This window comes from Podarcis cretensis, assembly GCF_951804945.1.
Source record: "Podarcis cretensis genome assembly, chromosome: 2".
Lineage (NCBI taxonomy): Eukaryota > Metazoa > Chordata > Lepidosauria > Squamata > Lacertidae > Podarcis > Podarcis cretensis.
Genome location: NC_137171.1, coordinates 114,900,881 through 115,149,076, shown reverse-complemented (window position 1 = coordinate 115,149,076; position 248,196 = coordinate 114,900,881). Strand labels below are relative to the sequence as shown.

The following is a 248,196-nucleotide window of genomic DNA, read 5'->3' as shown; positions in this document are numbered from 1 at the left end:
CAGGGATCGAACTTGGGATTTTCGGCATGCAAAGCAGATGCTCTATTATTGTAGAGTTGTAAAGGACCCCCCCAAAGGTCATCTAGTCCAGCCCCCTGCAAAGGCAGGAATCTCAAGCAAAGCATCCATGCAAGATGGGCCATCTAGCCAAAAATCTCCAATGGAGGTTACAGGGAACCAGGCAGAGGGCCTTCTTGGTAGTGGCGCCCTCCCGTGAAACGCCCTCCCACCAGATGTCAAAGAGAATAACAACTACCAGACTTTTAGAAGACATCTGAAGGCAGCCCTGTTTAGGTTTTAATTAGCTTTTAATGTTTGATGTATTACAGTATTTTAATATATTTTGGGAAGCCGCCCAGAGTGGCTGGGGAAGCCCAGCCAGATGGGTGGGGTATAAATAAATTATTATTATTATTATTATTATTATTATTATTATTAGGAAGGAAGAGTCCACAACCTCCCAAGGGAGTCCGTCCCACTGACAGAAAGTTCTTTCTCATGTTTAGTTAGAATCTCCTTGTAACTTGAAGCCCTTGGTTCAAGTCCTGCATTCCAGAGCAGGAGAAAAACGAGCTTGCTCCATCTTCCATGTAACAGCGCTTGAGATATTTGAAGGTGACTATCCTATATCCTAAGGGATGCAGGTTGCGCTGTGGGTTAAACCACAGAGCCTAGGGCTTGCTGATCAGAAGGTCAGCGGTTCGAATCCCCGTGACGGGGTGAGCTCCCGTTGCTCGGTCCCTGCTCCTGCCAACCTAGCAGTTCGAAAGCACGTCAAAGTGCAAGTAGATAAATAGGTACCGCTCTGGCGGGAAGGTAAACGGCGTTTCCATGTGCTGCTCTGGTTTGCTTAGTCATGCTGGCCACATGACCCGGGAAGCTGTACGCCGGCTCCCTCAGCCAGTAAAGCGAGATGAGCGCCGCAACCCCAGAGTCGGCCACGACTGGACCTAATGGTCAGGGGTCCCTTTACCTTTACCTTATCCTATATCCTCTCAGTCTTCTCTTTTCCAGGCTGAGCATATCCAGTTCCTTCAACCGTTCCTCATAAGGCTCGGTTTCCAGACCCTTGATCATCTTGGTTGCCCTCCTCTGCACACATTCCAGCTTGTCGATATCCTTCCTAAATTGTGGCGCCCAGAACTGGACACAGCATTCCAGGTGTGGTCTGTCCGAGGCAGAACAGAGCAGTACTGTGACTTCCCTTGTGCATACTATGCAGTCTAGAATGGCATTTGCTTTTTTTGCTGATATATCACACCTTGGACTCGTGTTAAGTAAGACCCCTTACTTAACCCTCACTGAGCTCTGCGCCTTCCACAAGCCTGTCGACCCTGGCAGTGGTTGCCTTTCCAGTCAGGCTTGGAATTTTGCACTTTTCTGCCATACAGTGGTACCTGTACAGGTTAAGTACTTAATTCGTTCCGGAGGTCCATTCTTAACCTGAAACTGTTCTTAACCTGAAGCACCACTTTAGCTAATGGGGCCTCCTGCTGCCGCCACGCCGCCGGAGCATGATTTCTGTTCTCATCCTGAAGCAAAGTTCTTAACCTGAGGTACTATTTCTGGGTTAGCGGAGTCTGTAACCTGAAGCGTATGTAACCTGAAGTGTATGTAACCCGAGGTACCACTGTATATGCCACTGAGCCTTTCCAGTGTGGTGTAGTGGTTAAGAGCAGTGGACTCGTAATCTGGAGAACTGGGTTTGCGTCTCCGCTCCTCCACATGCAGCTGCTGGGTGACCTTGGGCTAGTCCCACTTCTCTGAAGTCTCTCAGCCCCACTCACCTCACAGAGTGTTTGTTGTGGGGGAGGAAGGGAAAGGAGAATGTTAGCCGCTTTGAGACTCCTTAGAGTAGTGATAAAGCGGAATATCAAATCCAAATTCCTCCTCCTCCTCCTCCTCTTCTTCTTCTTCTTCTTCTTGTCCCACAGCACACAAAGGGTGTGTTCTAGACCATGGGTAGGCAAACTAAGGCCTGGGGGCCAGATCCAGCCCAATCGCCTTCTGGTTTATTTTGCTCTTGTTTTTATTATGTATTTTGCGTTTTTATATTGTGTTTTTATGCTGCGAACTGCCCTCAGATCTTTGGATGAAGGGTGGTATACAAATTATTAGATGATGATAATGATGGGAAAGAGACAGTGGAAGAGGACTGGAAGAAATTTAAAATATATCTTAAAAACAATTGTAAAATTGAGGAATGTTAAGATGTCAGGGGGTAAGAGGTAAAGAATTGCAGCAGTAACTAAAAAACTAAAGGAAACTTTATGAAAGGGAATTAAGACAATGGACTTAAGGGTTGCTAAAGAATCACTAAACAAGGATGCAGGGATGGGGAGGTATGGGGAAGTCAAAAGAAAGAAGAGTATGAAATGATGAATTTGAAGTTACATGGGTTTAATTGTTTTGTGTGCCTTGTTTGCTTTTTGTTTTTCTTTTGTTTGTTTTGTTGTGTCTTTATTATCTGTCTGAAAAACGAATAAAAATTAATTAAAAAAAAAAAAAAGATAATGATGATAGGTATACAGTGGTACCTCTGGATGCGAACGGGATCCATTCCGGAGCCCCGTTCGCATCCTGAAGAGAACCCGTGTCTGCGCGGGTCGCAATTCGCCGCTTCTGTGCATGCGCGTGACGTCATTTTGAGCGTCTGCGCACGCGCGAGTGGCGAAACACAGAAGTAATGCGTTCCGTTACTTCCGGGTCGCCACGGAGTGCAGTCTGAAAATGCTCAACCTGAAGGAACTTTAACCTGAAGTATGACTGTAGATTTGCCTCTCGCACCTGCTTGCCATTGGGGTCTGGTTGGCCACTGCCAGAAGAGGATGCTGGAATTAAATAAAGAGGGAGCTTAAATAAAGATGGAAGAAGATTAAGTCCCTACCAGAGAAGAATGGCAGATCAAGTTGATGGATTATGCCAAAATGGCTAAAATGACCGGAAGAATCAGAAATCAGAAAGACAATTTTTTAAATAAGGAATGGGGAAAATTTATAACTTATTTTATTGTAAACAGTTAAAATCGTTTGTCGGATTGGAAAATCACTTGTAGTTTAATGGTGAATTTTGGATACAATGGAGAGATAAAAGATTTGGATTATTATAAAAGATGCAGGAGGAAATGATTAACAGTAGGACCCACAAAGGGGAGTAGGGAAGTCCAAGAGATTCCTTGGAATCTTGCTTTTATGTTGTGTGCTGGATATGTGAGGTAAAATTTCAATCTGAAAAACCAAATAAATAAATTTCTGTAAAAAATTAATAAATACAGACGGAGCTGCCTTCCATCATTCTGCCCGGACACTGAGGTCCAGCACTGAGGGCCTTCTGGCGGTTCCCTCGCTGCGAGAATTTGAGTTAGAGGGAACCAGGCAGAGGGCCTTTTCGGTAGTGGCACCCACCCTGTGGAATGCCCTCTCACCAGATGTCAAAGAGAACAACAACTACCAGACTTTATCTGAAGGCAGCCCTGTTTAGGGAAGCTTTCAATGTTTAATAGATTATTGTATTTTAATATTCTGTTGGAAGCAGCCCAGAGTGGCTGGAGAAACCCAGCCAGATGGCCGGGGTATAAATAATAAATTATTATTATTATTATTATTATTATTATTATTATTATTATTACTGAGTTCCATTGGCCCATCTCTAGCCCAGTATTGTCTACACCAGGTATGTGGATGGATCAGACTGGTACGTCCCCGCATCCTGGCAGACCAACATTGACAGGTGAGTAAGACCATCTATGTGTCAATCGTCAGACACCCTATTGACTAACTGGCTGGCACACCCAAATGCAGGCCTGTACTCATGGGGTTCAATCCTGCTTTCTGCCATTGTTGTGCTTCTACCTGCCCTGCACCTGACATCACCTACAACATCATTTATGAATCGGGGGGGGGGCGCATTTATTTCCTTCAATTTTTTTTATTAAGTTTCACAAAATTATATACAAACAAAACACACAAACAAATAAACATAAATCATATCCTTATTAAAATTACACTTATTGACATTGTTAAGTGACTTCCTCGCTTCCCCTTGGTTGAATTTCCATGCATATCCTTATAACGGCTTTCCAAATCATAATTCTTATAAACTTAACTTAGTCCATTAACATCCTTATACCTTTGCAATTCGAAATTGTACATGTTAAACATCACTTAACTTATATAAATTCCTAAGCCAATCTGTTGCCTGCAAGCTATTTCCAATTAGTTTAATTTAACAAATTTAGCTAAGTAATCATTAAATTTTGTCCATTCTTCCTGGTACTCCTCCTCTTTCTGGTCGCGGACTCTTCCGGTTAGGTCGGCTAGCTCCAAAAAATCCATCATCTTCATCTGCCATTCTTCCACCGTTGGTAATTCTTGGGTTTTCCACTTTATAGCTAGTAAAATTCGAGCAGCGGTTGTGGCATATAAAAATAATTTAACATGAAGCGGGGGGGGGGCATTAAGGTTGCCACCTTTGTCCTCACACAGGACAGGACGTGGGGGGCTGGGAAATGGGGACCAATTCCCCCCCACACACACACCTGGTGCTGAAAAAACTTCAAAGCATTCCACCACCATCTGCGCTGCAGCCTAACTGGATAGCAGGAGTGCCAGCTTGGCCACGCGACTATGGGTGCCCAGGGCCATGGGTACCATGCAGTGTGCATGGCCCTGGAAACGAAATTTGTGGGTGCCCGGCCCCTTCATGAGGAATTTTGTGGGTGATTAAGCACCCAGGACCCCAGGGTATTGGCACCTATGCCGGACAGCCCCTCTGGAACTTGTCACACGCACACAAACACAAACTTGTAAATTTGTCTGTGCTTTGGCAGCAAGGTTTAATGGAGGGTGTGGTTTTCTGAAGCACCTCCCCCTCCTTTTAAAAAAAATTACTTTTTTTGATACAGACAACCGCAAAAGAGACTACAACAAAAAGCATAATAACAATAATAACACAATTTGACAATTCAGATTTAAATACACTGATATACCTATGGCTGCATCTTTTAAACAACATTTTCCCATCTCTCTCTCCTCCCTTCACTTCCCCCCACTATTCACCTTATCGCTTAAATATTCATTCCAGATTTCTTCATATTTATCCATTCTTAACTTGCATCGACATGCAATTCGTTCACATGTAGCTAATCTGTCCATATTATCAATCCGTGTGCTCAATGGAATCTTTTTGCGGCTCTTCCAATTCATCAAAACAAGGGTTTTTTGCTTCAAATATAGCACGGTACATCCATATAGGGTTTTTTTGGACTCCTTGAAATCTCCCACATTTCTCTCCTTTAAAAGTGGGGGTCAAGGTAACCTGGGAGGGGTTTGCAAAGGGGTAGATGGAATTGGTGGAGAAGGGTAGGGCCCCCCTAGCAGGGGCGTAGCAATGGGGGTGCAGGCCGCACCGGGTGTCAGGCTGAAGGGGGGGTACCATTTGGTGCGCACCCCGTGACTCCCCAAAACCCAGCGAGTGGCAAAGCTGCTGCTGTAGGCTTGGGAGTCGTGGGGGGGGGCAAATGGGTTGCAAAAGAGTGATCCCATCCCCAAACAAAGCCCCCTTCCCCCTCCCTCCCACTTCCAGCCAGATAGCGGTGGATTTAACTTTCCACGTCAACATCAAGGGCTCCCTAGTATTGCATATAATTTTCTTTTCTTTTTTTCTTTTTTTTTAAAAAAATATTATTGGTTTTCCAAATTTACAACAAACGCACATAGAAAAAAATTTACAATATTAAAAAGAAAAAAACAAGCAAACATATAAACGCCTAACTGTTTGAAGCCCTATATAATTTTCATTGTTAAGTGACTTCCTCAAATCCCCCCTGAGTTCCATAAATCTCATTGTAGCAGTTTTCCAATATCCACTTTCTAAAAAACTTAACTTCTTCAAATTGCTATCTTTCTTTCTCTAAATGATAATTTCAATCCATAATGTTATACAATTCAACACATTTTACTCCTAGGCCAATGTGGTACTTACAAACAGTTCTACTTATATTATATTAGAATATCTAGCTAAATTATCCTTAAATTTCTTCCAATCTTTTTGATATGCCTCCTCTTTCAGATCGCGGATCCTTCCAGTCAGGTCAGCCAGCTCCAAAAATTCCATCATCTTCATCTGCCATTCCTCCACTCTTGGTATTTCTTGCAATTTCCAATTTTTGGCTAACAAAATTCTTGCTGCAGTTGTGGCACACAAAAACAATCTAACATCTTTCTTGGGCAATTCCAATCCTGCATATAACTTTCTTATTGGGGGCGGGCTTTCCTGAATTCCACAGCGATCCCCCCCCCCCGCCATCAAGAGTGGTTTTGTACAACACTCACAGAGGCACAGTGGCCCTAGAATAAAATAACAAATAAGGAAACAGGGTGGGTACCCCACCAAAAAATCATAGAATTGTAGAGTTGAAAGGGATCTCCAAGGCTCATCTAGTCCAACCCCGTGCAGTGCAGCAATCTCATCCAAAGGAATCCAGATATTGACTGGAGAAAATTAATGCGGCTCCTGATGGAGTGGTACTGTGTATTTTGCTTAATGTTTCGCTGACAATTGTGTGCGTTTCAAAATTTCATTCAAAGAAGCACATGGGAGCCAGTAGCCACTTTCTGCGTTGTCTCGCAAGGTGTGGGGGCAGGGGGGAAGCCTTTCGTTTAATTTTCTGCAAAGCTGCTTAATTTTCTGCAAAGCTGCGGCGCTCCGTTGCAAGAAGGGGTTGGGCTCTCCTGACGCCAAAGGATGCAGCGAACGCATCTTTGGCTGCTGAGCAGGAGAGCACAGGCAGCCGGAAGTTCATGCACCACGCAGACAGCAGCAGCAGCTTCTTGTGAGAAAGGAAGTGGGAGGTCTCTCTCTCTCTCTCTCTGCAACCCCCCCTCTGGCACCTGGAAGAATAGAGTAAGTGAGCGAGAGAGTTAAGGGAGGAGGATGAAAAGGGGACAGATCTCTTGGCCTGTGTCTGCTGTTTCTTTGGAGCGCTGCAAGGAAGAACTGCACCTCTGAGCATCACTTGGGGCCTTTAGCAAGGAGAAGATTTGTTCAGGTACCCGAGCCAAGGCCGGTGGCTGGTGCATCACCCTCTGCCAAAATGTGGGGTTTTCAGAGGCTGCTGTCCAGAGGATTGGGGGGATGGAGGGGGGGTGGGATCTGCCTACCCTCTGCGATGGGACCTCCTAACGAAAGGTGATCCCCTGCAGCCTGATGGAGCCTTAAGGAGACTCAGCAAATGCAACCCCACCCCATTTTGCAGGAAGCTCTGCCAGAATGGCCCCCATCAGTGTTGCAGTTGATACATGTGAGGCCTGATCTACGCATGCAGCCAAATGAGGTGGTAGAGCAGATCTGAAGAAGAGATCTAAGGCTGGATCAGGCCAGTGGTTCACCTAGTGCAGCATTCTGCTCTCCAGCCAGAAACCCCTTAGCATCAGCTTTCCGAGAAGAAAGTGAGCAGATCGGAGAAGGATAAAAGCTCCAGGCCACAACAGAGCCTTTGCTTCCCTCCTCTCTCCCAGCCCTGCTTCTTATGAAGGGGCATAGCCAGTATTGATTTCTACTTTTAATTAAGTATTTTTCATTACTTTACTTCCTTTATGGGGGGCAGCTCATGCCCCCCCTGCTATGCCTCTGGGTGACAGACCCCTCATGTTAGTCAAATAAGTCTCTGTATCTCTTCATAGGAACCTAGGACGCCGTCTTGCCCAGTCAGAGTGTTGGCCCACCTACCCCAATATTGTCTACACTGACTGGCAACAATTTCTCTCCAGGGTCTCATGCGTGGGGGGGGGTGTCTTTCCCAGCCAGGACGCGAGTGGCGCTGTGGTCTAAACCACTGAGCCTCTTGGGCTTGCCGATCGGAAGGTTGGCAGTTTGAATCTGTGCGATGGTGGTCTGCCAACCTAGCAGTTCGAAAGCACACCAGCGCAAGTAGATAAATACCGTATTTTTCGCCCTATAGGACGCACTTTTTCCCCTCCAAAAATGAAGGGAAAATGTGTGTGCGTCCTATGGAGCGAATGCAGGCTTTCACTGAAGCCTGGAGAGCGAGAGGGGTCGGCTGCAGGAAGCTCTGCGCAGCCCTCGGGAGCCCGGCACGTAGTCGCGCTGGGCTCCCTAGGCTTGCGGATAGCAGGCTGTCCTGGGGGCTGGGGTCGGGGAAAGCTCAGGCTTCCCCCGTGCCAGCCCCGCGCCTGGGGGGTAAATAATTTTTTTTCTTTATTTCCCCCCCAAAAAACCTAGGTGTGTCCTATGGGGCGGTGCGCCCTATGGGGCGAAAAATACGGTAGGTATTTTGTGGTGGGAAGGTAAACGGCGTTTCCGTGCACTCTGGCTTACGTCACGGTGTTCCGTTGCACCAGAAGCACTTTAGTCCTGCTGGCCACATGACCTGGAAAGCTGTCTGTGGACAAACGCTGGCTCCCTTGGCCTGAAAGCAAGATGAGTGCTGCAACCCCATAGTCACCTTTAATTGGACTTAACCGCCCGGGGTCCTTTCCCTTTCCCTTTCCCAGCCCTGTCTAGGGATGCCACAGGGGGTTGAACCAGGTGGCATTGCAGATTGTGCCATTTGGAGTTCCCTTTGAGTCAGCAGAGTCACTCAGAAAGTCTCCCAGAATCTTCTTCCTCAGTTCAGCTCATCTGTTGGTGAATTCCCATGTGGGAATAAACCCCTTGCGCAGGCCAGTTCTGCTTCAAATATTTCCTGAAGAATTAACATTACAACTTATGCAGCTATTGGCCTGAGGAAAATAAATCGAAACTATATACAGAGAATCATTCCTCATCTGTGCTCTCCAGCCATCTGGCCAAGGTAACGGCTACAGTTCTCTCCTCCAGAGCATGTCTAATAAAGAAGTCTGTTGCTAAGGAAACCCTGTTGCTGGGAAAGACCTGTTGCCGGGAGAAACTTGTTGCTAGGGGCAAAATTATGCAAGAATCATTTCAAGTCTGTTTTTTAGATTACACTAACACCGGGGAGCTTCTGCATGTGCAGGGGGTTAAGGGGCTTCTCGGTAGTGACCCCCACCCTAAGGAACGCCCTCCCATCAGATGTCAAGGAGATAAGCAACTACAAAATAAAAAAAATTTCCTTCCAGTAGCACCTTAAAGACCAACTAAGTTAGTTCTTGGTATGAGCTTTCGTGTACATGCACACTTCTTCAGATACACTGAAACAGAAGTCACCAGACCCTTCTATATAGTGAGAAGGTGGGGAGGGGTATTACTCAGAAGGGTGGTGGGATTGGGTGATTGGCAGATAGCTGTGACGAGCCTGTTGACGACTCTTAACGACTGCAATAGGTCTTACAGGAAAAAGCAAGGGGTGAGAAGGTGAAAAATGGCTTTGTCATGTATAATGAGATAAGAATCCAATGTCTTTGTTCAGACCAGGTCTCTCCATGGTTTTAAGTTTGGTAATAAGTTGCAATTCAGCAGCTTCTCTTTCCAGTCTATTTCTGAAATTCCTTTGTAATAGAACAGCTACTTTGAGATCTTGAGATCTACTTTTTTATTTTTTTATTTTGTTTTGACTATGGCAGACCAACACGGCTACCTATCTGTAACTATAAGCAACTACAGTCATACTTCGGGTTGAAGTTGCTTCAGGTTGAGCGTTTTTGGATTGCGCTCTGTGGCGACCCGGAAGTAACGGAGTGTATTACTTCCAGGTTTTGCCACTCGTGCATGTGCTCAAAATGATGTCACGCACATGCGCATAAGCAGCGAATCGCAACCCGCAGATGCAGGTTGCGTTCGCTTCAGGATGCGAATGGGGCTCCGGAACGGATCCTGTTCGCATCCAGAGGTACCACTGTATACAATCTTTAGAAGACACCTAAAGGCCGCCCTATATGTTGTTGTTTAGTCATTTAGCCGTGTCCAACTCTTCGTGACCCCATGGACCAGAGCATGCCAGGCACTCCTGTCTTCCACTGCCTCCTGCAGTTTGGTCAAACTCATGCTGGTAGCTTCGAGAACACTGTCCAAACACCTCGTCCTCTGTCGTCCCCTTCTCCTTGTGCCCTCCTTCCCAACATCAGGGTCTTTTCCAGGGAGTCTTCTCTTCTCATGAGGTAGCCAAAGTATTGGAGCCTCAGTTTCACAATCTGTCCTTCCAGTGAGCACTCAGGGCTGATTTCCTTAAGAATGGATAGGTTTGATCTATATAGGGAAGTTTTTAATGTTTTATTATGTTTTTAAATATGCTGGAAGCTGAAGGCAACCCAGTCAGATGGGTGAGGTAAAAATACTAAAATTATTGTTGTTATTATTTCTCTCTTCTAAATCTTGAAGTCCAAAAGAAGAAGACTCCCAGCACGAACTCCAAGAAGATGGAGGAGAATCACCACAAAAGATGGAGCTCCGCCAGCTGTGCTGTGGGAGCTGCTTCCAGCTTCGCCACCACGCTGGTGACCTTCCCCGTCTACAAGACCATTTTCCGCCAGCAGCTCCATGCCTTGTCCATCACGGAGGCCATCAGCCAGTTGCGCCAGGAGGGCCTTTCTGGCTTCGCACGAGGCATTGCCCCTCCGCTCCTGGCCAGGACGCTGCAGGGGGCCTTGATGTACGGCACCCACGACAACCTCCTCCGGGCCTTCTCAGACAGGTCCCCCGGGCCTTACTCGCTGAGAGACCGAGCCTTCGCAGGCCTCCTCTCGGGATTCCTGGAAGCGCTGGCCTTTGGGCCCTTTGAGAGGGTCCAGAACGTTCTCCAGGACGGGCGGACCGTGAGGAGATTCCCCACAATCTGGAGCATCCTGGAGGAATTCAACTCCTATGCCCCCAAGGAGAGGCTGGCCCTGGGCTACTACCGAGGCCTCAGCCTCATCCTGACCCGCAATGGCCTGGGCTGTGCCCTCTACTTCTCCTTCAAGGACCCCCTCCGCAATGGCCTGTCTGACAGGGGCTTGCCCCGCTGGCTCCCCGCCCTGGTGTCGGGCAGCATGAACGGAACCGCCATCTCCTTCCTCCTTTTCCCTCTCGGCGTCCTCATCACCAATGTGCAGTCTCAAGTGGGGAAGGAGGAAGCCCTCAGACTCCCGGCGGCGGCTGCAGCTGTCTGGAGGGCTCGGGGCAGGAAAGCCACGCTCCTCTACAGAGGAGGGTCCCTGCTCATCCTCCGGGCCGGAGTCACATGGGGCCTCACCACAGCCATCTATGACTTGCTCGTAGACATTAGGGGCTAGGAGCCCCTATCCCATCCCGTTAAGGCCTTCCCAGAGCGGGGGACATTATTCCGGGCCAGGCCAGAGAGGAAAGGTCCCCGTAGGGGAGGCAGGGAGAGGAAAACAGAACGGAAGACTGTTAAGTTGTGGATAGACATAGCAGCGATTCTCCAAACAGCTCTTTATTTGTAAGCTAGAACAGAACTGAACTGAAGGGTTCAGCCAGCCTGCTTATATAGAGCTCCAGTACAACGTAACTGTAACAACTTCCTGTAACTATCCAATCACTGAACGTCACTTTCGATCCCTTATTTGCATATGTGGACCTGAACTATCTACAGTATCTCCCTGCTGGCCCAGGGTGAGAACTTCAGTACGTAACAAGGACAATGTTTAATCTTGGGGTGAGGTGGGGAAGAGACCCAGTTCTAGAGCAAAACAGCAGGTGGAAAATACAGGTCGCAGAATCCTCTGCAGAAACCTGAGGCTGATGGAGAAACACCTGCTGATCTTGCCACCTAAGGCCTTCTCCTCGATCCAGTCTGTGCCTCCGACTGCAGTCCTCAGCACCATCAGAAGTGGTTCCCATTGAGATGGGGACCTGCCTCTGAGGAACAGGTGCCTACCTGGGGTTGGGCAGGACCAAAACCGGAGGTCCATACCTTAGGTTCTTCCTTTTCGTACTATATGCTGGCAGTGCTGGTTTTCTAGAAAAAGAGGTGCTGCAACTCACCATGAATGCCTCCCTCATTCTCTTAGAATGGGAATGGTGCCCACCTGAGAAGTGCCTGAACCCACCTGAGAGGTGCCAGGTGAGCTCCAGCTTGGGGGGGGGACTTGCTGCATGCGGGTATTAATTAATTTAAGCTGCAGTATGAAACAAGCATAAGGGGAAGTCCCTTTGAACACACTGCCACTTTCTTCTGAGTAAATGCAAGGGGGCTTCCACTGTTAACAAACGGAGGCAGCAAAGAACAAACAATGCAATGCAATGGTTGAATTAATTTGCACACTGAAGACTTTGATAAGCCAAACTCCCCTCTGACTCTTCTGATGAAGTGGGCCTGTACTTATTGCTGCAGATATATGCACCCACATGCGTACCTAGTTATTCAGTATTACAGTAGACAGACACAAATCGTTATGTGTAATGCAGTAAACCTTGCTTTTTTAAGTGAGCTGTATCTCTGTACTAATGGCATGAATTAAACTGATTCAGTAGAAAGAACTCTTCGAATAATTACCTGAAGCTGGTCATGACTAGTCATTATTATTTTATTTAGTTATACCTGTAAATAAATTAAATTCAAAATGTGAAATCATTACTGTATGCTGATATGGAAAATAATCGAAGTCCTGTTTTCGGAGCTCCCACATTCTGCCACTGGTTGGCGCTCGAAGCAGCAGTTGCAAAAGCACGCAATTAATACAGTTTACCTTTTTACCTTGGGTTAAGTACTTAATTCGTTCCGTAGGTCCGGTCTTAACCTGAAACTCTTCTTAACCTGAAGCACCACTTTAGCTAATGAGGCCTCGTGCCGCCGGAGCATGATTTCTGTTCTCATCCTGAAGCAAAGTTCTTAACCCGAGGTCATATTTCTGAGTTAGCGGAGTCTGTAACCTGAAGCGTATGTAACCTAAAGCATCTGTAACCCGAGGTACCATTGTACCTGGCAGTCAGAAATGGGCCCCTTGTCACAATTTCAAAACTCACCCATCTATCCCACCCTAAAAATTAATCAATTCGTTGGCTGGGGGCCAGCAGACATCTGACAGGTGTTGCTAGGAAGAACACCAGCCATCGAGACAGGCCGGCCTCGCAAGGCTGTTGTAAGAATTACTGCAATGACGAATCAATGCAGGTGGGGCGCTAACAGCACGGACAAACATGTCCTGTTAAGAAAATGGAGGATACTACTGTATAGAATTCCCTGGAGACTCACCCCCCAAGAAGAAAGGGAAGAAACTATGTAAGAACCCAACAAGGGACAAGGATGTGTGCAAGTATAAACAGGAACAAGAAAACCTGCAGAGGGGGCATAGAAGGGACCTGAGAACGGATTGATATTAGATGAAAAATTGAAGTTATAATATGGGAGGATAAACAAGAAGAGGGTATGAATTTGCTGAACCAACTTTTAAATGTAATACAAAAAAGGGAGGTGTGAGGAAGTCAGGAAAATAAGTAAATGAATGGTAAGAAATTGAAAAGAGAGATTTTTAATTTTTTTATTTATTTATATTCTTTTCTATGTAAAATTTTGGTTTTTGTATTTTTCTTGTGTTTTTTGTTTATCGTTTTGTAACTTTTTTCTTGCTAAAATTTAATAAAATATCATTTAAAAAACAACGACAAACAAACATGTCCTGTTTACTCAGTGGTCACTTGGGGCTTACTTTCGAGTAAGTGTGGCAGGGTCGAGGAACCAAGCAAGGTTACGGGAGAGCTCAGCCGTGCTGTCATTTCGATCAGATGACAATCCATTTGGCGGCGGAGAGGGATCAGTCAGAGGACACGCATTGGGGGCTGCCTGGAACAGTTCCCGTGTCTGGGCAAAGAGGACTTTCCCGGGCGGGAGAGGCGTTGTCACCATTCCGTTGCCCGGGGGCACCATGCACGACAGCGCGCATCGAGCCGTCGGGGTGATTTCCTGCTGGCACATTGCGGGGGGGGGGGGCGACAGAGGGGCGCCACATCCTCGCTACTGGGAGGGACTGGAAGGCAAAGACTTCCGAGGGAAGGTTTCTCATTGGATGCTATGCTGGGGGGGGGTTGGACTAGATGACTCCTGGTGTCCCCTTTCAACACTAGGGTTGGGCATTCAGAAAAACCCCACCTGCCTTATCGGCCCCGCTTCCCGGCGGCCACGTGCTGCCTCTGCCAGCTCGGGCATGCCCTCCCGAGGAGCGGGGGGGGGGAGGGAGGAGGCGGGCCCGCCCCGTCCAGCCCTGGGGCGCGTAGTTTTCTCCGCCGCGGCCGCCGCAGCCCAGCCAGGCTCGGGGACTACACTTCCCGGCGTGCCGCGCGGCTCGACGCCAGCTATATAAAGGCTGCCCTGGACACGTTGCCTTCGGAGAGCGCGGTGCGGATCAGTTCGAGGGCTGCAGGCAGTTGAAGGTAGCGGAGAGAAAGAGGGGCGGTGGCCGGAGCTTTGTGTCCGGGGCTGTTGGGCTGTGCCGTCGAGGGGCGCGTGGCCGGAGGGTTGCAAAGCCCGGGGAGGGGGCTCTCCTTGCTTTGATCTCCCTGGGCGCGGCGCCGGGTGGGATCCCTTGGGGCGGGCGCGTTATGGCGTGGGAGGGGGGCGGCATGCACATGCTTCCGAAATGCTTGTCCGACGTTGACCTGGATGCACGGGGGATCAAGCATTTCCCTTGCTCCTGCGAGGTGCAGGATCCTGTGGGTGTGTCCGGCGAATTCGGTGCATGCCTGTTTTGCAGTTTGGGTTGGGATCACATCGCGGTAAACGATGGTTTGGGGGCCATCGAGCACTTGTTTGGAGGAAGTGAAACGCGAGCTTGCATTCAGACGACCAGACTGACTCGCATCAGCCGTCGGGCAACGGGAGCAGCCAGGGAGGAGGAACAGTGCAGAACTTTCGAACAACATGCACCTTGAACAATAGGTTTTCTTGGCGGGGAAACAACCTCTCCAGTACTGTATGTTGCTCCCTGCCTGATAACGCTTGTAATAGTATGATGACTTCACTATGTCAATAGTGAGGGGAGAGATATTGTGTTGCACGGTACATAATGGCTTTTTCCACCTGCCTTGCCCCACCCTCCAGATTTAGGAGCCTTCACAGAATCATAGGGTTGGAAGGGACCCAGGGGTCATCTATTCCAACCCCCTGCAAGGCGGGTATCTCAACTGAAGCATCCATGACAGGTGGCCACACAACTCTGCTTTAAAACCTCCTAGGAGAGGTCTACAACCTCCCAGAGAGTCTCTTCCACTAGCAAACAGCTCTTACTGTCAGAAAGTTCTGATGTCCTTTCTTGTCACTTGAAGCCCTTGGTTCGAGTCCTGTCCTCCAGAGCAGGAAAAAGAGAGCCGTTTCCAGTGGAAAAAAACTGAGGGGGGAGAGACTCTGTTTGCCTTTGAGGGTGTTTGATTTCACCTGCGCTGCCCCTCCTTCAAAAGGGAGTTGCTACCTTGGCAGGGCATTGAATTTATGTGTATTTTATCGAGCTCAATAGAATGAAATATGAGTCACAGGGGCATGGAGAGTGTGTGTATTGACTTAACAGTACTTAGTCTTAATTAATTCTAACATTGCTTTATAGATTATAAATGCTGTATCAGTTTGTTCATCACATATGTTCTACTGTGTTTTATCATGCTGGTTATTTGTAAGCCACTTTGGGATTCCTTTGAATGAAAAACAGCAAATAAAAAACATTTCGTGCAAGGCTCCCTCTGGCAGCCAGAGCGACAAGGGCACAAGGCTATTCAATATAGGGCCTTTGTGGACCAGCTGCAGCCTCCCCACCTCACACTGTGGCTGGCAAAAAACCAGCTGCACCAACACAAGATGGGGGGACACACCTTACAGTACGCATGAAAAGGATCTAGGGTTTTAGTGGACCACAAGCTTAACATGTGTCAGCAGTGTGATGCAGCAGCAAAAAAAGCGAATGCTATTCTAGGCTGTGTCAACAGAAGTATAATTTCCAGATCAAGGGAAGTAATTGTGCTGCTCTATTCTGCCTTGGTCAGAGCACACCTGGAATGCTATGTCCAGTTCTGGGCGCCACAGTTTAAAAAGGATGTTGACAAGCTGGAACATGTGCAGAGGAGGGCAACCAAGATGAGCAAGTGAGGAACAGTTGAAGGAGCAGTTTGTTTAGCCTGAGGGTAGAAGGGGAGATTGAGAGGAGATCGGACACCCATCTTCAAATATCTTAAGGGCTGTCATGTGGAAGAGGGAACAAGCTTGTTTTCTCCTGCTCTGGAGGGTAGGACTCGAAGCAGTGGCTCCGAGCGCCATGAAAGGAGATTTCTAAACATCAGGAAGAACTTTCTGACAGCGAGAGCTGCTTGGCAGTGGAACGGACTCCCTTGGGCTCTCGTTCCTTGGAGGTTTTTAAGCAGAGGTTGGATGGTCGTCTGTACGATCTAGTTGAGATTTGTGCACTGCGAGGAGTTGGACTAGATGACTCTTCCAACTCTACAATTCTATGATTTCAAATAATGTTGGACGTTTTATGCCCTTTAAGAACAAATGTGCCGGGTGTTTGCATGCACTTGTGCATATCTTATCTAAATGGCGGGTGCCAAGCCCAGGGGTCAGCAAACTTTTTCAGCAGGGGGCCGGTCCACTCTCCCTCAGACCTTGTGGGGGGGCCAGACTAGATTTTGAAAAGAAAAAAGGAACGAATTCCTATGCCCCAAAAATAACCCAGAGATGCATTTTAAATACAGTGGTACCTCGGGTTACATACACTATAGGTTACATACGCTTCAGGTTACAGACTCCGCTAACCCAGAAATAGTACCTCGGGTTAAGAACTTTGCTTCAGGATGAGAACAGAAATTGTGCTCCGGCGGTGTGGCAGCAGCGGGAGACCCCATTAGCTAAAGTGGTGCTTCAGGTTAAGAACAGTTTCAGGTTAAGAACGGACCTCTGGAATAAATTAAGTTCTTAACCTGAGGTACCACTTTAAAGGCACATATTCTACTCATGTAAAAACACCAGGCAGGCCCCACAAATAACCCAGAGATGCATTTTAAATAAAAGGACACATTCTACTCATGTAAAAACAGTCTGATTTCCAGACCATCTGCGGGCCGGATTTAGAAGGCGATTGGGCTGGACCTGGCCCCCAGGCCTTAGTTTGCCTACCCCTGCCCAAGCCTTTGACCCGATTGAAATAAAGCCTAGTTTTTAAGTGTGTGTGTGGGGGGTTGCCTTTTCTCTCTTTTTTTAAAAAAAAATATTTATTAAGATTTTGGAAATTTAAGGGGGGGGGGGCGGGTTGCCTTTCTCTCTGCTGTTTGGGTGCTGCCTCTCCCGCCCACCCCACCCTTAACGGAAGTGTCTGTGCTTTCTTGCAGTTCTCAAGTTGTCGTCTTGCTTCCTTGTGGCCAAGATGTGTGACAAACCCGATCTCTCTGAAGTGGAGAAGTTTGATAAGAAGAAGCTCAAGAAAACCAACACGGAGGAGAAGAACACGCTTCCTTCGCAGGAGAGTAAGTGTTTCCTGGGACGGAGCCTTCCCTGCGGGTGTAACTGGGACTTTGGTTTCCCTCCAGCCGCGAGGAAAAAAGAAACTAACAATCAGTTTGCAGGCGGAAGCTCTGCAACTTGGGGAAGGGCAAACTTGACCCACGACGGCTTGGTGGGGCAGCTGGTTGCAGCTTCAAGCAAGGGCCCACGCAGCTCTCCCAGTTCACTGGCATCTCTGGGGGGTGGGCAAGAGATGTCCCTGCCTGGAACCACGGAGAGTGTAGGCAATACTGAACAGGGTCTGACCGGAGCCTGGGGCTGCTGGGAAAGCCCAGGGCAGATTGGTGCTGCTTGGGAGTCCCACAGAAGTGCCTTGACTGCCTGACCCCTGGCCGGGCTTGTTCTTCCATCAGCGGCCCCACCCCAGGGATTGGCGCTCCAGATAAAACTGGATTCCTCTTTCCTCTACTTCTGGTTCCTGGTAAGGAAGGAGGAGTATCCTGTGGCAGCAGAGGGGCTGCTGCTGCTGCTTTCTGTCGACATCATCCGACAGGAATCTGGCTGCTGAGGAGGAGCTGAGCGTGTCTGGGCATCTCGGCCCCACCTGAAAAAGAGTTTTTGCACTCTGCTGGCTGGCTGAGTGAGGCCTCCATGCCCCCAAAGACCCACTTTTTATTAGTAGTAGTATTTAAAAAAAAATATTTTCAGGTATTCGAAATAAGTGATGAAAGAAAATTCGGGGGGGGGGGGGTGTAGTACAAACAATACAAAAATAAATTTATAGTATAATCCAGGGGCCAGCAGACTTTTTCAGCAGGGGGCCAGTCCACGGTCCCTCAGACCTTGTTGGGGGCCGGACTATACTGTATTTTGAAAAAAAAATATATGAACGAATTCCTATGCCCCACAAATACAGTATTTTTTGCTCTATAAGACTCCCTTTTCCCTCCTAAAAAGTATGGGGAAATGTGTGTATGTTTTATGGAGTGAATGCAGGCTGCGCAGCTATCTCAGAAGCCAGAACAGCAAGAGGGATCGCTGCTTTCGCTGTGCAGCGATCCCTCTTGTTCTGGCTTCTGAGATTCAGAATATTTTTTTTCTTGTTTTCCTCCTCCAAAAACTAGGTGTGTCTTGTGGTCTGGTGCGTCTTATAGAGCGAAAAATACTGTGACCCAGAGATGCATTTTAAATAATAGCACACATTCTACTCATGTAAAAACACCAGGCAGGCCCCACAAATAACCCAGAGATGCATTTTAAATAAAAGGGAACATTCTACTCATGTAAAAACACGCTGATTCCTGGACTGTCCGCGGGCTGGATTTAGAAGGCAATTGGGCCGGATCCGGCCCCTGGGCCTTAGTTTGTCTACCCATGGTATAACCCATTGTGTAGAATCAGTTACATTTCAATACATTATTATATAATATTGTCCTAATACATACATGATTATTAGCAACATACTATATGCTGTATAAGTTCGTACCAAATGTCAATATATTCATCCAAAGTCTAAATCTATAAGCAATCCGTTCATATCGTTAGAAACACAGGTACAGTATATAAACTGCAGTTGCGATATAAGGGACTGGTATTTGGACTGGAGCATAATTGGGAATAATAAGATTTTGGAATGCAGAAACAAAATCATCAAGCCATTAATACCAGCATCTGGGGAGACACCTAAATTGTATAAGTTGGCATCTCAGTGATTAGTATTATTAATTGTATTATAATTTGGCATTGTTATAATGAGGCTATTGGCTTATTGTAATTGAAAACTAATAAAAACTATTATCAGGGTTAATAATTTAGTTTACGGTCACCCCAATGCCTAGGTGCCATTTCCCCCACCCAGTGGAGTTGTTGTTGTTGTTGTTGTTGTTGTTGTTGTTGTTCATTTCATTTCCGTACTGCATTATAATTTAAAGGAAAAAAATTGCCAAACTGTTGGCAACTCATTAAAACATTGAATAAAAAATCAAAACAAATTCAAGCTTCTCTAAATGACATTTTACTTTACCCATATTTATTTACCTACTTAACTTACAAAGCTGTCCCATAGCAGAAGTACTCTAGGAAGAGAGTGTGGTGTAGTGGTTATCGAGGGGGAGATCAGGGTTCAAGTCCCCACTCAGTCATGAAGCTCTCTGCCTCTTAAGGGATCTCCATGTGGTTGCAATTGGACCCATTCCAGTCGCAAAACACGCCTGGGTAATGTTTAACACTTGCCAGAGCACTAATAGTTCCTCCTTCTCTTTCAGCCATCGAACAGGAGAAGGAATCTGCGAAGTGCTCATAGAGAAGGCCTCTCCGCATGGAAACATCCACGTTCTTCCTCCCCTTTTTTTAATTGAGTGAGGTGTTTTTGTAATATGATGATGTCTGTTGTGTATATTGAGCAATGCAGCCTCCTCTTTAGCTGCTTTGGGGGGCCTTGAAGACCTGCCCCCTCCTCCCCATTTCTTCCTGGGCTGCTTCCTGTTTGGGGGCTGCCAAAGGGGGTGGGCAAAGGATGCCAAGAAAGAAAAGAGTTCTGGGGCTCATGCCCCGCCCCGCCCCCCGCGAATCGCTCTCCTTCCTCTCTCCACATGCAGCAGCTCCACAAAGTGCCACTGCCTCAAATCTCTTTCAGCAGCTTTCCTCGATTTGTTTTTCCTACAAATGAAATGGAGAAATACCTGTGAAAAATAAACGAACATGAACTCCTTCAAGGTTGTCTTTTGTGTCTTTGTCAGAACTGCGGAGACCTGTTGCTGCTTCCTCCCTTGTGGATTGTGTACCCTCAAAAGTCTCCTGGTTTTCCAGGGACAGTCCTGGAATTACAGAAGCCATCCCGGTTTCTGATTTGATTCCAGAATGTCCCGGTTTTCCTTTTTCCTCCATCTCTTAAAGGGTAAAGGGACCCCTGACCATTAGGTCCAGTCATGACAGACTCTGGGGTTGCAGCGCTCACCTCGCTTTATTGGCCGAGGGAGCCGGCGTACAGCTTCCGGGTCATGTGGCCAGCATGACTAAGCCGCTTCTGGCGAACCAGAGCAGCACACGGAAACACCGTTTACCTTCCCGCCTGAGTGGTACCTATTTACCTGCCTGCACTTTGATGTCCTTTTGAACTGCTAGGTTGACAGGAGCAGAGACAGAGCAATGGGAGCTCACCCCATTGTGGGGATTCGAACCACTGACCTTCTGATCGGCAAGTCCTAGGCTCTGTGGTTTAACCCACAGCGCCACCTACGTCCCTCCCTTGTGGATTGCATACCCTCAAAAGTCTCCAGGTTTTCCAGGGACAGTCCTGGAATTACAGAAGCCATCCCAGTTTCTGATTTGATCCCAGAATGTCCCGGTTTTCCTTTTTCCTTCACATCTTAGAGAAGAATTAAAAGTGGTGTGTGTGTGAGAGAGAGAGAGAGAGAGAGAGAGAGAGAGAGAGCGTGCGCGATTGGGTACGAAAACAGGCCTGTTTATACTGAAAATAAAAACCAAATGAAGGAAACATTGAAGCTGGCATACAAAGCCCTTCCTATAATTTTGAAGGAAGATTTCACCAATCCACTTGAAATTCTTTCATTGCAGTGCTTCATATGTTACAGCAATGGCGGGTTTTTGCATTTCCATTGCAGGCTGACTATGCATGGCTTTTAAATTTGAAGGACAACTGTGGGCTGCTTCACACTTGTGTCCCATCAGGCAAAAAGGCAGGAAATAAACGAATAAATAACACTTGATCACTCTACACTGATCTGTTTTTACACATGCATGTTCATCCCTGGATGAGTGCATCCTCACCACAGAATATGTGCCATGCCTTACATCGCGTTAAGGACAAAAAATAAAGGTGGGGGGAAGCTATCCAAATGTGCAAAAAAAGTTTAAAATAGGTATTTTTGACTTGCTTTGGAGACACAGAAATCTGCCTTTTGCTGTGATGTGCAAAGTTGCAGTAAGCAGACAGCAAAACGGCTGCAAACAGAATACTTGGGACATGTTCGTCCCCATTCCTAATTAAGATCAAAGTATAACCCTATAAGGTAAAAACAAAAAAGGTAAAGGACCCTTGGATGGTTAATTCCAGACAAAGGCGATTGGGGTTGCGCCGCTCGTCTCGCTTTCAGGCCGAGGGAACCGGCGTTGGTCCACAGACAGCTTTCCAGGTCATGTGGCCAGCATGACTAGACTACATCTGGTGCAACGGGACACCGTGATGGAAACCGGAGTGCACAGAAATGCCATTCACCTTCCTGATGCAGTGGTACCTATTTATCTACTTGCACTGGCGTTCTTTTGCACTGCTAGGTTGGCAGGAGCTGGGACCGAGCAATGGGAGCTCACCCCGTCGCGGGGATTCAAACCGCCAACCTGATCGGCAAGCCCAAGAGGCTCAATGGTTTAGACCACAGCACCACCCACGTCCCTGTAATCCTATACAGTGGTACCTCGGGTTAAGAACTTAATTCATTCCAGAGGTCTGTTCTTAACCTGAAATGATTCTTAACCTGAGGTACCACTTTAGCTAATGGGGCCTCCTGCTGCCAATGGCATGCGATTTCTGTTCTTATCCTGGGGCAAAGTTTTTAACCTGAAGCAACCACTTCCTGGTTAGTGGAGTTTGTAACCCGAAGCGTCTGTAACCTGATGTACCACTATAATCCACTTATGACACATAGGCCACATCTGCACTATCCCCTTTTAAGAGAGTCATAGCACATTACACAGCCTTGGGTTTGCTAAGGGTGCTGAAAATAGTTAGGAGACACCCTATTGCCCTCCTGCAGATACAGTTCCCAGAATTCCCTATAAAGAGAGACTTGCGTATTAAACCACTCTAGAAATTTGAGCTCTGAGGAGAGGAATTGGGGGTTGTTCAAGAGTTGCACCACCTTTGTGAAACTTGCTGGTTAACTCTTGCTAAACAGAGAGATGGCACAAGAACTTGCTTGAAGAAAACTGCCCGTTAAGAAGCTGTGAAGAATTACTGTCAGCACGGCAGCTGCAGAAACCACAACACGCTGTCATATTTCGAGAAGACGGAGATACAAAATGTGTTCAGATGACTTGCGTGGCAATAAGCATCCTTTGAGGATACACTTTTCCCTTGAGAAATCCCGGGCCATGTTCCCGTTACAGAGATAGGAAAACGGGCCCAGAGAGGAGGGACTTGCCCTGTGAGCATAGCTGTCAACCGTCCCTTATTTGGTGGGAAACTCCGTTATCCCAGCGCTGTGTCCCGCTGCTGTCCCTTATTGATGATGTACCTTAAATTTCCCGGGTTTCAAAGGAAGCAGCTCCTCTCCCTCCCCCCTGCCGGCCAGGGAGGAGGGAAGTTCCAACTGTGTTGCTTGGCTGCGTTGCTCACCCAATAAGGAGTCTTAAGAATGACTGCAGGGTGGAGATTGCATGCCTTGTGCCGATCAAATCGGCTGCGTTGCCTGGGGACTCGCCTTTCCTCAGCACTTCCCAGTGGAGAGGTGACAGTGGTTTTTCTTGCTGCATCCCCTTTGCCGGGTTGCCGTGCTGTGGGAACCACCGCTTGAGGCTTTGTTTGGCTGTTGGCTGGGCTTTCTGCCTTTGGCTCGGAGGGGCTCAGAAGCTGAACATACCTGTGCTTGGAAAATCCCTTATTTTGGCTGCTGATCCCTTATTTTCAAATCTGTAAGTGGACAGCTATGCCTGTGAGCCTACAGACAGTTGATCCATTTCTTCAACACTGCTGAACCGCACCATGCATGTGTGTCTGCCATGTTCTTTTTCATTCCTCCCCAAACATAAAAGACAAGCATTTTCCTGAAAGAATCATTTATTTCATTATTCCACGTGGAAATAAATTAGATTTGGCTTCGAATTAAGACTGTGTAGGAAAAAAAGCTGCTTTCCCCTCTCTGGAGTGTTACAAAGGGCATTCTGGATAAGGAAAGCCTAGAGGATAACAAGCTTTGGCACAAAGGGGTAGTAGAGCACAGATTTTTGGCCTGAGGTGTTTGGAATGATGGGTGGTAAAGCGTTGGCCTGAGGCAGAGAAGATCTTCTCTCGGGTCCAAGGTGAGGAAATGTCGAGGTATGGAGTGTCTTCTCAAGGTTGCCTTTGATCGCTCCCAACTCCCCAGTTCCCCAGCAAAGCTCCCACATCATCCAGGGCCTTCTGGATGCTACCAGCCAGGTGCTCAGCATTGGTCTCCTGGCAACAATTGAAGGCAGTGACAGCAAAGTTAACATGGGTAGGCAGAGGGTTGTAGCAGACAGCATAGCCATCGGGGACCAGTGGCCCGTAGCACATCACACAATCCGTGCGGGCAGCTACCTGAGGGAGAAAAAATAAAATGTGATCAGCAGATCATCACCATCCCTTGTTACTTCTTTTTCTTTAAAGTACTAGCTGTTTTTCCACATTAAGATGATGATGATGATGATGATGATGAGAATAATAATAATTTATTATTTATACCCCACCCATCTGGCTGGGTTTCCCCAGCCACTCTAGGCGGCTTCCAACAGAACATTAAAATACAATAACCTATTCAACATTAAAAGATTCCCTGAACAGGGCTGCCTTCAGATGTCTTCTAAAAGTCTGGTAGTTGTTTTTCTCTTTGACATCTGGTGGGAGGGCGTTCCACAGGGCGGGTGCCACTACCAAGAAGGCCCTCTGCCTGGTTCCCTGTAACTTGGCTTCTCGCAGTGAGGGAACCGCCAGAAGGCCCTCAGCACTGGACCTCAGTGTCCGGGCAGAACGATGGGGGTGGAGACGCTCCTTCAGGTATACTGCACCGAGGAATGACATAAACAACAATATTCCACAAACCACAAAGGAAGTAAAACAAACAAACAAAGGTCTTCACTAGTAAGCACCAGCCTCAGTAGCAACACTCCGATTCATAAGTCTGTCCGGTAGAACAAACATGTTTTTTTCCACTTGGTGCAGGAAAAGTCTTGTGTCGGAGGAGCACCAGATTCAAATTCTCACTCAGCCATGAAGCTAACTAGGTGATGTTTGACCACTTCCTCTCAACTGAACCTTCTTCACAATATTGGTTAGAACAAGGGGAGGAAGGGAAGAGAATCTTAAATGTTGCCTCAAGCTCCATAAGGAAAAGGTATGACTAAATTGTAATAAGAATTGAGGTGGTGTTTTGTTTTTTCATGGTGCCATCACTGGCAAGGCCCTGTTCTGCACACCCACTGATTCTAAGAATGAAACCCAGAGCAGAATTTTTCCAGAAGGCCTTGGCAACCAAGGAGGTTCACGTGTGAGGAGGCGCTTGAAAAGTCACAACACAAGGGCCACGGCTCCATGGTATGACACATATTTTTCATGCAAAAGGTCCCAGGTTGAATCCTTAGCCTCCCTGGGTAGGGTTGGGACAGAGCCCAGTTTGAAACCTTGGAGAGCCACTGCCAGTCAGTGTAGACCAGTGTTTCCCAAACTTGAGCCTCCAGCTGTTTTTGGACTACAACTCCCATCATCCCTAGCTAGCAGGACCAGTGGTCAGGGATGATGGGAACCACTGGTTGCTGTACATAAGTATTTTTATAAATAAATGTCATTGGGACATATAATTAGGGACTCAAAGAAGAAGAAGAGTTTAGATTTGATATCCCGCTTTATCACTACCCGAAGGAGTCTCAAAGCGGCTCACATTCTCCTTTCCCTTCCTCCCCCACAACAAACACTCTGTGAGGTGAGTGGGGCTGAGAGACTTCAAAGAAGTGTGACTGACCCAAGGTCACCCAGCAGCTGCATGTAGAGGAGCGGGGAAGCGAACCCGGTTCACCAGATTACGAGTCCACCGCTCTTAACCACTACACCATACTGGCTCTCAGGAGGATGAACGGAAGACGTAAAGGACTCTGATCTTCAGCTACACAGGAATGTGGAGGCCTAGCAAGCTCTACCTGTCCTGTGGAAAGTTTCCAGTGAGACGCCACAGCGTAGGAAGTGTCCATGAAAAGCTCTGGCACCCGGAAGCCATCGGCAATGGCCTCCAGCTTCATTCCCAGCAAATGGCGGTCGATGCCTTGCCCAGCCAGAGCCTGCAAGAGAATCAAGAGGACAGAGGATTTCCCAGGGCTCAATGGGAAGCAGACTTCGTGATGACGCTGTTCCAAAGCACCCCCAAAGCTTGCATGCATTCCAGACGCAGCTAGAGAAGGAATGGTGAGCTTGCTTATCCAACAATGGTGTACACTTATATTTCTATAGCTTGATACCTGTGGGCTCTTGTTTTCTTAAAAAAGGAGCCTGGACTCGGGACAAGGCAAACCATGGTTTTCCTCCGCACTTTCCTTGGTGTTGCAATACCTGTGCTCTGTCACTACGGGCTGCTATTGTGCTGTTCGTTCCACCCACCTAAAAACAGCTTCTCCTGCAACCACCACCATATCATCACAGGGTGTCAAGAGGAGCTTTAAATTTATCTAAGATGTCACAGTTGGAGATTCACAACCTACAATCTTTTGGAAAGGGTGCGGAGAAGAAATCAAATCAGAAAAACAGCACAGGCAAAATAATTTAAACACATTTCCTGTAGCACTGTGGAGCTGGTCTAAATTCCTTTCCCCCTTGCTCCCACCCACCAAACCCTTTTTGTTCTTTTCAAATACGGTAAGAAGGGATCCAGTCAAAGATTGACTGCTTCATCTAATTACGCCCTAATTGTCACCTGCAGTTCCGCAGGGCTCGGGCCTACATGTAGCAGGGTTTTCTTTTCTTTTTTAACGCACACAAAATCAGGCCTTCTTTCACTCAGTGCCAGATTGGTTCCCAACAAGAAACACACTTTATGTGTTTTTAAAGGAAGAATCCTGCTGCCATTTTGACTTGTAGCAGAATTTCCAACAATGAGCTTCCCATTCGCTACCAACAGGAAGACACAAGTCCTGCAGAACTCCTCACTGAGTCCCTTGTTTGTTGTTTACATTTTTGTAATCTCACTTTTCAGACGATTTGTGTATCCCACTGCCGCTCACATCAGTTAAAGAAAGAGAGCGCATGCATGGCAACGGTCTTGCAGGCTAAATAAAAATACAAGTCGCACAAAGAGAAGGAAAGGGTCAGAGGAAAAGCAGAGAGGGGAAATTAGTCATTCAAAGTGAGCTGTAAGAGTCGGCAGTACGTAAGTGCTTCCTGTGTCTATTCTTTATGCAACCAAGCGACTGCTGTACAGGGGATTTTGTTACCTGCTCTGTGAGGGTGCTGTGAACCTCGACTGCTTTCTTCAGCAAAGACAATCTTTCCGGAGCCTAGTGTGCAGAAGTGGAGGAAATGGATCAATGGATCACAGAAGGAAGGCAGGAAGTTCCAAGTCTCTCTCACACAAATAATAATAATAATAATAATAATAATAATAATAATAATAATAGGTGGTATTTGCCTATTGACATTATTATCATTACAGTGGTACCTTGGGTTAAGAACTTACCGTATTTTTTGTCCCATAGGACGCACCTAGTTTTTGGGGGGGGGAATAAAGGAAATTTCCCCCCTTTTTCTCCCCAAAACCAGGTCAGGGAAACCAAACCAGGTTGGGGAACAGCGGTATGGCGGCGCTCCGCCTCCCCGCTGTCCCCCGAGCTTGTGGGGGCTGGCCAATGTCTGCCCGAAGCGCGGGGCGCTCTGCTTCAGGGCGCCCGCACGCCGGACAGCAGGCTGCTATCCGCAGCCTAGGGAGCCTGCGGGAACTCCCGTGGGCTCCCCAGGCTTACGGATAGCTTCCTGAAGCCTAGAGAGTGAGAGGGGTCGGTGCGCACCGACCTCTCTCGCTCTCCAAGCTTCAGCGAAAGCCTGTATTTGCCCCATAGGACGCACACAGATTTCCCCTTCATTTTTGGAGGGGGAAAAGAAAAATACGGTAATTCATTCCAGAGGTCCGTTCTTAACCTGAAACTGTTCTTAACCTGAGGTACCACTTTAGCTAATGGGGCCTCCCGCTGCCGCCATGCACAATTTCTGTTCTCATCCTGAGGTAAAGTTCTTAACCCAAGGTACTATTTCTGGGTTAGCGGAGTCTGTAACCTGAAGCGTCTGTAACCTGAGGAACCACTGTAGTTATTACTAGGTTATACTCAGAACAGACCCGCCTTGAAATTAATGAATGTAACTAAGTTAGGTCCATTCATTTGAACACGTCTACTCTGCATAAAATTTAGTTGAATATACTATCCAATGCATTAGATTTCTTATCCGCCCTTCACCATGAAATTGCAGGGTGGCTTACAATAATAAAAACAAACAAAAAAAAACACAATTCAATAATAAAAACAAACAATAATAAAAACAAAAAAAAAAAAAAACACAATTCACCAAGTAAATTGTAGTCAAGTGAATAGACTGGGACCTAAATATATGTATATGTATCTTGGATGTCAAAGGTCAGGGGTGAAGAAGGGGGTGTCTTTTGCAAAACTTCGTACGGTTTTTACTGCGTTTCTATATTTTTTTGTGAGGCTGTCTAGAATGGACAGGGTACACATGATTTATTTATTTATTTTTATTATTACGACACAGCGGTTTCTCCAAAGCAGCTCTATATTTTGTAAGCTGGAATAGAACTGACTAGCAAACAGCTCAGCCGGCCTGCTTTTATAGGCAGCCGGCTGTCAACATTGTAGCAACAACAACCCAGGGTTTCCCGCCTAAAATAACTGACGTGGACCTGAGTGAAAACTATCTACAGGCCTGAGTGAAAACGATCTACAGTATCCCCCTGCTGGCCCAGGGTGAAACCTCACTACATAACAATTATTATTATTATTATTATTATTATTATTATTATTATTATTATTATTACTATTATTACCACTACTACATAATGAAGGTGTCAGATGCACATCTGGGGTGGGGATTCCACAACTTAGGGTCTGCCACAGAGATGCCCTCTCTCCAAGCCACCCCAACTCCCCAAATTCAAGGCAGTGGAATCACCTGACAATCCATCTCTCTTTGCAGGGAACTCTGGGAATTGTAGTTCTGTGAGGGGAAGAGGGGTCTCCTCTCAGCACCCTTAGCAAACTACACTTCCCATTGGTTCTCTCTCTGAGAGGGCCAGAAGCCATGGCCATTGATGATGGGTTATATAATAGGGCTTGAAATGAATGGTGTGAGTGAGGCCTAGTCTCCCAGGTGCATAGCTATCAACGTTTCCTTTTTTTTAAGGGAAATTCCCTTATTCTGAATAGGATTCCTCACAAGAAAAGGGAAAAGTTGACAGCCTTGCCCAGGTCCTGGTTCAACACTCTAGCCACAGCTCATCATATTCAAAGTTACTGCGGTCCACTCTTGTCCTTTCTTTCTTTTTTATAATTATTTTTTATTAATTTTCCAATATAATCATACAATCCAAATTTTAACCGATTTTCACAAAATACTCTTTTTGGTCTTCCTTCAGCTTCTCTGGTAATCATCCGTATTTGCCCTTCGATACACATTCCTTTAAATGCATTGCCATTAGTCTTCCCTCCCTTTTCTATTTTCTTTCAACAATACCTCTTAAAGTTTTACAGTGCTTCTTGAAACCCCACTAGCGTTGTTTGCACCTCACATACATTTTTCAGATAGTCAGTGAATTTTCCCCAGTCCTCGATGAACCCACTCTTGTCCTTGCAAGCCTCCTTAGGAAGCAGGGGCTGGATACCTGACAGTCGTCGTCAGCCATAGCTCGGACAAAGGCCAGCGCGGCAGAGGTAGTGGAGCGAATGGTCTCCGTCCGGCCGCGGTGGAAGCGACGGAGAGAGGCCGACTCGGCAGTTGCGCACAGCTCCCCATGTGCCCTAAGGAAGGCACAGCAGTCAGGCACAACGACACAAACACACAGCCCTTCTGCGCAATGCACACAACCTGCCCTTCCTCAGATGAGCAATTCCACATATACAAAAGCACATTCTTCCGTTTAGCCTTAACTGGTCTGATGCCAACTTGCACCTCTTCCTGGGGGAAAAACAATACAGCACCTTCTGCTTAACATTCCCTAAAGCCGGCTTCACTCCTGGATAGCTCAAGTCTGTCTGAGCGTGGTGCTGATCACGCCAAGATTGCAGGATCAATCCCCGTTTGAGACAGCTAGTTGGGATTAAATGAACCTCAAGGGTCCCTTTCCAGCTCTACAATTCTATAATTCTACCTGTCAAGGGACACGGGTGGTGCTGTGGGTTAAACCACAGAGCCTAGGGCTTGCCGATCAGAAGGTCATCGGTTCGAATCCCCGTGACGGGGTGAGCTCCTGTTGCTCGGTCCCTGCTCCTGCCCAGCTAGCAGTTCGAAAGCACATCAAAGTGCAAGTACATAAATAGGTACCACTCCGGAGGGAAGGTAAACGGCGTTTCCGTGCGCTGCTCTGGTTCGCCAGATGCGGCTTAGTCATGCTGGCCACATGACCCGGAAGCTGTACGCCGGCTCTCTTGGCCAATAAAGCGAGATGAGCGCTGCAACCCCAGAGTCAGCCATGACTGGACCTAATGGTCAGGGGTCCCTTTACCTTTACCTGTCAAGGCAGTCACCTCACCTGTAATAGGCTAGCTGCAGTGCCACCTGCAGGACAGAGTCTGGGCTCAGCCTAAGGCGTTTGAGAAGCTCCTTGCCAAACCCGCAGTAAGTGAAACAGCTGATGTCCAGGTCGGTGATGAGTCTGTGATAAAAGAGAAAAAGGAGACAGACTGATTAGCCAACAACCCTCAACTGCAGCTTACAGCCTGCCTGCGTGACCACACACCCCCTTGCAATGCCAGAAACTATGTACCTTATCCTACCATCTTCCAAGGCCAGCTTAAATGCCACAGTGCAGCATGATAGAATCTTCACTCAGTGCAAAATTCCGCCACTAGAATTTTGCATCAGTTGTGCTGTTTCTGCACCCAGAACTCACAGGGTTTCTGGTAAAAGTAAAGGGACCCCCAACCATTAGGCCCAGTCGTGACCGACTCTGGGATTGCAGCTTCCTGGTCATGTGGCCAGCATGACTAAGCCGCTTCTGGCGAACCAGAGCAGCGCACGGAAACCCCGTTTACCTTCCCGCTGGAGCAGTACCTATTTATCTACTTGTACTTTGACGTGCTTTCGAACTCCTAGGTTGGCAGGAGCAGGGACCGAGCAACGGGAGCTCACCCCGTCGCGGGGATTCGAACCGCCGACCTTCTGATTGGCAAGTCCTAGGCTCTGTGGTTTAACCCACAGCGCCACCTGCATCCCTAGGGTTTCTGGTACTAAACTTCAAAGCTCTGAACCCTTTGGGACCAGGTTTTGCCTATAGCAGCCCAAGACCCTGAGAGCCACTGCTATCCAGGCAACACAATGCTGGTAGACTAGATGGACAACAACTGGACATGGGAATGACCCAAAATGATCAACGGGCATGTATGAGTTGGGGGGGGGGCGGAGGAAAGTAAGTGGGGAGGGGAGGGAGGGGAGATGTCAATAAAAAGGTAAAGGTAAAGGTACCCCTGCCCGTACGGGCCAGTCTTGACAGACTCTGGGGTTGTGCGCCCATCTCACTTAAGAGGCCAGGGGCCAGCGCTGTCCGGAGACACTTCCGGGTCACGTGGCCAGCGTGACATCGCTGCTCTGGCGAGCCAGAGCCGCACACGGAAACGCCGTTTACCTTCCCGCTGGTAAGCGGTCCCTATTTATCTACTTGCACCTGGAGGTGCTTTCGAACTGCTAGGTTGGCAGGCGCTGGGACCGAGCAGCGGGAGCGCACCCCGCCGCAGGGATTCGAACCGCCGACCTTTCGATCGGCAAGATGTCAATAGGAAGATGTTTTTTTGCCCCTTTCTCATAACATTAGAATTCAGAGACATCCGAGGAAGCTGAATGTGGGAAGATTCGGAACGGGACGGGGGGAACACTTTTTTCACACAGCACATAGTTAAACAATGGTAGTTGCTCCCATAAAAGGCAGCGATGGCCAAGTTGGATGGCTTGGAAAGAGGATTAGACAAATTCATGGAGGGTAAGGCTATCCATGATTTTATTTTATTTTTATTGAATTTATATACCGCCCTATACCCGGAGGTCTTAGGATATGATAAACCACCTTCTGAATACTGGGGAGAGCACGCTCAGCTCCTGCCTGTGAGCTTCCCGTGAGCATTTGTTTGGTGCCTTTCAAAACAGGATGGCGGACTAGATAGGCCTTTGGCCTAATCCAACCGTGGATTCTTCTTTTCTCGTGGAAGAGGGCTGCTTCCTGTGTTCCTAAGAGGCCTCTGTTGCACATCTCTGGTAAGTTGCAGCTTCCCTTTCATATGCAAATGGAGGTGGCGGATAGCAAACAGAGGGACACACTGTACAGCGCCAGCCTCCCTCGCTCCGGCTTAACCTCATCTCAACCTGCCCCTAAAAAACATCTGTTTGGTACAAAAGAACACTCTGCTCCCCTTGCGACAACCAGGTCTCTGCGACTTGGAAGCTGAGAGACAAGGCTTAATGGGGAGAAACAAGAATCACTGTGTTCTCTGTTGCAGGGAGCTCTGAATGAAAACCCAACACAAGGAGCAAGATGGACCTGGTTTTCACACTAGGAAACACGCAAGAATGAGACCACAGCATTGTCTCCAATTTGGCTGTGGTTTTCCTCCTTCTGCCCAAATCCCACTCTGATTGGGACACCACTCTCAAACACACACACACACACTCACATGTCCAGGTTCTGTTTGGCGTGTTCGATGTCGCGTTTGATTTCTGGAGTGAAACAGAAGTAGAGCTTTTTGGGCAGCTGCAGAGGTATCAGTGGGGCGCGGACTGGGACAGGATCTTTGCTGGCATTTGGGGAGGAGAGAGAGAGAGAGAGAGGAAAAAATGCATTAAAAAGAAAGTGATGGGTTAAAGACCCACGTTTGATAGCGAGACAAACTCCCGATATTGCTGGGACTTCAGATCCCATTGGCATCCCAGGAGAAGCCCAGTTCACATTATGAATACAAGCACCGTCAATAACATCTTAAATTCAGCATATAGGGTACTATAAACCTTCCAAATATCCAGACTGGTATACACACAAAACTGATGTCTATATGAAGTATGTTCAAATGTAGCCAGGACTGTGAGTTCCTCAGATCATTGCATAATGGACAAAAAAAAAAAAAAAGTTTAAAAAAGGCTTTCTCAAAACAGGAAGTTCCAACTCCCATCTTTCATCTGCCTCCCAGTGTTGAAGAACACAGGAAGTTCTCCCCTTGCACAGAGCAGCTTTCGACAAAAGAGGAACCAGTGCTGGGCATGCAATATTTATTCATTTTCATATGAAACTCAAGAGCTGCCCTCTGAGGACCCTTTAACAATCTCCCCCAGTTTTTCTGTTTTTACTTCCAGACCTTTACATCTCTAGCAGTGCCTACTCCTCCCTACTCCTGCTATATATTGTTTTGTTGTTGTTTAATTGTGTCCGACTCTTCGTGACCCCATGGACCAGAGCACGCCAGGCACTCCTGTCTTCCTGCTATATAGGCAGTGATCCCCCTTCATAGATCACTGCCTTGCCATGGCGAAGGGGCTTGAATAACTCAGAGAGGCTATGAACTATGCCGAGCAGGGCACCCAAGATGGACAGGTCATAGTGGAGAGTTTTGACCAAAAGTGATCCACCTGGAGGAGGAACCGGCAAGCCACTCCAGTATCCCTGCCAAGAAAACTCCATGGACAAAGAGTGCTATATATTAAGGCTCCTAAACTTCCTCACAGTAATTTTTGAGAGAGCTTGAGCACCCAACATCCTTAGAACAATTTTTTAAAACAGAAATATGTTTGTCTCTTCCTCAGTATCGCCACTGCACAAAGCCTTCTCCTGGACCTGAATCTGATGAGCCCCACATCCCTTCCGCTCTCCCGGTGAGGGCATTACCAGTAGTCAAGGACGTGGTCTATGATGGTGGCGATTGGTGGTCCTTCAGCAACGGCTTGTTCATAAAGCACCCCACAGGAGCCATCTTCTCCCACAATAAACTGGGAGAATGGGGTGGGGAGCAAGAGAAGGCAAGCATGTGGAAGGAAAAGACAAAGAGAGAGAGGGTGTGATAGACAGAAAGGACTTATGAGAGCTTCCATCTTGAAACAGAGGTGAGGAAACTCTGCCCCCTTGGGATGTTTCCGGACTACAATTCCCATCAACTATTCCGGACTACAATTCCCTGACTATTGGCCTTGCTGCTTGGGGTTGATGAAAGTCAGGGTCCAACAACATCTGAAAGGCCAGAGGTTTCATCTCCTTTGCTCAATGAGTCACAACGGGCAATTTTTTATTATCTACATTGTCAACACCTATTTTGGATCCTGGCCTTGCCCACTTCTGGTACACAGTCCAGATAAGGTTTCCTACAAGGGATGAAAAAGTTTCCCCACCCCTGGGATAAAGAATAGGTAAATATAAAGGTAAAGGACCCCTGACAGTGAAGTCCAGTGAAGTCCAGTGAACGACTCTGGGTTTGTGGCGCTCATCTCGCTTTACTGGCCAAAGGAGCCGACATTTGTCTGCAGACAGTTTTTCTGGGTCATGTGGCCAGCATGACTAAGCCTCTTCTGGAAACCAGAGCAGCACACAGAAATGCCATTTACCTTCCTGCCAGAGCGGTATCTATTTATCTACTTGCACTCTGACATGCTTTTGAACTGCTACGTTGGCAGGAGAAGGGACCGAGCAATGGGAGCTCACCCTGTCGTGGGGATTCGAACCTCTGACCTTCCGATCAGCAAGCCCAAGAGGCTCAGTGGTTTTAGACCACAGCACCACCCATGTATTTTCTACCTATTTCCAGTTCCTCCATACATTCCAAGAGAAGAAGGCTTTTCCTCTCCCCACACATGTACATTTTCCTAATGGCATTAATGATGTTGTTCCTCTTGGCCACATCTACAATTTACGTTTAATGCAGTATCATCCTGCGTTAAACAGTCATGGTTTTCTACAGTGTCCAGCACTGTTCAATAGTCCATCCCTCTTCCTAGGGAACTCCAGTAACTGTAGGATTGTGAATGGGGTGTTTGTGTGTGTGTCAACAACGCTCATCACCCTTAACAAACTACCATTCTATACCCTCCAAGTGTCCCTATTTTCCAGGGACAGTCCTGGATTTACAGGAGCTATCCCAGTTTCTGATTTGATCCCAGAATGTCCTGCTTTTCGTTAGGACGTCTCCATTTTCACCAGAGAACTATTGCAAGGTATGGTAGGACATCCCTGTTTTCATCAGAGAAATGTTGGAGGGTATGGAGCTATGCAACCCACGAGCCAAGGAGATAAGTAACACTACAACCTTTAGAAGATATCTGAAGGCAGCCCTGTATAGGAAGTTGTTTATGTTTAATGTTTTATTATGTTTTCATATATGTTGGAAGCTGCCCAGAATGGCTGGGGGAAACCCAGTCAGATGGACGGGGTACAAATAATAAAATTATTATTGTTATTGTTATTATGGAATACAACGTCCCTACTGTCATCGGAGAAATGTTGGAGGGTATGCAACAGTGGCTGGAGCCAGAGCGATTGCCAGGTCAGAGCCAACTTCTTATTTCGCCTCCACTGTCCCCTTGAACACTCAGCAGGGAGGACAATGGAAGGATAAAGGTAAAGGGACCCCTGACCATTAGGTCCAGTCACGGACGACTCTGGGGTTCTGGCGCTCATCTCGCTTTACTGGCTGAGGGAGCCGGCGTACAGCTTCCAGGTGATGTGGCCAGCATGACTAAGCCGCTTCTGGTGAATCAGAGCAGCGCACGGAAACGCCGTTTACCTTCCCTTACCTATTTATCTACTAGCACTTTGAGGTGCTTTCGAACTGCTAGGTTGGCAGGAGCAGGGACCGAGCAATGGGAGCTCACCCCGTCGCGGGGATTTGAACCTCTGACCTTTCGATCGGCAAGTCGTAAGTTCTGTGGCTTAACCCACAGTGCCACCTGCGCCCCTAATGGAAGGCTAGAAAAGCATTAAATAAATGTGATGACACCAAGTGGAAATAGTGTAGTACACCTTTAAAAAGGCTTGGGTTTCCTCATACCAAACCACTCTGGCCATGCATCTGACGGGCTATGTTTCCCCATAAGAACCACAAAAGCAACGATCCAATTCTATCCTGCTTGCTTCTGCATTTATTTAAGGACAGCCTTTGCTTAGGGTGTCCCCAAAATGCTGAGTATTTTACAGGAGAGAGCCAAGAGCATACAGAAGGGCAACCCAGTCAGATGGGCAGGGTAATAATAAGAAGAATAAGAATAATGGAATAGGACGTCCCTATTTTCATTGGAGTGGGACGCAGGTGGTGCTGTGGGTTAAACCACAGAGCCTAGGACTTGCTGATCAGAAGGTCAGTGGTTCGAATCCCCAGGAGGGGTGAGCTCCCGTTGCTTGGTCCCTGCTCCTGCCAACCTAGCAGTTCGAAAGCACCTCAAAGTGAAGTAGATAAATAGGTACTGCTCCGGCGGGAAGGTAAACGGCGTCTCCGTGCGCTGCTCTGGTTCGTCAGAAGCAACTTAGTCATGCTGGCCACATGACCTGTGTATGCCAGCTCCCTCGGCCAATAAAGCGAGATGAGCGCTGTAACCCCAGAGTCGGTCACAACTGGACCTAATGGTCAGGGGTCCCTTTATCTTTACCTTTATTTTCATTGGAGAAATACTGGGTATGCCATTTCCAAGATTCTTTGGAGGAAGCCAAGACTGGGATGATACTGCTTTTAATGTACAGTGCAGAAGGAGCCTTAGTTGCTTCCCTCCCTCTCCAAAAAAAGCACGACAAAAATAAAGCTACCCTTTTATGTGGTGCCCTATAGGTGGCGCTGTGGGTTAAAGTCTCAGTGCCTAGGACTTGCCGATCGAAAGGTCGGCGGTTCGAATCCCTGCGGCGGGGTGCGCTCCCGCTGCTCGGTCCCAGCGCCTGCCAACCTAGCAGTTCGAAAGCACCTCCAGGTGCAAGTAGATAAATAGGGACTGCTTACCAGCGGGAAGGTAAACGGCGTTTCCGTGTGTGGCTCTGGCTCGCCAGAGCAGCGATGTCACGCTGGCCACGTGACCCGGAAGTGTCTCCGGACAGCGCTGGCCCCTGGCCTCTTAAGTGAGATGGGCGCACAACCCCAGAGTCTGTCAAGACTGGCCCGTACGGGCAGGGGTACCTTTACCTTTATAGATGCTCTGCCTTGTGAGCCCTTCCCTACCTGAACCAAGACATGGGGGTGGCGGGGGTGGGGAGAGAGAGACCCCCACTTTCCAAACACCTCTAGTCTGCCCACAGCGGCGGTGCCTCCTCCAGGCTTTCAAAAGGAGTAGAACCCCCCCCCTTTACCCTGAAGTCGTCCTCACCTGCAGAGTCTTGTCGAACCAGCGATTGCCGCTATTTGAGTAGCTGCCTCCGCCATGCAGCATCTGTGCTGCCAGGCGGCTGCTCGCTAGCGCATCCGATACTTTCAGGACGGGAGCGTCCAAGCAGACGGTGAAGAGGCTGCGCTGAATGGCACGGGCCGAATCCCGGTTCAGCTTGTCTGGTGGCAAGGAGGGAGAGGAAAGCAAAACACGAAAGTTATGCCAGCCCTGCGGTGCAGCAGAGAAGGAGCATTGCGCTCGAAAGCTGACCAATGCGTTGTTTTGAAGAAGCAGCCCACCAGAGAGTGCTCTCCACACTGGTGTAGACATTAATGCTTGACCCCTGGCTAACTTTATTAACCTCCACGGTTAAGCGTTAACACTGGGGAGGTCTCGGAAAACTGGATTAAAAGAATGCTGTCACTTGCAGGTGTGAGGGACTCCCTGGTCCTGAATGAGGTAACTGTGCCCCTGAAGGACCAGGTGCGCAGCCTGGGAGTCATTTTGGACTCACAGCTGTCCATGGAGGCACAGGTCAATTCTGTGTCCAGGGCAGCTGTTTACCAGCTCCATCTGGTACGCAGGCTGAGACCCTACCTGCCTGCGGACTGCCTCGCCAGAGTGGTGCATGCTCTGGTTATCTCCCGCTTGGACTACTGCAATGCGCTCTACGTGGGGCTACCTTTGAAGGTGACCTGGAAACTACAACTAATCCAGAATGCGGCAGCTGGACTGGTGATGGGCAGTAGCCACCGAGACCATACAACACCGGTCCTGAAAGACCTACATTGGCTCCCAGTACGTTTCCAAGCACAATTCAAAGTGCTGGTGCTGACCTTTAAAGCCCTAAGCAGCCTTGGCCCAGTATACCTGAAGGAGCATCTCCATCCCCATCAGCCCCGACACTGAGGTCCAGTGCCAAGGGCCTTCTGGCAGTTCCCTCACTGCGAGAAGTGAGTTTTCAGGGAACCAGGCAGAGGGCCTTCTCGGTAATGGCGCCCGCCCTGTGGAACACCCTCCCATCAGATGTCAAGGAAATAAACAGCTATCTGACTTTTAGAAGACACCTGAAGGCAGTCCTGTTTAGGAAAGTTTTTAATGTTTGATGTTTTATTGTGTTTTTAATATTCTGTTGGGAGCTGCCCAGAGTGGCTGAGGAAACCAGCCAGATGGGTAGGGTGTTAATAATAATAATAATAATAATTCTATAGCTGACCCAGTCTCCCTACAGCATGCACAGAAAGAGATACCTCTCATGAGCGTGGTGTAGGCCTGTCCCCACGTGTGTCGGTGGTCACTAGTCAGCACTCCCAGGGGCTCCTTATCGGTTTTCCAAGACTGCGCACGGATTCGCTGGAGCTGCCAGTGCAGCTGGTCGACGGTGAGAGGCGTCCCGTCGCTGTTGTACACTTCAAGTTGGAAGAACTGCAGGAGACATAAAAAGCAATGTCTTGTAGCAAGGTTTAAACTTACTGGGAAACAATATAAACAGTGGTACCTCGGGTTACAGACGCTTCAGGTTACAGACTCTGCTAACCTGGAAGTAGTATCTCGGGTTAAGAACCTTATTTCAGGGTGAGAACAGAAATCGTGCGGCGGCAGCGGGAGGCCCCATTAGCTAAAGTGGTGCTTCAGGTTAAGAACAGTTTCAGGTTAAGAACAGCCTCCCGCTGCCGCCACGTGATTTTTGTTCTCTCCTGAAGCAAAGTTCTTAACCCGAGGTACTATTTCTGGGTTAGCGGAGTCTGTAACCTGAAGCATCTGTAACCCAAGGTACCACTGTATAGCGGGACAGTGATAGTTACCTGGAAGTTGCGGACTACCGTGATGTAGGTGGGGGGTCTTCGGCCAGGTGGAGGCAGCAAGACGGAATCGTGTTTCGGCCCTGGAAGTCTGCACGAGGCAAAGATGCGGGAATATTGCTCCATACAGAGAGGGTAGCCTCGGGAATATTCGACTAACAGGGTCTGGCTGGCATGAAGGGGGGAAAGGGGGATAAACAAGTCAATGCCCTTCAAATCTCAATCTGTAAGGTTGTTGCTGCTGCTTTGGGCAGTAGAGGTGATATGGGGTGTGTTTTAGACAAGACGGTCCACAAAAGCTTATGCCACAATATACGCGTTAGCCTTTATCGTCACATATATGCTCTTGAGGAACACTTATTATTTTATTTAATAAATTTATAGAGCATTTCACAGCAGAAAGCCGCCGAAGCAGGGCAAAGGAAAGAAGTAGAATGAAACACCAAGTTCCAAAAAGCCATTTTGGAAAACACTAAAAATGATACAGGGACGCAGGTGGCGCTGTGGGTTAAAGCCTCAGCGCCTAGGGCTTGCCGATCGAAAGGTCGGCGGTTCGAATCCCTGCGGCGGGGTGCGCTCCCGCTGCTCGGTCCCAGCGCCTGCCAACCTAGCAGTTCGAAAGCACCTCCAGGTACAAGTAGATAAATAGGGACCGCTTACCAGCGGGAAGGTAAACGGCGTTTCCGTGTGCGGCTCTGGCTCTGGCTCTGGCCAGAGCAGCAATGTCACGCTGGCCACGTGACCCGGAAGTGTCTCCGGACAGCGCTGGCCCCTGGCCTCTTAAGTGAGATGGGCGCACAACCCCAGAGTCTGTCAAGACTGGCCCGTACGGGCAGGGGTACCTTTACCTTTTTACCTTTAAAAATGATACAGCCATCTTTACAAGTTCTAAGAACAACAGGACATTTTTTTCTTTCAGCTACACAGTTGCTCCATAAGTGACTGGGTCACCCCTTGGGAAAACGCTTCTTTGAACAAAAATGTCTTCAGTAGTCAACTAAATATTGAAATGCCTAATTTCAGCTGGTAACCCATTCCAGAGGGTTGGAGTTGCAACACTAAAAGCCCCCCTCTTTTGCTGCATACGAAGCTCACCTCTGAGACACGGAGTACTCTCAGCAGTACCACATTATTAGGAGCAGTTTCCAGGCAGGGATGTACGGGGCAAGGCAATCCCTGAGATATACCCAGGTCTCAAGTTGTTTGGGCTTTAAATGTTAAAAGGACCTCAAGGAACTGACCCAGCCCTGCAATCATCCTCTGAGGGCCTTTTATGTGTGCCTCCTCCATGAGAGGTCCAGAGGATGGCAACACGAGAACAGGGCCTTTTCTGCAGTGGCTCCCCACTTGAGGAATCCTCTCCCTAGGGAGGCTCGGCTGGTGCCATCATTATATATCTTTAGGTGCCAGGCAAAATCTTCCCTCTAGAACCAGGCCTTTGGACTTAGTTTAAAGTTTAATCTGTGGCCTTTTAGAAGCGGGCAAGATCCTTTTAATGTATTTCTCCTCCCCTTGGTTTTAATTTATCTAAGTGAGGTTTTTCTTTGTTTGTTTGCCTGGTTGTACAGCCGAGGTACTAAATTCTTCTGGGTTAAGCCCAAGGGAAGCCCCACATTGAGTATGTTGCAGTAATCCAGTCCTGAGGTTGCCAGTGGCAACAGCCATAGCTGTCTAATGCACACCCAATAGCGCCCTGAAACAGTAGACTCTCCTCTCACACACACACCTGAAGATACCCTATGTTTACATCTCACACCAGCAGGTTGTGTCCTGCATGTGACACTCTCTCTGTACTTCCCGATTATGTCAGTCCAGAATACTCACTGGTCAATCTTTGCCTTGAAATCCAACACGCCAGCAATGAGCTTTGCAGCAAACCTACATGAGGGAGAGATAAAAATAAAATCTTAGGTTAAACGCTTCATAGAGAAACCTCAAGCTCCAGCATTCATGCACCACGGGTCCTGGGCTGCACAATACCCCTTTAAACACGCTAAAATAGATTCCCTACTTAATAAAATCATTGCCTTTGTTATTATGACTGACCAACCAAAAGGGGGAAAAGATTGAGGAAGAAAGCTTCCAATTTCTCAGGAGCTCTCCATCAAGCTAAGCTGGGTGATCCTTATTATTTTTATACTTTTTAGAAAAAGTAATTATTTTTCAGTGTGAGAGTGAAGCAGAGGTCAGCAACCTTTTTCAGCCATGGGCCTTTTTCAGCCACTGTCCCTCAGACCTTGTGGGGGCCAGACTATATTTTTTTGGGGGGGATGAATGAATTCCTATGCCCCACAAATAACCCAGAGATGCATTTTAAATAAAAGCACACATTCTACTTAGGTAAAAACATCAGACAGGCCCCACAAATAACCCAGAGATGCATTTTAAATAAAAGGACACATTCTACTCATGTAAAAACATGCTGATTCCCGGACTGTCCACGGGCCGGATTTAGAAGGCGATTGGGCTGGATCTGGCCCCCAGTGAAGCATGCCTCCAGTTATAATTCAGGAGCAGGGAAGTGTGATTCAGATCTAGAAAGTTTGGGAAACAAAGCTTATCTGTGCTTTATGTGCAACTATGTGTTTCAGAGCTTCAGAGAGCAGAATCACACTTTCCTTCAAAACTCACCAGAAGAGTGAGGAAAACGGTTGTTTTTATTTCCACACAGAGAGATTTTTTGAACAAAGAGACATGTTTTTAAGGACTGTATTTATACCTTACTTTTCAAGGGGGTAAAGCCTTTACTGATCAGCTCACAACATAGCTGAGCTAGTATAAATACAATTTTAAACCCATGTACCTTCTCAGCCTCTCTTTAGAATTTTGAATTTAACTATTCAATTAGGAATAATTATTACATTGCCCAGGTAATGTTTAATGGTGGTGTTGTAAAATTCACAAAACTATAATTATGCTAAATACAAAAGAGAGAGCTGGTAGCACCAGATTAGAACCAAGACTCCTTGATCAGAAGTCAAATACCAGAGCACAGGTTTTTAATCACTAAGAAATCTATGTAAGGGCACCAGATATGTCCCGTATCTTTCTATAAACAGGTTTATTTACATCATAAATTAAGTCCTACTACCATTTTGATCTGCAGACTTGATCTGCAGTCAAATTCTCTACCACTGAGCTAAATGTGGAGAAGCCATCTCTGTGCCACCACTGATCTTATTTTATACCACTGTTCATGAAAACCATGATACCCACCACAAGTTATTGGAGAAAGCAGGATGGTGGCAAACCAGAAACAAATTCCTCTAAAAAGAGGGGGCACCCGGACTTGTACTTATGACTAATGGCTTTAAATGCTCTACCTACAGGAAACTCTGATCTTCTTCTGTCTTAAAGGTAAAGGTAAAGGTACCCCTGCCCGTACGGGCCAGTCTTGACAGACTCTGGGGTTGTGCGCCCATCTCACTTAAGAGGCCAGGGGCCAGTGCTGTCCGGAGACACTTCCGGGTCACGTGGCCAGCGTGACGAAGCTGCTCTGGCGAGCCAGAGCCGCACACGGAAACGCCGTTTACCTTCCCGCTGGTAAGCGGTCCCTATTTATCTACTTGCACCCGCAGGTGCTTTCAAACTGCTAGGTTGGCAGGCGCTGGGACCGAGCAGCGGGAGCGCACCCCGCCGCAGGGATTCGAACCGCCGACCTTTCGATCGGCAAGTCCTAGGCGCTGAGGCTTTAACCCACAGCGCCACCTGCGTCCCCTCTTCTGTCTTAGTATATATCAAATTGTAAGGCTGTCATCAGGCTGCAGTTTATATGGCCACCAGCAGAGGGCCACACAAACGGCAGTGTGAAAACAAGAGCAGGTGGGCAGCTCAGGCAGGCTGTCAGGGTGTAGTCCAGGCAAGACACAGAGGAATAGGCAGGACAGACTGAGCCTGCTGCTGCTGCCCCCTCCTCACAGCTTTCTCCCTTCCCCTCTTCCTCCGCCAGCAGCAGCGGCATGCAGTGAAAAGAGGAAGGTCTAAGCTGCGCCATGCTCCCCCTGCGACCACAACTGGTGGGGTGAGGAGAGGACCCCGCACTGCCACAGAAACTGATAGGGGAAAACCTCTGGATCTTGAATTGCAGGCTTCCTTCTCTCAGTAGTAGGGGCAATGAAGGTGAGAAGTCACTGAATGCTGGCTGTGGGGCATGCAGGGAGCTTGACATATCTGTGTGGTGGCAAGACCGTCGTATTGGTCTATGCCACATGCCCGCTTTTGGTCAACAGCATCGATCTGCGGTGTTGGAAAGTAGACAGAGTAATGGAGCTTGCCCTGAACTGCCTCAGCAGCTACAACTACATGTCAGAAGACGGCTGGTAGATTGGATGAACTATGATCACTGCAGATGGTGACAGCAGACACGAAATTAAAAGACGCCTGCTTCTTGGGAGAAAGGTGATGACAAACCTAGACAGCATCTTATAAAGCAGAGACATCACCTTGCCAACATAGGTCCATATAGTTAAAGCTATGGCATTCCCAGTAGTGATGTATGGAAGTGAGAGCTGGACCACAAAGAAGGCTGATCGCCAAAGAATTGATACTTTTGAATTATGGTTCTGGAGGAGACTCTTGAGAGTCCCATGGACTGCAAGAAGATCAAACCTCTCCATTCTGAAGGAAATAAGCCCTGAGTGCTCACTGGAAGGACAGATCCTGAAGCTGAGGCTCCAGTACTTTGGCCACCTCATGAGTAGAGAACACTCCCTGGAAAAGAACCTGATGCTGGGAAAGATGGAGGGCACAAGGAGAAGGGACAACAGAGGACGAGATGGTTGTACAGTGTTCTTGAAGCTACCAGCATGAGTTTGACCAAACTGCGGGAGGCAGTGGAAGACAGGAGTGCCTGGCGTGCTATGGTCCAGGGGGTCACGAAGAGTTGGACACGACTAAACGACTAAACAAAACAAATGGATATGGAATGTTGGTGAGGTATAAAAGGAGGGGAATTTGCAAGGAGTGGTGGGTTTTGTTGACACTTCCATTCCACCTTAAGGAACAGACATGGGATTGTTACGTGTCACATGTCTGTTTACATTCCAGCACAGTATGCTGGGAACTTCCGTTGTGTGTATAGCTTTTGCTTTTGTTTCTCTCTGAGACGACATGAGAGAGATACGACATGTTTCTTTGTCCTGATTTATGATTAATAAATCTGTAGTTGTAGTATGCTTCCACAAGCCTCACGCCTATTCTGTGTGCGCAGTTCTATCAGCTGATAGCGTGCCCTGGCTTTGAAGCCCAGGTCGCTGATTTATGTCGGAGCAGAGGCGATGGTCTTTGCACCGGAAAGACTGGAAGGAGATGGTCCAACCGGCCCTCTGCATGCCGACAGGTTTGGCAGGGGGTAGTGGATGGGTGGGGATGGTGAGCAAGGTGAGCAGGGGCACTGTCTCAGTTACATCGTATTCCACTAAACCTATCTATGAGGCTTCCCACTGCAAGCTATTGCAGAAAACAAGGTGCTGGCAACACCTGGAAATACATTCCTCTAAAAAAGAGGGGGCACCCGGACTTGAACCAGGGACCTCTTGATCTGCAGTCAAATGCTCTACCGCTGAGCTATACCCCCGGCACATAGGCATGTCTGCCCAGGAAGCCTTCTTATGGATACCAGTTTTGCCACATAGTTTTCTACCATGCACTTTTGACTAATGGTTTTAAACGCCCTACCTACAGGCAACTCATTCCACATCAAGCTTTCTACTGCGGAATAGTAAAAGGTAAAGGGACCCCTGACCATTAGGTCCAGTCGTGACCGACTCTGGGGTTGCGGCGCTCGTCTTGCTTTATTGGCCGAGGGAGCCGGCGCACAGCTCATGTGGCCAGCATGACTGAGCCGCTTCTGGCGAACAAGAGCAGCACATGGAAACGCCGTTTACCTTCCTACCAGAGCGGTACCTATTTATCTACTTGCACTTTGGTGTGCTTTCGAACTGCTAGGTTGGCAGGAGCAGGGACCGAGCAACGGGAGTTCACCCCGTCGCGGGGATTCGAACCGCCGACCTTCTTTTTTTTTTTTTAAATGATATTTATTAAGATTTTCCATAAAATCTTTTTCCCAATAACATCTTTTCACGACTTCCCCTCCCCTCCCCCTCCTGTATTCCAATTCTTACAAATAAACAAAAAAAAAAATTCAACAAATTCTTATCCCAAATTTAAACTTATTACCATTGACTCAATTTTAAAAATATTTTCCCATCCCCTAAAATCGACCTGTTCCCTTCCGCGAGTTCCCCCCTTTAATATGCAATACAGATTACAATAGAAGAAAAATAAATAAAAAATAATTTTACGCCCTTTGGATTCCAAATTTCCCTCCCCCCTTTCCCGGTTGCTTTCCCAATGTTCCTCGACGTCTGATATCTTCCTGGAGTTCCCACATCTCTCTAAACCATAGTCCTTTCCCAGTCATCTTTAGTTTCGAATGTCCAATCTTGGAAGGAGTCTGTCTCAAAAAAGGCCCATTTCTTCCATCCAGATTTTTATATCTAGGGGTGAAAGCTCCAATTTTATTCCTTTAAACCTGTCAAATCTGGATGTCCCAAATGTTCCCACTTCCAACTTTGTCCAGTTCTTATTATTTTTGTTGTTCTTGTTGATCTCACTCCTTTTTTTTTTTTCCCTTTTTCCCTGCTCTCCTGCACAAATGTTCCAATTCCAAAAGCTTCTAATTCCTCTGCAGAGGCTTGTTATTCAAGAACAAAACATTACGTCAAGTCCTTTTCATTCTTCAATAGATAAATCTATTGTCTCCTTTAGTGCGTAGACCTCTGTAGACAAAATAGTGTTCCATTTCTGCAGTTTCCCAGGAGATAGAAAGTTCTGGTCAAATTCCACGCCAACAATACTTGTAATGTCCCTCGGCTCCTCTAGGTGGATTGCAATAACTAAATTCCCTTCCAGATCACGTCCACCAGTCAAAATAACTTGTTATTCCTTGTTTGTAACAATTTGTATCCAATTTATAACAAATGTAACCGGCAAAGTCCTCGTAACAAAGATCTCTATTTTATTCTTCCGCTTTGACAGCTCTTTGACAGCTGTCAAAACCTCTATTTCTCTTCTCCCGGCGCTCTCACAAATCGCTCCCAGGGTTCCGGGGGGGGGGGGGTTGCTTTTTAATTCAATTCCAGCTTTCTCCTCCAGCTCAGTCTTATGATTTTCCCTCGCGAAGTTAATAACTTTGTCAAAATAGGGTTGCACTCGATCTTAGTTGTCAAATCCTTTGCTTTAACTCTTCTACAACAGGGGGGGGCTGACTTCCTTTTTGCGCCTCCCCCGCTCGCTCCGAATTTTTTAAAAAAATTTATCCCCCTTTTTAGTCCAGGTTCCGATTACTCACGGGTTATTCTTTTAAGTCCAGATTTTCAATAGAAGAAGTCAGCGCTCTCCGTCGAATGGCATGCGGCTTCGCTCGGCAGGGGAAGCGAAGGACTCAAAGCACCACCACCCCGTCACCCGCTCCGCAGCCTTTAAAAAGGCTCCTTCGCGGGTCGGGGAGGCGCAAAAGGTGCCAGCCGAGTCACCATGTCCATGGGTTTCAGCGCCCATGGTTTTTGAGGGTCCCCGCGTCGCCGATGCGGTGGACCCAGCCCCTGCCGAGCTCGGAGGGAGTCCGCCATTCGGCGATGGCGCCAACCCGGAAGTCCGAACCGCCGACCTTCTGATTGGCAAGTCCTAGGCTCTGTGGTTTAACCCACAGCACAACCCGCGTCCCGCAAATCTTGCAAAGTGTTCTAGAGCAGAGTCAACTCGCACGGAGGCCGCAGCTTTAGGCCCAACAACAATCCCCTGCAAAGTGATTATTACATGTGAGAACACTACCTGAACTTCTTCTAGTGGCACATGGCTGGGGAAGATCAGTAAAGGCAGGGAATGTTGTTTTTTTTACCACCACTAATCTTTTTTCATAGTACTGTATATAGTAAAATTTTAAGGATGTCACCACACAGCAATTTGAATGGTCACCAACAGGTGGCCCCATGAACTGCAGTGTGAGAAGAGGACAGGAACCTGGCAGCTGAGGGAGGCAGGCAATAGTAAGCAGCATCTCAAATTCCTCCTGTCACTGGTGGGGAGGAGAGGAATGAGGGGGGAGATAGTAATTCTCCCCTTCGTCCTCCTGCCCTGCTGCTGTTGGAAGCAAGAGAAAAAAGCCTGCCATTTAATACACAGGCTTCTTTCTTTCAGCCGTTGGGGGAATGAACATGAGACACCACTTTCCTACACTGTGCCACTACATACTGATCAAATGTTCATGGGCCATGCAATGCGCCAAGATACCTGCCACCTCTCTCTCTCAGGAAACAGCAGTGGTCTGCAATGCTGGGAAGCTGGGAGATCAAGGCAGAACCAGCTGCACCTCCTCACCAGCCCCTTTAAAAAATGGGGACGGGTCACATCTGGGTTTGGAGCAATGTGCAGGGTTGTGCACATATTGGGACGCGCATAAAATGGTTGCAGCCTCTATTTCCTTAAACCCGTCTACCAGGTTACCCACCACAAGCTATTGGAGAAAGTGAGGAGGTGGCAAACCAGAAACAAATTCCGCTAAAAAGAGGGGGCACCCGGACTTGAACCAGGGACCTCTTGATCTGCAGTCAAATGCTCTACCGCTGAGCTATACCCCCGGCACATAGGCTTGTCTGCCCAGCAAGCCTTCTTATGGATACTGGTTTTGCCACATAGTTCTCCTACTGTGTACTTATGACTAATGGTTTAAATGCTCTACCTACAGGAAACTCTCCCCTTCATGGATCACTGCCTTGCCGTGGCAAAGGGGCTTGAAGAACTCAGAGAAGCTATGAACTATGCCGAGCAGGGCACCCAAGATGAACAGGTCATAGTGGAGAGTTTTGACCAAACGTGATCCACCTGGAGGAGGAACCTGCAAGCCACTCCAGTATCCCTGCCAAGAAAACTCCATGGACAAAGACAACAGGCATATAAAAGTTATGACGCTGGAAGATGAGCCCCTCAGGTCGGAAGGCATCCAACATGCTACTGAGGAAGAGCGGAGGACAAGTACAAGTAGATTCAGAGCTGATGAAGCGGCTGGGCAAAAGCCGAAAGGACGCTCAGTTGCGGATATGCCTGGAAGCGAAAGGAAAGTCCAATGCTGTAAAGAAAAATATTGCATAGGAACCTGGAATGTAAGAACCATGAACATGGGTAAGTTGGAGGTGGTCAAAAATGAGATGGCAAGAATAAATATTGACATCCTGGGCATCAGTGAACTAAAATGGACGGGAATGGGTGAATTCAGTTCGGATGACCATCATATCTACTACTGTGGGCAAGAAACCCGTAAAAGAAATGGAGTGGCCCTCATAGTCAACAAAAGAGTGGCAAAAGCTGTACTGGGATGCAATCTCAAAAATGATAGAATGATCTCGATACGAATCCAAGGCAGACCTTTTAACATCACAGTAATCCAAGTTTATGCACCAACTACTGGTGCTGAAGAAACTGAAATTGACCAATTCTATGAAGACTTACAACACCTTATAGAAGTGACACCAAAGAAGGATGTTCTTCTCATTATAGGGGATTGGAATGCTAAAGTAGGGAGTCAAGAGATAAAAGGAACAACTGGCAAGTTTGGCCTTGGAGATCAAAACGAAGCAGGGCAAAGGCTAATAGAGTTCTGTCAAGAGAACAAGCTGGTCATCACAAACACGCTTTTCCAACAACACAAGAGACGACTCTACACATGGACATCACCAGATGAGCAGCATCGAAATCAGATTGATTATATTCTCTGCAGCCAAAGATGGAGAAGCTCTATACAGTCAGCAAAAACAAGACCTGGAGCTGACTGTGGCTCAGATCATCAGCTTCTTATAGCAAAATTCAAGCTTAAACTGAAGAAAGTAGGAAAAACCACTGGGCCGGTAAGATACAATCTAAGTCAAATCCCTTATGAATACACAGTGGAAGTGAGGAACAGGTTTAAGGATTTAGATTTGGTGGACAGAGTGCCTGAAGAACTATGGATGGAGGCTCGTAACATTATACAGGAGGCAGCAACGAAAACCATCCCAATGAAAAGGAAATGCAAGAAAGCAAAGTGGCTGTCCAATGAGGCCTTACAAATAGCGGGGGAGAGAAGGCAAGCAAAATGCAAGGGAGATCGTGAAACATACAGGAAATTGAATGCAGATTTCCAAAGAATAGCAAGGAGAGACAAGAAGACCTTCTTAAACAAGCAATGCAAAGAAATAGAGGAAAGCAATAGAATGGGAAGAACCAGAGATCTGTTCAAGAAAATTGGAGATATGAAAGGAACATTTCGTACAAAGATTTCCATAATAAAGGACAAAAGTGGAAAGGACCTAACAGAAGCAGAAGACATCAAGAAGAGGTGGCAAGAATACACAGAGGAATTATACCAGAAAGAAACGGATGTCTCATATACCCCAGGTAGTGTGGTTGCTGACCTTGAGCCAGACATCCTGGAGAGTGAAGTCAAATGGGCCTTAGAAAGCACTGCAAATAACAAGGCCAGTGGAAGTGATGGTATTCCAGCTGAACTATTTAAAATTTTAAAAGATGATGCTGTTAAGGTGCTACACTCAATATGCCAGCAAGTTTGGAAAACTCAGCAGTGGCCAGAAGATTGGAGAAGATCAGTCTACATCCCAATCCCAAAGAAGGGCAGTGCCAAAGAATGCTCCAACTATCGCACAATTGCACTAATTTCTCACGCTAGCAAGGTTATGCTTAAAATACTACAAGGAAGGCTCAAGCAGTATGTGGACCGAGAACTCCCAGAAGTGCAAGCTGGATTTAGAAGAGGCAGAGGAACCAGAGACCAAATTGCAAACATGCGCTGGATTATGGAGAAAGCTAGAGAGTTCCAGAAAGACATTTACTTCTGCTTCATTGACTATGCAAAAGCCTTTGATTGTGTCGACCATGGCAAACTATGGCAAGTTCTTAAAGAAATGGGAGTGCCTGATCACCTCATCTGTCTCCTGAGAAAACTCTATGTGGGACAAGAAGCTACAGTTAGAACTGGATATGGAACAACTGACTGGTTCAAAATTGGGAAAGGAGTACGACAAGGCTGCATTTTGTCTCCCTGCTTATTTAACTTATATGCAGAATTCATCATGTGAAAGGCTGGGCTGGATGAATCCCTAGCCGGAATTAAGATTGCCGGAAGAAATATCAACAACCTCAGATATGCAGATGACACAACCTTGATGGCAGAAAGTGAGAAGGAATTAAAGAACCTTTTATTGAGGGTGAAAGAGGAGAGTGCAAAATATGGTCTGAAGCTCAACATCAAAAAAAACGAAGATCATGGCTACTGGTCCCATCACCTCCTGGCAAATAGAAGGGGAAGAAATGGAGGCAGTGAGAGATTTTACTTTCTTGGGCTCCATGATCACTGCAGATGGTGACAGCAGCCACGAAATTAAAAGACGCCTGCTTCTTGGGAGAAGGGCAATGACAGGCCTAGACAGCATCTTGAGAAGTAGACCAAGGTCTACCTTGCCAACAAAGGTCCGTATAGTTAAAGCTATGGTTTTCCCAGTAGTGATGTACGGAAATGAGAGCTGGACCATAAAGAAGGCTGATCGCCGAAGAATTGATGCTTTTGAATTCTGGTGCTGGAGGAGACTCTTGAGAGTCCCATGGACTGCGAGAAGATCAAACCTCTCCATTCTGAAGGAAATCAGCCCTGAGTGCTCACTGGAAGGACAGATCCTGAAGCTGAGGCTCCAGTACTTTGGCCACCTCATGAGTAGAGAACACTCCCTGGAAAAGACCCTGATGTTGGGAAAGATGGAGGGCACAAGGAGAAGGGACAACAGAGGACGAGATGGTTGTACAGTGTTCTTGAAGCTACCAGCATGAGTTTGACCAAACTGCGGGAGGCAGTGGAAGACAGGAGTGCCTGGCGTGCTATGGTCCAGGGGGTCACAAAGAGTTGGACACGAGTAAACGACTAAACAAAACAAATGGATATGGAATGTTGGTGAGGTATAAAAGGAGGGGAATTTGCAAGGGGTGGTGGGTTTTGTTGACACTTCCATTCCACCTTAAGGAACAGACATGGGATTGTTACGTGTCACATGTCTGTTTACATTCCAGCACAGTATGCTGGGAACTTCCGTTGTGAACATGAGACACCACTTTCCTACACTGTGCCACTACATACTGATCAAATGTTCATGGGCCATGCAATGCGCCAAGATCCCTGCCACCTCTCTCTTTCAGGAAACAGCAGTGGTCTGCAATGCTGGGAAGCTGGGAGATCAAGGCAGAACCAGCTGCACCTCCTCACCAGCCCCTTTAAAAAATGGGGGCGGGTCACATCTGGGTTTGGAGCAATGTGCAGGGTTGTGCACATATTGGACACGCATAAAATGGTTGCAGCCTCTATTTTCTTAAACCTGTCTACCAGGTTACCCACCACAAGCTATTGGAGAAAGTGAGAAGGTGGCAAACCAGAAACAAATTCCTCTAAAAAGAGGGGGCACCCGGACTTGAACCAGGGACCTCTTGATCTGCAGTCAAATGCTCTACCGCTGAGCTATACCCCCGGCACATAAGCTTGTCTGCCCAGCAAGCCTTCTTATGGATACCAGTTTTGTCACATATTTCTCTACCATGTACTTTCGAGTAATGGTTTTAAACGCCCTACCTACAGGCAACTCATTCCACATCAAGCTTTCTATTGAGGAATAACCTCCCGCAAATCTCTGTCTTGCAAAGTGTTTTGGAGCAGAGTCAACTCGCACGGAGGTCGCAGCTTTAGGCCCAACAATAATCCCCCGCATACTGATTATTACATATGAGATTATTACATATGAGAACACTACCTGCATTTCTTCTAGTGGCACATGGCAGGAGAAGATCAGTAAAGGTGGGCATATAGATATAGATAACTACCACTGATCTTATTTTGTAGTATATAATAAAATTGTAAGGATGTTATCACGCTGCAATTTGAATGGTCACCAACAGGTGGCCTCTTGAACTGCACTGTGAGAAGAGGACAGGAAGCCAACAGCTGAGGGAGGCAGAAAAGAGTAAGCACTGTCTCAAATTCCTCCTGTCACTGGTGGGGAGGAGAGGAACGAGGGGGGAGATAGTAATTCTCCCATTCATCCTCCGGCCCTGCTGCTGTTGGAAGCAAGAGAAAAAAGCCTGCCATTTAATACACAGGCTTCTTTCTTTCAGCCGTTGGGGGAATGAACATGAGACACCACTTTCCTACACTGTGCCACTACCTACTGATCAAATGTTCATGCGCCATGCAATGCGCCAAGGTCGCTGCCACCTCTCCCTCTCAGGAAACATCAGTGGCCTGCAATGCTGGGAAGCTGGGAGATCAAGGCAGAACCAGCTGCACTTCCTCACCAGCCCCTTTAAAAAATGGGGGCGGGTCACATCTGGGTTTGGAGCAATGTGCACAGTCGTGCACATTTCGGATGCGCATAAAATGGTTGCAGCCTCTATTTCCCTAAACCCGTCTACCAGGTTACCCACCACAAGCTATTGGAGAAAGTGAGGAGGTGGCAAACCCTAAAAAGAGAGGGCACCCGGACTTGAACCAGGGACCTCTTGATCTGCAGTCAAATGCTCTACCGCTGAGCTATACCCCCGGCACATAGGCATGTGTGCTTAGGGTGCCTTCTTATGCATACTGGTTCTGCCACATAGTTTTTACCATGTACTTACGACTAATGATTTTAAATACTCTGCCTACAGGAAACACTGGCCGCATCATTTTTTTCTTCTGCGGAACAACCTGCTGCTAATTTATGGGTTCTTGAGCAGAGTCAGCTCACACAGTGCACTAGGTATTTCTTTGGGCCCACCATCCCCTTGCAAAGTGAGATTACGTCCGAGAAAAACAGCTTAAACATCCTATATCTGCACATGGTGGAGGAAGATCAGTAAAGGTGAGGAAACCATATAATAAAAATGTAAGGCTGTCGTCACATTGCAGTTTGTATGGTCACTGATAGATGGCCACACTAACTGCAGTGTGACAACAGAACAGTAGGCTGGCAGCTCAGGAGCAAGGAGCAGAGAGCATGGTGACAGAGGGAATCTGATGCACCTGCCACCATGCAATGCGCTGAGCTCTGAGCACCTTCCCCTTGCAGTAAGCAGCGGGAGCCTGCAATGTTGGGAAGGCAGGAGAACAGCAGAGCCCCACCTGTCACTAAAAAGAGGGGGCACCCGGACTTGAACCAGGGACCTCTTGATCTGCAGTCAAATGCTCTACCGCTGAGCTATACCCCCAGCACATAGGCATGTTTGCCTAGGAAGTGTTCTTATGGATACGGGTTTTGCCACATTGTTCTCTGCTGTGTACTTACGACTAATGGTTTTAATTGCTCCACCTATAGGCAACTTTTGCCACATCATCATTTTTTTTCCTGCTGAGCAACCACCTCCTGCAAATCTCTGCATTGCAAAAGGTTGTTGAGTACATAGTCAACTCATGCAGAGTCCTGGCCCAGCCATCTGCTTGGACGCTGAGAGGACACCTGGGAAAACTACCTACACTTCCTATTGTTGCACAAGGCAGGGAAAGATGAGTAAAGTTGGGGAAATCACCTTTCTACCATCACTGATCTTCCTGTTCTACATCAAATTTCATTAAAAGCATCTCCCATGTTACCCACCACAAGTTATTGGAGAAAGCAGGATGGTGGCAAACCAGAAACAAATTCCTCTAAAAAGAGGGGGCACCCGGACTTGAACCAGGGACCTCTTGATCTGCAGTCAAATGCTCTACCGCTGAGCTATACCCCCGGCACATAGACACATCTGCCCAGGAAGCCTTCTTATGGATACTGGTTTTGCCACATAGTTCTCCTCCTGTGTACTTATGACTAACCACTGCAAACATTATACCTACCAGGCAATGCTTCCACATCAAGCTGTGCATTGCAAAGGGTTTCTGGAGCAGCCTGGTGGCCTCCAGATGTTTAGGACGTCCAACTCTCATCAGTCCAAACAGCTGGAGGACACAGCTAGTCTATGTGTTCGGAACCTTGAGGCTGGACTACTGTAATGTGCTCTATGTGGGGCTGCCCTTGGGTCCGGCTCAAAAGCTCTGGCTGGTGCAGAATGTGGTGGCTGAGTAGCTGAAGGAACATCTGACCAACAACATGTGACAGCGTTGTTAAAGCATCTGCACCGGCTGCTCATCTAATACCAAGCCAGGTTCGAGGTCCTTGGATTAATTTACAAAGCCCTGAAAAACATACAGTGGAAGCTTGGGTTGCAAACATGACCCATGCGGGATGCACGTTTGCAACCCGCAGCATTCACAACCCGCTGCTGCACGTCTGTGCATGCGCGGGTTATGATTTGGCGCTTCTGCGCATGCGCGCCTGCCGAAATCCGGAAGTAACTCGTTCCAGTACTTCCGGGTTTCGGCAGTCCGGTTGTTCCCTGAGATGGCAAATCTCATTTGACAACAGAGAGGTAAAGGTAAAGGGACCCCTGACCATTAGGTCCAGTCATGGCCGACTCTGGGGTTGAGGCACTCATCTCGCTTTATTGGCCGAGGGAGCCGGCGTACAGCTTCCGGGTCATGTGGCCAGCATGACCAAGCCACTTCTGTCGAACCAGAGCAGCGCACGGAAACGCCGTTTACCTTCCCGACGGAACGGTTCCTATTCATCTACTTGCACTTTGACGTGCTTTCAAACTGCTAGGTGGGCAGGAGCAGGGACTGAGCAACGGGAGCTCACCCCGTCGTGGGGATTCGAACCGCCAACCTTCTGATCAGCAAGTCCTAGGCTCAGTGGTTTAACCCACAGTGCCACCCGCATCCCCTGACAACAGGGAACTGAGCCTTTAATGTCGTAGAATACTAGAACTGTAGAATTGGAAGGGCCTTCCAAGGTTCATCTAGTAAAAGGTAAAAGGCAAAAAGGTAAAAGGTAAGTCCAGTTAAAGGCGACTATGGGCTTGTGGCGCTCTTCTCACTTTCAGGTCGAGGGAGCCGACGTTTGTCCACAGACAGCTCTCCAGGTCATGAGGCCAGCATGACTAAAGCGCTTCTGGCACAACAGGACACTGTGATGGAAGCCAGAGTGCACAGAAATGCCATTTACCTTCCTGCCGCAGCAGTACCTATTTATCTCCTTGCACTGGTGTGCTTTCGAACTGCTAGGTTGGCAGGAGCAATGGACTGAGCAATGGGAGCTCACCTCGTCGTGGGGATTCGAACTGCCGGCCTTCTGACCGGCAAGCCCAAGAGGCTCAGTGGTTTAGACCACAGTGCCAACCCCTGCAATGCAGGATCTCAGCTAAAGCATGCATGACAGCATCCAGGTCATTGTGGGACACTGCTAATAAAGATGCAACTTCAACTTTTAAATGCCTGTTGAAAACTTTAGTTTTAAAAAAACCTAAATCTCTCTCTATAAGTAGCTAAAGGTAAATGGTAAAGGACCCCTGGACAGTTATGTCCAGTCAAAGGCAACTATGGGGTTGCGGCGCTCATCTCGCTTTTCAGGCATTTGTCCGCAAACACTTTTCTGGGTCATGTGACCAGCATGACTAAACCACTACTGGCGCACGGAGGACCGTGACGAGTGTCATAGCGCGCCAAAATGCCGTTTACCTTCCCGCCACAGCGGTATCTATTTATCTACCTGCACTGGCGTGCTTTCAAACTGCTAGGTTGGCGGGAGCTGGGACAGTGCAACAGGAGCTCACCCCGTCGCAGGGATTCGAACCGCCGACCTTCTCACCGGCAAGCCCAAGAGGCTCAGTGGTTTAGACCACAGCGCCACTCACGTCCCTATTCTCTATATGTAGGGAGTTATAACACCCAGATAGGATTCATTCCTCCTTTCCCCCAAAGAGGGGGGGGGTAAGAAAAGCTTGATCTGCAGTCAAATGCTCTACCACTGAGCTACCTCCTTCAACAGACAGGGAATTGAGTTATCTCTAAAACTCTTAATTATGGATATAGGATTTGCCCAATCATATGTTTCTAGAAAGAAGTGTTACCCAACATGAGCTTTTGAGGTCATGGAAGAAGAAAGATGTAGACCTGCCTTTAAAAAGTTGGGAAGCACCTGAGCTTGAATCAGGCACCTCTTAGTCTGCTGCTATTATTATTATTATTATTATTATTAATTACCTGCCCTTCACCCTAAGGTCCCGGAGTGGGTTACAACACTAAGACACAGTGTTAAAGACAGTTTTAGACATCTCAAAATCACAAAAGTAAAATGGTTCCGGTCGCAGGCGCCGGGGCATTTTTCCGACAACTCGGAGCGCTGAGCGGGGCTACGGCTGTCGGGGTGGCTGCCTACGAGGCTCACGACTTCCACCGCAGTGACCGAGATGACTACTTGAAAGAGCTCTACGAGACGGCCAACAAATACCACCTCCTCCACAGCCTGGCCCTCCTGGCTGTGCCCCACTGCCACTATCCCATGATGGTCGGCAGCATCCTGTCTCTGGGCATGGGGATATTTTCTGGCACCCTGTATTACCTTGCCGTGACAGGGGACCCGATCCTGACCAAGGCAGCCCGTTATGGCGGTTCCCTCCTCATCCTTGGCTGGATCGCCATGGCCTCTTGACACCCTGTTCTGTCCCCATGTGCCCCCCCCCATCGCCAGGGCAGCTAGCCCTGCCCCTCACTCCCCCCTTAGGCTAGCCAGAAGGGAGCCCTAGGAGAGGAGAGATTTCCAAATGTCAGAGTGGGATCCCTTTAGGTCTTTAGCCCGCCCCGAACGCGTCTCTGTCCTGCATCTTGGAATTCCCCGAATGCTGAATCCCTTTTTAAAAAGCCAAGATCCTGTTTTTTCTTCCAAAAATTGCAACCAGATTTGAGTTTGCAATGGAGGCCTTGAAATGCAATGTCTGATCGGTGCTTTTCAATTGGTGTTTTTAACTTAATAAATGATAAGAGTGATTAAACTTTTTTTAAAAAAAAACCCACACACCTTTTTTCCTGTGAATAAATTTATTCTGGGGGGGGGGGGGAGGGAGGAGTAAGATGGTTCCCAGAAATATACACCTCAAGTGTATATTTGGCCCTCCAGACACGGAACTGTAGGTAATGTGGTCTTCCATCGGAGACTATCCAATTGGACCAAAATTCAATCGCAGAGGCCATAATGGGTGTTGCCCATTCGGAGATCATTGCACTGCTCCTCTGTCTAGTTTTGCTGCTTCCCAGACTGATTCTGAGCTTTGAATGGTTTCCTAGGACCCTGGTTCCACTTGCCATCCGATATGTGAACTTCTCAGTTGTGGCTCCCGGAATTTGCAATGGAAATGTCTGCATGGGCACCCATGGGAAATTTTGTTTTTGGTGTTGTGGGGGTGGGGTAAAAAGTAAAACCCTTAAAAGGGGGAGCAGGCTAATTTCTTATCAACAATGAGAAGTACAGGGGAAGGCCTGCAGCTCAGAGGCAGAGCGTTTGCCTTGCAAACAAGAGGTTGCAGGTTCAATTCCTGGCATTGGTAGGTAGAGCTGCTATTGTCTGTAGACAATACAGAGCTAGATGGACCATAATAATAATATTATAATAATATTTTTTTATTTATACAGTACCTCGCCTATCTGGCTGGGTTTCCCAGTGGTCTGACTCAGTATATGGCAGTTCCTATATACCCAATTGTGTCTAAGCATTTTGTCCCATATCCTGGGTTCTACAAATTCTAATTTTTTTTTTTAATGAAAGCTGGGAATGTGGGGATTATGTTTTATCTGGGGCAGGGGGCAACTGCCTCCCTTGCCCTCCAGGTGGGCACCCACGTAAATATCTGCCTCCCTCCCAGGAAAAAACTTTCTTTTCTTTCCTCTATGTGATTAACCAAGAATCGCCCCCCCCCCACAAGTCAGAAATGCCATTTTAATGACTTAAGCTGTGGATTTATGTCTGTGTGGAGATAATTTTCTAACCAAAGCATGTTTCAAGAAGACTGTGGAAAGTATAAGAGCTTTGGAACGACGCAGTTAAAAATACCGTCGCCATGTTGGCAAGTTCTGTCGGAGGACTTAAGTCTGGGAGGAGGGACAGAGCTGCTTTTATATTGTGGGTGAGACTCCTCAGAGGGACTTAAGAGCGAGAGATCTGCGAGATTAATGATGGAAAGAGCGATGTTATTTATGAAAGCGATGATATATGGAAACCATCTTGATATGAGGATTGGATGAACGGAAAATTCACACAGGATTATAATTGGTGTTTATCTGCTTAAGGAGATTATCAGAAGAGATCATAAATAAAAAAATAAAAAAATATATGAATAAGATGAGATGTGGAAACAGCAAGATAAGACTGGATAGAATTATGAACATTATTTGGACTGATTTGGATATTAACGCAGTAGCAAGAAGATCATCGGAATCCCCCTTCGGAACTTGAAATATGGGTCCCCTCAACAAAAATTTAAAATTCGGCTTTGTAATTCGGAATTTATGTGATGTGATGTGATTTGATTTGATTTGATTGGTCGGCTAATAAAAATTATTTTTTTTAAAAAAATATCTGCCTCCCTCCCAACTTCACTGAAGGCTGCAAAGATTTATTGATAGTATACAAGCACATATTTATTGGGTAGCCTGCTTCTGTTTTAACCTGCTGATGATCTTTAATGTTTATTTGCTTTTACGCTGTGTTTTGATCTTATTTTGTTGAAAGCTGCCTTGTGGACATTTTGCCAAGAAAGCAGGGTAGAAATAGAGAAAGTAATATTGAAAGATGTGAGATCGCTTTCCTGATACCTTCCCATATGTTCCTAGTAAGGAGGTTACTTCTGAATTTTATTCACTATGAACCTTTAAGGAAAGGGAAGGTGAGAAATCAGACAAAATCCCTCCTAAAAATAAAAAAGAGGGGGCACCCGGACTTGAACCAGGGACCTCTTGATCTGCAGTCAAATGCTCTACCGCTGAGCTATACCCCCAGCACACAGATGTGCCTCACCTGAAGCTTAGTTATGGATACTGGTTTTGCCACATTGTTCTCTGCCATATATTTATGAGTAATTGCTTTTGAATATTCCATCTGCAGGGAATCTTCCCAGAACAGCTTTACTGGTAGGCAACAAACCCCTTGCATTGCAAAGGGTTTGGGAGCATATTCCAGGGTGCAGCCTCCGTTGACACAAAGCGTGGACCACACACACCTATGTTTGTTTGCCTTCCATCTGCAAGTGGAGAACACACCCAACACTTCCTGTAGCCACAGATTATGGGCAATTATTAGTACAGAGGTACCTCGGGTTAAGTACTTAATTCGTTCCGGAGGTCCGTTCTTAACCTGAAACTGTTCTTAACCTGAAGCACCACTTTAGCTAATGGAGCCTCCTGCTGCCGCCGCACCGCCAGAGCACGATTTCTGTTCTCATCCTAAAGCCAAGTCCTTAACCTGAGGTACTATTTCTGGGTTAGCGGAGTCTGTAACCTGAAGCGTATGTAACCTGAAGCGTATGTAACCCGAGGTACCACTGTGGTGGGATATCCGGTACCAGTGTTACTGATTTTGTTAAGAAAAGAGCAAAAGTGTCAAGACCTCCAACTTCCCCCCTGAACCTGAAGAACCATAGAAATGTAGGGCTGAAAGGGACTCTAAGGGCCATCTAGTCCAACCCCCAGCGATGCAGGAATTCCCAGCTGTCCCACAAAGGATTGAACCTGCTACCTTGGTGTTATCGGCACCACGCTCAAAGCAACTGAGCTATGCAAGGATGAAGCATCTCCCAGACCTCACAATCGGTTCAGAAAAAGTAGGATGGTAGCAAAATATTTTGCTTCTCATTGAGGGTTTTCAAAATTCATTGGCGAGCTGCAGTTTCCCCTCAACTCTCGCCAGGTCAGAAAAAGACAGGGGCTTGTCCCCACAGTCACACCGGGCCTCAGAGTATCTCCATGGGGCCGACCCTACTGTTAGGCGAAAGGAGGTATGCTTCAGGCAGCTGCTTTTGCGTATCATGAGAGGGACACTGTTTTTTTAGCTTTACTGCCATGGGGATTTTCTGCCACAGAGGCCAACATAAACTCAGTCAGATGGACAGAGAATAATAATAATAATTACAGTGGTACCTTGGGTTAAGAACTTAATTTGTTCTGGAGGTCCGTTCTTAACCTGAAGCACCACTTTAGCTAATGGGGCCTCCCACTGCCACTGCGCCACCGCTGCGCGATTTCTGTTCTCATCCTGAAGCAAATTTCTTAACCCGAGGTGCTATTTCTGGGTTAGCGGAGTCTGTAACCTGAAGCGCCTGTAACCTGAAGCGTCTGTAACCTGAAGCACCTGTAACCTGAAGCACCTGTAACCTGAGGTACCACTGTAGTAGTAGTAGTAGTAGTAGTAGTAGTAGTAGTAATAATAATAATAATAATGGCCAGCCCTTCAGCCTTGACATGTGGGGACACCGAATTGCTGCTCCAATTCTGACAGCAAAATATACAGTCATACCTCATGTTGCGTCCGCTTCATGTTGCGTCTTTTCGCATTATTTCCCGCGGCAACCCGGAAATACCAGAACGGGTTACTTCTGGGTTTCGCCGCTCGTGCATGTGCAGAGGCACTAAATCATGTTTTGTGCCTGAGCAAGCGCAGCGCTTCAAGTTGCAGGCATTTCACATTACGGACGGGCCTCCGGAACGGTTCCCGTCCGTAACACGAGGTACCACTGTATTGGTATCGCTCAGATGTTCTGTTCAATGACAAAATTACCTGCCAAAGTATTTCAAGATTTTACCCACAAGAGGAGGTGTTGGGGATTTGAAGAACCAAAAATGTAAAAGGTCTTTTCTCCACACACACACCCCCACACACATAAGGCAGAACTCGCATTGAACAAGGAATATGGGGCCTGTCGTGGCCCTTATTGTAATATTTTCCAAAGGAAAAACAATGATACATTTTAACTAACCTGAAACACTGGGGCTAGGGGAGGATTAAAAATGTGAATTCCTCCAAAAAGAGGGGGCACCCGGACTTGAACCAGGGACCTCTTGATCTGCAGTCAAATGCTCTACCGCTGAGCTATACCCCCAGTACAATTGTTCCTTCTCAAGAAGCCATCATAAGGATACAGGTTTGGTCACCCGGTCCACTTTGATCTGCTGCCAGCAACAGGTTTATTAACTGCAGGGATAGCTGTGGTTAATTGCCACCCACCCACTTTGTAATTATACTTCGTTTTACATCAAGCTTAACTAGTTCGGTGTCCGGGCGAGCTCATTTCTAAACACCGTGACTCAGCCTGAAGCAGTTGTGCGACAACCCGGATTCAAGCCAGGGGTGTGTTCAAACGGGCAGCTTAAATAAGAGCTGTTGCTGCAGGATTAACACGGTGTGGCGAACCTGTGCCATCCGGGTGTTGCACAACTACAACTCCCACAACACCTGACCACTGGCCATGCTGTCTTGGGCTGATGGAAGTTGGGAGTAAAACTCTGGCGGGCCAAAGGTTCCCGCTGGATGAACAGAACCCATCTGGCTTGGTTTCCCCAGTCACCCTAAAAAGCCCTAAACAGCCTCGTTCCAGTATATCTGAAGGAGCGTCTCCATCCCCATCGTTCTCCCCAAACACTGAGGTCCAGTGCCGAGGGCCTTCTGGCGGTTCCCTCCCAGTGAGAAGTGAGATTGCAGGGAACCAGACAGAGGGACTTCTTGGTAGTGGCGCCCTCCCTGTGGGACACCCTCCCTTCAGGTGTCAAAGAGAACAACTACCATACTTTTAGAAGACATTTGAAGGCATTAGGGAAGCTTTTAATGTTTGATGCATTACTGTATTTTAATATTTTGTTAGAAGCCACCCAGAGTGGCTGGGGAAGCCCAGCTAGATGGCCGGGGTATCAATTATTACTATTATTATTATTATTATTACTACTAGTACTACTCTGCATGGCTTCCAATAAAGTTTAAAAATACAATAAAACATCAGACATTAAAAACTTCCCTAAACAAGGCTGCTAAAAGTCAGATAGTTGTTTATTTCCTTGACACCTGATGGAAGGGCGTTCCACAGGGCGGGTGCCACCACCAAGAAGGCCCTCTGCCTGGTTCCCTGCAACCTCACTTCTCGCAGGGAGGGACGTGCCAGAAGGCCCTTGGAGCTGGACCTCTGAAGTGGGTTGTGCAGGGAAGATAACCTGAGCAGCCTAAAGCCAAGGCAGCTTTCCCACTGACTGCCAAAATTCCTCACCGGTCTTGAGTATCCTTCCACCCCCCCCCACCCACTGCCCCCTTCCTTACCTCAATTGTCCTTTCCAGTCATTGAAATCCTGCTTGGGCAGCACGACAGCGGGGCTGGAGTGAACAGCCAGCGGCAGGCGGCTTTCCAGGTATGCTGACTGAACCCACCAGTCTGTGATCTGGAATGAATGGGGTACATTTAGGACAAGGGAATACAACACTTCTCTCTGCCTTGCCCAAGGGCAGGGACACACAGGAATTCAGTTCCAGCACTTCTCAGATGAGCGCCCTTGCCATTGAGGGAGGTGTTCGTGGTGAGTTTTCAAAACCACCGAGCCTCTTGTGTTTGCCGATTGGAAGGTCGGTGGTTCGAATCCACTCAATGGTAGCAAGCTCCCGCTGCTCTGTCCCAGCTCCTGCCAACCTAGCAGTTCAAAAGCACGCCAGTGCAAGTAGATAAATAGGTACCACTGTGGCGGGAAGGTAAACAGAATATTCCGTGTGCCCTGGTTTCCATCACGGTGTCCCGTTGTGCCAGAAGTGGTTTAGTCATGCTGGCCTCATGACCCGGAAAGCTGTCTGTGGACAAACGGTGGCTCCCTCGGCCTGAAAAGCGAGATGAGCGCCGCAACCCCATAGTCACCTTTGACTGTGGACTTAACCATCCAGGGGTCCTTTACCTTTTTCAATAAAAATAGCACTGGTGACCCCCATCCCCCAAGTGTCTTTCACAGCTCATTTATGGTAGGTGGAGTGCACCTTTGTCTCTCCTGATGTTGCTGAACTATAACTCCCATCCTTCCTGGACAATGGACATGCTCCCTGATGAGAGTTGTAGTTCAGCAACACCTGGAGGGCCAAAGATTCCCCACATCTCATCTGGTTTCTGGTTGGCATCCCTCTGCCTTGGGAGACAATGGAGGAGTGTGCCTTTTGGGGGGCGAAGTAAAACCATTGGAAGATTGCAGCGCCTGCTGTGGCTGTAGAACCAGGAGAGATATGTTTTTTTGCAGCCAGGGCAGATGAAGGCATCTGGTTTTGCTGCTACAAATGCACCATGGCATTTCTTCTCTCTGCGCTCCTCCCAGCGGCCATTCCTCCTCCGGTCACTGCTATGGATGCACACAGCCTGGCTGACTGTTTCCAGCTGCTGCACCTCATCTATTGTTATTGTTTATCTGTGCACAAATTCTTATGTTCATAGCGCTTCACAGAGCACAACAGGGCAGGCCTCTGCCCCAGAGAGCTTACAATCTAAAATATGGCACAGGTGAAACAGAGGAAGGGAAAGGAACAGGAGGAGGGGTTAAAGTAGGAGAAGAAAAATTGCAAGCTAGACTTTATGTTAAGTGTTGTCAGGGGCAGCTGGTGTTGGGAGGAAGGCAAGGAGCCCAATGGGAGATGAGAAGGGCGACTTCTCAAAGCCTAGTGGGCGCATACCCATTTTCCGGAAGGAGGCATCATGCCTTAGACAGGTCCCTAAAGTCCTCCTTCCCAAAGCTGGGCAAGTGCTTACCGGCTTTGGAAAGGAGTTTTGAGGGCTCTAGGACCCTGCCACATCCTCACACCTCCTTCCCAAAGCCCAGCTTCAGCCAGCACCACAAGGGCTGGCAGGGGGGCTTCAAATAGCCTTGCACAGGCGGCAGATTACCAAGGTCTGCTCCTGGGCCGTGCCCTGTCCGTCCTAACGGAGCAGCTACGGCACCAACTTTAAAACAGCCATGCCTTTCCCCCAAATCATCATGGGAACTGTAATTTGTTATTTAGGGTCCTGGGAGCTGTTAGGAGACCCTGATTCTCCTCCCAGAGCTACAATCCCCTGTGTTCCCAGTGACTGTGAAACCACTCTGGAAACTGTGGTGTTGTTGTTGTTTAAATTTGTGTACCGGCCTATACCCGTAGATCTCAAGGCAGTTCGCAACATAAAATTACAAAATATATACAGTGGAAGCTTGGTTTTCGAACATAATCTGTTCCGGAAGAGTGTTTGACTTCCCAAGCGTCCGAAAACCCATTGAGAAAATTGAAAAACATGGAGCGGAAGCCATTCGACTTCTGAGGCGTTCAAAAATGGAAGCAATTACGCTCGAAAACCAAAGGCCCGGTTAAAAAGGAACAGTTCCCCCCGGCACCTAAAGGCGTATAACAGGCACCCCCAAACTTGGCCCTCCAGATGTTTTGAGACTACAATTCCCATCATCCCTGACCACTGGTCCTGCTAGCTAGGGATGATGGGAGTTGTGATCCCAAAACATCTGGAGGGGTAAGTTTAGGGGTGCCTGGTGTATAATGAAGCTAAAGTTCCCAGAATCCCTTGGGGGGGGGAAGCCATGGCTGTTTAACATGGTAGCATAGCACTTTCAATGTATGCCGTGAATTTGCCCTAAGAGCTCTGCTAGGAAGCCCCACTGCCACCGGCAGCTTCTTCCTGCTTTGTGGGGTCTCTCTGCAGAGCCCCGGGTCCCCCTTCCTTACCCAGTTCTCCATGCGGTCCACCCGGCGCTGCAGCCGTGCTTGGAGCCTCTCGCCCTCTCCGCCTGGCACCCCGAACTCGGCCAGCAGCTGCTGCGTCTGCTCCAGCTCCTCTGGACTCACCAGCGGCTCCAGGGAGCGCAAGTACCGGGCCGTGGTCTCTGCCAGCGACGGCAAGGGCTGGCGAGGGAGCGGGAAGAATGAGGCATGCCTGCAGTGGAGTGTCTGGAAGGGAAGAAAGGGCAGAGTCAAAAGAACAGTCACTCCCACCCAAGCAGGGTCAGAAATTCCCCAGGCACCACAAGGAGATTTCTGGGTGCTGATGTCTCCATCTGGCTAGCCCCTTACTACTACTACTACTTGTAATGGTTCTGGGGTTGCTCGTGCGTAGGTTGGCGCCACACCTGGCTGGGTTACCTGGGTGAACCCTTTCTGTCCGGACAGCCACCCATCTGTGGCTGTCTCAATCGCTGGCAGAATCAGTCAATGGGCATTTCTTGAACTTCTTCCAGCAAAGAAGTTCTTTGACGCCCAGTCTCCTTCTACTCTCCCTGCGCGGAAGTCTTCTGCGCAGGGAGGGTGTGGGCAGCGGAGGACCCATGCTCTCCCCGCTGGTCCCCGGCGAGGAGTCCTGGAGCCACCTCGCCGATTCCCCCATCTGCCCCCCTCCTCCACTGGTGCTACGCTGATTCCCTTCCCCAGAAGATGGGCTGCCTCTCTCCCTACTGGGACCCTCTCCGGCGTCCCTCTGGAGCCTTCCCTCCACCTCTGGCTCCGATGGCAGTTCCCTGACAACAACTACTACTACTACTACTAATAAAAATAAAAATAATTTATTATTTATTATTTATAACCCACCCATCTGGCTGGGTTTCCCCAGCAACTCTGGGCGGCTTCCAACAAAATATTAAAACACAGTAATGCATCAAATCCCCTTCATGGATCACTGCCTTGCCGTGGCGAAGGGGCTTGAAGAACTCAGAGAAGCTATGAACTATGCCGAGCAGGGCACCCAAGATGAACAGGTCATAGTGGAGAGTTTTGACCAAACGTGATCCACCTGGAGGAGGAACCGGCAAGCCACTCCAGTATCCCTGCCAAGAAAACTCCATGGACAAAGACAACAGGCATATAAAAGTTATGACGCTGGAAGATGAGCCCCTCAGGTCGGAAGGCGTCCAACATGCTACTGGGGAAGAGCGGAGGGCAAGTACAAGTAGATCCAGAGCTGATGAAGCGGCTGGGCCAAAGCCGAAAGGACGCTCAGTTGCGGATATGCCTGGAAGCGAAAGGAAAGTCCAATGCTGTAAAGAAAAATATTGCATAGGAACCTGGAATGTAAGAACCATGAACATGGGTAAGTTGGAGGTGGTCAAAAATGAGATGGCAAGAATAAATATTGACATCCTGGGCATCAGTGAACTAAAATGGACGGGAATGGGTGAATTCAGTTCGGATGACCATCATATCTACTACTGTGGGCAAGAAACCCGTAAAAGAAATGGAGTGGCCCTCATAGTCAACAAAAGAGTGGCAAAAGCTGTACTGGGATGCAATCTCAAAAATGATAGAATGATCTCGATACGAATCCAAGGCAGACCTTTTAACATCACAGTAATCCAAGTTTATGCACCAACTACTGGTGCTGAAGAAACTGAAATTGACCAATTCTATGAAGACTTACAACACCTTATAGAAGTGACACCAAAGAAGGATGTTCTTCTCATTATAGGGGATTGGAATGCTAAAGTAGGGAGTCAAGAGATAAAAGGAACAACTGGCAAGTTTGGCCTTGGAGATCAAAACGAAGCAGGGCAAAGGCTAATAGAGTTCTGTCAAGAGAACAAGCTGGTCATCACAAACACGCTTTTCCAGCAACACAAGAGACGACTCTACACATGGACATCACCAGATGGGCAGCATCGAAATCAGATTGATTATATTCTCTGCAGCCAAAGATGGAGAAGCTCTATACAGTCAGCAAAAACAAGACCTGGAGCTGACTGTGGCTCAGATCATCAGCTTCTTATAGCAAAATTCAAGCTTAAACTGAAGAAAGTAGGAAAAACCACTGGGCCGGTAAGATACAATCTAAGTCAAATCCCTTATGAATACACAGTGGAAGTGAGGAACAGGTTTAAGGATTTAGATTTGGTGGACAGAGTGCCTGAAGAACTATGGATGGAGGCTCGTAACATTATACAGGAGGCAGCAACGAAAACCATCCCAATGAAAAGGAAATGCAAGAAAGCAAAGTGGCTGTCCAATGAGGCCTTACAAATAGCGGGGGAGAGAAGGCAAGCAAAATGCAAGGGAGATCGTGAAACATACAGGAAATTGAATGCAGATTTCCAAAGAATAGCAAGGAGAGACAAGAAGACCTTCTTAAACAAGCAATGCAAAGAAATAGAGGAAAGCAATAGAATGGGAAGAACCAGAGATCTGTTGAAGAAAATCGAAAATATGAAAGGAACATTTCGTACAAAGATTACCATAATAAAGGACAAAAGTGGTAAGGACCTAACAGAAGCAGAAGACATCAAGAAGAGGTGGCAAGAATACACAGAGGAATTATACCAGAAAGAAACGGATGTCTCATATACCCCAGGTAGTGTGGTTGCTGACCTTGAGCCAGACATCCTGGAGAGTGAAGTCAAATGGGCCTTAGAAAGCACTGCAAATAACAAGGCCAGTGGAAGTGAGGGTATTCCAGCTGAACTATTTAAAATTTTAAAAGATGATGCTGTTAAGGTGCTACACTCAATATGCCAGCAAGTTTGGAAAACTCAGCAGTGGCCAGAGGATTGGAGAAGATCAGTCTACATCCCAATCCCAAAGAAGGGCAGTGCCAAAGAATGCTCCAACTATCGCACAATTGCACTCATTTCACACACTAGCAAGGTTATGCTTAAAATACTACAAGGAAGGCTCAAGCAGTATGTGGACCGAGAACTCCCAGAAGTGCAAGCTGGATTTAGAAGAGGCAGAGGAACCAGAGCCCAAATTGCAAACATGCGCTGGATTATGGAGAAAGCTAGAGAGTTCCAGAAAGACATCTACTTCTGCTTCATTGACTATGCAAAAGCCTTTGACTGTGTCGACCACAGCAAACTATGGCAAGTTCTTAAAGAAATGGGAGTGCCTGATCACCTCATCTGTCTCCTGAGAAATCTCTATGTGGGACAAGAAGCTACAGTTAGAACTGGATATGGAACAACTGATTGGTTCAAAATTGGGAAAGGCGTACGACAAGTCTATATATTGTCTCCCTGCTTATTTAACTTATATGCAGAATTCATCATGCGAAAGGCTGGGCTGGATGAATCCGAAGCCAGAATTAAGATTGCCGGAAGAAATATCAACAACCTCAGATATGCAGATGACACAACCTTGATGGCAGAAAGTGAGGAGGAATTAAAGAACCTTTTATTGAGGGTGAAAGAGGAGAGTGCAAAATATGGTCTGAAGCTCAACATCAAAAAAACGAAGATCATGGCTACTGGTCCCATCACCTCCTGGCAAATAGAAGGGGAAGAAATGGAGGCAGTGAGAGATTTTACTTTCTTGGGCTCCATGATCACTGCAGATGGTGACAGCAGTCACGAAATTAAAAGACGCCTGCTTCTTGGGAGAAAAGCAATGACAAACCTAGACAGCATCTTAAAAAATAGAGACATCACCTTGCCGACAAAGGTCCGTATAGTTAAAGCTATGGTTTTCCCAGTAGTGATGTATGGAAGTGAGAGCTGGACCATAAAGAAGGCTGATCCCCGAAGAATCAATGCTTTTGAATTCTGGTGCTGGAGGAGACTCTTGAGAGTCCCATGGACTGCAAGAAGATCAAACGTATCCATTCTTAAGGAAATCAGCCCTGAGTGCTCACTGGAAGGACAGATTGTGAAGCTGAGGCTCCAATACTTTGGCCACCCCATGAGAAGAGAAGACTCCCTGGAAAAGACCCTGATGTTGGGAAAGATGGAGGGCACAAGGAGAAGGGGACGGCAGAGGATGAGATGGTTGGATGGTGTTCTTGAAGCTTCCAGCATGAGTTTGATCAAACTGCGGGAGGCAGTGGAGGACAGAAGTGCCTGGCGTGCTCTGGTCCATGGGGTCACGAAGAGTCGGACACGACTAAACAACAACAACAAAATATTTAAAGAAGATGAATAAATGAGCAAATTTGGTCAATTTGGATATGCGGAAGATATTAAAAATAAATTTAAGGAACTGCAGAAAGAGGGGGAAGGAAGTCAAGTTTTGAAATGTCAAAATTATTGTAAAATTAATGGAATGCATAAACTTGAAAAGTATAAATTATTATTTTTTGGAAAAAAAAGAGAGAGAAAGGGTATGATAACTGGGCTGGAGACCTCAGGCTGCAGTTGAAGGGTGCTCATCTCTAAATGGTCCCCACTTGGAAACAGACCCTGCAAATAAAGAACTAGCACCCACCAGCTGACTCTAGGTTTTTGGCTCTCCAAACCTCTCCATTCTGAAGGAAATCAGCCCTGAGTGCTCACTGGAAGGACAGATTGTGAAGCTGAGGCTCCAGTACTTTGGCCACCTCATGAGAAGAGAAGACTCCCTGGAGAAGACCCTGATGTTGGGAAAGATGGAGGGCACAAGGAGAAGGGGGCGACAGAGGACGAGATGGTTGGATAGTGTTTTCGAGGTTACCAGCATGAGTCTGACCAAGCTGCGGGGGGCAGTGGAGGACAGGAGTGCCTGGCGTTCTCTGGTCCATGGGGTCACGAAGAGTCGGACACGACTAAACGACTAAACAACAACAACAATGCATCAAACATTAAAAGCTTCCCTAAACAGGGCTGCCTTCAGATATCTTCTAAAAGTCTGGCAGTTGTTGTTCTCCTTGACATCCGGTGGGAGGGCGTTCCACAGGGCGGGTGCCACTACCAAGAAGGCCCTCTGCCTGGTTCCCTGTAACTTGGCTTTTCACAATGAGGGAACCACCAGAAGGCCCTTGGCACTGGACCTCATTGTCTGGGGACAAGGATGGGGGTGGAGATGCTCCTTCAGGTATACTGGGCTGAGGCCATTTAGGGCTTTAAAGATCAGCACCCACACTTTGAATTGTGCTCGGAAACGAACTGGGAGCCAGTGTAGATCTTTCAAGACCAGTGTTATGTGGTCTCGGCGGCCGCTCCCAGTCACCAGTCTAGCTGGATTAGTTGTAGTTTCCAGGTCACCTTCAAAGGTAGCCCCACATAGAGCGCATTGCAGTAGTCCAAGTGAGAGATAACCAGAGCATGCAGCACGCTGGTGAGACAGTCCGTGGGCAGGTAGGGTCTCAGCCTGCGTACCAGATGGAGCTGCCCTAGATACAGAATTGACCTGCTCTTCCATGGACAGCTGCAAATCCAAAATGACACCCGAGCTGCGCACCTGATCCTTCAGGTGCACAGTTACCCCATTCAGGACCAGGGAGTCCCCCACACCCGCCCGCCCCCTGTCCCCCAAAAACAGTACTTCTGTCTTGTCAGGATCCAGCCTCAATCTGTTAGCCGCCATCCATCCATTTACTGCATTTATAGCCCACCTTTTTATCCAAGGAGTCTATGGTTCACACACCCCTTCCTCAGATAATCCCTATGACGACCCTGTGAGGTAGGTGAAGAGGCTGCAACTGAATCCAAGGTCACCCGGTGAGTTTCAGGACTGAGTGGGGATTTGAACCCTGACCTCCCAGGATACCTAGTCTGACACTCTAACCACTACACTACACTGGCTTCCTAGAGTCCTTATGCTATGGGACAGCTATACAGTGGTACCTCGGGTTACAGAAGCTTCAGGTTACAAACTCTGCTAACCCAGAAATATTACCTCGGGTTAAGAACTTTGCTTCAGGATGAGAACAGAAATCACACGGCAGTAGTGGGAGGCGCCATTAGCTAAAGTGGTACCTCAGGTTAAGAACAGTTTCAGGTTAAGAACGGGCCTCCACAACAAATTAAGTTCTTAACCTGAGGTACCACTGTAAATATAAAGCTGGGAAATGTAAAATGTCACGTAGAAAAGGATCTGAATTTTTTTTATTGATGATTGAATTTGATTTTTTCCCCTGGGTTGCTTTCTTTGATGTCTTGATGCATTGTAAACCACACTGAATTTTTTTCTTTAAAAAATAAAGCGAAAAATAATAACAACAGCATGAATAAAAAATTTCACTGTAAAAAAAAAGGCACCTAGACATTACAGCGCGGTGACCATAACCTAGGTTTAAGGTAAAAGGTAAAGGTAAAGGGACCCCTGACCATTAGGTCCAGTCGTGGCCGACTCTGGAGTTGTGGCGCTCATCTCGCTTTATTGGCCTGAGGGAGCCGGCTTACATCTTCCGGGTCATGTGGCCAGCATGACTAAGCCACTTCTGGCGAACCAGAGCAGCGCACGAAAATGCCGTTTACCTTCCCGCTGGAGTGGTACCTATTTATCTACTTACACTTTGACGTGCTTTCGAACTGCTAGGTTGGCAGGAGCAGGGACCGAGCAACGGGAGCTCACCCCGTCATGGGGATTCGAACCGCCGACCTTCTGATTGGCTCTGTGGTTTAACCCACAACGCCACCCGCGTCCCTTCAGGTTTAAGGTACCATTTGGCAATTAGCTTCTGTATCTGAGTTTCTAACACTCCACTCAATAAATATCTTCAATGGCTGCTGAGATTTCCCCAAGGGCAAATCCCCACAAACAGGTTTTAATTAAGCCGCCTTTGTGTGCTGCCGACCCAAAAAGACAAAACATGTACAAAGCCCTGCCTCTTGCCCTACCCTCACCCACTGTGGCAACAGGATGTTGGGACTAGATCAGGGGCTGAGAAATTTTGCCACTCAGAGAGGGCAAATTCCAGGGGTCACTTTTCAGAGGCAAAAGTGTGACAGTAATTGCTGTTTACATTTACTGTTGTGTAATTGGGTACATCCCAGTTACACAAAAGCCAGACGTTTCTGCATGCCCCAAAATTCTTCATCCAGACAAGCAAAACATGGAAGGAGGGCCAGTGAGAAGGCAAAGAGACAAAGAGACCCGAGGGCCCGATAACGAAGCTTGAAGAACTGCATTTAGCAACTGTGCCTGAGGTCCCCCATTCCTGGACTAGACAGGCCTAGCAGGAATCTTTGGGTGCGTACAAACCACATTTTAAAAGCACCTCCCCCCAAAAAAACCCCAAATCTTAAAGGTAAAGGTAAAGGTACCCCTGCCCGTACGGGCCAGTCTTGACAGACTCTGGGGTTGTGCGCCCATCTCACTTAAGAGGCCAGGGGCCAGCGCTGTCCGGAGACACTTCCGGGTCACGTGGCCAGCGTGACATCGCTGCTCTGGCCAGAGCCAGAGCCAGAGCCGCACACGGAAACGCCGTTTACCTTCCCGCTGGTAAGCGGTCCCTATTTATCTACTTGCACCCGGAGGTGCTTTCAAACTGCTAGGTTGGCAGGCGCTGGGACCGAGCAGCGGGATCGCACCCCGCCGCAGGGATTCGAACCGCCGACCTTTCAATCGGCAAGCCCTAGGCGCTGAGGCTTTAACCCACAGCGCCACCTGCGTCCCCCCCCAAATCTTAGGAACCATCACTTTTAGAAAAGGGGTCTGGGAATTGTAGTCCCATGACTGGTAAACTGCATTTCCCAGGGTCCTGGGGGCGCTGGTGGAATGTGCTTTGAATACAAGGTGCATGCGCCACCTTCCAACACACGAAGCCAATTGCGGAGCGGGAGGAACTGGAAAAAGAGGTGGCACCATGTCCAGAGGGCAGGATCGCAAATGGCTTTGCTTTGGTGTTTTTTAAAGAAGAGTTTTGCGGTTTTGCTCTGTCTGGCGCGCCCCACCCGTTTGTATCCTAAAGGCCTCTCTCCACACCCTGCAGTTTCTCCGGGCCTCTCCACTCTCACGGGCGCTGCGATTAGAAGGGTAAACTCGTGGCAACTTTCCCCTTCGTCCTCTGCGCAAGAGCCGTCGTCCACCTTCCTCCCCTTGCAGGCAGACGCTCGCCATATGGAAGCCCCGAGGGCGCGCACGCTTTGCAAAACAAACGGCGCTTCCCTCTACCGCCCACTATCAAATGTGGGGAGGTTTTTTTTTGGGGGGGGTGGGGCTGGGTGCGAGGTTCTCCATTTTCCAACTCGATCCGACTCCGTGCATAGGCTTCCTCGTGAGGAAAGAGTCGTCCCACCCCCACCCCCCGCCGAGCTCCCCGGGATTTCCCACCCAAGTCTGCGCGCAAAGACGATCCCCGCGCACCGCCCCTTCCCCATCTTGCAGACGCGGCTCCCTGCACGTCCGCACGCGAGCAGCGTGTTTGCAAAACAACGGGATCGTCGGGATCGCACGCATCTCTCTTTTTAAAAAAGCGAGGCTTTCCACTCACCGCGGATCTCAGTCCCGGGGGCTTCGTGCGCCCCCAAGCCCGCCACATCAGCCTCCATCTGCCCATCGCCGGAGTCCCATGCGCCCTCCTGAACAGCTATGGGGTTCGCAGGGCTGCCTTAGGGGGCGGAGGGAGGGTTTAGGTGGGGGCGAGGCAGGAGGGCTGGTTGACCCGGGTGCAAATATTTGTCATTTCCTGAAAAGGAGGGAGGAAGAGGATGGTTGGGAAATGGGGGTGGGGCTTTCTCCGCGAGCCCCCCCTCCCCAAACCAAATGCATCCATCTTATAAGGTCCTGGGATTTGCTGTGCATTTGATCTCGAGCCATAAAAACAACTGGCGTTTTTTGCTACAAGGGGAAAATATGTTTCTGTCCACGAAGGAACGGAGCTTGTTGCAAATCTTTTCCAGCGGAGCGACGGAAGAATGTTGCAGGCGGGGCTTCAAGATTGTAGCCGCAAGAGGATGCGAAATTGGCTTTGCAACCTTTTCCTGGGATACATTCTGAGCACAGCGCGTCGCTGAATTAAGTTTCCAGGCTTGTGTTTATCTGGGTGCAGAATATTCAGGTTCGCATAATTTTAATCGTACGCTGCCTTTCCGTAGTTAAAACCATGCTCAAGACGGCTTACAACATGGAAAAAAAGTCAAATATGATTACAACATGGCAAGAGAAGTGATAAACAATAAATAAAACATCAAAAGAAATGCAACCGAGTTGTGCAATTCCCACATAAACTGTAAAACCTAAAATAAAGATACAAAAAATTAATATCCAAAACAGCAACAAAAAACCCCAACAAAAAAAACCCTTAAACAATACCCCAGCCCAAGAATCTGTTCAGCAGCCTCAGCTTTTGCAGCTGGAGTCAATCCAGGCCCCACCCTCACCATTGTGTGAACCGCCCTGACCTCTGGGTATAGGGCAGTATATAAATTAACTAAATAAAAACTGATCTCTCCTCCAGATCAAGCTGCTATATGAAGGCATAGCCACAAGGACCCATTGAAAAGCTCAGATCTTGCCCTTAAACTGATTTTGGAGAAGCTGAGTCAGAGGAACATTTTTTATTTTTTATTTTGTTTCTGTGTCTGGAAGTATAAGGATATACTGCCTCAATTTTCCAGAGGCTGTACATGACTAAACTTTGAGCCATCCTTACTTTTTCTGAGGCTAAATGTGGCGGTGGAATGGGGTGGGGGTGGGGGGACAGCAGCTAAAGTTGTGTGTGTGTATAAAGTGGTACCTTGGTAGCCAAACGGCTTGGCTCCCAAACAAATCAGCTCCTGAATGCCACAAACCCGGAAGTGAGTGTTCTGGTTTGCGAATGTTTTTCAGAAGCTGAATGTCCGACACGGCTTCCACGGCTTCTGATTGGCTGCAGGAACCATTTTGGGATTCAAACGGACTCCCAGAATGGATTAAGTTTGAGAACCAAGGTACCACGGTATGTATATATATATGGCAAGATCTGAGCTTTCCAACGGGTCCTTGTGGCCATGCCTCAAACTGCAGCCCTGCAAATGCAAGTACAGTGGTACCTCGCAAGACGAATGCCTCGTAAGACGAAAAACTCGCAAAACGGAAGAGTTCTTCGTTTTTTGAGTTGCTTCACAAGATGGATTTCCCTATGGGCTTGCTTCGCAAGACGAAAACGTCTTGCAAGTTTGTTTCCTTTGTCTTGCAAGTTTGTTTCCTTTTTCTTAAAACCGTGCATTCACTTCAAGGTGCAACTCATAGCACGCGGTGTGGTAGCCTTTTTTGAGGTTTTCGAAGACTTTGGTGATTTTTGAAGCTTTTCCAAAGTCCGTGCTTCGCAAGACAAAAAAATCGCAAGACGAAAAAACTCGCGGTACGAATTAATTTCGTCTTGCGAGGCACCATTGTAGGAAAAACTTATCTCTGTCTGCTTCTTGGGAGAAAAGCAATGACAAACCTAGACAGCATCTTAAAAAGCAGAGACATCACCTTGCCAACAAAGGTCCGTATAGTTAAAGCTATGGTTTTCCCAGTAGTGATGTATGGAAGTGAGAGCTGGACCATAAAGAAGGCTGATCGCCGAAGAATTGATGCTTTTGAATTATGGTGCTGGAGGAGACTCTTGAGAGTCCCATGGACTGCAAGAAGATCAAACCTATCCATTCTGAAGGAAATAAGCCCTGAGTGCTCACTGGAAGGACAGATCGTGAAGCTGAGGCTCCAGTACTTTGGCCACCTCATGAGAAGAGAAGACTCCCTGGAAAAGACCCTGATGCTGGGAAAGATGGAGGGCACAAGGAGAAGAAGACGGCAGAGGACGAGATGGATGGACAGTGTTGTTGAAGCTACCAGCATGAGTCTGACCAAACTGCGGGAGGCAGTGAAAAACAGGAGTGCCTGGCGTGCTCTGGTCCATGGGGTCACGAAGAGTCAGACACAACTAAACGACTAAACAACAACAACAACAACTAATTACTTTGTATCTGGCTCACATAAAAGGTCAAAAAAGGGAAGGGCTGTAGTTCAGTGGTAGAGCTACTACCTAGTAAGCAGAAGTTTCCAGGTTCAGTCCCCAGTATCTCCAGGGGAGATTTGGAGAGAACCTTGCCAAAACCCTGGAGAGCTGCTGCCAGTCAGTGTGGACAATGCTAAGGTACATTAACTGATGCTCTGCTTCTGATGTTCCTTTTAAAAAAAAAAGTACCATTAAAAAAATTGAAGAGTTGCAATTCTGCTTGAGGCAGCGAAATGTGTTAGTAAATGTTCACAAGCAACCGATGATAAAAAAATCCATCTCGCCTGCAGTCTTGGAGAAAATCTAGACCGTACACCTTTATAAGAGACAGTGTGGTTAGAACAATTACAGGGCAATGCTATGCATGCCTGTTCAGAAGAAAACTCCATGTTAAGTGTTCATAACAATATTGCAGTCTCCAGATACCAGCCCTTCATGCATTCACATGGCGGCAAGCCCAGTTTGACACAATAAGAATCATATCCAAGTAAACATTCAGTCTGTAAGAGGGACCACTGTCTGATGTTTTCTGTTCAAACCGTGGGCCAATCGTGGACTGTTATTATGATTATTTTACTATTAGGCTGTGTATCATTATGGATTTAATTACGGTTTTCTCATTGATGTTCTGTAATGTGTTTTTAATGCCGTACACTGCCCTGGGGTCTTCTGATAAGGGACGGTATATACCATATTTTTCGCTCTATAGGGCGTACCCGACCATAGGACGCACCTTGTTTTAGAGGGGGAGAACAAGAAGAAAAAAACTCCCCCTCTCTGCTCAGCGCCCCTTCAGCGAAGCAGCAGGAAAAACAGAGCCTCTTCCACTTCTCCTCCCGCTTAGCTGAAGGGGCGCTGCGCCTTAGCTGAAGGGGCTCCTACCCTTCAGTGAAAGGAACCCGAAGCCTCTGGAGCGCAGCGGGAGCTCCCGCCGCGCTCCGGAGGCTTCAGGCGGCTATCCCTGAAGCCTGGAGAGTGAGAGGGGTCTGTGCGCACCGACCCCTCTCGCTCTCCAGGCTTCAGCGAAAGCAACGCGAAGCCTCCAGAGCGCGGCGGGAGCGCTCCCACTGCGCTTTGGAGGCTTCGCGTTGCTATCGCTGAAGCCAAGGAGCCTGCATTCGCTCCACAAGAAGCACACTCATTTCCCCTTAATTTTTGGAGGGGAAAATGTGCGTCTTATAGAGCAAAAAATATGGTAAATTGAAAAACAAATAGTAACAACAGCAACAGCAACACCATCAATAATGTGTATCTGAAGAAGTGTGCATGCACACAAAAGCTCATACCAAGAACTAACTTAGTTGGTCTTTAAGGTGCTACTGGAAGGAATTTTTTTATTTTGTTTTTACTATGGCAGACCAACACGGCTACCTATCTGTAACTGGAACCATCAATAATAACAGAGCTCGTAAGCCAAGTCACTGCACCAGTCTGGGGGTCGAATGTGCCCCCCAGGCCTATCTGACCTCTTAATGCCATGTGCATGTGGGTGGTGTTGTGGTCTAAACCACTGAGCCTCTTGGGCTTACCGATCAGAAGGTCGGTGCTTCGAATCCCTGCGATGGTCATTGTTCTGTCCCAGTTCCTGCCAACCTAGCAGTTTGAAAGCACGCCAGCGCAAGTAGATAAATAGGTACTGCTGTGGCGGGAAGGTAAAGGCCATTTTCGTGCGCTCTGGTTTCCGTCACGGTGTCCCATTGCGCCAGAAGTGGTTTAGTCATGCTGGTCACATGACCTGGAAAGCTGTCTGTGGACAAACACTGGCTCCCTCAACCTGAAAGGGAGATGAGCGCCGCAACCCCAGAGTCGCCTTTGACTGGACTTAACCGTCTGGGGTCCTTTACCTTTTTTTACCTTTTTACCATAACTGTATCCTTGGACTGTGATGGTAATATCTCTTGCTTACCAAGATGGAGGATTTAGAGGGGTACATAGAAACCTCTGTATTTTTTCTTTTATTGTCTTTTCTTTTTGCATGGCTACAGTGTACTTCAGAGCTTTCCAAACTTTTTATGTTGGGGACACACGTTTTAGACATGTATCATTTCACAGCACAGTCATTCAGTTTTACCAGTGTTGTAAGAATTTTAAGGTCTTAGATATATAATAAATGTTCATAAATGTACCAAGCAAACACGTACATAAATATATAAACCACATGTCTGGAGCAGCACAGGAATACAGCCCTGAAACCATTTTGACTCCCAAACTGACCAAATGTTTCTCTGCAAGGAGGGAGAAGGAACCTTCCCATTGTCTCAGGAATTAAGTGATTACCATCTCAAAGGAATGGCCAGACTACCAGGAAAGCAATCAGATAAGGCATTATCAGATAACCTGGCAGACAGGAGATAAACAAAGCACTCAGATTTCTGTTGTAGACCACCTTTTCTATGTATCTGGGGTGGTGGTCTTGGACTACACCCCTTCTGTGGTATATGTATGATGTTTCTGGGGGTGGTCTTGAGCTCCAGGGCAGGGAATTTCAAAATGTCTCTATAAGGGGAGGCACACCTTTGTTCTGGGTCCTCCTCCGCTCTCCTGTGTGTGAAGGGAGCACCCTGTTGCAACAGCGTTAATAAAGATCAGTCTTACTAGCTGCTTTGCTTCTCAATATTCTCTGGTTGGTCTCTGTTCTTTTCTCCTACCGATGGAGAACCTACAAAGGACTCTATAAGGGCTCTTGTGTCCCCTATAAGGGAACAAGACCAGATTTTGTTTACAACACCAGCAAAACAGAGTTTAAACTAACCCCTTTCCAACCCCGGGAGGAGCGTTCGTGTGACACACTGCAGCCGACACACTTAACGTGTCACGACACACAGTTTGGAAAGCTCTGTTGTGGTCTGTTGTACAAAGGCACATCCATTGCTCTGCTCCCTTTTGCCTCTGGCTCTGCCTACCACTGAAATGTGCCCCCCCATGGATCCCTAAAACAGAATGTGGCCCTTGAGCTGGAAAAGAAATCCCCACTCCTGCTATTCATGCTAACTGGGAAGTAATGCATATTTAGCTCAGTGTGACCTACTTCTCTGAGTAAGCTAATAGGAATGGAGAGATTTTAAAATAATTTGTCTTGGGCTCCAAGCTTTACTTTTCCAAATAAAGTAAGAAACATTCCTTAGCAGATCAAAAGAAGAAGAAACAGAATATGTGAGGTGCGCAGAAGATAAAAACATGCGCTGATTAAATCAGAGCAGACATTTTTTTGTTTGTTTCTTTTAAAGGCAGGCGTGCCAAACTGAATATTGCAGCTACATTTGACAAGTAACGTTTCCCTGAAGGAAAGGGCTGCACAGAGAGAGGAAAGGATATTGTTTGCAACGATTCAATAGATCTTCTGGACCCTGGATATTGTCTGCTTTGCATCGGACTGAATTTGTAGCATCACCCTCTTTTGTGGCTTCGTGACTTTGCTGATAACTGAAGGCAGGAGGTGGTGGAGGAGGTGCACATTGGAGAGGCGAACAGGCAGCAGAGAATATGCTGGAAGGATGGAGCAGAGCATATACAAGCAGGCAAAGGTATAGCTATAGAAATAAAGCAGCCATGTGGGAAGTGATGGCGCCAGTAGCCCAATCATTATATCCAAACCCAGCTTCCAGTAGGCCTCAGGCAGGCCTGACTGCTGATGTAATACATGCATATACACATTGGGCCATCTCTACCATTAGGCAGAGGGAGGCAGCTGCCTCACACAGCAGATTTGTTGCAAGGGCAACAAATGGTGCCTCCTGTCACTATTTTGTGGGAAGGATTCAAGCAGAAACAGGGGCGGTAGGTTCGCACAATTAACATGTACTAAAGTGCTCTGTCGCCATGAGCTTGGTGCAGTTCAGAAAGCGATTGAAAAGTCTGGGATGAATGAATGATTCATGGGGAGACACCCTGCCCTCAAGTGAATCTGGAACAAACGTGGGACAAACGCTCATTGTTATATAACTGCCCCGCAAGCAAATCAGAATGAATGTTCAGTAAAGACTGGCTTTCATTCTTTCCTCTTCCAGATTGTCTCTGGTTTGGGATGGGATTCAACAGGCAAATTCCAGATGTGAAATTAGTGTCGACTGGTCTTATGCAACATAGCAGCTTCCCCAAAAGATCGCTGATAAGGGAAGCGGCAAGAACAATCACTGGGAAATGTGGGAGGGATGATGCTTGATGCAATGTCAGTTCCCCCAATGCAATCCAACCTTCCCACAAACAAATCAGAATAGATGTTCATTAAAAAGCCAGCATAATCTAATCTCTCTGCAAATGAATCAGGATGCATGCTGAGAAACAGGTAATCTGGAGGATTCCAAAGTGTTCATTGTTTAGTTTGCTATTATTGCATTTTGACTCCCAGAGGGGAGGAGAGGTCCTTTTCAGAAGCAGTAAACATCTGGCATTGAACCACCGTGAGCTGCAAGGGATTGTGGAACCATTCTATGGAAGGTGCAGTCAGTACATGCACTGGCAAGGCCTGCTCAGCCTGTCAGCATGTGTGAACCCAGAAGCTGCCACAATCAAACACACATCCAAAACTCTCTTGTGATTCGCACAACAATATATTTTACTCATGGTGGATCTTTCTCTTCCAGACTGCTTCCCCACCTCCAGAGAAGCTTCTATGAAATTCTAGGATCCACCAAAACACAGAACCGAAGAACCGTAGAGTTGTTGTTGGTCTATGAACCTTGGTTTGTTTTAGCTATGGCTTGGTGTCATGTGCGAACCAGACACTTTTCCATAACTATGGTTTGTCTCACTGGCCCACCCCAGATGCTTAAAAAGGTAAAGGTAAAGGTACCCCTGCCCGTACGGGCCAGTCTTGACAGACTCTGGGGTTGTGCGCCCATCTCACTTAAGAGGCCAGGGGCCAGCGCTGTCCGGAGACACTTCCGGGTCATGTGGCCAGCGTGACATCGCTGCTCTGGCGAGCCAGAGCCGCACACGGAAACGCCGTTTACCTTCCCGCTGGTAAGCGGTCCCTATTTATCTACTTGCACCCAGAGGTGCTTTCGAACTGCTAGGTTGGCAGGCGCTGGGACCGAGCAGCGGGAGCGCACCCCGCCGCAGGGATTCGAACCGCCGACCTTTCGATCGGCAAGCCCTAGGCGCTGAGGCTTTAACCCACAGCGCCACCTGTGTCCCTACCCCAGATGCTTACAAGTTTGCAAAGGCATGAGCAGCTGGAACACACAAAAAATATTTGGAAAAACGGACTTCCGGGTTAGCGCCTCCGGTAATGGCGGAATTCCTCTGATCGGGAGGAATTTGCTTCGTGGGAATCCGGGTCTGGCCGCCATGGCGAAGGCGGAGACCCACTAGAAATCACAGGTGGGTGAAGCCTGTGAATGTGGGATTTGGCTGGCACCTTTTGCGCCTCCTCTACTCGCGGGGAAACCCGGTTTCTGGGATCCGGAACGACGTGGGGTGAGCAGTGCGGTGCTTCGAATTGACTGCTTCTTCCATGGAGCAAAGCCGCATAGCTGTTGCCGGAGAGCGCTGACTTTTTCCTGTGGACAATTTGATCTTAAAGCAACTACCTGTGAGTAGAGCGGAGAATTGGATTTTTAAACATCTTAATTTGGTGCCGAAACGGGGAGGTCTAAAACAGGAAGTCCACCTTCATTGAAGCAATGAGGATGCAAGCTGAAGTCTCGGAAAGCCTATTGTAAAGGACTAAATTTCCATAAGTAAAAAATACTAAACCCCCCTTGGTGGCAGGAGAAGAGGGGGGAAAGTTTTGGACTGAGTATACCTGCAGGAGAGAGCGAACAGAGTTAATATACCACCGCTCCGATCCTGGAAACGGGCTGCCAACAGGACTGACCGTGATTAGAACGTTCACTGACAGTTAGTTAAATAAGAGGAATACATTGTTTCCATGGTCTCCGTCTGCGTTTAAAAAGGAATAAAAGTAACAGAAAATTGAAACTAACTTTATTGTTTGAATTGAGTTTAAAAGGACTAATACAAATAGAAACTGTTTCCCTCTAGAGGAACTGTTTCCCTCTAGAGGAAGCTTTTGAAACTGTCACAAGAGTTGAGCTGGGGGAATTTCCAGCTGCAAGATAAAACCTGTGAGATTCTGGGGACCTTGAATCGGTTAAGAATGTTGACAGAAGAGGCCTTAGTGGTTGTATTATGTAAGATAAGTGACTCACTGGAACAGCTTCACAAAAAGGTGGATGTGGTAACTACCAAAATTGACAATTTGGGACAAAAAGTGAACACCAATATAGAAACTATTCAGAAACTGACACAGGAATCTATTTTGACATGGCAAACTGCGGAGAAGGCTAGGGAGAAAGTTATTGCCGTTGAACCTAAAGTAACACAATTGGAGAGAGAGAGAGTCCCAGCCTTACAGATGCAATTTGATGACCAAAAGTTGATGCCTGCTATGATTGAATTTAAAGAAAATCAGATTTCGAGGATCAGAGCCCTACCTGAACTGGAGAAGGAAAGTTTGATAGATTTCCTTACACAGGAATTTGATGACTTTTGGGACCGGGACTTGGGTCAAGAAGAGGTTAAAACTGTGAGGGCTCTCAGACTTGGAAGAGGAGGGGAAAAAGAGAAGAACAAAATAAGAGACTGTTGGAAATACCAGAGGAACTTAGAAGAACAACAGTCAAGAGTGGAAATTTTGAAAGACGTCCTGAAATACCTTTCGGATCTTAGATTTAACTACGGAGATTTGGTTGCCCTGTCGAGAAGGAATAAAATCATCTTTAGGTGGGAGTTTCCCCGAGATCTACTCTTTAGCCTCAAAGGAAGGAAAATGAAAATAAGATCAGTGGAAGACAAAGTAAAGTTCATGTATAAATATGAAGAAGACTCACAGAAGGGACTTGGAAAAGAGTTAAGAGCATCGGACAGAAGATCACCAGGTTGATGGACTATAGGGAATTGGCAGATATGACTGGCAGAATCCGGGACCAGGGAGAAGTGTCGGTGGAAGAAGATTGGAAAAAGTTTAAAGACTATTTATAAAAATATTGTAAAATTAATGAGTGTTAGAAAAATGTTGGAAAGGAGCTATATGTCTTTAGTAGAAATGTTACAAGGAATTAAGTACAAATAGATTATTAGAGTATTAAAGGGAAAATAAAGTTAAAATATGTTAAGACAATTATATATGAAAGGGAAAAATAAGGTTAGAAAATGTTAAGATAAATTACAGGACAGAAAACAGAGGAAGATGGAAAGGAATTGCTGAAACAGTTAATTAAAGTGGAATACAAAAAGGGAGGTGTGAGGAGGTCGTTGAAACAAGTAAATGAAAGTTAAGATACTGAACTTATTAGATGTGTTTTAAATTGTGTTTGTTTGGTTTTGTTAATTTAATGTTTGGGGGTTGGTGTTGTGTAGTGTTTTTGTTTTTGTATTGTATTGTTTTGTTTTGTTTAATTCTTTGTCTTTCTTTTGCAGTCTTTAAAATGTTAATAAATATTATTTTAAAAAAAATATTTGGAAAAACGAGCCATGGTATGTGTTATGTACTGAGTTGAATAGGATCCAAAAGGCAGCAGTCTGGTCCTAGAACAATAGGATTCAGAATGCAGCAGTCTGATTGGTCCTAGAACAATAGGATTCAGAATGCAGCAGTCTGATTGGTCCACAGGAGCCATCCAATCCAGCTCCAGGTGGAAGTGAATCCACAACCTGATTGGCCTACAGGTGAATCCCAGAATTAGCCAATCACGTGGGGCCCATTGTGTAAATAATGTATACAAAGCAGACATTCTGGGGGAACTTTCATTCCTCCTCACCACTATGAGCTGAATAAAGAGCATGAAATCCACTCTCGACTCCGAGTATATTTCAGTATGTTTGATTGTTTGTGGGACGACTTGTGTTTAACTTGTGGTTTGTTAAACAAAGTATGGTTGAGAGTGTTGGATGAGGAACACATTTGGCAAATCATTTGCTGAACTCTCACCCAGAAAACTATGTTCCCGCTGTGGAAGGACGTGTGGATCCAGAATTGGCCTCCACAGTCACTTACGGACACACAATTAAGACATTTGTCATGGAAGACAATCTTACTCAGCTACGAGTGATCACCAAAGGAGCAGAAGAAGAAGGATGAGAAACAGTTTATAGCAAAATAGCAGTGTTTCATCTGTCAGAGTGTTAAACAGCAGAGTCATGTAGCACTTTAAAGACCAGCAGATGTCATTATGGCATCCGCTTTCACTGATTAGAGTCCATCATGCACATTAAGTGTAATCCTCAGGTGAGTCTCAAATATTTGGTGAATTAGGGACTTCTTTTGCATGCAAAGGCAGGTTTTGGCAGACTGAGTGGATGAGACTGTAATAAACAAAGATCTGCCCTTATTCCCTTATGGGGGACACAAGAGCCCTTATAGAGTCGGTTGTAGGTTCTCCATCAGTAGGAGAAAATAACAGAGGCCAACCAGAGAATATTGAGAAGCAAAGCAGCTTGTAAGCCTGATCTTTATTGAACTGTTGCAACAGGGTGCACCCTTCACACGCAGGAGAAGGAGAAGGACCCAGAACCAAGGTGTGTCCGCCCTTATATAGACATTTTAAATTGCCCGCCTTGGAGTCCAAGACCACCCTCAGAGACATCATACCTACATCACAGAAAGGGCAGTCTACAGCAGAAATCTGAGTGTGTTGTTTATCTCCAGTCTGGCAGGGTATCTGTTAATGGTCACTTGATTGGATACCCTGGGGAGCCTGGCCAGTCTTTTGTAATGATAAATACTTAGTTCCTGAGCCAGGTCACAGGCTCACCTATTCATACACAGATGCACCCTTAAGACGGGTTTTGTGAAGGGAAAGACAATGGGGAGGCTCTTCCATTTTTTTCTGCAGAGAAAACATTTGGTCAGTTTGGGAGTCAAAATGGTTCCAGGACTGCTTTCCTGTGCTGCTTCAGACATGTGGTTTAAATATTTATGTACGTGTTTTCTTGGTACATTTATGAACATTTATTATATATATAAGGTAAAGGTACCCCTGCCCGTACGGGCCAGTCGTGTCCGACTCTAGGGTTGCGTGCTCATCTCGCTCTAGAGGCTGTGAGCCGGCGCCGTCCGAGGACACTTCCGGGTCACGTGGCCAGCATGACAAAGCCGCAGCTGGCGAGCCAGCACCAGCGCAGCACACGGAAACGCCGTTTACCTTCCCGCTATAAAGCGGTACCTATTTATCTACTTGCACTTAAGGGTGCTTTTGAACTGCTAGGTGGGCAGGAGCTGGGACTGAAAGACGGGAGCTCACCCCGCTGTGGGGATTTGAACCGCCAACCATACGATCAGCAAGTCCTAGGCACTGAGGTTTTACTCACAGCGCCACCCGCGTCCCCGATTATATATATAAAAGACCTTTATTTATTTCAAGACCAAAAGCGGGTCCAGTGGTCAAGAAGGCAGTTCCTGCATGTGCTGCAGAGGGAAATGAGGGGCAGATGGGGCTCCTCAGCCTGGGAAGGGAGCCCCATCTAGGAAAAGCAAAACTCTGATCCTTTAGGAGAAGGAGTAGCTGAGGAGTAAACCCGACACAAACCCTAAGGCAGTTGGATGGTGCTTTGAACGCCTCCTGTCAACTCCTGCAGGCAAGCTAGTGCCAAACATCTTTTTTAAAAAAATAAAAAATAAAAAAATTTTATTGAATTATTTTATGTTACAAAAAAGATACAACCATACTACCACTAAATATAATTAAGAAATAAAAATTACATACATCAATATTTAGTTTGTTATTTGTTATTTACCGTCTTATTTCCTCCCAAACATTCCATACAAAAACACGCATATGTGCAGACACCCACACACACACACACCCGCACCCAAAATGATAATAAAGAAAGTAAATATTTTTCCCCTTTTATCTTCCAAAATCTTTTCTTCAACTTTGACTTCCTGTCAAGTCCCTTTGCATATATTTTATCTTACAATCAAATGTACTCAAAACAATAAACCTTTCTATATAAATTTTCCAATACATTCTGAAACCATAATAAATCCTTAATTGTTGTCCACCTCCTTTTAGTTCCTTTATCACTTGAATGCTAGCACGGAGTCAAACCTATTCTTGTATTTTTGAACATATCTTCTATACCCATCCCATTTTTCTGCAAATTTCTGCTTTGAGATTCCTCTGAGTTTGCTAGTCAATTAAGCCGTCTCCACCAATTCCTGTAATTTGATTTGCCAATCTGTTATTTTTGGAGCTTCGTGATCTTTCCATCCCTTGGCCACAGTATATGAACCGCTGCAGTTGCATACAAGAATACCTCTCTTAGATTTTTTGGGATCTCTTTATCTAAAATACTTGATAGAAATGCCTCCAGTTTTTTAGTAAAAGTTATCCCCATCATCTTTTTAATTCATCGTATATTTCCCCCCCAAAAAAATCTTAATCTTTTCAGACGTCCACCACATGTGGATCATGTCACTGTTATTTCCTAGTGCCAAACATCTCGCTCTGCTTCCCTTTGGACCACATCAGTGAGGCCAAGAGGTCTTGTCACCTGGGCAGCCCAGAACCTTCATACACACTGACCAGACTTGAGCCCCTGGGAGATCACTTTGGTCCTGCTAACTCATTGGTTTGGCTTCACCCCTGGAGGCACACTCCATTGTCTCTTGAGACAGATGGATGCCAGCAACAACAGTCCACAGGAACATAGGACATTGCCTTATATTGAGTCAGACCCATAGCTGTCAACTTACAGATTTGAAAATAAGGGACCAGCAGCCTCGAAAATAAGGGATCAGCAGCTAAAATAAGGGATTTTCCAGGCACAGGTATGTTCGACTTCTGAGCCCCTCTGAGCCAAAGGCAGAAAGCCCAGCCAGCAGCCAAACGAAGCCTCAAGCGGTGGTTCCCACAGCACAGCAACCCAGCAAAGGGGATGCAGCAAGGAAAACCACCGTCACCTCTCCGCTGGGAAGCGCTGAGCAAAGGCGAGTCCCCAGGCAACGTGGCCGATTTGATCGGCACAAGGCATGCAAGCTCCACCCTCCAGTCGTTCTTAGACTCCTTATTGGGTGAGCAACTCAGCCAAGCAACACAGTTGGAGCCTCCCTCCTCCCTGGCCAGCAGGGAGGGAGGGAGAGGAGCTGCTTCCTTTGAAACCCGGGAAATTTAAGGGACATCATCAATAAAGGACAGCAGCAGGAAACAGCTCTGGGACAAGGGAGTTTCCCGCCAAATAAGGGACGGTTGACAGCTATGGTCAAACCACTGGTGCATCTAGCTCAGTATAGCCTACACTGGCTGGCAGCATCGCTCCACGATTTCCAGTCATTCTCTTCCAGCCCTACCTAGCTATGCTGGGATTTGAGCTTGGTACCTTTTGCCTGATGTATGGAAGTGAGAGCTGGACCATAAAGAAGGCTGATCGCCGAAGAATTGATGCTTTTGAATTATGGTGATGGAGGAGACTCTTGAGAGTCCCATGGACCGCAAGGAGATCAAACCTATCCATTCTTAAGGAAATCAGCCCTGAGTGTTCACTGGAAGGACAGATCCTGAAGCTGAGGCTCCAATACTTTGGCCACCTCATGAGAAGAGAAGACTCCCTGGTTAAGACCCTGATGTTGGGAAAGATGGAGGGCACAAGGAGAAGGGGACGACAGAGGACGAGATGGTTGGACAGTGTTCTCGAAGCTACAAACATGAGTCTGACCAAACTGCAGGAGGCCGTGGAAGACAGGAGTGCCTGGCGTGCTCTGGTCCATGGGGTCACGAAGAGTCGGACACGACTAAACGACTAAACAACAACAACAACAACCTTTTGCCTGCAAAGCAGATTCTCTACCACCGAACTATACAGTCTTTCCCCCTTGCAGGTATAGATACACCTGTCTGGTGGTGGGTAAGTTGTAAGCTGTGGGTTCAGAGGAAAATGACTTGCAAAGAAGTACAGATAATGACATGCTGATTTATTTGTTTTTTAGCCCTGCCAAATTTAACCCATTTGGCAACATTTCCTTTTCCCTCTTGCTTCTTCAGAAGGCTCCCTTTCCCCTTTACAGCTCCTTGAGCAACCACCTCTTTGACATTTCCCACTTGACAAGCCCTTACTGCCTTTGGATTGTTTCCCTAGCAAACAGAGTCACATGTCACCAGGTTAAGTGTTGGGTGGAACTTAGCTCCTACCTAAGGGAATATCACTTTTGCTTAGGAGAAATGATAGACAGCCTAATAGTAAAATAATCATAATAACAGTCCACGATTGGCCCACGGTTTGAACAGAAAACATCAGACAGTGGTCCCTCTTACAGACTGAATGTTTACTTGGATATGATTCTTATTGTGTCAAACTGGGCTTGCTGCCATGTAAATGCATGCAGGGCTGGTATCTGGAGACTGCAATATTGTTATGAACACTTAACATGGAGTTTTCTTTTCTGTAGCATTTCCCTGTAATTGTTCTAACCACACTGTCCCTTATAAAGGTGTACAGCCTAGATTTTCTCCGAGACTGCAGGCGAGATGGATTTTTTTTATCATCTCTCTGTTGCTTGTGAACATTTACTAACACATTTCGCTGCCTCAAGCAGAATTGCAACTCTTCAAATTTTTTAATGGTACTTTAAAAAAAAAGACCATCAGAAGCAGAGCATCAGTTCATGTACCTTAACATTGTCCACACTGACTGGCAGCAGCTCCCCAGGGTTTTCAGGCAAGGTTCTCTCCAAATCTCCCCTGGAGATACTGGGGACTGAACCTGGAAACTTCTGCTTACTAGGTAGTAGCTCTACCACTGAACTACAGCCCTTCCCTTTTTTGACCTTTTATGTGAGCCAGATACAAAGTAATTAGTTGTTGTTGTTGTTGTTTAGTCGTTTAGTTGTGTCTGACTCTTCGTGACCCCATGGACCAGAGCACGCCAGGCACTCCTGTTTTTCACTGCCTCCCGCAGTTTGGTCAGACTCATGCTGGTAGCTTCAACAACACTGTCCATCCATCTCGTCCTCTGCCGTCTCCTTCTCCTTGTGCCCTCCATCTTTCCCAGCATCAGGGTCTTTTCCAGGGAGTCTTCTCTTCTCATGAGGTAGCCAAAGTATTGGAGCCTCAGCTTCAGGATCTGTCCTTCCAGTCAGCACTCAGGGCTGAAGTGGTCCCTTAGCATGTACCATATATGTGGGAAATAAATGTAGAAAGTAAACCATAAATTAATATAACGTGATGGAGTTCCCCGGGGCAGATGTTGTCACCATATGAAAGGCCTTCATATGGAATGGGTCTCCTGATGAGGTGGTATCTCCCGCAGAGTACAGGTGATATTTTAGGTCCCAAGCTCTATAAGGCTGTGTACACCAGAAAAAGGAACTTGGACTTCACTCTTTTAACCTGGCCAGCTGGCAGCTGGCGCAATAGTTTCTGCAGAAGTGTCAACGTGTGGCAAGAGTCTGCTCCAGTGGTTTACATAGGATACAGCTGTAGATGAGAAAAGAAGAGAGGAACCTGGCTGTTGCATCAGGCCAATGGCCCACCTAGTCCAGCTTTCTCAAAATGACCAGCCAGCTGCCTCAACGCCAAGCCCGGGCCTGAGCACCCACAGCAAATGCACATGACAGCAGTACTTGGTTGCAACCCTAATTTGAGAGCAAATGCCATTAATGTTAATAGGATTTATGCATGAGGGAACATTGCCGGGGATTATTAGGTTTTAAAACTAAAAAAGGGGGGGGGGTTGGTTCAAGAGAATGGGTAGGCAAACTAAGGCCCGGGGGCCAGATCTGGCCCAATCGCCTTCTAAATCCGGCCCACGGACAGTCCAGGAATCAGCGTGTTTTTACATTAGTAGAATGTGTGCTTTTATTTAAAATGCATCTCTGGGTTTTTTGTGAGGCCTGCCTGGTGTTTTTACATGAGTAGAATGTGTCCTTTTATTTAAAATGCATCTCTGGGTTATTTGTGGGGCACAGGAATTCGTTCTCCCCCCCCCTTCTTTTCAAAATATAGTCCGGCCCCCACAAGGTCTGAGGGACAGTGGACCAGCCCCCTGCTGAAAAAGTTTGCCGAGCCCTGTTCAAGAGCGTTCTTTTAGTGCGGCTCCCCTTTCAATCTGAGCTCCCTTACTGGCGATTGGTAGAAATCAAAGCCTTCATTTGCAGGCACTGGAAGCCGACGCTTTGGGACACCGAAGGTTTGCATCCATAAGAGGCAAATTAGCCCTTTTTTGTTATTACAGTATTATTGTTGCAAATCCAGATGTCCGGGAACATTCTAGCACAGAGAGGGAGGGAGGGGGTAGTGATTCCGGCTTGACCCCCCAGCCCCCTACTGATTCGCGGTCTCTTCCTCTCTTTAGGGGGCGCCAGTTTCGCGATGAATGAAGCGGGGGTGGGAATAGAACGTTGCAACATTTGGTTTCCAGGGACGCCTGCGCGGTCGCCGGGGGCGGGGGAGCATCCCCGGATCTGACGCGCGCGCTCCAGCACGAGAGGGGAAATAAACAACAAGAGAAAAAGCGAGAGAGAGAGAGAGAGAGAGAGAGAGAGAGAGAGAGAGAAGAGATCAGCTGGCGGATGGGGGCAGGGAAGCGGCCGGTGTCTTGATCCAGGCAAGATCCGATGGGCGGCGGTGGGGCGCACGGTCCGGTGAACTGCAAGGCGGGGGAAAAAAAATAAAAGTTTGCGAATTAATGGGGTTTACAGATGGGAAATCCCATTCAGGAGAGGCGGGGTGGCGAATTCTTCCACGATCTTAAGCTGGGAGCGTGTGGGGCGAGGATGGGAATGGGTTTGGTTTGATGCTGAATGGGGCTTGATCGGGGATCCGCAACGGAGATCATTCATACGGATCTGCTGTGGCTGGAGAAGGGCCTGCAAGGGAGCCGGGAGGGTCGCGTCGACTTTTCCTTTTGGCCTCCGTTGAGGTTTTCTGTGGGAGTCATAATTTCAGGTATGGATACTGTATTTTTGGAGAGTTGCACATACAGAAAGGACTTTTCCTCCGGGGTGGCTCCCTAGCGCCCACCCCCCTTCTCCTAACTGCACCGGCTAGAGAAGGCGAACCTGGTGGAATTTTCCCCGCTCGGCAGCCCTTAAAGATACAGGAGCGCAAGCGGCTTTTATGACCCGGAGTTCTTTCATATATATATTATGGCTTTGCAATGAGGTTGGGTGGAGAGGGGACGCCTTAGTTTCTCGATCGCTGGGGAAAGAAAGGGCGGATTTCTTCCTGCCAGCGTTAATTCTTTGCAAATTTACAAAAGGCGCAAAAGAAATGGAGGGGGGCGGCGGTTATAGTCGTTTCGGCGGGGCAAATAACTCAGTGCCTACCGAAGGAAAAGTGGAAGAGGGCTTTTGTTCGCATCTGCTTTCGTTCTCTGCCGAGCCTGCCGGCTGCTATAGTTATTTATTTGAACCACAGCTTAGTGCGCAAGAGAGGCTCTTCGCAACATTAGCGCCTGCACGTCTGGCTGCTGGTCAAAGCGAAAAGCGCAGAATTGCTCTTTGCTCCGATCCATTGGTGAAAACCTTGCTTGCAATCCCAGGAATGCTTCAGCCGTGCGGCTCTTCTGGTGCCATCGTTGGATTTTCACAGGATCTCGCTAATTTTTGTGGCTTTGGGTGTGTGTGTGTGTGTGAGAGAGAGAGAGAGAGAGAGAGAGAGAGAAATTCATTTTTGGGGGGGGAGAGAGTGTTGTGTTGCATTTGTGCATCGGTTTTATACCCCCCTTTTCCTCCCAAGGGAGCTCAGAGCGACAAACACACCTGGATTTCGACAAAGGCAAAACCAAAAAATAGTTTGATGCAATGGCTGGGTAGCATTGCTTACTGCTTTGGCCAACAGCCTGTGACTTTGAAGCTGTTCCTTTGTATTATGTACATTTAGGGGCTGGACAGGAGAGAGGAAATAAGTCAGGTTTTGCAGTTCTAACAGGTTCTGCACCCCCACTAGGAAATTATTCCCTTCTCCAAATGGTGAGGTAGCGCTGCTGAGTAGTTACCTTCATTACTTCATTACTTGCCTTAGCTTAGTTTGCAAATTTCGCAAACAATCCCAGGCACTGCAGTTTACCCCTTAAGGTAAAGGTAAAGGGACCCCTCACCGTTAGGTCCAGTCGTGACCGACTCTGGGGTTGCGGCTCTCATCTCGCTTTATTGGCCGAGGGAGCTGGCGTACAGCTTCCAGGTCATGTGGCCAGCATGACTAAGCCGCTTCTGACGAACCAGAGCAGTGCACGGAAATGCCGTTTACCTTCCCACCAGAGTCCCACCTATTTATCTACTTGCACTTTGACGTGCTTTCGAACTGCTAGGTTGGCAGGAGCTGGGACCGAGCAATGGGAGCTCACCCCGTCGCGGGGATTCAAACCGCCAACGTTCTGATCGGCAAGTCCTAGGCTCTGTGGTTTAACCCACAGCGCCACCCGCGTCCCTTATGGAGCTACAATTCCCAGCACCCATAGCAAACTACAGTTCCCAAGATTCTTGGGAGCAGTGTGCTTTAAATGTGTGATGTGTAGGCACTCTGCTTTTCCTTCTCCTCTCCTTCCCCTCTCTTCTGAGGATTGGTCAGCTATTCCATGCTTGCACCTTTAGGAACAAATAAGTCTTTCTAGAGATACTCTCTTGCCTCTTAAGCAGGGATTTCTGGCCTGGGGGAAAAAATGGATTCCTTTTTATAGAACTGATGATGAACTGGTCTGTGAATCAAGATGCAGCTTCTGAGGAAGGGTTATAGCTCAGTGGTAGAACTCTTGCCTGGCACATCTAAAGTCCCAGGTTCAATCCCCAGGTATGGCTGGGAGAGTTTCTCTGCCTAAAATCTTAAGAACTGCTAGTTGGTGTAGACATTACTGAGTCTGATGGACCAATAGCAGTTTCCTGTGTTCCCTCTTGTCCTTTCTGGGACTTTTAATCCACCGCTTCTTTGCAGCATGACCCATCTGCTCAGCCTTAGCTGCCTCCTCACCCCAAGAGAGGGCACTTCCAGACAACCTGTTTATTGAGCATGCACACGGATTTGCTGTCAGGAAGCCTAGGTGACGAGTTGCATCAGACCCAGGTTACACCTCTCAGTGCATGTCCTCCACCACTTGCCTCGTTGCAAAACATCCAGGCTATCTCCATGTTGCAAGCAATTATAATTGTGCAACCTGCATTTGGTGGGATGCGATTGCATCCCAGTCCCAAAAAAAAAACAACTCCAAAAACTGGCGAGTCCAGAATTTGTCAGTGACAAATGTAGACGTATGGGGGAAACTCTGGGATCTGACCTTGGAAACTTCCCACGAGATGGGAAGGACTTTCCCCAGAGCTGTGGCCATGCGGGTGTCAAGGCTGGAGTCAGATGCAGCAGGTCACTTGTCGGTGAAGTTAACTCTTCAAGGAAACAACACACAACTCGGCAACACTTCACAGTAGGTCTTGCCCTGTGGAGCAGGTCCCTGCCCTCCAGCCTTTCTAAGGCTCCTCCTCTCCTGGATGTTTCCCAAGCAGTCTCAAACTGCCTCCCTCTGGCCTCTGTTCTGCCCTCCTCAATATTCAGCACGTTCTTCAAAACCAGGGTAGAGGTGGGCTTGTCACAGCAGGAGAGGGAGACCCCCCTGGATTCTTCAGCAGTATCTTGATTCATCTCCTCTGCTTCAGCCTCAGAGTCTGAACAGCTCCCAGTCACATATTCCTCCTGCTCACTAAACCCTGTTGCTCCTTCAGCATCTAGAACCTCCTCCCAATTTCCCCCCCTCTCCTTAGTGTCCTGCTGCCAATCCCTGGGCTCTGAGCCTTCCTCCTCTGCGGTTTCCCTTGGGGGTCCCCAGCTGCTGCCTCCCACCACTCGTCCTCTTCCAGCCAGTCCCTGACAGTGGGGGACTGGGCCCCACAACAAAATGCCAAGCTATAACATCTGTGCATTCTCAGCTTTCATCTTTAAAAAGTCTTACTTACTGAGAAACCAGGGAAAATATGTTCACTGCGTTCTACTTGGTAGAGAGAAAAGGGGCCCATGTCCCTCCCTCCAGATGTTTTTGAGCTCCCATCAACCCCAGCCAGTGGCTATAGCTAAAAGAAGCTGGAGTCCAGCAACATCGGTGTTTTGTCAATAAGTGTAAAGAATCTGGGGTGACTGACCGGTACTTGGAACATTGGTTTCTAATTCCTGAATTGAATAGATAAAATAACTTTTGAACTTAACTGGACTGCACACGTTTTCTTGCCACCACTGGTTTTGCATGGGCTTTGTACTGGGTCAATTGGTGCGCAACAACTATGGAACATTTCTGTGGCTGTTTGTGGTTATGGACCTAAATTCCCTACACATTAAAAAAAAAGAACAAGCATCTGACATCAGTCCTGCATTATGAAAAAGCAAGCTCCTGTACTGTGAGCAGTATAAATTTTGCACATTGAAATTCTTTTTCGAAACTTTGTTTTATTTTGCACAAAAGAACAGCTATGATTTTGCCCTTTTTTTACTCCTCCTGGGACACCTGCATGCGATTTGTGCTCACGTGCTTTCAAGCAGAGTATTTGCAGCTAAAGACTTGCTCTGGGGCCTTTCTGTACTCTGTGCTATAGCAGTATTTAGTGATTTAGTGCATTTAGTGCATTTATACCCCATTTTTTGCTTCAAGAAGTCCAAGGTGGCATGTATGGCTCTTCGCTCTTCGTTTACTTCCCACAACACCCCTGCTAGGTAGGTTAGGCTGAGAGGAAATGACTGACCTGACATCGCCCAGCAAGCTTTGTGGCTGAGAGGGGATTTGACCTCTGGTCTCCCAGGTCCTAGTCTGACACTTTTACCCCTGTGCTGCACTGGCTTGCGCCCTGGGTGCAATTCGTACTATGAAAGCTCAACATCCACCTTCCAAGGGGGTTGTTTTACTGAGCAGTAAATAAATGAAGGAGTGTCTCCTCCCTCATCGTTCAGCCCGGACACTGAGGTCCAGCTCCGAGGGCCTTCTGGCGTTTCCCTCACTGCGAGAAGCCAAGTTATAGGGAACCAGGTAGAGGGCCTTCTTGGTAGTGGCACCCGCCCTGTGCAACACCCTCCCATCAGATGTCAAGGAAATAAACAACTATGTTACTTTTACAAGACATCTGAAGGCAGCCATGGTTAGGGAAGCTTTTAATGTTTGATGTTTTATCGTGTTTTAATATTCTGCTAGGAGCCGCCCAGAGTGGCTGGGGAAACCTGGCCAGATGGGCAGGGCATAAATTTATTATTATTATTTTATTATAAAGTTGTTTATGTGGTTTTTTGGGACAAGTGTTGGGAAGAGGCAACTGAACACCTCTGCCCCTGATCTCATCTTTTGACTGCCGTAAACTAATGTTTAAAGAGTCATATTTTTGTTGGTGGGAAAAATACTGCAATCCTACTCCCCCCCCCTCAAGTGCCAGCCAGGATATGATATGATAATTTTAATTGCTGTTTTAACTGTTGTTCCATCTTAATGGGGTTGCTTTCTTGCAAGTTTTAATTATGAATGTTGCAATATTTTGATGGAATTGTTCTAGCGTGTGTGTTGCAATTGGTTTTATACCTAAGAAGAGATTTTGGCAGTCTGAAGACATATGGTCCCCCCACTTTTCTGAAGCTAAGCATCATTGGGTCTGGTCAGTGCCTGGGTGCTGATAACACCAAGGTTGCAGGTTTGATTCTTGTATGGGGCAGCTGCATCTTCCTGCATGGCAGGGGGTTGGACTAGATGACCCTCAGGGTCCCTTCCAACTCTATGATTCTACCGGTGTTGCCATCTTGGCAGAGAGTTCCTGACAAATGGCAGCTTGACTGAACAAGCCTGGGTGTGAAATGTCTGGAAGGAAGTGGTTTGGGAGGGACTAGGGCAGGGGCCAGGAACCACTGGGCCTCCAGATGTTGTTATTAGTATAAAATATTATGTGCTTATTTAAATTTATTTTATGCCACCCTTCCTCCTGAAGCCGCACAGGGCGGCAGATGCACACATTGTAAAACAATTAAAAGATCTAAAAAGGATCTTGTTGCTGCTGAACAACATCTTGCATCAGCTCACACAAGCATACCCAATGGCTAGGAGTGACGGGAGTTGTAGTTCGAACGAATTTATTATTTCAGTCACAGACCAGTTCCAGCCCACATGCAATATAAAGGAAGTCATAAAACATGATGGGGATAAATTTGAATTTACTATTAGGTATAACAGGGACAATACGGATATAGCAACAGTTAAAAATATATATAAATTAAAATTTGGTCGCTAACATACAGTGGTACCTCTGGATACGAACGGGATCCGTTCTGGAGCCCCGTTTGCATCCTGAAGTTAAACGTAAGACGCGGCTGCGCGTGCACGGGTTGCATTTTGACGCTTCTGCGCATGCGCGTGATGTCATTTTGAGCACCTGCACCTGCGCAAGCGGCAAAACCCAGAAGTAACGTGCTCCATTACTTCCGGGTGGCTGCAGAGCGCAACCCAAAAATACTTAACTTGAAGCTACTTCAACCCGAGGTATGACTGTATAACCTAAAATTATCATTTAAGGCCTTAATCATTATGATAGCACAGCTTGTTCCCTAAGTTTTATGGCAATCACACAAAATTTGGCTACCCTTAACGTGATCTCAGGATCCTTGATGGGAGTTGTAGTTCAGTAACATCTAGAAAAGGGACGCAGGTGGCACTGTGGGTTAAACCACAGAGCCTAGGACTTGCCAATCAGAAGGTCGGCGGTTCGAATCCCCGCAATGGGGTGAGCTCCCGTTGCTCAGTCCCAGCTCCTGCCAACCTAGCAGTTCGAAAGCACATCAAAGTGCAAGTAGATAAATAGGTACTGTTCCGGCGGGAAGGTAAACAGCGTTTCTGTGCGCTGCTCTGCTTCGCCAGAAGCGGCTTAGTCGTGCTGGCCACATGACCCAGAAGCTGTACGCCGGCTCCCTCGGCCAATAAAGCGAGATGAGCGCCACAACCCCAGAGTCGGTCACGACTGGACCTAATGGTCAGGGGTCCCTTTACCTTTACCTTTACTAACATCTAGAAATGGAAAAAACAAAACAAAACCCAAATTAAGGGAGGGCAAATCCCACTGGGTTCTTCTGTGTGTTTGCTTTCCGGCACCCTGGTGGTGTCTGTGTTTCCATATTCCACCCAAGAATACGTATCTTAACACTAAATTATTTTATGCTTTCTCTTTGGGCCAATCTAGAAATGGGCATCGCTCGCTGCCTACAAACCCCCTCTTGCTTCTGAATCTGTGTGGCCGATTCACTGTTTCTCCATGTCGGTGTGTGTTCGGCGGGTGTGTTGTTGCTGTTAATTTCATAGAATCATAGAGTTGGAAGAGACCACAAGGGCCATCGAGTCCAACCCCCTGCCAAGCAGGAAACACCATCAGAGCACTCCTGACATATGGTTGTCAAGCCTCTGCTTAAAGACCTCCAAAGAAGGAGACTCCACCACACTCCTTGGCAGCAAATTCCACTGTCAACAGCTCTTACTGCTCTGCGCCCCGTCTTGTTTACTGTTGCGTGCCTCTGCCGAGCCAGGTGTAATGTTTCACAGGAAGGGAACAGATATGATTCGGGCAAAAGGAAGCAAACTGAAGTGCCACTGATTTTGGCAAGAGACTGGCAAGAAGTGGCTGAAACTTTCGCTGTGCCACAGACGCTAGGAAAGCACAAGAAGCACAACCCCTGTTTGGATTCCGTGCTCAGTTTGAGGTGCTTCTTTAGACTTTTAGTGATTCGGGAACTGGGGGTGCAGAAGACTGCATCCCACCCACAAGAAGCTGCTTGTAGGCTGCGGTTGTCATACGCCCCATCCCCACCTCACCCCGTCTGAGATGTGTAGAATCATAAAACTGTAGAGTTGGAAGGGACCCCAGGGGTCATCTAGTCCAACCCCCGCAATGCAGGAATCTCAGCTAAAGCATCCATAGCAGATGGCCCTCCCACCTATGCTCAAAGACCTCCAAGGAAGGAGAGTCCAGAACCTCCCAAGGCTGAACCTCTGTTGAACAGCTCAGAAAGTTCTTTCTGATGTTTAGCCAGAATCGCCTTTGCTTCAGGTTAAGAACGGACCTCCGGAACAAATTAAGTACTTAACCTGAGGTACCACTGTACAGTGGACGCTCGGGTTGCGAACGTGATCCGTGCGGGATGCACGTTCGCAACCTGCAGTGTCCGCAACCTACAGCGGCGTGTCTGCGCATTCGCGGGTTGCAACTCGGCGCTTATGCGCAAAGCGCGATTTAGCGCTTCTGCGCATGCGCGACTGCCGAAACCCGGAAGTAACCCATTCCGGTACTTCTGAGTTTCGGCGGTCCGTAACCCGAAAAAATGCAACCTGAAGCATTTTTCTTGGGCCCGGTCTTATTCAACATCTTTATCAACGACTTGGATGATGGACTCAAGGGCATCCTGATCAAATTTGCAGATGACACCAAACTGGGAGGGGTGGTTAACACCCCAGAGGACAGGATCACACTTCAAAACGACCTTGACAGATTAGAGAACTGGGCCAAAACAAACAAGATGAATTTTAACAGGGAGAAATGTAAAGTATTGCACTTGGGCAAAAAAAATGAGAAGCACAAATACAAGATGGGTGACACCTGGCTTGAGAGCAGTACATGTGAAAAGGATCTAGGAGTCTTGGTTGACCACAAACTTGACATGAGCCAACAGTGGGACGCGGCAGCTAAAAAAGCCAATGCAATTCTGGGCTGCATCAATAGGAGTATAGCATCTAGATCAAGGGAAGTAATAGTGCCACTGTATTCTGCTCTGGTCAGACCTCACCTGGAGTACTGTGTCCAGTTCTGGGCACCACAGTTCAAGATGGACACTGACAAACTGGAACGTGTCCAGAGGAGGGCAACCAAAATGGTCAAAGGCCTGGAAACGATGCCTTATGAGGAATGGCTAAGGGAGCTGGGCATGTTTAGCCTGGAGAAGAGGAGGTTAAGGGGTGATAGGATAGCCATGTTCAAATATATAAAAGGATGTCACATAGAGGAGGGAGAAAGGTTGTTTTCTGCTGCTCCAGAGAAGCGGACACGGAGCAATGGTTCCAAACTACAAGAAAGAAGATTCCACCTAAACATTAGGAAGAACTTCCTGACAGTAAGAGCTGTTCGACAGTGGAATTTGCTGCCAAGGAGTGTGGTGGAGTCTCCTTCTTTGGAGGTCTTTAAGCAGAGGCTTGACAACCATATGTCAGGAGTGCTCTGATGGTGTTTCCTGCTTGGCAGGGGGTTGGACTCGATGGCCCTTGTGGTCTCTTCCAACTCTATGATTCTATGATTCTATGAAGCGTCTGTAACCCAAGGTATGACTGTATTTTGAATCTGTTGTTTTGGGTCTTACCCTCCAGAGCAGGAGAAAACAAACAAGCTTGCTCCCTCTTCCATGTGACAGCCCTTGTGACAGCCCTTGAAATATTTGAAGAGGGATATCCTATCTCCTCTCAGGCTAAACATCTCCCAGGGTAAACATACCCAACTCCTATGACCATTCCCCATAAGGCTCGCTTTCCAGACCTTTGATCATCTTTGTTGCCCTCCTCTGCACACCTTCCAGCTTCTCAGTCTCCTTCTTAACAGTGCTGTTTTCCTAGAAAAGGAGCTGCCAGAACTCACCATCAACGCCTCCTTCCTTCTCTTATAATGTCAGTGGTGAAGTGCTGGAACTGAGTTCCGGCTGCAAAAAAGCCCTGCTTCTTTTATTGTGACACCTAGAACTGGACACAGTACAGTGGACGCTCTGGTTGCGAACATAATCCGTACAGGAGGCACGTTCATAACCCGCAGTGTTCAAAACCCGCAGCGCCGCGTCTGCGCACGCGCAGGCTGTGATTTGGTGTTTTTGTGCATGCGCGAGCGCCGAAACCCGGAAGTACCGTATTTTTCGTCCCATAGGACGCTCCGTCCCATAGGACGCACCTAGTTTCTTTGGGGGGAAATAAAGGAAAAATTTTTTTCCTTTATTTCCCCCCCAAAAGCAGGTCGGGGAAACCGAACCAGGTCGAGGAACGGCGCTGCGCCTCCCTGAGCTTGTGGGGCTGGCCGATGTCTGCCTCAGGCGGCAGGCTGCTATCTGCAGCGTGGGGAGCCCTGCGGGGAACCCCTGCAGGGCTCCCCACGCTGCGGATGTCTGCCCGGCGCGCGGGGCGCTCTGCTTCAGGGCGCCCCGCCCACCGGGCGGCAGGCTGCTATCCGCAGCGTGGGGAGCCCTGCGGAGAACGCCCACAGGGCTGCCCAGGCTGCGGATGTCCTCCCGAAGCGCCGGGCGCTCTGCTTTCAGGGCGCCCGACGCTCCGGGAAGCAGGCTGCTATCCGCAGCCTAGACATCGCTGCCGGACCTCCTGCAGGGCTGCCCAGGCTGCGGATGTCTTCCTGAAACCTGGAGAGCGAGAGGGGTCAGTGCGCACCGACCCCTCTCGCTCTCCAAGCTTCAGCGAAAGCCTGCATTCGCCCCATAGGACGCACCCAGATTTCCCCTTCATTTTTGGAGGGGAAAAAGTGCGTCTTATGGGGCGAAAAATACGGTAACTTGTTCCGGTACTTACGAGTTTGGCATGGTGCACAACCCGAAAACCCCCAACCTGAATCATCTGTAACCCGAGGTATGACTGTATTCTAGCTGCTCAGCCAGGGCACGTCTTCCTGTAGCCAATCAGAAGCTGCAGAAGCCTCATTGGACGTTTGGCTTCCAAAAGAACATTCGAAAACCGAACAGTCTCTTCTAGGTTTTGATTGTTTGGGAGCCTAAATGTTCGAGAACTAGGCTGTTCGAAAACCAAGGTACAATTATAGACAAGTATAGGGCTATTCTATTAAAGATTTAGGGCCTTAGCAAAAAAAATCTATCTTGCATATAAATATTTATCGTAGTCTTTCTGGGTCATTATTAAAAGAAATATGCTTTTGGGAAGATGCATGTTTTTCCTAGTGTAGCGCTGGTCTTCTTTTTTTTTTTGTACTGTTTGCTGGGCTCTTTCTTCTGGGGTTTTGAATTGTTCATATATTTTTAATATTGTTAGCATTTTAATGATATTATTCTGGGGGATGGGATGGAACGGAAGGTGCAGGATAAAAATAATCTCATAAATTAGTAATGGCAGTTTTGAGATTAGAACATTTTAGTAATAGCATATTACATTGGAGTAGCATTTTAAAAAAGCAGCAACGCATCCTGCTTTTATGCGCAAAAGGCTCCCTGGTTGGCTTACAAATACCCTGCTCCGGAGGGCAGGACTCGAAGCAATGGCTTTGAGTTACAAGAAAGGAAATTGTGACTAAACATCAGGAAGAACTTTCTGACAGTAAAATCTGTTCAACAGAGGGAGAGCCTGGAAGGTTGTGGACTTCCTTGGAGGTTTTCAAGCAGAGGTCGGATGTCCATCTGTCATGGATGCTTTAGTTGAAATTCTTGCATTGCAGAGGGTTGGACTAGATGACCCTTGGTGACCCTTCCAACACTGATTCTATGATTCTACGAACAGAACACACTTTCTGGCTTAGAATATAAAACAGTAGTTTTCCCCTCGGCCCAGTATACCTGAAGTAGCATGTCCACCGCCATCGTTCTGCCCGGACACTGAGATCCAGCTCAGAGGGCCTTCTGGCAGTTCCTTCACTGTGAGAATTGAACCTACAGGGAAGCAGGCAAAGGGCCTTCTTGGTGGTGGTGCCCGCCCTGTGGAACGCCTTCCCATCAGATGTCAAGGAAATAAACAACTATCTGACTATTAGAAGATATCTGAAGGCAGCCCTGTTTAGGGAAGCTTTTAATGTTTGATGTTTTACCACTTTTTTATCATTATTAATAATATTCTGCTGGGAGCTGCCCAGGATGGCTGGGGAAACCCAGACCAGATGGGTGGGGTATGTATGTACAGTGGTACCTCAGGTTAAGAACTTAATTCATTCTGGTGGTCTGTTCTTAACCTAAAATCGTTCTTATCCTGAGGTACCACTTTAGCTAATGGGGCCTCCCGCTGCCGCACAATTTCTGTTCTCATCCTGTGGTAAAGTTCTTAACCCGAGGTACTATTTCTGGTTTAACGGAGTCTGTAACCTGAAGCATATGTAACCTGAGGTACCACTGTATGTATGTATGTATGTATGTATGCATGCATGCATGCATGTATAAATAAACATTATTATTATTATTGCTGCTGGTCTTGGTAGATCACTTAGAGAGCAATCTTAAAACCATTTACCTGGGAATAAGCCTGGCTTACTTTTCTGTAACCTTCTCCAGCTTGGAGGGCCACATCCCATCGTGCGCAACCTTCAGGGGGCCACATAGACATGGTGGGTGATGCCAAAAACGCTCTACTCTCCATTCAAACAAGTAAAGAGAGATTATCGAAGTTCAAAGATGCATTCCTTCCAGGTATAGTCAGTAGAGGAAGAAGCCAGTGGGAGATGCAGGCTGTACACAGTCTCAAGGGCCAGATAGGCAGGCCTGGGGGGCCGCATTAGGCACCCACCCACACCCTGGCTTTGAGGTTCCCCATGCCTTGTGCTCTGTAATCCTTTGCCTGGTGCCCTTTCTCCTTCTGCAGTTACGGAAGAAGTTTACCTGGTCACTGTGTGACTTTTTATAAGTCTCTGTTATGATCTGTTTAACTGCTGGGAGTTCTTCTGCGTTCTGTCTTCTGCGTTCTTCTCAGGCTTTTGTTCCTGTGGCTGGGGATTGTGCAGTAACTTTAATTGGAGGGTGAGTCACCGAGGTTGGCAACATGGCCAGATGCCAGCAAGAAAGCAATTATAAGGGAGCAGAGAGGAAGCTCTCTCTGTCTGTCCCAGAGGACTGGCTGCTGAGGCCACAATGGCAAATGGGTGGCAGAATAGAATCATGCCTACTCTGTTGAATTGGAAGGGACCCCTGGGGTCATCTATTCCAGCCCCTGGCTATGCGGGAATCTCGGCTAAAGCATCCATGACAGGTTAAAAACTCAGGTTTAAAAGCTAATCGCCAAGGGACACCTTAGGTTACGGTCACCACAACAGAATGTCTAGGTGCCTTTCTCTCCCCTGCCCCCCAAATGAAATTTATTGTTGATATTTATTTGCTTGGAATTAAGCCCCCGTCACCTCCAGAGGGGCTTTCTTACCCTTGAGAAAGTGCGCCGCTGATTGCAGCTCACGCAGCAGCGCGGAGGCAAAGTTTGCTGCCCCGTGAGCCAGCTGATCCCCGCAGGGCAGCGCAGGAACACAAGGCCATGGGTGTCGAGTCGTGCCTGACATTGGGGTGTGTGTGTGTGACATTAGGCATGCAGCGCACATGATGTCACGAGCATTGCATGATGGAGGGCCGACCAGGTCTGTGCGGCGTCTCTCAACACTGCCTGGCCTGGCATGATATCCAGGAGAAGCTCTGCAGAAGAAGAAGAGTTTGGATTTGATATCCCGCTTTATCACTACCCAAAGGAGTCTCAAAGCGGCTAACATTCTCCTTTCCCTTCCTCCCCCACAACAAACACTCTGTGAGGTGAGTGGGGCTGAGAGACTTCAGAGAAGTGTGACTGGCTCAAGGTCACCCAGCAGCTGCATGTGGAGGAGCGGGGAAGCGAACCCGGTTCACCAGATTAACAGTCCACCGCTCTTAACCACTAGACCACACTGTCAGCTGGGGACAACATCTCACCAGGCCTCATCAGTTCCCTCAGGATGTGGGGAGGGGGGCTGAGCCTCAGCCCCATGGCACAAGACGCATGCCTTTTGAGTGCAGCGTCACTAGCCAGATGGAGATGTTAGTTGCTCAATGTGGCATCCAGAGATCTAGCTGAAGGAGCATCTCCACCCCATTGTTCTGCCCGGACACTGAGGTCCAGCACCGAGGGCCTTCAGGCGGTTCCCTCCCTGTGAGAAGCCGAGGTTACAGGGAACCAGGCAGAGGGCCTTCTCCGTAGTGGCACCCGCCCTGTGGAACGCCCTCCCACCAGATGTCAAGGAAATAAACAACTGTCTGACTTTTAGAAGATATCTGAAAGCAGCCCTGTTTAAGGAAGTTTTTAATGTTTGATGTTTTATTGTGTTTTTTAAATATTCTGTTGGGAGCCGCCCAGGGTGACTGGGAAAACCCCGTACTAAGAATCGCTTTTACAGAATTATGATTCCAGTTGATGCCCTCGGTGGTGGTGGATAGTCAGTATGGCAAAGTACAGTGCAGTGGATGCTCTGGTTGCGAAGAGGCATGTTTACAACCCACAGCGTTCGCAACCCACAGCGCCCCATCTGCACACGCACGGGTCGCAATTCGGCACTTCTGCGCATGTGCAAAGCACAATTTAGCGCTTCTGCACATTCATGAACTCCGAAACTCGGAAGTAACCAATTCTGGTAGAGAGCCAGTGTGGTGTAGTGGTTAAGAGTGGTAGTCACATAATCTGGGGAACCGGGTTCGTGTCTCCGCTCCTCCACATGCAGCTGCTGGGTGACCTTGGGCCAGTCACACTTCTTTGAAGTCTCTCAGCCCCACTCACCTCACAGAGTGTTTGTTGTGGGGGAGGAAGGGAAAGGAGAATTTTAGCCGCTTTGAGACTCCTTAAAGGGAGTGAAAGGCGGGATATCAAATCCAAACTCTTCTTCTTCTTCTTCTTCTTCTTCTTCTTCTTCTTCTTCTTCTTCTTCTTCTTCTTCTTCTTCTTCTTTTGGGTTCAGTGTGGGGCACAACCCGAAAACACGCGCCCTGAAGCATCTGTAACCTGAGGTATAACTGTACAAGAAGAGACTTTTTCTGTGTGGGCAACCTTGGCTAGAGGACCTGAACCACTATTTATTGCAATGCCCGCTATATACAGTGGTACCTCGGGATAAGAACTTGATTCGTTCTGGAGGTCCGTTCTTAACCTGAAACTATTCTTAACCTGAAGCACCACTTTAGCTTATGGGGCCTCCCACAGCCGCTGCGCCACTGCTGCGCGATTTCTGTTCTACTCCTGAAGCAAAGTTCTTAACCCGAGGTAATATTTCTGGGTTAGCAGAAATAATATTTCTGGGTTACAGAGTCTGTAACCTGAAGTGTTTGTAACCCGAGGTACCACTGTATAGAACGAAGAGACCGATTCATAAAACCCCTGCTTACGAATGTAACACACCCAAACAGAGTGGAAAGGGTGAAATGGCTGCTGATGACTTCATAACTAACTTCAAAATTGATGACTTCGTAACTAAGAAAGTAGCACTATATGCGTTGGCAGCTAAGAAGATCAGGAGAAAAGAAGTAGATAAAATAGCGGTCAATTGCAAAGGTGATTCGAACATTTAAGCTGGCACATACTACCTGAGACTGGGCAAACCCAGCCAGATGGGCGGGGTATAAATAATAAATTGTTGTTGTTGTTGTTATTTACACATGGTTGCAACATGACCCTTGGGGATTTTGAATACAGTGGTACCTCGGGTTAAGTATTTAATTTGTTCTGGAGGTCCGTTCTTAACCTGAAACTGTTCTTAACCTGAAGCACAACTTTAGCTAATGGGGCCTCAAGCTGCTGCTGCCACGCGATTTCTCTTCTCATCCTGAAGCAAAGTTCTTAACCGGAGGTACTATTTCTGGGTTAGCGGAGTCTGTAATCTGAACTGTATGTAACCTGAGATACCACTGTACTGCCTCCGACTAAGGAGAGTCCACCAACTTCCACGGGAGTCCATTCCTATGTCGAGTAGCACAGGTTTTTCTGTAAAAGTCCGTCAGGGGTAGCGAATCCACACAACTCCCACCAGCCCTAGCTGGGTCAGGGCTGATGGGAGTTGTAGTTCCACAGCATCTGGAGTTTCCCACCCCTGTTTTTACGATGCTGAGAGAAGACTGAAGTTTTTATGAGGGCAGTCAAGATATTGCACATGATGATAATAATAAATTTTTATTTACACCCCGCCCTTCCCGGTTCAGAAAACCGGGCTCAGGGTGGCTTATAACAAATTTAGAACACTTAATTGATGCAACAAAAAAACAGCATAAAGTACAGTATAAAACGTGAATAACAATAAATTCAGAATTCAACAATCAATTTAGGGGGGAAATCCATCCAATAAACATTAGGTGATCACCAGGGCTAGCTGGGTAAATTAGTCCTATTTGGGCCAGCGAGGAGACCAGGGGAGAATTAGCTGTGGGATCCCAGAGCGGGCAATCTTCATAAAAAGGGGAGAGGGAGGGAAGGAAGGTGAATAAAAGATCAGGCTACGTTCAAAGACATAAGCATGCGTGTCTGTCTGATATTCCGCCCAAATAAGCATATAAAGTAGATCAGCTAATTATAATATTAGCTAATCATAATATTAATTAGCTTCATTCTGCACAAAGGGAAAGAAGAGGCTACCACTTTAGTTGGGTAATCTTATTTCTGCGCAGTCCCCTATGTAAAACAGGCTCGCAACTGACAACATGTCTCTCTGTACTGTATTTGCACTAGATGGACAGGGTTGGGGAGTGAAGGTCGACAAAATGCACGAGAGAGCCTGCCCTCTTCCCGTCCAATCGCTGACTGCCTTTTACCCAGTGGGGGAGGGGAAGGCACTCTGTGCATGTTCAGAACAGCTCCTTTTTTGTGCACGGGGAGCCTGGCCTGCCGTGTGGGAGCAGCGCGAATCCAGGTGGGGCTGGAGAGGGGTATTGGCAGCTGGAGCAAGTGGAGGCGAGCAGAAACGCACACACCCTCCCAAGTAATTAGAAAAGTAGCTCAGGTTTGCCAAAGGGCTGGGAAACAAATCTAGACTCCTGTGCTATTTGGGGTGGTTTTTGTACATTATGCTAAACCGAACAGGCTGGACTCAGACTTGCTTCTGGCTCCTTGGCAATTACGGATGCTAGATTGAAGGGTCAGAGGCTCCCGTTGTTGAGAGTGAGGGAATTCAATTACAGTGGTACCTCGGGTTACATACGCTTCAGGTTACAGACTCCGCTAACGCGAAAATAGTACCTCAGGTTTTTGCTTCAGGATGAGAACAGAAATTGTGAATCAGCGGCGGAGCGGCAGTGGGAGGCCCCATTAACTAAAGTGCTCTCAGGTTAAGAACAGTTTCAGGTTAAGAACGGACCTCTGGAACGATTAAGTACTTAACCCGAGGTACCACTGTATCTTTATGCAGGTTCTTGGGTGGTGTTTAATATTATAGAGCAGAAAAGACCTTCAACAATTGAAGAAAGTCTCCATCATTATGGAGGCAACCTTTGTATCTTTATCAAGCACTGCAGAAAATATTCTTACAATGTGTGTTTTTCTTTGGTTTTTGAAAGTTCTCTTAAAACTTCAATAAATTAACCAACTAGAACAGAGGAGGGGTAGGCTGGGCTGTTTTGTCTGTTCTAAAGGTAAAGGGACCCCTGACCGTTAGGTCCAGTCGTGGCCGACTCTGGGGTTGCGGCGCTCATCTTGCTTTATTGGCCGAGGGAGCCGGCATACAGCTTCCGGGTCATATGGCCAGCATGACTAAACTGCTTCTGGCGAACCAGAGCAGCGCACGGAAATGCCGTTTACCTTCCCGCCGGAGCGGTACCTATTTATCTACTTGTACTTTGACGTGCTTTCGAACTGCTAGGTTGGCAGGAGCAGGAGCAGGGACTGAGGAACGGGAGCTCACCCCGTCGCGGGGATTCGAACCGCTGGCCTTCTGATCGGAAAGCCCTAGGCTCTGTGGTTTAACCTACAGCACCACCCGTGTCCCACGTTTGTCCTACACCCTGCCTTTTAGCACTTTTCCTTACAAGTTGAGTGTTAAAAACAGTTTTTCTTCCTGACAGGCCCATGCAGAGGCGGGTGACAGCCTCTTTCCCCTGAGCCTCTGATGGCTGAGCTGGTTGGGCTGTTGTTGTTGTTGCTGTTATTGTTGTTGTTGTTTTAGTTTATAACTTTATTCTTTCAAGACTCCTGCCCCAGGCCTCAGACAAGTTCTGCACAGGCCAGACTTCATACATTTATACAATCCTTTTTTTAGGATTGCCTTTTGGCCCCTCTCCTGCTGAGTCGGCTCACAGGCACACCTTTAAAACACAGCGCTCTTTTCAAAATAATAAATGGGAACGCAGAGAGCCAAAAACCTAGAGTCAGCTGGTGGGTGCTAGTTCTTTATTTGCAGGGTCTGTTTCCAAGTGGGGACCATTTAGAGATGAGCACCCTTCAACTGCAGCCTGAGGTCTCCAGCCCAGTTATCACACCCTTTCTCTCTCTTTTTTTTCCAAAAAATAATAATTTATACTTTTCAAGTTTATGCATTCCATTAATTTTACAATAATTTTGACATTTCAAAACTTGACTTCCTTCCCTCTCTTTCTGCAGTTCCTTAAATTTATTTTTAATATCTTCCGCATATCCAAATTGACCAAATTTGCTCATTTATTCATCTTCTTTAAATATTTTGTTGTTGTTGTTTAGTCGTTTCCGACTCTTCGTGACCCCATGGACCAGAGCACGCCAGGCACTTCTGTCCTCCACTGCCTCCCGCAGTTTGATCAAACTCATGCTGGAAGCTTCAAGAACACCATCCAACCATCTCATCCTCTGTCGTCCCCTTCTCCTTGTGCCCTCCATCTTTCCCAACATCAGGGTCTTTTCCAGGGAGTCTTCTCTTCTCATGGGGTGGCCAAAGTATTGGAGCCTCAGCTTCACAATCTGTCCTTCCAGTGAGCACTCAGGGCTGATTTCCCTAAGAATGGATACGTTTGATCTTCTTGCAGTCCATGGGACTCTCAAGAGTCTCCTCCAGCACCAGAATTCAAAAGCATTGATTCTTCGGGGATCAGCCTTCTTTATGGTCCAGCTCTCACTTCCATACATCACTACTGGGAAAACCATAGCTTTAACTATACGGACCTTTGTCGGCAAGGTGATGTCTCTACTTTTTAAGATGCTGTCTAGGTTTGTCATTGCTTTTCTCCCAAGAAGCAGGCGTCTTTTAATTTCGTGACTGCTGTCACCATCTGCAGTGATCATGGAGCCCAAGAAAGTAAAATCTCTTACTGCCTCCATTTCTTCCCCTTCTATTTGCCAGGAGGTGATGGGACCAGTGGCCATGATCTTCATTTTTTTGATGTTGAGCTTCAGACCATATTTTGCGCTCTCCTCTTTCACCCTCAATAAAAGGTTCTTTAATTCCTCCTCACTTTCTGCCATCAAGGTTGTGTCATGTGCATATCTGAGGTTGTTGATATTTCTTCCGGCAATCTTAATTCTGGCTTCGGATTCATCCAGCCCAGCCTTTCGCATGATGAATTCTGCATATAAGTTAAATAAGCAGGGAGACAATATACAGACTTGTCGTATGCCTTTCCCAATTTTGAACCAATCGGTTGTTCCATATCCAGTTCTAACTGTAGCTTCTTGTCCCACATAGAGATTTCTCAGGAGACAGATGAGGTGATCAGGCACTCCCATTTCTTTAAGAACTTGCCATAGTTTGCTGTGGTCGACACAGTCAAAGGCTTTTGCATAGTCAATGAAGCAGAAGTAGATGTCTTTCTGGAACTCTCTAGCTTTCTCCATAATCCAGCGCATGTTTGCAATTTGGTCTCTGGTTCCTCTGCCTCTTCTAAATCCAACTTGCACTTCTGGGAGTTCTCGGTCCACATACTGCTTGAGCCCTCCTTGTAGTATTTTAAGCATAACCTTGCTAGTGTGTGAAATGAGTGCAATTGTGCGGTAGTTGGAGCATTCTTTGGCACTGCCCTTCTTTGGGACTGGGATGTAGACTGATCTTCTCCAATCCTCTGGCCACTGCTGAGTTTTCCAAACTTGCTGGCATATTGAGTGTAGCACCTTAACAGCATCATCTTTTAAAATTTTAAATAGTTCAGCTGGAATACCCTCACTTCCACTGGCCTTGTTATTTGCAGTGCTTTCTAAGGCCCATTTGACTTCACTCTCCAGGATGTCTGGCTCAAGGTCAGCAACCACACTACCTGGGGTGTACGAGACATCCATATCTTTCTGGTATAATTCCTCTGCGTATTCTTGCCACCTCTTCTTGATGTCTTCTGCTTCTGTTAGGTCCTTACCACTTTTGTCCTTTATTATGGTAATCTTTGTACGAAATGTTCCTTTCATATTTTCGATTTTCTTCAACAGATCTCTGGTTCTTCCCATTCTATTGCTTTCCTCTATTTCTTTGCATTGCTCGTTTAAGAAGGCCTTCTTGTCTCTCCTTGCTATTCTTTGGAAATCTGCATTCAATTTCCTGTATCTTTCACTATCTCCCTCGCATTTTGCTTGCCTTCTCTCCCCCGCTATTTGTAAGGCCTCATTGGACAGCCACTTTGCTTTCTTGCATTTCTTTTTCATTGGGATGGTTTTAGTTGCTGCCTCCTGTATAATGTTGCGAGCCTCCACCCATAGTTCTTCAGGCACTCTGTCCAGCAAATCTAAATCCTTAAACCTGTTCCTCACTTCCACTGTGTATTCATAAGGGATTTGGTTTAGATTGTATCTTACCGGCCCAGTGGTTTTTCCTACTTTCTTCAGTTTAAGCTTGAATTTTGCTATAAGAAGCTGATGATCAGTTTCTATACCATATAGGTAGTTCTGTCCCTATAATTCCCAAAAGAAAACCTTCTGTTTTTTATTTTTTTATTTTTTACAAAGGTTATTTAAAACACCCTTTTCAGTTCATTACATATCATCCCCTCTTTCTTTTTTCCCTTTCTTCTTCTGTGACGGAACTCCCATTTGGGGACTTCCCTGGCCCACGTAGGACCAGTCTGGATAGTTAGCCTTGGTGAAGACTTGACGTTTTTCTCCCAAAGAAAGTTTTTGATTTGACTTTCTACTGAAAGGAGGCTGCATTTTAATGTTGTATCTTGTTTTTTAAGTTGTATTTCAATCAACTGTGTTAGCCGCCCTGAGCCTGGTCTTGGCTGGGGAGGGCGGGGTATAAAAATTTATTATTATTATTATTATTATTATTATTATTATTATTATTATTATTTCCCAGTAGGCTTTAACCTACCACATATGATAAAAAGAACCTTCTTTCTCTTTACATTTCCAACACCGTATCACACCTTTTATCCAAAGCGCTCAATGTGGTGTATGCAATTCCTCCCATTGCGACAACCCTGTGAGGTAAACTGAGAGAGACAGTGACTGGCCCAAGGTCACCCAGAGAACTTTGTGGCCGAGTGGGGATTTGAACTCAAGCCTCTCCTGTATCCTACTTTAGCCACTGCCCTTCCTGTGCTCCTCAGTGCAGTGAACAAACACCCCAGGGCCAAAACACCTGGGGCAGCTTCTATCTCCACCTCCTTGTGTTGCTATTGGCTGAAAGGAGGAGGCTGGACCAGGAGGCGTCCTCATAATCCCCAGAAACTGGGAAGGTGGCCAGAAGGACCGGCCACTGGGGCGAGGCCTCTCTGAGCAAGCAGTTCCCGATTCAGGAGTTTGTCATCCACACAGCCTTCGGCCAGGTAAGGGGTCAGGGATAACTAAAGCCCAGGATCTGGGGCGCCTTCCTCCTTGGAAGCAAGGCAACCCACTCCTTGAAACTCGAGTGGGGCATCTGCTGCATCTCTGAAGCCACCTGCCGCCTTTCCTGAGAGATGCTAATAGGGGAGGTGCTGGAAATCCAGGTTTGCAGGCAAAAGAGGGGCAGATGTGGACTTTCAGATGTTGTTGGACTACAACTCCCATCGTCCCTGATGGTTGGCGGACCTGCTTGGGGTGGAGGAACAGAGGCCCCTCTGCTTTGGGCTGAGAAACCACAGCCTTTGTTGCGGAAGCTTGCTCTCCTCAGGTGAAGTGCCAAATGTTTTGCGCCATGACTCAGTGGTGAGGGATTCTGCACATGCTTGGGTGAATTATTATTTACGGCCTCTGCCCAGTATACCTGAAGGAGCATCTCCGCCCCATCGCTCAGCCCTGAGGGCCTTCTGGCAGTTCCCTCACTGCGAGAAGTGAGGTTACAGGCAGAGGGCCTTCTCGGTAGTGGCACCCACCCTGTGGAATGCCCTCCCACCAGATGTCAAGGAAATAAACAACTGTCTGACTTTTAGAAGATATCTGAAGGCAGCCCTGTTTGGGGAAGTTTTTAATGTTTGATGTTTTATTGTGTTTTTAATATTCTGTTGGGAGTCGTCCAGAGTGGCTGAGGAAACCCAGCCCAATCGGTGGGGTATAGATAATGAATTATTATTATTATTATTATTATTATTACTACTACTACTACTACTACTGCTGCTACTACTACTTGTATCTTCAAAACAGGTTCCAGTTCTGAGTGCCGGGCTCCAGCTTTTAAGTCTTGCACTTATCTAGCAGTTGTGCTTGTTTGTTTGACTGATTATCTTTAATTATTATTATATCAATATCCCTTCCTTTCCTCCAAGCAGATCAAGGGGGCGTAAATGGTTCTCCTCACGCCTCGATTAATTTCCAAAACAACTCTGTGAGGTAGATTGGACTGAGAGGCAGTCACCAAGGGCACTCAGTGAGCTTGATGGGCGAGTGGGAATTTGAACCCCAGTCTGCCAGGTCCTAGTTTGGTGCACTCTAACCACTGCACCACACTACCTCTAGGACAGCAAACATCTCTCTCCCTCCCTGCCCCCTTTATTCTTGAGACAACCTTACACATGGCATGGCTTAGTCTCTAAGAAGCTGGTGGGCTCAGGGACTATCCAATGAGTGTCGTGTCTGAATGGGGAGTTGAGCCCATCTTCCTCTGTTTGGATACCTCAATGTGGCTAGGAGCTCCTCAGAATGGAGGGAGCCTGAACTCAAATTTCCTACTTGGCTGTCAAACTGGATAACCCCAAGCCAGTATAACTCTCCCCTTCTCCCTCTTTCCACTGAACCTACCTCGCAGGATTGTTGTCAGGATAAAATGGGGAAACAAATAATTGTACCCACCTTATTGTGCTTTTTCTGTTGGGGTAGGCAACCTAAGGTCCGGGGGCCTAATCACCACCTCAATTCGGCCCGCGGACGGTTTGGGAATCAGCATGTTTTTACATGAGTAGAACGTGTCCTTTTATTTAAAATGCATCTCTGGGTTATTTGTGGGGCAAAGGAATTCATTCTCTCTCTCCCCCCCATATAGTCCAGCCCACCACATGATCTGAGGGACGGTGGACCGGCCCCCTGCTGAAAAAGGTTGCTGACCCCTGGTGTAAGCACTCATTTTCTGTTCTTTCTGGGGAAAAGCAAGTCTATGCAATGGTTTCTAAAGAGGTACGAGTGTAAATTTGTAATTTGAGGGGAGGGCAGGGTTGTAGGCCATTGGAACTGACTGCAATGCCCCCCTTGTGAGTGCTGGGTGGTGGTGATTATAATAAAAGGCTGTTGTTTTCAGTTCTTTGTAACCTAGTTTTGCAAATCGCCTAGTATTGTCAAGGCTCAGTATTTTTGGCTTTGAGAAATAATCTGCAATGCAAATGTGTTCAGCCTCTGGAAGCCTGGCCTCTTTTTCACACACACACACACACACACGCCTGTGAGTCTACTACTGCTGCATTCCCCCTGGTGAAGGGTTCTGTGAAATGCAGAAGGGTTCTGTGAAATGCAGAAGTTTGCATGTGCCAATGGCAAAGTACGCTGGCCCAGTTAGAAGGCACCGGCTTCTGAATCTCAGATGTCTTCATCAGGTGCCCAAAAGACAAGAGAGACGGTGTTTGCAACAGAGGTGGTAACTGCAGGTGACCTTCACCTGGGAGTGCTGTTTATGTCCCAAGCTGTTTAGGTCTTCCTACACCAAAACCAGCACCTTGAGCTTCACCTGCTCACTGCTTGTCAGCCTGTGCAATTCTCTCAGCAGTGGGATGGCATTGCTGGCAATCTCCCTCCTCAACAGTGTTAGGTAAAGGTAAAGGGACCCCTGACCATTAGGTCCAGTCATGGCCGACTCTGGGCTTGCGGCACTCATCTCGCTTTATTGGCCGAGGGAGTCAGCATACAGCTTCTGGGTCTGTAGTTAGCATGACTAAGCCGCTTCTGGCGAACCAGAGGAGCACACAGAAACGCCGTTTACCTTCCTGCCGGAGCGGTACTTATTTATCTACTTGCACTTTGACGTGCTTTCAAACTGCTAGGTTGGCAGGAGCAGGGACCAAGCAATGGGAGCTCACCCCGTCGCGGGGATTCGAACCGCCTACCTTCTGATTGGCAAGTCCTAGGCTCTGTAGTTTAACCCACAGTGCCACCCCGCGTCCCAGCACTCAGCTATATAAACTAATCACTAAATGGCACCTTTAACCTACGTTATGGTTGCCGCAGCAGAAAGTCTAGGCGTCATTTTTTTTTTTTTTTGGCAACAAATTTTTATTCTTATTCTTATTCCTATTCTTAATAACTCCATTTCTACAAAGCTTTATATTTTAAAGGGGAAAAAAAAATCTCCCAAGCAGTTTTCAACATGTTAAAACATCAAAGAAAACAATCCAGGAAAAAGAAAACAAATGCAAGCTTCAATGAAAATGTTTCAGATCCTTCTCTAAGTGACATTTTGCTTTCCCCATACGTCTTGAGTGACTTAATTTATAGAGCTGCCCCGTAGCAGGAGGACTCTAGGAAGACAGCGTGGTGTAGTGGTTAGAGAGTCAAACTAGGACCTGGGGGATCAGGGTTCAAATCCCTACTCTTGTCAGGAAGCTCACTGAGTGACCTTGGAGTCAGTGACAGTCTCTAAACCTACCTCAAAGGGTCCTTGTGGGGATTCATAGAATCATAGAATCATAGAGTTGGAAGAGACCACAAGGGCCATCGAGTCCAACCCCCTGCCAAGCAGGAAACACCATCAGAGCACTCCTGACATATGGTTGTCAAGCCTCTGCTTAAAGACCTCCAAAGAAGGAGACTCCACCACACTCCTTGGCAGCAAATTCCACTGTCAAACAGCTCTTACTGTCAGGAAGTTCTTCCTAATGTTTAGGTGGAATCTTCTTTCTTCTAGTTTGGATCCATTGCTCCGTGTCCGCTTCTCTGGAGCAGCAGAAAACAACCTTTCTCCCTCCTCTATGTGACATCCTTTTATATATTTGAACATGGCTATCATATCACCCCTTAACCTCCTCTTCTCCAGGCTAAACATGCCCAGCTCCCTTAGCCGTTCCTCATAAGGCATCGTTTCCAGGCCTTTGACCATTTTGGTTGCCCTCCTCTGGACACGTTCCAGTTTGAAGGTTAATCCTTGGAGAAAAAGATGTGATATAAATGCAGTAAATAAACTCTTCTGTTTACCTGTTCAAGAAAGCTGGAGGGGCTAGCCAGATGGAAATGTCTTTTGCCAAACTGTGATCCAGAAATCTTCATCATACACCTGGCGAATACCCCAGTGAGCAGTGGTTAGAGTGCCATTACAGTGGTACCTTGGTTCTCAAATGCCTTGGTATTCAAACAGCTTGGAACCCAAACACTGCAAACCCGGAAGTAAGTGTTCCGGTTTGCGAACTTTTTTTTGGAAGCCGAACGTGCTCCGTTTTGAGTGTTACGCTTCCGTTTTGAGAGTTACCCTGAGGTCTGTCTGTTTTAACTATTTATTTTGCGTTTTTGTTTTTGTGGCTCTTTTTGTATTGTTTTGGTGGCTGTGTGGAACCCAGTTCAGCTACTGACTGATTGATTGTGTCACTGCAGTGCATTGCTTATTGCTTTCATTTTATGGATTAATGGTCTCGTTAGATAGTAAAATTCATGTTAAATTGCTGTTTTAGGGGTTGTTTTTAAAAGTCTGGGATGGATTAATCTGTTTTGCATTACTTTCTATGGGAAAGCGTGCCTTGTTTTGCAATGCTTTGGTTTTGGAATGGACTTCCAGAACGGATTAAGTTTGAGAACCAAGGTACCACTGTATAGGGTTGCCATATGTCCAGAATACCCAAAATACTGTAGTTGGAAGCAGTGTCCGGGCAAAAATATCCAGGAAATCTGGATGTATAGCAAGCCCTGTCTATTCAAAAGAGCTAAAAAATTGCATTTTTTTTTTGAGGGGGGGGGGTAAAATATGAAATATGGCAACCTTAATCTAGGGCTACACCCAGAGTTGCCCCTCTATGGCTGAGGAGACCCAAAGTACAAACCCTCACCCAGCCAGAAAGCTCACTGGGTGACTTTGAACCATTTGCACACTCGGCTTAGTCTATCCCGTAGGGTTGTTGTGAAGACAAAAGGTGGAAGAGAAAGAACTACGCTTACTACCCAGAACTGCTTGGAGAAAGAAGCAGGATATTAAGCCAGGCTGAATCTTGAGTCTGTTTGGTTTAAAGATCTGAATCTCGCTCACCTGATGGAATGCGTTTTCCTTGTATGCTTATAAAATATTGGCTGCTTAGCCACCCTTTGGATATGGAAGGATTTTTCTGAGAATCGGTTCTCTGGCTCTGTCCTCCCATCACAATCTGTGATAGTTTCCTTTTTAGTGTGGATCACACCGTATGTTACTTATGGAGCGGTGGATTTCTGTGCCAAATTTTAAACCGTGGGAAGAGCTAGTTAGTTATTCAGATGACAAGAGAGGAAGAGGGCACAACAGATTAAAACAGCAATTTTAAATTCATACGCATGTGTATGTAATGGGCATGCGAGACTGTCGTGCCGTCCTCATTGGTGTGAAAATATACAACTGCTTGACTGTCTGAACCTACTGTAGGTCCATAATAAATTTGCATCTCTGTAACGAAACTGCTGGCTGATCGTGCAAACTTTGACCTTATTTGCCTTCCAGGTGGGAGGGGCACCGACATTAGAGAAATGTATATGCAAATGTAATGCATCTTAGGATCTCTGCTTGCATTCCTGCAGTTGCCTGGTTTGTGAGGGAAGAGGACAACAATTACAGTAGCTTTTTAAAATTATAATTATGGGGCAAATTGCAGACCACTCCTGGGCCTCAGACACGTGGGAATTTCAGGGTTGAAAGATTCCACAGTGAAAGCAGAGCTGATTGATCTGGCTTCTAGAAAGATGCTTCATTGTACAGGACCCTTTTTTTGCGGTGCTGATTGGTAAAAATGCCAGTGTAGGGTTCAGGATGAAGGGTCTTTTCAGTGGTGGCACTGCATACCCAATGAGACACACCTGGCCACCTCTCTCCAATCTTTTAGATGACAGGCAAAGACACCTCTCTTCTGCCCAGCTTTTCATAGAATAATAGAATTGTAGAGTTGGAATTGTAGAGTTGTTTATCAGCTCCATCTGGTACGCAGGCTGAGACCCTACCTGCCCACGGACTCTCTTGCCAGAGTGGTGCGTGCTCTAGTTATCTCTCGCTTGGACTACTGCAATGTGCTCTACGTGGGGCTACCTTTGAAGGTGACCCGGAAACTACACTAATCCAGAATGCGGCAGCTAGATTGGTGACTGGGAGTGGCCGCCGAGACCACATAACACCGGTTCTGAGAGATCTGCATTGGCTCCCAGAACGTTTCCGAGCACAATTCAAAGTGTTGGTGCTGACCTTTAAAGCCCTAAATGGCCTCGGTCCTGTATACCTGAAGGAGCGTCTCCACCCCCATCGTTCAGCCCGGATACTGAGGTCCAGCTCTGAGGGCCTTCTGGCAATTCCCTCGCTGCGAGAAGCCAAGTTACAGGGAACCAGGCAGAGGGCCTTCTCGGTAGTGGCACCCGCCCTGTGGAACGCCCTCCCATCAGATGTCAAAGAGAAAAACAATTACCAGACTTTTAGAAGACATCTGAAGGCAGCCATGGTTAGGGAAGCTTTTAATGTTTAATAGGTTATTGTATTTTAATATTCTGTTGGAAGCTGTTGGAGTGGCTGGGGAAACCCAGCCAGATGGGTGGGGTATAAATAATAAATTACTACTACTATTATTATTATTATTATTATTATTATTATTATTATTGGGCCCCAATGGCCATCTAGTCCAATCCCCTGAAATGCGAGAATCTCAAATCAAGCATCTCTGACAGGTGGCATCCAAGGAAGGAGAGTCCCATGAAGGAGAATTTTGGGAGGGGGTAGAATGGTTTGGAAAAATTTCAGTTTCCTTCAGTTGGCCTGTTGCTTTAAGTATGCTGCTCCGTGAGTTGAAATAGCTTTTATGAACTTCTCGTTTGTTTGATTTCGGTACACCTCCCAGCAACATAAGGGGAAGGGCAGCATACAAATACTAATACAAGATAATTAGGTGATGTGTTAATGAGGATATGCTTCGTGTCGTTTTTCGTTCAATAAGAGCAATAATACCTTGTGAAACTGGGAAGGGCTGGCGCTTTAATTTGTCTGCAGAAAGTCCCGGGTTCAGTTCCTGGCATCAGCACCAGGAAGGGCTGGGAATGTCCTCTGCCAGGAGCCCTGGAGAGCTGCTGCCAGTCAGTGTAGGCTGCTCTGATTCACGCTGAAGTGCTAAACCTGTGTCTGGGCAGTACCATTTCAGTTTGCACGGACAGGGGAAATCTCATGACTGCAGTTAATGACTACAAAACATGAAGTCCCTGCACACAGAGTTCTAGCATGCCAGGAAGAGGGCAGGCCAGAACTCTTCCCTCTGGCACCCAGATTTCATTGTAAACATAATTGTTTCTGTACATAGGAGCATTCACTCCCTCGATTCCCTCGCCGGCAGGCTTCAGTGGTGCAGCCCAAAGCACAGATTTGCTATTAAATTAAGTTTCATCCAAGGTAAAAGTAAAGAGGTAAAGGGACCCCTGATCATTAGGTCCAGTCGTGACTGACTCTGGGGTTGCAGTGCTCATCTCGCTTTATTGGCCAAGGGAGCCGACGTACAGCTTCTGGGTCATGTGGCCAGCATGACTAAGCCACTTCTGGACAACCAGAGCAGCGCACGGAAACGCCGTTTACCTTCCCACCGGAGCCGTACCTATTTATCTACTTGCACTTTGATGTGCTTTCCAACTGCTAGGTTGGCAGGAGCTGGGACCGAGCAATGGGAGCTCACCCCATCACGGGGATTTGAACCGCTGACCTTCTGATCGGCAAGTCCTAGGCTCTGTGGTTTAGAGCAAAGCGACACCCGTGTCCCTCTCACTCAAGGTAGACCTACTTAAATGAATGGACCTAACTTAGTCATGTTCGTTGATTTCAGTGTGTGTGCTTTGGGTAAAACGCAGTTTTAATACCTTCCCTGGAAATGCTTATTCCATTAAAGTAAATGATCCTGGAACATTTTTACAATAGAAATACTTAAAATGCAATCACATGAAAGCAGTGATGAAATAACATCTCTGTCCATCAAGCCACTGGGTAGTTTTCAGTAAACTGCTGTCTTTTTCAACTCCTTGTTGTTGATGATAATAGTAATACCCCACCCATCTGGCTGGATTGCAGAATGGAGATAATATTGCCTATTTTACAATATGATGACATGCGAATAATTGAAAGCACTTTACAAACAAGATCTCTGGCAATAATAATAACTTTAGGGTGATATTTACCAGGGTTCACAAGGCCGTGTGTGGCAAATGGGAGGTGACAGGTTGCAGAACTTTTAAAGGCATTGGCAGGATTTCTGGGTCATGACCCAGCAGAGAGAGGTGTGTGGGTTGAACAGGTCGTAGACTCATAGAATATACAGGCTGTGTTCATATGCCGTGCTGAACCACAGTTTAGCGCTTTAGGCTGTGTTAGTACGTAATGCTAAGCCACAGTTTACAGCTGAGCCTCTATCAGTCGTGAGCAAAGAAGCATCAGGCTTGTGTGCTGCCATCTCCAGCTCCCATATGGCTTGTGCTAAGATTATATTGGATTTCGCTGAATCTCGCCTTAGCTTTACGGGCAAACCAGGTTTACTAAACCACTAGTCAGTTTGAACAACCTGGCTTCATAAACCCTGGTTTGAAGTTGGGCTTGTTAAGCAACCAATTGCAGTTTGTTGCAAACCAGTACAGTGGTACCTCAGGTTACATATGCTTCAGGTTGCATACGCTTAAGGTTACAGACTCCGCTAACCCAGAAATAGTGCTTCAGGTTAAGAACTTTGCTTCAGGATGAGAACAGAAATCATGCTCCAGCTGCGCAGTGGCAGCAGGATGCCCCATTAGCTAAAGTGGTGCTTCAGGTTAAGAACAGTTTCAGGTTAAGAACAGACCTCCGGAACGAATCAAGTACTTAACTCGAGGTACCACTGTATTCCTGGTTCCTAATAATAATAAAAATATTTTTTTATTTATACCCCGCCCTCCCCGGCCAGAACCAGGCTCAGGGCAACTAACACCAATAAAATTACAATAAAACATAATAGGAAAGGGAAAAAAGAAATTAAAAAGTTAATTAAAATATGGGTTAAAATACAATTTAAAATGCAGCCTCTTTTTAGTAGTAGCCCATAAATCAGAACCATAAGGGGAGGGAAACATAAGGGTCAAACTGGGTCCAAACCAAAGGCCAGGCGGAACAGCTCTGTCTTGGAGGCCCTGTGGAAAGATGTCAAGTCCCGCAGGGCCCTGGTCTCTTGTGACAGAGCGTTCCACTGAGTCGGGGCCAGTACTGAAAAGGCCCTGGCCCTAGTTGAGACCAAACTAACCACCTTGCAGCTTGGGACCTCCAAAGTGTTGTCATTTGTGGACCTTAAGGTCCTCCGCGGGGCATCCCAGGACGAAGGTTGGATTCTGTGAAAATCATCTTGGCAGAAATCCTCCTCTTGGCTGCAAAGGGGAGAGGAGAACGTGAGGGGTCCTGGAGGGCAGTCTGGGTTCCACAACGGAGGATCAAGTAAGGAGACAAGGAAGGTTAGGCAGAAGAAGGAGAAATTGCACAGGGAGGTCCCATTAACCCTAACCCTCATCTCTCTCTTTCTCTCTTGTCTAGCTGGTGGGATCATGCGGCAGCACCAAGGCTATATTGGGCTACTTGCTCCATTATGTATCCTGTTCATTTTCCTCCTGTTCACACTCACTGCCTCTTACAAACCCATCATCGTGGTCCATGGCCTGTTTGACAGCCCTTCCGACTTCCGGCAGCTGTTGGTGTTCATCAATGAGGTGAGGCTGAGGACCAGAATTCCTGGCATGAATGTGGGAAGTGGGAATAGAATAGTTCATGTATCTTAAAAGGTAAAGGTACCCCTGAACATTAGGTCCAGTCGTGGACGACGCTGGGGTTGCAGCACTCATCTGGGAGCCGCCATTTGTCCGCAGACAGCTTCCAGGTCATGTGGCCAGCATGACTAAGCCGCTTCTGGTGAACCAGAGCAGCTCACGGAAACGCCGGACACCCATATCACTAAAACTAATGGGCCTGTCACAAAGCTGGATGCTTTCTTTGATCTTTGATTTCTCAAAAGGGCTCTCAGTTTGGGATTTGGCAAACGAATCCTCAGTTGTTTAAGTGAAGTGTACCTGCAGGATGCATCAAACCTCTCTTGTGACTCTGATGCATACCGTATATGCCACTCATCTGCTGCAGGGCAGACAAACAAAGGGTTTTTATTTTATTTATTTTTTGCTCTTACTAGTGGAAGACCTGTGTAATTTCACAAGAGGAAGGGAGGAAAGGAACAGGAGCTTCCAGTCCCTGGTGCCACCCTTCTTCCTTGCTCAGTCCCAGATCTTTATTTTATTTATTTATCTTGTTTAGGCTTTTATCGTAGAATCATAGGGAGGCAAGGGGCCTGAGGGTCCTGCAGTGCAGGAATCATTGCTAAAACATCCATGACAAGTATCCATGCAACTTCTGCTGAAAAACCTCCGAAGAAGCAGATTCTCTTGGGGGAATCTGCTCCACTGTTGAATGTCTCTTACCACCAGAAGTTCTTCCTGATGTTGAGTCGGAATCTCCTTTCTTGTAACTTGAAGCCATTGGTTCGGGTCCCACCCTCCAGAGCAGGAGAAAACAAGCTTGCTCCATCTTCCATGCGGCAGCCCTTAAGATATTTGAAGATGGCTATCATATCTCCTCTGTCTCATCTTTACCAGGCTAAACATACCCAGCTCCTTCGACCGTTCCTCATAAGGCATGGTTTCCATGCCCTTGATCGTCTTGGTCACCCTTCTCTGCGCACCTCCCGGCATGTCAATATCCTCCTGAAACTGTAGGGCCCAGAACTAGACACAGTACTCCTGGGGGAGTACTATCCTTTGCCCCAAGGATCTTTGGGGTGGAGATTTTACTTTCTTGGGCTCCGTGATCAATGCAGATGGTGACAGCAGTCACGAAATTAAAAGACGCCTTCTTGGGGAAAAAGCAATGACAAACCTAGACAGCATCTGAAAAAGCAGAGACATCACCTTGCCGACAAAGGTCCGTATAGTTAAAGCCATGGTTTTCCCAGTAGTGATGCATGGAAGTGAGAGCTGGACCATAAAGAAGGCTGATCGCCGAAGAATTGATGCTTTTGAATTCTGGTGCTGGAGGAGACTCTTGAGAGTCCCATGGACTGCAAGAAGATCAAACCTCTCCATTCTTAAGGAAATCAGCCCTGAGTGCTCACTGGAAGGACAGATTGTGAAGCTGAGGCTCCAATACTTTGGCCAGCTCATGAGAAGAGAAGACTCCCTGGAAAAGACCCTGATGCTGGGAAAGATGGAGGGCACAAGGAGAAGAGGACGACAGAGGATGAGATGGTTGGACAGTGTTATTGAAACTACCAGCATGAGTCTGACCAAACTGCGGGAGGCAGTGGAAGACAGGAGTGCCTGGCATGCTCTGGTCCATGGGGTCACGAAGAGTCAGACACGACTAAATGACTAAACAACAACAAATGTGATTCCATGCCTTAGAACAACAACCCTATGAGGTATTCCATGCTGAGAGACAGAGAACGACCAGCTCAACGTCACACCGTTAAGTTTTAAGGCAAAACAGGAGGAGGAGGAGTTTGGATTTGATATCCCACTTTATCACTACCCAAAGGAGTCTCAAAGCGGCTCACATTCTCCTTTCCCTTCCTCCCCCACAACAAACACTCTGTGAGGTGAGTGGGGCTGAGAGACTTCAGAGAAGTGTGACTGGCCCAAGGTCACCCAGCAGCTGCATGTGGAGGAGCGGGGAAGCGAACCCGGTTCACCAGATTACGAGTCTACCGCTCTTAACCACTACACCACACTGGGTCCTCCCCTGACATGCGCACCCGGTTTAGGGAACATTTAGCCCTCCAGATGTTGCAGTACAATAACATCTGGAGGGCCAAAGATTCCCCACCGTTGAGATAGCAGCTACACCCAACTGGCTTTATGCTTCGCCCTCTTCCCTGATTTCACCCCACCTCTCTTTTTCTCAGTGTTAATACGGGAGGGATAATTGTGTAAACATCTCTCCTAATAAGAGGCAGGGATGGGTTGTTATTTACTTCTCCAGGCCCTGTGTGACTCAGAGCCATCACAGGTGGAGCCGTTGCAAAGATCCCTGTATGGCAGGCTGATGTCTGCACTGGGATTCACTGGTTAGGCTGGAATGGCAAGTTACCTGGGTAGTGAAAGAGGAAGCATGGAGTTCTGGCAACTCCTGAGTGCTTGCTTGTCTCAAATTCGTTTGCAGAAATAGAACCACAAGGCTAGGAGAGTTCTTAACTGGCCCCTGGTCACCAGTCAGATAAAGCATTTGCAAGACTCTCTCACTCTGTATGTGGCATTACACTGTGCAAATGCAGAATGGGATGCAGTTTCCCGAATGTTTGCTTGGTTTTTTTAATGTAGTGGCATACCTTAGAGGCAGTTGCCTCGGATTGTTAGGTAAAGGGACCGCTGACCATTAGGTCCAGTCGTGACCAACTCTGGGGTTGCGGTGCTCATCTCGCTTTACTGGCCAAGGGAGCTGGCGTACAGCTTCCAGGTCATGTGGCCAGCATGACTAAGCCGCTTCTGGCGAACCAGAGCAGCGCACGGAAACGCCGTTTACCTTCCCGCCAGAGCAGTACCTATTTATCTACTTGCACTTTGACATGCTTTCAAACTGCTAGGTGGGCAGGAGCAGGGACCGAGCAACTGGAGCTCACCCCGTCGCGGGGATTCGAACTGCCGATCTTCTGATTGGCAAGCCCTAGGCTCTGTGGTTTAACCCACAGCGCCACCCACGTCCCCTGCAAAATTGTTAGGGGTGCAAAATTTCAACACCCAGTGCTGCCTCAATACAGCTGCACGTTGCCGTCGTTGGGCTCCGTTGAAACCAGCATCCACATGCGAACCAGGAAGCGACTTCTCCAGACAATGGAACGACTCTTTCATTTCTTATCTCTGCAGCTGTGATCTCCTGAGTTACATGGATACTATTACATGCATGCATGCTACGTCCATTTCCCTCCCACCCCCTACGTGCAGCCCCGGGCACTGGCAACCCATGCTACACCACCCTTTTAATGCACAAGTTTCTAGTCCTTAAGAATGCATTGCTAACTTTGGACTTTGCAGCGGCTGTTGCACAGTGCCACATGTGGGCACTGCCTTGTGGAGTCTTGGGGCACAGCTAGGCAGTAATGGCAGCAGGACTTTGCGGCTGCCAGTTCCCTATAAAATGTGAGGGTTCTGCCAGTGATATAAGGCACGATTAAACTAGGCAAGAGGATTGGGCATCATAGCATGGGCAGACAAACTCACGCTGCCTGTGCTTTTTTCTACCTAATCCTACTCTTAATTTATTTGTTCATTTCCGTTCCTGAATTGTTTCCTATTCCCAGAATTCCCTGGGAGAGGGGGATAGATTGCTGAACTGCTCTGGGAACTATAGTTCTGTTTGGGGGGGGAGGAGTCTACTAACGAGAGCTGAACCATAAAGAAGGCTGATCGCCGAAGAATTGATGCTTTTGAATTATGGTGCTGGAGGAGACTCTTGAGAGTCCCATGGACTGCAAGATCAAACCTCTCCATTCTGAAGGAAATCAGCCCTGAGTGCTCACGGGAAGGACAGATCCTGAAGCTGAGGCTCCAATACTTTGGCCACCTCATGAGAAGAGAAGACTCCCTGGAAAAGACCCTGATGCTGGGAAAGATGGAGGGCACAAGGAGAAGGGGACGACAGAGGACGAGATGGTTGGACAGTGTTTTCGAAGCTACCAGCATGAGTCTGACCAAACTGCGGGAGGCAGTGGAAGATAGGAGTGCCTGGCGTGCTCTGGCCCACGGGGCCACGAAGAGTCAGACACAACTAAACGAGTAAACAACAATAACAACTTTCTGCTCCCGAAACAAACTACAGCTCCCAGAATTTTTTGCAGCCGGGGGGCGGGGGGAGCCATGACTTAGCAGAACAGTAGTTCCTATGCATGTGTGGAGATAGCCTTGGCATGATGTGAGCCACGAGTGCTAGCCATGAAAAGCAGTGTTGCAAAAACTGAAGTTAATATTTACTTTTTAAGAAACGTATTTTCGGTGGGGCAGCAGCAGCCCACCTTGGGTGCTGCAAGGGAGGTTGAGCTTTCAGCCCTTTTTGAATCTCTTCTCCCTCCCTCCCTCCCTCCCTCCCTCCCTCTGTTCCCACTACTTCCTTGCAGACCCACCCGGGTACCAACGTCACAGTCATTGATTTGTTTGACCACACGGAGAGCCTGAAGCCTCTCTGGATGCAAGTGGAAGGTTTCCGGCAAGCCATTTACCCCATCATGCAGAATGCTGTTGATGGAGTCCATCTCATCTGCTACTCCCAAGGTATGTGTGAGCCGAGGGCTTCAGAAGCTCTTTCTGGGTCTAGCCAATGGCCCATTGTCTGGTCACAGGAACACAGGGACCTGCCTTATACAGAATTGGACCATTGCTCTGTCCAGCTGCTGGTGTTACGCCCATTATCCTGGGTTTTAGAGAGGATTTTTTTCTCAGTGTTATGCAGAGATTATCATTTTCTGATTACTCTGGGAAACACCATGGTTTTTTCCGTATATAACACGCCCCCCCCCCCCCCGTGTATAATAATAATAAGAAGTAATAATAATTTTTTGTTTATACCCTGCCCTTCCCGGTTTATAAACCTGGCTCAGGGCGGCTAACAGCAAATATAAAACATGGATTAAAATGCGAGTTAAAAGCAGCATAAAACCTATGTATGCAAGCATTCGATTGACGTTGGAGAGAGATTGAGTTGAGAAACAAGACCAAGGGTGCATATTGATATAGGAATGTATTAGATAAAATGTAAAGAAATATACAATAATAAGAGTACATTCTTTTTTGTAAAAAAAAAAAAAAGGGAATATACAACTGGATAGACAGGAAGTCCAAAGTGTTGGTATATATATGATTTCGGAGTAAGTTTGGAATAGCTTTTTATTTTTGGTATTTTTTTCCTTTTTCTTTTTTCTTTATGTATGTAAAGTATACATACAGGTTGGAAATTACAGTATAATAAGTTTTGTGATGTAATATGACCATATCTGACGATGTAACGTAAGAACTTTAATAAATAAATAATAAAAAACCAGCATAAAATACAACCTAAAATGCAGCATCAATATCAATAAAATTCCAAAAATTCAGGGATCATTTCAGGGAGGGGGGGAACAAAACACCCCAGCCAGTAGACATCAAATGATCACCAGGGCTAACTGGCCACGTTGGTCCTACTAGGGCCAGCAAAGAGACCAGGAAAGAATTTAAATGTGGGGTACCAGGAAGGGTTTCTTCATAGACTCTTTTTTGGGACTCCAAATTGAGAAAGTGTGGGTGGGGGAGATCACCCAGGGTTGTTGAGCTTTTGGGGGGGATTGCCCACAGTTTCTGAACTTTTTGAGGGGGTTGCCGAAAGTCCCTCACTCGCCGGACCGCCAAAGCCAATCGCACGCACATCAATGAAGCCACCAATCGTCTGCACTCCCGCCTTAAGCAAGCGCCAATCGCCCACAGTAATTGCCACAGCAGCCAATAGCCAGCGGACCTTGCCGCACCCACCAATCACCCACAAAAACGCCACTGACAATCTCCAGCTCGCGGCAGCCACCAATCGCCTGTCCCACCTCTCCACTATCCGTGTATAAGACAACCCCAAATTTTGAGCATAATTTTAAAATACAGTGGTACCTCAGGTTACAGACGCTTCAGGTTACAGACTCCGCTAACTCAGAAATATTACCTCGGGTTAAGAACTTTGCTTCAGAATAAGGACAGAAATTGCACAGCAGCAGCGGGAGGCCCCATTAGCTAAAGTGGTACCTCAGGTTAAGAACAGTTTCAGGTTAAGAACGGACCTTGGGAACAAATTAAGTTCTTAACCCAAGGTACCACTGTAAAACAACCTCGTCTTATACACGGAAAAATACAGTGGTACCTTGGGTTAAGTACTTAATTCGTTCCGGAGGTCTGTTCTTAACCTGAAACTGTTCTTAACCTCAAGCACCACTTTAGCTAATGGGGCCTCCTGCTGCCGCCGCGCCGCCGGAGCACGATTTCTGTTCTCATCCTGAAGCAAAGTTCTTAACCTGAGGTAATATTTCTGGGTTAGTGGAGTCTGTAACCTGAAGCGTATGTAACCTGAAGCGTATGTAACCCGAGGTACCACTGTACAGTACATTGTATTTTAAGGCCTTCATAAGATCTTCCTTCTTACCTGTAAACAGACACCACAAGACTGAGCAGTGACCACCACTTTGGGCTGTGTGTGTGTTTCCTGTAATAAATATATATATTTTTTAAAGAAATGAAGCAATGTGGAACAAGGTTGACATCATACAGGACTAGGGTTCTTCTTCCTCTAAAATATGACCCCCCTTCCTCTGTCTTCCAGGAGGACTCATCTGCCGCGCTCTCCTCTCCACGACACCCGACCACAACGTGGACACCTTCATCTCTCTCTCTTCCCCACAGATGGGGCAATATGGGGGTAAGTTGTGGGGCAAGGGCAAGCCAGTGATTCCACGCCTGGAATACTGTTTCCCAATTCAGGGCACCACAATTTAGGAAGGGTGTTGACAAGCTGGAACATGCGCAGAGGTGGGCGACTAAGATCAAGGGCATGGAAACCATGCCTTATGAGGAACGGTCGAAGGAGCTGGGTATGTTTAGCCTGGGAAAGAGGAGACAGAGCAGAGATAGGAGAGCCATCTTCAAATATCTCAAAGGCTGTCAACATGAAAGAGGGAACAAGCATGTTTTCTCCTGCTGTGGAGAATAGGACTCGAACCAATGGCTTCCAAGTTACAAGAAGGGAGATTCCGACTCAACAACAAGAGCAAGCTTGAGTGCTGCTTGATCCTTTTCTCTCTCACCCCTCTCTATATAAAAGTATATTTATTTATTTATTTTTTAAAAAAGATTTTACATATGCGGGTTGCAAACACTGCGGGTTGCGAATGTGCCTCCCGCAAGGATCACGTTCGCAACCCGAGCGTCCACTGTACAGTGGTACCTCGGGTTAAGTACTTAATTTGTTCTGGAGGTCCGTTCTTAACCTGAAACTGTTCTCAACCTGAAGCACCACTTTAGCTAATGGGGCCTCCTGCTGCCGCTGTGCTGCCGGAGCACGATTTCTGTTCTCATCCTGAAGCAAAGTTCTTAACCTGAAGCACTATTTCCGGGTTAGTGGAGGCTGTAACCTGAAGCGTATGTGTCAGAGCTGCCTCCAGGTCCCAGCTCACAGAGGACCAACGCTAGGCTGTAGTTATGTACAAAAGTCTTTATTGCGATTCAGTTTCCATTTTAAAGCCGCAGCGTGCAGCTCTACGTCTCGACCTTAGACCGGCGAAGTCCCGTCTGAGTCTCCTCCCCTTCCACACCAGTTTAAGACTCTCGCTTTGCTCCACCTCTTTCTAAGTTCCTTTCTCCTCTGGGCCCTCCTGCCCGCTAGGGTCTCATCCTTCCTGGACTCCTCTGACGCTGACCCTGACGATTCTTGCCCCTCCTTCCGGCGGGCTTTAGGACCTGGTTCCCTATCCGGGCTACCTTCTGTGCCGCTCGCCTGTACCTTTGAACTTGGCGCACGCGCCCAGCCTGCAACTTTCCTCTTGACCGTTAACTCGCTCTCCGATGGAGGCGTGGTCCACCCTGACTCATCTTCTCTCGCTGGTGGTGCATATGTGGGCTCTGACACCTGGGACTCCTCCCCCCCACTACGCTCTGGTGGGGAAGCTGGTCCTGATTTCCAACTGCTGCTCTGGGAGTCCCCGCTGGCCCCTTGCTTCTGGGGTGTCCCCCTTGGGTCGCCCCTTGCCCTGCCCATCGGCGCCCCCTTCTGTGAATCTTCCGATTCGCTGGAGAGGCTCATGGAATCTATCGGGCTGCTGTCATATTCTCCTACGCTGCCCTCGGATTGCTCCCCCTCGCTTTCCATCTCCTCTCCTCCCTGCGCTCCCGCTGAGTCCCTGACAGTATGTAACACGAGGTACCACTGTATATGTAACTGTTCCTTCATTATCTTGTAAATTTGCTTAGGTGTGTCTCATGGTAAGCATGGATGAAATAAATGAAATAAATACCGTATTATTTGCTCTATAAGACTCACTTTTTCCCTCCTAAAAAGTAAGGGGAAATGTGTGTGCGTCTTACGGAGCGAATGCAGGCTGCGCAGCTATCCCAGAAGCCAGAACAGCAAGAGGGACTGCTGCTTTCACTGCGCAGCAATCCCTCTTGCTGTTCTGGCTTCTGAGATTCAGAATATATTTTTTCTTGTTTTCCTCCTCCAAAAACTAGGTGTGTCTTGTGGTCTGGTGCATCTTATAGAGCAAAAAATACGGTAAGAACCGCAGAGGGAGAAGCAAAGTCTGTGCTCACTCTCCTTTGATTCCTTTTGTCATTTCAGACACCAAGTACTTGAAGTGGCTCTTTCCGGAGCACATGAAATCCAACCTGTACCGTTTATGCTACACGCAGCTGGGCCAGGATTTCTCAATCTGTAACTACTGGAATGGTGAGATTGCTGCTGCTGCTGCTATTATTGCTACTACCGAGATCACAGATCATAGAACTGTAGTGTTGGAAGGGACCATGAGGGTCATAATAATAATTTATTATTATTATTTATACCCCGCCCATCTGGCTGGGCTTCCCCAGCCACTTTGGGCAGCTTCCAACAAAATATTAAAATACAGTAATGCATCAAACATTAAAAGCTTCCCTAAACAGGCCTACCTTCAGATGTCTTCTAAAAGTCTGGTAGTAGTTGTTTTCTTTGACATCTGGTGGGAGGGCGTTCCACAGGGCGGGTGCCACTACCGAGAAGGCCCTCTGCCTGGTTCCCTGTAACCTGGCTTCTCGTAGTGAGGGAACCGCCCGAAGGCCCTTGGCGCTGGACCTCAGTGTCCGGGCAGAATGATGGGGGTGGAAATGCTCCTTCAGATATAGTGGACCGAGGAAATGGAAATGTTCTACCAACTGAGCTATCCCAGCAGCCCTGGGGTTTCTGAGGCTTCCCAGTAGCTCTCATTTACATACCCAATTTACAAGAATGTAAGTTGCATACATGCAATAGGCCTTGCATGAGAGTTTGGACCTCAATGTTTATTTAGATGATGATGATGACGATTATCAATATGGGAGAATCTGCAGAAAACACAGCCCAAGAAGAATCCACAGCTATCCCTGTTCCTCCACCACCACCTGTTATTTGACAATTTGACTTGCCAAAACAGCTTTTGCTTACGTTATTTTGGCAGTGCTTACAACGGCCCTGTAAGGTAGGCCAGGTTATCATCCCCATATTTCGAATCAGTATCCTTGAGGGTGAGAGAGAGAGCAGCTTGCAAGGACCATTTGTGGCTGAGGACAGATAAGAAGCAGCTAATACTTTTAACCCTTAGGGACTAGCTCTGATGGCTCCATTGTGGATTTCCCATCCATCATCCTGTCTTTTGGAACACCGGAAATTTGCCACTACCAGGAAGCAGGATATTGGGATTGCTTAAACTTGCCCTGAAATTACTCCGTAGATGGTCATTGCTCATGTTTATGCTCTTATTTAGATGTCATAAAGTATCATAAAGGCATTGCCCTCCAGACCAGAAAAACCAGTGACCTCAAATAGTATTTGGCTTGGCTTACTTGTGTGAGTCATCGGCAGCTGTGAGATTTCCCGCAGTTTGATGAAGTGTGCAACCTATGCCATAATAAATTATGTTAGTCTGTTGCAGTGACAACAACAGAATCTCGTGACACTTTGAAGATGGCTGTAGCTGATAATCTGGCATTTGCTTTCTTCTTCTGGCTCTTAGTGGTCTCAGTTGCAGGAACTAACAAGGATCCATTTCTTCGACCTCAGTACAGTGGTACCTCTGGTTTCGTACTTAATTCGTTCTGGAGGTCCGTTCTTAACCTGAAACTGTTCTTAACCTGAGGTACCACTTTAGCTAATGGGGCCTCCCGCTGCCGCCGTGCCACCACTGCGCGATTTCTGTTCTCATCCTGAAGCAAAGTTCTTAACCCAAGGTACTATTTCTGGGTTAGCGGAGTCTGTAACCTGAAGCGTCTGTAACCCGAGGTACCACTGTACTGAGGCCTGGGCTGTGTATCCTTTTCACGTAAACGTGACTTAGATGTTTTGATGTTTGAGCGTTATATGAATTATATTAAATTGGGGGGTTTTTTAAGCAGAGGTTGGAGGGACATCTGTCAGGGATTATTCAAAAGTTATTCCTGCAAAAGTGATCTCCTGAGAGCCAGTGTGGTGTAGTGGTTAAGAGCAGTGGACTCATAATCTGGTGAACTGGGTTCGCGTCTCCGCTCCTCCACATGCAGCTGCTGGGTGACCTTGGGCCAGTCACACTTCTCTGAAGTCTCTCAGCCCCACTCACCTCACAGAGTGTTTGTTGTGGGGGAGGAAGGGAAAGGAGAATGTTAGTCACTTTGAGACTCCTTAAAGGGAGTGAAAGGCAGGATATCAAATCCAAACTCTTCTTCTTCTTCTGCATTCCTGGACTAGATGACTCTCGGGGTCATTCCAATTCTACAATTCTCTCCTGTCAAGTGACTTTCCTTTTCCCAGACTTCCCTTTGCTCAGAATTAGGCATATTCATGGAGGATATTGATGGCTGCTACTAGCCACAATGGCTGTGTTCCAACTCCACCAGGGTTAATCCGAATTTATATCTAGACACATTATGCACATTGTAAAAAGAAAAAGAATTGCACAGTGCGAAATAAGAGTTTGGGTGTATGGGAGGGAGTTTCTAAAAAGGAAATAGATTAGAAGATGAACACAGATTCCTTTTGAATTTCCATCTCCATACATTAATACTGTATTAGGAGACTAATTACTTGACTGGTCAAAGCCATTTATTGTAGAGTTGTTTATCAGCTCCATCTGGTACGCAGGCTGAGACCCTACCTGCCTGCAGACTGTCTCGCCTGAGTGGTGCATGCTCTGGTTATCTCCCGCTTGAACTACTGCAATGCGCTCTACGTGGGGCTACCTTTGAAGGTGACCCGGAAACTACAACTAATTCAGAATATGGCAGCTAGACTGGTGACTGGGAGCGGCCGCTGAGACCATATAACACCGGTCCTGAAAGACCTACACTGGCTCCCAGTACATTCCGAGCACAATTCAAAGTGTTGGTGCTGACCTTTAAAGCCCTAAACGTCCTCGGTCCTGTATACCTGAAGGAGCGTCTCCACCCCCATCGTTCTGCCCGGACACTGAGGTCCAGCGCCGAAGGCCTTCTGGCGGTTCCCTCACTGCGAGAAGTGAGGTTACAGGGAACCAGGCAGAGGGCCTTCTCGGTAGTGGCGCCTGCCCTGTGGAACACCCTCCCAGCAGATGTCAAGGCAATAAACAACTATTTTACTTTTAAAAGACAACTGAAGGCGGCCCTGTTTAGGGAGGTTTTTAATGTCTGACACTGTATTGTTTTAAATATTCAGTTGGAAGCCGCCCAGAGTGGCTGGGGAAACCCAGCCAGATGGGCAGGGTATAAATAACAAGTTGTTGTTGTTGTCATTGTTGTTTAGTAATGCTCCTCTTATTTTGGAATCAAGTTATGTCCGTAACTCTTTGGTAGTGCCAGCAACCAGCTGATTGGCTGAGATGAATCTTTACCTGCCCCACACCTGATGTCCTGTGTCAGGTCTGCTATAGGTGCAGGTAGCTGTGGCTTGAAGGCAGTGGCAGACTTTCAGCTTTAAAGATTCAGTGGTGCCCTGTGCGATGCCTCAATTGGGCATCCTTCCCGCCTTTCGTGTTCCGGTCCATCATCGTTGTTGTAGCATCCTCTTGGCTCGCCACCCGGTGAGCCGGTTGCGCTCCCCGAAATCTGCCTCTTTTGGGGGGCCAGCGAGTATAATGGGGGTTGTGAACCAGTGGGTCACCACCACTGATCTGCCAGGAATGATGAATACAAAGCAAATTTGGGTAGATGGGTTGGAGAAGGAGAGTGGTTTTGTACGTCGGGATCCCTGGTCTCTGGGAGTAGTCTGCATGGTTGTAGTGGTTAGATTGTCAGACTAGGTAAAGGTAAAGGGACCCCTGACCATTAGGTCCAGTCGTGACCGACTCTGGGGTTGCGGCGCTCATCTTGCTTTACTGGCCGAGGGAGCCGGCGTACAGCTTCCGGGTCATGTGGCCAGCATGACTAAGCCGCTTCTGGCGAACCAGAGCAGCGCACGGAGACGCTGTTTACCTTCCCGCCGGAGCGGTACCTATTGATCTACTTGCACTTTGACATGCTTTCGAACTGCTAGGTGGGCAGGAGCAGGGACCGAGCAACGGGAGCTCACCCCATAGTGGGGATTTGAACCGCTGACCTTCTGATCGGCAAGTCCTAGGCTCTGTGGTTTAACCCACAGCGCCACCGGTGTCCCCTGTTGGAGACAAAATAAATAAGAGTTATTCCGTTGCAGGGAAATGCACTCTGTGCATGCTCTGAGTCAGTTGCGGCTTCTTGCTACTGCTACGCTTGTTCCAGAGATAAAACCTGCCAATAAAAATAAGTTCCAGGGCTATGTTCAAATCTAAAGCCTTTGTCCCCCCCCCCCCCGCAAAAAAGAGACTGGTTTTTTAAATGTTATTTATTTATTTTATATTAAAAATAAGGGGGAGGGAGGAGTTGGAGCCTGTCTCCTGGGTTCTGTGGGAAAAGGCCAGTGTAGAAAGCAAACGAGATTTCTCTGCCTTTTTCAGATCCACATCATCGGGATCTTTACCTCAACAATAGCAACTTCCTGGCTCTGTTGAATGATGAGAGGCTCCATCCCAACGCAACAGGTAATAAAGTGGTCTGCTCCTCAGTTCCCAATGTAAAAGGGGGAGTGGTAGGCTAGCCCCACTTGGGAGGCCTACCCCACATCCCCACTTACAGATGATGCTTGTCTTATCCCGACAACCCTGTCCATACAGCCCCACAGCCTTGGGCGACTTAGGTCTGTGTTGCTAATCTTTGGTCAGCTAGGTCTCTCAGGCAGTCTACCTCGTAATTTCTTTTTTTTCTTCTATAATTTTTATTACAGTTTCTGTTTTACATTTTAGAAAATTCATTCGAACAACCTTAAAACACCAATGACTTCCTTTCTTCTCTTTCCATGGTTCATTTTCCAAAACATAAATCCCTGCATATTTTATATAAACTAAACCAGTCAGTATTCCATTATTAAATCCATCAAAAGCTATTTACACTGTTGAGTTTATCTTAATGCTGCCCACGTTTTCAAATAAACACAATTTTCCTCCCTATATTCTATAAACGTTTTCCAACCTTCTTTAAACATATGTTTAAATGTTTATAGTCTTGCTCATAATTTCCTTCCTGAGGTGGTAGGAGAACTCCGTCACTAAATACACACCCACAGCAAAGCAATGGCTGAAGAGAAAATTGAAACGGGGGCTTCCTAGCTTACAAATTATCCTCCTAGGGCCAAACTAGTCATGTCGGTGGGTGCCACGTTTGTTCGTTCAGGTGTCTCCCCAATTCCTTTCTCAAACATTTTCCTCCCTGTTCTGATTCACTTCCAATGTCAGTGCTGAGTTGAGAGAAAAGTGTCTGCCATGATAGTGTCTGCTTCTTCCCCTTCATCTGCAAGAGTGTTGTGCTTTGATGATGATGATGATGATGATGATGATAATAATAATAATAATAATAATAATAATAATAATTGTTATGTACTGAAGTTCTCACCCTGGGCCAGCAGGGGGCTACTGTAGATAGTTATGCAAATGAAGGATCGAAAGTGACGTTCAGTGATTGGATAGTTTTAGAAAGTTGTTACAGTTACGTTGTACTGGAGCTCTATATAAGCAGGCTGACTGAACCCTTCAGTTCAGTTCTGTCCTGGCCTGTGAATAAACAAGAGCTGTTTGAAGAATCGCTTTGTCGTCTGATATGTTCACCCACAACTTAACAACAACAATAATAATAATAATAATAATAATAATAATAATAATAACCACCGACACCCCCCAATTCCAGTTGATCCATGAAGAATAAACATGGCTCCCCCCCCCCCATCCTGCCCTTAACCCTTGTGGTCCTCATAGTCTTTTACTGCCTCTGAGGTGTTACAACCAGGCCAAGTCTCAAGTTGAATAGGGTAGCTCTGTTTTTTTAATTTTAAAAAAAAGGCCTTGCCAGCATCCTGACACAGAAATTTAACAAGTTATTGGCCCACAACATCTGGCAACCGAGCACGACGTTTTGAAGATGGAGTGTTCTTCTGTTTGCTCGAATGCTGCTGCCTCAAGTTAAACTTTTCCCAAAATGGGAGAGTTAAAATGTGGGGGGTGGGGTGGGGAAATCCTTGCTTGCTAAAAGTTTATATGTCAGGCTGCTGGAATTCTCCAGAAAGGTTTGCCAGGCCAGTTCAGCTGTGGCAACTATAGAAAGGCTTGTAAAAACCTTTCTGTGTTTTGTTTTGCCAATCCTTTTTGGAACTGATGCAGTTGGATCCTGAATTCCTGCCACAGACTGCTTGCTGACTGTGCTGTGTGTGTTGTGTTTGATGACTTTTCACTGGGTATTTCCCCCCCGTTTTGCTTTATTTTAATCACCTGCTATCTAGTTTTTATACTTCAAGCTGTCTTGCGGGTCCTCATAGGAAGAAAGGCAGGCGACAAATATTTGAACGAACTAAAAGTACGGGAGCAGAGCCAGAAAACAAGTCATCACAGCTTATTCCTCTTTTTTTACTGCAGTTTACCTTAAGACTTCTAAACAGCAAGGCACTGTGAGATCAGTAGGAAATGGGCACATCTATCAGTTTTGCTTTCTTTCAGTTTCTCATTTGTTTCTGTCCCCACCTTCCCACCACAATTTGTGAGGCCATAATAAAATTTAAGTTGCTGGCCATCACTACCTCTTGCAGGAGCAAATTATGTAGATTACCTCAGGTCCACATCTCAGAGAATTCAGAGTGAGGAGAGATCGGTTGTTGTCTGTTAGGGGCAGAGGAATGGGACAAAGGAGAAGAGTCTCCACAGTGACTTTTGTGACCAGATTTCTGAATCTTTTGCCTCTCTCTCTCTCCCCCCCCCCCAATACAGCCTGGAAGAGAAATTTCCTGCGGATCCGAAAGATGGTTCTGATTGGGGGTCCAGATGATGGTGTAATCACGCCATGGCAGTCCAGGTGAGCTTTTGGAAGCCGCAAGAAGACCCTCTCACCCAGGTTGAGATACGATACAATTGTTGTTGTTGTTGTTTAGTCGTTTAGTCGTGTCTGACTCTTCATGACCCCATGGACCAGAAGAGCACACCAGGCACTCCTGTCTTCCACTGCCTCCCGCAGTTTGGTCAAACTCATGCTGATAGCTTCGAGAACACTGCCCTACCATCTCGTCCTCTGTCGTCCCCTTCTCCTTGTGCCCTCCATCTTTCCCAACATCAGGGTCTTTTCCAGGGAGTCTTCTCTTCTCATGAGGTGGCCAAAGTATTGGAGCCTCAGCTTCACGATCTGTCCTTCCAGTGAGCACTCAGGGCTGATTTCCTTAAGAATGGAGAGGTTTGATCTTCTTGCAGTCCATGGGACTCTCAAGAGTCTCCTCCAGCACCAGAATTCAAAAGCATCAATTCTTTGGCGATCAGTCTTCTTTATGGTCCAGCTCTCACTTCCATACATACGATACGATAATCTTATTGTCTTTGTCCCATACAGAACAACGAAATTGAAAAAATCTACATAAGACATTCAAAAACCAACAAGCCTGCTATCCCAGCTATCCCAACCTGGTTAGCTCCCTAAAAACTCTGATACCCCATAATTAAATACAATATACTCCCATAGAGACTCCTTACACTGCATTTAAAACCAAAATCACATTTGGATAGAAACTGTTTCTTAGACGGCTAGTCCTAGTCTTTATAACCCTGTACCTTCTTCCAGAAGGCAGAAGCTGAAAGAGATCACTTCCGGGGTGTGCATTATCCTGCGCTATCTCTTCAGCTTTCTTATGGCACCTGGAAGCCATAAGGGGAGGGGGAGATTCAGATCTTGATGAAGTAGATCAGGGACAGGCTATATGTTACCCTTCTGGGACTACAACTCCCATCATCCTGCACCATTGGCCATGCTGGCTGGGGCTGATGGGAGTTGGAGCCCAACAACATAAAGAAGAGTTTGGATTTGATATCCCGCTTTATCACTACCCGAAGGAGTCTCAAAGCGGCTAACAACCTCCTTTCCCTTCCTCCTCCACAACAAACACTCTGTGAGGTGAGTGGGGCTGAGAGACTTCAGAGAAGTGTGACTGGCCCAAGGTCACCCAGCAGCTGCATGTGGAGGAGCGGAGACGCGAACCCAGTTCCCCAGATTACAAGACTACCGCTCTTAACCACTACACCACACTGCAAGGGACCCTGAGGGTCATCTAGTCCAACCCCCCCTCAATGCAGGGATCTCAACCAAAGCATCCATGACAGATGGCCATCCAAACTCTGCTTAAAAACCGCAGGGGTAGAGGAGAGTGTTCCTGAGCTATGTTTATGCGTTGGGTGTGTGCGTTAAATACAGTTTAAAGTCCCAGTAATATGAATAAATGAAGACTCTGGATTTCTTTTACAGTGGTACCTTGGGTTACAGACGCTTCAGGTTACAGACTCCGCTAACCCAGAAATAGTACCTCGGGTTAAGAACTTTACCTCAGGATGAGAACAGAAATCGTGCAGAGGCCCCATTAGCTAAAGTGGTGCTTCAGGTTAAGAACAGTTTCAGGTTAAGAACGGACCTCTGGAATGAATTAAGTTCTTAACCCGAGGTACCACTGTACTGTGTTTTATTAATTTATCCATTAGCACCAGATAGAGCCGCTTCTCTCATTTCTGCGTTGAAGGATCCTTTCTAGCTTCCCGCATGTGTAAGAGTGAAAACTCTCGGTCCCGCTGCTATTTGATTTCTCTCCAGCCTGTCTGCTGACTCATTCGCCTGCTTATGCCCCAACAGTAGAGCAGGATACTAAACTGATAATAAATGAGGATAAGGCTTTTGTCTCCAAGCACAGCTTTCTGCCTTCTCTGTCACTCTTCCCCTTACCCCACCCGTATGTTATCAATGCAGAGACGCCATTCGGACTTGCCGATAAGGCCATAAGGCTTTTAGGCTTGTGAATCAAAGCACGCAGCCCAGATTACGAACTTGTCTCACTGTTGAGATCTTTGTTGGAGGGCCAGCTTTGGAAAGTCCCCATTCTGAAGTGAGATAAGCCTGCCTATTCCACTGGCCTCCTGCCGTAATGCTTTTTAGGTGCCGAGCAGAATCGCTGTTGTATTCCTAGGCCATTGGTACTGTGTACGCTTTCTTTGCTTCTGGTTCTGGCCCCTGCACCGCACCCCCCCCCCCAGTATTGTATCCTAATTTATTATTATTATTAATTTTTATTGAATTTTACAAGAAAAGAAAAAGAAACAAAAAACAATACATAACACTGTAAACACATTTATATACATGTTTTCCAAAATGCAAACTGAAAAAAGAAAATACTTTTCATAACCAATAATATTACCAAATTCATGCTTAAAACATTACAATATATAAATCTTAGTTAAAATATTATAAAAGACTTCCACTGCATTCACTGCACGTCTCTTAGTTATCTCGCCCGCCTTCACATCTGTTCTTCAGTCATTTCCCTTCCTTAGATTCTTTCATAATCAGTCAGATCTTTATGTTCTCTATATTCTTCACAAGGTTACTCTAGAGGCACAACCAAACTTTCATATTTGAGCCCTGCTTGCATAAATATTCGTTTAAGCATTCCCATTGTTTCTGAATTCTAATTTTTTTATTTATGCCTTATTAAATCCGCCAGTTTTGCTAACTCCAGGTACTCACATAGTTTACTGAACCATTCCCCTTTTGTTGGGATATAATTTCCCTTCCAGTAACTGGCTACCAACGTTCTCGCTGCTGTTGTTGCATACAGAAAGGTGCTGATTTTGTCTTGTATCCTAACTTTCATTGCTTGCTTTGCTGTATTTCAGATAAGCTGCCTTGAGAGTAGGTAGAGCAGGTTTGTAGCTCAGTAGCAGAGCTTGTGCTTTGGAATAAAACAGTCCCAAATTCAAGCCCCAGGATTTCCATGTAGGGCTGAAAGAAACACCTGTCTCAGATCCTGGGCAGTGTCGACAATACTGAGTTAAATTAACCCAGTGGTCTAATTCAGTATATGAGGGAGCTTCCTTTGTTAGGTATAAATATTAGAGAGAGAGAGAGAGAGAGAGAGAGAGAGAGAGAGATTCAGCATTGCCACAGTGCCTCTCTGTTAGATGGCGAAATCCCTTAATAGATGTGGGCATTTTTTTAAAAAAAGTGGTGGTGATGGCTGCCCTGAAATATACTGAATTTTGTAAAATGAAACAAAAAGCTTGAAATATTGCAGGGTGTTAATTTTAGAACCTGCATGCTATATCCTGTACTGCTCAAATCCAAACGCAGCACGTGGCTAATAATGTATTATCAATAGTTAGGTCATAAATCATAAGCACCCACATATAACATATGCATAGTTATGCAAAAGTTCATAAACAAGAAATAGTAAGCATAATAAATTGCTGTCAGGGAACACCGTGACAAAGGCGCAATAGTCAATGTCCAGTAATATTGTAGTGGTAGGTGCTCCAACGTAGGGAGAATATATTCAAACCGCTGTAGAGTGTAGCAAGAGAGAGCCAGTGTGGTGTAGTGGTTAAGAGCAGTAGTCTCATAATCTGGTGAACTGGGTTCGCTTCCCCGCTCCTCCACACGCAGCTGCTGGGTGACCTTGGGCTAGTCACACTTCTCTGAAGTCTCTCAGCCCCACTCACCTCACAGAGTGTTTGTTGTGGGGGAGGAAGGGAAAGGAGAATGTTAGCCGCTTTGAGACTCCTTAAAGGGAGTGAAAGGCGGGATATCAAATCCAAACTCTTCTTCTTCTTCTTCTTCTTCAAACAGCAAACAAAACAGGACTGCAGCAGGCATGTAAGCAAAACTGTTTCTCATCCATGGCAGATAGGAATTGCCTCCTGACAAATAGGGAGGGAAACTTTCAATGCACCCCCCCCCCAAAAAAAAATCAATAGGAAATAAATTTATTCTTTGTTTTTAGGCATCAAAAGATTAACTTAAACATTTGTAGGTGACTAGCTGGTAACTTTTCATGGACTTATTAGTCTTGATAAAATTGCAGGTGCATACTTTTCATATGGGTCTTATCACAGAATTTGTTTATTTGAAGCATTTTCGCTCTGGCCTTCTGCCAAGAAAGACTCCCAGTGTGGCTTTCAGCCTTTACAATTTGAAAGATGTGACACGAAAGGAAAAGGGATTGGGGAGGGAGGAGGAAGAAAGCAAACAAACACACACACACACACAGAGGCAGTGGTTCTTAATTAAGAGTTTCAGGTCATGGGGTTGGATCTCAGCCGTGTGTGTGTGTGTGTGTGTGTGTGTGTGTGTGAGAGAGAGAGAGAGAGAGAGAGAGAGAGAGAGAGAGAGAAAGAAAGGGATCAAGCACTGTCCTTGTAATGAAACCTCCTTCTTCCCTCTTCTCCCTGCAGTCTGTTTGCCTTCTATGATGATAACGAGAATGTGAGAAATATGACATCACAGCCGGTGAGTGAGGCTAGACTGCCTAATTGGGGGGACAGAGCCGGGGGCATCAGCATGTCAAAATAAATGTATTTTTTGGTTTACTCGGAAAGGAAGTTGGTATTGGGAAAGGAGGATGTTTTGAATTTTTAATAACTTGTTTTTAACTTGGATTTCCATTGATATTTTTAAATGTACACACACACACACAGTGGTACCTTGGTATTCAAACAGCTTGGCTCTCAAACAAATCAGCTCCCGAACACTGCAAACCCAGAAGTAAGTGTTCCAGTTTACGAACGTTTTTTGGAAGCCGAGTGTCTGACGCGGCTTCCACTTTGAGTGCAGGAAGCTCCTGCAGCCAATCGGAAGCCGTGCCTTGGTTTTTCAACCGTTTCTGGAGTCGAACAGACGGATTAAGTTCGAGAACCAAGGTACCACTGTATATATCTTAGAATCTTCCTCTCAGTTGCAAGTCCGCTCCTCATCAACCTACCTGAAGGCCTAGATTTTGAAAGTAAATATTTCTAGGCTGGTTTTCTTCCATAAGACCTTCAAAATGGCTCCTGAAGTCTGGCGGGGGGGATGCCTCTGGATTTGAAATATCAGAGGAAACTCAAAGCATTCGTGGCCTAGTTAAAACACGTGTATAAGAACCAGGACCTCAAAATCCCGTGGAAGGGTACGTGTCTCTTGCGCATTGCAATCTAAAGGCACAACCAAGCGACATATTAACTGGTTAAAAAATCCCACGCAAGTGGTTTTGTCTTCAGCTTCATGACAGGGCCTTTTTTTTATTCTTATTTTTTGAGCAGGAGTTTAAATGACCTCCTTTCTCCTTTCTCTCAGGTCTACCTGCTGGATACCTTTGGCTTGAAGACTCTGGACGCTCGAGGCGACATCGTTTTTTACAAAATGCCAGGCGTCACCCACACAAACTGGCATTCCAACCTCACAGTTTATGACACTTGCATTGCCAAATGGTTGACGTAGCTGGCGGGGACTTGAGGAGAAGCTGACAGAGGAGGAGAGTGTCCTAAACCGAGATGCGCTGTGGTACCTCATCTTGGCATTTCTTCCCAACCGAGAAACCCCGCTTTTTTTACCTATAGCTTTTCGTTTCGTTTTTATTTTTAGGATGGTTGATATTTTCTTTCATAGTGGAAGAAACCTTTTTTTCCTGCAGAACCTTTTGGTGAAGACTGGGAGCAGTTTGGGGGGTTCCAGGGGGATGCAGGGCAGGAAATGATTGTGCCATTTTTTAATTTTTGGCAGCTCTGAGCTATGAAAGCTGCAGGAAAAACTGCAAAAGGACAATTCAGCAGGATCAAATACTTGAGAAGAATTGGGGGAGGGGGAGGGGGATTTAGGTGCTGAATTTGGCAAAGAGACTGAAAACAGGAAATGTATTACTTTTAAATGCAATGTTCCTATTTCATATTTCCCAGTTCCGAACCTCTTGCAGAAATCTATGCCTTGTGGAAGCTGGCCATATTTCTCTTTGAAATTCTAACACTGAAAAAGGTTGGATTTAGAAAATGCCTTTTCAATTGGACTTTTAAAAAAGACATCACATTCTTTCTGGCAAAAATCTGAATACTCTTTCTAATGGGGACTAAACTTCCAGAAAGGTGACAGAAACTAATTGTGGGAAAGTTTCAACAAGCTAACATTATTTTGCACAGATAAGTTAAGATTTCTGCTTTGACATTTCAACAGAGAAGATGGGCCAGTTTGTAGTATTTTACCAAAACTGCAGTTCCCTGGCATTTTCAAATTTTAACCATGTAGGCGTCACCACAAAATCATCTAATGGTTCAGGCTTGCAATTTTTTCAGTAATTTGCTTCAGTCTCTTTGTTTGCACCACAATGTTGGAAGGGGCTTCAGAGCTTAGTCCTCCAATCATAGACCAAGACAAATATTTTCAATTATTGACTAAATGGAAAGGCAATATGTATTTATTAGAAATGTGTATATTTCCCCTCCTCCTTTAGAAGCACATTCTCAGAAACTCAGGTTAGCAACAAAAATCAGTGGAGACAGAAACTTCGTCGTTTGCTCTGTTGTCTATATTTTTTAAAAAATGATATGTGCTTAAACCACCCAGTGACAGCTGTTAAGAGGCAGCTGCTGGCTGATTTTGGGGGAGCATCTGCTAAGGTACCCTCATCTCTTGGAGGGAAAACTGGTGCCCTTTCTGATGTTTTGGGACTACAACTTCCATCATCCCTGACTGCCGGCCATGCTGCTTGGGCTGATGGGAGTTGGAGTCCCCCAAGATGCGAAGGGCCACAGATTCCCCACCCATCTGCTACAGTATTAACTCTTACTATCACCGAGGTACAATAGGACATAATGCAATAGGACTCAGGTTTAACGCTGACTGTGGATCCAGGCTGTGTTTATGTGAAGCACATTCATTTCCTCAAATAATTACAGGTGCTGTCATTTACCCCTCACAGAGTTACGATTCCCAGCAGCCCTTAACAAACTGCAGAAAAGAATGTGCCTCAAAGTGTATACTCAGCTGGAGTTTGAAAAAGGAAATGAAAAAGGAAATGAGGACAAGACAGGGTTCACTTTCAGCTGCGCTTGGTGAGGCTTAAGGGGGATAATTATTCTTGGAAATGTTTTACATGCTATGTGGAATGAGAGAATGGAACACTAGACTGCTCCACTTCTAGCAGCGTGGAGAGAAGCTGTGTTTTTAAATGTTTCTCCACATAAAAGAAACACACAAATCCTTTATGTAGTAAACCGGTACACTGGAGAGAAATGCTTAGCTTAGCGCTTTACCTGTTGTCTTAGCTGCCTGCATGCTACAGAAGGGGCTTTTTAGCAGGGGAACATCTAGAAATGTGACCCACACAGGCCTGCAATCAGAAGTCAGGCCACCCAGACTCCTTAACCCTCCCTTTCATTCCGTCTGCTACGTCGATCAGCTGGCTCTTAATGTGTTTTGACGTTCTTCCTTTGATGAGGTGATGACCAGAGCTGTTTATATAGCCCAGCTAGCAAGCAAATGGGCAGTATTCAGATTTCATCATGCAAAGTTTGAGTTTGTTTGTACAGGCTGCCTGGATTTTTTAAAAAAAATATTATTATTTGCATAAATCAGCCGAAAGGTGCAAAACTTTGGGTTTTGCTGTAACGTATGGCAAGCAAGTTAATTGTAGAGTTAAGGAAAATCCTCACTACAGTGGTACCTTGGGTTACATACGCTTCAGGTTACATATGCTTCAGGTTACAGACTCTGCTAACCTAGAAATAGTACCTTGGGTTAAGAACTTTGCTTCAGGATGAGAACAGAAATTGTGCTCCTGCGGTGCGGCGGCAGCAGGAGGCCCCATTAGCTAAAGTGGTGCTTCAGGTTAAGAACAGTTTCAGGTTAAGAACGGACCTCCAGAACGAATTAAGTACTTAACCCAAGGTACCACTGTATTCCAAAGTAAAAGTGCAGCTAGTGGAAGTGATAAATATTTGAGGTGCCAGATTGCCGTGAGGTACTGAGTACTTCCTCCGATTTTCTCCCTTGGTGTGAATAGCATTTTCGGTTTGCTGTCGGAGCACCAGAAGAAGGCTACATTTGCACCGAACACCCATCTTTGCTTAAGGTGCAAAAATCCTTGTTCCAGTGGTGGCTGGTTGACATTGGGACCGATAGCGGAGGAAGGAGGGAGGCAGGCAGTAGGTGGCGCCAGAGCCAATGGCAGGCAGAACCAATGAATTCTACTTTTGTCCCCATCCTCCTCCCTGTCGAGTCCTATTGGGGGCAGCACTAAGCAGGTGGAAGCTGACAGGCAGCGCCACCCTCTGGTTGTAAATAAGAAGGCAGGCAGGTCTAGGCTGGCAGAGAGCAGGCAGACAGTGGGGCAGACTGACAGTGGTGCTCTTGAGTGTGCCCCATTCCTTTTTCCATATAAGTCAAGGGTAGGCAACCTAAGGCCCGGGGGCTGGATGCGGCCCAATCGCCTTCTCAATCCGGCCCCTGGACAGTCCGGGAATCAGTGTGTTTTTACACAAGTAGAATGTGTCCTTTTATTTAAAATGCATCTCTGGGTTATTTGTGGGGCATAGGAATTCATTCATTTCCCCCCCTCCAAAATATAGTCTGAGGGACAGTGGACCGGCCCACGGCTGAAAAAGGTTGCTGACCCCTGATATAAGTGAATGGATGCATTTCATTCACCGGGGGGGGGGGGGCAGAGAGTAAAGCATTGCATTTTGGGACACGGTTGCTGAGGTAAAGCCTTGGCATTTGGTTGCAAACATTTGGCACTGCCTTCCCATGCAGCTGTCCAGTTTTAGCAAAGGTCTTAAGATCCTTCTAGCAAGAAGTGCCAAGGACTGAAGGTTCTAATAATAGAATAAGGACCTTTTAAAAAATACGCATTTGGGTTTTTTTGCAAAGCATGTTCTGTACTTTTCCACATGTGAACATAGCGCCAACGTCTCCATGAGGAGCAAGTCACTTGGGTTTGTTTCAGATTGTACTTTGTTTCAGGACTCCACCTTCAGAAATGTTCATAATAATAATTACTATTATTATTTTGAGGCTCAAATAGTTAGAAAAATTGATAGACATTTGTGTATGAAATTAGCAGAACTTGGGAGCGGGGGCTGTTTTGAGGAGTTCATAATTTACTAGCCACTAGTGTGGATTTTAGCAGCATTGTTACAATACTTCATAGTTCTGCAGAAGCTTAAGATTTTATTTATATTTTTTTTGCGTTCTCACATGCAATGTCTTGAAGGTTTTTTGGGTTATTTTTGCCATGTAGATAATATAGGATAAGGAATAAGGAAATGCTTTTGGCATGAATATTTATTTTTATCATATGGAAAGCTGAAGCAGTACACATTTTGGATCTGACTTGAATTAGTAGAAGTAAGTGTCCCCCAAATTTCTGATGGCCAAGGCATGCTTTTTGTTGTTGTTGTTGTTGTTGTTGTTAAAATTGGAAGTGCAGGTGCTGTTGTTACACCTGAAAACCTTTCCTTTGGAATGTGTACGAGTCAGAACAGAAAATCTCACCCCTTTAATTTCTGCATGAGCTGCTGTCATCTAGGCCTACCTCCTGACTTCTGGAACAGCGGCCATTGCTGCAACCTACTACAGTGCTGCCTCGCAAGACGAAATTAAACCGTTCCGTGAGGCTCTTCGTATAGCGGTTTTTTCATCTTGCGAAGCAAGCCCATTGACAGCTTAGCGGATTAGCGCTATTAGCGGTTTAGTGGCTTTTAGCGGATCAGCTGTTAAGCGGCTTAGCGGCTTAGGAAAAGGGGAGAAAAAGGAGAAAAAACCCGCAGGAACTCGCAAGACATTTCGTCTTGCGAAGCAATCCCATAGGGAAATTCGTTTTGCGAAGCGCCTCCAAAACGGAAAACTCTTTCGTCTAGCGGGTTTTCCGTCTTGCGAGGCGTTCGTCTTGCGGGGCACCACTGTACATTTAAAGCACACAGCTTCCAGCAAAGAATCCTGGGAACTGTGGTTTGTTGAGGGTGCTGGGAATTATAGCTTGGTTGGGTGTAAACTACAGTTCCCAATATTCTTTGCAGGGAAGTCATGTTTTTCAAATTTAGGATGTGGTCCTCCTGCCTCGTGTCCCTTTAGAAGGGGTGGTTTGTCCAGTGATTGTCCAATCATGCCTGATGCAGAGACCGGGCCGAATTGTTTTATCCTATCTGCTTGCCTCCCATATCTGGATTTGGAGGAAAGAGGTGCTAGACCAGTTAATCGTTCAAGGAGTTTGGTGGGGGTTCACACAGGCTTGCTCCTAGGGAGGCAAGTTGTGGACTACCCTGAGTTGGATGGCGAGTCCGTGGCCAGGAGTTCCCTACACAACCGCCCATCCCACTTCCAGAAGGATTGTGAGGGTGGGGCGATCTGGTTGTGTGGCAAGGAGATCTGCTGGCTGCTCAGCATGAATCTGGTACTTGCTTGTGTCCTCAGTGTGGCATAAGTTACCTCTGACCAGCTGCTGAAACTCCTTTCAAATTGGGGTTGCTGCAGTTTGGGGGCTGCTTTGAAGACACACTCCAGAGGGTATGCACATTTCTAACCGCAATCCAGACACTACAGCCCTATTTTTCTCAATCTTTTGTCCAATGTGGGACTCAAACCCACAACCCTGATATTCAGAGTCTCGTGCTCTACCGACTGAGCTATCCCAGCCTAGTTACAATGGTGGGAATGACTGAGCTAATGAGTCCCATCAGCAAAAGCCATGTGCGTGGGCTTCGACTTTTGTAATAGTGCTTCCCCTCTATTCACCCTCAAAATTGGCTTGGGGTGGCGGCAGCGGAGAGGTCAAATAAAACAGTACACAAGGGGAGGACAAGCAGCGATTGCTCCAACTGGCCAAAATGCTTGCTGGGACACATCGATTTTAGTGCAACGTTGAGTTGGCATCTGTTTTGTCTCGGGACATTCAATTCCTCCCATTAAGTTCCTTGAGAGGATGAGCAGAGGAGACCATTTGCAGAACAGGTGATCCTGGCATTGCATCCTCGAGAGCAAGTGAGAAGAGTGCATGAAAATGATAAAAAAGTGAGTTTTCCCCACAATGTAAAGCTATTGTTTCTCATTTTCCCGTGTTCTAAAAGCAGATATCTGTGAATAGCACATGATCTATGAGACTTAGAGGAACTATTACAGCCCCTGTGGTTTCTTTCGTTCTAAATCTTATTTGCATCCCCGAAAAACTTTAATATAATCTGCATTTCTCACGCTGCCTTATGTGAGGTTCCTGCCCCCCTCTTCTGTTTAGGTCCATTGTAGCTTGTGTCTGCAAAATTAGGTACAGTTTAGAGCAGGCATAGGCGAACTCCAGCCCTCCAGATGTTTGGGACTACAATTCCCATCATCCCTAGCTAACAGGACCCAGCGGTCAGGGATGATGGGAATTGTAGTCCCGAACATCTGGAGGGCTGGAGTTTGCCTATGCCTGGTTTAGAGTGAAGACAAAAGGAAACTTTTTTATTTTCTTTTTTAGAGAGGTGGGGTTGCTCCCAAAGTTCACTTTGCTACATTTAGTCGAGACATTTCTTTTCCCCTGCAGGGCCAGACTCAAGAGGTGTGGGGGATACAACTGTTTCAGGCTTGAACTGGAAACTCGCACGTGGGAAGCGATTGGCTGGTTTCCCATCATGTCACCAAGGTCACAACATACACCTCACACCATTTTAAGAACTTTAGGCTCTCCCAAAGAATTCCAGGGACTGTAGTTTGTCAAGGGTGCTGGGAACTGTAGTTCTGTGAGGGGTGAACTATAGTTCACAGGATTCTTTGGGGGGAAGCCATGACGGTTAAAGGCGATAAAAAATATATGCTTTAGATGTACGGTGTGACAGGGATGTAAGAAATGGTTTTTCGTCAACTGCTCTCTGCAGCAAGAAAACATTAGGCGACAAAGGAACCAAAAAAGTCTTATGAACATTCACGTAGCATTTCTGAAGAATTAAAAAGCAGTTCAAAGTGAGAGCTGCTATTCAATTGGTTGGCATGCCCAACCCTCATTTTAGCTGTGCTTTGGGCCTTATCTCACAGCTGCCCTCTGTTTTTTTATGTTCTGCCTTTACCTTTTTACATGTTCCATTGAACTTTTATGAGTATAAATTCCTCGGCCTGGAGTTCCCTTACTGCCCGCTGGGACTGTTTACATATTTATGGTTTAAAAAAACCTTATTTATTGCTGGTAAGTTCTAAGCATGGCTTGTCTGATTGGGGGAGCAGGCAGAGTTCGTCTCCTCCAAAACATACCCCAACCCTGTGAGAAATTCTTCCTCTGCCTTAGGGTCAGGCGCAGTTTTGTCAGTGGGGTTACACATGGCCTACTTATGTGGCCAAAGGAGGCTGGTTGCCTTCCCTGGCATCTAAAGTCTCTGTATTTATATGAATAAAAGCAATTTGTTCCCAAGAAGAAAATGTGCATTTCTGTGTGTTGTGTTCTGAGGAGTCACTTGAAAAGGGGAAAGAGGTGGGTGGGGGGAACATAAGTAGCTGCTGTTATGAGAGAGAAAAAACTGCTCCTTTTCCCTTATGGGGTACCCAAGAGCCCATATAGAGTCCTTTTGTAGGTTCTCTATCAGTAGGAGAAAATAACAGAGGCTAACCAGAAAATAACGAGAAGCAAAGCAGCTAGTAAGCCTGATCTTTATTAAAGCTGTTGCAACAGGGTGCTCCCCTCACATGCACGAAAGGAGGAGGACCCCAAACAAAGGTGTGCCCGCCCTTATATAGACATTTTAAATTGCCCGCCCTGGAGTCCAAGACCACCCCCCCCCCGAAACATCATACCTACATCACAGAAAAGGCGGTCTACAACAGAAATCTGAGTGCGTTGTTTATCTCCTATCTGGCAAGTTACCTGATTGCATTATCTGGGTTTTGGCCACTCTTTTGTTATTATAACTACTTAATTCCTGAATTTAGGTCACAGGTCACAGGCTCACACCCTGTTCATATCTTGAATGTGCCCTTAAGACAGGATTTGTGAGGAAAGAGACAATGGGGAGGTTTCCCACTTTGACCTTGCAGAGAAAGATTTGAGGTCAATTTGTTCAGGACCTTTTCTGTGGGGTTTCAGACATATGGTTTATATATACAGTTATGAACATTTATCTATATGACCTTAAAATTCTTATAACACTGCCTTTTTACCAAGTCGGATCGCTGCATCTAGATTAGTATTGTCTACACTGACTGGCAGCTACAGCTCTCCAGGGGTTCAGAAAGAAGCCTCCCCCAGCCCCCCCCCCTGGAAATGCTGGGAATTGAAGGTTCATGCAAAGCCATTGAATTTGCTTGGGCTTAAGCTATGGGGGGACGCAGGTGGCGCTGTGGGTTAAAGCCTCAGCGCTAGGAGTTGCCGATCGAAAGGTCGGCGGTTCGAATCCCTGCGGCGGGGTGCGCTCCCGCTGCTCGGTCCCAGCGCCTGCCAACCTAGCAGTTCGAAAGCACCTCCGGGTGCAAGTAGATAAATAGGGACCGCTTACCAGCGGGAAGGTAAACGGCGTTTCCGTGTGCGGCTCTGGCTCGCCAGAGCAGCGATGTCACGCTGGCCACGTGACCCGGAAGTGTCTCCGGACAGCGCTGGCCCCTGGCCTCTTAAGTGAGATGGGCGCACAACCCCAGAGTCTGTCAAGACTGGCCCGTACGGGCAGGGGTACCTTTACCTTTACCTTTAAGCTATGGCCCACCTTTGGCCCTCCAGCAGATGTAGGACTACAACTCCCAGAATCCTTCACTATAGGCGGAGCAGCTGTTGCAAACCTGTTGCTCTCCAAATGCTTCCTACTCTCTTAGAGTCCACCAAGTTGCCTGCCACCCTGCGGCAGTGTGTCCCATCACCTGCACCCGAAGGGCCTGGCTGCGGATTTTGTGCAGCAGATGTTGCAGAACTACAATTCCCATCATCCCTGGTTCTTGGGGCTGATGGGACTTGGAGTCCACCAACACTCAAAGGGTCTCCCCCCCATTGCCTGCACATGGAATGGGGTGGGGTAGGGAGGAGGGCTTGTATACCATCTCCACCCCCTTCCCCAGGCAGGAGGATGTTTGGGCCTGGCTCTGCTTCCTGATCAATAGTAAAGGTAAAGGGACACCTGACCATTAGGTCCAGTCGTGGCTGACTCTGGGGTTGCGGCGCTCATCTCGCTTTACTGGCCGAGGGAGCTGGCGTACAGCTTCCGGGTCACGTGGCCAGCAGGACTAAGCCGCTTCTGGCAAACCAGATCAGCGCACGGAAACGCCGTTTACCTTCCCGCTGGAGCGGTACCTATTTATCTACTTGCACTTTGACGTGCTTTTGAACTGCTAGGTTGGCAGGAGCAGGGACTGAGCAACGGGAGCTCACCCCGTCGTGGGGATTCGAACCGCCGACCTTCTGATCGGCAAGCCCTAGGCTCTGTGGTTTAACCCACAGCGCCACCCGCGTCCCTCCCGATCAATACCTGTGCTTTAAAGTAATTGGGAGTAAACAGCACATAGAATCATAGAGTTGGAAGGGAGGATCACCTGTAATATTCAGCTGCCCCATACGGGGATTGAACTTGCAACCTTGACATGAGCACCACGCTCTAACCCATGGGTAGGCAAACTAAGGCCTGGGGGCCGGATCCAGCCCAATCGCCTTCTCAATCCGGCCCATGGACAGTCCGGGAATCAGCATGTTTTTACATGAGTAGAATGTGTGCTTTTATTTAAAATGCATCTCTGAGTTATTTGTGGGGCATAGGAATTCGTTCATTCCCCCCCCCCATCTAGTCCGGCCCCCACAAGGTCTGAGGGACAGTGGCCCGGCCCCCTGCTGAAAAAGTTTGCTGACCCCTCCTCTAACCACCTGAGCTATCCAGGCTGGGGGGTGTCAGTAACTATCCAGGTCCACTAGATGGTGGTCTAGGATCACCAACTGTCTTCATGTCCATTCCACATTTTAAACTTCTCCTAAAAGCCCAAAAGGAAAAGAAGTGGGGTGGTTAAAAGCAACTCTTAGTTTAGGCTGGGAGTGTGGCTTCCCCTGCTTTTCTCCACCTGGTGCCCTCCAGCTATTCTGGACGGCGACTCCCAATATGGCCGATGGGAGTTGTAGTCGAAAGCATCCAGAGAACAGCAGGTTGGCGAAAGCTGAGCCAGTGAGCTTCGTGGCTGAGTGGAGATTTGAACCTGGAGGATGAGTTTGGATTTGATATCCCGCTTTATCACTACCCGAAGGAGTCTCAAAGCGGCTCACATTCTCCTTTCCCTTCCTCCCCCACAACAAACACTCTGTGAGGTGAGTGGGGCCGAGAGACTTCAGAGAAGTGTGACTGGCCCAAGGTCACCCAGCAGCTGCATGTGGAGGAGCGGAGACGCGAACCAAGTTCACCAGATTACGAGTCCACTGCTCTTAACCACTACACCACACTGGCTCATAGCCCAGGGCAGCGGACCCTTTGGTCCTCCAGATGTTGTTGAACTACAATTCCCATCAGCAAGCCTAATCCAATGGCTAGGGATGGTGGGAGTTGTAGTTCAGCAACATCCGGAGGACCAAAGATTGGGTACTCGCACCTGCTGTAACCACTCCATCATGCTGCCTCTTATACAATCCACCCATCTACAGCGCTACCGCATTAATTGATGAAGAAAAGAAGAACTTTAAATTGAGATCAGGAAGGCAGTTCCCAAGCCACCGGCTCCAGTGCATGGATGTGTTTTTCTAACTGGGGAGGAAAGCAAAACGCTTTCACAGACACTCTACTTTATTGATGAATCATCATTCTGCACTTTTTATAACTGAAATGAAAAGGAAAGTAATTAAACGAGGTGGCTTTGCGAGATAGTCCCCCCCCCCTTCACCTGAACAATGAGTTGTGATCTAACCCGTGACTAACCTTCCCCAGTCCCTCCTCTCTCAGAGAACCCAGGCGTCCTGGCTCCCGGCCCTGCGGGAGTGGATTAGTTTTAGAAGCCAGTGGCCATTTTTTGCTTGTCACATTCCATAGTAGCAACCCAGGCGTAAAAAGCAGGGAAGTCCAGCATGAACAGAATTTACACTGATCTCTAAACAGACATGAGGGAATGGAGGCCAAGAGGGAAGCTGGACGTCTCTTCCAACATTTATTGCGCGCGGGCACCCGGCTCCCTTTGCTTTACGAATGAATGGCGCTTTCGCAGGGGAGGTTTGGGCGTGAGAGAATTCAGGGCCGACGGCTTACGTGGCTGGAGCCAATGTCAACACGAGTGAAGGGTGCGACGTGGCACAAAGTCCCGGCCCCACGCCCTGGCCGATCCTGCCTCCAGGTCAAGTCACTAGTCCTCGGTGAGGATACCAAGCGGCGTCGAGGCACCGCCGCCCCCTAGCGACCGGGTATGGAAACGCGGAGTGTGCATGGAGAGGTTTCAGCTGTGAAGTTGTTGCTTCCGGAGCCTTCCGAAGGGAGAACCCAGGCGTCCTGCTACAGTTGCTGCTCCGCGGGGTTCCGGGAGGGGAGGGGCGGAGGCGGGAAGGTAGGATCAGGGAAAACAAGCAACCTTTCCAGCTGGGCAGCCAGACGGAGGAGTGGATTAGCCCGGGCAAATCCTTTTAGCGCGCCCCATCACATGGTCCGTTTAAGTGGCTTGTTGGCTGCAAACCTCTCCCGCAAGGCAATTAGCAGCGCGGGGGGGGGGGAGGGGAGGGGAGAGCGAGGGAGAAGATGCCCTTTAAAGGGGAAAAGGACGGGGACGAACTTTGTCCGGAGAAAAATAGCAGAGAGAGCGAGGTAAGCCCCAAGCACAAAAAGAAAGAATGAAAGACAGACAGAAAGAAAGAGGTTTTCCTGTCCTCTCTCTGGGCCGATCTTCTAGCGGGACCCCCGAGTGCTCTGATTTGTAGCAACGCCGTGCGTATAAAGGGGGGAATGGGTTACTTTTAATGGAAGTTGGAACACCGTGCATTTAAAGCGCGCGCGTTGCGCACACACAAGTATTGCGCACTGTAGTTTGAGGGCGCCGGGAGCTGTAGCTCTGCGATGGGAAATCTACAATTCCCAGGATTCTTTTTTTTTTAGGGAGTTCGGATGTGCTTTTGAAGACGCCTGCGATTTAGAACACACACAAAGGCTGTTGGGGGGGGGGGGCGGATTTGCGAGCCAGGATTGCCCGGGCTCTTGGGAAAGTGGGGCACTTCGATTTTATCGTCCTCTTTGCAGAGAGACGGGCTTCTGTGCTTGGTCAGGCAGGCAGGCAGCAGTTGGCCGGGTGCAGCTTGCTTTCCTGGCGTGGAGATGCGACGAGGAAGGCTTCACCTGGTGGATTTCTGCCTGTTGGGGGGGGGGACAGATCCTGAAGCTGAGGCTCCAATACTTTGGCCACCTCATGAGAAGAGAAGACTCCCTGGAAAAGACCCTGACATTGGGAAAGATGGAGGGCACAAGGAGAAGGGGATGACAGAGGATGAGATGGTGGGACAGTGTTCTCCAAGCTACCTAAATGAATTTGAACAAACTGCGGGAGGCAGCGGAAGACAGGAGTGCCTGGCGTGCTCGGGTCCAGGGGGTCACGGAGAGTAGGAGACGACTAAACGACTAAACAACCACAGGGTGGAGGGAGAGGAGCAAGCCAGAGTTCTCAAGTTCTCCCTACACGTGGGGAGGGGAAGCCTGATGAGGGCGGGGAGAGGCTCCGGTAAGGAAGAGCCGGTCCGGGATGCCTGAGTGTGGGCGTTCCTCCCTTGGAGGTGGGGCTCCGGGCTCCGGTGTCCGCCAGGTGTGCTGGCTGCACTTTGCTCGGGGTGGAGCAGCAGCAGGTAAGGGAGAGATGATGTGTCACAGCTAATGGAGGGCGAACGGTGCAGCCAGCCTCCCCGCACAGGTAAGCACAGCAGCCTGGCGTCGAAAGTTGCGTGGTGGAGGGGAGGTGGCTCAGAGACGCCTGCAATGGCCCAGGGAGCAAATCAGTACAGAGTGAAACTGTATAATGCAAAGTCCACGCTGGAGAAACAATATGCCTCACCAGGACTCCTGGGTCCTCTTCTGTGGAGGAGGGAAGTTGCTCAGGAAGGCTCCCCAGGTAAGAAGGGACCTCAGCAGGAGCAGAGGGGCTGCAGTAGCTTAGGGGAACATGCTTTTGCAAGAAGACGAATCCAGGTTCAATCTACTGCATTTCCCTGGAGAACAACTGCCAGTCAGTGTAAAGGTAAAGGGACCCCTGACCATTAGGTCCAGTCATGACTGACTCTGGGGTTGCGGCGCTCATCTCGCTCTATAGGCCGAGGGAACCGGCGTACAGCTTCCAGGTCATGTGGCCAGCCTGACTAAGCCGCTTCTGGCGAACCAGAACAGCGCACGGAAACGCCATTTACCTTCCCACCGGAGTGGTACCTATTTATCTGCTTGCACTTTAACGTGTTTTCGGACTGCTAGGTTGGCAGGAACTGGGAGCTCACTCCGTCGCAGGGATTCGAACTGCCGACCTCCTGTTCAGCAAGCCCTAGGCTCTGTGGTTTAACCCACAGCGTCACCCACGTCCCTGCCAGTCAGTGTAGACAATACTAAATTACTTGGACCCATGGTCTGAATTGAGGGATGGGGTGATAGGGTGGGTTGCAAAGGGCCTGCTGGAGAAGGAGTGGGACTGTAGCTCAGCAACGTGCAAAAGGTCCAGCCTGGGTTCAGTCCCTGGCATTACTCATTATAAAAGGAAGTGGCAGGCAATGGGAAGGAGAGGCTTGCTGCTAGCGGTAGAATGGAGTCTGACCTGGAAGAAAGCAACTGTGCTGCCTGCTGCCAGATCTGGGCGGGGCTTGGGGGGGGGGAGGCAAAATTCCAGCAAGGTGGTTGCTACTGGTTTCTTGGGGCAGAAATCCTGGATAAGCAAAGTGATGAGGGTCTGGTACTTTTATGGGCTGGAACCTGATTAGTCAGATAGCATGTAGGTCCCTAGGCCTGCAAAAGGATATCCCATGATTTTAAAAATGGACGGGTTTTTTGTTTTGTTTTTAAAGGTGCCCCACAAATCTGGTTGGCTTTGTAAGCTGAAGGAAGCTTGAGGGAAGCGATCTGTACTGTCCTTATATCCTTGCTTAGGGTAGCTGCTTCCAGGAGCGAGAAGATTGCTTCTCTTGTGTGTATGGATTTATTACTCTCCCTTCCTGCCTCTGAAAAAAATCAATCGCCATCTGTCCCTGTTTTTCCCCTGGTCCCCTTTTGGACGTCTTGATCCAGAGACCAAGGCTACATACACACCAGATGCTTAATGCACGTAACTTTCCCCAGAGAAGGCTGGGAGCTGTAGTTCTGCACAGGACAAGCTACAGTTCCCATAATTATTTGGGAGAAGCAAGATGCTTAAAAGGTACAGTGTGTGCAGTTTAGAGCTGGATTTCCTGGCACCAGAGGCATCCGTCTTCTGCTTTCTTGATTCATAGCCACCAGCCCACCTGTCATGCTTGGGGAAAGGAAAGGGAGTTTTGCTACAGGAGACACTGGTTGATAAGAACATAAGAAGAGCATTGCTGGATCAGGGCAAAGGAACATCTAGCCCAGGGGTCAGCAAACTTTTTCAGCGGGGGGCCAGTTCACTGTCCCTCAGACCTTGTGGGGGCCGGACTGTATGGGGGGGGGGAGTGAACGAATTCCTATGCCCCACAAATAACCCAGAGATGCATTTTAAAGAAAATGACACATTCTACTCATGTAAAAACACCAGGCAGGCCCCACAAATAACTCAGAGATGCTTTTTAAATAAAAGCACACATTCTACTCATGTAAAAACACCAGGCAGGCCCCACAAATAACCCAGAGATGCTTTTTAAATAAAAGGACACATTCTACTCATGTAAAAACACACTGATTCCCAGACCGTCCACGGGCCGAATTTAGAAAGGGATTGGGACGGATTCGGCCCCCGGGCCTTAGTTTGCCTACCCATGATCTAGCCCAACATCCTATTCTCACAGATATCTGTGGGAAGCTCACAAACAAGACCCGTTCCAGGCCAAAGCCTAGTCCAGCATTCTGTTCTCACAGTGGCCAACTGGATGCCTGTGTGGGAAAGCAGCAAGCAGGACCTGAGCACAAGAGAACTCACACAATCCTGGATAGCCCAGTTGGTTAGAGCGAGGTGCTGATAACGCCAGGGTTGCAGGCTCAGTCCCCATAAGGGACAGCTGCGTATTCCTGCATTTCAGGGGGCTGGACTAAATTATCCTCAGGATTCTCCACAATTCTGTGATTCTTTGATTCCTCTCCAGGGTGGTGTAGTGGTTGAGAGCGGTAGTCTCGTAATCTGGGGAACCGGGTTCGTTTCCCCGCTCCTCCACCTGCAGCTGCTGGGTGACCTTGGGCCAGTCACACTTCTCTGAAGTCTCTCAGCCCCACTCACCTCACAGAGTGTTTGTTGTGGGGGAGGAAGGGAAAGGAGAATGTTAGCCGCTTTGAGACTTCTTAAAGGGAGTGAAAGGCGGGATATCAAGTCCAAACTCTTCTTCTTCTTCTAGTTTCCAGCAACTGGTATTTAAAAGCATTATTGCCTCTGCTACTGGGGGGGGAATGCAGAGAGACTTTTCCTCCAAGAATTTGTCTAATCCCCTCCTAAAGCTGCCCAAGACAAAAGCTGTTAACAAAATAAAGTCATAAAACAATTAAATACACACACACAAGTGCAGAACAATTAACTGAAGCAGCAGCAAGCTAAAATCAGTTTCAATAAGACCAGAAATAAAAATTTCAGTGACTTTAATGATATAAAATGTAACCCAGCATCAATTAAAAACAGGCTGAAAAATCCACGTTTCCAAGGCTCGTTTAAATATCGAGGCAATTCAAAACAAAAATTTATGGAAAAGCGGGATAGATATAAGATATATGTTCAAAACTACAATAAAGGTTTGCTATGTATGCTAGCATTCGATTGACATTGGAGAGAGACTGAGCTGAGAAATAAGACCAAGACCATATTGATATAGGAATGTATTAGATAAAATGTAAAGAAATATACAATAATAAGCGTATTTTCCTTTGTAAAAAAGGAATATACAACGGGATAGACAGGAAGTCCAAAGTGTTGGTACATATTTGAGTTTGGAATAGTTTTTTGTCCTTGTTTCCCCCCCCCCCCTTAGGTATATAAACTTTGTCTATAAACTTCGTATACATGCTGAAAATTATATTATAATAAGCCTTGTGATGTAATATGATAGTTTACCGAAGTAACATAAAAATGTTAATAAATAAATAAATAAATAAAACTCCATATACCGGTAGGCATTCCCTCTGAGTGAGAGAAAAGGGGTGAACGTGTCTTTTAAAAAGCTGCTTGCCACTGAACTTTTATGTATTAAAATAATTTATATTGAAATCTGCTGCCTGATTAATCAGGAGCAGGTTTTGAAATCTTTTTAACTGAATGAATTTACAGTACACTGCTTAACAAGTTTCACAGCCCTAATGATTTCTGCTGTTGGATGTATCTGCTGTGGTAGCTCAGTCGGTAGAGCATGAGGCTCATAATCTCAGGGTTGTGGGTTCAAGCCCCGCCTTGGGCAAATGATTCCTGCATTGCTGGGGTTGGACTAGATGACCCTCGGGGTCCCTTCCAACTCCACCATTTTATACATCTATGAGTCTATGGATCTCTTGGCTGTTGGATCATAGCTGTCCATCACGCTCCTCGGGAGTCACACTTTCAACTAAAGAGAAGCACTTTCCCAGTCTTTGAGAGGCTAGACAAGTAAGTTTGGGTTTCATACCTAGGATTTAAGTGGTGTGCATTTGGTTCACATGTGTACACCTCCGTTATGACAAAGCCTAGTTTCACAGCAAGAATAAAAAAGGTTCCGCTATCAGAATAAATGTATGCCAGTGATGACATATTTGTTGAATTTAAACTATTTATTAACTTGTGTTGATTCCGGCCTTCAAGTTGTAATCTTTAAAGCAGTTTAAAAACCAGGAAGACTAGAACCATGCTCTTTTTTTCCTCTCTCGGAAAAACATGAGAATACTTGGTGTGTTACACTCTGCGTGCAAATATCCTATTTGCGTGCTTTCACAGCTTTGGGTGGAGAGTAGAGAGAATGCGCTCTCTTCCCCCACCCCAGCCCTCCACCTTCCTGGGAAATTACAGACTGTTTTTTAGTTCATGAAGTTTCTGGTTGGTCTGGTTTTTTTGTTCCTAATCCTGGGTGTGTATTTGTAAAATATATTCTTTGCCTGCAGGTGCTTCTGGCATGTTTCATTTGGATGAATTTGGCAAACAATGATCTTGATAAATGATACGAGCCATTGGGAGCGTGAAGCCAAGCTGATCCATCAGTAGGTGTTTCTGTTGTTGTCTTACTCAGAGTTGAAGCCGAGAAACTAGAACCTGGCTTTCGGATTTCCATTGGGGGGAGGCATACTAGACCTCAAGAAATCAAATAGACACTTCTGAGTGCTCCAGAAACAAAAGCCCCAGGTACCATCTGGACTGAGACAGGATCAGAACACCGTAGTAGGGAAGCTACAATTAGAATTTTGGAGAGAATGAAATACAGGCCTTGAGGATCCAGAAAAACCAATCCAGAAACATTCTTCGGCTTAGCCTGAGCAGATTGTTGAATACAGAAAAGTTCTAGAAGTTCCAGCTCTTGCAGTGATTTACAGCTGCCAGGGACTACATGGAGGCTCAGAAAAGCGCAGGATTTCCTTCCGCTGCCCCTTGCCTCTGAACCCATGGAGAGCCTCAACAATTTCTGCCGCCTCTGCGGCACAGTGCTTCGCGGCAACCACCGGCGATGGCTGTTCAGCCGCAGTGGGGGCAGTTCGCGCCCTGACCTGCAGGTGGTGCTGTCCTACGTCCTCAGCCGGGAGCCTCCCCAGCGCGGCGATGGGCGGGGGGAGTTCTTGTGCGGGAAATGCGCCCAGGCCTTGGGCCGGGTGTACCGTTTTGACACCGTCATCGCCCGGGTGCAAGCCCTCTCCATCGACCGCCTCCAGCGCCTGCTCTCGGAGAAAGACCAGCTGGCTCGCACCCTCCGCCACATCCACGCGCAGCGCTTCCCGGAGGATGCCGGCGCCACGTTCTCCTACGTGGGCCAAGAGATCTCCGCCAGCATCGCGGATCTGCCCCACGTGCGCTACCAGCGCCTACTGCAGGACGACATGGCCCTCTCTCAGTATGAGTGCTGGGCCGGGGACGCCGACGGCAGCAGCCCGGGGACTCCCTGCCGGTCGCGGCAGTGCCGCAGCTGCCACGGGCTCCGGGTGGAGGATTCGGATTACGAGTGGGTGTGCCGGACCCCCAGGCGGCTGGGGGTGCTGTCTCCCGGCTTCCCCCTCTGCCGGGACAAGTCACAGAGCATGCCCACGGTCCACCGTGCCGGATCCCGTGCCTCGCTCCGCTCGCAGAGCTTGGGAGACGCTGAATCTTGCTCTATGTTGTCGTTGGACACTCTGCCGGAGCTGGATGTGGCGTGGGGGGCTCTGAGGGCACTGAGGGGCATCGAGAGGAAACAGCTGCGGGTGCCAGCGGGCAGCAAGATCCCGGTGCTGGCCAGGAACAGGCACGTGCCCACTCCTCGGAGGGAGAGCCCCTTGGGAGAGGAGGCTTTTGAAGAGATGGTGGATGAGTTCCTGCCCCTGGAGCCGAAGGTAAGAGGCAGAAAGAGAGGCAGGCAGGTGAGGTCTCTGCTTAAATCATTCCTGCTCAAGGATCCATGCAGCAAAAGTGCTTTAATGGTGTAGCATATTTGTGAGCTAAGCTGTCAGGGAGCCAGGCTGCAATAAATCACACTGAGTACATGAAGTTAACTCTTTATTAGAAGAAACAAGGCCTGCTCAGGGGAGCCAGGCCTAATGAGCACAGCAATTCTTCTTGGTAGATCTTGGCCCTATGAGGCCAAGATTAAAGATTCCCACCTCCCCACAGCTGCTTATGTTTTCTTCTCTCCTGGGTCCTTCCCAAGCAATCTGAGACTCTGCCGTCTTGCCTGTCTGTGCTCCTCTCTCTTCATACCTCTTCGGGTCCTGGGAGACTGTAAGGAGAGGACCTTGTCACAGCAGGAGCGGGAAGACCTCCTGGACTCTTCACCAGCCTGGCTCATCTCTGCCTCTTGCCTCCTCTCCTGATTCCTCTTCTGCTTCCGGACTGCTCTCTGCCACAGCTTCTTCCTGCTCACTAAACCCTGTTGCCTTTTCAGCTTCCAACCCTCCTCTTCCTAGTCTGCTCCCTCTTCTTGCTCTGACTACTCATCATCACCCCACCACCTCTCCCTGGCCTCTTTCCCTTGGGGGTCCCCCAACTGGTGCCTCCCACCATTCCTCTGCATTCAGCCAGACTATGGCATAAGCCATGGTTTGTTTAGCCCAAGTGTTGCGTGTGTGGATGTCAGATTTAACCATGGTTTGTTTGATGCCAGAAACCACAACGTGAAGCTGTAGTTTGTTATTGGCGCATGAACCTCCTAAACACCCACCAAACTAAAGAGGTAGAACAAGCTGGGAGAGGAAACAAAACAAACCCTGAGGAAATAAACTAGGGGTCAGCAAACTTTTCCAGCAGAGGGCCGGTCCACTGTTCCTCAAACCTTGTGGGGGGGGGGCCAGACTATTTTTTTTTTTTTAAATGAACAAATTCCTATGCCCCACAAATAACCCAGAGATGCATTTTAAATAAAAGCACACATCCTACTCATGTAAAAACACCAGGCAGGCCCCACAAATAACCCAGAGATGCACTTTAAATAAAAGGACACATTCTACTTATGTAAAAACACGCTGATTCGCGGGCTGGATTTAGAAGGCGATTGGGCCAGATCCTGCCCCCGGGCCTTAGATTGCCTACCCATGAAATAAACCATACTTTGTCTGCTCATTTCTGAGATAACCCAGGAACTGTTGAAGCAAACCAGGGGTCCAAATTCCCACCTAGCCATGGCTAACCTTGGGCCAGGTGCTTCCTCTCAGCCGAAACTACCTTGCAGGGTTCTTGTGTGGGCAAAATGGAGATGGGAAGAGCAATGCACACTGCCTTCAGCTCCTTGGAGGAGCCTAGAAGTTAAGAGGCGGTTTCTGGTGGGGAAATGCGGCAAGAGTATCCAACACAAAAGCAGCCTGTCTGCTTGATTCTGGCCCCGAAACTTGTGGTTTTATTCCTCCCTTGCCCCACAGGACCCTAAGTAGGAGGCACACCGCTGGATGAGGCCTTGAGGCCTGGCAAGCCCTCTCACCCACATAGATCTTGCCACCCAGGAATCCTCCCGGTCTAACCCTGTTTTCTTTTTCTTTTTTTAAAATAATATTTATTAAAGTTTCAACAATTACAGAAAGAAAAAATAAACATACCACATTAAACAAAAACAAAACAACACACCACAATATAAAAAGAGGGGGGGGGACAAAAAAAACAGAGAAATAAAGCCCATTAAACAAAAACAAAAACGCAAAAAAGAAAATGCATCAGATCTCCTCATTACCATTTTTTCATTAGCTTATTTCCTTGACCTCCTCACACCTCCCTTTTTTGTATTCTAGGTCTATTATCTATTTCAGCAAATCCTTTCCCTCTTTTAAAATTTGTGTCCTGTAAATTGTCTTAATATAATGTAGCTTTACTTTTCCTCCTTTCGCCAATTAACAGTCAGTTATTCCCAAATCCTTTATATCCTTCCTGCTAAAATCATATAATATTGTTCCAACATCCTTCTTAACAGATATTAATTTTACAGTGTTTCTGTAAATAGTCTTTAAATTTCCTCCAATCTTCCTCCACCGACTCTTCTCCCTGGTTAACCCTGTTTTCTTTCCCTTAGTTCCAGGCTCAGCAGATGCTGCAACAGGATTTCCAAGGGGCATACAAGAACCTGAAGCAGCGCCTTGAGGCTGCCGAAGGAGAACTCGGGAGCTCTCAGGAGAAGCTGGGAGAGGACGTGAAGCCGGTAGAGCCATTTTGCTTTGGGGCAGGGGAGGGAAAACTGGCCAGGGCAGCCTTTGCTTCGCTCCCAAATTGCAAGCTGTGCACAGGGAGCCTTCTGTTCAGTCAGACCTTGGCATCATCTAGCTCAGGATTGTCTGCACTGGCCGGCAGCTGCTTTTGTTAGCTGCTGTTGTCCCTCTAGGACTAGAGGGGCTGGGAGCTGGGGGCACTGTCATACAGTGGTTCTGCTCCTTCCTCCTGGGCCGTGTTCAGAAAGTGGTGGTGGGGGATGAGTGTTCAGACCCCTGGGCTCTCACTTGTGGGGTGCCTCAGGGTTCCATCCTGTCCCCCATGCTTTTTAACATCTATATGCAGCCGCTGGGAGAGATCATCGGGGGTTTGGGCTGGGTGTTCATCAATATGCGGATGATACCCAGCTCTACCTCTCTTTCAAATCGGAACCAGTGAAGGCGGTGAAGGTCCTGTGTGAGTGCCTGGAGGCGGTTGGAGGATGGATGGCGGCTAACAGATCGAGGTTGAATCCTGACAAGACAGAAGTACTGACAGGGGGCGGGCGGGTGTGGGGGGCTCCCTGGTCCTGAATGGGTTAACTGTGCACCCGAAGGACCAGGTGCGCAGCCTGGGAGTCATTTTGGACTCACAGCTGTCCATGGAGGCACAGGTCAAATCTGTATCCAGGGCAGCTGTTTACCAGCTCCATCTGGTACGTAGGCTGAGACCCTATCTGCCCGCAGACTGTCTCGCCAGAGTGGTACATGCTCTGGTTATCTCCCGCTTGGACTACTGCAATGCGCTCTACATGGGGCTACCTTTGAAGGTGACCCGGAAACTACAACTAATCCAGAATGCGGCAGCTAGACTGGTGACTGGGAGCGGCCGCCGAGACCATATAACACCGGTCTTGAAAGACCTACACTGGCTCCCAGAACGTTTCCGAGCACAATTCAAAGTGTTGGTGCTGACCTTTAAAGCCCTAAACTGCCTCGGTCTAGTATACCTGAAGGAGCGTCTCCACCTCCATCATTCTGCCTGGACACTGAGGTCCAGCGCCAAGGGCGAGAAGCCAAGTTACAGGGAAGCCAAGCGAGAAGCTGCGAGAAGCCAAGTTACAGGGAACCAGGCAGAGGGCCTTCTTGGTAGTGGCGCCCGCCCTGTGGAACGCCCTCCCACCAGATGTCAAAGAGAAAAATAACTACCAAACTTTTAGAAGACATCTAAAGGCAGCCCTGTTTAGGGAAGCTTTTAGTGTTTAATAGGTTATTGTATTTTAGTGTTTTATTGGAAGCTGCCCAGAGTGGCTGGGGAAACCCAGCCAGATGGGTGGGGTATAAATAATAAATTATTATTATTAATTATTATTTGTTAGACAGGAACCTCTCCCAGGCTGCCTGGAGACGCCAGGGCTTGAACCTGGGACCTTGTGCATGCAAAGCAGATGTTCCACCACTGAGCTATGGCGCTTGTAACATCCTCTTACCAACTAAGGGGGTGTCAGGTGCGCTGGGCACCTTTGGGAAGAAGGGTGGGATATAATTGAATAATAAAAAGGCTACAGAGTAAATCCAGAGTGGAATCCCTAAGATGTTTGGGTGTTGCTTTGAACGCCTCCTTCCAGCAACTCCTGCAGTCAAGGTCTTGCTATGCTTTCCTTTCGATGACATCAGAGAAGTCAAGAGGAGGGTCTTGTCATCTGAGCAGCCAAGGACCTCCAGAGATGTGGCCCAACCTTGCACCCTGGGGAGGTGACTTGGGTGCTGCAAAAACAACACACGAGGCAGCAGTTACAGATTACCAGTCTCTTCAGCCACTTCACCCCTGGAGGCGCACTCCATTGTCTCTTGAGACAGACGGATGCCAACCCCTCCCAAAAAATATTATAATAACTGCAGAGATGTGGATGGCGCTGTGATCTAAACTACTGAGCCTCTTGGGCTTGACAATTGGAAGGTTGGCGGTTCGAATCCCGCGATGGGGTGAGCTCCCGTTGCTCTGTCCCAGCTCCTGCCAACCTAGCAGTTTGAAAGCATGCCATTTCAAGTAGATAAATAGGTACCACTGTGGCGGGAAGGTAAGCGGCGTTTCCTTGCGCTCTGGTTTCCATCATGGTGTCCTGTTGCGCCAGAAGCAGTTTAGTCATGCTGGCCACATGACTCGGAAAGCTGTCTGTGGACAAACGCTGGCTCCTCCGGCCTGAAAGCGAGATGAGCGCTGCGACCCCATAGTCTCCTTTGACTGGACTTAACTGTCCAGGGGTCCTTCACCTTTTTACCTTTACCTATTATAACTATTATAACTATGAAACGTGGGTGGCACTGTGGGTTAAACCACAGAGCCTAGGACTTGCCGATCAGAGGATCGGCAGTTTGAATCCCCGTGACGGGGTGAGCTCCCGTTGCTCGGTCCCTGCTCCTGCCCACCTAGCAGTTCAAAAGCACGTCAAAGTGCAAGTAGATAAATAGGTACCGCTCTGGCGGGAAGGTAAATGGTGTTTCCGTGCGCTGCTCTGGTTCGCCAGAGGCGGTTTTATCATGCTGGCCACATGACCCGGAAGCTGTACACCGGCTCCCTCGACCAATAAAGCGAGATGAGTGCCGCAACCCCAGAGTCGGTCACGACTGGACCTAATGGTCAGGGCTCCCTTTACCTTTATTATAACAACTATTACGGAGTTCTTTTCTCAGGACAGCCCTGAGCAAGTGGTAGTCTGATATTGGAGGGCAGAGTTCAGCATGCCCCCTAAGCTAGGCCATTGCTCCTGTGTCTGGTGGAGGCAGTGAAGGGTGCTGCCCCATCTCTAGTGCTGAAGTAAGAATGTACTGCCAGCCTGGCTGGAATATGGGAAGGTAAACGGGGATCACCTTCTTTTTATTTTCCCTTGGGTAGCAAAATGTCTGATCGTAGTAGCTCAGTGATGGAGCCTCTGCATTGCATTATGAAGGCCCCAGTCCCTGGCATTTCCAGGTCAGGCTGGGCAAAGCTGATACCTGAAAAACTGGACAACTTCTGTCGGTCAGAGTTGACAGTACTGAACTGAATAGACTCAGTGAAAAGCACTCAGTTCTGACTCAGTGAAAAGCAGGTTGCCATGTCTTGGTTTTAGCACTGCCTCTTGATGTTAGGACCTGGTCACTGTTTCCTTTTTGCTCCCTTCCCTGCCCTCTTGGGAATTTGTCCAAAACTTCTGTTTTGTTTCATTCCCCAATATTAGGAGGCTGGGATTTCCTCGGAGGTGAAGGCCGCCAGTAGCCAAGAGCGGCTGATTCAGCGGCTGGCAAGGTGTTTGCAGAGCAAGGAAAGGGCCTTACAGGTGAGGAGAGAGAGAAAAAAAAACCTTGGCATCCCATGCTGTGATAGAGTGGCCCATCCTAATCTCTCAAACGGGTGAAAAGGATGAATCGGAGGTGCAGGCTTCCCATGGAGTCATCTGGTCAGCCACAGTGAGAACAGGAAACTGTCTGGGCCTGATCCTGCAGGGCTCTTCTTACACAGAAATGAGTGAACCTGAATGGGACTGCTGTTTTTTGTCACAACCCCTAATACCTTTTCCTGCACGGGTCTCCTCAGACCCTCTATTGTTGGTTCTCTGATAGCTTTCTCTGGGTGGCCCTGTGGTCCAAACCACTGAGTTTCTTGGGCTTGTCTATTAGAAGGTTGGCGGTTCGATTCCCCACAACGGAGCGAGCTCCCATTGCTCTGTCCCAGCTCCTGCCAACCTAGCAGTTTGAAAGCATGCCAGTGCAAGTAGATAAATAGGTACCACTGCAGCAGGAAGGTAAATGGTGTTTCCCATCCAGGTGTCCTTTACCTTTTTTACTGATACCTTTCTTTGGGTGCCGCCCTCCAGAGACATTCAAAGGACAGCAGTGCAAGAACAGGGCTTTTGAGGGGATTAGTCCTGTATTTGTGGAGCATTCCATTTTTTATGGCAAAGACCTTTTTATTCTCTGAGGCATTTTGGCGCTGATGTGCTGTTTCAGTGGCCTTTTTAAAAATTCTTTTTACCAAAGTTGCTTCACCTTGTTCTTCTTGGGTTGTGAGAGAGAGGTGGGGTTTTTTTGGCATGAACTTTTGAAGTAGCAGTGAGGAATTTAAGTGGCCCTCCATTCTTCTCTGAGTGGCCCTCAGGACTCTCCTCAGACCAATGCTCCTCCCCAGCCCTGATTCTCATCTCCTTTGAGTGATTTTACCCCTTGCTGGAATGTCTCATTAACCTTTTATAAGGACTCTTGCATGCCTAGATTGAGAATAGAGAGGGACAGAGTCTTGGAGCAGCTTCAAAAGCTGGATTTCTGCCTGTTTTGAGAACCAAAGTTGCCCCGGTTCAAATTCTCCCCCTGCCGTGACACTTGCTGAGCTTGCTTGAGCCAGTGGTGTGCTCCGGGCCTAACCTACCTCACAGGGTTGTTGTGAGGATTAAAATGTGCATAATTTTGTGTGCTGCTTTGAGCTCCCTGGAATAAGGATAGGTTAAGATTTCAGAAACTATTTCCCCCCAAAAGGTAACTGAGGCATAGGCCCATCTCCCCTTCCAATACCTCAAATGGCAATGGGCAGGACATGGTGGCTTTTGTAGTAAGGTTAAAGCTTACTGGGAAATGATATATAATGAATTGAAAAAGATGTTTAAAATGACATTTGTAAAAAAAAAACAACCCAGAAGCCTTCCTTTTGGGAATTACAGTGGTACCTCGGGTTAAGTACTTAATTCGTTCTGGAGGTCTGTTCTTAACCTGAAACTGTTCTTAACCTGAAGCACCACTTTAGCTAATGGGGCCTCCTGATGCCGCCACACAATTTCTGTTCTCATCCTGAAGCAAAGTTCTTAACCTGAAGCACTATTTCTGGGTTAGCGGAGTCTGTAACCTGAAGCGTATGTAACCTGAGGTACCACTGTATAGGGTATACCCAGACTGTATCGAAATTTATTCATGTATGCGACTACAGTGGCAAGAATGTTACTTGCCCAAAAATGGAAAGAAGAAGTAGTCCCAGAAAAAGAAGAATGGATACGAAAACTTGTGGAATATGCAGAAATGGCGAAACTTACCAGAAAAATAAGAAATCAAGATAGTAAACTTTTTATAAAAGAATGGAAATGGTTTATTGAATATTTACAAACAAATTGTAAACAGATAAGAGCGTCGGCAGGGTTATTGTAATAACCTGCAGTTTTATAAGAGTATATATTTAAAGTAGATGAATAAATGAGCAAATTAATTTGGATATGCAGAAAATATTAAAAATAGTTTTAAGGAACCGCAGAAAGAGGGGGAATGAAGTCGAGCTTTGAAATAATAAAATGATTGTAACATTGGAGAAATGTATAAACCTAAAAAGCATAAATAAAATAAAATAAAAAGCAGCATAGAAGTTAAAATGATTGCAAAATTATTGAAATGTATGAAATTGAAGATTATAAATAAAATAATTTTAAAAGGGGAATGGATAGGATGTAGGAAATGATTTCAACTCCTCAGCATATAAAGCTCTCTCTCTCTGTGTCATCCTCTTTCTCTTCCCCAGGACTGTCTTATCCTCTTGCAGTCTCTTGGCCCTGCTGGGGTCAAGCCCTCCATGCTGGAAGCCCAGATAAAGCAAATGGCCCATCGCCTGAAGGAGAGAGACCAGGCCTTAGAGGTAACGGGAGTGCATGGAGCCAGAAATAGGACCCTGATCACTGAGCATCATGATCTACACATCCAATTTCCACTTTAACAGCCATGGAGAATCCTGGGAAATTTAGTTTTAAGGGTGCTTGGGATTGGAGGTCTGTGCAATCAGCACCATTAACCAGCTACTTCCCCTCGGACACTCTGGGGGAAAGCAGTGACTGTTAAAGTGGATTGAAAGTGTTTTAAATGCACATGCGAACCATGGAACCTTGCGCCATAATATATTTGTTAGGCCGCATCCCCACCATCTATTCAAAGCACTTGTAACGCATTTGGCTTCCCTCAAAGAATCTTGGGAACTGTAGTTCCCCCCCCTTACAGAGCTACAATTCCCAGCGCCCTAAACAAACTACAGTTCATCCCAGGAATGTTTGGGGGAGAAGTCATGTGCATTTAATTTCTGTTTTATCTGCTTTAAATGTATGGATCGATGTGGCACGGTTTTTTGCTTTGGAACTTGGGAATCAAAACTCCTTGCTGATCTATTGCCAGTCCTCCTGGGATCTACCAATATTGTTGTTGTTGTTGTTAATTGAGTTTATATACCACCCTATACCCGGAGGACGCGGGTGGCACTGTGGGTAAACCACAGAACCTAGGGCTTGCCGATCAGAAGGTCGGTGGTTCGAATCCCTGCGATGGGGTGAGCTCCCGTTGCTCGGTCCCTGCTCCTGCCAACCTAGCAGTTCGAAAGCACGTCAAAGTCCAAGTAGATAAATAGGTACCACTCCGGCGGGAAGGTAAATTGCATTTCCGTGCCTTGCTCTGGTTTCACCAGAAGTGGCTTAGTCATGCTGGCCACATGACCTGGATGCTGCCTGCGGACAAACGCCGGCTCCCTCAGCCTATAGAGTGAGATGAGCACGCAACCCCAGAGTTGTCCACAACTGGACCTAATGGTCAGGGATACCTTTACCTTTACCTTTATACCTGGAGGTCTTAGGGCGGTTCATAGAAAAGATCACAACATATATATTCAGAATAAAAATAACAACCCAATAACACCCCAGAAAAGAGCCACATTTAAAAATGGTATACAGTGGAAGCTTGGGTTGCGAATGTGATCCGTACAGGATCCACGTCCACAACCCGCGTCTGCGCACTTTCGGGTTGCGATTTGGCTCTTTGCGCATGCGCAAAGTGCGATTTAGCACTTCTGCGGATGCGCAACTGCCAAAACCTGGAAGTAACCCTTTCTGGTACTTCCGGGTTTTGGCAGTCTGCAACCTGAAAAAACGCAGCCTGAAGCGGACGCAACATGAGGTATGACTGTATATAGGATGTCAAACAGATCAACCGAGGGCCTGGTTAAAAAGGAACGTTTTTGCCTGGCACCTGAAGGTGTGTAATGAAGGCGCCAGGCGAACTTCCCTGGGGAGAGCATTCCAGAGACGGGGAATAGATCCTGATCTGTCTTCTCCCCATCCCATATGTAAGGCAGCTCCTGGTATCTCTTCATTTTGTCTCCTTCTCTTTGCCCTGACAGAAGACCTTGTCTGGTCACTTCCTGGCGTTGGAGTCTGTGCACCATGAAGTGAGGCACCTTCAAGAGGCGCTGAAGGACAAAGACGCCGACCTGGCAAGACTTGGCGCTGCCCTCCGCACAGGAGAGGAGACCTTGCATGTATGAACGGAGAGAGGGGGTACTGTGATCGAGGGAGGAGGGGCCCAAAACTAAGGACAATATGGTGGGAAGTTATTTGTAATTCAACACAGTGGGAAAACTAATTTGAATCCTGGCCTCTCCTGTGGTCAAGGCTGGTGATTTTAAATATATATCTATATGCATATATATACAGTGGTACCTCAGGTTACATATGCTTTAGGTTACATACGCTTCAGGTTACAGACTCCGCTAACCCAGAAATAGTGCTTCAGGTTAAGAACTTTGCTTCAGGATGAGAACAGAAACCGCGCGGTGGCAGCAGGAGGCCCCATTAGCTAAAGTGGTGCTTCAGGTTAAGAACAGTTTCAGATTAAGTACGGCCCTCCGGAACCAATTAAGTACTTAACCCGTGGTACCACTGTATTTGTGGGGCCTGCCTGGTGTCTTTTTTAAATTTTGGGCCACATTTCTTTCCGAATGGAATTCTGGATAAACCCTGATAGCTTGGGACTTTTGTGTTTCAGCAAATGAACAACCAAGAACTAAGTTTCTAATCCTCTTGGCTGCAAAGGCACATTGACATTTCAGATAAACGTAGGGTAGGCCTTTGCTTTTCACATCTTTCCTTCTGGTATGTTAATTTTTTTAAGAAAAAACACGTGACATTTGCAAACATTTTTTTTAAAAAAAATAGTCCATTGTTTGCTGGGGGTAATTAATCTGGATTCTTCCAGGGTTAGACAGACAATCCCGGATACAAAAAGTTTGCTGGGTTTAGCAGTCAGGATTCTATGGTTGCTAAGAGACGGCACCTCCGATGACACGGTTGTTTCTGCGAGGACAAAGGAGGATCCGTGAAAATAATATTGCTTTCTCCTGTTCTGGGGAGCCAGTGTGGTGTAGTGGTTAAGAGCGGTAGTCTCGTAATCTGGTGAACCGGGTTCGCGTCTCCGCTCTTCCACATGGAGCTGCTGGGTGACCTTGGGCTAGTCACACTTCTCTGAAGTCTCTCAGCCCCACTCACCTCACAGAGTGTTTGTTGTGGGGGAGGAAGGGAAAGGAGAATTTTAGCCGCTTTGAGACTCCTGAAGGGGAGTGAAAGGCGGGATATCAAATCCAAACTCCTCTTCTTCTTCTTTTCTTGTCTACCCTTGGCAATTGCCCCTCTTCCCCCAGGCTTTGCGCGAGGTGCTGCATCAGAAGGATCGGGAGATCCAGCGGCTGGAATCTCTCTCTGCCTCGACCCGCGGATCCTGGCAGCAGCGGGACCAAACTTTGCTCCTGGCCCTGAAGGAGAAGGAAGCCTTAATCAAAGCCCTCCAGGAAGCGCTTGCCAGCAGCACCAAGGATGTGGAGGTAGCAACTGCTAGGTTTCTAGTTCTCATTGCCTCTCCTCCTTGGCAATGCTAGAATGCCACAGGATTTTTGATATTTAACACGTGCGACGCAAATGTGCGATTTCCCTGATACCATTGTGAGCACCAACCATCATGAACGCAATGGAACACAGGTCTGGAGGGGACCCAAGACCTTTCTCTCAATGTTCAACTGAAATTGAGCCTAGGCCTTGCCGATCAGAAGGTCGGCGGTTCGAATCCCCGCAACGGGGTGAGCTCCCGTTGTTCGGTCCCTGCTCTTGCCAACCTAGCAGTTCGAAAGCACGTCAAAGTGTAAGTAGATAAATAGGTACCGCTCCGGCGGGAAGGTAAACAGTGTTTCCGTGCGCTGCTCTTGTTCGCCAAAAGTGGCTTAGTCATGCTGGCCACATGACCCAGAAGCTGTCTGCAGACAAACGCCGGCTCCCTTGGCCTGACCTGTCGTTCTACCTGACACCTGCCGGCTACCTGATCATAAGCGTCACATGAGCCGATTGGAGTGTGCCAATCGGAGCCGATCGGAGTGGTACAGAGTGCATGGACTGGGCTCTGCTTCGCCAGAAGCGGCTTTGTCATGCCGGCCACATGACCCGGAAGCTGTACGCCGGCTCCCTCGGCCAGTAAAGCAAGATGAGCGCTGTAACCCCAGAGTCAGCCAAGACAGGACCTAATGGTCAGGGATCCCTTTACCTTTAATTGAGGTCCATAAGCTCTATTCCTGCAAAAAAACACAAACCAAAAAAAATCCCCTCTTTTTCGGCTGTGGCCCCGATCTGGTGGAACGCTCTGTCACAAGAGACTAGGGCCCTGCGGGACTTGACATCTTTCCACTGGGCCTGCAAGACAGAGCTGTTCCACCAGGCCTTTGGTCAGGGCGCAGCCTGACTCCCTCCTTTGGCAATCCTCACAGAACTCTAGCCCAATGGTTGCCATTAATCTGTTTTGAATTAATTTTATAATGAAATGGTTTTAGAATGCTTTATCATTTTACTGTTGTTAGCCACTCTGAACCCGGCTTCGGCTGGGGAGGGCGGGATATAAATAAAATTTTATTATTATTATTATTTCTCCACCCAAGGCGCTCGCCAATTCCCTTGGCAGCCCCGACTTTGCCCCAGGGCTGCTCCAGAGGATCCAGGAGAAGGAAGACTTGCTGGCCCGGTCTTTGGCTGAGCAGGAGGAGATCAGAGCCCAGTGGCAGAGGCGCCTGGAAGCTGTGGAAAATGCGGCTTCTGCCACGGAACAGGAGCTGCAGGTAGGAATGAGAAGGAGAACACAGGGGCACTCTGTGGGATCTTAACTATCTCCAGAATATATATATATATATATATATATATATATATATATATATATATATATTTCAACTTATTGCTCACTTGAGGAACTTTTGTAAAACAATAAATGCAAAAGTAATTCGCAACAAAAATAAATAACATATCGAGCCAGTAGAAAATGGAGGGGGGGAAAATATAATAATAATAATAATAATAATAATAATAATAATAATAATAATAATAATTTATTATCTATACCCCACTGGACGTGTGGCTGGCGCTGTGGTCGATATACAATAGTGCTTTTTAAAAATATATAGGGAATCCGCCCACAGCCGCCGCAGCCTTTGCGCCTCTGTGTCCGCCCCAGTGCATCCCCTGCGATTGTGAATATGCTGGCCGAGGCCCCCCTTGGAATCGGAGGCCCGGGCCAAGAGGCCCATCTGGCCCCCCCTCTCTCTGGGCCTGGTTGTAGCAAGCCAATCAACAAAGCAGATCCCACAAGCCTGAAATTTGTCCTGCATCAGCCAGGTGACAATAACGGAAATTCTCAATCTTCTCCATCTCGTTGCAGGAGCAGCTGCGCCGGCATTTGCAGGATGCCCGAGAACGGGCACAGGAAGCAGAGAGGCTGCGCAGGCGCCTGACGCAGGCAGAGGCAGAGCTCACCCAGGGAGCTGCAGCTCTGGAGGAGCATCGCACAGAAGTTGCACGGCTGCAGGGGATGGAGGCAGTGAAGGAGCAGGTCCTGGAGGTGAGCAGTTTTTGTTTTGTTTTCAAAAAAGGATTCTTGGAAGAAGAGGAGACTAGGATGCTCCAGACATGGAAAAGCAGGTCAAGAGCCTTGAGTGGACATGCCAGACTTTCCCTTAGAACCTCAAAATCCTGTAACTACAATTTGTGTACAGTGGTACCTCTGATTGCGAATGGGATCCATTCCGGAGGCCCGTTCGCAACATGAAAAGAGCACAACCCGCAGCGGCACATCTGTGCATGCGCAGGTTGCGATTCAGTGCTTCTGAGCATGCGCGTGACGTCATTTTGCGCTTCTGCGCATGCGCGAGCGGTGAAACCCGGAAGTAACCCTTTCTGGTACTTCTGGGTCGCCACGGGACATAACCTGAAAGAACATAACATGAAGCAAATGAGGTATGACTGTATAGGAAATGTACATGCAGCCCTCTGCCTGCTGTGCAGTATTATTACATTATTATCTCGCTCTTCTTCTTTCTGTTGCATTTCCCCCACTAAATGGAGCTGGCAAGTGGAGCCTTCCTTCTCCACCCCCCAACTTTAAAAATAGATCCAGATTAAATATTTCAGCAGCAAGGTTTGTGAAAGGCTCTTCCCTGCAGGCTTGGTCTCCCTTTGTTTACCAGCCTTTTAATTGTTATCTTTCCAGCTTCAGTGGCAGGAAGAAAATAGCAAAGCTTAAAAACAAAAAAGAAATCTGAGTAAATACAACAATTAAGAATCTCTTTCCTATTGCTCAGCTCATCCTAACATTTACTGCCCGTCCTCAAAGCTGGCTTTCTTCTTCTGCTCTGATATCTAGCAAGCTGTTTCACCACATGGAATTTGCCTGGTTTAATTCCTTGCTTAACATCTAGTGGGGACGCAGGTGGCGCTGTGGGTTAAAGCCTCAGCGCCTAGGGCTTGCCGATCGAAAGGTCGGCGGTTCGAATCCCTGCGGCGGGGTGCGCTCCCGCTGCTCGGTCCCAGCACCTGCCAACCTAGCAGTTCGAAAGCACCTCCGGGTGCAAGTAGATAAATAGGGACCGCTTACCAGCGGGAAGGTAAACGGCGTTTCCGTGTGCGGCTCTGGCTCTGGCTCTGGCCAGAGCAGCGATGTCACGCTGGCCACGTGACCCGGAAGTGTCTCCGGACAGCGCTGGCCCCTGGCCTCTTAAGTGAGATGGGCGCACAACCCCAGAGTCTGTCAAGACTGGCCCGTACGGGCAGGGGTACCTTTACCTTTACCTTTTTAACATCTAGTGGCTGACATAGGGATTACACTTTTTGACGTCAGGACACGAGTGACGCTGTGGTCTAAACCACTGAGCCTCTTGGGCTTGCCAATAGTAGGAAGGTTGGCAGTTCGAATCCCTGCGGCGGGGTGAGCTCCCGTTGCTCAGTCCCAGCTCCTGCCAACCTAGCAGTTTGAAAGCACACCAGTGCAAGTAGATAAATAGGCGGGAAGGTAAATGGTGTTTCTGTGCACTCTGGCTTCCGTCATGGTGTCCCGTTGCACCAGAAGCAGTTTAGTCATGCTGGTCACATGACCCGGAAAGCTGTCTGCGGACAAACGCTGGCTCCCTTGGTCTGAAAGCGAGATGAGCGTCCCAACCCCATAGTTGCCTTTGACTGGACTTAATTATCCAGGTGTCCTTTACCTTTACCTTACATTTTTGGATGGAGCAGGCTCAGCTACAGGGAGTGCCAGTGTGGCACCCATGGGTGCCCATAATTACACAGACACACACCAACTCCTAGGGGCTGAGGTCCCTTTCCCCCCTCTCAATAAAATGTTTGAGGGGCGCAGCCCACCTGCCCGCCCTCCCCCCCCCAATTCAAGGGCATTGTCATTCAAATGTGCTGTGTCTTCTGATCTATTATATGGAGTGGGGCAAACTACCCCCCAAAAAAATATTTTATTCAATTTGGTACCCCTGCACACACACACACACACACACAGCCTCCTTGCAAACGAGGCAGTGAGGGAGGGTCACCTTCTTCCTTGAAAACTACACAGAGCCGAAGGAGGAAGTTGAAAGGGGTGACGCTCTTTCCCACTTCCTCTTTCCACTCTCTGTGCTTTTCAGAGCTTAGATTAATTCTTCTGGACCTGACATTTACCCAGATCCCTTAGCTCAGAGAAAAGTGTGTGTGTGTGTTTGTGTGCGCACGCGCGCACACACACTTTCTCTTGCCTGGAGGTGGGGGTTGCTGATATGGAGATGGGAAAGAGACTTGACTGGAGGGGGTGTCACCCATGGGCAGGGGCGTACGAAGTGGGGGGCGGAGGGGGCAGGCCGCCGCGGATGCCACTCTGGGGTGTGTGTGACAAGATGGCCCCTGCCTCCCCCCAGCTGTAGCGGGCGTCCATACGGGCTGCCGCTCTCGCGCACTGTTTCTACAGGCTGCCTCTCGCACGGCAACCGTATGGGCTGCCGCAAATGGGCAGTCCGCAGGGGATGCCGCACATGCACAGTCCTTACGGACATTGCGCATATGTCACCGGGCGGTGCGTCCTGCTCCGGATGCCGGAGAGGGTTCTCTGCCACTGCCCGTGGGACACACTCCCCCAAACACGCCCATGGCCTTGGTGATTATGCCTCTGACAGCTGCTTCTGACATCACGATCTCTTCTGGCGGTTCCCTTAATGCAAGAAGCAAAGCTACAGGGAACCAGGCAGAGGGCCTTCTCGGTAGTGGCACCCGCCCTGCGGAATGCCCTCCCACCAGATGTCAAAGAGATAAACAACTACCAGACTTTTAGAAGACACCTGAAGACAGCCCTGTTTAGGGAAGTTTTTAATGTGTGACATCTTAGTGTATTTTTGGTCTTTGGTGGAAGCCTCCCAGAGTGGCTGGGGAAAACCAGCCAGATGCGCGGGGTACAAATAAATTATGATGATGATGATGATGATGATGATGATGATGATGATGATTTATTTCATCCCCGGCAGGAAGCTTTGCGAGAGGCAGAGGAGAAGGACCGGGTCCTACAGAGGTTGCAGGAGCTCTGGCTGAAGAAGGTGCCAGGGAGAGAAAGTATGTGGCTGGGGGGGGGTGTAGAGGGTCAGGGGTGGGAAGGTGCTACTCTTTTATAGCAGAGCTCAAGGCCAGCTCAAGATGTTTTGCTGCTTGACATGCACAAGCTGATCTCTACCCCCCCCCCAAAAAAATGAATTTAATGTGTAGAAACCAACTGAACCTGCACCGGACTCTTATTTGAACACTGGCAATCGCTTTATCCCAAGTCAGACCATTGGTCTATCAACTTGGTATTGTCTATACTGCCGAATTCTCTCAAAGCTGTACTTGGGGATTCAATAGATTGAAGCTGTGTGCAAAGTGGCTTCTCTACTGTAGAGCTACAGCCCTTTCTCAAAACCAGAAGAGGTAACAGAGCAGTAGAGACAGGAGGGAGGGAAAAAAGCACCCAGCTGCAGCCCCAGTGGAGCAGGTTCAAAAGAAGTGAGAGGGGGCAGACATTCTGCTGCATCAACCTGCTGCAGCCCCGCTCCAGATGTTTTGGTCCATGATTCCCATCAGCCCTGGCAGGCACAGCTGTGCTGCCATTTGCTCCAGCATCTTCAAATTGATTGGGAGCCCGAAGCATCCACAAGCGTTCCTTATTCAGAGAAGCTGTGTTACGCTACTTGCAAGGCAATAATACCAGGGTGCTGTGGTCTAAACCACTGAGCCCCTTGGGCTTGCCATCAGAAGGTCGGTGGTTCGAATCCCTGCAACAGGGTGAGCTCCCGTCGCTCAGTCCCAGCTCCTGCCAAACTAGCAGTTTGAAAGCACACCAGTGCAAGTAGATAAATAGGTACTGCTCCGGCGGGAAGGTAAACGGCATTCCCGTGCGCTGCTCTGGTTCACCAGAAGTGTTTTAGTCATGCTGGCCACATGATCCGGAAAGCTGTCTGTGGATAAACGCTGGCTCCCTCAACCTGAAAGCGAGATGAGCGCCACAATCCCATAGTCGTCTTTGACTGGACCAGGGGTCCTTTACCTTTACCTTTTTTCTGACCAGGATGCACCCCACATCCTGCATGTGTTGCTTGAGAGTTGGGGAAGGCTACCTATGGGATGCGGGTGGCGCTGTGGTCTAAACCACAGAGCCTAGGGCTTGCCTATTAGAAGGTCAGCGGTTCAAATCCCTGCGAGGGGGTGAGCTCCCGTTGCTCGGTCCCTGCTCCTGCCAACCTAGCAGTTCGAAAGCACGTCAAAGTGCAAATAGGTAAATAGGTACCGCTCCGGCGGGAAGGTAAAGGGTGTTTCTGTGTGCTGTTCTGGTTCGCCAGAAGCGGCTTAGTCATGCTGGCCACATGACCCGGAAGCTGTATGCCGGCTCCCTCGGCCAGTAAAGCGAAATGAGCGCGCAACCCAAGAGTCGTCCACAACTGGACCTTAGAGTCCGGGGTCCCTTTACCTTAGGGCACAGGGAGGCCACGTAGTGCATACACAGCAGTCTCAGAAGAGAGGCTGCTTTAAGGAGCATAGAGAAGTACCTTGCATACTTAGTTAGACCAGATGGTCCATGTACCCCTGTACAGTGGTGCCCCGCAAGACGAACGCCTCGCAAGACGGAAAACCCGCTAGACGAAAGGGTTTTCCGTTTTGGAGGCGCTTCGCAAAACGAATTTCCCTATGGGCTTGCTTTGCAAGACGAAAATGTCTTGCGAGTTCCTGCGGGGTTTTTTCCCTCCCCCCCCCCCTTTTCCTAAGCCCTAAGCCGCTTAACAGCTGATCACTAAAAGCCGCTAAGCCGCTAATAGCGCTAATCCGCTAAGCTGTCAATGGGCTTGCTTCGCAAGACGAAAAAACTGCTATACGAAGAGCCTCACGGAACGGATTAATTTCGTCTTGCGAGGCACCACTGTACTGTTTGCACTGGCTGGCAGGGAAGCACCATTTTTTCAGATGGGGGAGCCTTTCCCAGCCCTACCTGGGGATGCTGAAGATTGGGCCTGGGCTCTTCAGTGTGCAAAGCAGACTCGCTTACCACTGAGCAATCGCCCTTCCCCAAACGGCATGTTTGTCCTCAAACACTGACCTGTTGTTCTACCTGACACCTGCCGGCTACCTGATCGTAAGCGTCACATGAGCCGATCGGAGTGTGCACACCCATAATAACTGGTACAGAGTGCATGGACCAGGCTGCCTCTCTGCCTGTTTACTAACTGATTTTCAATGTCACCTTATTATGAGTAACTTAATTTGGATCCAGACTTCATTGGTGGTTTTTAAGCAGAGGTTGGATGCCCACCTGCTTTAGCTGAGATTCCTGCAATGCAGGGGGCTGGACTAGATGACTCTTGGGGTCCCTTCCAACACTACGATTCTATTCACAAGTAAGTCTCATTGAGGTGTGCTCCTAGATAAGCAGGTGCAGGATCACAGCTTTCATCGTCATCTTTTTTTTAAAGGTGCCACAGAACTCTTTTTTTTAAAAAAAAATATATTTTTTATTAACAGGCCAATCACATCACATTATCCAAATCACATTAGTTCAAAATTATACAGCCAAATTTTTAAATTTTATTGGGGGTACCCATACATCAAGCTCCGAACGGGTCCAAACATCACTTATATTGCTCCTTTAATTAAACAGTTCTATCCAGTTCAATCCAGATAGTCCTTTATTACTTTCTTCATCTTCTTGTTGTAATCATATATTCCTTTCTTTGCGATCTCTGATAATCTTCACAAGCGGATTAAAAACAGACATCCTCTGTGTGGGTTTTGCACTCTCCAAAGATCATATCACTTAGGGACAGCCTCCATTCCACGCTTCCATAAAAAATTTATCTTCGGTCTGTCCTTTAATTTTCTCAGGCTTGCCAAGTATATCAGGAGGGCTCTGTCAGGTTAAGATCACATTCCAATCATCATTCACATTCCGATGGTCCTGATCCTCCTCCCCCTGTCTTTCTTTCTTAGATAAGCCTGTCGTAGCGAGACGCCATTTAAAACTGCGTCATAAAATTTTCCTCCATTCTCCGTTGTTTACCAATCATGTCTTTAACTATAATCCACTCCACACAGTTCTTGAATTCCTGCTTGTGATTAATAAAACGCAACGATCTTCTTTCTGGGGTGGAGCGTTATTAATATTCACATAAGGCAAAGAAAAGAAAAGTTTTTTCCTCCACCCCCCTTCTTTTTCACTCCAAACATACCAGTCTCTTAATGGTGGTTCATCACTTAATTTATTTGTCCCATCCGTCACTCCGGTCACAGAGATCCATTAATCAGCAGTCTTATCTCCCGGACTTTGCTTGATGTATGTGCTTTAGCTTCTTTCCAATTATATGTTTCCAATTATATTTTCAAGCTAAAGTGAACCAGCACGCGCTGATTGGAACCGGCATCAGGAAGAGCCGACCTCATCGAGGGCTCGTGCCAAGTGACTGGCACCCCCTTCGTTCAAATCCGGGGGTGTGCTATGGACACCGCTGGCAAGGCAGTCCCCCCATCTCCTTGGGGGGGGGGCAGGAAGACTGCATACTTCCCATAGCAGCCTCTTAATTACCTTGTAAGGGTCGGAGAGATGTTATTGTCGGCCATCTTCCAATGCGCCACCTGGTGGCCCCCGGTGCCACAGAACTCTTAGTCAGCTTCAGAGATTGGTAATAGACTGTGGCGATCACACAGGATCCCCGGACATTTAATGGTCTATTGATCCCTGTGCCACCACTGTGCTCGCTTCCCTGCTGCCAGATAATATTCAGATAATATTCCTGTCAGTATCTTAACTTTAGTTTCTTTACTGGCCTATACCTTCCTAATGTATGGAAGTAAGAGCTGGACCATAAAGAAGATCGCCGAAGAATTGATGCTTTTGAATTCTGGTGCTGGAGGAGACTCTTGAGAGTCCCATGGACTGCAAGAAGATCAAACCTATCCATTCTGAAGGAAATCAGCCCTGAGTGCTCACTGGGAGGACAGATCCTGAAGATGAGACTCCAATAAGAGAAGACTCCCTAGAAAAGACCCTGATGTTGGGAAAGATGGAGGGCACAAGGAGAAGGAGACGACAGAGGACGAGATGGTTGGATAGTGTTCTCGAAGCTACCAGCATGAGTTTGACCAAGCTGCGGGAGGCAGTGGAAGACAGGAGTGCCTGGAATGCTCTGGTCCATGGTGTCACGAAGAGTCGGACACGACTAAACTACTAAACAACACCTTCCTAATACCTTCTGACTGATTATCTCAGCTGTTTGGCTGACTCCTCTTAACAAATTCTCTCCCTCTCTCACACAGCCCAACCCACAGACTTATCTTCTCGGTCTTGCCTAACTCCAGACTGTCTTCTCAACAACTCTCTCTAAAAACCTCTGTGCTTAAATCTTATACACCGTTAACTCTGCCCACTGGGTTCCCATTGATTAGTCATTTTACAATTAGTTAACCCTTTCCCTATGAACCCAGTATGATGTCGCACACATAGGAGGGCAAACGCCACACAGACTTAAAATATTTCCAGAGGTTGTGGCTCTTGCTTTTGCTGTCACTGAATTAACAGCGATCTGTCGGGATGCGCCTGCTTCTCATAAGATGAGAACTTGGGTACGTTCAGGGCAAAAGACAGAAGGAGGACCTTTTTCACACAGTGCTTAGATAAACTGTGTTGTTCTCTGGCCCCCAACTTGGATGGCTTTAAAAGAGGCTCTACAGTAATGCTTCTGAACACTAGTGGCTGGGAAATTCAGGTGGGGAAGAATGCTCTTGTGCAGAAAAACAGCTCTGACAGTTTTGCTTCCTCCCAGTTCCAGGCCAGACTCTCCTGCCTGCTCTCTGAGCCTTGTCCCTGACTGACCTCAAGTGCTCCAGGAACTGAAGAGATGCGGGACAAAATGAAATTATACTTGATCAGCGGAAGCACTGGACAGAGGGACATAAAACTGCGGGGGCTGGGGGAGTTGCCAGTTTTTATTTTAAGAAAGGGTGTATTGCACGGTGAGCTTCTGTTTCATTCCTGGGGAAGAGGAGCTAATGTAGGGAACATTGATTGCGATTGCGTTTTTAATCTGGGTGTGAAGTTATTGGAAATAGTCGGGGATGCTGGAGTGCAGGCTTCATGCAACAGGAGCTGTTTCTTAGGAATGCACTGCCTGAAATAATAATACACAAGTGAACTAACATAGTGTGAAGTCTTTTTGTTCTGATGTTGGCAGGGGTGAGTGCTTCTTGAATACCAGTTGCAGGAAACTGCAGGAGGGGAAACCAGAGCTAGACTCTAATCCTGCTCACATCCTTCCCAGAAAAGGAGGCTGGTTTGTAGGCTTGTCCACCTGTGAGCATTATTTACCTAGTTTTCAGAGGGGGAAATCAAGGGGAAAATATGATTCTCTCCCCCCCCCCCCCAGCTCTGGGAGCAGCAGCCTGTTCGCTTCTCCCAGACCTTCTCCCTGCTATGGCAGGAGGTGGAGGAATTCCCCCATCTCCCGCAAAAGCCTACAGGAGCCGCGCACCCTTTAAAGAGCGCACGGCTCCTGTGGGCTTTTCGACCGAGCTTGTGGGGCTGGCGGTGGGGGGAACCACTGCTTTCCCCCACCGCCAGCCTCAAAGACAAGTCTCTCCTGGCTTCAGCAAAAGCAACGCGAAGCCTCCGGAGCGCAGGCTTCGGAGGCTTCGCGTTGCTATCGCTGAAGCCAGGGAGCCTGCATTCGCTCCATAGGATGCACACCCATTTCCCCTTAATTTTTGTAGGGGGAAAAGTGCGTCCTATAGAGCGAAAAATACGGTAGCTGTTTATCCACCTTCCAGCCCATTCATATTAAACTGGAGTTCTCCACACCAGCACATATTTGAATTTCTGTAGGGGGAAGAGCATTAATAATATAATAAATGTATTATTAATAATTCCCCAGCCACTCTGGGCAGCTCTCAACAGAATATTAAAACCACAATAAAACACCAAACATTAAAAACATCCCTAAACAGGGCTGTCATCAGATGTCTTCTAAAAGTCAGATAGTTGTTTATTTCCTGGTTACAGGGAACCAGGCAGAGGGCCTTCTTGGTAGTGGCACCCGCCCTGTGGAATGCCCTCCCATCAGATGTCAAGGAAATAATCAAGCACCTGACTTTTAGAAGACATCTGAAGGCAGCCCTGTTTAAGGAAGTTTATAATATTTAATGCTGGATTGTTTTTCACACTCAATTGGGAGCCGCCCAGAGTGGCTGGGGAAGCTCAGCCAGGTGGACTGGATATAAATAAAAAATTATTATTATTATTCCTTGACATCTGATGGGAGGGTATTCCACAGGGTGGGCGCCACTATGAGAAGGCCCTCTGCCTGGTTCCCTGTAACCTCACTTCTCACAGTGAGGAAAACGCCAGAAGCCCTCAGAGCTGGACCTCAGTGTCCAGGCTGAATGATAGGGGTGGAGATGCTCCTTCAGGTATACTGGTCCGAGGCCATTTAGGGCTTTAAAGGTCAGCCCCAACACTTTGACATACTGGAAGCCAATGTAGGTCTTTAGTCATTCCTGCTCATCCTGGTAGGCTTTCCCTTTTGCATTTGTCCCCACTGCTGTGTGAACTTTCCACACACACAAAATCCCTGCTCAAGAAGTGTGCAAACACATACTGTTGGGCAAGTGTAGATTTGCTTGTGTGGTTTCCTGGTTTTGTGCAAATCTGAAGGAATGAAAGAAGACGAAACGCGCTCCATTCAGGAGCGCACTAGAAATAGTTACACACACAGCCAGAAAAGAACAATGCATTTGAGCTCATGTGCATGGAAAGGAAAGCAGCAGAAAGCGACAATTGATCCACCCACCTCAGAACAGTATTGCCATGCCAAATGGCCCAGCTTCCCCTAACGTATTGGATTATCACTGTATCAGGTAAGCCAGACTTTACAGGGGGGAATTTGAAGGGCAAACGTTATGTGGACTATGCGAATTAAATGGGGAAACACGCAGCAAACTCTGGTGTTGCCAAGCCCTCAGTGGGCCACTGGCCTGATGCAACAGGTTCATCTTAGATGGGCAGGGATTTCTTCTGCAGTGCAGTAAGGGGAGTGGTAAGAGAAAGCAGCTAGAACAGATAAGGGAAATGATCTAACACCAGCAAAGGGGGCCGTTTCTGCTTAAATTCCAGACGCACATGCATCCGATGCAGAAACTGACACCTGCCCCACATGCATGAGAACCTCAGATTTGTTTCAGAGGATGCATCTACAGCGGAGCAAAGTATCTGTCGCTATATCCCTGGCAATCACACCCCCTCTTCTTGTGGCACATGCAGTTCCACAGAAAAAGCTCCAACTAAATCGTTGTGCTAGCTGGAGCTAGTACAAGTCCCATTACCACAACGGGACTTTCCCCCCCCCTCCCCAAATTGGCTTGGGGTATGTGGGAGAACCCATAGAATAGCAAGCAGGGGCAGGAGGAGAAAGGAGATTATTCTACCTGGCGAGCAGAAACACTTTCGCTGATGGAACAATTGTAATAGCGCACCATTGAATTCCACCTCATGAAAATACCTTTGCAAGCAAACTCTCCAGGTGGGTGCATGGAATAAATTCAATGTCAAGGATGCCCTCCAACCACCTGAAAAGGGAACTGGGCTGAAAAGCAGGGTTAAAAAAAACTCATCAACTTGCCAATTAAGCAGTATCGTAGGCCATATGCATGGAAGACAATTTTACTTGGCTATGAGTGATCGCCGAAGAAGAATATAAGCAAATATAATCCTTCGCTTACATGAATAAGAGAGACAATGCGGTTTACTTAAAATCAGCTTTAATAAATTTGTATCCTTTCTATAAAATTATTATTTTTGTACAGAAAGAAAAAAAGTCTATATACAGTACATTTTTAGCATTTTGAATAAAAAACTCTCCAGCCAAACAGAATGGCTGACAGGAAGTGGACCGGGGCCAAAATAGTTTAGGAGTCAATAAATTGGCACAAAATCACCGGGAAATTAAGTGGGAAAAGGATAACCCAATTTGTCAATGAAGGCACTTAGGCAACAAAATGATTACTGTGCAAGGCAGAGCTAAGTGTGATTCAGCCCATTTGTTTCACTCGATTTGAAAGCACCACTCTTTGTTGGACGTGCGACAATGCCAAAGCAAAAAAGAAAAAGGTCAAGATATTCTGAAAGAGAACGACGTAATCAGGAATTGGCACAGCTGGGCCTGAAAAACCAGGGTGGCAGATGGGCATAGCTGTCAACTTACAGATTTGAGAATAAAGGACCAGCAGCCTTGAAAATAAGGGATTTTGCTATTGTAAAAAGTTACATACATTGGTAGGATTGACAGATGTTGTCAATCCGGCATGAGGCGGTTGCGGCGGTGCCCTTCTGTGTCCCTCCCCATCCCCTCCTCTTCCTCCTCCCTCAGGCCGCCTCCTCAGCCGCCGCCACCGCTACCGCCTTCCGGGCTCGCGGGCGGTGTGGGCAAGAGTCTCTCTCCCTCCCCCCATCTCTCTCAGGTGATGAAACTCCTCACGCCAGGACGACAGCGCCAGTGCGCGCTCTCTCTCGCAGCGGAGGACCCCGAGCCGCTGCTTTCCTCCTGAGCCGGGTGAGCACGAAACCCGGGAAATTTAAGGGACATCATCAATAAGGGACCGCAGCGGGACATGGCACTGGGATAAGGGAGTTTCCCGCCAAATAAGGGACAGTTGACAGCTGTGCAGATGGGAGTTATATAAGCTGTTTGAAAAGTTTGCCATGGAGTAGTTGTAACCAGTTGGGGAGGAGATTAATCGTAGCTTCCAGCCACGTCACTGTCTGCTTCTCCTCACTGCAAAAGCCGGGGGAACAGTCTAACACTGAGCTTATCACACCGTAGGCAGCTAAAGCTGACTGCCTCTCTATATGATAGGTTTTTAGAAGAGGCTCTCCCAGGTGCTTCCTGATCACCCAATTTAACCCAGAGAATGTTGGGATTCGCAGGATACTGAATAAGTCTGCAGGCTTCAACAGGATGATGCAATACTCTGTGAAGTGCTGAGTCAGAGTGACTCAGCAGGTGTGTGATTAATGTGATTGGCTATCACCTGTTTTAAAAAGAAAAGCCTGTTTAACAGTGGGTGTGGTTGCTGTGGTGGTTGTGCTGTGGTGTGGTGTGGTGATGCTGTGTGGAGAGTATTCGTTTGCCTTAAGGAGCAGGTACTCTGTTTGGACTGTTTTTTGTAAATACCTGTATATAGCTCACATTAAAAAGACTGCACTGGGGAAAACCTGGGACTCTGAGCGTTTCTGCTGAAAGCGCCGCGAGGAATTTCGCGACAGAGAACGGCACACAGACCTGGAAAATGCTGTTTACTGAGAAGTTGCATAGCCCGCGAAAGAACATCAGCTGAGCCCTAAAGGAAAGGACACTTGTTTTACTGTGGCCTATAAAATCCAGCAAGATATCTGGCGGGGGAACATCGCAAATATCGGCCAAACGTCCTTTTCGCTGGGTTGGACGCGACGAGGCCCAAGCCAAAGGGAAGTGGGATGGCTTCTCGTGAAGATGTCTGCAGGGTTGGAAAGCAAGATGGACAGCAAAACACCAGCGTGGAGGGAAACGTTGGCACTGGCACAGAATCAATGTGTGGGGAAGCACTGGCATCGCGGCAGTGGCGATGGAACACCCACCCAGCCTGGCACACGAGCGCTTGCATGCTGGGCCGAACACATCACGTGACATCGTGTGATGTGTGGGGCAAGTCAGCGACCCTTGGGATGAATAGGACATCTTGACTGGATACAACCCCAAATGGGTGGACCAGAGGGAAGGGCAACATGTTAAAATGGCTGCCTTCATTTAAAAGGTGGGCTCTAAAATAAGGAGGAGGCGGAGGAGAATGTCTTCTCAATATGGCACCGTTTAAGAAATCAATATGGCCAACACGGAGCAAGACAACGTGAGGCAAGAGTGGCAAGGCCCAAAAGGCTGAAATGTGTTCAAAATGCACTGGAAAGGAAAGCAAGGGACGGGATATGTTAAAGTGCTCTTGAGACAGGCCTGGGGCCTAAAAGCCAGGAAGCGATATACTGCAGCAAGAGATGATGTGGACCAGTAACACTAAATTTTCTTCTACTTGGCCTTGCCATTCTTCTTGTTGAGGATATTCATGAGAGACTTGGACATGTAATACGGCTTGCTCTGGGAGCCGTCATTCCGCTCCAGGTCTTCCACTGCAGGGGAAAAGGAAAGTATTGCCATCAGATTAGCAAACGAATGGTTAATCTGTGGAGAGGGGAGCCCCTCCAGGCATTGCTGAACTACAACTCCCATTATACCTGGCCATGGACCATGCCGGCTGGGGCTTATGGGAGCAGGAGTCCAGCAACACCTGCAGAGCCCCAGGTGTGCAGTTGAGTATAATTAGGGCAATAAAAATTACTCACAGAAACAGAGGAACAGTGTGTCGACACACATATTGTAGACGCTGAAGAAACCTTGGGCTATGAAGTAGGCGCCTACCACAACAGTCTGAATCGGAGAGAGAGAGAAAGGGGGGGAAATGGTATGAGGTGAGAGGGTCAAGACTTCCAGCACTGGAATCAGATGTTCTGGATCACAACTCCCATCAGCTTCATCCAAGATGGCCACGGTGGATGTGGACGATGGGAGTTGTAGTCCAAATCTGCTTGAGGACACTGGGTTGCCAAAGGCTAGTTCACAATATTCTCGCCTACCATATTTTGAAAGCTCCCAGTTTGTTGGGGACAACTCATACTCTTTCTTTAATGGTTTCTGCTATTATTTTGTGAAGCGACACAAGAAGCTACTAAGTTGACTAACTTGTAGCCCTTCAGAATTGGCAGAGCTACAACTCCCATTACCTTTGGTCATTGGCCATGCTGGATGTCAGCAAGATCCAGAAGGCCACAGGATAGCCTCTCCTCAGGCCATTTGTCCAACAAAGCATATACAAATTGTTATGTAGTGAAGTTTCACCCTGGGCCAGCAGGGGGATACTGTAGATAGTTTTCACTCAGGTCTGTAGATAGTTTTCACTCAGGTCCACGTCAGTTATTTTAGGCAGGAAACTCTGGGTTGTTGTTGCTACAATGTTGACAGCCGGCTGCCTATAAAAGCAGGTCGGCTGAGCTGTTTGCTTGTCAGTTCTATTCCAGCTTACAAAATAAAGACCTGCTTTGGAGAAATCGCTGTGTCGTCTGCTATGTCAACCCACAACTTAACACAAATCATTTCCTGAGCCAAGGATCCTCCTTGAGACAACCAAGATTCTTCACTCCCAGCAATTCCTTGCAGTTTTCTGTCAGCAACTTTGGTGTGTGTGTTTTTGGAGGGGATCTTTACTACTTTTTAGCTAAACTAACACAAATCTGTGCATCTTAGCCGCCATATTGGATTGGAATGGTGCAGAATTGCCTTAAAATGGGCCAGGAAAAAGAGAGAGAGATTGAGGGAGAAAAGGTGAAGGCCCAAGGAATGGGTCTTACACGTACCAGGATGGGCAGCCAATAGTAGTTGAGGACGGGAGATTTGAACTCGGGTTTATCGATGGGAATTCGCCCAGTGAAGAAGAAGAACGACAGAATGCCAACTCCGCCAACTACCAAGAGCTTCCCAAAAAACAGCAGCAGGTCCGTGACTTTATCCAGGACTACAACTCTGCAGGGGTAGAAAGGGGAGGTTCGAACCAAGAATGTCCACCTTCACCTCTGCTTCTTTTTGGTCCCTGCTGATCCCACCCTCTCGCCCATTACCTGGCAGCATTGCGCATCAGTAGCATGAAGGCATTTTTGGCCGACACACAGAAATTCTTTCCATAAATGGCAATCTGAGGAGGGGAAGGGTTTGAAAGAGACAAAGGAAATTAGCTCAGTCTTTTGCAATGATGTAGGACTATGGCCTTCCCCTCCCTCAACAACACCACGCCCCCGCCCCCAAGTTTTTATTGGGATTAAGATGGCCATATAGAACCATACACCCCAGCCTAGAATTTTACGGGGTTCCACAATCCACACTCCACCACCGATTCCCAATCATTTCTTATTTTTCTAGAGGAAAGAGCCTGGGGGTTGTAACACCACTGTTCAGGGAGCAGAAACACAACTCTCATAAACACTGCAACATCTCCCTGATGTACTGTATGTTTCTTTTTTTAAAAAAATATATTTTTATTAATTTTTACGTAAAATTTCCAAACAACATATTTTCTTTTCTTATTCAGTGTTTTCCATCAACCACATCTGAAGATTTTTCAGTCTTTATCACTTAACTGCATTTCATTAATTTCACTATTACTTTTAATAATCCTTCACTAATAATTCTCTTCATACTTTTCTCTGCAATATTTCACATAGTCCAATGTATATGTTTCAGTGGGTATTAATTGTAAGTCGCTTTGGGAGCTGATCTTGCCTGAGAAGTGGTCTGGAAATAAATAATCAGTGTTAACCATGGAGGCTTTGAAAAGCCAACTGCACTTTCCAAACCATGGTTTCTAAGGTGACCTGGTTTGTTTTAACCACAGTGCAGCCACTGTTGTGTGGATGCCTGATTATCGTCTTCCAAAGCAACTACACTATTCTGAACTTAAAAATGGAAAGCGTAATGCTGGTGGTCAACGAAAGAGGCTGAAAGACTCTATCAAGGCAAAGTTTTAAAAATGTAGTATAAAAACTGTCACTGGCAATGCCCATCAACTTTGGGGGCCCTGTCCCCCTCAAATATTTTATTGGAGCTAGCCGACCTGATAGAATCCGCGACCAGAAGGAGGAGGAGTACCAGGAGGAATGGCTGAAATTTAAAGACTATTTAGTTAAATATGTTAAGATAACTTAATTGGAAAAGCTTGCAAATACCAGATAGGTTTAGGATTGAAATATGTGATGTTAGAGAATATTATGTTTAAAGTCAAAATGAAAACAAAGAAGGATGTTAAGTGATTAAGTTAATTTTATGAGAAAATTGGTATTGGAAAACTGTTATAATGATATACACTGAAATTCAGCCAGGGGGATTTGAGGAAGGATACTTAACAATGTTACTAAGATTGGGTCAAGTATAGTTAATGTCAGGGGTTCAGGAGGAGAGGCACAGGGAAGAGAGGAGATGGAGAGCGAAGGGGAAGAATCCGAGGGGAGTGTAGGAGAAGAGGACAGTGGACCGAGGGATTCCATGAGCCTCTCCAGCGAATCGGAAGATTCACAGAAGGGGGCGCCAGTGGCCAGGGGTAGGGGGTTCCCAAGGGGAACGTCCCAGGAGCAAGGGGGCAGCAGGGACTCCCAGAGCAGTAGTTGGAAATCAGGACCAGCTTCCCCACCAGAGCAGAGTGGGGGGGAAGAGTCCCAAGGATCAGGGCCAGTGCATTCCCCACCAGGGAGAGAAGATAAGGCAGGGCTGACCACACCTCCATCGGAGAGTCAGACAACGGAGGGGAGGTCAGATCCGGCCAGTATCCCGGAAGAGGGAAGCAGTGACAGAAGTAGTGTAACGGTCAGGAGGAAGGTCACTGGGTTGGCGCGAGAGGCAAGTTCAAATGTACAGGAGCGCGGGACAGCAGAGAATGAGGATTGGGAACCGGGTCCTAAAGCCCGCCGGAGGGAGGGGGAGGAGCTAAGCGACTCAGCGTCGGAAGAGTCCAGAAAGGGCAATGCCCCAGCGGGCAGGAGGACCCAGAGGAGGAGAGAGCAGCGTAAAAGGTGGAGCCGGGCTAGGATCTTAAAGTGGTGTCATAGGGGAGGAGACTCAGACGGTACTTCGCCGGTCTAGGCTTTAAGACGTAGAGCTGCGCGCTACGGCTTGGAAATGGAAACTAATCCTCAATAAAGACTTTTGTACATAACGACAGCCTAGCGTTGGTCCTCTGTGAGCTGGGACCTAGAGGCAGCTCTGACAGTTAAGATGTATGTATGTTTGTTTGTTTGCTTGCTTGCTTGCTTAATTATTTTTGGAAAACGAATAAAAAAAATTTAGGGGGGATTTATTGGGGGGACTGAAGAACCCTCGGCCCCGATGAGTTGTTTCCTATGCAAGCCGTAGTTTTGAGGGGGCACTGTTTGCCGTGTTTGCGCAGGGGTCCTGCAAACACAGAAGATCTCTGCTAGGTGAGACCAAAGGTCTATCTTACCCAGAATCCAGTTCTCACAGTGGTCAGCTGGCCACAAGCAGGACCTGAGTGCTGTGGGAGCAGGTGTAGCAGGGTTTTGAGCCCCGGTTTCCCACCCCCAGACACATCACAGTGGCTCTCAAGCCTCCTCCAGGATACACATTCACTTCCCTCGCCTCCTATTCCCCCACGGGCGTCCCTCCCAACCACCACCATTAAGACCCCTGATCTTCTAGGTGGCCCACCTGCAAGTCTTACCATGATGTAGGCGTTTCTGTTGAGAAACTTGATGAACTTCTCCAGACACCAAAAGCAACACTTCATGCAGCAAAGCAGGCACTTGGCAAGCTTGTTACCGGAACCTACAAACGCCACAGGAGAATTAGGTAGCCGGGGCCCCAAAAGGACACTCTCTCATTGGCTCTTCCCAGTTTAGTGGGGTAGGAGAGCTGAAAATAACATCAATGTATTCCGCATCTGGCAACCAGTGTGCCCCTTTGGTTTCAGATAGTACATAGGTAGGTAAAAGGTAAAGGGACCCCTGACCATTAGGTCCATTTCGTGACCGACTCTGGGGTTGCGGAGCTCATCTTGCTTTAATGGCCGAGGAAGCCGGTGTTTGTCTGTGGCCAGCATGACTAAGCTGCTTCTGGCGAACCAGAGCAGCGCACGGAAACGCCATTTACCTTCCCGCCGGAGCGGTACCTGTTTATCTACTTGCACTTTGACGTGCTTTTGAACTGCTAGGTTGACAGAAGCAGGGACCGAGCAATGGGAGCTCACCCCATCATGGGGTTTCGAACTGTCGACCTTCCGATCGACAAGTCCTAGGCTCTATGGTTTAACCCACAGTGCCACCCGCATCCAGTACATAGGTAGGAGAGTCTAAAGAGCCCAGGACTCAAATTTTCACGGCCCTCTAGCATCTTCGGTGTCTCATTTACCAGAAGTCACGTATTTAGCATTAACTCTGGAAGTGCATACAGTGGTACCTTGGGTTAAGAACTTAATTTGTTCCGGAGGTCCGTTCTTAACCTGAAACTGTTCTTAACCTGAGGTACTACTTTAGCTAATGGGGCCTCCCGCTGCCGCCGTGCGATTTCTGTTCTCATCCTGAAGCAAAGTTCTTAACCCAAGGTACTATTTCTGGGCTAGTGGAGTCTGTAACCTGAAGCGTATGTAACCTGAAGCATCTGTAACCCGAGGTACCACTGTACTCTCAACCAAACTAAACCTCCTAAGTCGAATATTACTGTATTTGAAATTTGCTGGGTTTTTTGCATTCTTGTACTTCTGTATTAAAATTACAGTTACACCTTAAGGATGCCTCATAAAGGGGGGAAATGAATGTTTCGTTTTTAATTATTTATTATTATTTTGTGGTCATGGTTTTTTTTGGGGGGGGGGGTCATACTGATGTATATTTTGTTCTAGGAGGTTTTGTTTGGTCAAAATCGAGTACAGTGGTACCTCGGGTTACAGACACTTCAGGTTACAGACTCCGCTAACTCAGAAATAGTACCTCGGGTTAAGAAATTTACCTCAGGATGAGAAAAGAAATTGTGCGGCGGCAGCAGAAGGCCCTATTGGCTAAAGTGGTACCTCAGGTTAAGAACAGTTTCAGGTTAAGAACGACCTCCAGAACAAATTAAGTTCTTAACCCGAGGTACCACGATATACAACTCCAGAGTTAATGCTAGATACATGACTTCTGGCAAATGAGCCGTCCTAGCCACAAGAGGGCCATGAAAATGTCTCCTGGGTTTTTTACATTCATCTATCCACGTAATATCTGAAACCCAAAGGGGAACATTGGTTGCCAGAAATGGTTCCCCCCACCCGCACCCCTGCTCTTCTACCCCACTAGTTAACAAAGCAGTGACTGTAATTTGAATTACCTGAAGAGTCTGAAAATCTTCAAAGATTCCTGCATCGCAGGGGGGTTGGACTAGATGACCGCTGGGTCCCTTCCAACTCTACAATTCAATAATTCTATGAAGCTGCCACACTCTGCCTAATGTTAGGGCCAGCAACATAACAGACCAGCTCTGAAACCCTTTCAGATTGTGAAAGACTTCAGTGCTGGTCTATTTCCAGGGTCACTGGGCATCCCGACTCTGGTTATTCTGACCATTACTGGTATTTATTCCTGCCCTTCTTTTCTTGCCTGGTTTATTCATCACTTGCCTTTTAACTTGTGGTCCATATATTCCAGCACGATGCGGATCAGTTGGACGATAGTGAGGATGAGCGAACCAAAAGCAAGAGATCCTATATGGTATCTGCGGAGAGAGAGGAGAGGTCCTGTAAGGTGGAGCTGCCTTTCAAAATGTTCTGGGTCAAGACAAGGAACCCCAGACTTTGACACCATTCCTAATTAAGGCTGAGGTTGCTGCTCTTATCCAAGGTTTACGTTTTCATGTACAGTGGTATCTTGGTTCTCAAATGCCTTGGTACTCAAACAACTTGGAACCCAAACACTACATACCCAGAAGTAAATACTCTGGCTTGCAAACATTTTTCAGAAGCCGAATGTGCTCTGTTTTGGGTGTTACACTTCCATTTTGAGTGTTACGATGAGATCCGTCGGTTTTTGCTATTTATTTTGCATTTTTGTTTTTGCGGCTCTTTTTGTTTTGTTTTGGTGGCTGTGTGGAACCCAGTTCAGCTACTGATTGATTGATTGTGTGACTGCAGTACATTGGTTCTTGCTTTCATTTTATGGATCAATGGTCTCGTTAGATAGTAAAATCCATGTTAAATGGCTGTTTTAGGGGTTGTTTTTTAACGGATTGTTTTTTGGAACGGATTAATCCGTTTTGCATTACTTTCTATGGGAAAGCGTGCCTTGGTTTTGGAACGCTTTGGTTTTGGAACAGGTTAAGTTTGAGAACCAAGGTACCACTGTATTGCATCTCCCAAAACAAACAATGCAGACTACTCTAAATAGAGGAGGGATGAGCAAATATTTTCAGCTAGTCCAGGGGGTTGCATTCTCTTCCAGGGACCACATTCCAGCAGTGGGCAGGGCCAGAGGGGAAAGAGGGCGGAGCAATGAATATAAATGTTCCCTTTGTCTGGTAGGCTAGTTTCAACACTCACTCAATCCTCTCTATGCAGGCAAGCTTTATATAGAGTTCAAGGACACATTCCAAACTAGGCAAAAGCACTCAAGGAGGGTGTGGAGCAGCAGGGCCAGTTAGGCTATGGCCTGGAACAAGTCCCATAGGTCAGGCAGAGAGGCCTGGAGGGCCTAAGGGGTTTTCCACCCCTGTTTGAAGGGTGAGAGGTCAAGTGTCTGCACTAAGTAGCAGCAGATCCTGAGAATGTCAGACAAGGTATCTCCCAGCCGTTCCTTGAGATATTGGGGAAGCCACCCAGAGCGGCTAGGGCATTGCAGTCAGATGGGCCGAGATGGCAAAACTGACTGGAAAACTCAGAAACCAAGAGGATAAAAGCTTTATAAAAGAACGGGGAAAATTTAGAAAGTTATTTAGGAGACCACTGTAAGCAGATGGAAACAATTAGCAGGATTTTGTAGTTTAACGATTACCATGGATAATATGCTTTGATATGAAAAATTGGAGTATGAAAGAATATGCAGTATTAAATGTTTAATAATGGGACTTCATGGAGGGGATGGGGGGAGGTCCTGGGATTCAGAGGAATCTCTGTGTATGGATATACTTTTTGATTCTCCGTTTATAACTTTGTATTTGTAAAACTAATAAAAATGATTTCCAAAAAATAATAGAATCATAGAATCATAGAGTTGGAAGAGACCACAAGGGCCATCGAGTCCAACCCCCTGCCAAGCAGGAAACACCATCAGAGCACTCCTGACATATGGTTGTCAAGCCTCTGCTTAAAGACCTCCAAAGAAGGAGACTCCACCACACTCCTTGGCAGCAAATTCCACTGTCAAACAGCTCTTACTGTCAGGAAGTTCTTCCTAATGTTTAGGTGGAATCTTCTTTCTTGTAGTTTGGAACCATTGCTCCGTGTCCGCTTCTCTGGAGCAGCAGAAAACAACCTTTCTCCCTCCTCTATGTGACATCCTTTTATATATTTGAACATGGCTATCATATCACCCCTTAACCTCCTCTTCTCCAGGCTAAACATGCCCAGCTCCCTTAGCCGTTCCTCATAAGGCATCGTTTCCAGGCCTTTGACCATTTTGGTTGCCCTCCTCTGGACACGTTCCAGTTTCTCAGTGTCCTTCTTGAACTGTGGTGCCCAGAACTGGACACAGTACTCCAGGTGAGGTCTGACCAGATTATTATGATTATTATTCCTGTGAAGTACCCTGAGACATGCAGGTATAGGGCCATATACAAATTTAATTAATAATAGTAATAATAAACAAACAAATACAATTTCTAACAGCCACCCCTTTGTAAATGAGCAATGGCCAGGTGGTTCCCTCACCCTCCAGTTGGCAGGCAACACTACAGCCATGTGTGAGCCTACCAATAGTAGAAGGCCATAGCTCAATGGTAGAGCTTCTGCTTTGTAGGCAGAAGGTCTCAGGTTCAACCCCCAACATCTCCCAGTAGGGTTGGGAGAGACTTCTTCCCAGAAACCATGGAGAGCTGCTGCCACTTGGTGTAATAATAATAATAATTTTATTATTTATACCCCGCCCATCTGGCTGGGCTTCCCCAGCCACTCTGGGTGGCTTCCAAAAAAATATTAAAATACTGTAATACATCAAACATTAAAAGCTTCCCTAAACAGGGCTGCCTTCAGACGTCTTCTAAAAGTTTGGTAGTTATTTTTCTCTTTGACATCTGGTGGGAGGGCGTTCCACAGGGTGGGCGCCACTACCGAGAAGGCCCTCTGCCTGGTTCCCTGTAACTTGGCTTCTCGCAGTGAGGGAACCACCAGAAGGCCCTCGGTGCTGGACCTCAGTGACCGGGCTGAACGATGGGGGTGGAGACGCTTCTTCAGGTATACTGGACTGAGGCCGTTTATGGCTTTAAAGGTCAGCACCAAGACTTTGAATTGTGCTCGGAAACGTAATGGGAGCCAATGTAGGTCTTTCAAGACTGGTGTTATATGGTCTCGGCGGCCGCTCCCAGTCACCAGTCTGGCTGCCACATTCTGGATTAGTTGTAGTTTCCGGGTCACCTTCAAAGGTAGCCCCACGTAAAGCGCATTGCAGTAGTCCAAGCGGGAGATAACCAGAGCATGCACCGCTCAGGCGAGGCAGTCCGCAGGCAGGTAGAGTCTCAGCCTGTGTACCAGATGGAGCTGATAAACAGCTGCCCTAGACACAGATTTGACCTGCACCTCCATGGACAGCTGGGAGTCAAAAATGACTCCCAGGCTGCGCACCTGGTCCTTCAGGGGCACAGTTACCCCATTCAGGACCAGGGAATCCTCCACACCTGCCCGCCCCCTGTCCCCCAAAAACAGTACTTCTGTCTTGTCAGGATTCAATCTCAATCTGTTAGCCACCATCCAGACAACACTGAGCTAGATGGACTCAACGCTTTGACTCAGTTGAAGGCAGCTTCCTATGTTCCAATTCCCAAGGGAGATGCTGGCACAATGCAAGGCCGACGGCAGGGTGAGGACCAGATCCTCTGCTTCCCTGCCCACCGCCAGACACATGGGAATCCCCACACAAGATGCGCACCGTAACGTCCGGACGAAGGCGTTGCACACAGCGCAGGCCGGGATATCCTGGGGCTTCTTGAAGGCCCAGTAGTAAGAGGCAAAAGCCCCCGCCAGCACACACTGCCCCAGGGCAATGACGAAGTTAATGCACCAGAGGAGGCCCACAAAGTTGTAGATCTGAAGGTTGAAGAGGTTGCGTTGAAAGAGACCTTCATCGTTGTATTTGAAGAAGATGCAATCCACCAGGCAGGGCCAGTAGGTGGAGGCGTTGAATGTCTGGAGGAAGAAAGCAGGGAAGGGTGCTCTTAATACCAGGGCATGGAAATGGCTGGTCTCAAAAAGGAGAGCCAAGCAGAGCCCCACAAGTTGCTCCACAGCCAAACAGGATCTGTTTTGAACACTGGCAGAAATATAAAATCCAGGGTCGTACAGGAGATGGACTTGGAGCAGGGAGACCTGGGCTCAGATCTCTGAGGAGAACTTCCAGCCAGTCCTTTTCTGACTCACCTCGCTTTAATAACTTACCTCACACTTCCTTACCTCTCTTCGTCTCTCCGCCCCCCCCCAACTTATTTCTCTATTCTCTACTGAACTTACCTCACAGTCTATTGTACGAGTAAGAAACCATCACAAAATTAATAGGAAGTACAGAACTGCTGCCCCCAGAATTGAAGACACACTTTTAAATACAGTGCTGGGGAGCAAATTGGATTTATTTACTCGGGCTTTTGGAGGAACTTGAGGTATCAGTGTGTACAGTACAATCCACATGTGTATATGTTGCATGATTTCAACCTTAGGCAGCTGAAGGCAAGCCAGTTGAAACTGCACATGTTAGGGGGCGAGACCGGGGAGGGGAGACGATGACAGAAAACTGGGAATTTAAAGTGTATATATTGAGAATTATTATTTTTTAATTGCTTTTAATGAGAGATGGAGAAATCGTGGAATGGAATTTTTATGACCCTAGGGGAAATGTCTTAAGAGAATAGGTTTAAATATATCAGTTTTAATGAGAAATAAGATTAAATAAAGTAAAAGTGGATGGCTAATTGGTGAAAGAGAGAATGGAAAATTACAGTATATTAAGATAAATTATTAGGATAAAAATAAAGATGAAGGATTTGCTGAAATATCTATTTGAACTAGAAAACAAAGAGGGGAGGTGTGAGGAGGTCAAGGAAATAAGTCATAGAAAAAAAATTATGTAAAGGTTTAACTTGTTTTTTTTCTGTTTTGAAAAAAAAGACAAGACCCAAATATAAGTCACTCCCTTAAAATTGGGTTACAGGCTGAAAATTGCTGCAGTTGGTAGAATTGTAACTCCGAGCCAATTTAAGCCTTTGATCTTGCAAGCCCACAAAAGCGACCGTACAATCGCCAAAATCACAAATTGCTATTCAGTTGCTACAATTCCACAGGCACTCAAGCTCGCAAATCAGCAATAAAACATTTTCTTGTTCCAATTTACCGTATGTCTGTTTCAGCAGCAATATCCTAAAACACAATTTTTGTAAGGTCACGAATATAAGCCGCACTTTAACTTTTCATGGTCAGAATTTGGAAAAAAAGAAGTGAGGCTTCTATTTGGGACAATACGGTAACTTCATTTTTTATGCACACCTTCTCCTAATATATGTATTTTTGTTGGTTGACAAACTTCAGAAAAGTGCAAATTTCCAAGGATAGATGCGTTTCGCTCCACATGTTGTTTCAGAAAGTGGAAATGACTTTAAATGTGTACCAAATCAAATTGATCCCCCATCCCCTCTAGTCAGAGAGGTAGATCTGGGAACCAAGATCCTTCAGCTACGTTTGTGACTCACCAATGGGCTGCAGCTCTCGTTCCCAGAGATCCCTATGCAGTCTGGGGAACTATCATTTTTGGGAGCGATGCGATAGAGGGGCGCTCCAGAGGTGGCAAGATATCTGAAGGTGGGGAGTAGTCAAGGGAAGAAGATATTTAAAAAAAGGAATAATGTGGGCCTCCCCAAGCCCCAGGGCCACCCTCACTTATTGCCATCTTCAGTGCGGAAATGTTTAAGACCTTGGTGTTATGTACTGAAGTTCTCACCCTGGGCCAGCAGGGGAATACTTTTGATATTTATATATACTTTAGATAGCTTTCACTCAGGTCCGCATATGCAAATAAGGAATTGAAAGTGACGTTCAGTGATTGGATAGTTACAGAAAGTTGTTACTGTTGCTTTGTAGTTGAGCTTTATATAAGCAGGTTGGCTGAACCCTTCAGTTCAGTTCTGTTCTGGCCTGTGAATAAACAAGAGCTGTTTGAAGAATCGCTGTGTCGTCTGATATGTTCACCCACAACTTAACACTTGTGGTACATGGAACACAGAAATTTCCCTACTGGGAACAAAAACCTGAAGACAGGGAAGCAGTGAAGAGCTGAACTTGAATATTCATGGAGTTTTCTAATGCTTGCTGAGAATTTTGTGATTCAAAATTGGAAGCTGACGTTCTTACCTGAGGATAGGAGGGTTTCAGGATGTTGTTGCTTTGGTTTTACTAGGTGTTAGGATATAAAATCTCTGAAGCTGTCACCAGGAACTGCTACGTTCCGTCATTATACACTAGGTATCAAACGCCAAGTAGTACAGTGGTACCTCGGGTTACATACGCTTCAGGTTACATACGCTTCAGGTTACACGCTATAGCTTTTAAGCACACTCAAAGCAAACTTTCCCTCAAAGGATTCTGGGACTTGTAGTTTACCCTTCACAGACTGACAGTTCCAGCAACCCTTAACAAACTACAGTGCCCAGAATTCTTTGAGGGGAATAAATATGCTTCGAATGTGCTTCAAAAGGCACTTATTTCTAGCTTCCTTTCCTCCCAATAATGGCATAAGAAGAAGAAGAAGAAGAGTTTGGATTTGATATCCCGCTTTATGTACTTGTCCTATGGTTGCGTACACGCTATAGCTTTTAAGCACACTCAAAGCAAACTTTCCCTCAAAGGATTCTGGGACTTGTAGTTTACCCTTCACAGACTGACAGTTCCAGCAACCCTTAACAAACTACAGTGCCCAGAATTCTTTGAGGGGAATAAATATGCTTCGAATGTGCTTCAAAAGGCACTTATTTCTAGCTTCCTTTCCTCCCAATAATGGCATAAGAAGAAGAAGAAGAAGAGTTTGGATTTGATATCCCGCTTTATCACTACCCAAAGGAGTCTCAAAGCAGCTAACATTCTCCTTTCCCTTCCTCCCCCATCACAAACACTCTGTGAGGTGAGTGGGGCTGAGAGACTTCAGAGAAGTGTGACTGGCCCAAGGTCACCCAGCAGCTGCATGTGGAGGAGCGGAGACGCAAACCCGGTTCCCCAGATTACGAGTCTACCGCTCTTAACCACTACACCACACTGGCTCTCACACTGGCCATAAGCTTGGTAGCAATTCAACAGGCACCACATAGGTAAAGCCATTAAAAACAAAATGGCGCAGTGCACTGCTTATATTTAGGGTTCAAGCCTCACTATTCCATTTTGTGCTATCTTTGCCCCAATAGCCAGTCAACTTTCCATGGCTGTAGAGCATACTCAGTCGCTGTCCCCACAACCAACACCCCACTTTTTAGGGCACAGCCCCCAAAGATGTATGTTTGGGGGTGCCATGCAAGATTGCGGGCCCCCCAAAAAACGCTTTTTCCAGGGGGAAATCGCATTGCAAAATCGGGCAAGATCACAGCTACCAAAATGGAAGTTGTTCTCTCACAATTAAAAACAAAACGAGATGTCCAGCTTTCCCCCGGGACACTTGCAAGTCACAAGTCTTCTCTTAATAAAGGATACAGAGCAGTAACACCCCAGTAGGCCACACATATCACCAGCAAGACGAAGGTCAGCAACGGGTAGAAAAGAGAACTCATCATGTAACCAATGGCTCTGCAGGAGAGAACAAGAGGAGACCCCTGTAAACCCAAATTTTCAGCTTCAATCAAACTCGTTTGTAGTTCAGTTCTTCAGAGACACTTCAAACCAGTTAGAACCCATAATACAGCCTTTGCACCTTCTCTGCTGGTACGATTTTGCAATGTTTCCCCTCTACTGTTCCCCATCTTCTTTTTAGGAGCCCAAGCAAACACGGGTCTTCCCTTTAATTAGATTAAAGAAATTAAAGAACTTATTTATGTATGCTACAACAGCAGCAGGGACGCGGGTGGTGCTGTGGGTTAAACCACAGAGCCTAGGGCTTGCTGATCAGGTCGGCGGTTCGAATCCCCGCAACGGGGTGAGCTCCCATTGCTTGGTCCCTGCTCCTGCCAACTGAGCAGTTTGAAAGCACGTCAAAGCGCAAGTAGATAAATAGGTACCGCTCTGGTGGGAAGGTAAACGGCGTTTCCGTGCGCTGCTCTGGTTCGCCAGAAGCAGCTTAGTCATGCTGGCCACATCACCCGGAAGCTGTACGCCGGCTCCCTCGGCCAATAAAGCGAGATTAGCACCGCAACCCCAGAGTCGGCCACAACTGGACCTAATGGTCAGGGGTCCCTTTACCTTTTTATAACAGCGGCAAGAGTCTTGTTAGCAGAAGGATGGAAGAATGAGGAAATCCCAACAAAATCCCAACAGGGGCAAGAAAAATTGATGAGCTATGCAGAATTGGCTAAATTGACATATAAACTGTGTGAAAAGGACAACAGTGACTTCAAGGAAGAATTGTAACTTTTTACAAATTACTTTAAAAAGCAACAAAATGATCTGGACTCCTTGGCAGGTTTTGAATAAACATCCACAAATTTATTAGTTGAACACATGATAGATAAAGCAAGGATATGTACAATTTGATAATACGCGGAGAATAATATGTGCAAAGAAATCAGAGAGGGGAGCTCAGGGAAGTCCTTGGTGGGGGGAGAGGCAGGGGGGGAGAAGGGGGAAAATAATGTAATTGATTATGTGGATTGATATTTTGTTATTATGAAATTGTTTAATTAAAAATACTTTATTTAAAAAAGATAGTTGCATGCAGTAGAATTAAATAAAGCCTCTTTAGCACACAGTTCAAGAAATGACCACATTAAATGGGCTTCAATGCACTTTAGCACTATGCAATTATCTCCAGTGCACTTCAAAGATTTTTTTTAAAACCCCAGAGAGACCCTGGCTGTCGAGGAGCTATTTGTGAATGACGTGCAAAGGGAAAAACAAGCAGAGCTAACATAAGCTTCCTTCAGGAAGACTCCCATCATCCCTAGCTAGTAGGACCGGTGGTCAGGGATGGTGGGAAATGAAGTCCCCAGACAGCTGGAGATTCAAATTTGGGAAACCCTGCCCTAGGTCAAGTCTTTTTGGGGGGTGAAGGCAACACTCCTCATTAATTTTTCTGACACAAGATCCAGGGGATTGGAGGGAAGTCAATTTGTTTTGTTTTTGTATTGTTGTTTTTTATTTTTGTTATTTTTGGAAAATTAATAAAATATTATTAAAAGAGAGAGAGAGAACTAAGCTGTTTGAAAACCAAGGTACGAATGTATAGAGAATTGAGCTGGGGCAGCCTGGGCAGGGGAAACTTCTCGAGGTTAAAGGGCAGTTCAGTGGAGGCAGTGAAGCACAGGGAGGAAAGAAGAGGAAAACTACTTTGTAGCTACAGTGAAATTAAGAGGAAGGACTGGACTCCAGCAAAACTATACCGGAAGAAAATAACAAGTGCAGACAACTGCTGGAGATGTGGGAGTAAAAATGCAAACTTAGTACACATGATGATTAACTGCCCAATTATAAGATCACTTTGGTGCGAGGTGAGAATATTTATAGCAAGAGTAATAAAAAGAAATTGTTATTTAGGGGAATTGAATTTAATTCTAAATTATATTCCGGAAACATGGGAGATTTCAAAGGGTCAAAAAAATTGGATGTACCGTGCTATATTAGAAGCAAAAAAACTTGTTTTGATGAACTGGAAGAGCTGCAAAAAGATTCCATTGAGCACATGGACAGATTCGCTACATACGAACAAATTGCATGTCAACGCAAAATAAGAAGGGATAAATATGAAGAAATCTGGAACGAATATTTAAGCAATAAGGCAGAAAGTGGTGGGAAGTAGGGGGAGGAGAGAGGTGGGGAAATATTGTTTAAAAAGGTGTAGTCATAGGTATATCAGTGTATTCAAATCTGAATTGTCAAATTGTGTTATTATTGTTATTATGGTTTTTGTTGTATGTGTCTTTTGCTGTTGTTGTTTGTATCGAAAAAATGATTAAATAGTTAGTTGCTTGTTTCCCTTTCTCAGTGGAGGCAAAAGTGGGTGGGACAACAACACCTATTTTCCCTGTGCCCAGAAAACTAGTTCCTCTTGTGCACCTCTCTTTCCATATCCTCTATCCAGGCAAAAAAAAAGAGGCACTATCAGTGTTATTTACTGAAGTTCTCACCCTGGGCCAGCAGGGGGATACTGTAGATAGTTATGCAAATAAGGGATCGAAAGTGACGTTCAGTGATTGGATAGTTTTAGAAAATTGTTACAGTTACGTTGTACTGGAGCTCTATATAAGCAGGCTGACTGAACCCTTCAGTTCAGTTCTGTTCTGGCCTCTGAATAAGCAAGAGCTGTTTGAAGAATCGCTGTGTCGTCTGATATGTTCACCCACAACTTAACAATCAGAGCTCAAGGACACATTCCAGCCAGGCAAAAACTCTCAAGAATGGTGTGAAGCAGGGCTGGCGAGAGGTGTGGCCGAGGGAAAGGGGCGTGTGGCTTGGGAAGAGGGTCCCAAGGGCCGGACAAAGGTCTGGATTTGGCCCCCAGGACCGAGGCTCCGCACGCACTGGCCTTACAGAGACTCCCTTACCTGCTGGCTTCCTTGATGAGAGCGATGGCGATCAGGATCTGCTTGCGCAGGAACAAGAGGGTGAGGAGCATGATGCCTTCCACCACGCAGAGGATGATCACTGGAGGCGAGAGAAGGAGATTCGCACCTGGGCCACTCTCATAAGCAAGCTTTGGGAACTTTGGGTTTTTTAGACCATCTTCCAACACCCGTTTTCCTGCCCGCTCCCCTCTGCCCAGACTCACAGGCAGCCAGCCACGTCTCCTTGACGCTGCGGTAGGCGCCCACATCTGTGGTGAAGCCGATGTTCTTGATGGTGGCTCCTTTCTGGTCAAGCTCACGGTACTCCATATAGCAGTGGTAGATCCCTGGAAAGCAAAAGAGGCAGAGATCGATAGGTGCTCCCCCAAAGAATCCTGGGAGTTGTAGTTTGTTAAGGACTCTGGGGAATTATTGTTCTGTGAGGGGAAAACTGCACCTCCCAGGATTCCTCGGGGAAAATCAGGGATATGTAGGCCTGTGGCCTTCTTCGCTTTGGCTCCTCCACTTTGACCAATCCCCACCACGTTACTCACCGTAGGCCGCAGCGACCAGCACCCCAACAATGAGGATCCACACCAGAACCCCAGCGATGCAACGTAGCAGCAGCAAGAATATCAAGCTCAGCACCAAGGCAATCAGCAGCCCTCTGGAAGGAAGGAAGACAAGGTAAGAGAGTCAGAGCACAGAGGTGATTTCCCCGCGTCTGCTGAAAAATGCACTCACCTAGCAAAATCTAACCACCTAGCAAAATCTAACCACCAGCGGTCAGTCAGCCACACACCCTCCTCCGAATACTCCATCCCGGCCTGCCTCCCACTCAGTTTCCAGCGTTCCATGCCATGCCGTTCCACTTGGCCAGCACCACTGAGTGCAGCCAATCATCGCTGGGCTTTTTAAGGGGAGGCGGGCTTTCTCTGAAGGCCTTTTGTACTCCTGCCAATCTTCAGGTTCCCCCAGTCATTGTAGGACTACAGTTCCCATCATCCCTGACCCTCAGCTAAGCTGGCTGGGGATGATGGGAGTTGGAGTCCAATAACATCTGGGGACTCCTAGGTGAAGATCTTTGCCATATACACCTTCAGCCTCCAGAGCCACCCTCAGGCTGTATGCAGTAATGCACAAATTATGGCTGGCCTCTCCTCCACAAAGCTACTCCCTCTCAACTTGTTCAGCCACTCACATCAAGATCCAGTACCACGACCGCGTGAAATCCTCAAAGATCTTCAGCCCAAGGTTCTTGGCACCCAGAGACTGCAACAGCTGTCTGCAGAGACAAGGGACCAAAAAGGTAGCTATGAGAAGGGGGGGGGGACCTAGGAGGTAAAGGAAAAGGTAAAGGGACCCCTGACCATTAGGTCCAGTCATGGACAACTCTGGGGTTGCGGCACTCATCTCGCTTTATTGGCCAAGGGAGCCGGTGTACAGCCACTTCTGGCGAACCAGAGCAGCACACGGAAACGCCGTTTACCTTCCCGCCGGAGTGGTACCTATGTATCTACTTGCATTTTTGACATGCTTTCGAACTGCTAGGTGGGCAGGAGCAGGGACTGAGCAACAGGAGCTCACCCCGTCGCGGGGATTCGAATCGCCAACCTTCTGATCGGCAAGTCATAGGCTCTGTGGTTTAACCACTAAAAGAGGAGCCAGAAAACAAACTTTGAGGGCAAAGGCGGTCTTGGCACTAAGGGGGTGAAAAAGGGGCTGTCTAGGGCAGGCATGGCCAAACTTGGCCCTCCAGCTGTTTTGGGACTACAATTCCCATCATCCCCGACCACTGGTCCTGTTAGCTAGGGATGATGGGAACTGTAGTCCCAAAACAGCTGGAGGGCCAAGTTTGGCCATGCCTGGTCTAGGGCATTTGTAAATTAGGAAGCAGCCTTATGCCAGTGTTATACGTTTCCAAGCACAATTCAAAGTGTTGGTGCTGACTTTTCAAGCCCTAAACAGCCTTGACCCAGTATACCTGAAGGAGCGTCTCCACCTCCAACATTCAGCCTGGACACTGAGGTCCAGCTCTGAGGGCCTTCCGGCAGTTCCCTCACTGCGAGAAGTGAGGTTACAGGAACCAGGCAGAGGACCTTCTTGGTAGTGGCACCCACCCTGTGGAACGCCCTCCCATCAGATGTCAAGGAAATAAACAACAATCTGACTTTAGATTGCAACCCTGTTTAGGGAAGTTTTTAATGTTAGATGTTTTGTTGTGTTTTCAATATTCTGTTGGGAACCGCTCAGAGTGACTGGGGAAACCCAGTCAGATGGGCAGGGTATAAATAAATAAATAAATAAATAAATAAATAAATAAATAAATAAATTATATCAGGCTCCCAGAAGAAGCTGTCAGGAGCTCATCCTACACTCGAGCAGGACCCTGGCAGAGACACATGCCCGACTAGCATGTTCTCTCCCTCCTGGTCAATCGTTCGGGAGCTTCAAAAGATTTCTGCTGCCCGAATATTACAGCGACCAATGCCAACCGACTCCGGCAGACTTAGGACTCCTTGTGTGACAGACCTCAGCAACTCAGCATTTTGGCTAATCTACTTTATTTACATATAAACACACACGGAGCACTGCAACATGGCTCCCTCTCTCTCTAGCATCAGACAGCAAAGAGAAAAGAAAAAAGGACAATAGTCCCACTTCACGGAACACAGTAACACAAACATCCTGTCCCCGTCACTTCCCACTCTGTGGAGTCAAAACATGCACCATCATGTGATAGACAAAAATCCCATGACTGCAATCACGGAGCAGGAATTCTGACAGAGGCCACCATCTTGGATGGCTTCCAAAGAAGATTGGACAAATTCTTGGAAGATTTAGCTAGCCATGGCTACTAGGCATGATGGCTAGGCTCTGCCTCTGTGGTCAAAGGCAGCAATGGTTCTGAAAACCAGTTGCTAGAAAGCATGGGAGGGCCCTTGGGCTCTCTGGTTTCCCATAGGCTTCTGGCTGGCTACTGTGAGAACAGGGTGATGGACTAGACAGCCACTGGCCTGATCTAGCAGAGTCTTATCACGCTGTGTTCATCCGACCCACTGCTGTCAGCTCTGACTGGCAGAGGCTTCCCTGGGTCACAGGCCGAGAGAGGTATTCCACATTCTCCAGCTGCCTCATCCTATTTTTAACTGGAAATGCCAGCGATTGAAGGATGTTCTGTGGCATGTGCCGCAGAGCCCCTTCAAAATCACTGCACCCCGATACCCAATTTATTTATTTTTAAAATAATTTTTATTAATAATTTCAATATAACAAATTATCATAACATATCATCTCCATCATTCCCCCCCAATTTCCCCCCTCCCCCCAAAAAGAACCCCCCTCCCTCCCCCCCAAGACTTTCCTCAGTTCTTCTCTCTGATTTTTCAGCCTATGTTGTTCTCTGCATATTGTAAAATTGTAAAGATCCTTAAATTGTCTATCTATTATATTAACAGCCAATAAATTTGTGTATGTTTATTCAAAAGCTGCCAAGGAGTCCAGTTCATTTTGTTGTTTTTTAAGTAGTTTGTAAAAAGTTCCCATTCTTCTTTAAAGTCACAGTTGTCCTTGTCTCCCAGTTTGTATGTCAATTTTGCCAGTTCTGCATAATCCATCAATTTCTCTTGCCATTGTTCTTTTGTTAGGGTTTCCTCGTTCTTGGGCTATTAAGACTCTTGCCACCGTTGTCGCATACATTTTATTTCCCTTGGCAGGTCTTTTCCTACAATCCCTAATAAAAATCCCAATACCCAACTTAACCAGGAATTCACTGAAGTTCGCCCAGGGAGTCAAAGGACTTACTCTGTGCCATTCTTGATAGTGTCCAGAGTTTTATTTTTATCCATCCCGCCCACATTGAAGGATTCAACTTGAGAGATGTTAAAAGTAGGGAAGCAACGGCTCAGTACTGTAAAAAGAAATAGATGTAGATTAGGGTCAATTCTTGAAGACGCGGGACATCGGCAGAGAGGAACTAGCGTTGCTGTCCTCACACCGGCAAGAACCCAGGCCTTGGGGCCAATTACACGCCATATTGGAGGGTGGTGTTCATGAGATTTTGATGCCATGCCTAAAACTCTGCCCCATTCTGAGCACTGGACGAGGGCAACACTGGCCTCTGTCCCTCTTTCCTTCCCTCCTTCCTCTGATGCCCTCTTGCGTCTTTGCCTCCCAAAGGCTTGCACAGCTGTATATTGCAGCAGCCCTGGCTACAACCTCCCCAGGTGAACGGTGCCTCTGGGGCTGGCCAGGGGGTGCTGGTTGCCAGGAGCTGAGGTGGCCTTGGAGTAAGCAAGCAGGCAGGCAAGGGAATGGACAGAGCAACGGGAGGCCGGGCAAGCAGGCAGGTGCTGTGCTTGCCCTTCTTATTGAAATAAATAAATTAAGGTATTATATATATATAATAAATGTTCATAAATGTACCAAGCAAACACGTACATAAATATATAAACCACATGTCTGAAGCAGCACAGGAAAGCAGTCCTGGAACCATTTTGGCTCCCAAACTGACCAAATGTTTTCTCTGCAAGGTCAAAGGAAAATGGAAAAGCCTCCCCATTTTCTTTTCATTCACAAAACCTGTCTTAAGGGTATATCTGTGTATGAACAGGGTGAGCCTGTGACCTGGCTCAGGAACTAAGTATTTATCATTACAAAAGACTGGCCAGGCTCCCCAGGGTATCCAATCAAGTGACCATTAACAGGTAACTTGCCAGACAGGAGGTAAACAACAACAGGAGGTAAACAACGCACTCAGATTTCTGCTGTAGATCGCCCTTTCTGTGATGTAGTTATGATGTATCGGGGGGGGTGGACTTGAGCTACACCCCTTCTGTGATGTAGGTATGATGTTTCTGGGGGTGGTCTTGGACTCCAGGGCGGGCAATTTAAAATGTCTACATAAGGGGGGGGCACACCTGGGCTCTGGGTCCTCCTCCTTTCTCCTGCATGTGAGGGGAGCACCCTGTTGCAACAGTTCAATAAAGATCAGGCTTACTAGCTGCTTTGCTTCTCAATATTCTCTGGTTGGCCTCTGTTATTTTCTCTACAAAGGACTCTATAATGGCTCTTGTATCCCCCATAAGGGAATAAGGACAGATTTTTGTTTGTGCTTGCTGTGTGCAAGGCTTGCCTAGGAGGTGAGTACCCGGTGCTGAAGGACAGCCTTTCCACCATGCAGGTGTGGCAATGCCCACTGCTGCCTCCCAAGGTAAGGCGCTGGCTTCATGTTCACCTTTGGCCAGTCTCCGTTGGGCCACTAAAACTGGGGGCATCCTCTTCCCAGGCCCCTGTGGGGCAGTGTGAGGAGGCACCTCTCTTTGGGGCAGGGGGGCAGATCAGAGACCAGGGGCAGTTGAAAATATCAGTACAGAACACAAATTATGTGCCGAGTCCAAATGTTATAAAATATAATCATGAACAGTGGTCAAGGCATTGTTTAACGCATGGGTAGGCAAACTAAAAGGATGTGGGTGGCGCTGTGGGTTAAACCACAGAATGAAGGAGTTGCTGATCAGAAGGTCGGCAGTTCGAACCCCCGCGACGGGGTGAGCTCCGATGGCTCGATCCCTGCTCCTGCCAACCTAGCAGTTTGAAAGCACGTCAAAGTGCAAGTAGCAGGAAGGTAAACAACGTTTCCATGTGCTGCTCTGGTTCGCCAGAAGCGGCTTAGTCATGCTGGCCACATGACCCGGAAGCTGTACGCCAGCTCCCTCGGCCAGTAAAGCGAGATGAGCACCGCAACCCCAGGGTCGGCAACGACTGGACCTAATGGTCAGGGGTCCCTTTACCTTTACCTAGGCAAACTAAGACCCGGGGGCCGGATCCGGACCAATCACCTTCTAAATCCGGCCCGCGGATGGTCCAGGAATCAGCGTGTTTTTACATGAGTAGAATGTGTCCTTTTATTTAAAATGCATCTCTGGGTTATTTGTGGGGCATAGGAATTCGTTCCCTTTTTCCCCAAAAATATAGTCCGGCCCCCACAAGGTCTGAGGGACAGTGGACAGGCCCCCTGCTGAAAAAGTTTGCTGATCCCTGGTTTAATGGTATTCAAACAACGAAATATGAATGAAAGTGTGGGGTAAAAAAAGCTTTGAGAAGAAATCAATCTGTTCTATTCACAGAACACATGGGAGCACTGAGTTATTACCTCACACTCCTCATAGCAACCCTGCAAGGTAGGAAAGTTAGCTTGAGAGGGAGTGAATGGTCCAAGGTCCCTTAAGTGAACCTGGGCCCTAGTCAGTCCACTTCTAACCATGACACCACACCACACTGGCTCTTTGGTACGAATTCTTGGCTGAATAAATTATAAAATCACAGTAGCAAATTCAAACACACATGAAATTCACACACACAGACCATGCGTACATATTTCAAACATGAACTGCAATATTTTCCTTGAACCGAGAAGTCCTCGCTCCCAAACACCTCCCCAGAACATAAACAGCTGTTTTATACAGAGTTAGACCACTGGTCCATTTGACCCTATATTTCCCAGAGGTTCTGGTCACCCATGTGGTCTAAGGACGCTTCACTCTTTTGCCCCAGTAAATTAAAATTCCTCATGATGCCCCAGGGTACAGAGAGGATCCAAGCCCCACTGAAAGTTGTACAGTAGGGAATTTTTTTGCTAGGCATTGCTTTTCCTTTTGGCAGTGCTGAAGCAACGAAAGACCCAGCAGAATTCTTTCCTGTGCCGCTCATCAAGGTAGATGAAACATCAGTCAAAGGACTGGGGGCTTGTGAGCAGACTGAACCCTGATTATGTGCTCACCTGGCTCGGATGGGACAGTGAATTCTGGACAAAGTTGCAGGTTGAGAATTTCTGACACACTCTGTGAATTAAACAGGAAGTTAAAACTTGCTTTCGGGTGCAGTTTCATTCATTCAAGATATCCCCACCACCACCATCTAAAAATCTTTCAGCCAATGTGGATCTTCCCAGCAATTTAGTGCAAATTTCTCCTAATTAACCCATTTATTCTATGCAACGCTGACACTTTGGGCAAGCAACTTCCCTTTCTATGATGCGATCTTGCATGCTTGTCTCACCAATACCTTCATTTTTATACACCCTTTATCCCTAATTTTTGTAAATGTTGTTTGGCTGGAGGACTGCTTCGCAAAATTCAGGCAGGTGCAATTTTCGAAGGCTATAGCCGTGTTTCGTTCGTGTATTGTTTTGGAAAGTGAGAATGTGACAGATCCGGCTTTAAATGTGTGCTGAATCAAATATTTCCTCCATCCCTATCCAGAAGGAGAGCAGGAAACCAAGGCAAACACTCCCAACAAGAGACAGCGGTGGCCACTAATTTGGATGGCTTTAAAAGGGGACTATAAGGCTCTCCAGGGACGCGGGTGGCGTTGTGGGTTAAACCACAGAGCCTAGGACTTGCCGATCAGAAGGTCGGTGGTTCAAATCCCCGTGACGGGGTGAGCTCCCGTTGCTCGGTCCCTGCTCCTGCCAACCTAGCAGTTTGAAAGCACATCAAAGTGCAAGTAGATAAATAGGTACCGCTCCGGCGGGAAGGTAAACGGTGTTTCCGTGCGCTGTTCTGGTTCACCAGAAGCGGCTTAGTCATGCTGGCCACATGACCCGGAAGCTGTACACTGGCTGCCTCAGCCAATAAAGCGAGATGAGCGCCACAACCCCAGGGTCGGCCACAACTGGACCTAATGGTCAGGGGTCCCTTTACCTAAGGGTCTCCATGGCTACTAGCCACAACGTCTATTTTCCACCTCTGGTGTGGGAGGCAGTATACCTCTGAATATGCTTGTGAAACATGGACCACTTACAAACGCCATCTCCAACTCCTTGAAAGATTCCATCAACGGTGTCTCCGAAAAAATTTACACATCACCTGGGATGTCAGGCGAACTAATGCCAGTGTATTGGAAGAAGCAAATATCACCAGTGTCGAAGCGATGATTCTTCAACATCGACTTCGTTGGACTGGTCCTGTTGTGTGGATGCCCGATTACCATCTTTCAAAGCAACTACTCTATTCCAAACTTAAGAATGGAAAGCGAAATATTGGTGGAAAACAAAATCTTTAAAAATGTAGTATAAGCACTGATAACTGGGAAACACCGGCCTGCGAGCGCTCTAATTGGAGAATAGCCTCAACGAAAGCTGTCGTGAACTTCAAAGAATTCAGGGAGAAAGGGAGAAACAAGCTTTGAGGAAGGCATGTGTCAGGGGCTCAAGAGCAGAAGCACGGGGAAAGGAGGAGATGGAGAGCGAAGGGGAAGAATCCGAGGGGAGCGTAGGAGAAGATGACAGTGGCCCGAGAGATTCCATGAGCCTCTCCAGCGAATCGGAAGATTCACAGAAGGGGGCGCCGGTGGCCAGGGCAAGGGGGTTCCCAAGGGGGACACCCCAGGAGCAAGGGGCCAGCGGGGACTCCCAGAGCAGCAGTTGGAAATCAGGACCAGCTTCCCCACCAGAGCAGAGTGGGGGGGGGAGAGTCCCAGGGATCGGGGCCAGCGTATCCCCCACCAGGGAGAGAAGATGAGTCAGGGCTGACCACACCTCCATCGGAGAGTCAGGCAAAGGAGGGGAGGTCAAGTCCAGCGAGCCTCCCGGAAGAGGGAAGCAATGACAGAAGTCAGGCGACTCAGCGTCAGAAGAGTCCAGAAAGGGCAATGCCCCAGCGGGCAGGAGGACCCAGAGGAGGAGAGAGCAGCGGAAGAGGTGGAGCAGGGCTAGGATCTTAAACTGGTGTCAGGGGGGAGGAGATTCAGACGGGACTTCGACGGTCTAGGGTTTAAGACATAGAGCTGCGCGCTGCGGCTTTGAAATGGAAACTGAACTTTAATAAAGACTTTTGTACATAACGACGACCTGGCGTTGGTCCTCTGTGAGCTGGGACCTTGGGGCAGCTCTGACAGCATGTTTGGCAAACCCTCACCACAATCAACTCCCACTTGGAAACCTATGTCCCCACTGTGGAAGGATGTGTGGATCCAGAATTGGCCTCCACAATCACTTATGGACATACCATTATGTCAGGCGAACTAATGCCAGTGTATTGGAAGAATCAAAGATCACCAGTGTCGAAGCGATGATTCTCTAACATCAACTTCGTTGGACTGGTCATATTGTGCGGATGCCTAATTATCGTCTTCCAAAGTAACTACTCTATTCCAAACTTAAAAATGGAAAGTGTAATGCTGGTGGTCAACAAAAGAGGTTTAAAGACTTTCTCAAGGCAAATCTTTAAAAATGTAGTATAAACACTGACAACTGGGAAACACTTGCCTGCGAGCGCTCCAGTTGGAGAACAGCCTTTACCAAAGGTGTCATGGGTTTTGAAGACACTCAAACTCAGGACGCAAGGGAGAAATGTGCTAAGAGGAAGTCATGCTTGGCAAACCCTCACCATGATCAACTCCCACCCGGAAACCTATGTCCCCAGTGTGGAAGGACGTGTGGGTCCAGAATTGGCCTCCACAATCACTTACGGACTCATTGTTAAAACAGTGTTTATGGAAGACAATCCTACTCGTCTACAAGCAATCGCCAAAGAAGAAGACCACCTCTGAATATAGTTCTGCTGGGAATTGCAAGGAGGAGAGGGCTGTTATGTTCAGGTTCTGCTTTTGGGCTTTCCATCAAGGCATCTGACTGGGCCCTGCAACAACAGGACTCCGGACTAGATGGGCCACAGGCCTGATCCAGCGGGGATCTCTTCTTACGGCCTGTACACTTGCTGAGTGGAGAAATGGGTGGGGGTGAAGAACTAACCTGCCGTAATAAAAGGTGCCAACTTACCAGGCTGGTTGTCGTGAGGTTAATCGCTGGCTGGCACAGGGTCTGGTTCCATACTTTCTCGGGTTTATCCTTTTGGATAATCTGTGGAGGCACCGCCCAGAACTTGGAAGGGCAGGACGGGACGCAGATCTGGAGAGAGGGAAAGGAAGGGTTTGCAAAGTTTATCGATTGCTTTGATCTGACAGAATTTCCAATTGTCACGTCTGGAGTCTGGGAGAAGTCAAGGCGCCCAACTTCTCAATTTCTTGGTTTTGCCCTCTCTGGCAGTTAGGGTTGCCAGCTTTTTACAATGGCCCTACTTCTGTGCCATAATCATATTTTATTTTATTTTATTTTATTTTATTTTATTTTATTTTATTTTATTTTATTTTATTTTATTTTATTTTATTTTATTTTACTTTACTTTATTTTATTTTATTTTACTTTATTTTATTTTAATGTTGCAATGCATATATGAAATCTTTACATAATGATACATATACATTATATTCATAAATTCACATTTTCACATTTCATTATGTACCCACATTTATCCATTTCTTATTTCTTGCCCTGTGTCTTCCCTCCACCTGTGCGTGACTTCCTTGTTATTATTTTATAACTTTATTATTGATTTTTCCTCAGGTCTTTATTGTCGTTCTGAATCCTTTTGGAAACTTCTTCTTGTTTATTTGTCTTGATTTTTAATTCCTGAACTGTTTTGTCTAGCTCCTTATTTTTTATTGTCAGGTCTTTTACCTGACCTTGAAGATCTATTATTATTATTTTTAAATTTTGTTCAATCTTATTGTTCATTGAATCCAGTTTATCATTCATATTCTTGTCCATGTTAACTAGCAAATCTTTCAGATCTGCATTGGGATCAATTTCTGCTGTTGAGTGTCTCCTACCTTGGGACCTGGCAGTAACAGTTATTTTAGATTGTATTTTCTTCTCAGCCATCTTGACCTTCCGTTTCTTTTTCTTATGTAGGCAGATTAATATGCTTTGCCCCAGGTTTGGTTGGTGATGTCTTTAAATAAGACCAGAGCCTCCAAGTCTGTAATATTTCAAACTGTTGGGATCCGTCAGGTTATGAATCCTAAGTTCTTATTGCTCTTATTTCATTCCTTTCCTTCCCCCCCCCCCTGTTATGGATATTCAACAAGATTTATTATTCCCACTATAGTCATACCTCATGCTACGTTTGCTTCATGTTACGTTTTTTCAGGTTGCGTCCCGTGGCGACCCGGAAGTACCAGAAAGGGTTACTTCCGGGTTTCGCCGCTCGCACATGCGCAGATGCGCAAAATGATGTCACGCGCATGCACAGAAGCAACGAATCGCAACCCGCGCTGCGAACAGGCCTCTGGAACGGATCCCATTCGCAACCAGAGGTACTACTGTATTTAACCATATAAGACCGGTCTTGAAAGACCAACGCTGGCTCCCAGTACGTTTTCCAAGCACAATTCAAAGTGTTGGTGCTGACCTTTAAAGCCCTAAACGGCCTCGGTCTAGTATACCTGAAGGAGCATCTCCACCTCCATCATTCTGCCCGGACACTGAGGTCCAGCTCTAAGGGCCTTCTGGCGGTTCCCTCGCTACGAGAAGCCAAGTTACAGGGAACCAGGCAGAGGGCCTTCTCGGTAGTGGCACCTGCCCTGTGGAACGCCCTCCCACCAGATGTCAAAGAACAAAATAACTACCAAACTTTTAGAAGACATCTGAAGGCAGCCCTGTTTAGGGAAGCTTTTAATGTTTAATAGGTTATTGTATTTTAGTGTTTTGTTGGAAGCAGCCCAGAGTGGCTGGGGAAACCCAGCCAGATGGGCGGTGTATAAATAATAAAATTTATTATTTTTATTATTATTATTAACAACAGAAGAGATAGAAGAGTCGGCTTCAAATATAAAGGATGAGCACATCAACACATTTTTCCTGCCATAATCATCATCAGCATAGCGCACAAGGGAAGGGCTGTGGCTCAGTGGGAAAGAGCATATTCCGCATGCAGAAGCCTGGGTTCAGTCCCTTGGTGGCACTCGGCAGTGCCTGGAAAGAAGGCTGATGTAATGCAATTTGAAACTTGGCAGTGGGGAGATAAAGTTGAAGGGAAACAAAACAAAATGGACGTGAGGAAGTGCTTCCTGCTACAGCCAGCTCCATCTCAGGAACCCCTCCTGAGCCCACCCACTCTTCTTACCTGCGGTGTAGGGCACTGCAATCCGCTCATCGCAGCTGATATGACATTGAAGCTTGTGGCGCACTTCATAATGTTGAGGTAGAAAACGAAAGGTTTGCCCCTGCAAAACACAGAGAGGGAGAGTGAAACAAACCCAGATTAAATAATTAAGAGGGTAGGGAGGAGAGGGGAGGCCATATCTTTTTCGTTTCTTTCTTTTTTAATTATTTAAATTTTATTAACATATAAAATACTTGCATATACATTTACACAATACACATACACAACACACTACCTTATTTTCATAACATAAAGCATACCTACTTTACTCTATATAATACCTACCTATACACTGGTACCTCAGGTAACATACGCTTCAGGTTACAGACTCCGCTAACCCAGAAATAGTACCTCGGGTTAAGAACTTTGCTTCAGGCTGAGAACAGAAATTGTGCTCTGGTGGCGCAGCGGTAGTGGGAGGCCCCATTAGCTAAAGTGGTGCTTCAGGTTAAGAACAGACCTCCAGAATGAATTAAGTTCTTAACCCGAGGTACCACTGTACTGTACATATCAACATACCTACACACCTACCCCACACGGACACCCACCAAGTGACTTCACCTCCAGCCGTTCTTGTTACACTACTTTCTTTTTCCAACTAGCTTAAACGTATTTCATTATTTCTTTAATCTCTTGACTTTGCTCTCCTTTCACTCTAATCATTTTCTGGATTCACTCAATATCTGTCAGAAATTCTACTTTTCCCACATAAATTTTGATGTACTCCTTAAAGATAGCCCACTCCTTGTTCACTTTTTCTACCATATCTCCTCTTATCCTCCCTATTAGTTCGGCAATATGGAAGTATTCCATGAGGGGAGGCCGTATCTTAGGCTCAACAATTAGAGTCCACAATTCAGGGGCCAAGGACTAAGAGAAGCTTTCTTCCCAGGGCAAATGGCAGGGAGGGGCAACGTCCACTGGGGCTGGGGCATAGACAAAAATGGGGTTAAATGCACCCTAGAGTGGTTTAACAATCATAGAACCGTAGCGTCGGAAGGGACCCTGAGGGTCATCTAGCCCAACCCCCTGCAATGCAGTAATCTCTTGGCCAACGTGTGTCTTGAACCCATGACCTTGAGATGAAGAGTCTTGTGCTCTACCAACTGAGCTATCCCAGTGCCAATCCTTTCCCCAGGGAGCTCTTAGAACCGCAACTCTGTGAGGGGAACAACTCTCAGCACCTTTGACAGACTACAGTTTACCGAATTCTCTAGGGGGAGCCATGATTGTTTAAACTGGTATCACGGTGCTTTTAACATATAGTGCAGATGCGGCCAATACTGAAAGTTGGATCATGTACAACCGCCCTGATACCATCAACGTGCACAAATCATCACAAGTCAGGGATGGAAGGAAATATCTGTTTTGAATCTTGAATTTTCCCATTCTATCTCAAATTCCTTACTTTAAAAAGTAGACGCATCACCTTGCCAACAAAGGTCCATATAGTTAAAGCTATGGTTTTCCCAGTAGTGATGTATGGAAGTGAGAGCTGGACCATAAAGAAGGCTGATCGCCGAAGAATTGATGCTTTTGAATTATGGTGCTGGAGGAGAGTCTTGAGAGTCCCATGGACTGCAAGAAGATCAAACCTATCCATTCTGAAGGAGATCAGCCCTGAGGGCTCACTGGGAGGACAGATCCTGAAGCTGAGGCTCCAATACTTTGGCCACCTCATGAGAAGAGAAGACTCCGTGGAAAAGACCCTGATGTTGGGAAAGATGGAGGGCACAAGGAGAAGGGGACGACAGAGGACGAGATGGTTGGACAGTGTTCTCGAAGCTACCAGCATGAGTTTGACCAAACTGCAGGAGGCAGTGGAAGACAGGAGTGCCTGGCGTGCTCTGTTCCATGGGGTCACGAAGAGCTGGACACGACTAAACAACAACAAAAAATCTCAAATTCAATTCTCCACACTTCTGCAGCGATGTGCAAATTTCTTTCTTTTCTTTTCTTTTAAAAAAAGTGTGAATTTTAGTGTGAATTTCTCCTAACAAATGCATTTTTGAGATGCGTTTTTTGACTAACAAGAGATTTTTCCCTAATATAATGCATTTCTGTATGGTATTTAAGTGACACATCATTACGCATCGGTTGAATGACAAAGTTTGGATAAGGGAGAATTCTGAAGGAAGGCTGTGCTTCCGGGTTCTCATACTGTTTTGGAAAGTGAACGTTTCATAGATTCACCTTCAATTTCTCCTCCCAACTCCCCCATCATGAATGCACAGTAAAAAGGATTTCTGGGGGGGGGGGAGGTGTTGGGAAACTGTGTATGTGCAGCTACTCACACAGAGTCTATTAAAGGTTTGGCAGACAGCCAGAAGGCAATCTGAAGGAGTAAGTCTGCCTGGTGATAACAGAGACATGGAGACAGCTCCCTGATTGGTCAAGCTCTCTCAAGGGAGTGATAATTAATGGCCTACTAACTGGAATGTGTGAGTTCAGAGGTTCAGAGTTCTGTGTGTCAGTGTAGGAGTTGTGAGTCGTATCAGAGAGAGCTAGAATAAGATCCGTGTTCTGTAAATAGTCCACTGTATATAATAAACACCTAACTACAAGTTCCTGGTTTCTGCTTCGTCTATCCTGTCTGCAGCTAAGTTGCCAATTGTTTCCGTGGATTCTGCATTTACTCTGCTAGGTCTGGCTAAGGTCCTGCAACTAGTCAAAAAGTTGCGAAACACCAAATAGGTTTTACCAATAGGAGGTGGGCGCAAGTCATGTAAAGGAAGAGACCGGGAAAAGGACACAGCAAATGCATAAAATGAAGAAGAAAAAGGTGAAGCAGCAGACTCGACTGTTGACAAAAGGGGAAACACGAATGTTAGAAGGAAGCAAAAACTAAAATGAGGAAAAGGAGGGGGAAGAAAATGGCTCTGCCAAGCCAAGGTACTTTTCTGGCCATGGATTCCAGCCTTGTGCGCTTACTAAACACGCTCCCCGTGACAATGCACCCTTCACAATTGGTTCCCCCTTCTTTCCCGTGGGTCTCTGTACCTACCGGTTTTCGCCAATTCCGCAATATGCTCCAGTTGAATTCCTGGGATAAATAGCCTGCCGGGGATCACCGTATAGCCAGGCTAGGATTGAGAAGAAACAAAGGATAATAGAAGTGAGGAAAAGCGCTCGCATTTTTACAGAGGCGCTGTGAGGTGGTGTTTGTGATGGGATGATGAGCTGCTTGTGCGTAAAAACTTAGTCCCTCAGGGTTTGCTCAGCTTAGCAAAACTCTGTCTTTAGCGGAGCCCTTAAGCATGGCTCCCTCAGTCGCTGGCAGAATCCGACAGTGGGCGTTTGCGGAACCTCTTCCAACATAAAAGCTCCTTAACGGAAACGCGTCTTCTGGACTCTCGGCATGACAGTTTCCGGCGAGGTGTGGGTGTCCCTATAGGAGGTCCTGAAACCTCCTCGCTGTTTTCGCTGGAAGTGTCCCAGAGCCCTTCTTCCGACTCCCTTTCCCTCGGAGCTCCTTCTCTCCCCCTGCTGGTTCCTTCCTCTGCTGTTAAGTCTCTCCTAACCTCCTTGAGCCCTTCCACCACCTGCTCTGATGGCAGTTCCCTGACAGCGTTGGTTAGGGGTAGACTCAAAGGCGGGACAATGGCCAGTGCTATTTTCATAGAAAAAGAGGTGCTGGAACTCACCATGAACACCTCCCTTGTTCTCTTATAATGGCACCTGAGAGGTGCCGGAACTTAATTCCAGTGATTTCCAGCTGGAAAAAAAGCCTTGGGACATCCTATTCCATACCCTTCATTTTTCCAATGAAAATAGGGACATCCTAAGGAAAAGTGGGATATTCCGGGATCAAATCAGAAACCAGGACAACTTCTGTAAATCCAGGACCGTCCCTGGAAAATAGGGACACTTGGAGGGTCTGTGTCAAGGATCAATACAGTATATTCTTTCAGGTCTAGGGGCATTAGTAAAATACACAGCAAGTTTCTAGCCCATAACACTGCAGTTTTTTTGTTTTTATGCTGAAGACTCTTACTATTACGGTGTCTGTAAATGGTAAAACGCGTCTTAGCACAAAGGGCAGCGCTTTGCAACTTATTTACTTCTGCTGGCACTGAACAGAGATTGTGCCCAAAATCAAGCGTGCAAACGAAAACAACCCGAGTGTTTGATTAATTTCTGCAAGACGGTTTATGACTCTTAGGTTATGTATGTGAGGCAATCATAACAATAATTCACAAAGGAAACAGGTGAAAAGAAATAAATTAAAAAGCTGGCATCAGTGTGAAGGAAGTCAACACTTTACGTTATCTGTATTTATGTGGTGTAAATGTTTAAGTTTTGTTGGTTGTAACTTTTATTGTCATTATCTAATTTTTAATTTCTTTTTATTGCTGTACAGTGGTACCTCGGGTTACATATGCTTCAGGTTACATACGCTTCAGGTTACAGACTCCGCTAACCCAGAAATAGTGCTTCAGGTTAAGAACTTTGCTTCAGGATGAGAACAGAAATCGTGCTCCAGTGGCGCGGCAGCAGCGGGAGACCCCATTAGCTAAAGCTCTGAGCCCGGCCTTGGCTGGGGAGGGCGGGGTATAAATAAAAAATTATTATTATTATTATTATTATTATTAAAGTGGTGCTTCAGGTTAAGAACAGTTTCAGGTTAAGTACGGACCTCCGGAATGAATTAAGTACTTAACCCGAGGTACCACTGTATTGTTTTTGCTTTGTTTTGGTGTTCTGATGTATCAATAAAATCTATTTTTTAAAATTAAAAAAATAGAAGAAAGAAAGAAAACAACCAGAGTGAATTTGGTTTGCATGTCATGTCCTGAAGCTGGCAGAGCTTCCAGACAAACTGCTTCTGCCTGGCGAAACAATAGCTCCCAACTTGATTCCGCCTTCCTTGCCCAAATCTCCAAGCCCTTTTGCTTTTAGCACTACTTACCCAGAATCCCCACCACGATGTAGCCAGCGATGAAAACCGTGAAGATAAAACAGCAGATAATGTCAGTACAGCTCCTGGAACAGAAGGACGGTGGGAAGACACGTATGAATAGCAGAAATGGGGATGGAGGAGTCTGCTTGGACCCCAAAAACACTCACCCTAGGCTCAGCCTTCAGCAACCTCCAGCTGTTCTGGACTACAACTCCTATTAGCCCCAGCCAGCTTGATGGGAGTTGTAGTCTAGGACATCTGGAGAATGCCTGGGTGATGATGGAAGCTGCCTGAACTAGACAGCTTAAATTCCTCTGAAGGCCCAACCCTGGAAGAAACAATTAAAACGAGGGGAGAATTACTCTAAACAAGAGAGCCAGTGTGGTGTAGTGGTTAAGAGCGGTGGACTCGTAATCTGGTGAACCGGGTTCGCTTCCCCGCTCCTCCACATGCAGCTGCTGGGTGACCTTGGGTCAGTCACACTTCTTTGAAGTCTCTCAGCCCCACTCACCTCACAGAGTGTTTGTTGTGGGGGAGGAAGGGAAAGGAGAATGTGAGCCGCTTTGAGACTCCTTCGGGTAGTGATAAAGCAGGATATCAAATCCAAACTCTTCTTCTTCTCTTCTAAACAGGCCAGATAAGTGTTGTGCGGTGAAGTTTTCCGTAGGGTTTGGGAAGGAGGAGCCAGGGGAACATTTAAGGGACTAGTCTAGTCCCCCTATTCCACTGACCACACACCACTGGGCCAGAGGGCAATTTTTCTTCACATAACTGAGTCATCACTAGGGATATTGGAGAATATAGGAGACAGGAAGCCAAAATCGCCAATGTTCCCATATCCAGAATGTGAACCAGTCCAGGGAATGCGATCAGCATTTGCTCACCTTTATTTTATCTTCATTTATTTAGTGCATTTATATCTTACCTTTCCCTCCAAGGAGCTCAATGTGGCATACAGTCACACTTTGGTTCTCAAACAGAATCTGTTCCGGAAGTCCGTTCGACTTCCGAAAACTAAGGCGCTCAAGACGTTCAAAAACCAAGGCGTGGCTTCCGATTGGCTACAGGAGCCGCAGAAGCCGTGTCGGACGTTCGACTTCCCAAAAACATTCACAAACCAGAACGCTCATTACTGGGTTTGCGGCGTTCAGGAGCCAAAACTTTCAAGTTGCAAGGCGTTTGACAACCAAGGTATGACTGTGCAGGGTTTTCATCTTCCTTAAAGTGGTACCTCTGGTTACGAATTTAATTTGTTCCAGAGGTCTGTTCTTAACCTGAAACCGTTCTTAACCTGAGGTACCACTTTAGCTAATGGGGCCTCCCGCTGCCGCTGGAAAACGATTTCTGTTCTCATCCTGAAGCAACCCGAAGTACTACTTCTGGGTTAGCGGAGTTTGTAATTCAAAGTGTTTGTAACCCGAGGTACCACGGTATTTAATCCCACAGGGTTTGAATCCCCACACAGCGATGAAGTTCACTAGGTGACCTTGGGCCAGTCAGAACTTCTCAGCATAACCTACCTCACAGGTTTAGTTTTAGGTAGGTAGCCGTGTTGGTCTGCCGTAAATAAAAAAAAAATCCTTCCAGTAGCACCTTAGAGACCAGCTAAGTTTGTTTTTGGTATGAGCTTTCGTGTGCATGCACACTTCAACTTCAGTGTGTGTGCACACAAAAGCTCATACCAACAACAAACTTAGTTGGTCTCTAAGATGCTACTGGAAGAAATTTTTTTTATTTTGTTTTGACTACCTCACAGGGTTGTTGTGAGGAAAAAATGAGGAAGGGGGGAACCATGAACGAGCCCCTTGGAGGAAAAGGCGGAATATAAACGCAATCAAATAAACAGATGGGAAATTTTTCAGTTTTATTCACACTTTCCCCTAATTTATGTGTTTTTTTATAAGCACTGATTGGAAAACAGCATCATAACATTCGGGTAAGGGAGAACTGTGCAATATGGCTGCGTCTCAGTTCCTGTATTGTTTCAGAAAGGGTCAGTTGGATAGACCTAGCTGCAAATGTAATAATAATAATAATAATAATAATAATAATAATAACAACACATTCCTAGTCAAGGGTGATGGTAGCTGTCATCTGGCAACATCTGAAGGGCTCCCTGCAGTTGGAACCTAAGCCTGCCCATTCTCCTCTTAGGCCGCCTTGCCTCCCGGCCGCTTTCAAAAACACCACACAAGTACTCCAGATTGCAGCCAATTCACCTGCCCATGCGCAAAGCGTTTCTTACCTATTTTTGATGGGGCCGTGGAAAGTCGGGTCATGTTTCAACTTGTCCCCTGGTGAGAGAGAGATGGGGGTGGGTAAATCGAGGACAGGAGGAAATATCTACTATGTCCCAGCAAGAAATGTGGAGGCTATGGAATCATAGAATTGTAGAGCTGGATGGATGGGACTCCCAGAGTTCATCTACTCCACCCCCTGCAATGCAGGAATCTTTTTGCCCAATGTGGGGCTCGAACCCACATCCCTGAGATCCAGAGCCTCATGCTCTACCAACGGAGCCATCCATGGGTTTATGTAGGTTTTACTGTTTGGACCCAGAGCTACCGCAAAGCCTTTGGAGCAACATTCTTTCCCCTCACCATGTCAGTTATAGAAAAGTATTTAATTTTACAATTAACATTTGTAAAAAAAGCCTGAAGCCTTTTTGTTAGGGATTGTAGGGAAAGACCTGCCAAGGAAACTGAAAAACATCTTTATGTACGCGACAACGACGCCAAGAGTCTTAATAGCGCAAAAATGGAAGAATGAGGAAATCCCGACCAAAGAACTGTGGCAAGAGAAATTGATGGACTATGTGGAATTGGAGAAATTGACACACAAACTACATGGTAAGGACAACTGTGACCTTAAAGAAGAATGGGAACCTTTTACAAAGTACTTAAAGAAACAACAAAATGAACTGGACTCCTTGGCAGGTTTTGAACAAACATACACAAACTTTTTATTGGTAACATTAGATAGATAAATTAAGGATCTTTACAATTTTATAATACACAGAGAATAATATGTGCTGAAAAACCAGAGAGAGGAGCTGAGGGAAGTCTGGGGAGGGGAGGGTGGTTTTTTCTTTTTGGGGGGAGGGGGGAAGGGGAAAAATGGGGGGGGAATGAGGATGATGTATTTTGGATAAATTGTTATGTTGAATTCCTTAATTTTAAAAAAATTAAAAAGAAAGAAAAGAAAAGTATTTCTCGAAAGGTATGAATCCCAATCAGTTGTGCTTTATTCACAGGGCCAAAGGTCCCAGGGCCTGGAGGCAGCATAATAACACAGCAAGGCAGCCCTAGAGCAGCTTGCCATTCTGCAACAAGAGCAGAACTTCAGCAGGCAGTTGGGTTGCACGTAAACTGGAAAACTGGTTCCCTCCTTCGAGGAGAAACTAGCCAAGTTGCCGCAACCAGCTGCTTCCAGAAGGTGGATGGTTCTAATTCAAGCCAAGGAGCTGCCACTGCCTGGCTGCTGCCCTGCCATAAGCCTCCTGGGCTAGCGGCCGGCCTGTTATGCGGTGCAGTAGGATGCAACAAAGACTGGTTGGTAAACAACCACAGCCTTCCCTGAATGTCCAGAGTCCCTTGTGGTTGCACAACCCAGGCAACTCAAGAAGCGTCTTCTCCAGATTATATACTTGCCTTATTTCCCCCAGTGTCAAATTGCCATGCAAATATGGCCCGATGGAAAGACTGCTTCTTTCTGTCTTGCTGGGAACGTAATCTTTTTATTCATGGGTAGGCAAACTAAGGCCCGGGGGTCAGATCCGGCCTTCTCAATCTGGCCTGCGGACGGTCCGGGAATCAGCGTGTTTTTACATGAGTAGAATGTGTCCTTTTGTTTAAAATGCATCTCTGGGTTATTTGTGAGGCATAGGAATTCATTCATTATTATTTTTTTCAAAATACAGTGGACGCTCGGGTTGTCAACGTGATCCATGTGGGATGCACATTCGCAACCCGCAGCGTCCACAACCCGCAGCAGAGTGTTTGTGCACGTGCAAAGTGTGATTTAGTGCTTCTGTGCATGCGTGGCCGCCAAAAACCGGAAGTAACCTGTTCCGGTACTTCCGGGTTTCGGTGGTCCGCAACCCGAAAAAACGCAACCTGACATGTCTGTAACCCGAGGTATGAGTGCATAGTCTGGCCCCCCACAAGGTCTGAGGGACAGTGGACCGGCCCCCTGCTGAAAATGTTTGCTGACCCCTGTTTTTATTAATGCCTCTGGCATCTCCCACCCTTGCATGTTCATCCAGCTGCTGGACTAAGCTGACACCTCTCTGAGCCGAGACTCATGCCGCTTCTGGTCTGTTTTCCTTTCTGTAATGCTCAAATCCAGGGCTAGCCAACATGGTGTCCTCTAGACCTGGCATGTCCAACTCCCAAGAGACTGTGATCTACTCCCAGTATAAAAAAACTGGCAGTGATCTACCCATTGTCATTGGAGGGAGGAGGAGAGTGCGTGCGGTGGGTGGATTGCCCAGAGTTGTTGAGCTATTTTGGGGAAGGATTGCACAGACTGTCCGCGGGCCAGATCCAGAAGGCAATTGGGCCTGATCTGGCCCTTGGACCTTAGTTTGCCTACCCATGCTATAAGGCTTCTGGGCACAGAGAATCTCACAATAGCTTCGATAACACTATCCAACCATCTTGTCCTCTGTCGTCCCCTTCTCCTTGTGCCCTCCATCTTTCCCAACATCAGGGTCTTTTCCAGGGAGTCTTCTCTTCTCATGAGGTGGCCAAAGTCTTGGAGCCTCAGCTTCACGGATACCCACCCTAATCTGCGGGGAAGTATTGTCACAGCCAAGCCAAACCTCACTGGGAATGATCCAGTTGCCTGTAGGAAAATGGACCCTAGCACAAGAGCACTCTCCTGGCCCGAGGTTTCCAGCAACTGGTGTTCAGAGACATTACTGCCTCAGACTGTGGAGGCAGAGAAAAGCGTTCATGGCTATTATTAATTGATAGCCATATCCTCTGAGAAAGACCCAGTGCCTGGAATTGTCCAGTTTCCTAAGTAGATGGAGCAGAATTTGGGCCGTGCCCAAATTCACTTGGAGGAGTTCAATGGCAGTGCTGATAGCGAAGCTATTAGACTCAATTAGCAAGAGATAAGCGAGGGAGAGCTGTAAAACTCAAACCAGGAAATAGCCACTGTAATCAGAGCCATGGAGGGCGTCAGGTGCAAGAAAAGACTATAGCAGCCGCCGATGTGGAATACAAAAACATCACTGACAATAAGCTTCTTCCCTGGAATGGCATCAACCCTCAGGTATTGGCTGAGCACCTGGGGTCTTTTGCATATAGCACACACACCTGGGCATTTTCATTTTGGTACTGTGCCAAACTTGGAAGCTGATACCCACATGCAAACGTTCAGTGCTTCAGTCGCATCCATGAATCACCTGCAAGGACTGCCACCAGTAGTGTCCCCTTAACCTAGGGGTCAGCAAACTTTTTCAGCAGAGGGCCGGTTCACTGTCCCTCAGACCTTGTTGGGGGCCAGACTATATTTTGAAAAAATAATAATGAACGAATTCCTATGCCCCACAAATAACCCAGAGATTTGTTGTTGTTTAGTCGTTTCCAACTCTTCGTGACCCCCTGGACCAGAGCACGCCAGGCACTCCTGTCTTCCACTGCCTCCCGCAGCTTGGTCAGACTCATGCTGGTAGCTTCGAGAACACTATCCAACCATCTCGTCCTCTGCTGTCCCCTTCTCCTTGTGCCCTCCATCTTTCCCAACATCAGGGTCTTTTCCAAGGAGTCTTCTCTTCTCATGAGGTGGCCAAAGTATTGGAGCCTCAGCTTCACGATCTGTCCTTCCAGTGAGCACTCAGGGCTGATTTCCTTAAGAATGGATAGATTTGATCTTCTTGCAGTCCATGGGACTCTCAAGAGTCTCCTCCAGCACCAGAATTCAAAAGCATCAATTCTTCGGTGATCAGCCTTCTTTATGGTCCAGCTCTCACTTCCATACATCACTACTGGGAAAACCATAGCTTTAACTATATGGACCTTTTTGCAAGGTGATGTCTCTAACCCAGAGATGCATTTTAAATAAAAGGGCACATTCAGTGTAAAAACACACTGATTCTTGGACTGTCTGCGGGCTGGATTGAGAAGGCGATTAGGCCAGATCCGGCCCCCGGTCCTTAGTTTGCCTACCAATGCCTTAAACTCTCTGCAGCATAAGAAAAGGACGGCTCCCTGGGGTGGGCTCTCAATAGGTGGGGAGTCATGTTCATTTATTTTAACTGGTTTGCTAATACACTTTTCAGGGCGCATAGCCCTCCCCAAGACAGATCGCAACACATAAAAACATCATTGATAAATACGAGAAGCTCCAACATCAAAACCATCGGCTAAGGAAATGTGGGAAGCTGCCTTATACCGAGTCAGACCATTGCTCAGTATTGCCTGCACTGGCCCGCAGCACCTCTCCGGGATTTCTGCTGCCGAGGTTTTCTCCAGCTATAGCTGGAGGTGCCAGGGATCAAAACAGGGGCCTTCCCACATACAACAATAAAATAAAATAAAATAAATGCCATGGGAAGCCTTCCATGAGATTCTCAGTTCAGCCTTCTCGGTTATATGCCTGGTATGGAGTTCTCCTATGAAGAGCTTCACAGCTACACTTTGGATGAGGGGACATTTCTAGGCAGCCTTTGGGTAGGTTCCCATTAGTAATAAATAAATTATTATTATTATTATTATTATTATTATTATTATTCATTACTTATACCTCACCTATCTGGCCAGCCCTCCACAGCCACTCTGGGCAACTCCCAACATAATAAAAACACGATAAAAACTTTGCTAAACAGGGCTGACTGCAGATGTCTTCTAAAAGTCAGATAGTTATTTATTTCCTTGACATCTGATGGGAGGGCATTCTACAGGGCGGGCACCACTACCGAGAAGGCCCTCTGCCTGGTTTCCTGTAACCTCACTTCTCGCAGTGAGGGAACCTCCAGAAGGCCCTCGGCACTGGACCTCAGTGTCTGGGCTGAACGATGGGGGTGGAAACGCTCCTTCAGGTATACTGGGCCAAGGCCATTTAGGGCTTTAAAGGTCAGCACAAATGCTTTTAATTGTGCTTGGAAACGTACTAGGAGCCAATGTAGGTCTTTCAGGACTGGTGTTGTATTAGGGGAGTGGTGTCCAGACTTTTTTCAAAGAGGGCCGGATTTGATGAAGTGAAGGGCCGTGAGGGCCAACCAAAGGGCTAACCAAAGTTGTTGATTTTTTTTAGGATTGAGCTTTTTTTAGGATTGAAGTTGTTGAGGGTTTTTTAGGATTTTACCCCAGGAAATAAACTGCCACAGGGGCCGGATTAAACTGACCGGCGGGCTGGATTAGGCCCCCGAAATGGACTTTGGACATGCCTGTATTAGGGCTTGCTCTGCATCCAGGTCGCTCCCACTGCTAGATTTTGAAGCAGAGCACACACACACACACACACACACACACACAAAAACACACATGCAGTAGCCGCAATCTTTAGTAATCCTTTGCAAAGAGGTAAAGGGTTCCTTCCCTCATGGTAAGCACAGAAGCGGGGAGGTTCTCTTCACAGAAAGCACATAAGGGAAACAGTTGCCTCCGCCCAGGAAGCATAGAAGGAGATCCCACAAATCTCTCACAAGGAGATTTGAACACTTTGAAGCCAAAATCCGGGACGCCATCTCCCCAGACGCCACCTTCCCATGTTTGTTTGCTTTTTAAATCACAAGATAAACAAAGAGTCAGTTCCAACTTGACCGGTGTGATTTACTGCCGGCTTCCTTCTGACCCCCACTCTATGCTGACTTTAAGGGCAGCCCCACATGTGGCATGTTGTAGTAGTCAATACAGGCAAGAACGGATTGTAAGCCCCACCAATTCAAGCCCTCCCCCTTCCCCCCCCAAGACTTGACCACAGGATGTACAGTGGTGCCTCGCAAGACGAAAAGAATCCATTCCGCGAGTCTCTTCGTCTTGCGGTTTTTTCGTCTTGCGAAGCAAGCCCATTAGCGGCTTAGTGGATTAGCGGATCAGCTGATAAGCGGCTTAGAGGATCAGCTGTTAAGCGGCTTAGCGGATCAGCTGTTAAGCAGCTTAGCGGCTTAGCGGATCAGCTGATAAGCGGCTTAGCGGCTTAGAAAAAAAGGGGGGGGGAACCTGCAGGAACTCGCAAGACATTTTCGTCTTGCGAAGCAAGCCCATAGGAAATTCGTTTTGCGAAGCACCTCCAAAACGGAAAACCCTTTTGTCTAGCGGGTTTTCTGCCTTGCGAGGCATTCGTCTTGCGGGGCACCACTGTAATCCCTTACCCCTTGACCTGCGATTGCCCTGCGCATTTCCAGCACACTGCATTTATCATACAGAAGAAGAATAAATCATAGTAATTACAATGCAGCAAGAGGAATGCTATGGGCGGTCATTAGTTTGCTGTTGACTGCAAATGCATAAAATGAATGGGTACAGCAGGGCAATGAGCGTTCCAGGCGTTCCCTAGAGAGGAAGGTTTTCCCTCTGCAGGCTGCTCAGCACGGGAAACTTAACACTCAGATTTCTAGTCCGAGAAGTTTGTCGTCAGAGACGTGGCCTGCAGCAGGCTACTCTACAATTCAAGGGCCAATACCTGGTCACCGGTGCATAGATGAAGTCCAGTTCAGCTAAGGATTAAACGCTAGGTTTGTACATTGTAAAGTTCCTCAACTGCTTAACTTGTTGTTGATTAGTTGTTTAGTCGTATCCAACTCTTTGTGACCCCATGGAGCAGAGCACGCCAGGCACTCCTGTCTTCCACTGCCTCCCACAGTTTGGTCAGACTCATGTTTGTAGCTTCGAGAACACTGTCCAACCATCTCGTCCTCTGTCGTCCCCTTCTTCTTGTGCCCTCCATCTTTCCCAACATCAGAGTCTTTTCCAGGGAGTCTTCTCTTCTCATGAGGTGGCCAAAGTATTGGAGCCTCAGCTTCACGATCTGTCCTTCCAGTGAGCACTCAGGGATGTTGTAATTCAGGCTCGGTCAGAAGTATGTGCCTATCTCTCCAGGCACCGGCTGAATTCTTTCGACCTCCCTCCGGCGACTCCCGGCAGGAAAAACACACGAGGTCCGTTCCGGCGATTTTCCTCAGGCTGTGAGAAAAACACACCAATTGCTTCTCCTCCCTGCTCTCCAGCATATCCCCAGGGAGGGGAATCAGACTCAGACAGAAATGTATCTACATTGCTTTTATTCCTGTCTTTCACTTCAGTACAAAGAAAACATGTCTGCTCTCTTCAACAAACAGAGAGAAACTCCAAACTCCACCTATGTACATCCTGTACAGGTCATATGACACACACACTGAGCTAACATCTGGTGCTCAGTACAGAATGGACTGCCCCTTTGTTTCCATGGCAACAGTCACATACATCCTGTCTGGCTTTGCAGCCACAAGCAGCTGACTGAGCAGCTGGAGCCTTTGCTTGCTGCAGCATTGCTGCTTTAGAATAACATACTCCCCCTAAAGTATCAATGCGTGCTGCGAGCAAAGCGTCATCCAGAGAAGAAAACAAACAGTTGTTATATGTATAACACTCCCCTGTTGTTTCAGTTCCACCCTTGGAACTACCCGCCACTGGTTTTACCAATGTACCTCTCTGGTTGTGTGACTTCCAAGGAATGAGTGCTTCTGCATTACCTTGGTTAGCAACTCTCTGTTGTGCCTTTGTCTCTGACTCAGACACAGCTTCAATTTGACCTTGGTCGTTTACAACAGCAACACATGCAATAGCTTGGTTGGCATACTCTTTTGAATACCTCGTGGGTGGTACACCCTTCGTTGCTCTTTCAGACCTACGTAAGAGGTGCTGCTCTCCCTTGCTTTCTGGTTCAGCCTCTGAACTCTCTGAAGAACCAGTACTTAGTTTAATCAGTGGTTCATCCTCCTCTTCTGAGGGTCTAGTCATTACGTGAGATTTCCTCTCAATGACTGTGACAACTGAGCTGTCTGAGCTATCGCTGTCATCATCAGTACTACTGAACTCAATAAGATCAAACTCATCATCATCATCATCAGAATCATCATCATCACCTGTGGGAAATGTGTGAACAATTACTCTCTCCTGTTCAGGAGCACTCTCTAGAAATTTTGTGAGAATCACCTTACCAGATTCAGACAAAATTACTCTGTAGAGACCCTTTTCATAACCCACAAAAATGCCTCTGGCATTCTTTACTCCACCTGGAGCTTCTGTCCTCACATGAGACCCAAAAACCTTGAAATGGGCAACAGAAGGTTTTCTGTGGAACAGTTTCTCAAAAGGAGAACATCCCAAGTCTTTTGAAACCTTTCTCAACCACGTATAAGTATATGACATTAGCGACTCAGCCCAGTACTCATGTGGCAGATGTGAACTAAGCAATTGCGCTTCCATTCCCTTTTGCAATTCTTTGTTCACCCTAACACAGACACATCTGTTCCAAGCTTCTTCGGAAGCTGCAATTTTGTGTCTTATCCCTTTCTTCTTCAGGAACCTCTGGAAATCCTGTAAGAGAAAAATTGGCTTCTCATCTGTGCAAAGACAATCTATGTCAGCATCATGCATATTTTTTAACCTTGTCACAAAACTGTTTAAACCTTTCTAAGGCTTCTTTCGGTCTCTCCAAAAGATAAATCCAGACAAAACCTGTAAAAGAATCAACACATATTAGGTAATACTTTGCATTGCCTCTAGATGGTGCTAGAGGACCAATCACATCAGCATACACCCGCTGAAATGCCCTGTCGACCCTTGAGGTGACCTGCTTGGCGCTCTTCTCGGCTACACCTGCAAAAGAAATCATGTTAGAATCACAAGAATTACATTCCATGTAATCACTTTGATCAAAAGTCAACAAATACAGTCCATCTTTCTCTTTGGCAGAAAGATACAACTCTCCATCCTTGTAGATCTCGCAGTGTTGATCATCATAGGACAGTTTTAGTCCCTTCTTGGCAATCTGCGAAACGCTGAGCAGATTGTACTTCAACTCTGGAACCAAATAAACATCATTTATAGTCAAGTTCAGACTTTTAAGATACACAGTCCCAATTCCGGTGGCTTCCACCTCTCGACCGTTGGCTTGTTGTACAACGAAGCTTTGCTTCTTAAACGACGAAAACAAATCCCTGCGATGGGTCATGTGAACCGTCGCTCCCGTGTCTAAAACGAAGGAATTCCCCACTTGTGGTGTGGCTTTTAAGGACATCAAAGCCTTTGCAGGCTTCGCCTGTGACTTGGCATGACTTCTGCCTGACGCCTCAGACTTCGTGGAGCTTCCCTTGGCTCCTTTGTTCTGACATGGCTTCCTGCAGTTCCGCTGAAGATGCCCAGTCTGTCCACAATTGTGGCATCGGACAACGTTGAAAGCTACGGCGTCTCCTCCAGTAGCTACAGCAGTGGGGGTGTCTGAACTCCGTTCTTGTCTCCCCCTGTCCTTCACTTCCAGGGCGGCAAGCCTGTCCTGTTCGTTCAGAACCACGGCAAAGACCCTGTCCGAAGTTAGATCTTGCGCTGGGAGAGACCCCAGCTGACTGGCAACCGTTTTGTAAGTCCGATTCAGGCTGTTGATCACCATGAAGCAAAACACTTCCTCATCCAGATGGAAATTGCGTTCCACCATCTGCTGACGCAGAAATTTCATTTCCGTCAGGTGCGCTTGAACATATCCATCAGGCGCAAGCCTCAGGTTAGTCAGCTTTTCAAAATACAGCAACGCTGAAGAACCTGCATCTCTCTGATGTGTCCTTCTCAGCGTGTCCCAAACATCTTTCGCGTGCTCTAAATCTTGTATATGAATAAGCTGAGAGTCTGACACGCACAGAATTATAGCAGTTCTGGCCTTCACATCCTGTGACTCCCAAACACGCGTTGGTGCTGCAGGGATGGGGTTCTCAATCACCCCAAACAGTCTCTGATTCTGCAGCAAGGCCTTCATCTTAATAGACCAAGATGCATAATTGTCACTGGTCAAAAGGGGTGGGGAAGGCAGGCCTCCCCCCTTCTTGGCATCCATTTTGAGTCCTTGCATTGACTCTCAAACACAAGCCTCTAAAATCCAATAGCTGGCTTGTTTACACTCTGTGCACCTGGCAGCAATAACACTGGCCGCTTGGAAAGTCCCTTCCAACAGTTCCTTTGTAAGGGCCTAGTCAAAACACGAGCTGTTTTAGCCTCTCTGGGCACAGCCTGACTTCCAGCCCTTATCTTGAAACTGGCCTGCGTTGCTAAGCAACCACATTCCTTTCCTTGGACAGGAAAAACCACAAGAATGTCTGGAATGCAGACTCTTTTCTCCCGGAGCTGTTTTTCCCAAACGTTGCTCCCATGAAGCAGAGAATGAATCAATCTGCATTCACACTCTTAAGCCCGAAAATCTCATACCTGGGCTCCGTAGCTTGGCTTCCAGCTTCCTCTGGTCAGCTTCTAGCTGCAGAGAAGCAGCCTCCATCTCAGGCTTCCATGGAGAGGGATGAAAATAGCAGCTCTGCTACCACTGTTGTAATTCAGGCTCAGTCAGAGGTATGTGCCTATCTCTCCAGGCACCGGCTGAATTCTTTTGACCTCCCTCCGGCGACTCCCGGCAGGAAAAACACACGAGGTCCGTTCCGGCGATTTTCCTCAGGCTGTGAGAAAAACACACCAATTGCTTCTCCTCCTCCCTGCTCTCCAGCATATCCCCAGGGAGGGGAATCAGACTCAGACAGAAATGTATCTACATTGCTTTTATTCCTGTCTTTCACTTCAGTACAGAGAAAACATGTCTGCTCTCTTCAACAAACAGAGAGAAACTCCAAACTCCACCTATGTACATCCTGTACAGGTCATATGACACACACACTGAGCTAACATCCGGTGCTCAGTACAGAATGGACTGCCCCTTTGTTTCCATGGCAACAGTCACATACATCCTGTCTGGCTTTGCAGCCACAAGCAGCTGACTGAGCAGCTGGAGCCTTTGCTTGCTGCAGCATTGCTGCTTTAGAATAACAGATTTCCTTCAGAATGGATAATTTAGAATGCTTAACTTAGATGACTTAAAAAAGGGAGTGTCCAGATTCGTGAAGGACTGAACGCATTCATTCAAGAAAAGCGGGGACATATACAGTGGTACCTCAGGTTACATATGCTCCAGGTTACAGACTCCGCTAACCCAGAAATAGTGCTTCAGGTTAAGAGCTTTGCTTTGGGATAAGAACAGAAATTGGGCTCCGGCGGCGCAGCAGCAGCAGGAGACCCCATTAGCTAAAGTGGTGCTTCAGGTTAAGAACAGTTTCAGGTTAAGAACGGACCTCCGGAACGAATTAAGTACTTAACCTGAGGTACCACTGTAATAAAATGGCGGAAGAAAGCGCAACAGCAGGGATCATTCAGTGCGCAGGTAAGGGTTAATTCTGCTGGTGTTCAAGTCATGTAACCAAGAGAGCATAAATATACAAACTAAATAAAGTCTGCTCAGCCTTCTGCGGAGACAGGCTGTTATGTTCAGGTCCTGGATCTGGGCTTCACTTTAGCCACTGTGAGAACAGGATCCTGGCCTAGGTGGGCCCTCAGACTGAACTAGCAGGCTTTTTTTTTCATGTGAGGAACCTCAATCTTCCTCCCAGATGACACCCCGTCTCTCCAAGTCACACTCCTCATATCCTCAAGTATTTTTGCCTGGCTGGAATGTGTCCTCGGACTCCAGGAACACCTCTTGCTCGTCTGGAGGAGGCAGAGGGGTGTGTATGTTTAGAAACTAGCCTGTAACACAAATGTAAAATTGTTTACATGCGTTTCTGTGCCCACTTTTTGGTACACGTTACTTGGCATTTTGGTACACGTTACTTGGTTGGAGAACCGCACTGCGGAATTTGGAGATACATGAATTGTAAAGGGTGGCTGTATGTCAGTCCGTGTTTTATTTTGGACAATGCGAACTACATAGGTTCACCTTTAATTACACGCTGAGTCAAATTTGTCCCTGCTGAGCTTTACTGACAACCAAGCTACCTCACTCTGCCTAGGGGTAGCGCCAGCCAGAGTCAGTACAGTCATAGCTCGGTTCTCAAATGCCTTGTGACTCAAATGTTTTGGCTCCCGAACACCGGTTTGCAAACGTTTTTGGAAGCTGAACGTCTGACACAGCTTCTGATTGAGTGCAGGAAGCTCCTGCGGCCAACTGGAAGCCGTGCCTTGGTTTTCGAACACTTTCGGAAGTCGAAACCTTGGTTTGCTGTCAGGCCCGTTGTCCAAACCTGCTTTGAGAATCCCTTTGAAAAACATCTTTTGGTTCTGAATAGCCTCAGCTTGGTCTAGTCACCATTTGAATTTTCCATAATACAGTGGTACCTCAGGTTAAGTACTTAATTCGTTCCAGAGGTCCGTACTTAACCTGAAACTGTTCTTAACCTGAAGCACCACTTTAGCTAATGGGGCCTCCTCCTGCTGCTGTGCGGCTGGAGCATGATTTCTGTTCTCATCCTGAAGCAAAGTTCTTAACCTGAAGCAATATTTCTGGGTTAGCGGAGTCTGTAACCTGAAGCGTATGTAACCCAAGGTACCACTGTACGGGTAGGGATGCCATAGTCTGAAGAGCAAAAAAAGAGGACACATTTGCCAACTTCTACTTTTAACTATGGATCGCTATGACTACTCTCCTTTTACATGCCCATGAAAAACAGGATGTGTCCTGGAAAAAGAGGACATGGAGCAACCCTAAATCAGCTCCAGGGCACAGGTGATAAATCAAGATGGTGGCTACACTCAGCTCCCTGCTGCTGGGGCCTTCTGCTTTGAGGGCACCTGACCTTCAAACCTACATCTGTCCCTGAACAGTTTTAAATGGCTGCCTTGAGGGATGCTCAAGTGTTTTATGGTTTGGGAGTGCATCCCTAAGGTCTGAAGGTCATTCACAGTAATGAAGCCTCACCCTGAACATTCCTGGAGAGAAAGAGATCAAGAAACATCCTTTGCTTTCAGGCCAGAATTGCTCTGGGCTTGTCCTCAGGACGTTGGTGGCGTGAGGAGCAGCATACATTCAGGTGGTTAGGGTCTGCATAATCCGGTTTATGACAAGAGATACAGCTTTCAGGAAAGCCTCTCTCAAGCCATAAGGCCATCAACTTTAATGGAAACATATAAGCCAACAGTGAGTGTAAAAGTAGACTGGGACACGTTTTTAGATCTCTGCGCAATTGGCAGTCCATTGCCAAGGGGTTCTGCTTCCTAGACATTTAACGAAAGCAACAAGAAAAAAACACCATTTCCTCTCACCTCACAGCTGCATCCGCCAAACAAGTAGACCTATTTAAATGTGCCCAAGTTGGTCATATCCATTAATACAGTGGTGACTGGTAAGTGAAAAGGCAGCAGAGCCAACAGGAGACCCTCCAAGTGTCTCTATTTTCCAGTTTCTGGTTTGATCCTGGAACATCCCGCTTTTCCTTAAAGGTAAAGGGACCCCTGACCATTAGGTCCAGTCGTGACCGACTCTGGGGTTGCGGCACTCATCTCACTTTATTGGCCGAGGGAGCCGGGCGTACAGCTTCTGGGTCATGTGGTCAGCATGACTAAGCGGCTTCTGGCGAACCAGAGCAGCACACGGAAACGCCGTTTACCTTCCCGCCGGAGCGGTACCTATTTATCTACTTGCACTTTGACGTGCTTTCGAACTGCTGGTTGGCAGGAGCAGGGACCGAGCAACAGGAGCTCACCCCGTCACGGGGATTCGAACCACCGACCTTCTGATTGGTAAGTTCTAGGCTCTGTGGTTTAACCCACAGCGCCACCCGCGTTCCCTGCTTTTCCTTAGGACATCCCTTATTGTCATGAGAGAAATGTTTGAGGGTGTGGGCTTATGCAACCCCGGAGTCAAGGAGATAAGTAACTATACAACCTTTGGAAGACAACTGAAGGGTGTACAAGGAAGTTTTTTTTAACGTTTAATTTTTTTATTATGTTTTTATATATGTTGGAAGCTGCCCAGAATGACTGGAGACAACCCAATCAGATGAACGGGGTACAAATAATAAAATTATTCTTGTTGTTATAAGAATTTTAAGGTCTCAAATATAGAAAATTCATAAATGCACATATATCAAAATATATGAACCATGTGTCTGAAATAGTATGGGAGAACTATCCTGAAGCCATTTTTGACTCACCCAACAACCTCAAATATTCCTCTGCAGTAAGTGAAGCAAATGGGGAAAGTCTTCCCATTGTCTTTTTGCTGGCAATTCCTGTCTTAAGGGCGTGTATTTGTGTATGAATAGGGTGAGCCTGTGACCTGGATTCAGGAACTAAAGTATTAACTATTGCAAAAGAATGGCCAGGCTGCCCAGGTAATGCAGTCAGTGACTATTATCAGGTATCCTGGCAAACAGGATTTCAGCTGTAGACTGCCTCCTTCTGTTACATATGCATGATTTTTTTTGGGGGGGGGGTCTTGGGCTACAGGGTGGGCAATTTCAAAAGCCTATATAGGGGCTTGCGCACCATTGTTCAGGGTTCTCCTCCCTCCTGCATGGGGTGAGTGGGGACCCTGCTGCAACAGTTCCTTGAATAAAGATCCGGCTTACTAGCTGCTTTGCTTCTCAATATATTCTGGTTGGCCTATGTTATTTCTCATACCAATAGGGAACTCACTTAAGGACTCTACAGTGGTACCTCTGGTTAAGAACTTAATTTGTTCTGAAGGTCCGTTCTTAACCTGACACTGTTCTTAACCTGAGGTACCACATTAGCTAATGGGGCCTCCTGTGGCCGCCGCACAATTTCTGCTCTCAACCTGAGGTAAAGTTCTTAACCTGAGGTACTACTTCTGGGTTAGCGGAGTCTGTAACCTGAAGCGTTTGTAACCTGAAGTGCCACTGTATATGTGCTCTGGAATACTCCATAAGGGAAATGGAGCAGTTTTTCTTATAACATTGTTATTATGGAATACGTCCTTATTGTCATTGGATAAATGTTGGACCATAAAGAAGGCTGATCGCCAAAGAATTGATACTTTTGAATTATGGTGCTGGAGGAGACTCTTGAGAGTCCTATGGACTGTAAGAAGATCAAATCTATCCATTCTTAAGGAAATCAGCCCTGAGTGCTCACTGGAAGGACAGATCGTGAAGCTGAGGCTCCAATACCTGTACTTTGGCCACCTCATGAGAAGAGAAGATTTCCTGGAAAAGACCCTGATGTCGGGAAAGATGGAGGGCACAAGGAGAAGGGGACGACAGAGGATGAGATGGTTGGACAGTGTTCTCGAAGCTACCAGCATGAGTTTGACCAAACTGCGGGAGGCAGTGGAAGACAGGAGTGCCTGGCGTGCTCTGGTCCATGGGGTCACGAAGAGTCGGACACGACTAAACGACTCAACAACAACAACAAATGTTGGAGGGTATGCAACAGTGGCTGGAACCAGAGCCATTGCCAGGTCAGGGGGTCTTCCCACCTTGGAAGAGTGGCAGATGCAAGTAATAGACTATATGGAATTAGCAGAAATTACTGGCAGAATCCGAGACCTGGGAGAAGAATCGGTGGAAGAGGACTGGAAGAAGTTTAAAGACTATCTGCAGAAACACTGCAAAGTTTATGAATGTTAAAAGGATGTTGGATATGAAAATAATATGGCATTAGTGATACAGTGTGAAAAAAACATGCAAAAATGTAATAGAAAAAAGGTGAATGACAAAAGTTTTATTATGTCAAAGGTAATTGATATGTTAAGGGTATTTAAATATAAGGAGGAAAGATTGGAGATATAATAGAGTGATTTTAATAATTAGAAATGATTTCTGAAAGAGGGTTAGAATTTGCTGTATTTGATTGGGTAAAGAGGAATACAAAAAAGGGAGGCGTGAGGAAGTCAGGAAAGAAAGTTATTCAAGTATGAATTTAAAATAATAATAATAATAATAATAATAATAATAATTTATTATTTGTACCCCGCCCATCTGGCTGGGTTTCCCCAGCCACTCTGGGCGGCTTCCAAAAGAGATGAAAAATACACTAAAATGTCACATATTAAAAACTTCCCTGAACAGGGCTGCCTTCAGATGTTTTCTGAATGTCAGGTAGTTTTTACTTCTTTTTTATTATTGTTAATTTTATTTTTTCTGTATGTTGTCTTTTTTCTTTGGTTCTGCTGTACGTGTATAAAAAACTTAATAAATATATTTTATTTCAGAGCCATTGCCAGGTCAGAGCCAGCTCCTTATTTCGCCTCCACCGTCCCCTTGAACACTCGGCTTTTCCCCTTACAGAACTCAGCAGGGAGGACAATGGAAGGATAGAAAAGCATTAAATAAACAAGTGTGACAACACCAAGCGTAAACAGTGTAGAACACCTTTAAAAAGGCTTGGGTTTCCTCATACCAAACCACTCTGGCCATGCATCTGACTGGCTATGTTTCCCCATAAGAACCACAAAAGCAATGATCCAATTCCTTCCTGCTTGCTTCTGCATTTATTTAAGTACAGCATTTGCTTAGGATGTCTTCACAGTTTCAGGTATTTTGCAGGACTGAGCCAAGCGCATACAGGAGGTTTAAGTTAGTGCATTTAAAGCCCTCTACCCCCCTAGTGAAACAAATCCAAAAAAAGTGCAAAAAGTAGACTTTTTGCAGTTTGGAACATGGCAGGCAAATCCACTGTGAAGTGTGGAACAGGCAAATGAGTAACAAGGAGATGCATGAATGCTCCTTGCCATATAACCGCCCTGTGAACAAACTGGAACGAATGCTCAACAAAGGCTGTGCATCATCGAGGCACCGCATAAGCTTTGTTCAACAAATCAGGTTGAATGCTAAATAATTGAATTGTCAGCAGGAGGAGGAAACCTGAAGCTCGCCGTTCGTTGATGGCGATGTGGCAGGTGCAAATCGCCATGTTACCCCAGTGTGTTTTGTGTCTGGGTTGCAAGAAAGGTGAAGTCACTCTTATTTTTAATGGCCGATATTTTATTCTGAGGCATTCTGTTCCCAGAGGTGCACAGATTCACAGCTATAAAACTTAACTCTAAACAACATGGGGCACAATAAAGAAGAAGGTACCTCTGAGCCCGTGCAGAGTCTCTACCTCATCTCACTGAGAGATCACAGCTGGTCATCATATTTCAGGTTTTAAGAATAGTGTGGGGGGAGAGAGGGAGAAATTTCTCCCAATATAAGTACTCAGGTGTCACCTGGTGAAGTTGTTTGTCAGTAGATTTGAGGAGGACATAAAATAAGGGTGGGTTTTTTTCCACACTGCACAATTCCTCTGGAACTCACTGCCACAAGCCATGGCAATGACTACTGCCCTTTGGCAACTTAACCCCTATCAATAAAGCTCCAGAGAGAAGCTGGAGAAACAACCATCTACAGAAACACTGGAACTCCCTGCCTTTTGACATATGGCGGGCATCTTCACTGAACACTTTTCGGTACCTGCTTAAAACAACTTAGCCCATATATTATTATTTTATTATCATTTTTATTCACTGTTTTTTTTTTAAATTTAATTTGTATACTGTCCTTCATCCGAAGATCTCAGTGTGGTTCACAACAGGAAAATACAACATGAAAATCCAAAATACATAATAAAACAAAAACAAACCATGTTGACACGTTTTAATGTATTTTTTGTTCATTGCTGGTTTTAATTGCTCTTCAAATGTTTTTAAATTGCTTGTTTTCAACTGCTTTTCATTGATAACGTCAATATTTCTGGTAAACTAACCAGACGTATCTGTTACGTTCCAGCATATATATACATGTAGTTAAATAAAACAAAAATCAAAGCTAGCTTATCTCCTGCTTCCATTTAAAGAGAGTTTTGGTCCCTGAAGAAGGAAACTGCCCTTTCCATAATAACCTTGACTGATTTTATAGTTTGCCAGAAAGGCTGCTGCACTTCCTTGTCTCAGTCTGGACTGAGGTGAGCAAATATCCGCCTTATTCACCTTTTATATCTTGTTCAGCTACACACCCTCTTGGATAAACACTCCAGCCTTTTTCCTTAGGATCACTGCCTGCCCCAACACCCCCCCCCACAAGATCTAGGATACCCCCCCGAGAGTCATTTAGTCCAACCCCATCTTTTACCCAGGGCAGAACTCGAACCCACAACCCTGAGATTAAGAGTCTCATGCTCTTATGGCAGGGGTCAGCAACCTTTTTCAGCCGTGGGCTGGTCCACCGTCCCTCAGACCATGTGGTGGGCCGGACTATATTTTGAAAAAAATAAATAATAATGAATGAATTCCTATGCCCCACAAATAACCCAGAGATGCATTTTAAATAAAAGCACACATTCTACGCATGTAAAAACAATAGGCAGGCCCCACAAATAACCCAGAGAAGCATTTTAAATAAAAGGACACATTCTACTCATGTAAAAAGCTGGTCCCCGGACCATCTGCGGGCCGGATTGAGAAGGCAAATGGGCCGCGTCCGGCCCCCGGGCCTTAGTTTGCCTACCCCTGATTTACAGGATGAGTAAAACACTTTGCAGGAAAAGTGCAAGATAACTTTTGCTTGGATGTAACCCTCACCCTAACCTCCACCACAAACCTACCAGGATGGATTGCTCAGCAAACAGGTCTTTTGGAAGTTCCCCAAAATTCCTCCAGACTCGCAGCCTTTCTCAACCTGTGGGTCCCCAGATGTTGTTGAACTACAACTCCCATCACCCCTAGCTAGCAAGGCTGGAGCTCAGGGATGATGGGAGTTGTAGTCCAACAACATCTGGGTCCCACAAGTTGAGAACCGCTGCTCCAGAGGAAGAAAGGGAAGGCACATAAGGAGGGAGGGATGCTAGCATTCTGCCCTATGCCTCCCCCCCCCTTGGCCTATTCCCTGAACTCTGATCCCAAGAAGACGACCAAAAGTTGGGAAGCTATTTAAATGATTCCTTCAAAATGACTCTCCTGTTTACTGTTTGCTTGCTTACATTCAGAGTGAGCTGTCCACTCTCTCACTTCCTGGTTTCCTCCTTCCAAGTGACAACAGAAAGACCTGCATTTCTCCACCCAAATATTAGTGTTTGCCAAGGGGGTGCTTGCCAAAATGCGCCCAAAATCATTATTCATAGGAATGGCTATACTGCCCTCACACTAAAAATTCCAAGGATGGTTTATAGGAAGGGAAAGCTATGATAGAGGCATTTGTGGAATCCAGGATCAGGAAGGAGCCTGAAGTGGATAACTTCAACTGGCAATACTGTGTAAGTGTTTTACAGCCAGTAACCACGCAACTGGTGTTAAACGTTTAGCTATTATGCCTTGAAACAACTTATGACGTAGACTGTTGATTTCCCGGAGTAGCTGTTTATTTGCTAACTTTATACACGCAGCCTGACACTCTACTCTCTTTTCATTAACAGAAGGCAACTCAGCAAGAGATATAATGTTAAAATAATTAACATTATTGTAATTGAGTACAGCAATTGATCAGAAGGTTGGCGGTTCAAATCCCCGTGATGGGGTGAGTTCCCGTTGCTCGGTCCCTGCTCCTGCCAACCTAGCAGTTCGAAAGCACGTCAAAGTGCAAGTAGATAAATAGCTACCGCTCCGGTAGGAAGGTAAACAGCGTTTCCATGTGCTGCTCTTGTTCGCCAGAAGCGGCTCAGTCATGCTGGCCACATGAGCTGTACGCCAATAAAGCAAGATGAGCGCCACAACCCCAGAGTCGGCCATGACTGGACCTAATGGCCAGGGGTCCCTTTACCTTTAATTGAGTACAGCAGGCTGGACTCAGTCCGTTGTCATGCTGTTAGCTAGACAGAGTGGATTACTGAGTCTTGGGTATGAAGCTCCCCCAAAAGAAATGGTATCAAGATGAAGAAGGCATGATGTTGGGAACTTGATACTGGGGGAAAAAAATCAGATATCACAGACAGGCGGAGCCAGTGTGGTTTGTTGGTTAGAGTGCTGAACTAGGACCGGGGAGACTGGGGTTCAAATCAGTCATTAAGCTCATAGGGCAACTGTGGGCCACTCACCATCTCTCAGCCTTAACCACTTTGCAGGCTCATTGTGCAAACAGAATAGGGAAGTGGGAATCACCTTCAGCCCCTTAGATGAAAGGCAGGATATAAAAATAACGATAAATTACAGGTTGCCAAGTGGTTTTTGTTTGTTTTTTAATGGATTTCTCCCAAGAATGGCAAGCCTGGGGAAAACACAACCGGCCTTTCGATGACAATAATGTCATGCGGTCAGCTGTGGAAAACTTGAAAGCAGGAGGAGACCCAAAGGTTTTCAGAAGTGGGATGATTTCCAGCAAAACAGCCTGTTGCAGCAGGACAAACAAAAGGACTTGTGGCACCTTAAAGGCCAGCCAGTTTTGTCGTGGCATCAGCTTTCATGTCCACCTGGCGCAGGAAGCACAATCCTCAATGTTGTAAACGGCCACGGCTCTAACGGAAATTGTTACTATGGGCCCACACATTCAAAGCAGTATCAAACCACTTTAAACTGTCACGCCTCTCTGCAAAAGAATCCAGGAAGCTATAGTTAAGTGTGCCAAGAGTTTTAGGAGACCCCTACTGCTCTCACAGCGGTGGCGCTGTGGGTTAAAGCCTCAGCGCCTAGGACTTGCCGATCGAAAGGTCGGCGGTTCGAATCCCTGCGGCGGGGTGCGCTCCCGCTGCTCGGTCCCAGCGCCTGCCAACCTAGCAGTTCGAAAGCACCTCCGGGTGCAAGTAGATAAATAGGGACCGCTTACCAGCGGGAAGGTAAACGGCGTTTCCGTGTGCGGCTCTGGCTCGCCAGAGCAGCGATGTCACGCTGGCCACGTGACCCGGAAGTGTCTCCGGACAGCGCTGGCCCCTGGCCTCTTAAGTGAGATGGGCGCACAACCCCAGAGTCTGTCAAGACTGGCCCGTACGGGCAGGGGTACCTTTACCTTTACCTTTACTGCTCTCCCAGAGTTTCCTGGGAAGAGGGATTTGGCTGTTAAACCACTTGGGGGAAACGGCAGTTTTGTGAGGGGTCTCCGAACAACTCTCAGCAGCTTAAGTAAGCAGCAGTTCCCAGGATTCTTCAGGGGAAGCACCAAAGAAGACTGTTTTAAAAGTGGGGTGATACAGCTTCAAATGTTCAACGCAGATGGAACCTTTCATTTCCCTCTGACCTCACAGCTTACAACTGTTTCCAAACATGTGCCTATATACCTACCAATGACGGTTTAAACTCAACACATCTGATGAACCAAACTCTATCCCACAAAACCTATGCCCTAATGGCGTTTGTTCATATCTAAGGTGCCACGAGACTCACAGTGGAAAAGCAGACCTGCCATGTTTGCAAGGGATTGTTGAATTCATAATTCTAAATTTTACCATATGTACGTAAGGGGAGTCCCTGCTGAATCTGGGGAAAGGCCCATCTATTCCTGTCTTTTCTTTCCTTTTAATTATCACGTTAGGCTTTCTTTTCTTTTTTTACTACCCCTCTACAAAAGTTGAAGTGCAGTATATAATAAGCAAAAAGGGCTTCCTGGTGGTGCTCACCGTACTTCTCCCTTGCAGACAGCAGAGGGTGCATTTCCCTTCTTAAAGGTAAAGGGACCCCTGACCATTAGGTCCAGTCGTGGCCGACTCTGGGGTTGCGGCGCTCATCTCGCTTTATTGGCCGAGGGAGCCGGCGTACAGCTTCCGGGGCATGTGGCCAGCATGACTAAGCCGCTTCTGGCGAACCAGAGCAGCACACGGAAACGCCGTTTACCTTCCCGCCAGAGCGGTACCTATTTATCTACTTGCACTTTGACGTGCTTTCAAACTGCTAGGTTGGCAGGAGCTGAGACCGAGCAACGGGAGCTCACCCGGTCGCGGGGATTCGAACCGCCGACCTTCCGATTGGCGAGTCCTAGGCTCTGTGGTTTAACCCACTGCGCCACCCGCGTCCCTATATTTCCCTTCTTACATAGAACCAAACAGGGAGAGTAAATTGTGACGGTCCCTTAAGTATCTCCATGGTTGTGAAAGTTTGTGCAGCAATAAGAGAGGGAGCTACAAATCGGGAAGAGTTAAAATCTTACCTCTTGCTATGAAGTCAAGGCCTTTGGCAAGTCTCCCCCCTCTCTGGGTCTCAGCTTCCCACCTGAAACACTAGCCTCCCTTGCAAGGTTGTTGTAAGCATCACAAGAGAACCACCTAGATGGCATTCTGTTGAGTGTTTTAGCTGCTTTGTTCTTCAGAGGCAGACTCCTGGTCAGCCTAAGTCCAGAGCTGTCTGTTCTGGCTGGGGGGGGGGTGTCGCTCTTTGGGGTTTCGAATCCCAGCTATTCGGTTCTTTCAGCTGAAGATATCAGGGATTCAACCAGAGACCCTCTTGCAGGAAAAGCATTCCTTCTACCAATGCTCCTTCACAACACCACTAAGGGCTACATTCATGTTTCCTAAGCTTTGGTCTCCAGCTGTTTTGGGACTACAGTTCCCACCATCCCTGACCGCTGGTCCTGCTAGCTGGGGATGATGGGAGTTGTGGTCCTAAAACAGCTGGAGACCCAAGTTGGGCAAAACTTTTACTCCATCATGTAGCCCAGGGTATCTCAGAATGCTTTAATCCATTTTCTTTTCCCACCCACTCCAGTTTAGAAGCAGAACCAAGTTTAACTGTCCCCTCTGCCTGAGGACGTTACCCCTCGCCTGTGCTAACACGCTCCACGATCATTCCCCTCCCCTTTTGTCAAACGCTTGATTTTAAGCTCCTCGGGGCAGGGAACTTCTCAAGCGCCACTGACGGCGCTATACAAATAAAATATATCAACCGTGCATGCAAAAAACGAGATCCGATACTCCCTCTCCAAACATGCAAACACACATTCCTGGACCTTGGAAGCGGCTTGAGCTGAATCCGACCCAAAGAGCCCATAACAAGGAAGTGGGTTTTCCCATTTACTCCTCCGGACCAATTAAACGCATAAAATAAAACATCCACGTGAGCCCAGCTTGTCTCAGTTAACTCCCCACCAAAAACAAAAGGGCACGTGTCATTTGCTGATTTGTTTCCAAGCTTCTGAAACCCACCCAAAAGTGTTTCCTACTTTCTCCCCCTTGCCCTTCCCAAGTGGCCCAACACATCCGGCGCGAAAGCCTCTCCCAAAATGCTGTGTTCCCCTTTCAAAAGCCACCAAGCTCACCATCCTCCGAAACCGTTTCCTGATCTAAGACAAATACAACCCCCCCCCCCGCCCCACAAGATCTCAGAGATGGTGGATGAGGGGCATTTGCGTAGCCAGAGGGGCAGGGGCATGGCAGCTGCCCCCCCCCCCCACAAATCTTAATCAAGTAAATAAATAAAAAATACTTAGGGTAGAAACTGTAGAAAGATTTTTTTCTGAGCACTTGGGGTCGAAAGAAAGTAATTTACAACTGTCGTGGAGACCTTTCATTCCGACTGAGCCAGGCAGGTGGGCGTCCCGCCCCTCCCTTAACATAAATCCTGGCTGTGCCCAGGTGAAAAAAGAACAGAGAATTTGGCTTTGGGTATCCCCCTCCCCCAAGATACACTCCACTTTCAATCCCAACTTCCCATCCTCACCTGCCCCCCACCTCCATCCTGCACCCCAGACACTCCACGCGCGCTCACACAAAGCCGATTTCTCCAGATTTAAAAGGGAGGGGGTCTCCCCCGTTTTGCCACCCACCGTCACAACACCCCCGAGTCCTGAAGCTTGGGGACCACCGCCCGCCCCCCCCCCCACACACAATGGACTCACCATAGGGGCTGACGGCTTGGCTCCCCATGGCCCAGGGGGTGACTCGGTCTCCGCAGGAGCCACCCGATCCCAGAACTGTGCAAAGACGGAGGAGAATGCTTCGAAAGGGAGATTCTGATCTGGAACCTGTTGCTTAGCAGTTGCCTGCCAGCCTCCCTCCTCCCGCTTTGACATCACCGCCGCCCGGCCTGGCGCTGGAGAGACACACCTGCTGGCTGCGCTCACCTGCCTCTCAGCCCGGCCACGCCCCCTGGCCGCGCGGCCACGCCCACGCCACGCCCCCTGCCGCCGGACGCGCGGCGCCTTAACCCGGCCAGGAGGCTGGACGCGATCTCCTCCACCCTCTTCCCCTCCTCTCTCGTTGCTCTTCGGGACCCCCCCTCCCCACCCAGCCACCCTGATTTTCAGCCTCATTCCACGTGCTCCAAAGTTTTCCCGGAAAAAAACCAACTCGGAACCTCAACATTAGGGATCCGCCCCCCCCCCAAAAAAAAACCTTGGACAAGGTTTGGCAGCAGTTTTGCAGAGAAAAACCCCGTGTTTTGCAGCAGCCCCCAAACTAATTGATACTCAAACGGGGGGGGGGTAACTGGTATCACCCAAAAATACAAACAATTTTTTTTTAGTAAGAACGCAATAGGATATCAAACACTAAAAACTCCCCTGAAAAAATATTTTTTGCAGCATTTTGCAGCCAATACCTCATGTTTTGCGGTGCCCCACAAACTGAGAACAGTGGTATCTCGGGTTAAGAAGTTAATTCGTTCCGGAGGTCCGTTCTTAACCTGAAACTGTTCTTAACCTGAAGCACCACTTTAGCTAATGGGGCCTCCCGCTGCCGTCATGCGATTTCTGTTCTCATCCTGAAGGAAAGTTCTTAACCCAAGGTACTATTTCTGGGTTAGCGGAGTCTGTAACCAGAAGTGTCTGTAACCCGAGGTACCACTTTAACAGAAACTCAAACCGATTTTGGGGTTTGTCACTCAGTGAAGCTGAAAAAAAGCTTCTTTGTCCCCAAGCCAAAGAACATCCACAATAACCTTGATCGCCTGGGGTTGGGGTATACTGAGCTGAGGTGGGTCAGATCCAGAGCCAAAAAGTCAGGTGGCCACTCTCCCTCCTCCAAGGGATGCCTTTCTTAATTCCCAAAATATGGAACAGGGTCTACTAAGACAGCACATGGGGGCAGCCAGGATTTTGGTTAGGGGGGCCAGGCTTTTGTGGGGAGGGGAATCTAAGATTTGTATTGATTTGTATTGATTTTTACTGATGGCTCCCTTGTCCATGTGCAGAAGCCATTAATATTTCCTGCACCACCAATGTGCTTAGTGTCCTATTTGTTAAAAGTATTTCTATCCCAGCTTTCTCTAAAGTCCAGAGGCAATCAGGATGAAAAAGAGAAATTAAGGAGAACGAAGGCGACCCAAAATATCCAGAAGGTTTGGAATTGGACTGTACCAAGTTGCATAAGCAACGCGAGACAGGTCCCTGCTCCCAAGGAACTTACAGTCTCAATCTGATAGGGAAAAGCAAGTGAAATGTTATAGAAGAAACAGAGGAGGAGGAGGAGCTCCCCCCCCCTCCACAATGTGCACCTCCACATTTATCTGTATGGCAAAGTTAGCTTTCAAAAGCCACTGGAGCCCCGTCCGAAAGAAAAGGCGAAGGGAGAAGTTTGCCAGCTGCAGATTCTCCTCCCCTTACTTAACAACAGCGAGAAAAGCTGGTAACCCTGTTTCCCCTTCTGTGCCACTGTAGAGACACTGGAGGTTACAACATTTCCGTATGTTAGTTGCATTCCCAGCAAAAACCTTGTGAAGTAAGTTAGCCCAACAATTTTGCAACCCTCAACTTGTGTCAGTGTTTGTATCCTGGTCTTTCTCCCCCACAGGTATGAAATCTAATAAATTATTATAATTATTATTACTAATAATAATAATACGGAGTCCCTTCATGGATCACTGCCTTGCCGTGGCGAAGGGGCTTGAATAACTCAGAGAAGCTATGAACTATGCCGAGCAGGGTACCCAAGATGGACAGGTCATAGTCAAGAGTTTTGACCAAATGTGATCCACCTGGAGGAGGAACCGGCACAGAGACATCACCTTGCCAACAAAGGTCTGTATAGTTAAAGCTATGGTTATCCCAGCAGTGATGTATGGAAGTGAGAGCTGGACCATAAAGAAGGCTGATCGCCAAAGAATTGATGCTTTTGAATTATGGTGCTGGAGGAGACTCTTGAGAGTCCCATGGACTGCAAGAAGATCAAACCGATCCATTCTGAAGGAAATCAGCCCTGAGTGCTCACTGGAAGGACAGATCGTGAAGCTGAGGCTCCAATACTTTGGCCACCTCATGAGAAGAGAAGACTCCCTGGAAAAGACCCTGATGCTGGGAAAGATGGAGGGCACAAGGAGAAGGGGACGACAGAGGACGAGATGGTTGGACAGTGTTCTCGAAGCTACCAGCATGAGTTTGACTGAACTGCAGGAGGCAGTGGAAGACAGAAGTGCCTGGTGTGCTCTGGTCCATGGGGTCACGAAGAGTCGGACACGACTAAATGACTAAACAACAACAAATAATACGGGCACTGCCTGTCTGACCTCAAATGGGAGTTCCACAAAATTGGGCCCATCCACACACAACTCCTGGTGGATACAAGCCCTAATAGTGATTCCACCGAAGGGCCACATAGCTCAGTTAGTAGAGTACGAGACTTTTAATCTTGGGGTCGTGGGTTCGTGTCCCATGTTGGGCGAAAAATTCCCGCTTGCATTGCAGGGGATTGGACTAAATGACCCATGTGGTCCCTTCTATGAAGGCTTCCGTGATCAGGCAGGGATTAAAGGAATCGCTAAGTATCCCAGCCCCCAGTTGTTAAAAGGCCATGCAAATCAACGCAAGAACTTTGAACCTGGCCTGGTAGCATATGGGCAGTTGGTGCAAACTTTGGAGAATAGCCTGAATTATGTGCAGACAACAGTCTGTCTGCATCAACAGTCTAGCAATTTTGCACCTGTTGAAGCCTCCGGACAAGGCCCAAGAGTAGCTGCAGGTAGTACACACAGTTATAAGGGTGTCTCTCAAGTAAAAGGCACGCTGAGCCTCCGGGGACAAAAGATGGATCCAGGAACACCCCCAAACTCCATTCTTATGCCAAAGACGCAACTTGGCCACTTGGTCCAGATATGGAAGATTTATTAAATCAGCTTTAATCTGTGTACAAGCTCTCATCAGCCAGGGGCAGCAAGGTAAGCAGCGGAAACCAACTTATTATTCAGGTGAACTCTTCCCTCACAACATACCAGATTTAGGCTCCACCCAAAGCCAAATTAACTGATGTTAATTGAGAGAATGCAACTAACACCCAGGTTGTTTTTGGTTTTTTAAACACAAGAGTGTGTGTGTGTTGGCCTAAGCAGCCAAGGGGAAACGAGGGGGGGTTAACTCTTTCCCTGCCACAGACAACAAAACTTCCTGAAACCGCTATTTGTTTTTTTTAATCACAACCCCATTATTTGAGGAACTTCCTCCACAAAGCAGTTTACGGTCACCAATAAAAACCAGCTCCAGCTCCTATGTCAAGGTAAGTTCCTGTTGGCACCTAAATGTAAATGGAGCTTGGCATTACGTCAAGCCCATAATAGCCAACTCTTGACACGAGCTGTAATCGGTGCTGTTTTTTTCCTAGAAAGAGAGGTGCCGGAACTCACCATGAACGCCTACCTTGTTCTCCTCCAAAATGCTGAAAAAACTCTGGGCTGAATATTTTGGCCTAGTCATATTTTATACATTCATAACTAAGTGTAGGGTTGCAGTCAAAAGATTTATAGCGAATTAGTTTGCTTTTTAAATGTTTTGATTGTTTTATCAAATCTTAACTGGGATTTCATTGCAGCAATATATATTGGATTTCCATATTTAAAAATGTTAGTCTTTACTGAATTATTACTAGAATTTTTAAACTAAAATTGGAAAGAAAAAAAAAGAATGGCAAAGGCGCCCACCTGAGAGGTGCCGGAAACTCAGTTCTGGCTGGAAAAAAGCCTTGGCCATAATCCTGTAACTCACTTAACCTCAGTGCAGTGGCGTAGCGTGGGTTGTCAGCACCCGGGGCAAGGCAAGTAATTTGCGCCCCCTAACCCGTGGATTTGCGCCCCCTAACCCTACCCCTAAACCTAACCCCCAGATGTTGCGCCCGGTGCGGCCGGCCCCCCCTGCACCCCCCCACGCTACGCCACTGCCTCAGTGAATACAAGAGGACTTACCTCTGAGAAGATGCAAAACAGGAGATAATTCAAAACAATCTGACCAGGAGATGTATCAAAAGGGCCAACTGTGGAGGGCAATTGGGGAGGGCAAAGCTGGGGTTGCAAATAGCCCAGAGATATAACGGCCAGCCTCCTCCAGCTCACAGTTCAAGGAAGGGATGTGGTGAAGGGATGAGGAGCCCACCCATTGAAGGCAGAAAGCCCAGGGTGTGTGTGTGTGT

The 248,196-nt window shown here is 47.2% G+C and overlaps 6 protein-coding genes across 9 annotated transcripts; 4 read left to right on the top strand and 2 right to left on the bottom strand.

Annotated features, from left to right (window-relative positions):
- Nucleotides 1-6,608: 6,608 nt before the first annotated feature.
- SLC25A53 (solute carrier family 25 member 53) lies at nt 6,609-12,645 on the top strand. Its single transcript, XM_079964019.1, has 2 exons — nt 6,609-7,048; nt 10,297-12,645. The coding sequence occupies exon 2, from the start codon at nt 10,335-10,337 to the stop codon at nt 11,187-11,189; it is 855 nt and encodes a 284-aa protein (XP_079820145.1). The 5' UTR covers nt 6,609-7,048; nt 10,297-10,334; the 3' UTR covers nt 11,190-12,645.
- A 1,496-nt stretch (nt 12,646-14,141) lies between these two features.
- On the top strand, nt 14,142-20,049 carry LOC307210619 (thymosin beta-15A homolog). Its single transcript, XM_079966617.1, has 3 exons — nt 14,142-14,286; nt 17,224-17,358; nt 19,600-20,049. Exons 2-3 carry the CDS (start codon nt 17,259-17,261, stop codon nt 19,635-19,637), a joined length of 138 nt encoding a protein of 45 aa, XP_079822743.1. The 5' UTR covers nt 14,142-14,286; nt 17,224-17,258; the 3' UTR covers nt 19,638-20,049.
- A 3,065-nt stretch (nt 20,050-23,114) lies between these two features.
- LOC307208494 (carnitine O-acetyltransferase-like) lies at nt 23,115-72,602 on the bottom strand. The gene is made up of 14 exons (XM_079963122.1): nt 72,431-72,602; nt 64,054-64,275; nt 61,639-61,757; nt 40,235-40,288; nt 38,414-38,579; nt 37,859-38,033; nt 36,609-36,787; nt 33,163-33,263; nt 31,961-32,080; nt 29,830-29,952; nt 28,963-29,098; nt 26,510-26,572; nt 25,226-25,363; nt 23,115-23,633 (listed from the first exon to the last, which is right to left on the bottom strand). Exons 1-14 carry the CDS (start codon nt 72,494-72,496, stop codon nt 23,406-23,408), a joined length of 1,890 nt encoding a protein of 629 aa, XP_079819248.1. The 5' UTR covers nt 72,497-72,602; the 3' UTR covers nt 23,115-23,405.
- A 16,811-nt stretch (nt 72,603-89,413) lies between these two features.
- Nucleotides 89,414-147,508, top strand: PPT2 (palmitoyl-protein thioesterase 2). Of its 2 annotated transcripts, XR_013835274.1 has the most exons (10): nt 89,414-89,467; nt 119,556-119,728; nt 124,171-124,324; nt 126,390-126,485; nt 128,400-128,507; nt 132,712-132,795; nt 135,064-135,148; nt 139,549-139,603; nt 140,429-143,084; nt 143,127-147,508. XR_013835274.1 is itself a non-coding variant. In XM_079964008.1 (9 exons), the coding sequence occupies exons 2-9, from the start codon at nt 119,567-119,569 to the stop codon at nt 140,570-140,572; spliced, it is 888 nt and encodes a 295-aa protein (XP_079820134.1). In that variant the 5' UTR covers nt 89,414-89,467; nt 119,556-119,566; the 3' UTR covers nt 140,573-147,508. The 2 variants fall into 2 exon arrangements, 1 of the variants encoding a protein (XP_079820134.1); XM_079964008.1 differs by having other exon boundaries at nt 140,429-147,508.
- A 4,213-nt stretch (nt 147,509-151,721) lies between these two features.
- LOC307208200 (uncharacterized protein) lies at nt 151,722-179,762 on the top strand. Of its 3 annotated transcripts, none has more exons than XM_079962735.1 (11): nt 151,722-151,827; nt 157,264-158,676; nt 160,836-160,961; nt 164,169-164,267; nt 166,484-166,597; nt 168,119-168,256; nt 169,415-169,594; nt 170,693-170,869; nt 171,463-171,642; nt 174,578-174,662; nt 179,390-179,762. In XM_079962735.1, exons 2-11 carry the CDS (start codon nt 157,759-157,761, stop codon nt 179,419-179,421), a joined length of 2,049 nt encoding a protein of 682 aa, XP_079818861.1. In that variant the 5' UTR covers nt 151,722-151,827; nt 157,264-157,758; the 3' UTR covers nt 179,422-179,762. The 3 variants fall into 3 exon arrangements, with proteins under 3 accessions (XP_079818861.1, XP_079818860.1, XP_079818862.1); XM_079962734.1 differs by lacking the exon at nt 151,722-151,827 and adding an exon at nt 152,803-152,917; XM_079962736.1 differs by lacking the exon at nt 151,722-151,827 and adding an exon at nt 152,981-153,115.
- A 4,143-nt stretch (nt 179,763-183,905) lies between these two features.
- Nucleotides 183,906-243,758, bottom strand: SLC44A4 (solute carrier family 44 member 4). Its single transcript, XM_079961920.1, has 21 exons — nt 243,705-243,758; nt 220,245-220,293; nt 218,009-218,082; nt 216,104-216,182; nt 213,061-213,160; nt 210,876-211,004; nt 207,876-207,936; nt 204,899-205,004; nt 202,296-202,379; nt 201,649-201,761; nt 201,319-201,441; nt 201,095-201,194; nt 198,096-198,188; nt 196,112-196,214; nt 194,305-194,561; nt 190,851-190,945; nt 188,922-189,025; nt 186,316-186,389; nt 186,055-186,220; nt 184,987-185,071; nt 183,906-184,773 (listed from the first exon to the last, which is right to left on the bottom strand). Exons 1-21 carry the CDS (start codon nt 243,730-243,732, stop codon nt 184,673-184,675), a joined length of 2,124 nt encoding a protein of 707 aa, XP_079818046.1. The 5' UTR covers nt 243,733-243,758; the 3' UTR covers nt 183,906-184,672.
- Nucleotides 243,759-248,196: the final 4,438 nt, after the last annotated feature.

Coding starts and splice junctions, on each gene's coding strand:
- SLC25A53 (XM_079964019.1), top strand. CDS start 10,335: ATGGAGGAGAATCACCACAAAAGATGGAGCTCCGCCAGCTGTGCTGTG.
- LOC307210619 (XM_079966617.1), top strand. CDS start 17,259: ATGTGTGACAAACCCGATCTCTCTGAAGTGGAGAAGTTTGATAAGAAG. Junction 17,359..19,599: donor CACGCTTCCTTCGCAGGAGA/GTAAGTGTTTCC, acceptor CTTCTCTTTCAG/CCATCGAACAGGAGAAGGAA.
- LOC307208494 (XM_079963122.1), bottom strand. CDS start 72,496: ATGGGCAGATGGAGGCTGATGTGGCGGGCTTGGGGGCGCACGAAGCCC. Junction 36,788..37,858: donor CTACACCACGCTCATGAGAG/GTATCTCTTTCT, acceptor CCTTGCCACCAG/ACAAGCTGAACCGGGATTCG. Junction 25,364..26,509: donor ACAGCACCCTCACAGAGCAG/GTAACAAAATCC, acceptor ATTCTCTTGCAG/GCTCTGGCTGGGCAAGGCAT.
- PPT2 (XM_079964008.1), top strand. CDS start 119,567: ATGCGGCAGCACCAAGGCTATATTGGGCTACTTGCTCCATTATGTATC. Junction 124,325..126,389: donor TCTCATCTGCTACTCCCAAG/GTATGTGTGAGC, acceptor TCTGTCTTCCAG/GAGGACTCATCTGCCGCGCT. Junction 128,508..132,711: donor AATCTGTAACTACTGGAATG/GTGAGATTGCTG, acceptor TGCCTTTTTCAG/ATCCACATCATCGGGATCTT.
- LOC307208200 (XM_079962735.1), top strand. CDS start 157,759: ATGGAGAGCCTCAACAATTTCTGCCGCCTCTGCGGCACAGTGCTTCGC. Junction 166,598..168,118: donor AGAGAGACCAGGCCTTAGAG/GTAACGGGAGTG, acceptor TTGCCCTGACAG/AAGACCTTGTCTGGTCACTT. Junction 170,870..171,462: donor CCACGGAACAGGAGCTGCAG/GTAGGAATGAGA, acceptor ATCTCGTTGCAG/GAGCAGCTGCGCCGGCATTT.
- SLC44A4 (XM_079961920.1), bottom strand. CDS start 243,732: ATGGGGAGCCAAGCCGTCAGCCCCTATG. Junction 201,195..201,318: donor GGAGACGTGGCTGGCTGCCT/GTGAGTCTGGGC, acceptor TCTCGCCTCCAG/TGATCATCCTCTGCGTGGTG. Junction 198,189..201,094: donor CTCATCAAGGAAGCCAGCAG/GTAAGGGAGTCT, acceptor TCTCTCCTGCAG/AGCCATTGGTTACATGATGA.